This window comes from Schistocerca serialis, chromosome 7, assembly GCF_023864345.2.
Source record: "Schistocerca serialis cubense isolate TAMUIC-IGC-003099 chromosome 7, iqSchSeri2.2, whole genome shotgun sequence".
Taxonomy (NCBI): domain Eukaryota; kingdom Metazoa; phylum Arthropoda; class Insecta; order Orthoptera; family Acrididae; genus Schistocerca; species Schistocerca serialis.
This window is the reverse complement of record NC_064644.1, coordinates 399507354-399795711: the sequence shown is the minus strand read 5'-3', so window position 1 is coordinate 399795711 and position 288358 is coordinate 399507354. Positions and strand designations below refer to the sequence as shown.

General features: G+C 40.8%; 1 protein-coding gene across 1 annotated transcript; it reads left to right on the top strand.

The window, feature by feature from the left end:
- The first annotated feature begins 101965 nt into the window (after positions 1 to 101965).
- LOC126413126 (farnesol dehydrogenase-like) lies at positions 101966 to 223514 on the top strand. Its single transcript, XM_050083017.1, has 5 exons — positions 101966 to 102097; positions 110050 to 110212; positions 211802 to 212007; positions 218361 to 218507; positions 223461 to 223514. Exons 1-5 carry the CDS (start codon positions 101966 to 101968, stop codon positions 223512 to 223514), a joined length of 702 nt encoding a protein of 233 aa, XP_049938974.1.
- Positions 223515 to 288358: the final 64844 nt, after the last annotated feature.

Here is a 288358-nt window from a genome sequence, read left to right as displayed (position 1 = left end):
TGGGGATTCTGAATGTCTTGACCCATGTACGTCACAAGATCCAGAGTTTCTTCCAAATATATCAACTGATGATCCACAAAAATTGTCTCAAAATGAGCAAAGTGATCCCATTACAGATTTGGAGCTCTCTAAAGCTAAGGCAGAGATTTTAGCATCAAGACTGCAGCAGCGCAATGTTCTGGAAAGCAATGCAAATATTTCATTCTACCGCAGAAGAGAACAACGGTTCACTCCTTTTTTTAACATGCAAGGTAGTCTTGTGGCATGTGTAGACATAAATGGTCTAATGAAGGCTCTCAAAATTAATTACAACCTTGATGAGTGGAGACTCTTTATTGATTCGTCAAAGTTGAGCTTAAAAGCAATGTTTTACATATTGTTAATAAGCTTCCTTCTATTCCAGTTGGGCATAGTGTGCACATGAAAGAGTCATACCAAAACATGACAATTTTACAAGAAGCCGTCAAGTATAATGACTCTCAATCGCAGATCTGTGGTGACTTGAAAGTGATTGCACTGCTGTTAGGTATTCACTTAGGGCATACCAAATATTGCTGCTTTCTCTGTGAATGAGATAGCTGAGCTCGTGCATCTCATTACAATAAACATGAATGGCCCACCAGAAAATCTCTTCAACCAGGTATAAAGAACATTAAGAGTGAAACTCTAGTAGACCCTAAAAAGGTTCTGCTCTCGCCCTTGCACATCAAGTTGGGTCTCATGAAAAACATTGTTAAGGGAATGAACAAAGACGGTGACACGTTTAAGTATTAAGACAAAAATTCCCTTACTTAAGTGATGCAAAAGTAAAGAAAGGAATCTCTGTAGGCCCACAGATTTGAGAGGTTTTTGGAGACCACAATTTTTATGGAATTATACAAGGTGATGAGAAACATTCATGGTAATCTTTTAAGACAGTCTGTTTACTGTTCTCAGGAAACAAACGAGCAATAAAGCAGAAGGAGATTGTAGATAACAAGCCTTATGAAAAACTTGGTTGCAACATGTCACTGAAAATGCATTTCTTACATAGTCATCTTGAGTCCTTCCCCAAAGATTGTGGTCCAGTAAGTGATGAATATGGGGAGCAATTTCATCAAGACATTGCCACATTTGACAAGAGATTTGCCGGAAAGTGGAGTCCTACTATTTTAGCAGATTACTGTTGGACTGTCATAAGGGATGTTCCCGAGTATGTGTATAAATGTCAAGCCAAGTGAAAACGGTCATCTTCTGAATTTATCTCTGAACAAAATACGTAATTGTATATACTGTGCATATGAACATTTAACATTTGTAATCCCTTAAATACATTTGTGACCAGTTAATTTATGTATTTTCTTTTATTATTTACATAGTTCTGGAACAAAGTAGACTTACAAAGTATTTTCGTTCATGTAATATTATCTTCATTTTTTCTTAATGTTTTACTTTTGTACTTCCAGAATGGCACTGAAATTTTGTGAATGCATAACACATAACATAATTCAAGTAATTATTCACTTAGAATTTGTTATTCTGAATCTTGGAACATGAATGCGTATTTTGTTAGTGAGTTAGTTATACAAAAATGTAGATTACTTTTTGTTAAAAAGAACTAGAGCTAAATATTTACGAAGATGATGATTTTGTATCATTTTATACTGAAATAAACATAACTAACTCAAAATCATGTAATTTATACACTTTCACTTCAAATTTGTTGTTCAGTGTTATCTACCCCACGAACATATTTTAGGCAAAATGTTCAAAATGGCTCTGAACACTATGGGACTTAACTTCTGAGGTCATCAGTCCCCTAGAACTTAGAACTACTTAAACCGAACTAACCTAAGGACATCACACACATCCATGCCCGAGGCAGGATTCGAACCTGCGACCGTAGCGGTCGCGCGATTCCAGACTGTAGCGCCTAAAACCGCTCAGTCACTCCGGCCGGCAGGGAACATTTGATTATGGACAATTTTACTTCTTGAAGTAATGGAATGTCTCTGTGGGATACCAGCTTCCTCATTCTACCTCCCTGTAACTTTTAAAATTTCCCAAAGATTTTGAAGTTCTTTATACTGAGGGAGAAGGAGACAGTGAAAGTGGGAAAGAGACGGAAAAATAATAAATACTGGAAGGTAGTAGACAGTGGTTGAGATACATAAAGTGCGAAGGGCACAATGGCAGTGTGAGAGACAGTGCGAAAAAGTGGAAGCGGAACATTGTTGGCAGTGACAGACCAGTGACAGGGAAAGAACGGAGGAGATCGTCCCGGTGGGAGAGGAATAAAGAGAAGGAGTAACTGAAAGTGCGTAAGACCCAGTGATAATAAGAGACAGAGTCTATGGCAATGACAACGAGAAAGTGAGAGATAGTGACAGTGGGAAGAGGCAATAGCTGTGGGAAGGAATGATTGAGATGGTAGCAGTAAGAGAGAGAAAATAGGAGACACTGACAGTAGTAGTAGGATAGCTCGAAGGATACTGTGGCTATGAGACAGGAGATACTGACAGAGAGACACAAAGAGATGAATGAGTGAATGAGAATGGGCAAGCGCTAGTAAATGGCATGAGCAACTTACGGTGATGGACTAGTGGGTGTGAGCGAGTTACAGTTAGGGGAGGTTGTGGGAATAAGGAGTGAGTTACATGTTAAAAAGAGCGTGAATATGTGCACATGCCAACATTTTTGGGAAAATTTTCAAGGGCGTTGAGGAAGGTAGAATGATGCACCTGGTACACCACTTTTCAGTCAGATTATTTGAAGTAGGAGCATATTCACGTTTTCTTGTAGTTCTTTAGGAGCATTTTCCCGCTGGTTGCATTCATGAAAGATACTAACAAAGCGAAATTAGAGCTTGAAATGCGTATGGCCTTTCTATGCACTATATCTTCGTTCATCTCCAGGTAAACACACCCGTGTAGTCACCCGTCTTGGTGCTCCTGACGCGCGAAACTAAGTCTCCAGTAACTTTACATGTTCCCAGGAATTGGCAGCGTGTATATGTAGTAACGTAGCAAAGAGGATAGGAAACTGTTGACTTCAGTGACTATAAGGAAACGATTCCTCTTGTCATACGGGATTCACTGGCGCTTGTAATTTGACTCTCGCACAGGAAAAGTTTTCCCCAGATTTTCTTATCGTATTTTCAACTTTAAGTATTCTTTAAATTTAAAGGAACTCAGTACAGTGATATGTCTATAGCCGATTTACTTACTTAATTTCAAAAGAGAACAATAGTTGCTTGAACTACTTGAAGTAAGCACTTACACTGAATTATGTCACTGTTTCTTACATTTGGCTTTGAGGAGCGGCAGTGTGATACGAGGAGGTCGGAAGTTGGAGCAAGATATTTGCCTATAGCAGGCTTATGTACAGAACTGTAAATAGAGATGGAAGCGTAGAATCGTCAAAATTACCAAAGTAACCGCCACCTTGAATTCCTTAACATAAAGTCACTGTAGTGCAGCCAACCAATGATATTTATTTTTGATTTTGCCTTTGTCCCGCCGGAGGATCAACATGGTTATTAACGGCTCTGGCATGATTAGATTAAGAGATGGTCGGATGCCTATCCTGTCGCTACCTCATTACTAGCCCGGGACGGAATGTATTTATACCAGTAGTCAGCGTACAGCGTTATTCATGTGAAAGTGGCGAAAGTTTTCGAAATAACTGCGAGTCGTTTGTTTGAAGCGAGACTTAGGTACCAGCCCGGTATTCGCCTAGTCGGATGTTAAAACCGCTCAGAAACCACATCCATGCTGGCCAGCACATCGACCTTCGTTAATCGTTCGGACGTGTTCGATTAAGGGCCGGCGCACCTCTCCGTCCTATAAACGGTGCTTTATTACGCAAAGCTATCTGACTGGGTAACTAATACGAAGAGATACTAATGAATTAGTAACAGTGTGGGTTTAGTGCAGCATGTTCCTAAAATAAACATTAAAGAGACGTTCTCTTAGCTATCTGACGTAAGAGCTCATGCTGGGTACTTCACTGCTAGTGTGGATTTCTTAAAGGACCTCTTGTTTTACACCATGAGCTGCACTTCAAGAGTGTTTATCTTTCAGGGCAGTATTCGGGCATATATTTATCATCATTTGCATCTGTTACAGAGGACAACAGATGAACAGATTGTACACACTAAAGTAGAAAAATAAGATTACTCACATACTATGCACATCTGCATCAAACGACGTGCTTGCCAGGTGTATAATCTTTATGATGATCACAAATGACGTCGGTGTAGTAGGATAGAAATCCTTTTAACATTTATAATATAACTGTAACGCTGTACATAACTATGCATAATGGACCACGGTAGGGGCCATTTTCACATGCTAAAGATAAAGTGACGTACGTCTGCGGTACTTTGGCAGATCGTCGCGTGTACATCTTACAGAACTTAAAAGCTAAACGGAATGAGGATGACCGCCTCTTTAAAATCCGTGTAAACACGATGAGCAGACGATTTCTTCAGCCAGATGTGTGTGAAGTGCAACGTCACTTGTCTCAGACACACTTCGGGGTCATATAGGACGAGGGGAGTCTCCGACTGTGGCATCATCTTTCGAAGTAATTGTATGTGCGAACCGCGAACGTTCCTTGTCTGTAAACCCTAGGCCTTATTCAGTGGAATAGAGGGAGTTGCCCGGAAGGAACTTACTCAGCTGACTTTCAAATTTAGCTTTGCTATCGCTGGGAAATTGGTAAAAGATTTCGGTAGCACATCCTTTGTAGAGCTAACGTCAAAATGTAAAGAAGCGTAATTATGGTCATATTTTCTCCTAGTACTGTAATTGTGGACGACATTGTTCCTTCTAGACTGCACCGAACTTTTATGATACATTTCATGAGAGAAAATATGTACAGTGTCTGTAGCTGAGGTACCTTATTCCTAAGAGCTACCAACACCATGATTAAGGGCGACCACCAAATATTATTCTTATAAAACCCTTCGTGCAACGTATATTTCCTTTCCTTAAGATGAATTACCCCAGAATAGACTTCCGTACGGCATTACTGAATGATTTGTCTGCAGGGTCCGTATTAATACGAAGTGTAAAAATGGCGCAACAGAGTTGTATGCGTACCTCGAAGATTGTTTTTGTTTTCATTTTAAATTCTCGTCAGTATGTACACCCAAATATGTGGAAGATCCTGCCTTGTTTACTGACTCCTACTTAGCCTTTAAATTTCATTTGCATAATTAAATATGTTGCCTTTTTACTAAAAGTAAAGAAGAGACAATTTGCAGAAAACCAGTCAATACACCTATTCGCATCATTTCCGATTTCGTCTGCAGCTGTATATCGTCTGGGATGGATTAGAATACATTCGTCACCTGCAAAAATAGCTAATTCTGATTGACGTGTTACATTAAATGGAATATCCTTGACGCATATGAGAAACAACAGAGGACCCAATATTGAACTTCGCGGATCTCCATTAGTGACATTGCCCCATTCAGAAAATCATCTAAAAGTAAACTTGGTGGAGATACATTTTACAATTCGCTAAGTCTACAGATCTGCAATGCTATAAAAATTACTTTTAGTGTAGCCTCACTATCACTATGTTTAGCTGAGGCTATAATCGTTTTAAAAATAGTACAGACACCTGGCTCAATAGCAGTAGAATACTAGCAATAACTCCGCGATGCTGCACATAATCAGTGAAATGTGGATAAGTTGAGAATTTGAGTAGTTCGTGCAGTTGCGATGACCGCTGTATCTGGACGGGTTAGTGGTTGCCGACATGATAGCTCACCATGGTCGGTCAGTGGGCTAGCTTCCTTTCATCATAAAAAGAATAAAAAGAACTGAGGAGGGTATCAATTGTACACCATAAGGGGTGTCATATGACGTCCGCCACGATAATATCCAACGAACAAAATGGAGAAAAGGAGAGTTCTTCTGAGTAACTGTCTACTGAGCAAGAGACCAGGGTTAGAATCCCGATCTGGCACAAATTTTCAGCTTTCTTCCTTGATTTACATCAATGCTTACTCGCAGTCAATGTCTGTAATTCATTTGTGAAATGAATATTTTGGACATTTTCTGCGCAGGTATTAGGCGGAGCTTATCCAATTAATAATTTACATTTTGAACGTGACAAAGGTCCTTATTTTTCACTGGATGACCTATCAGTTCTGATTCGTAACGCTATGTGCCGATATGTAATCTTCGCTATCTACGTTAATAATAAAACTGTAAAACCGCCTTGTCCGTCTGTTTGAACACGCTAATCTGCAAAACAACTAGGCGAAGTTTCATAGAGATTTCACAGGTAATTTGAGCGTAGCTTCGGGTAACGTATAGGCTTAATTCCATCAAAATCGGATCACGAACAAAAACCTCGTGATTTAAAGCTTTATCTTAAATCGTCGCGTTTGTCTATTCGAACATGCCAATCTCCAAAATTACTAGACGAATTTTCAAGGTGTTTTCACAGATAACTTGATCGTAGCTTGGTGCAACATATACCATTCATTTAATCAAAATCAGTTAACGAAGAAAAATATATTGTAATTTAAAGTTTTAGTTGTCTGCTCGACTTAGTGGCGCGGATGTTTATCTTGGCGACGGCATAGTACACCAATGAACCAATAGATGACACTGTTAGTTTTTTTACCCCTGTAACTGAAGTATTTTCGGAAGTTTCTGCATCTACATCTACATCTACATGGACACTCCGCAAATCACACTTAAGTGCCTGGCCGAGGGTTCATCGAACCAACTTCACAAAAATTCTCTATTATTCCAATCTTGAACACGCGCGGAAATAACGAAGACCTGTATCTTTACGTGCGAGCTATGAATTCCCTTATTTAATCATGATGATCGTTACTTCCTATGTAGGTCGGCATCAACAAAATATTTTCGCACTGTGAGGAGAAAGTTGGAGACTGAAATTTCATGAGAAGATTCTGCCGCAACGAAAAACGCCGTTGTTTTAATGATGTCCACCCAGATACTGCATCATGTCAGTGACACTGTCACCCCTATTTCGCGACAATACAAAACGTGCTGCTCTTCTTTGAACTTTTTCGATGTACTCAGTTAATTCTGTTTGGAAAGGATCCCAGACCGCGCAGCAGTACTCCAAAAGAGGACGGACAAACGTAGTGCAAGCAGTTCCTTTAATAGGTCTGTCGCATTTTCTAAGTGTTCTTCTAATGAAACGCCGTCTTTGGTTTCCCTTCCCCACAACATTTTCTATGCGTTCTTTCCAATTTAAATTTTTCGTAATTGTAATTTCTTGGTGCTTAGTTGAATTTATGACCTCTAGATTTGACTAACTGATTTACCGGGTAACCAAAGTTTAACGGATTCCTTTTAGCACTCATGAGAATGACCTTACACTTTTCATTATTTAGGGTCCACTGCTAATTTTCACGCCATACAGATATCTCTTCTAAATCGTTTTGCAATTTGTTTTGATCTTCTAATGACATTACTAGACGATAAACGTCAGCATCATCTGCAGATAATCTAAGAAGGATGCTCAGATTGTCTCCTAAATCATTTATACAGCAGAGGGCTTATAACACTACCTTGGGGAACACCAGAAATCACTTCTATTTTACTCGATGACTTTCCGTCAGTTACTACGAACTGTGACTTCTCTGACAGTAAATCACGAATCCACTCGCATAACTGAGACGATATTCCACAAGCCGCTTGTGAGGTACAGTGTCAAGAGCCTTCTGAAAATCTAGAAATATGGAATCAATTTGAAATCCCTTGTCAATAGCACTCATCCCTCTGTGTGTGTAAAGAGCTAGCTGTTTTTCACAAGAACGATGTGTTTTAAATCCGTGTTGACTATGTGTCAGTAGACAGTTCTCTTCGAGGTAATTCATAATATTTGAACACAATATGTGTTCCAAAATCCCGCTGCATATCAACGTTAATGATGTTGCCCCTGTAATTTAGTGGATTACTCCTGTTGCATTTGTTGAATATTTGTGTGACCTTCGCAGCTTTCCAGTTTTTGGGTACGGATCTTTCGACGAGAGAGCGGTTATTTATGATCGTTAAGTAGGAGCTATTGCATCAGCATACTCTGAAAGGAATCATAGTACATAATACAGTCTGGACCGGAAGACGTGCTTGAAATAAGTGATTGAAGTTGCTTCATTACTCCGAGGATATCTACTTATAAGTTACTCACGTTGGCAGCTGTTCTTGATTTGAATTCTGGAATACTTACTTCGTCTTCTTTGGTGAAGTAATTTCGGTAGGCTGTGTTAAGTAATTCTGCTTTGGCAGCACTGTCGTCGATAGTATTTCTGTTGCTACCGCGCAGAGAAGCCTTGCAGCTAGCATAATTTACGTACGACCATAATCTCTTTGGATTTTCTGCCAAGTTTCGAGACACAGTTTCGTTGTGGAAACTATTATAAGCATCTCGCATTGAATTCCACGCTAAATTTCGAGCTTCTGTTAAAGATCGCCAATCTTGGAGATTTTGCGTTCGCTTGAATTTGGCACTCTTTTTTCGTTGTTTCTGCAACAGTGTTCTGACCTGTTTTTTGCACCATGGAAGATCAGCTCCGTCGATTGTTAGTTTATTTGCTATAAGTCTCTTAATTGTTGTCGATAATATTTCTTTTAATTCAAACCACATTGGGTCTACGCTTACACTGTTGATTTGGAAGGACTGGAGACCGTCTCTCAGGAACGGGTCAAATGAACTTTTATTCGCTTTTTGAATAGGTATGTTTTCCGTTTATTTGGAGGATTGGGGGTTACAGTATTCAGTCTCGCTAGTAGTCTCGCTAGTAGTAGCGTGATTTAATATTGTAACCCCCAAATCCTACAAAAATCATTAATCCCTGCATCATTTTTGACGCTCTTACTATCTCAGGATTCAAAATTGTTAAGGCTTTCGTGGCCACTTGTTGACAAACTGCCTTTTGGCTTCTGTCTCGAGTTCTTCGGCCCTACGTTCATCTAATGATTTTTCTGACGTTTCGCCAGCACGAGTGGCTGGCATTGTCAAAGCTTCACCCTCCATTGCCGGTGGTGAACTGGAGCCGAGCTCGCGGGCGCAGACTATATGTACCTGGCGCGCCAACGTCCGAGGGCTTCTCCGCGGTCATTTCCGGTGCGGTTCTCCTCTTGCTACCTGCGACGGTCGTTCGCTGCAGTACGGGAAGCCAGGATCCGTTGACCTTAAGGCTTTCATCTTTCTTGTTCAAACTGTTCGTGTGTTTTTGGCAAACTGTTCGCGTGTTTTTGTATTTCCACAGCTTCTCTGAATAAGCGCGTGTGATAATGCTTCCCTACAGCCAGAACTTCCGTGTCGGCGAATTTTATTACGTGGTAGGTCTCATTCAGTGCGTGCTCTGCCATGGCCGATTTCTCCACCTGCCCCAACCTGCAATGTCGCTTATGCTCTTTGATCCTGGTGTTGATGGATCGTCCAGTCGGACAAGGCGATTCCCGACATGTCACACACAGTGGTCTAGTCCTCTCTCGCCTTTCTGTCACGGTGCCGAGATGAATGTGCTACACCGAAGTTCTTGAGATGTAAGCGCCTATTCACCACCGCCCAAGCACATCGTATCTACGACAGAATGGAACGAGCTTTTCTTCGTGAGCGAATACATACAACACGGAGAGACTTGGCAAGAACGGATCAAGAGCTTCTGGACATTTTCTATCAACTAAGTAGCAGAATGCATCGAGACGACTGGGACAAGATCGACAGCATCACTCACAGGAGCATGCAGAATGAACTCGAGCGCTGCACAGAGCGACAGAAGAAAAAGTTTGGAAGATGCTGGAAGCAGACGGACAAGGCGATTCCCGACATGTCACACACAGTGGTCAACCTCACCGAACGACAGTTGACCGAAGAGGAAGTGTCTGTTCTTCAAAAAGGAGGGAATTTCGCTATCACCCCGAGAACTATACCTATGGAGGATATCATTGCCAACACCGAAGCAGCCATTCGGACCCTTCCTTGTGAAAGGGCAGAGGAAATACGCACGGAAACAGCCAGGATACTGCGCCGAGCGAAACCACCAGCTTGCAACCTAAAGAAAGAAGAGGTACAAGCCATTAAGAATCTCAACGCCGACAAGAGTATATTGGTACTGCCTGCCGATAAGGGGAATGCGACCGTCGTAATGAAGACCGGAGAGTATGAGCAAAAGATCCAAGACCTATTAGATCCGACGACGTACCGAAAACTAAGCGCAGATCCGACGCAGCGTATCACACGGAATACGAATCGATTAATCAAGGCGTCTTCTCTGCCGGCGGACATACAGAGAAACCTGCGCAACACAGAAGCCCTACCACCTCGGCTCTATGGATTACCCAAGATCCATAAGAACAACGTTCCACTGAGAGCGATCGTTAGCGCTCCTGGATCACCGACATATAAACTGGCAAAACACTTGGCCTCTCTGCTCCAGCCACACGTGGGGAAGACCGACACATACATTATGGACTCAGGACATTTCATTGAGAAGCTGAAGAAACTGAAACTTGCACCAAACGACATCTTGGTCAGCTTTGATGTTGTTTCGTTATTTACGAAAGTACCACTCAGTGACGCTCTGGAGCACATCGGTTCCATTTTCCCGCAGGACATCAGAAAGCTCTTCCATGCATGTCTCACCACGAGCTATTTCACGTGGAATGGCGATTTCTACGAACAGCTGGAAGGCGTCGCCATGGGTAGTCCTCTCAGTCCAGTGGTGGCCAACTTCTTCATGGAACAATTCGAAGCACACGCACTGGACTCGGCGACTTGCAAACCTAAGGTGTGGTACAGGTAAGTCGATGATACTTTCGTGGTGTGGAGCCATGGTGAAGAACAGCTCGGTGACTTCCTAAGACACTTGAACAGCCTCCATGCCAACATAACATTTACCATGGAAGTAGAAAAGGACAAGAAACTGCCATTTCTAGATGTGCTGGTCACAAGGGACGGCGAAACCCTGGGACACAGCGTGTATCTAAAACCGACACACACGGACCGATACCTGCACAAACTGTCAAACCACCACCCGAGCCAGAAAAGAGGCATGATTAGTACGCTCGTAACGAGAGCAGGACGAATATGTGAGCCGCAACACCTCAAACGAGAAATGCAACACCTGGAAACTGTCCTGAGGACCAATGGGTACTCCATAAATTATATTATAAGTATAACAGAGCCATACACTCGGCGAAGTAAGGAACCAGAAAAAGAAATGTCGGGTACGGCCTTTCTGCCATACATTCCCAGAGTGACGGACAGAATCGGCCGTATATTGCGCAAACATGGCGTAAAGACGATTTTCAAACCGACAAGGAAGATCAAAGAGTGTCTTAGATCGGCGAAGGAGAAAAGAGACCCACTTGCAATGTCGGGAATATACCGTATACCATGCACATGCGGAAAAGTTTATGTCGGAATGACTGGACGATCCATCAACACCAGGATCAAAGAGCATAAGCGACATTGTAGGTTGGGGCAGGTGGAGAAATCGGCCGTGGCAGAGCACGCACTGAATGAGACCGACCACGTAATAAAATTCGCCGACACGGAAGTTCTGGCTGTAGAGAAGCATTATCACACGCGCTTGTTCAGAGAAGCTGTAGAAACACAAAAACACGAGAACAGTTTGAACAAGAAAGAGGAAAGCCTTAAGGTCAACGGATCCTGGCTTCCCGTACTGCAGCGAACGACCGTCGCAGGTAGCAAGAGGAGAACCGCACCGGAAATGACCGCGGAGAAGCCCTCGGACGTTGGCGCGCCACGCGAGCGCGGCTCCAGTTCACCACCGGCAATGGAGGGTGAAGCTTTGACAATGCCAGCCATTCGTGCTGGCGAAACGTCAGAAAAATCATTAGATGAACGTCGGCGGAAGAACCCGAGACAGAAGCCAATAGGCAGTTTATCTCAGGACTATTTGTTGCTAAGAGATCAAGTGTGTTTACACAGCCGTTTACTATTTGCGTGGGCTCATGACCTAACTGCGCGGTATAAGTTTCAGAGATTTCTCCCAACACAATTTCAGATGATGTTTTATGCGTACCTCCGGATTTAAATATGTATTTTAGCCAACTTATGGCGGGTAAATTAAAGCTACCACCAACTAGAATCGTATGAGCCGGGTACGTGCTTGAAATTAAACTAATTTTCTTTGAGGGTTTCAGTAATTATATCATCTGAATTGGGAGGTCGCTAAAAGAACCCATTTTATTCATCTGCCATGAATAACCTCAGCCCATACCAACTCACAGGAAGTATCAACTTCGATTTCTTTAAAAGATCAATTGTTTCTAATAGCACTGTGTTAAACCTATCCTTTCGGAACGCCCTTAGGTTCTTCGCAAAAACTTCGGCTGGACTTGTCTCCGGCTTCAGCCAACTTTCAGTGCCTATAACGATTTGAGCATCAGTGTTTTCTATTAGTGCTTGGAGCTTTGGTATTTTCCCAGCAGGGCTACAATAATTTACAACTGTTATACCGATGCTTCCTGTATCTGCGTTTTCTCCTGTTTTAGATCTGCACCCTTTGAGAATGAAGCCCATTTTGTGTTTCCCCGGGACCCTCTAGCCTAAAACACCGCCCAGTCCACACCACACAGCCTCTGCTACACGTGTAGCCGCCTCCTGCGTGTACTGAACTCCTTATCTATTGAACGGAACCCGAAACCCAACCACCCTGTAGCGCAAGTCGAGGAATTTGCAGCCTACACGGTCGCAGAACTGTCTGAGCCTTGTCAGTGAATGAACCGCTGCAGTCTAATTTTCACGAATACGAATCAACATTGAATTTACTGTGCTATGATACACGTATTAACTGATTTCGTTTAATGTATTAAAAATTTAACGAAATTTCTTTGCTTATTTCGCCGGGTTTTGGTTATACTTGACTTCTTGACTAAGAAAAAGGATTCTATTGATAAAGTGGTTCTACAAGGCTTCTGTTTCTACAAATTCAACTCTAAAAACCAACGCTACGCAAATACCCTTCTTTAACTTCCGCTGTGAAGTACTTTCGTATAGCTAGTAATTTAATAAAGTTTTAAAAGTAGAAATATGGATACTTCTTACTATAGCAGCCTCCCAACCTTTAACTGAATCAGTCATTTTGAAAATGCCATATATGCACCACAGTTAAATTTTCAGGATGAAGAAAAAATTTTTTGGATCGCAAAATCGAATTGTAAAACTCTTCTTTTTTATTTAGACTATAGTGTCAGATATTTAGCATAATGTGACCGTAAAACTGTGTGCCTAAAGAATACTTGACCTATGTTATGGTCGTCCATCCGTTGTGCAGATATGGCGTTTTCGAATGGAATTGCTTTTTTGACAAATAAAATTCTACGAATTGGTGATACCTTGCAGCTGTCTCAAGTAAACAAGTGATAAAAATGCAAGCAATAAAGAATGCAGCATGATGTACACTCCTGGAAATTGAAATAAGAACACCGTGAATTCATTGTCCCAGGAGGGGGAAACTTTATTGACACATTCCTGGGGTCAGATACATCACATGATCACACTGACAGAACCACAGGCACATAGACACAGGCAACAGAGCATGCACAATGTCGGCACTAGTACAGTGTATATCCACTTTTCGCAGCAATGCAGGCTGCTATTCTCCCATGGAGACGATCGTAGAGATGCTGGATGTAGTCCTGTGGAACGGCTTGCCATGCCATTTCCACCTGGCGCCTCAGTTGGACCAGCGTTCGTGCTGGACGTGCAGACCGCGTGAGACGACGCTTCATCCAGTCCCAAACATGCTCAATGGGGGACAGATCAGGAGATGTTGCTGGCCAGGGTAGTTGACTTACACCTTCTAGAGCACGTTGGGTGGCACGGGATACATGCGGACGTGCATTGTCCTGTTGGAACAGCAAGTTCCCTTGCCGGTCTAGGAATGGTAGAACGATGGGTTCGATGACGGTTTGGATGTACCGTGCACTATTCAGTGTCCCCTCGACGATCACCAGTGGTGTACGGCCAGTGTAGGAGATCGCTCCCCACACCATGATGCCGGGTGTTGGCCCTGTGTGCCTCGGTCGTATGCAGTCCTGATTGTGGCGCTCACCTGCACGGCGCCAAACACGCATACGACCATCATTGGCACCAAGGCAGAAGCGACTCTCATCGCTGAAGACGACACGTCTCCATTCGTCCCTCCATTCACGCCTGTCGCGACACCACTGGAGGCGGGCTGCACGATGTTGGGGCGTGAGCGGAAGACGGCCTAACGGTGTGCGGGACCGTAGCCCAGCTTCATGGAGACGGTTGCGAATGGTCCTCGCCGATACCCCAGGAGCAACAGTGTCCCTAATTTGCTGGGAAGTGGCGGTGCGGTCCCCTACGGCACTGCGTAGGATCCTACGGTCTTGGCGTGCATCCGTGCGTCGCTGCGGTCCGGTCCCAGGTCGACGGGCACGTGCACCTTCCGCCGACCACTGGCGACAACATCGATGTACTGTGGAGACTTCACGCCCCACGTGTTGAGCAATTCGGCGGTACGTCCACCCGGCCTCCCGCATGCCCACTATACGCCCTCGCTCAAAGTCCGTCAACTGCACATACGGTTCACGTCCACGCTGTCGCGGCATGCTACCAGTGTTAAAGACTGCGATGGAGCTCCGTATGCCACGGAAAACTGGCTGACACTGACGGCGGCGGTGCACAAATGCTGCGCAGCTAGCGCCATTCGACGGCCAACACCGCGGTTCCTGGTGTGTCCGCTGTGCCGTGCGTGTGATCATTGCTTGTACAGCCCTCTCGCAGTGTCCGGAGCAAGTATGGTGGGTCTGACACACCGGTGTCAATGTGTTCTTTTTTCCATTTCCAGGAGTGTATATGTTGGTAAGCTTTTTATTACACAGTGTCAAGTTTAGAGCAGTACAAAACGGAAAAGCTGTTAATTCTCAAAAGTCTTCTTCATGCTGTGGCAAAAGCTCTAGCACAAGGTAGGAACGAATGTATTCTGATTGGAAAAAAATGAATAATCTTTTCAAATCGTCAAGGCGATGCTGCAGTTAACAAAACTCGACCATGGTATTGTTTTTCTTTCTTCAATAAAAATAACCACTTTGAGAATATTTTCCTGAAAATACTTGTTTAGGAATGAGCAGACATCATTGGGTGCTTTACGACCCTGCCCTTCTTGGTACAAGAAAAAAGGTTGCCTTATGATCCTGCAAGTTGACAATGCAAAACTCAAAAACCACAATTGTCTGTAAAAATCGCTTCCTGCACTGGAATATACCACAGTGGGACGTTCTGCATGTAATCGATAGTATTACCACCTATAATATTGATTTCCTGGGCAAGCTTCTTGACTGCGTCAATTTTCTTGTAAAATTTCTTGGCTTTGTTTTTATGTACGACGAGACCTGCTATAACCACTCTTTTCGCATTATCATTCAAATGCAGAAATTTAATTTTTTGATTCACTTCCTCATATTAAAATTTTCCTTGAAGAATTTCAAATAAAATTCCTACTTTAACATCAGGGTATTGTTGTTTAAATAACTCATGCATCTGATTGACCTCCAACTTCGCTGATAAATATTTCTTTCGTGTGTTGTCGTACAACGGACTTCATGTACAGGGAATTATTCAATATGGCCATTAATCAAGGAGCATACTTCTCTGGGGATTATGTTATATGTTGAACCGTTCGACTTGCCCCATATGTCAACCGGTGAGCTGTCTAGCAGTAGCAGATGATTTAAACGGCAGAATGTTTCTCATCTATTCCTTGGAGATTCAAGAACGCATTTTTACAAACTTGGGTTCGTCTTCCATGAATACTCGGAATATGGGATTTGCAGTATTTGACTTCCTTTCGCTTTTTACAGGATGCACATGAGCTAGACATTGTAAATAACCATCCTGAATATCTTTTTATCAGCAAAACTATTAATATGTCAGAATGTTCGCATTTTCGGTTCCTCTGCCATAGTCTCGAAACACTTTGCTGGGCACCTGAAAACACCAACACAATCGATCAGTGTGCGGTCAAACAGCCCGCTTTTCAAGGCACAGCTGTAGGCTAATTAAGATAGGATATCGAAGAGTACTGCCCAATACGGCAGAGCTATCGTGTTCTAGGCTTAACATCAGTAACTACACCTACCTGCATTGAGGTCCTGTTTTGCGTGCTAATACGACATTTCCACTGTAGCTCACATGATGTTTCCTTTGGACTTTTGCTCTTTTTATCCCATCATATTTAATCAAAGTATGCTTTGTCCTTCTCTTTACACCTTCACAATCGATGACAGTATCACTTTCTCTCACTGTAATCAAAGGTATAACATAACCCCACGAGGACACACATTAGATGACATAGACTAGGCATGACGTCATTTTAATGATACCAACATCTCAATCACGTCACTCGGTGCACGAAGCCGAGTGTGTCATTAAGCATTTATAATGCACAATTTATGACATTTTTGTTACAGATCAAATGTGCTTTTTACTAAATGAAGAAGACCCTCACATATGCTTGATAAGTCTTGGCTCGTATCCTACAGATTATATGAAGTGACGAAAATCTCAGTTGTGTAAGTGAATTACTTTAAAATACTTTCAGAGATATTTCCGTAAGTTGGAAGTTAGCATGGATACTGCTCCTTGGAAGTAAAACTTCGTGAATGATTAAGCTTTTGAGACGACATATAGTTTTAAAAAAAATGGAAATTTGTGGTAAGACCTTATGGGACCAAACTGCCGAGGTCATCGGTCCCTAAGCTTACACACTACTTAATCTAACTTAAACTAACTCACGCTAAGGACAACACACACACCCATGCCCGAGGGAGGACTCGAATCTCCGACGGGGGCATCCACACGGACCGTGACAAGGCGCCTCATACAGCCCGGCTATCTCACGCGGCGACATATAGTTAACATCTAGGCCACTGCACCAGTATAATCTACGTTTTGTAATATAGTACGCTTCCTATCTTGATATCGTTTCGGTATCGGCTCTGGATTAAGCAAAAGTCAGAAAACGTTTTGTGTAGATACCTGACAGTATGCACATAAACGAATATCCTTTCTTACAAAAGGTTACTAAAGCATTTCACACATATTCTTATGGAATCGTTAGAAAACTAATGCTGCGTTCGAAATTGTTATTTTGTCTTCCACTCCTGTGGAAGCGCTGTGGCGGATTTACGTGTAGGACCACGAAGCACGGGCCTAGAGGCGGCATTTTATGCTCTGTACTCATTTTAGCCTTTTACTTTTTAAAATAACTGCGCTTACAAACGACAAAATTTTTTAATATTGTTAAACAACTTGCTACTTTAAATAAGCCTTAAGAACGAAATTCGACAATACAAGCTTGGGAATATACATAGTTTACTTGGTGACTGAATGGAAATTAAACATTGGGTTTCTGTCTGGTATCATCTTCATGATTGTTCAAAATATTATAAAGTAAGCTGTCAGGACGGCAATCTACATCACAATGTTTGAAACGTTATTATTCCGAGGCTGCTGTCGTCTTCCACTTAACCCTACCATATTTTCCCCGTCAAAGTACCGGGACCCCTGAGAAGCTGTGATAAACTAATCTGCAGTTTCTTAAATACTGTAACATGTGTGGGCCTCAGTATGTAAACCCGACTCTACTTAAATGTTTTGTAAAAATTGACGGGAAGTATCAAGTCAGCCCACCATTACTGCAATTAATGTGAAAGCTCTGCAGTCTTCAATATCTGAGCTTTGATTTAATGACACCCGTTTAACAAAATATATTGATATTGGGAATGTTTTACATTTTTAAACACTTGTTTATACGAAAAGAACATAAGCAGAATATCTAATAATGTGTGAAATACACTTCACAACAGTTTAAAAATTTTATTTATTTACTTGTTTACTTTTTCTGGCGAAAAAACAAGAAGAAACCAACTTTCGTTTGTCTCATTTATTGTGCTGCAGCATGCACGATATCAAAGTTCCCACTCTGTGCAATCGAATAGTACGTGGCATTGCAAATTTTATATTAAACTTCTTAACAAAGCTTTTTCCCTTCGAGGAAAGGTTATTTTTCAAATGGTTCAAATGGCTCTGAGCACTATGGGGCTTAATATCTGAGGTCATCAGTCCCCTAGAACTTAGAACTACTTAAACCTAACCAACCTAAGGACACCACACACATCCATGCCCGAGGCAGGATTCGAACCTGCGACCGTAGCGGTCGCGCGGTACCAGACTGTAGCGCCTAGAACCGCTCGGCCATAGTGGACGGCTATTTTTATTTCATGTTGGAACAAAAGGTGCATTTGCGTATAGACATAACAGCAGTGTTCACACAAATGACAACAAACCACGTCAACTGCCAACAAGACTACTTAAACTCGGTAGTCTGCCTTCTCCGCCCACAAATACCCCTAAAATGTTATGAGAATAAGGGGATAAGAGTCGATCCAGAACACCTCACTGCAACTAACTGCAAAAATTATTTTCTTTATAAATTAGAAATACAGTGACAAGAATATTCAGAACATATTTGCGCTCAAGCTAAAATTCCGGTGTTGCGGGAAACAGAAGCCAAAAACGGACTGTACCGTTTTCTTTACGAGGCGAATTCCAGCCGGCAGGTGTGCTTCTTCTGTTCGGTGACAACAGAGAAACAGGAGACTATGAAATTAAATTATTCTGCATTGTCGTTCTTTCATAGCACAGTTATGTCGATAAATCCGCGACGGTCAGTTCATCGCCCCGTGTTTAAAGGAAAAATCTTTGTGCTCGTGCGCCGTGTTCAAAGTAAAAAGTGTGCGGTGTAGTAAGATTGTAATTGAATACAGTCTTTCTTTCTTTCCTTTTACAAATTTTTTCTATTGTTTGGACCTTTTGTTGATAATTTTGTAAGTGCCTTAAGAAGAATAACAGTGAAAAAAGCAAACGTGCAAAATTAAGTGGGGTGGCATTTCGGAAATTATCGAAGGAAAGGCGAAAACGAGACGCCAATGTTCTTGGCAGAGTAAATAAATTTTTCGCAAAAAATGTTGCTGGTTCGACTTCGAGTTCAAGTAGTACGGATGATATTTCTGACACTGCAGCTGTTCTAAAAGAAGTAAATACAGACAAAACAACAGTTAAAAATGAAGAAAAGCAAACTGTTCCTGATTTCGAGTTACACGAAAAACTAAGTGTCGAGTCAGACATTACAAAAAGAAATAGCCTTGTTAGTGACGATCCTCCAGAATGGTGTGTCAGTGAATCAACACTCGACATTCCCTTACAAAGTGACATTAATCAAAATTGTAACAGTGATTTTTCTAATTCAAGAAGATCAATAGGCGATAAAACCAGTTACTTGAACAATATGAATTTTACTGTAAACTTTTAAACGGTGAATCAACGTTGTGTGATTTTCTAGTATACTCCTGTAGCACCGGTGCTGTTTTTTGTGCACCATGTAAATTGTTCGGAGGTAAAGCCACGATTGCTACTAATGGTACTGCAGATTGAAAAAATATTTCTTATATTTTATCTCATCGTGAGAAACCACTTGAACACAAACATTCTCAGTTATCACTCTTAAGAAAACAGTCTCTTGGAACAACAGATAACCATTTCGAGTCATATGTTGAGACAGAAGAAATGTACTGGCACAGTGTGTTGAAAAGGGTGTTTGCAGTAGTGAAGAAGCCAACAAGTCGTGCACTTCCCCTAAGTGGACACGTTGAAAGATTCCATTCATCATATAATGGTCAATTTACGATGTCTCTTGAACTTATAGCCGATTTTGATCCTTTTCTCGCAGAACACATTGAACGATATGGGAATCCAGGGCAAGGACATACAAGTTATCTTTCTTCAACAATCTGTGATCAAATAATAGAGCTTCTTTCTGAACGAATAAAGATAACTATCATAAGTGAAATAAAATAGGACAAATACACTCCTGGAAATGGAAAAAAGAACACATTGACACCGGTGTGTCAGACCCACCATACTTGCTCCGGACACTGCGAGAGGGCTGTACAAGCAATGATCACACGCACGGCACAGCGGACACACCAGGAACCGCGGTGTTGGCCGTCGAATGGCGCTAGCTGCGCAGCATTTGTGCACCGCCGCCGTCAGTGTCAGCCAGTTTGCCGTGGCATACGGAGCTCCATCGCAGTCTTTAACACTGGTAGCATGCCGCGACAGCGTGGACGTGAACCGTATGTGCAGTTGACGGACTTTGAGCGAGGGCGTATAGTGGGCATGCGGGAGGCCGGGTGGACGTACCGCCGAATTGCTCAACACGTGGGGCGTGAGGTCTCCACAGTACATCGATGTTGTCGCCAGTGGTCGGCGGAAGGTGCACGTGCCCGTCGACCTGGGATCGGACCGCAGCGACGCACGGATGCACGCCAAGACCGTAGGATCCTACGCAGTGCCGTAGGGGACCGCACCGCCACTTCCCAGCAAATTAGGGACACTGTTGCTCTTGGGGTATCGGCGAGGACCATTCGCAACCGTCTCCATGAAGCTGGGCTACGGTCCCGCACACCGTTAGGCCGTCTTCCGCTCACTCCCCAACATCGTGCAGCCCGCCTCCAGTGGTGTCGCGACAGGCGTGAATGGAGGGACGAATGGAGACGTGTCGTCTTCAGCGATGAGAGTTGCTTCTGCCTTGGTGCCAATGATGGTCGTATGCGTGTTTGGCGCCGTGCAAGTGAGCGCCACAATCAGGACTGCATACGACCGAGGCACACAGGGCCAACACCCGGCATCATGGTGTGGGGAGCGATCTCCTACACTGGCCGTACAGCACTAGTGATCGTCGAGGGGACGCTGAATAGCGCACGGTACATCCAAACCATCATCGAACCCATCGTTCTACCATTCCTAGACCGGCAAGGGAACTTGCTGTTCCAACAGGACAATGCACGTCCGCATGTATCCCGTGCCACCCAACGTGCTCTATAAGGTGTAAGTCAACTACCCTGGCCAGCAAGATCTCCGGATCTGTCCCCCATTGAGCATGTTTGGGACTGGATGAAGCGTCGTCTCACGCGGTCTGCACGTCCAGCACGAACGCTGGTCCAACTGAGGCGCCAGGTGGAAATGGCATGGCAAGCCGTTCCACAGGACTACATCCAGCATCTCTACGATCGTCTCCATGGGAGAATAGCAGCCTGCATTGCTGCGAAAGGTGGATATACACTGTACTAGTGCCGACATTGTGCATGCTCTGTTGCCTGTGTCTATGTGCCTGTGGTTCTGTCAGTGTGATCATGTGATGTATCTGACCCCAGGAATGTGTCAATAAAGTTTCCCCTTCCTGGGACAATGAATTCACGGTGTTCTTATTTCAATTTCCAAGAGTGTATTTCTTTATAATAGTAGATTCTACTCTGGACATTTCACATATGATCAGTTTTCTTACATATTAAGATATGTGAACTAAAATCGTGAACCTGTTGAACGTTTCCTTCTGTTTTTACCAAACCGGGGACACAAGTTCGAAAATTTACCTGAGCCATACTAAAAGTCCTGTCTACAGATTCCATTGATATTACTGACTGTAGAGGCCACTCATATGACAACGCAAGCAATATGTCAGGAACCTACACTGGTTTACTGGCACACGTTAAAGAACGAAATCCGAAAGCGCATTATGTGCCTTGTGCAGCACATCCTTTGAATTTAATGGGCACTATTGCTGCAAGCTGTTGTCTGGAAGCATGTTCATTTTTCAGTGTAGTGCAAAATCTTTATAATTTTTCTTCTGCTTCTACACAGCCCTGGGATAAACTTCTTTCCTCCATGAAACCAGGAAGCAAAACGGTAAAACGTTTATCAAAAACATGTTGGTCAGCAAGACAGGAAGCGTGTGTAAGTCTATATGAAAACTGGAGGGCGTTATCAATGCCGTCACACGTATCCTCTTCTGTCCCAAGGTATCATGTATGATACCTCCAGGTTTCATTTTTTTCTGGCTCGCGTTCGCAGCTGAACTGTTTCTGGCCTGTGGTATCATGCACAATAGACATCGCGTTCGCATCATCTCACACATGATGTGTGAGCACTAATTGGAAACTTCGGATTCTGCGACTTCACACCATGTCTCGGTGACATAAAGGTAAAGAGATAACTTTCCCTAATTACGTATGTTTTCACATGCTTTAATATCATCTAGAAACGGTATAGACATCCCTCAGTTAGTAGCGAACTATGAATGAACGTTATAATGGTTTTACAAGCTTTCAACTTTTGGGTATCACATATGATGCCTGTGGACTTAATGCCGATTTTTTTCATGTCAGTTGAGGTGTGGTTATATGTTGTTTTTTTTTCACTTGATTCCCAGAATTGACTCCCGAAGAGATCATTCAGTTGGTCAACAGAATTAATCCAGATGTGCCTGACATAGGGACTGATGAATCTAGTGATGAATATGACGCTTTGATTCAATGCATCAGAAGAAGAAACAGTGCCTCTTACTCAAATTCGAGAAAGAAACGAGTTCTGGAAACATAAAAAGGAGTACGAATAAGTGTATTTTTAAAACAATTACTGTTTTCCTCTAGGTAGTTTACTTAGAAAACCTATGCTTATATATTTTGAATTTTTTATTTACAGTTGTAAAGGTTTGGTACCGAGCTTGTAGTTTCATCTATCTTGAAACCTGCAGAAAATACGAACAATATGTACAACGTTTACGACAGTTTTTTTTTAAAATAAAGCAACAAGAAACTGCGTAGTTGTGTGCGTAATTGTCCTGCTTAAATCCCAAGGTGTCGTATATGATACAGCATACAAAAAATTCACTACAGCTTCAAAAACATTTTTGAGGGCCATTAATTGCTAACCAGCGCTAACAAAACGCAATTATCACAAATGTAGCTCATTTGCACTTTTTAAGTGTACTCGGGACTGAAGAGGATATTGCCAATAATACGTTTGAAAAACCACTTGTGCAAAATGAGGTTTCAGCTTTATTGAATCAACTCAGCAGATTAGAAATAGTATTCATGATGACAGTTTGGAAGGACATACTATACAGATTTAAAAGTGTAAGTCAGAATTTACAAAGTGAAAATATTGATACTAAAATAGTGCATGACTTACATGAATCACATGTAGGATTTATTACATGTATTCGTGTCATGTTCGACTATTATGAAAATAAATCCATGGAGATTGTGACTGATACAGACTATAAATGCACCTACAAAAGACCACGAAAACGCAAACTTGATGATGACGAAGAAGCGGACTCTGAAGAAGTTTTTATGAGTGGAAGGGAAAAATTTAGAGTCGAAACATTTCTCCCAGTACTCGACAACTTGTACGCGGAATTAGCGAGAAGGAAGGAAAGCTACAGAACACTGTTGGATTCTTTCACAGTTTTCAGTAACCTTAAGAGCAGTTCATCTGAAGATATTACTGAACGTGCAGTAAAACTCCAAGCGTCATATGACACAGATTTAAAGACTTTCTTCCCTAGTGAATGTGTACATTTCCTGAAACTTCTGAAATCGTCTGAGATTTGTGATATGCCAGTCGAAATGAGTAAATTTTTCAGTAAGAGAGGTCACAGTCCGTGTTTCCGAATGTTGACATTGCTCTTAGAGTAATGGCACAAACTGCTGACATTGCTCTTAGAAGTATGGCACAAACTGTTCAGCAGAACGCTCATTTTCGGCTCTTAAAAGACTAAAATCGTACCTACGTTTTTCGTTGTCTGAGGAAAGATTGAACACCTTGCCCAGTCTTCACATAGAAGCCGACCTCCTAACTGATAACCGTCTGAACTATGAAGATATGATCAACGAGTTTTCTGCCTTCAAAGCCAGACGCAAACTTTGCTGACCAGTGAGTGTGTTTATTTATTCATATTAGTTTTAAACATTCAAGATTATAATGTGATTTTTATTATAACTCAGAGCACAGACATTGGATTTACAAAGTACGTATTACCTGTTTATTTTACAATTGCCGATGACAGAACGCTGAACTAAACCTCGTTTACGTGCAGACGTGAGCGAAGGCGCCCGACAATACTAAACAATACCCGAATGACCCAGGCCGCTCGGCGTTGTACAGTCAAGTCATACTGGTACTGCAGTATATTACAACTCATGCGTATTCTTGGCGTCTGCTGAAATGTATAGTTATCGCGGAAATATACGTTATCGGAGAGTACGCTCAGATGAAAAAATGTTAATAAATAACGTAGTTCAGTTCTGTTGATAAATACGCAAAAGCTTTTCTAACACCGTTAGAAAGACCTACGGTGAGAGCAGTAGCTACAGTACAAACTGTTCAGCCCTTACATGGATAAAAGGTATTGCGTACACTTATTACGCAGCATCTAGCTACACAGACCCAGTGCTTTACACGTTAACCATTAGATTATAAAACAAATTTGATTTTTCCACACTAGTCTGTAAAATTATGTAATAGTAAATCCAGTTCTGTGTTTGTTCGTCCGTATTTAGTTCGTGCACCGAAAGCTCTGTTTCATTTTCATTTCTTACGCTTTCCTATAGATTCACGTATTAGTACCGAACATGTTTTTTTTAACTGCTACACATTCAAGTTCTTAGATCATAAAACGGTAGTTTAATTTTAATATTGAACTCATCTCTGTAAAAGTAAGTATTAATTTCTAATGTATGATACGTTCGCTTCAATTTTTAGATCGTAACACAACTTTTTTATTTTCATTTTCAACGGTTTAGTGTAAAAGAACATATTAAAAGTGAATGTATAACAAAAATCCGTTGTCTGCTACACGCTCTGCTGAATTCTGAGGCCATAAAAAAAGTAATTTTCCTTGTGTTCGTTTCCGTTGTCTTTCGACAGAAGACTGTGTCAACGCAATGCAGTTTGAAGCTTGTTCTATCCGCTGCCGTACTCCAAGTACAGTTCAGGAACCATATTATTTTTTGATTGAGCGCGACTAGACCGCTGACGCGTCCTTCAAAACAACGAACAGCAGAGTACGGAAATAGCTCACAACGCTCCCACCCAAAACAGCAATTGTGAAGTGATCGGGTAACAGTTATTATTTAAAATATTGTTTTTTTGGGGGGGGGCGTATAATATGGTGTGCCTAGGGGTGCTAAATTTTTAAATCCGCCACTGTGGAAGCGGCGAACTAAAAGAATTCACAGTGCAGAATAAAAGTATTCACTAAAGAACAGTCATTCTATCGCTTGTTAAAACAACTGTCAATACTATAACCACTGCTTCATTATCAGGAATTTCGGAAAAAATTAACTGAACTACTGTGTGTGTAAGAGTAGTACTACAGTTCGTCGAATTGTCAGAATCAATGCTTCATTTCAGCTGTAAAAGAGAGAAACTGCAGCTGTCAGCTCCACTTCACACGGCGCGTAATGACAGGAACTCGGCTTTATGCCCCGAGTCACGTGACAGATGTTGGTTTCAATTGTTAACACGGCAGAGATAGGGACATGCGTTGTCTATGTTTTATACTACGAGGAAGCACTGTCAATTGTCTACGCAAACATATGCTCGGCGCGTAGCGCTTGCAGTGGTCAGCACGTGACCTAACAGCTGGCGGAAAAGGCCATATCGCAGGAGATATGGCTCTTTCCCGTGGGACGTGAAATATGACTCTTTAATATCACCTAGATAGGAGTGAGCGGGATATGGCCTTTTCACATGGAATGCGCGTTTCTTCGAGTACTTCCAGATTTTGTGCTAAAATGAAATGTTGTAGGGGTGGACATATGGCCTTTTCGAAATGACTGATAAAACGGTATTCGAATGCACTTGGAAAAAGTTTCATATAATTACATGTTACTGACATGCAGTACCTGTTCCCGAATTGACTGTCTGGATGTAACTACTCAAATGTATTTTCATATTATATTAGAAGGCTTAACTCTGTTACAATAAACAAAAAGAATTTTTTTCATATTATCTTCACTTACAGAGACCGTGAGAAATATTCGCATAACTGAAATGAGGTTGGCTGCAGTCATTATGGCGTGCTAAAGGCATTGAAACTATTTTGTTGTGTTGATGTCTTAGAGTAGTTTTGTTTTATTTTCTATTTTTTTTAAAGGTATTTAGCTGATAGAGCCCTGTGTCTGCATCATGTGTGCAAGAGTCTCATGAACACCCTGAAAGAGATCTAAATTGTTGTGGAGGGTTTGTCAGAGTAATGAAGAAGAAACCGTGTAGTTATTTTAGATACACTAGGACAAATAGTCACCTTGAATAGCTGTAAATACAGGTAACTCAGTTTTTCCGCATTTACATTTATACACTCCTGGAAATGGAAAAAAGAACACATTGACACCGGTGTGTCAGACCAACCATACTTGCTCCGGACACTGCGAGAGGGCTGTAGAAGCAATGATCACACGCACGGCACAGCGGACACACCAGGAACCGCGGTGTTGGCCGTCGAATGGCGCTAGCTGCGCAGCATTTGTGCACCGCCGCCGTCAGTGTCAGCCAGTTTGCCGTGGCATACGGAGCTCCATCGCAGTCTTTAACACTGGTAGCATGCCGCGACAGCGTGGACGTGAACCGTATGTGCAGTTGACGGACTTTGAGCGAGGGCGTATAGTGGGCATGCGGGAGGCCGGGTGGACGTACCGCCGAATTGCTCAACACGTGGGGCGTGAGGTCTCCACAGTACATCGATGTTGTCGCCAGTGGTCGGCGGAAGGTGCACGTGCCCGTCGACCTGGGACCGGACCGCAGCGACGCACGGATGCACGCCAAGACCGTAGGATCCTACGCAGTGCCGTAGGGGACCGCACCGCCACTTCCCAGCAAATTAGGGACACTGTTGCTCCTGGGGTATCGGCGAGGACCATTCGCAACCGTCTCCATGAAGCTGGGCTACGGTCCCGCACACCGTTAGGCCGTCTTCCGCTCACGCCCCAACATCGTGCAGCCCGCCTCCAGTGGTGTCGCGACAGGCGTGAATGGAGGGACGAATGGAGACGTGTCGTCTTCAGCGATGAGAGTCGCTTCTGCCTTGGTGCCAATGATGGTCGTATGCGTGTTTGGCGCCGTGCAGGTGAGCGCCACAATCAGGACTGCATACGACCGAGGCACACAGGGCCAACACCCGGCATCATGGTGTGGGGAGCGATCTCCTACACTGGCCGTACACCACTGGTGATCGTCGAGGGGACACTGAATAGCGCACGGTACATCCAAACCGTCATCGAACCCATCGTTCTACCATTCCTAGACCGGCAAGGGAACTTGCTGTTCCAACAGGACAATGCACGTCCGCATGTATCCCGTGCCACCCAACGTGCTCTAGAAGGTGTAAGCCAACTACCCTGGCCAGCAAGATCTCCGGATCTGTCCCCCATTGAGCATGTTTGGGACTGGATGAAGCGTCGTCTCACGCGGTCTGCACGTCCAGCACGAACGCTGGTCCAACTGAGGCGCCAGGTGGAAATGGCATGGCAAGCCGTTCCACAGGACTACATCCAGCATCTCTACGATCGTCTCCATGGGAGAATAGCAGCCTGCATTGCTGCGAAAGGTGGATATACACTGTACTAGTGCCGACATTGTGCATGCTCTGTTGCCTGTGTCTATGTGCCTGTGGTTCTGTCAGTGTGATCACGTGATGTATCTGACCCCAGGAATGTGTCAATAAAGTTTCCCCTTCCTGGGACAATGAATTCACGGTGTTCTTATTTCAATTTCCAGGAGTGTATATACAAAAATACAGTTTAATTATTTTCTCTTTTTATTTCTTTATCTCTCACTTCTGGGAAGGAAAAAAATTAAATTACGATTTCCTCTAAGGCAGACCTGATAAGGTCATATAAAATCAACTTCAGTTATGAAACATTATTTGTTACATCATCATGTCTTGGCCTTAGCAGCTGTAATTCCTAATAGTCCGTGTCAGAAAGAAAGAAAACCACAAAAAGGAAAAAAAGGTGGTTCTTTTAAACAGTGATTGTCCTTAACCTTTCTCATAAGCACCAGTTTTAGGTACGAAGTAAATGAGTTACAAGTAAAATTGCAACAAACAAAAAAAATAGAATTTCTAGTATTTCTCACTTTCTCTTACTCACAGGCTACACAGAAAGAAATTCCTCCATGAATAAGCGATGTAATATTTTATGGTTTAGTTTATTAAAACTTCTTTCATGCGAAAAGAGTGGATTTGATTTCAGTACTAGGATGATAATCTTATTTTACTTGTACTTCTTGTGCTTTTCTTCATACATTATTTGTTTAATTTCCATTCGTTATGCTATATTGCATCCGCAGTAGATGGTTACGAATGTCACGGTAGTATGTTGACACACACTGGGAGAGATGAGAAAAGAAATGGAATCCTGAGCAAACCAATTAGCTTTTCAATAAATACAGAGTTGACAAAGACGTCGAACTAAGCTCATCACACCAAAGACTTTTCACCGCTAGAGAATTCATTACAAACATCATTTAATATCCTGTAATTCCACCGTGGAAGTGATAAACGCCTGGATTCTCCTAGGGAATGAGTCAACAAGGTTGTGCAAGGACGTCACATCCAGGTTAAGCCACTCTCTGAGGATCTGATCGCGCAATTCCACCTAATTGCTCTGATGCTGATGTCTGCGCTTTGTACACTGTTCCAGCGTATCCACTCATTTTCTGTGGGGTTCAAGTCAGGTGGTTCTGCTGCCCACTAAAGATGTAATAGGGTGTGGAAGTGGTCAGAAAACCAGTCACATATTCATCCAGCCAACGATTTTTTTTTCTTCTTTATTGTTATTTCATTCCTCTGCCCCATGTGGGCAGGGGAGGGCCGTCAGCGGCACAATCCACCGCTCTTCAGCCGAGTGACATGAATTTAAAATAAGAATAAAATGGTACATACACAAGGTGATAAAGGGGAACTTAAATCAGAATAATGGGAGAAAATGGACGTAAAAAATATAGACTAACAAGGAGACGTTCATGGAGGACAGTTTAAAAATGTCACCAGAAAGTTAAAAAACACAGTTGGCGATTCTTCAAAACTCAGAGAAGACACTGAATGGACATGCACACATTAAAGGTCGGCCACAGTAGTAAAAACACTCTGGAACAGCACACTTAAAACCCACTTGGAGCACACACAACGAAGAATAAAACTGCCAGGCGGGACCTGCCGAGGGAAAGGGCAGAGAGGATGGAAAAGGAGGGGAGAGCAAGGCGCAGCAGGGGAAGCGGCAGTATGAAGAGAGGCGGGGCATCAGTGGGTACACGAAGAGGCAGGAGACACGTGGGGCAGGAGACGAAGAGGGAAGACAGGGCAGGAGGGAGTGCAGAGACACTGAAAGGAGGCACAAGAGATGGAGAGGGAGTAAGAGGGGGAAGCCACTCAAGAGGAAGGGGGTGGAGAGGGAGCCCTGAGGAGGAGGCAGGAAGATAGGGTTAGAGTTGGTAGGAAGGGAAGATGTCAGGGCGAAGCTCATCACCTGGGAGGGGTAGACGGTGGAAGTTGCATTGGGAAAGGAGATGATGGGTGTGGAGATGGAGAGAGGGTGGGACACAATGGTGAAGGTGCGGCAACTGGTTGGGGGTGGAGAGGAAGGGAGACACCAGGGGCCGATGGGGGTCAAGGTGGCGGACAATATATAGTGTGCAGATGTGTTCAAGGAAAAGGTGGGGGAAGGGGATGAAGTCATAGAGGACATGCGTGGGGGACAGAAGGCAGATGCAGAAGGCGAGGAGGACGCATGGCATACGAGGGTTTGGAGGGCGTTATAGAACTGGGGAGGGGCCGAAATCCAAGCTACGCTGGCATAACACAGGATAGGGCGGATCAAGGATTTGTAGATGTGAAGGATGGTGGAAGGATGCAGACCCCACATCTGGCCGGACAGGAGTTTCAGGAGGCGGAGGCGGTTGTGAGCTTTGTTTTGGATGGTAAGGAGATGGGGAGTCCAGGTGAGGTGGCGGTCAAGTGTGACGTCTAGGTATTTGAGGGTAGGAGTGAGGTGGATAGGATGGCCATAAATGGTGAGGTAGAAATCATGAAGGCGGAAGGAGCCGGTGGTGCGGCCTATGATGATCGCCTGGGTCTTGGAAGGATTAACACGGAGGAACCACTGGTTGCACCAAGCGGTGAATTGGTCAAGGCGGGTTTGGAGGGTACCTTGGGACCATTGAAGGGTAGGATAAAGGGCTAGGAAGCCAGTGTCATCAGCGAACTGGAGAAGATGAACAGGAGGGGGAGGTTTGGGCATATCAGCAGTGTACAGAAGATAGAGGAGAGGGGAAAGGACAGAATCTTGGGGCATGCCAGCAGAGGGATAAAAGTACGGGAGTTGGAATTGTGGATAGTCACATAGGAGGGACGATGGGAGAGGAAGGAAGCAATGAGACGGACGAAGCTGATGGGGAGAGCATAGGTCTGGAGTTTGAAGAGGAGCCCGGGATGCCAGACACGGTCATAAGCATTCTGGAGATCAAGGGAAACAAAGATAGCGGAGCGACGGGAGTTAAGTTGGAGGGAAAGAAGATTGGTAAGGTTAGGGAGCTGGTCGTCGGCGGAGAAGGAAGACCAGAAGCCACAATGGGTAAGAGGAAGGAGGCAGTGCTGTTTAAGGTGGCGGTGAATACTGTGAGAGAGGATGGCCTCGAAGACCTTACTGAACATGGAGGTGAGGCAGATTGGACGATAGGAAGAGGTATCAGAGGGGGGTTTGTTAGGTTTAGGGAACAGCAGGACACGGGAAGTCTTCCACAGGTCGGGGTAAAATCCAGTGTAGAGGAGGACATTGTACAGAGTAGCAAGGACAGACAGGAAGGATGGAGGGGATTCCTTGAGGTGACGGTAGGTGACGCCATCATGACCAGCGGTGGTGTTGCATTTGGAGTGAAGGATGAGTGTGATGTCTTGTGCGGGGATGGGGGAGGTAACGATCCAAGTACTGGAAGCTAAGGGCGAGCAGGGGGAAAGAGGTGTCAGTGCAGTCAAGGACCGTGGGGAAGAGGGAGTAATCAAAATGGGGATCATGGGGATCGTCAGGAATGGAGAAGACCTCGGATAGGTGGGAATCAAAATGGTTAGCCTTACTGAAGTTGTCAGGAAAGGGTCATTCGTCATGGAGGATGGGGTAATGCGGGGTGGGATGGCTACCAGTAAGGCGGTGGAAGGCTGACCAGTACTTGGAGAAGTTGACAGGGAGGGTGGAGTTGAGGTGTGTGCATGTCTGACGCCAGTCCCGGCGTTTCTTTGCTGTAAGGAAGTTCCGGATATGTCGCTGTAATTGCCGGTGGCAGGTGAGAGTATCCCGGTCACGAGTGCGGAGGAAGGAGCAGTAGAGCCTGAGGGATCCACGCAGAAGAAGGACTGCCTGTGGAGGAAGCATAGGGTGGTGAGGGTGGATGAGTTTGGTAGGGACATGAGCCTGCACAGCGTCAGTGATGGTCTTCTGAAGGAAGGGTGATGTCATCAGGGTGGTGAAAGGTGAGGGGGTGACTTTCGACCTGTAAGGCAATGGATTCCCGGTAGGCATCCCAGTTGGCACAGTGTTAGACATGGACAGAGTTCGGAGGGGCAGCTGGGCGGGTGGCTGCAGTGGCGGGACGAGTAGAGGAGATGGTGAGAAGGACAGGGAGATGGTCACTACCGACGGGATCGAGGACATCAATGGCAATGCGACCAAGGAGGTTGGGGGAAGCGAGGATAACATCGGGAGTGGAGTTACTTTCAGGATGGTTTGCTGTGGAAGAAGAACAAGGTCACCATGGAGGGTGGCAATGAACTGATGCCACCACCGAAGTGTGTCAGGATCACGGCTGTGGATGTTGAGGTCAGTGGCGATCACATAGGTGGAGAAGGTAAGGTCAACATGGGAAATGAAGTCAAAGGAAAGAGAAGCTGTGGGGCAGATATAGATAGTGGCACAGGGGATGGTGAGGGAGGGAAAAAATAGGCTGAGGAGAAGGTGTTTGGTTGGGTCATTGAGGAGGGGTTGTGGCCGGACAGGGAGATGGCCTATAGCGACTCTGCCTTGGGCTAGGGGAAGGGGATTGTCAGTGTGGTGAAGGAGATAGGGGGAGGTGCGGACAACATGATGGGGTTGGAGGAAGGTTTCATTAAGGATGAAAGAGTCAACCTGGTGCTGGGAGAGGGTATGCATGAAGAGGTATTTGTTTGCAGGGAGGGAGCGAATGCTGAGGTAGAGGAGAGGGTGAGGTGGTCATTGTACAGAAGACAGGGCTGGCAGCGGTAGGATTGAGGAGGGGAACAGGACGGGTCAACAGGGTGGCGGCGGTTGAAAATCAGGGATCCCTGCGTGAGGAGGTGGTCGATGGAGGAGGCGGACTCTGTAAATATACGCATGAGGAAAGTAGAGCCAAATGAGTTGTAAATGCAGTGGGCAGAGCGGACTTCCAGGGCAGGGTGGGCGTTCAGTTCCTTCAACACCTCAGCCTCCGTGACCACAGGGCTGAGTTTTGTGATGACGGCAGTGAGGGTCGGTGGACGACGAGGCGGTTGGGGCTGATGAGGAGAGGAGGATGTAAGGAATGGGGTAGGGGATGCGTGGGGCCCAAAGGTGATGCGGGGAAGGCGCCGGAGGAGATCAGTATGGAAGGATGGAGAGGGAGACTTGATGAGGACAGAGTCTCTGCGAGGGATAAGTTGGGTGATGGGTGCACTGGGGATGTACTTCCAGATTTCAAGGGTGAGGGTGCGGGCATCAAGGAATTTCGGATCAGGGTTGGCTAGGACGAAGGTATACAGGGAGGGGGCTGGAGAGGAGGGAGGTGGGGTGGTATCCATAGTGGGGTCAGCGGGAGGTGGGGTGGGCAGTGGCTTTTTGGATGAGGGAGTAGAGGAGAGGTCGCCACTGGGCCGTTTGGAAGATTTTTTGGCAGTTGTTGCCTGGGAGGAGGGATGAGGGACTGGATGGATGGGGAGGTGGTGGGAGGCAGGGAACTCCTGTGAGACAGTAGCACTGGATGAGAGGGTAGGGCGCTCTGTGGTGGCGACTACGATGCGGCGGGCGGTGACGCGGGCAGGGGAAGCAGTGGCAGTCGCAGGGGAGAGAGAGGGGGAAAGTCGTCTCGGCGTGCGACAGGAGCGGGAGGGGGTGGGAGCAGGAGCAGGAGCAGGGGTAGGAGCAGGAGTGACATACTGGTGGGCATACAGATGGGGAGGAGACTGTGAGTAGGGGAGGTGGATGAGACAGGTTAATCCCAGAGGAAGCACTCCATGATGTTACAGTGGGGGCAGGTGAAGGGGAGGTATAGATGATGGTGGTCGTTGGGGCGTCCATGATTGCAGGCAGCAGCGATGGCAGAAGAAGCAGCGAGCACCGAGAGACGGCGACCAGGCGCCGGCGGCGGTGGCGGCGAGTACCGGGAGGCGGCGACCAGACGGCGGCGGCTGCAAGCACCAGGTGGTGGCGGCGGCGGCAGCAAGCACCGGGAGGCGGTGACCAGACGGCGGCGGCGGCGGCGGCAAGCACCGGGCGGCGGCGGCGGCGGCGGCGGCGGCGGCGGCGGCGGCAGTGGCGGCAAGCATCAGGCGCCGGCGGCGGCGGCGGCAAGCATCGGCGGCGGCGGCGGCAAGCACCGGGAGGCAGCGACCAGACGGCGGCGGCGGCGGCGGCAAGCACCGAGCGGCGGCGGCAAGCACCCGGAGACGGTGACCAGACGGCGGCGGCGGTGGCGACAAGCATCAGGCGGCGGCGGCGGCAAGCACCGGGAGGCGGCGACCAGACGACGGCGGCGGCAGCGGCGGTGGCGGCGGCGGCGGCAAGCATCGGCGGCGGTGGCGGCAAGCACCGGGAGGCGGCGACCAGACGGCGCCGGCGGCGGCGGCAAGCACCGGGCGGCGGCGGCGGCAAGCATCGGGAGGCGGTGACCAGACGGCGGCGGCGGTGGCGGCAAGCATCAGGCGGCGGCGGCGGCAAGCACCGGGAGGCGGTGACCAGACGGCGGCGGCGGTGGCGGCAAGCATCGGGCGGCGGCGGCGGCAAGCACCCGGAGGCGTCGAGCAGACGACGGCGGCGGCGGCGGCGGCGGGCAGCAGTGACAGCGTGCAGATGGGCAACAAGACGACAGGCAAGGTTGGAGCTCTTCCACGTCGAAGATACTCCGTGAGAGTAGCCTAGGCAGTGCGAGTCCTCGATGAGGAAGTGAGGGTATCCAACCCTCAAATCGCAGCCCGACGAACCTTTTTTTTTTCCTTTATTGTTATTTTGATCACCTTATACAAAGACGGGATGTCAGCAGCATATTACGCCGCTCTTCAGCCTTGAGTGGTACAATAAGTATTACATATAGGTGGCACAGATAATACAATAAAAACCGCGGGGAAAAACTGTAGACACGGAAAAACAAAAAACATGGAGCCGTTCACGCTGGACGAGAAAAATCACTAACACTAGTTGATACGGCGCACATAACGTGGGGGAGGGGAGACGGATGCGATAGGCGAGGCGGAGAGCATGGCGTTCAAGGATTTGAAGGGATTTATAAAAGGTAGGGGGGTGGTGATCCAGGCCGGATGGGCGTAACAAAGGATAGGATGGATGAGATATTTATAGGTGTGGAGGATGGTGGAGGGGTCCAGATCCCACGTACGGCCGGAAAGGAGCTCGAGGAGACGGAGTCGGGAGCGTGCCTTGGCTTGGATTGTCCAGAGATGGGGGGTCCAGGAGAGGCGATGGTCGAGGGTGACGCCAAGGTACTTAAGGGTGGGGGTGAGGGCGATAGGACGGCCATACATGGTGAGACAGAAATCAAGGAGGCGGACACAAGGGGTGGTTTTGCCTACAATGATCGCCTGGGTTTGGGAGGGATTGACCTTGAGCAACCACTGGTTGCACCAAGCAGTGAACCGGTCAAGATGGGATTGGAGAAGGTGTTGGCAGCGCTGCAGGGTGGGGGCAAGGGCACGGAAGGCGGTGTCATCGGCAAACTGGAGAAGGTGGACGGGAGGTGACGGCGGTGGCATGTCCGCCGTATACAAAAGGTACAGAAGGGGGGAGAGGACGGAGCCTTGGGGCACACCGGCGGAGGGAAAAAATGTGTAGGAATCCGTGTTATGGATGGTGACGTAGGAAGGACGGTGGGAGAGAAAGGAGCCGATCAGACGGACGTAGTTAATGGAGAGGGCGAAGGTTTGGAGCTTGAAGAGGAGACCGGAATGCCATATGCGGTCATAAGCACGTTCGAGGTCCAGGGAGAGGAAGATTGCGGAGCGACGGGAATTAAGCTGTTCAGAAAGGAGATGAGTGAGGTGAAGGAGAAGGTCGTCGGAAGAGAAGGACGGCCGAAAGCCACAGTGGGTAGCGGGAAGGAGGCGGTGCTGGCGGAGATGCTGGTGGATGTGTCGGGTGAGGATAGATTCCAGGACCTTGCTGAAAACCCCGACGAACTTTGCAGTTGTCTTTATACACCTGTGTGAGTTATGGCCCCTTGCGAGGGGCGTTGCAATGTAGTCTCGTTGACAGGTTGAGACGGACCTTCATTCACTGCCTGCAGCAATACCTGTCTGGTTTGGAAGCAGTTTCGATTCGCAAACCGTGAAACACGTCCCCGTGTGTGGTGAGCTTATTATGAACTTTCGTCTATTCTTTAAAACCTGTCAAATTTATGTAAGCTGGCTTTAACTTGAATTCCGAAAGAATCTTCTCAATGAATGTGATAGCAGCGAACTCCTAAGCATGAGTAATGCGGCAAAGTGGCATCTGTTACCTGCTGCTATTGTGGCTTTCGCCTCACTGTCAATGTCATTTGTCTCAGTGATAGTCAACCCTAGTCTCTCACCCTTTCAAACTCCCTGTTGACTATCCTGAGACTTGGTAGGTTTTATTGGTTGGTCATCGCCATATACTTGGTCTTTTCGACATTGACTGTGAGGCCAAGTTTCCTTGCACCTTTCTCCAGTTGTTGATAGGCTTCACCTAGCACAACAGTGTTTCGTGCGACTAATGCCACATCCTCAGCTTATGCTAGGTACTGCAGTGACCTATTACATAAGATTCCACCTTTATTTAACTCAATCTGACTTACGACTTCTTCTAGGCAAAGGTTGAATAGCAATGAGGAGATATTGTCACACTGTCTAAGTCCCTTCTTCACTTCCACTTCTCTGGAGATTTCGCCCTGTATTTTTACTTTACAGTTGGTTTCGCTGAGGGTCATCATAGAAAGTTTGAGTGAGCTGCTTAGGTATTCCAGCCTCTTCCATTACATTCCGCAATACCACTATTGAGATGCTATCATAGGCTTGTTTAACATCGATATAAAGCTGGTGTATGTTAATTTGATGTTCGTAACATTTTTCAAGTACTATGCGTAATGTGAATATCTGGTCAGTTGTTGACCTATTGTTACTAAAGCCACTTTGATAGTCTACAACTCCCTCTACCACATATGGAGTAAGCCTGTTGCTTAGAATCTTGGAGAAAACTTTATATGTAGTATTTAGCAGGGAGATTCCTCGATAGTTCTGGCAGTCTAATTTATCTCCTTTTCTATGTATGGAGCACATTATGGCTGTTTTCCACTCCATTGGCATGCTCTCCTCTTGCCAGATATTCAGTATTATTTTATGAATTGTTTTCCACAGCGTTTCCCCGCCATATTTGAGAATTTCGGCCTGGATCTGATCTTCTCCAGGCGCCTTATTGTTTTTTAAGGTATTAATAGCTTGCATCAGTTCCCCCAGTGTAGGTTCTGCTGTTAAAACCTCTGGTCCATAGTAAGTTAGTTCCACCAATTCCTCTCGTTCTAACCCTTCTACTTCTGAGTTCAGTAACTCTTGCAAGTGTTCTGCCCACCTGTCAAGTATTTTATTATTCTCCCCTATCAACTCCTCTTCTTTGTTCCTGCACATATTTGTTCTGGCTTGGAACCCGGTCTTTCCTTCTTTAATCTTTTGGTACATTTCTCGAATTTCTTCTCTTCTCCTAGCTGTTGAATTTCTTCCAGTTTTTTTCATTTCTAGTGCTCTTTTCTTCTGTCAGCAGACCCTCTTTGCTACACGGCGCTTTTCATTATATTCATTCAGATTTGCCCGAGTTATTCTCTGCAATAATTTCATTCGTGCTATATTACGTTGCTCAGTTCTTCTCATACATTCTTCGTCAAACCAATCTTCCTTCCTTTGAGCCCGTTCATGTCCCAAAAAACTCTCCAGCTACCTCGAGGATTGCAGTCTTACATCGTTTCCACATTTCTTGTATATGTTCATTTGACGTGTCGGTATCATTCCAAAACCCATCTTCTATTTTCGTCTGATATGCTCTCCGTATTTCTTCTGACTTCAAGAGTAAAAAGAGTAAGGCAGTAATAATCCGTAAACAAGGCAATAATTACACAGAAATAGCAATTAAAGTTTGTGTGGAGGCGGTACCAAGTCGGATGTGAGAGAAGTCCACAGGCGGGGTGAAGAAACTAGGAGAGCCAAAACGCTCCCAGACCCGGCATAAAGCTGATACTGACTGACCAGGACTGTCATAGAATCTGTAGTCTTTCTCTGCTAGATCGTCAGCGACGGCAAAAGATTTAAATGCCATCTCGAAGACCTCAGTGTTTGAAGTTTCTGATCGGACGGTCAGACAAAAAAGTTGGTATCCAAGAAAGATGCCTTATTTGAGCAAAATGGAGAGGTAGAAACGTATACGATGTGTTTAGCACACAGAAAGTGTACGTAAAAAAATTGAGTTAGAGTACTTCGAAGTGATGAGATTACGATCACTATCTTCGGAAGCGACGGAATTAGGTTCTTTCGTTGTAGACCTGGCGAAGACTTGTTGATGAAGTGCACCACTGCCACTATGAAGCATTGGTATGAGTGTCATGGAATGTGACTGCAAGGCAAGACACGGGATTGCGCGTCTACAGGTATTACAAGGCAACATTCACGTCAAAAATTACCATAAAGGAAACACAGTGTTGAAATTGCTGCCCTCCATCCGGGATCGTTTCAGTGTAAAAACGATCAATGAATCTTTCAGCATGGCAGTGCATCGTGAATCAGTAAGAAGTGATTCGCTGATCATCTCACTGTGCTGAGATGGTTTGGCAACAATCCCTGTCTCAAACCGATTGAGAACAAGTGGTCAAGGCTGAAAATTATGATTTCATGACGGAATCCCAGCAACGAGAGGGAGCTACTAGAGGACATCGTCAATTTCTGATTCACGCTGATCAAACGACAAAAGCTCCAAAATTTGGTAAACTCGATGTTGCGCAGAATAGAGGCAGCAATTATATAAAAATCATATCCCACGAAATACTGATAAATTGCAGTAAGTTTTGCGCCAAATAACTTGGAGCTCTCTGAAGTTGTTGCGTTGCGAGTATTTTCTTTGATATCAGTTATATTTAATTACACTTTTATACTTTAACTCAAATTCCCAAAACAGCGGAGCTTACAACAAGTTTCCTCATAATTTATAATAAATTATACTGTATATTTTAACTAAAATAAACAGTAGTCCATGAATCGTTACAAAGAGTCCAAAATTAGTGTCACTGCAAGTGGAGTCGTCGGCACTGTCTACTCTGATGCAACGAGCTCTGATTCCTTTTCGTGATGGCCCAGCTATGTGAGGAGAGTAAATATAGTTTCCTTCCAGCCATTCTCGCCATGTCATGAGCAGGAAATAGTAGTACTACTAAATGTGTGGTGAAGAGAGTGCAAGGACCATACAAATGGATTAACGGTTCAAACGGCTCCGAGCACTATCTGACTTAACATCTGAGGTCATCAGTCCCCTAGAAGTTAGAACTACTTAAACTTAACTAACGTAAGGACATCACACACATCCATGCCCGAGGCAGGATTCGAACCTGTGACCATAGCGGTCGCGCGGTTCTAGACTGATGCGCCTAGAACCGCTCGGCCACAGCTGCCAGCTCCTGGCCCGCACTGACAGCTATTGCTACGCAGCAGCAAAAAAACGTTTCTCCTTATTATCCAAACATGTTTTGGCACATCTGCGCCATCATAAGTAGGAATTTTGTATTGAAAAACTGTAAAAAGTGAACACTTTAGATTGTAACTGGTCCAACAAAATGAGGTCAAAAGATAGTTTTTGTTCAGTTTTGTTCTTACCTTGATTTTACTTTAAGGTTTTGCAGGACCATCTGTATGGTGCCCTGCACGATAGCTTGCCATCTGCAAAGCAACTGATGTAAATGTGAATTTTATCGGCACATTAACACATCGCTTGAATTTTAAAAACGTAATTTTAGTGTGGCAAAATGTTTTGCTTGTGTATCTGATATTACTTACGTTTTGTTGTTACAGATCCTTCTGCTTTCGCGTTCTGAGAGCACTGCAAATTCATATTAAATGTGCTTTGCATAATTTTGGTTTAACAAACGCCTTTTCACTTCGCAAAACGCAGTGTAAACATTGTTGTTGCGTGTCAAAGCCCGCGTCGGCATTCATTTGTTCCCGAGTGAGTTCAGCGTTGAATTTGAGTTTTGTTTACTTTTATCTCTCTATTTCTGTGTGCGATAAAATGAATATCTCACCAGTCTAATTTGGGACCGCTCTGTTGTATGGGCACATAAAATTCCACTGAAAAAGTCGTTTTGTTTGTAACGGGAAACAAGCCGATGCTTTCGATCGACGCTGGACGTCGCACGAAAGACAAAGTGAGCAGCATTTGTTTGGACTGACTCCAAGTTGCAAACAAAAAATTGTAAATATCTGCCGAAATACGAGAGAAAATGCGTCTTACGCACGGCAATAGCATTGTTGGCGATTCCAAGCGACAGTTGCAGTACGTGCATGCACGTGCTTTCGACTTGAAGGAAGCGTATATCCAGCAAATTGTATCTCTCGCTTGCTTATGTATTTATCACTTACCAACACCTCAGAGATGACAACTCGCAATAAATGAAATAGAAATTTACTAAGCAACTCACTACGACCAGGTTAAATGCTCACATTAGCTACGGCTTTTAGAGCAGAGCACTCAGAACACTACGGAACGCTCATTGGCTGTCGGAGGGTGCGTGACGTAGGAGCGCAGAACAAGCCTAAACTCGACCGCCATCGTTCATGACTCCAACTATAGTGTCTTTCTGTCCCTATTAATAGATATCGATAAAACGAATATAGGACTACACTAATTTGGCGTCGCTCTATCGAGTGGGCACGTAATATTCCACTTTAATACTCATTTTGTTTGTAGTGGGAAACAAATCGGCGCCTTCCATCGAAGCTCCCCTTCGTATGAAAGACACGATGAGCTGCGCTTGTTTGGGCTGGCTGCAGCTACACGTTACAAAAACGAAATTGAAATAAACGCAGCTAATCACGTCTTTCATACAACACCCAGTATCGATGGAAGGCGAAGATTTGTTTCCTATTGCAAACAAAATGAGTGTTAAAGTGGATATATATAAACGTTAAGATCATTTGTACCAAGTTTTAATTAATTAATCGCGAGTCGCCTTTTATGATTTTATGTAATGTGGCAGTTGTCCGACTGCACTATGAGTTGTTTCTTACTACGAGTCTTTAAGGGGACCGGACCGTGGTTCAGGTTGAAAAAAAATTGATTTTTAGTTTTCATCATATTTCGATAGATTAAGTTTTTATTTAAATACCCTGAAAAGGATTCTGCTGAAAAAAATTTTTTTCGAGCATTTAAAGAGCATTTTACTACCACGTGTGTTTATGTACCACGCCCACTTTTCTGTCACCCACATTTTGCATATACTTCAGATCTTTATGTCCCACACACTGCACGTTAGGGATTTTTTTTTGCTCCCGAGTGTGTTGGCTATCCTTGGAATGTAACGGTCGGTATTCTTTTGTTTCTGCTGTTTGTAAACAACACACTTTCAAACACGCGGTTAGTTTTGTTCAAGTGTGATTGCGAGTAGTTGTTATAGAAAACTTGCAGATATACTATGGGCAGGCAACTAGCAGAAATAAAGGAAATCTGGAGGCAATGAAGACAGATGTTTGGGCCATATTCTTCCATATGCCCTCTACTGAGGATAAGTCATGTTATGGCTTGTGTCCATCAGGAGAAAATTCGTGGTGCAAATACAATAGGGCTCAGGCAACTGGAGAATTTTATTCTCACCAGCATTCTCATCCTGATGCTGTTATTACAGCAATTAAACCTATTTTCAGAGACTTGGCTCATCCTGCCCTTCTAAGAAAATGTTTGCATGGATAGACACAGAACCCAAATGAATGTTTCAGCAGCATAATTTGGAACCGCCTTCCTATAATTGTATTTGTAGGTATCCGTAAAATGAAACTGTGGAGTTCATGATGCTGTTAGTACATTCAATTGTGGTAATATTGGAAAGTGTTGGGTACTGAAAAAACTGGGAATTAAACCTGGTGAAAATATGATCACTGGGCTGCAACAATGGGAGAAAACGAGGATAGCCGATGCAGAAAGGTCTGCATCTAATTTGGCCAAGAACGCAAGACAAACACCGAGGAAGCTGAAAAAGAAGATGGAAGACCTGCTGGAGGCCAAAGAAGGGCCATCATATGCAGCAGGACAGTTTTAATTAACTGTAAGTAACAAATTTCAAAAGTTTTTTCTTTAAAGTCAATTTCCCGCAAACTAAAATTTTCAGTACATATGCCCCATTATATCAGAAACTATCATAGATAAATGAATGAAATTTTCAGAGACTCTGAGAAACATAAAAAGCCACCTCTGTTACTACATTCATTAATATCCCGTCGAGAAGTAGCTTTTACTGCGTAAGCTAGCTGAAAATTATTTAGGTCTTGGATATTAATTGAGACATAACTGAAATATTATTCATCGATCTGATGTAATTATATTTCTACCTCAATGCAGTTTAAGAGATAGAAATTCAAAAACATTTTCGTGTGCACTAAATCACAGTGTTCACATAGAACACTCCGTGTACATACCGGGGGGAGTCATTCCAGATGTGGAAAGGGTCCTTCCGGATGCCATGAAGGGTACAGGGTGCACCCATCTGCAGGTGGTCGCTCATGTCGGCACCAATGATGTGTGTCGCTATGGATCCGAGGAAATCCTCTCTGGCTTCCGGCGGCTATCTGATCTGGTGAAGACTGCCAGTCTCGCTAGCGGGATGAAAGCAGAGCTCACCATCTGCAGCATCGTCGACAGGACTGACTGCGGACCTTTGGTACAGAGCCGAGTGGAGGGTCTGAATCAGAGGCTGAGACGGTTCTGCGACCGTGTGGGCTGCAGATTCCTCGACTTGCGCCATAGGGTGTTGGCGTTTCGGGTTCCGCTGGATAGGTCAGGAGTCCACTACACGCAACAATCGGCTACACGGGTAGCAGGGGTTGTGTGGCGTGGGCTGGGCGGTTTTTTAGGTTAGATGGCCTTGAGCAAGTACAGAAAGGGCAACAGCCTCAACGGGTGCGGGGAAAGTCAGGACATGCGGGGACCAAGCAGCAATCGGTATCGTAATTGTAAACTGTCGAAGCTGCGTTGGTAAAGTACCGGAACTTCAAGCGCTGATAGAAAGCACCGAAGCTGAAATCGTTATAGGTACAGAAAGCTGGCTTAAGCCAGAGATAAATTCTGCCGAAATTTTTACAAAGGTACAGACGGTGTTTAGAAAGGATAGATTGCATGCAACCGGTGGTGGAGTGTTCGTCGATGTTAGTAGTAGCTTATCCTGTAGTGAAGTAGAAGTGGACAGTTCCTGTGAATTATTATGGGTGGAGGTTACACTCAACAACCGAGCTAGGTTAGTAATTGGCTCCTTTTACCGACCTCCCGACTCAGCAGCATTAGTGGCAGAACAACTGAGAGAAAATTTGGAGTACATTTCACATAAATTTTCTCAGCATGTTATAGTCTTAGGTGGAGATTTCAATTTACCAGATATAGACTGGGACACTCAGATGTTTAGGACGGTTGGTAGGGACAGAGCATCGAGTGACATTATACTGAGTGCACTATCCGAAAATTACCTCGAGCAATTAAACAGAGAACCGACTCGTGGAGATAACATCTTGGACCTACTGATAACAAACAGACCCGAACTTTTCGATTCTGTATGTACAGAACAGGGAATCAGTGATCATAAGGCCGTTGCAGCATCCCTGAATATGGAAGTTAGTAGGAATATAAAAAAAGGGAGGAAGGTTTATCTGTTTAGCAAGAGTAATAGAAGGCTGATTTCAGACTACCTAACAGATCAAAACGAAAATTTCTGTTCCGACACTGAAAATGTTGAGTGTTTATGGAAAAAGTTCAAGGCAATCGTAAAATGCGTTCTAGACAGGTACGTGCCGAGTAAAACTGTGAGAGACGGGAAAAACCCACCGTGGTACAACAACAAAGTTAGGAAACTACTGCGAAAGCAAAGAGAGCTTCACTCTAAGTTTAAACGCAGCCAAAACCTCTCAGACAAACAGAAGCTAAACGATGACAAAGTTAGCGTAAGGAGGGCTATGCGTGAAGCGTTCAGTGAATTCGAAAGTAAAATTCTATGTACCGACTTGACAGAAAATCCTAGGAAGTTCTGGTCTTACGTTAAATCAGTAAGTGGCTCGAAACAGCATATCCAGACACTCCGGGATGATGATGGCATTGAAACAGAGGATGACACGCATAAAGCTGAAATACTAAACACCTTTTTCCAAAGCTGTTTCACAAAGAAATACCGCACTGCAGTTCCTTCTCTAAATCCTCGCACAAACGAAAAAATGGCTGACATCGAAATAAGTGTCCAAGGAATAGAAAAGCAACTTGGATCACTCAAGAGAGGAAAGTCCGCTGGACCTGACGGGATACCAATTCGATTCTACACAGAGTACGCGAAAGAACTTGCCCCCCTTCTAACAGCCGTGTACCGCAAGTCTCTAGAGGAACGGAAGGTTCCAAATGATTGGAAAAGAGCACAGATAGTCCTAGTCTTCAAGAAGGGTCGTCGAGCAGATGCACAAAACTATAGACCTATATCTCTGACGTCGATCTGTTGTAGAATTTTAGAACATGTTTTTTGCTCGAGTATCATGTCGTTTTTGGAAACCCAGAATCTACTATGTAGGAATCAGCATGGATTCCGGAAACAGCGGTCGTGTGAGACCCAACTCGCTTTATTGTTCATGAGACCCAGAAAATATTAGATACAGGCTCCCAGGTAGATGCTACTTTTCTTGACTTCCGCAAGGCGTTCGATACAGTTCCGTACTGTCGCCTGATAAACAAAGTAAGAGCCTACGGAATATCAGACCAGCTGTGTGGCTGGATTGAAGAGTTTTTAGCAAACAGAACACAGCATGTTGTTTTCAATGGAGAGACGTCTACAGACGTTAAAGTAACCTCTGGCGTGCCACAGGGGAGTGTTATGGGACCATTGCTTTTCACAATATATATAAATGACCTAGTAGATAGTGTTGGAAGTCCAATGCGGCTTTTCGCGGTTGATGCTGTAGTATACAGAGAAGTTGCAGCATTAGAAAATTGTAGCGAAATGCAGGAAGATCTGCAGCGGATAGACACTTGGTGCAGGGAGTGGCAACTGACCCTTAACATAGACAAATGTAATGTATTGCGAATACATGGAAAGAAGGATCCTTTATTGTATGAGTATATGATAGCGGAACAAACACTGGTAGCAGTTTCTTCTGTAAAATATCTGGGAGTATGCGTGCGGAACGATTTGAAGTGGAATGATCATATAAAATTAACTGTTGGTAAGGCGGGTACCAGGTTGAGATTCATTGGGAGAGTCCTTAGAAAATGTAGTCCATCAACAAAGGAGGTGGCTTACAAAGCACTCGTTCGACCTATACTTGAGTATTGCTCATCAGTGTGGGATCCGTGCCAGATCGGGTTGACGGAGGAGCTAGAGAAGATCCAAAGAAGAGCGGCGCGTTTCGTCACAGGGTTATTTGGTAACCGTGATAACGTTACGGAGATGTTTAACAAACTCAATTGGCAGACTCTACAAGAGAGGCGCTCTGCATCGCGGTGTAACTTGCTCGCCAGGTTTCGAGAGGGTGCGTTTCTGGATGAGGTATCGAATATATTGCTTCCCCCTACTTATACCTCCCGAGATCACGAATGTAAAATTAGAGAGATTCGAGCGCGCACGGAGGCTTTCAGACAGTCGTTCTTCCCGCGAACTACACGCGACTGGAACAGGAAAGGGAGGTAATGACAGTGGCACGTAAAGTGCCCTCCGCCACACACCGTTGGGTGGCTTGCGGAGAATAAATGTAGATGTAAATGTAGATGTAGAGCTTTAATGCGTAGCTGTCCGCTGTTCATGCGAAGAGTGTCATGAAGTGAACAGTTACGCCGAAGAACTTCAAGTGACACCTTTGACGTAAGATCCACGTATGTATCAATTGCATAGTGTACTGGAAGCACCTAGAACAGGTGTTGTCAAACAGTGACACTTGCGCCGCATGCGGCCCGCTAATGGTGTTTGTGCTGCCCAATAAGACAGTTAGAATTTTTATGTAACAGTTTGTACCTTTTCTGAAATGCAAAGTTAACTAGTGCATGCAGTTATTTTAAAAGTTGCGGCACTCCGTTAAGCTTAGCTTCCACAAAGTGGTCCCCGAGCCAAAACTATTGCCCACCCCTGATCTAGAACAGTCTATGAGTCAGATTGACTGTACACTGACTTCTTCTTTTAAGATTTAACAGAGAAGCAAATAAGCCTATGTTTTCCACAAATGAAAAACTTCTACAAATATTTTGCAAACAAAAGATATTTATGTGGGCTTGAAAATAAACTGAACATATTTCAAAATATATGCCGTCATAATTAATTCATAATGCAATTTGCTAAATTAATCAAATACAAGTGGCGTCTCTTATGAATGATGTTACATTGAATTTTATAGAAGAGTCATAAAAAATAAAGTCGTATTTTATATTTTGTAATGACAATTATAGGAAGACTAATTTGTGTAGCATAACCTGATAGTGTGTAAAATTATGAACTCGACTAACCTTAAACGGCACAAAGCTCCGTCAGATTGAAAGAACATTGTGTATATATCCAAAAATATGAATCAGATGCTACATATCCGAAAATAGATATAACCATGGCTGAAAATACAATATATCGTAAAATTCTGTAAACTGGAAGTTACATTAAAGTTCATAGTGAATGGAAGTAAAATGAACCACAAGACAGCTGCAATTCGTGATTTCACAACCGGATCCACTGCATTAAAACAGTATCGAAAAACACAACTGCCTTTTACTTCCATTCATTATGAAGTTTAATGTAACTTTCAGTCACCTTAATGTCTTTCTTTGCTACACAGTACGCTTGAGTGGCAGGGATGGCGAAGTTCACGATCGACGATCTCTTACTGATTGCTATGGGTTTGAATGAAGGAGAGGAAAAACAAGTAAAAAAAGGGAAGTCAGTTCTTCAGACCGGAAAAACGGAGAAGCAGAAGAGGAATATGTCACTCTGTACAGCGAACTGATTGACGATGGAGCAAAGTCTTCTGACTATTTCAGAATAACACAAAGTTAATTCAGCCTGCTATTGAACAAGTTGGAAAGCCATCTGAAAAAAACGAAACACGGTTTCATTCAGTCAATGCATGCAACATAGTAGTGTTCACAAAATCATACAAGAAACTTGCAAGATAATTACAGACAATATGATGGACAATGTTGACTGGAATACTCTCTTTCAAATTCTGAAGGTGGCAAGGGTAAAATACAGGGAGCGAAAGGCTATTTACAATTTGTACAGAAACCAGATGGCAGTTATAAGAATCGAGGGGCATGAAAGGGAAGCAATGGTTGGAAAGGGAGTGAGACAGGGTTGTAGCCTATCCCAGATTTATTCAATCTGTATATTGAGCAAGCAGTAAAGGAAACAAAAGAAAATTGCGGAGTAGGAATTAAAATCCATGGAGAAGAAATAAAAATTTTGAGGTTCGCCGATGACATTGTAATTCTTTCAGAGACAGCGAAGGACCTGGAAGAAAAGCTGAACGGAATGGACAGTGTCTTGAAAGGAGGATATAAGATGAACATCAACAAAAGCAAAACGAGGATAATGGAATGTAGTCGATTAAATCGGGTGATGCTGAGGGTATTAGATTAGGAAATGAGACACTTAAAGTAGTAAAGGAGTTTTGCTATTTGGGGAGTAAAATAACTGATGATGGTCGAAGTAAAGAGGATATAAAATGTACACTGGCAATGGCAAGGAAAGTGTTTCAGAAGAAGAGAAATTTGTTAACATCGAGTATAGATTTAAGTGTCAGGAAGTCGTTTCTGAAAGTATTTGTATGGGGTGTGGCCATGTCTGGAAGTGAAACGCGGACGATAAATAGTTTGGACAAGAAGAGAATAGAAGCTTTCGAAATGTGGTGCTGCAGAAGAATGCTGAAGATTAGATGGGTAGATCACATCACTAATGAGGAGGTATTGAATAGAATTGGGGAGAAGAGAAATTTGTTGCACAACTTGACTAGAAGAATGGATCGGTTGATAGGACATGTTCTGAGGCATCAAGGGATCACCAATTTAGTATTGGAGGGCAGCGTGGAGGGTGAAAATTGTAGAGGGAGACCAAGAGATGTATACACTAAGCATATTCAGAAGGATGTTGGTTGCAGTAGGTACTGGGAGATGAAGAAGCTTGCACAGGATAGAGTAGCATGGAGAACTGCATCCAACCAGTCTCTGGAGTGAAGTCCACAACAAGAACATGATGGACGAGTTAGCCCCTACTCCTACAGAATAAATTTCGAAGAATATCGCCAAAAATTTTCATGAAATGTGGAATTTTTATATCCGTATACCAGCTTTGGGTGGGAAACACTTTGCTATTCAGCCTTCTCCGAACAGCGGTTATTTGATCTGTAATTACCAAAAGACGTCCATAATTTTGTTGATGTCAGAGCATATGGAAACAACTGCGACGGGGGGAGCTTTACGTGAATTCAGATTTAGGCAAATTGCTTCAAAAAGGCTCTCTGGATACATATGATACCAAACACTGATCGAAGTTCCACACGTTATTGTAGCTGACAAAGCATTTCTTCTAGAAACATTTTAATGCGACCATATCCAGGGATTAATTTGAAGGATCGGTTGACTCGTACCACAAAAACATCAGAAAACCGTTCTGGTATATTGTGTCAAAAATTTTTGTTTTACAATAGGCGGGTTCCAGCCGCTCCAAACTATGTAGATAACATAATTACAACGACTTGCTCACTGCGTAATATTCTTTAAACTCCGATAAAAATATATATAATTACGTCACTCACTGAGCAAACTTGATCAGTGGGGGTAACACATTACAAAATTTACGTTTGCAAGGGGGAAACGCAACGGCGGATGCATTTGGTGTAGCGGATATGTCCACTGAATACTTTTGTCCTAAGGCTGGATCCCTGCCTTTGTTATCAAACATGCAGATTTAAGAAAATGTTACAGCCTATACTCTCAAAATTACAGAGAATAGTTGCGCACTAATTTAATAAATTCTTCGCCATTCTTATTTATGTTGATAAAATAATGCACGACAGCTCAACAATCTGACCGTGCTGCAGCTGTGAAGTAAGAAAATACGGTGATCACGATAAGGTCTGAACGAGGGCGCGGTAGGGATTGCGGTTATCGCCGAAACAACCCATTTTCGGTTATATCGCATTTTTTTTTCAACTGCAGTTTAAAAGGACTAGTAAAATCGCTCAAAATATCCAGTTTATGAAATAACCGATTTTAGGTTTTTTTCCTATTATTTTCTGTAACAAACGTAAAAATCGAACAAAGATTGAAAAAATTTCACTCCTTCACTTTCAAGATACGTAGAATGAAAGTATTAAATTAAATATGCAAATAAAAGAAAACTTAGTCCATCTGGGATACGCAGATTTTCCCAAAAAATGAAGTGGTGACTACTACAAAAAATCTCCAGTATTCTCCCGCTGATTTTAATTTTCTGAAAAACTGCTGAAAATCATGTTGTAGCCGTGGACAATACCACTATTTGAACATTACGAACGATCGGGGCTAAAGAGTGAAAACTGAGGCTGAAGAACTCTATTTTTCGTGTTACTTTGTCCATTTTCAAGGCTAAAAGCAGATAAAGGCGTGCCGTATGGACACGGACAGTAGATCAGCTGCTTTCTATTTTTAGTGTAGACTATGAATGAACTGTTAAGTTTTCTGCTTACATTATGTCACACGTTTGTTGAGGCTCCCCCCCCCCCCCCCCTCGTTTTTAATCTTTTAAAACAAATGGAGCATTGTACTTCTTCGATACCGCACTTCATAAAATACAGGTTGTACATGAAGTGCGGGAACACTTTCAATAATTTATTGCACAAGAACCAAACATTGTACAGATATCATACATATGTCATTTTGAAGAGAAACCCTGAAAGTTTTTTTTTTTTTTTCGTGTATACCGCCACAGCGTAGTTTGGTAATTTGCCGATAGTCAGCGTTAGTGCAAACATGGCGAGTTCAGGTGCGGATCGAGCATTCTGTGTGTTGGAGTTCGACAAAAACAAGTGTGCTACAGCTGTTCAACGGATGTTTAGAACCAAATACGGTAAGAAGCCACCAACAAGGAAGGCCATTTACCACTGGCACAACGAATTCGTAACGACCGGTTGCTTGTGCCGACAAAGAGAAGCGGACGTCCAGTGTAGGTGAAGTGAATGTGGAGCGTGTACGAGAGACATAACGAATCCAAAGAAATCGGTGCGTCGTGCATCCCGTGAACTCGAAATGCAATCGGACTCCCCGTTCATCTTTCATCTTCCGCCCAATTTTGATCGTGAAGTTCTTGGGTACCTGAACACGGAGATGCCACATCGATGGATCGGCCGTACTCTACAAAAGGGGACAGCTGTTCCATGAAATGTCCTCCCCGACCACCAGGTGACTTTTTTCTGTGGGGACACAGTAAAGATCTGTTGTATGTACCGCCTCTAGCACGTGATGTAGCAGAGTTCCATGAGACAATACGGGAAGTGACTGCCACAGTCGACGATGCCATGCTGGGACGGGTATGGCAAGAATTCGATTACCGTATTGACGTCTGCCAGGTCACTGATGGTTCGCATATCGAATGTTTGTAAAAAAACTTTCAGAGTTTCTCTTCAAAATGCAATATGTATGATATCTGTACAATGTTTAGTTCTTGTGCAATAAATAATTCAGTGTTTCCGGACTTCGTGTACACCCTGTACTTCCAGAATAGGGACAGTTCAGTCGGTAATACAACTGATGTCGAACGACGACAGTGAGAAGCTGCCGTATAGACAAGGGACAAGTGTTGTACACTGCGTGTACACACGTACCATCTAACAGAGCACGCCACAAGGTAACAGGGACGTTATTGTCTCAGCAATGTTGTACCAATTCTTATGCCATATGTTTGTTGCTCGTTTCTGTGGGCATTGCCATTAAAATAGCACTGATCGCTTTTCCCCATTTTCTATGATAATGCAGTATTTTGAAACAATGGAAGTTTTACGGTTAAAAATTACTCATTTCTTAAAAAGTTTATTTAAAAACGAAAAATTTTTGCACCGCTGCCATGACTAATTGATATCGGCTGACTGATATTTTCGATATATGACTAATCGATAAGCCGGCCGCGGTGGCCGTGCAGTTCTAGGCGCTGCAGTCTGGAACCGCGGGACTGCTACGGTCGCAGGTTCGAATCCTGCCTCGGGCATGTATGTGTGTGAGGTCCTTATGTTAGTTAGGTTTAAGTAGTACTAAGTTATAGGGGACTGATGACCTAAGATGTTAAGTCCCATAGTGCTCAGAACCATTTGAACCAACTAATCGATATTTCGGTTTAGTGAGAAAATAAAAAGACTTGTTATAACCGAGACCAAAGAAATATCGAAAAATACCATTTAATAACGACATTGGTTTTAACCGGTCTGTTTTTCCCACCCCTAGCGAGCGGTTTGCACTGTCAACTCCACGCTCAGGGCGAGTGTGAGTAATGTCTTTTAAATTCCTACAATACTTTCAACAATGTCGGCGGATCTGCGGTCCAGTCACAGTGCTGTCGCATCGCTATGGTGTGTGAATTCACATTTAGAGTCATAACAGCGTGTCTATAAAATCCGTGTTTTGAGATAAAGGCAAAAGAAGTTTTGCAACAGTGTAAACACTACCAAAGTTACCACCCAAGGTCACTTTTCTGACAATATCTCTAATTTTGAGAGTATAGGCTGTAACATTTTCTTAAATCTGCATGTTTGATAACCAAGGCAGGGATCCAGCCTTAGGACAAAAGTATTCAGTGGACATTCCCGCTACACCATCATCTCACCTTGAGAATTAAATACTATAGGACAAAAAAGCGCACTGTTGTAGTTACGTTATTTAACTTCAAACTTCTTGCTGGTCTGGATAGTTACAAGTCATATACTATGGTCAGTTTAAATTTGGAAATTTGTGGTAAGGTTCTATGGGACCAAACTGCTGAGATCATCGGTCCCTAGGCTTACACACTAATTGAAATAACTTGCGCTATGGACATCACACACACCCATGCCCGAGGGAGGACTGAAACCTCCGACGAGGGGAGCCGAGCGAACCGTGACAAGGCGCCCGAGACCGCGGGGCTATCCCACGCGGCTGTCAGTTTAAAATTATTTGATAGTTGACGTCTGTCACGTGGCGCTGCAGTGTTGCCTCATCGGCTACCGCTCGGTTAAAGGCGACGTGCAAACACGGTGGACCACTTCGTAACTGTGTAAATGCTGCTCGTGTAATTCGTTCTGGGAAGTTGTTGCCATTAGGTATGGTGGGAACGTGAAATGCTCTGTCCATAGCTGGTTTTCAATGACCAGTGACTGAACTGCTCCAGACAAAGCGTTTTGTAGCCCTGAATTTATACTCGTTTCCTAACCCAAGCGCAACAACGCATCCGAGAAAACGGCGGTCAGCAACCTGCGGTAGGACTACACTCCTGGAAATGGAAAAAAGAACACATTGACACCGGTGTGTCAGACCCACCATACTTGCTCCGGACACTGCGAGAGGGCTGTACAAGCAATGATCACACGCACGGCACAGCGGACACACCAGGAACCGCGGTGTTGGCCGTCGAATGGCGCTAGCTGCGCAGCATTTGTGCACCGCCGCCGTCAGTGTCAGCCAGTTTGCCGTGGCATGCGGAGCTCCATCGCAGTCTTTAACACTGGTAGCATGTCGCGACAGCGTGGACGTGAACCGTATGTGCAGTTGACGGACTTTGAGCGAGGGCGTATAGTGGGCATGCGGGAGGCCGAGTGGACGTACGGCCGAATTGCTCAACACGTGGGGCGTGAGGTCTCCACAGTACATCGATGTTGTCGCCAGTGGTCGGCGGAAGGTGCACGTGCCCATCGACCTGGGACCGGACCGCAGCGACGCACGGATGCACGCCAAGACCGTAGGATCCTACGCAGTGCCGTAGGGGACCGCACCGCCACTTCCCAGCAAATTAGGGACACTGTTGCTCCTGGGGTATCGGCGAGGACCATTCGCAACCGTCTCCATGAAGCTGGGCTACGGTCCCGCACACCGTTAGGCCGTCTTCCGCTCACGCCCCAACATCGTGCAGCCCGCTTCCAGTGGTGTCGCGATAGGCGTGAATGGAGGGACGAATGGAGACGTGTCGTCTTCAGCGATGAGAGTCGCTTCTGCCTTGGTGCCAATGATGGTCGTATGCGTGTTTGGCGCCGTGCAGGTGAGCGCCACAATCAGGACTGCATACGACCGAGGCACACAGGGCCAACACCCGGCATCATGGTGTGGGGAGCGATCTCCTACGCTGGCCGTACACCACTGGTGATCGTCGAGAGGACACTGAATAGTGCACGGTACATCCAAACCGTCATCGAACCCATCGTTCTACCATTCCTAGACCGGCAAGGGAACTTGCTGTTCCAACAGGACAATGCACGTCCGCATGTATCCCGTGCCACCCAACGTGCTCTAGAAGGTGTAAGTCAACTACCCTGGCCAGCAAGATCTCCGGATCTGTCCCCCATTGAGCATGTTTGGGACTGGATGCAGCGTCGTCTCACGCGGTCTGCACGTCCAGCACGAACGCTGGTCCAACTGAGGCGCCAGGTGGAAATGGCATGGCAAGCCGTTCCACAGGACTACATCCAGCATCTCTACGATCGTCTCCATGGGAGAATAGCAGCCTGCATTGCTGCGAAAGGTGGATATACACTGTACTAGTGCCGACATTGTGCATGCTCTGTTGCCTGTGTCTATGTGCCTGTGGTTCTGTCAGTGTGATCATGTGATGTATCTGACCCCAGGAATGCGTCAATAAAGTTTCCCCTTCCTAGGACAATGAATTCACGGTGTTCTTATTTCAATTTCCAGGAGTGTATTAATCACGCTCGCTTTGCCCTCGGCGATTAAAGCTGACCTGTACGAGCAAACTCAAGACAGAAATAATTCAGTTTCAGCGCTTTGGGTACGCGGCGCGACGCGATAGCCATAGGCGCTTCAGTCCGGAACCGCGCTGCTGCTACGGTCGCAGGTTCGAATCCTGCCTCGGGCATGGATATGTGTGATGTCCTTAGGATAGTTAGGTTTAAGTAGTTCTAAGTTCTAGAGGACTGATGACCTCAGATGTTAAGTCCCATAGTGCTCAGAGCCATTTGAACCATTTTTGAAGAGGCACCCCACTCCTGCAGGACAGGCTCAGGATCATTGCGAAGCCCTTCTGCGAGAAGACGGGACAATCCCGCAACCACCCCGTCCGTGAACTGAGCCACCAACCACACACCACAGGCTGACCACAAGTTGGCCTGACCTACTGCGAGAATAATTTTCTCGCAGCAAATACAGGTTATCATCACCACATCACCCAAAGACAATTCACATAGGTAAGGTTCTTCTTTACTTCCTCGCAGGAACAGCATTTTTTCGCTTACATTGGTTAAGATGCTGAGCAAGGAAAGCTCGCCAACCTTGTCGCCAGCCTTGCGACTCACTCTGAGGATGGCCGGACGATATGCGGCCGGAATATCAATTGAAAAAGTAGTATTTGCGCGGCTGCATGCTTGAAATCTAATGGATTATCATCAACACTAATTTACGTTTCTTCACCGGCTGTTGTATTTGTCATTAATGACTTGTAGAAATGATGACACAGCTCGGGTATACTGCGCGAAATGGCAGCGTGGTTTGAGGCGCCATGTCACGGATTGCGCGGCCTCTCCTGCCGGGCAAGGATGTGTGTGTGTGTTGTTCTTAGCCTAAGTTAGTTTATGTACTGTGTAAGTCTAGGGACCGATGACACCAAAAGTTTGGTCCCGTAGAAATAAGTAAATAAAAAAAAAAAAAAAAACAGCTCGGGTATAATCCCAGTCCTGCAAAGATCAAAAGATTCTCAAGCTTATCTTTAGGTATGGGAATTAGAGAAGACTATAAAAGCTGATTTGTGAACGATTCTTCTAACCTCGTTTTAGCTCTATGGGAGATAATCATACTTTTAAATTCTTCAGAAGTATACCTTTATTTAAAATGAATGTGTTTCGAGATTTATTTTTTGTGCGGAAACCATGTTATGCCGAGCCAGCCGACATTGTTTCCATCAATGTTAATTTTTCTGTTCTTTGTCTTTCAGCGTCTGAGTTCTGGAACATTCAGTATATATTTCTGCTTGACTTCAGTGACATGGTATTTTTGTCAGTGTTTGCGCAGTGAACCACCCTTATTGATGAAATATATAAATCAGCCATATATTTTTCTTTATTGAAGGACGAACGGAGTCGCACTCCATTTGCGAGTGACTTGGCTCAAAGAACGTATGATTTTTCAGGGCGTGTCAAGATGATCAACAGCATACAGCAACGTAGCAGAACGGTTTGCATCTCTATTTTGACTTCCACTCGTATCGGAAAAGAAACTCCAGTTATTATCATCTGCATTTTATTATTCAATAAAGCGAGACAAGTATGGACCAATTTCTGCAGAGCCACGTTTGGCGGCCCATTCATCACTCGAGATGCTGCATGCAGATTTATTTGATTCGTATTGTATATAGTTAGGTTGTCCACAGCAAGTCTTCGTCGATAAAACAATGATTTAACATTTGCCTCTGGACAATAGCACGCACCACCCAGATCAAATTCAGCGAAATGGGTTATTACTGATGCAGCTTCTGATTTGATGCTGTCTTTCGTAACCCTTACTATCAATGTGAGAACTTAGCCCCGAATGGTGAGTTTCTTTCTGTGAGGCGTTCATATGAGAGGACCTATCGAATTTATCACAAAAATGATTTTTTGGTACGTGGGAGAATAGGCTAAATTCTGTGTTAACATATTTCTGTAATAATATTCCTTCTGAGGTAGGCCGATATTGTCATTATTTTTGCAAGCTTCCACATACGAGTACATGAAATATATTTTTCGAAGATTTAACTTACAGGGTATGTGGCAAGTACCCTTTTTCCGAATCCTTCTTATTACAGTGGGAGGCAAGGTTTGGAAAGGTTTCGATGTAAAATCTGTTCTTTTATTTGGCGGGAGAATACTGTGTCTGCATTGTGGTTGTACTCTTCATCACAAAATTGCCTGGAGACAACATCTAGATGACTTCACATGGGGATGACTCATCTAGAAACTGGAAGAAGGACGAAGCGTGACCGAGTGCAGCTCAGGAGTTTGGTATTGGTTCACTTGCATTGGGGGACAATGCGAATCAAATGGCAGCGCTACATGCGCGAGAGGAGGTAGTCGACCACAGCCAGTTACATCAACAGATGACCGTTACATCGTGCAGCAGGCAAGAAGAGGCCCACATGAAATAGAGGGTACAGTGGCAACCACATTTAATAGGCCTGCAATACACGCACTCTAACGCTACTGCATGGGATTTGTCTTTCTGCCCGATGACCAGTACGTTGTGGCTCTGAGCACTATGGGACTCAACTGCTGTGGTCATCAGTCCCCTATAACTTAGAACTACTTAAACCTAACTAACCTAAGGACAGCACACAACACCCAGCCAGTACGTTGTGTCCTGTTGACAACCGCACATTGGTGGCACCGTCTGTATAAGCCGACTGTCTCGGCTAGTATAGTCTTGTGGCAGTGTCTACTAAGTGACGCTGACAAGTGTCAGACAGAAGGCCTTATCTCTTTTCATTGAAGCGGTACCTTACTGTGCAAATTGGCCACATTTTTATTTGCAAATCAGGGTCACTGATAACCAAATCAGTCGCATTTCAAACGTAACCCAGTCGAAATCCGGGAGACTGGGGAAACGCACGTTTATGTTCAATTGCAGCATTACTACAGTGACTGCGTAGGTGACTTCTTCCCTTTTCTTCTGCCTGTAGATATTCCTTTGCATGTACTGGTGTTGGCCAAGGCGATTTCTGCAGCCTGTGCCAGCCGCAAAGCAGCCGGAAGAAGCGCCACTTGTGTATGAGAATCCAGTGATACGGTAATGGAATTAGTTGCCAGAATTGTAGCTGCGTGTGATGTGATGCGAAACACACGTGGTTTGTAACGGCCGCTGGTGGCAGACTCAGGGAAGGGGAGGACAGATGCTGCAGATAGCCGTGCATCGTGCTCTATGGGCACTCTGGACAGACTTTGTCAGCCAAGGGCACTCTATATTTTTCTGCTAAGATTGTCTGTGAAACGTTTCCCTCGCCGAAAGAGGATTTGGTAAATGACATGGCTAGTTTAGTGAGCCATTATTTAAGAGAACACTTTCCAGAGGAGATACCTATCTCGAAAGCTTTGTAACAGACAAGCTTCGGCCACATGTTCATCATCTAGCCCAACATTTTTTCCGTTTACTTTTCTTTTTTTCTTTTTATGTTCCTCGCTAGAAAAACAGAGCGCAAAAAGGCATCAAATATAAGACGACTTGGCAGCCTGATTGTAGAGAAGTAAAATTGGTAGACGAAAGATTCTGGAAGAGGGGTCTCAATACACTTGATTGGAAAGGCAGCATTTTTCATACGGTGGTGGAACAAAAATGTCACTTTCTGATTGCCAGTTGTCGCTTGAGACACGTGAAACGTCAGCAAGCTGAGGCGCTCTGCGCATTTAACTCTACTTTGGATTTTGCTCTGCTTGCAAAGGCGACACTCCGGCCTCTGTTTGCAGGAGAGTGACTTCGCGTCGTACACTCGGTTCCGCTCGCAGCCGGGACACAGCGGTCACGTCGCTCCAGGCAGAGGCTTCGCCAGCACACTCTTTGGGTCAGATGTCGTCCGAGGGCGCTGCAGCAGTGGCCGTATTTAGCGAGCCGTCGGTACAGCCCTAAGCCGGCGCACTCACACTCCGACGACGGTGAGATTTACGGGCAGCAACGGTGGCACAGGTCGCGATGAACCTAATAACTGCCAGTTATTTCTCAGTTAGGTAGCTGTCCCCTGGGACTGGTATTAGTCCTGATGATCATACTGACTACCTTATACCACGCCATTCTCACATCAGTCGAAAGAACATTGATGCTAATGTTTTGCCACATTACGTTCCATGCTGTTGCGGAATATTTAGTTGCTATGTTGTTTTTCCTTTCATGTTTCCTTCTTTCCTCTAAAATCATCTTTGCCGTAACGTTTTCGGATTTTAAAAGTTTTTGCTGAGGCAGCTTCGTTGGGAATGCAGCTATCTTCAGGTCAGTGACAGTAGTTACAATACTGTGTACTATATTTGTACTGGGTGGCGGGCTACAAATTTGAAACACTATAGCAGTACCTTATAACATTTACAATTATAAAAGATCTAAAAATGTTTGTTAAAGTTCTTCGCGTGTTGTAAGTAAGATACAGGGTGTTACCATAAGAGCATGCAAAAATGTAACAGGACTTTTTTTTCTCTTTATTGATTTTCGATTCCCTCCCACCTGGGGAGGGGCGGGCTGACAGCAGCTTAATACGCTGCTCTACAGCCGAGAGAAAGTTAAACAAAACAATGCTGAGAGAAAAAACAATATAAAAAAGGCGATATAATGGTGACTTTGTTAATAACAGTAAAATGGCGGAAAGTTTCGGAACTTAAAATACAAACACGGCGTTGACGATGCGGATGAAGACACACAGGAAGGAGACACGCAGAATTAAAAAACACGGCGACAGTCTGGTTTCTGTTCGCACGAGATAAAAACACAACCAGCGACTGTACGGTGGCTGTTCGCAACACTGACAGGGGACGCACAATATTGAACACTCACTTAAACCAGCACTATACAGGTGACACGGCGGCAGATAGGGGGGCGGGGGGGGGGGGTGGAGGACCCAGACCTATGAGGGGAAAAAGGGGGGAAGGAGAGGAAAAGAAAAAAAAAGCGGATCTGATGGAGGGAGGGGACATAGGAAAGGGTGGTGGGTGGACGTGCGAAGGAGGGGGGAAGGCAGTGGAGGGGAGAGCAAAAAGGACTCGGGGGAGAGAAGGGAGGCAGTGAGAGGGTAGGTGGGGAAAAACAGGATGGAAAGGGGTGGGGGGAGGGGGTAACAGGAGAATGCTTCACTGAAGAATTTGAGTTAGGAAACCTGGGCTCGGAGAAGCCAGCTTAAGGAGATATGGAAGTAGACTTCTCCACCACTTTATCTAGCATTACTGTTTTCCAGCTTCTTTACAACTAACATGTGTACCAGTTTACACATACTGTGCTGTTTACTTACATGTACATTCTTTATTTCCTGTAAGGAAACAAGGAGGACGAGTCTGATTACTAGTAAGTCATGATCCAGGTTTTGCTTACTTTACTTGTCCAAAAGGTGGCTCTGTTGTATCGTATTTACATTGTCCTACGCCAGGTTGTGCCTTGAATCAACGACAGACCCATTCATTACCCAGTTCTATTCAGAGAGGTACAGTACAATAAGACGTAGCAGTACCGATACAGTTTCGCAGAACTTACTGAAATGCACCTTGTGTATGCGAAGATACGTTGCAGTGTTCTCGCTGCTGAAGGATGTACAGGGATCGATTTCTTGACAGGCACCATCCATCACGAGGAGTGTTTATTTCTCTCGATCGATGAATGCGGCAGACTGGTTCATTAGAAAGAGAAACGAGGGACCTGCCAACATGAGGACCACTCGCACATCCGATTTTGAGAAGAGGTGATGGAACGTGTTGCAGCAGACCCCACTACAAGTACTCATCGTATTGCAAGTGAAATGGGCATTGGACGTACTAGCGTGTGGCGAATAGTGCACGAACAACAATTACACCTATATCACCCACAACGAGTCCAAGCAATGCTTGTGACTGACTTTGAAGGATCACATTGTGTCAGTGGTTGCTCCAGCAATGGACTGATAGACCAGATTTCCTTGGTTGTTGGTGAGAGGATGTGAATGCAACATAACGGTGCACCGCCTCACTTCAGTGTGGATTTCCGCAACCATCTCAATGCTGCATTTCCTGGTCGCTGGATTGGAAAGGGTGGTCCTATCCCAAAACGTGCGAGGTCACCTGACGCGAATTCCCTTGATAATTTCCTATGGGGATATCTACAGTCACTTGTGTAAGACACCGCAGTGGATCCGGAGATGGAATTAGTTGCCAGAATTGCAGCTGCCTGTGATGTGATTCGAATATTTTTCATGGTGCATCAGAATCTTGTTCGCCGATGTCATGTCTGCACTGAGGATTCAGCACATTGTATAAGATACAGTACGAATGGTACACTAATTGTGTTAATGATGGCGGCATCTGCAGTTAACTTTAACTGTAACTAACGTAAATAGAAAGGACACAGTTATGAGATTTTATTCCTACTATCTCCTTAAGCTGGCTTCTCCGACCCCATGTTCCCTATCTCAAATTGTTCAGTGGAGCATCCTCTATGTCCTCTTAAAATTTTGCTCGCTCTTGCGAATGACCCTGTGTAAAGAATCTTTTATGAGAGGAAGTTAAGCTGTCCTTAACCAGAAGAACGGTGTGAACATTAAAATGCTTTTCTGTGGATGTCCCTATCGGAAGTGGTATTCCTCTGCCTTCATCTGGCCTGTGAACTGAGATACCCAGTCAGTCATATGAAGAACAACAATTTAACTGACTCTCCGAACCACGGGGTAACTGAGCATTTTTCACATTGATAATCACTGGCAAAGGTGATAAATCCATTAAAATAAAAACTTTACTTATATATTATTGGTGTCTGTTCTTTCGCACATGTTTTAGAGAACAGACACCATTTCGATCTTGCAGCCACTGTGAATTAAAGGCAGCAGAGTTATATCAATGTGGAAAGTTGAAATTTTGTGCTGGAATGGGGTTCGAAACTGGCTCTCCTGGTTACTAGGCAGACGCGCTGGCCACTACGCCACCCGGACGCAATAGTCGTCTCAACTGCACGGGCTACCCCAGCACGCCTCCAGTCAGACTCAAATTCTCACTTATCTGCACACTACTAATGTAGTGCCCCCTTCCCCATTATCCTCATTACTTGCAGCATTTCGCCGATTCTCGTAAGAGAAATGCCGCGAGTAATCAAGTACAATGGGCACATCGATAGTGTGTCGATCATCTGAGAATTTGGTTTTGATGGGAGACGTGCTAGGTTAGTCACTATAGTTGAGTTAACAACTGTGTCGGGATGGCTTAGTGGTCAGGCGACCTGGGTTCGAATCGTGGTCCGGCATAAGTTTTCAACATTCCTCACTGATATAAATCAGTGCCCACTGGAAGCTAATGTCTTTAATTCCTTCGAGTTTTAAAAATTTTACGACTGTAAACTATGTTGTGGGTGAGCAAGAGCACAGGGTAAAGCATAGGTGTTGGAGAACGCCTGCCACCACCAGTACGTTCCCAGCCGTTGTGGTGCTTACAGTCGCGTGCCCCGGCATCGCAGACGGATCGGGCATGTGTACGGCGAAGGCGCTCGCCGATTTTTTTCTTGACAGAGCTTCGTAACAGTAGGTACAGTGAAAATGTCTTGTTCACGGAAAACAAAGCTGAGGTTTAGCTTTGAGAGGAATAGCTTACGTCCATATTCGTTCCCCCTTTGGAAGTGGCTGGTACATGAGATAAAACTGAATGATGATGGATTTTTCGCTGTTCAGGGATAACGTTACAAAAATTGAATACGTGAAGTACGTCAATGTTGAAGTTTGTGAAAGAATCGTACAAACTAAGAACAGTACAGGTAAATTTAAGCATGATGGTGGTTCAATAAGCGCAATTGCTATTACTTACGCTGGATTAGGTTTACAGTCTATCAGAATTAACAGTGTGCCCTTCGAAGTTCTGACTGATAAGATACGAGATATTCTGAAGATATATGGCACTGTCTACGATGTCAGGGAGGATACATGGTCAGAGCAATGTCTGTTTGGCAAACTAAATCGAAGAACAAACTGATTTACTCCATTTGCATAAGCAGGAGTCAGTGTGTAATATTTTGATCAAGTACTGTCGAATAGCGTCACTAAGATTCTCGTCCTATTTGGTGTGCAAATAGTCGGTAGTCCAAGGGCTATCCAGTACCCATAGTCCCACATTTGTACCACCAATAGAATCTGAGGTATGGGCTCCGGAAGAATACCGTTTTTATGCGCGGTCTTTCTGAAGGAAGTGTTGAGTGCTATCGACAAGGGATTTCAAATTGATTCCGTATTTTTAGGTTTCCAGCAGGCTTTTGACACTGTACCACACAAACGGCTTGTAGTGAAATTGCATCTCAGTTATATGACTAGATTGGTGATTTCCTTTCGGAGAGGTCACAGTTCGTAGTAATTGACGGAAAGTCATCGAGTAAAACAGAAGTGATTTCTGGCCTTCCCCATGGTAGTGTTACAGGTCCTCTGCCGTTCCTTATCTAATAATTCAGTCGTCTTGGGTTGTTTGCAGATGAATGCAGTCGTTTATCGTCTAGTAAACTTATAAGAAGATCAAAAAATTGCTAAACGATTTAGAAAAGAAACCTGTATGGTGCAAAAATTGGCAATTGAGACTTAATAATGAAAAGTGTGAAGTCATCTACATCAGTGCTAAAAGGAATCCGTTAACCTTCGGTTACACGATAAACAATCAAATCTAAAGAGCGTAAAGTCAGCTAAATACCTAGGAATTACAATTACGAACAACTTAAATTGAAAGGAACACATAGAGACACATTGTCAGAACGCTTAGAAAATGTAACAGATTTACTAAAGAGAATGACTGTACTAAGCTCGTCCGTCCTCTTATTCAGTACTGCTGCGCGGTCTGGGTTCCTTACCAGACAGGATTAACGGAGTGCATCGAGAAAGTTCAAAGAAGAGCGGCACGTTTTATACTATCGCGAAACAGAGGAGAGAGTGTTAGTGACGTGATACACGATTTGAGGTGGACATAATTCAAGCACAGGCGTTTTTCGTTGCGACGGAATCTTCTCACGAAATTTCAATCACTAATTTCTTCCTCCGAATGCTAAAATATTTTGTTGTCGCTGACCTACCTAGGGAGATGCGTTTATCATAATAAAATAAGGGAAATCAGAGCTCGCACGGGAAGAGATAGGTGTTTGTTTTTCCCGCGCGCTGTTCGAGATTGGAATAATAGAGAATTATTGTGAAGATAATGATTGTAAAGAATCCGCCTCAATTGCAAATAGAAACGGGCTGTTGACCTAGGTTTCGGCGCGGATAACCACACCTTCTTCGGAACACACTAAACTACAAACTCCCTAAAGAGGCATGGTCCAATATTAATGCAGAACGCCCAAAAGGGAAAAAGACTCGCATAAAATGTAAAATGAATGGTACGTGTGTACCATGTCAATAGCTATACTCAAACGTGTGTCAACAAAATATTTTCGCATTCGGAGGAGAAAGTTAGTCCAATATTAATACAGAACGCCCAAGAGGGCAAAAGACTAGCATGAAATATAAAATAAACGGTACGTGTGTACCATGTCAAAAGCTGTGCTTCGCTCAAACGTCCGAAGCGTGCTTCCTCACCCCAGCCAACGTTCGGTGGGCCGCGAGCTCTCAGGTAAACTAAGAGTTTAAATGAGGGAGCACGCTTCTGACGTTTGAGCGAAGTACGGCTTTTGACACGGTACACACACCGTTTATTTTACATTTTACGCGAGTCTTTTGCCCTTTTGGGCGTACTGTATTAATATCGGACCAACTTTCTCCTCCGAACGCGAAAATATTTTGTTGACACCGACCTTCATGGGGCGGAAAGATCACCACGATAAATTAAGGGATATCAGAGCTCGTACGGCTCAAATGGCTCTGAGCACTATGGGACTTAACATCTGAGGTCATCAGTCCCCTAGAACTTAGAACTACTTAAACCTAACTAACCTAAGCGCATCACACACATCCATGCCCGAGGCAGGATTCGAACCTGCGACCGTAGCAGTCTCGCAGTTCCGGACTGAAGCGCCTAGAACCGCACGGCCACCACGGCCGGCAGCTCGTACGGACAGATATAGTTGTTCATTCTTTCCGCGAGCTATACGAGATTAGAATAATAGAGAATTGTGAAGGTGGTTCGATGAACCCTCTGCCAGGCACTTAAATGTGATTTGCAGAGTATCCATGTAGATGTAAATGCCTGTTTATGCAGTTTGTAGTTTAGTGTGTTCCGAAGAAGGCGTGGTTATCCGCGCCGAAACCTAGGTCAAGAGCCGGTTTCTATTTGCAATCGAGATGGGTTCTTTATAATCATTAAATTATTCACGATTGCTGAGGCGCTGCAATGTTAAAACTTCTCATATTCTGAAGGTGGTTCGATGAACCCTCTGCCAGACACGTAGGTGTGATTTGCGGAGTATCCATGTAGATGTAGATGTAGATAAATAGCGCACATTGTCACATGTGTGCCTGAACACAGCGACGTTAATTATCCGTTACAGCGGAAGTGCTTGTGGGGCAGCGTTATAGACGACTTCCGAGCAGCGACACACGCCGCAGTTGCATTAGTTGCTACGAGCGTCGCGCAGCAGGTACGTGTGCGTCATTCTAAATCGCTCTGCGAGGTCAGTGCATCCTTGCAGCCAAGACATTCGGCCTCACACGGCGACCGTTGCTGAAGATTATGTCCACAGTAAGCACCACCACGTCCAGTAGCTCGGGGAACTAAAGAGCAGTCTTCAGCTCACGTGAGCTATCGTACGCTGCTCGCAGAATTGTAGATACCTGTGTAATTTTTAGGGTTCCGTACCTTAATCAATGAAAATGGAACCCTTATAGAATCACTTTGTTGTTCGGCTGTTAAGGCACCTTTTTCTCAGTAACGAGTAGACGTATGAAGTTGAAATATGTGCCACATACTGAGGCCTATGGTCCCCCGGCGGTGTTGAAAATTTAAGCTTCTGAGTCAATGCTGTAAGAAGATACGGCCATTTATGTCACATATGTTGATACTTACAAACTCACTCATCAAAACCTAGCAAAAAGCAAGGTTTCACGCTACAGGTAGAGCAAAAAAATCCGAAAATTGTTAATTTGTGACTATATGACGCGAAAAAAATATTTTTTGTTCTTATCGGACAATCTGTCTGTCCGTGCCTTAAGATTCCTTTTCCTCAGGAACAGGTGGACGTATCGAGGTGAAATTTCTCGCATTCTTAGGTCCACGGTCACTTGGTGGTGTAAAGTACACCAGTGGCAAAAACAGTCAATACCGTCACTGCGTGATAGCGATGGAAATGTTGCCGATGATGGTGCCATTAAAGCGAAGTTACTGAATACAGTTTTCCGTAATTCCTTCACGAAAGAAGACGAAGTAAATATTCCAGAATTCGAAACCAGAACAGCTGTTGGCATCAGTGACATAAAAGTAGATATCTTGGGTATTGCGAAACAACTCAAACCACTTAAGAAAGGCAAGTCTTCCGATCCAGATGGTATACCAATCAGGTTCCTTTCAGAGTATGCAGACACAATAGTGTCTTTCTTAGCAATCATATACAACCGCTCACTTGACGAAAGGTCTGTTCCTAAAGACTGGAAAGTAGCACAGGTCACACCAGTATTCAAGAAAGGAAATAGGAGTAAGCCATTGAATTAGAGACCCATATCACTGACCTCAATTTGCAGTAGGATTTTGGAGCATATACTGTACTTGAACATTATGAATCACCTTGAAGAAAATGACTTACTGATACATAACAAACGGATTCAGAAAATATCGTTCCTGTGCAGCACAACTAGCTCTTTATTCCCATAAAGTAATGAGTGCTGTGGACAAGGGATCTCAGATCGCTTCCATATTCCTAGATTTCCAGAAGGCTTTTGATACCGTTCCACACAAGCGACTATTAATCAAATTGCATGCATATGGAATATCGTCTCAGTTGTGTGACTGGATTCGTGATTTCCTCTCAGAGAGGTCGCAGTTCGTAGAGATAGACGGTTAATCATCGAGTAGAATAGAAGTGATATCTGGCGTTCCACAAGGTAGTGTCGTAGGCCCTCTGCTGTTCCTGATTTACATAAATGATCTAGGTGATAATCTGAGCATCTCCCTTATATTGTTTGCAGACGACGCTGTAGTTTACCGTCTAGTAAAATCATCAGACGATCAATTCCAATTACAAAATGATCTAGAGAGAATTTATGTATGGCGCGAAAAGTGACAATTGGCACTAAATAAAGAAAAGTGCGAGGTCATCCACATGGGTACTAAAGGAAATCCGATAAGTTTTGGGTATACGATAAATCGCGCAAATCTAAGGGCTGTCAATTCGACTAAATGCCTAGGAATTACAATTACGAGCAACTTAAATTGGAAAGACCACATAGATGATGTTGTGGGGAAGGCGAAACAAAGACTTCACTTTGTTGGCAGAACACTTAGGAGATGCGACAAACCCACTAAATAGACAGCCTACATCACACTTGTCCGTCCTCTTTTGGAATAATGATGCGCGGTGTGGGGTCCTTACCAGGAAGGATTGATGGAGGACATCGAAAAATAACAAAGAAGGGCAGCTCGTTTCGTGTTATCGTACAATAGGGGTGAGAGTGTCACTGATATTGAAAGGGTACAGTACCGCCCGTCATTGGAAATAGGTACAACATTCTTCGTTATTCTTGTCAGAACAACATATCTCTTGTAGTAATAACTCAATATCACTTAATACACCCAAGCCGGATACCAGTGTAGGAAAGAATGACAATTTATTTATTTAATTGATCACATGTGCACTCCCACAAAATAAATCCCTACATCCAATTTGGTGAGATCTGCGAAATGAATGAATGTATGGTCGTCTGCTAACCGCAGATACTGAATGAGCAATATATGATCAACTTTGAGACTGTCGTTTGGTCACCTTTGGTGGAACCAAAGAGATGAAATTTACCTGAACTTTGAGCGCCTGAAATGTGGCTGACCAATATGGTAGCAAGGTGCTCCCCCACATCGACGGAGGTGCGAGCTGACCTGAAGAACGGCCATGTTTCAGCACTCTGGCACTGTATCTTGTGTTGGTAAGACCTGTCTTAGGTGTGCTCCGTAAAGACAAAAGAATGGAGACATGGTATGCATGTGAAATACTTAAGAGTAGTTTGGAATAATAATTTCTCTATTTCAGGAACTTTTGGGGGGAGAATTAAATGACAGGCAGGTAATATTAAGAGGATCGTAGTAACCTTCGGAAGTGACCAACGGTCACAATGAAACCACGTGTAGCAGTAAGTTGAAATACTTCCGAGTGCTAAAGTTAAGCTGAATTACTGGCGTGTGTACTATAAGTTGGAAATATTTCAGAAGTGGCGTGCGCAGAATTTGAAATTAGAGACGAGTACTTCCACGTGGTGAGTATTGCGTGAGTCTCAATCTGTGTATGAGACAAAGGATAAAGAGAAGTACTCGTCCATGGTATCAGTTGAGGACTCGCGTGTGTGACGAATATGTTCTTAATATTACTTTGCGTGTTATGTTTCCGTGTGACGCTTGATTCAAACTATAATACTCTGAGAGTGAAGCAAGGTGAGTCAGCCGTCTATCCAGCAACGCCACTTGGCTTCCATTGCACAGGAAGACGTGCATATATCTTCCAGAGTTCATAGTAAGAAAGAAAAGTTACGAAGTGGGGCAGTGTCGTGTGAAACTGGGATGAATACTAATTGAAGTGGGAAAGCTGAAAGTGATGTGATTTTAACGTTGTGACTATTCCTTGTGTTGTATTCCATGTTGCCAGTGTGGTATATTTCATGTAATTTAAGTATGTGTGGTTTGCATGGGAGAGTAGCAAGATAGGTTCAGAGGCAGTGGGTTATGCATGTTCCTTTTTGTGCCGCTCGGTCTGGAGGAAATTTTCGTGATGATGGGTGTGAGAGTCGAAGTGTGAGATGTAGCAGAAGATCCACCATTCTATCCAGAAAGTGCACTGTAGTGTTAGATAATTACGAGATCATAAGATAGAGAATCACCAATGCCATGCCCACTGGGCGGAGTTTCTCATGTGTAATTGTTGTAGAAAATGTAATGGTGTGTTTAGGTTATAGAATTTATCGGAATAAAAAAGATAGTGAAAAGAAAAAGATTGGTGGCCTTTTCCTTCGAATAGTATGTTGTCATGATATCCAGAATTTATAATGTGTGCGCCATTCATATTCAGTGCGATGGCCACGTGTTGATCAAAGCCGTTGGGTAAGAAAGAAAATGTGGTATTGGCAGTGCGTAGTGAACAGTCAGAGTTGTGTAAATTACTAATAGTCAGAAGTGCGTTATCCGTTTCCGTTGCGTAACATTCAAACATGAGAATAATTTCTAGCTTAATTGTGAGTACTAGAGCTCATTATCAGTCATTGATGTTTTGCGATAAATAAGAATAAAACCACTCGCTTGGCAGACCACTCATCTTGCAGGCCTGACTGCTTGATGCCACAGTATGAGTAAGGCATGTGGGCGTCTCTCAATATGATACGCGAGTCGGGGTGGCAGTCACTGAAACAAAGGCGGTTTCCTTTGCGGCGAGATCTATGTACATAATTTAAGTCACCAACTTTCCACCTACGTCGGGAGAAACAATAATCATAATAAAATAAGAGAAATCAGAGCTCGAACGGAAACCTTTAGGTGTTCCTTTTTCCCACCCGCCATTCAAGAGTGGAATGGTAGAGAAGTAGTATGACAATGGTTCGATGAACCTTCTGCCAGGTACTTAAGTGTGAATGAAGAGTAACCATGTAGATGTAGGTGTAGTAACAAAGATTACACTTCGCCTAAATAAGGAGTGAATCGATTAAGGTTTGAAAATGAAAATAGTGAAAGAGTGAACTCTGCTTAGAGAAAAAAATAATTTTCAACGCTATTTAAAATTTAGAATTAAAATAACTGGGATGTCATCACTCTAGGACTGGCCTATAACAATTACGGGATGATGTCCACATAAATCATCATCATCATCACCATTTCTTGTGTCTTTGCCCACATGAGTGCCAGGTCAGCATAGTTATTAACGGATGTGGCAAGGTTAATTTAACGGGTGCCGTGATGCCCTTCCTGTCGCCACCCCATTACTGCCCCCCCCCCCAACTGTCTATCTGTAGTATTATCTATGTGAAAGTTAGCAAAGGTTTTCTCAATATTTGCGAATTGTGTAAATAAGACGCGACTTGGGGACTAGCCCAGTATTCACTTAATGGGACATTGGAAACCGCCTAAAAACCACATCTAGGCTCACTGGCACACAGATCCTCATCGTTAATCCGCCGGGCATATTCGGTGAAGGGCTAGTGCACTTTCCTGTTCCGCAACCGGTGCTTTAATATGGACGGCTATCCTGGAGGGTATCACGACCACATAAATGTAGAATATAATTAATCGTTCTGGTCGTCTACAAGGCAATCGACAGCAGGATGCGTGACTGCTGAACCCTTGTAACTTGCTGCGACGAAATTTCGGCACAGAGACTTCTGGCCATCACCAGGTGTATACTGGCGACAGTACACTGCGATCTTCTTTCCATGGTTCTGCCGGCACCTGCGCCATGTTTCCAGATGTCACTGTGCACCCATTGCTTTAGCATCTGTACTCCTGCTGCATGTTTGTGGGCTGTTCCGAGCGCCTTCCATGTTGAAAGTTTGCCTCATCGATATCGTATCGATCGTTCACACACGGTAAAATCGAAGAACGATACCGGCTACGCAACACAGAGCACGAGGGTTCCATGCAGTATCTAACTGGACCGATGACCGTTGCAGTCTGGTCCCTTTAATCCCACAACCAGTATCTAACTGGAAACCACCGCTCCGAACGATAAGGTCCTCAGACAGTCCTATTTCCACTGATTCATTGATCACGGAATTCCATAAATTTGAAGCAGCACTGCATTTCATCGAATGACAAGTAGTAATACAACGTTCTGCGATAGTGGATTTGCTTGCTTAGCAGAAATGAGTTGGCCATTGGTATTCTACATTGCGCTCCTGATTTATGCGCATCGTATAAAATTCGCAGCACTTGCACGGAATCCTACGAACACCTCTCTTGCGCATCTCTAAGACGTCTTTGACCGATCCTAGAAACGCCGAGATTTTTTATGTAGGTGACAGATCACATTAACCATACGTTTTCTTGGTACTCTGCCTATTTTCGCGGAAATATGTTCAATACATGGCAAGTAAGCTGTCGTCTTGAAGGCCTCATCGTTTTCGTCATTCTGCCATTTATACGTCCGTAGCGCTCTCTGTATCAGCTGAGACGAATTTTCATTTTCCTGGAACACAATTTGGAGTTGTCCCAGTAACGCTTGCAGATGATCTGCATCCGTGATGGTATAAGCTCGGTGCATCAATGCCTTCCGAATATCCATTGTTTGTGCCTGTAAAGACAGCTCTGTATTATTGGAGTTTCGTGAGCAATAGCAAGAAAAGTGTTTCTGAACAATATAAATTTGTTAATATCAAATACAGATTGAAGGGTTAGGATGTCCTTTATGGAGAAATTTGCTTTGAGTGTAACTTTAAATGGAAGTTCAGACAACATGCGAATATAAGTCTTTGAAATGTGGTGCTACATAAGAATGCTTAAGTTTAGTTGGAGAGATTTAATAACTAATGAAGGGATACTGGACCGAACAGGGAAGGAAAAAAAATGGTACAACTTAACCGAAAGAAGGTGTTGGTTGACAGAACACACTCTGAGATATCAAGAAATCATCTGCTCGATAATGGAGGGAAATGTGGGAGTAAATACTGTAGTTGGAAACCAATGCTTGACTACATTTAGCAGGCTCAACTGGATGTCGGTTGCAGTAGTTATGCAGAAATGAAGAGGCATGCGCAGGATGCACGAGCGTGGAGACCTGAATCAAACTAGTCTTCGTATGAAGACTACAGAATCGTGGATGCTGGATTCAGAGGCACTTCATGTTCGAGGTCATGCAGGCACTGGCCATTGAACCGTGAGTACCTTGACAAGGGAAAAAGCTGCCACCAGGGTCAGATTCTGTAAACAACGAAGTTTTGATGACAGTGACCGTCGCTGACTGTATGAGCTTGTAAGAATAGATACGATGGCCACAGTCCAATTACCTCACTCCTCGTCTCAAGACTGGACAACATCAACCTGTAAGCACCTGCATAACCCAGAATATTTGGTTGGTATTGGGTACAGAAATCATAGCTGCTGCGATTGGTTCTCGTAACACTACGTCAAGGACTGAGAGATTAATGTAAGAATATGAACACCATCAGTGGTTACCAAACCTTGGAGAAAGATCGCGTGAACTGTCGTACACTATCTGTTCAACAGTGTCTGGACACTCCTATGTACTGGGGAACTGTCTAAGAGAAGTCATGAGAGGCGGCCCCGGTAGTATAAATGGTGGCGAGGAGTATTGTGCTGTGATTAGAGTAGCGGATGAGTCGATCAGAACAGCTGACTGACTTCGAAAGTGAATCAGTTAGTGGATATCGTCTGAGTAACAAATCCATCAGGGGCATTTCAACTTCTGAAGCTTTCCAGGTCAACAGCCGGTGATATGACTGTGAAGTGAAAAACCCAAAAGACCAACTGCCGCTATACCAAACCAAGCAGACATGTTGTGTAGTCTTTTCGTCAATAATCAGAGTTTAATTTCTCAAGAACGATTTTCTTTAGAGTAAAACCCATTTCCATGATTCAGAGTAAAGTTGTGAAATTTTGTCATGTGTGCATTGCACCCTATACCACACGAAATCACAGATTGTTTCTGACAAACAAACGAAATTAGAGTAGATTATTTCTTTTTAGCTGCTGAGTCTGTTGATTTGTATTTGCTTTCGAAAACGTCAGCACTCCAGAGACAAAAACAGCGTGCTGAAGAAGAGGTAGGTCACTTTTACTTAAGGGCAGATCTCACCTTGCATTCTCTAACAAACAGTGTGTAGTTAGGGTTGTCAGGTGTCGTACTAGCAAGGACAGGGAACATCGAGTATTGCCGACGGTGGTCGCAAAAGGCTCATGAAATCAGCCGCAGAATTCATCCGCGATTTCCAAAGTGCTACCAACAGTTCAACATTGTGACTGTAGGAGGGGAGTTAAAAAGTGTTGAGTACAATGATAGAGCAGCTCCTCATACGTTGCATATTTATGTAGCTAGCGTCAAGTAACAGTTGAAGTGGTGTAAAGATCGATCGCACTGGACAGTGGATGACTGGATACGAGTGTTTTGGAATGATAATTCACGCTACAACCTGTATCAATCCGATGGATGGGTTTGTATTTAGCAAATGTCTGGAGAATGTTACCTGCCATCATGTGTCCACCAACAGTGAAGTAAGGAGGATGTGGATGTATGGTAAGGGGCTATTTTTCGTGGTTACGGTGTCAATCCCTTTTTGATCCTGTGTGTTTGTCCTTGGGATAATTTAGGTTAAGCGGTGTGTAATCTTAGGGACTGATGACCTTAGCAGTTAAGTCCCACAAGATTTCACACACATTTGAACAGTTCGGGCACAATAATCATAGGTAACACCGTGACAATGTATCCTGCCATAAAGCAGCCTCTGTGAGACTGTGGTTCGTGGATAATATCATTCCTGAAACAGGCTTACATGCCCAGGTTCGCGAACCAAACAAGGGGACACCTTTGGAATGAATTTAGAAAGTCGACTTCGCTTCATATTCCAGCGTCCAACATTAGTATCTTATCTGGTGTTGGCTAAGGTTCTCATATGTTTTCTGCTGTTGTAAAATTCACCTTTACTGTACTGGGACAAAGATGACAGAGAGCACTGCAAGAGTGGTGAATAACACCCTTGACGTTGTATTTGGTCTTATCTGTGGTTGCCTTGCTAGTCTGCCAGTGGCGCAGCGCTGGAACGTTATTATTTGAAGCAGAGTAGTTGACGTTTTCAGAGACACAGATCTGTTATTTGTGAATCTGGGAGAAACTATCTAGTATACTTTATTACGAAGATGAAAACTCATTTATAATGCTTTCGTGTTCTTTATATTAGTGGAGAATATTTTGGAGTAATTTGAAAGGTATGTTTGTAGTTTCGCAATAAGAGAATTTTGTAATTGTTAGAGTCTTCTTAGGTTGTGCATAATCAGAGTTTGAACACTCAAGAACGATTTTCTTTAGACTAAAACCCATATCCACGATTTGTAGTAAAGTTGTGAGGATTTTATCATGTGTGCGTTGCACCTTAGGCCACACCAAGTCGCGGATTGTTTCCGACAAACAAAAAAATTTAGAGTAGATTATTCTTCTTTAGCTGCTGCATCTGCTGATTTGTATTTGCTTTCGAGAACGTCAGTACTCCAAACACAAAAGGTAAGTCGCTTTTGTTTCAGGGCAGATCTCATCTCGCATTCTTGAGTAAACAGTGTGTAGTTACGATTGTCAGGTGTCGTGCTAGCAAGCAGATTAATTTTCAGTGAACCGTACGGGTAATTTCAGACAGTTATTTTCTTCTGAGTAGAGTACTAATTAATTTTTGTGGATATTCCAAGTGACACATAGCACTTCATATTACGCAACGTTCATAATGTACTTCGACACCTGACGAAAGTATGCCACCTGTACCGTTTTGTTTCAGATGTGTATAAAACTGTTGCTTTTCTCATTTCTTAATTTTTTTATCCGGTGTGTTCTTGTTACTCCACAGCAGAGCCTCCTGTATTCTATTTCCATTCCTTTCATTTTCTTTTTGTTCTTGTTTGTAATGGCCTGTCTTTCTATCCCATTCCTACTTACGCTTCTAAAATTTAGTTACAGCTTTAGTTCATACCATGCACTTTGTTTGTTTCATTATTACCTCACTAGACCAAATCTGTAGCCAATTTATGCCGCGCTGTCTCCTTTAATTACTACTGAGTCACTTAATGATTCGTATAATCTACTATTTTTATTGCTTCTTGTCATGTCCGCAAGTCTTACCCAGTGCTTCCAACTATGATATATTCTGTTTTGTTTGCATCCATTGCAAGACCCCAGGTTCCCGGCATGTTCTCCAATTTACGAAGCGTGTGATGCACATCACTTTCATCTGATGCTAAGATAACCTAACAACTGGAGAAACATTGTCTAAAATATGTTTAACGACACCTGTGATGATTTTGCTCTGGAGTAGTCGTCCGAGATAAAATTGGAGTAAATAGCCCAGCCCCATGATATCATAACACGCTCAATGAATTTTAATCCGTTCCCACGCAACCGTCAGGTCCATACTCGGTCATCTGTGTGCCACCTTGCCTCATCACCCACCAACAGCCTGCTGTACGTGTGACAGGTGGTGTTGTTTTTACCATTCTAAATATCATCGCATTTTAGTTGCTCTAAGTAGCAGCACCCGGGCATGCGCACTATGATGAAAAAAAAACGCCTCGCCCCAAAAAACATCGTTGGGTCACTTATCTTTTAGCGCAAACGCCCAGATTTAAATTCCAGATCACTCCGTAATGCGCCTGGGGCGGGGACACGTGACGCAGCCCCTTGCTGCTCTTCGAGAGGAGTAGCCTATGTGCCAGCTCCAGGTTCCATATTCTCCCTCCTCTTCACACATAACAACACAAACACAACACAGCACTACACTGTGCAAGAAATCACCACAGTCGTCCACACGAACAAGGATACACTCATGGCACTTCATAACTCGGAGGGAGGTAACCGTAAACCATCTCTACTACACGGGTAAGTGAAATTTAAGGAAATCTATTTTATACTGCAGTGTTCATGAGGTTTTGTGTTTCTCTGCTTGTGTTCCCTTGGTGTCATGTTATTTAGCTTACATTTATCTCATCTTGATGTAGAAATGATTTCACTGTGTCATCAGGGACGACTGTTCTCTAATGTAGCATGGACAACAAACTATGAGCATCTACATCTCCAAGCCAAGATAATTAATTTTTTATATATCTTACATAGTTATTTATTTGACCTGATCTGATTAGGGCCATCAGGCCTTCCCTTACAACGGATCAGTGGTTTGCATACAGAGTACTTTTTTTTTACATAATAGTTGCCTAAGAAATAATTTAAATATGACAGCGTTAAAATGATTTGAGAGTCTGTAGAGACAGTGTGAGTAAAAAATTGTAACTATGAACTAATAAAGTCAGTCCTGGCAGTATTTCTACTACTGCTGCTGTTGCAACTAATAATGATAATTCTGTTGTGATCTTCAGTCTGAAGACTGTATGAAACGTCCCCTCATTGAACAATTTATACAGGACTGTGCTTAAACTGACACACAATATTTTGTTAGCGCAACGCAATCTGACTTTCAATAATTCCCTACAAAAGAATGGCCCTGACTAACATTAAACTATACCTTTCACAAATCACTTACCTCACAAAAATCTTCGCTGCTCAAGCTACTGCAATACAGCGAGCGCCACTACTGCCAGCTAAATAAAAGATTCAAACTATGGAAGGCACTAACTACTGATAGGGATAGTTAGCAAATGAAAGATATTAATAGAGAACGAACAATGTATTTACCTTGATATCATCATATATAAATATAGCAGTTCATGACAAATTTCAAAACTCTGCCATCTCTCTCCCCACATCCACCACTGCTGGCGGCTGACCTCCAACTGCCCAACGCTACGCGCTGTTCACATCCAGCTGCCGCTGCCCAACACTACAATGGCGAGTATTACAACAATGCAAAGCAGCCACAGACTGCACACAGCACAGCCAGTGATTCTCATACAGAGGTGGCGTTACCAATAAAAAACCTAAACAGCCTACTTACATAGCCCCCATGCTCCCCACAAAAAATTTTACAAATTGGATTGGGCAGTGGCCAATACAGATGTGAAAAAAAAATTTCATATTTACAATGACAAAGATATCAAATGCACACACTTATTGATACAATGTTGGTCAAAAGCCAAAAATTTCTCACAGTCCATAAAGACAGTCCAGATTGTTCATCACAGTAAAAATGCAGAGTTTTTCTCAAAGTCTGAGCAGTAAAAGAAAATGCACACAGAAGTAGTGGATTTCCATGCTGTCTTGAAGAAGTAGTGTTGTCCTTCCAATGGAAAGACAGTGCTGACTCTTGACATGCTGACAGGTAATGGGCCACAACAGAGCAAACCCACAGCAGAGTCAATCGAAGTTTTGAAGAATATTGGTAGGTAGGTCATCACAGAGCAGACCCACTGTAGTCCTGGTAGAGATTATGTTACTGGTGGGCCACCAGAGGTGCAGACCCACTGCAGTCCTTGTAGAAATAATGGTACTGGTGAGTCATCAAAGGTAGACCCACTGTAGTCCTTGTAAAGATAATGGTATTGGTGGGTCATCAAAGATGCAGGCCCACTGTAGTCCTTGTAGAGATGGCCAGCAGCCATCTGTTGTGACTGTGTGGGTGCACAGTCACCATTGAAGAGTCTTGCTGATAATACAGCAAGTCCATAACCACCACTTGTGCACTCACAAAGTTTTTGGAATTGTCCTTAGAACCAGCAATGCTGTTATCCAGTCCCTTGCTGAATTATTAACACACATGCATACACTAACAGTCCCTAATTCTCGCATATTGTCCATATAGTATGACCGACAGAAACGTGTGCAGTTAAATGTAACTTACAAGTTACTTAATTTGATGAACTGGTGTCAATTACAATTTTATAATGTAAGACAATAACAAAGGTACAAAATACATCATTAAAGAACATAACAATACAGATAACATTTGTAGTAATAGGGGCTTTACAAAAGAATAGAAATAAACATACACATCAGTGTTACAGGAATTATGACATGAGTACATACATAAAAGATCAGAATAACTTTCGAAACACCAACTTCACACATGAGCATTAACACAAAACAGAATAAATAATGTCTAAACATCTTTACAAAGTAAATAACACATTATTAATTGCCAATTGTATTTGATGATAACAGTATTCCTCATCATAGTGAATGTAACTTAGTATTAGAAGAGAAAAAAGTTCTATGAAACAGTACACAGAGACAGGAAGAAAACAAATACACAAGGGTACACAAACACATAGGGGGATAACACAATGGAAAGGACAGGGTTCGTTTTCAGTGTAACTTTTGGTACTGCAGTATTTTGCGAACAAAACCTTTTTTGTTCTTGGAGATCTCCCTTCATTCATCATTATTCCCAAAAAGTCCTATCTGTACCTCTTTTCTGTATTCTTTCAAAAGAAATATGGCTCATTGTACAATACTCATTTAGGCCCAAATCGATTTCATATAACTTTCAAAGCATTCTTTCCCTATTCTCCATAGTTAGGTTCTTATGTAGTCTACCCCCTCTTAAGCTAACTTAAATCTACTGAGCTCAGATATTAAACTAAGGGACGAGGCAATGCAGCAGCACAAAACAAAATTCTTGTATTATTGTGCCAAATGATCTTGTACTTCCCGGATTTCTCTTTTGTACTGTGTATTGATTTGATTTTGATTTTGTTTGAATTTTCTAATTTGTTCATACTCTAAATCTACATCTACATCTATACTCCGCGAGCCACCTTACGGTGTGTGGCGGAGGGTACTTATTGTACCACTATCTGATCCCCCCTTCCCTGTTCTATTCACGAACTGTGCGTGGGAAGAACGACTGCTTGTAAGTCTCCGTATTTGCTCTAATTTCTCGGATCTTTTCGTTGTGATCATTACGCGAGATATATGTGGGCGGTAGTAATATGTTGCCCATCTCTTCCCGGAATGTGCTCTCTCGTAATTTCGATAATAAACCTCTCCGTATTGCGTAACGCCTTTCTTGAAGTGTCCGCCACTGGAGCTTGTTCAGCATCTCCGTAACGCTCTCGCGCTGACTAAATGTCCCCATGACGAATCGCGCTGCTTTTCGCTGGATCATGTCTATCTCTTCTATTAATCCAACCTGGTAAGGGTCCCATACTGATGAGCAATACTCAAGAATCGGACGAACAAGCGTTTTGTAAGCTACTTCTTTCGTCGATGAGTCACATTTTCTTAGAATTCTTCCTATGAATCTCAACCTGGCGCCTGCTTTTCCCACTATTTGTTTTATGTGATCATTCCACTTCAGATCGCTCCGGATAGTAACTCCTAAGTATTTTACGGTCGTTACCGCTTCCAATGATTTACCACCTATGGCATAGTCGTACTGGAATGGATTTCTGCCCCTATGTATGCGCATTATATTACATTTATCTACGTTTAGGGAAAGCTGCCAGCTGTCGCACCATGCATTAATCCTCTGCAGGTCCTCCTGGAGTACGTACGAGTCTTCTGATGTTGCTACTTTCTTGTAGACAACCGTGTCATCTGCAAATAGCCTCACGGAGCTACCGATGTTGTCAACTAAGTCATTTATGTATATTGTAAACAATAAAGGTCCTATCACGCTTCCCTGCGGTACTCCCGAAATTACCTCTACATCTGCAGATTTTGAACCGTTAAGAATGACATGTTGTGTTCTTTCTTCTAGGAAATCCTGAATCCAATCACAAACCTGGTCCGATATTCCGTAAGCTCGTATTTTTTTCACTAAACGTAAGCGCGGAACCGTATCAAATGCCTTCCTGAAGTCCAGGAATACGGCATCAATCTGCTCGCCAGTGTCTACGGCACTGTGAATTTCTTGGGCAAATAGGGCGAGCTGTGTCAGTGAAGGCTACAGGTCTTGTGTCATTCAGATCATCATCTGCCTTTGTAGATAAGTTAGTGACCTGATCCGAAAGTTCGGCTACCTTTTCCGATAGTGTACTTATTTCTTCAGTGTGTTTTTCTGAACCAAGTTTCAGAGTATCTACTGTGTCCTTAAAGTTTTCCTGAGTTTTTGCAAGTTGCGTAACCGAATTGCTAGATGCAACTGAGTCAAATTTTGCTTGCAAGGTCTCATGATTTTCATGAACAATAATTTGCAGTTCTTTTATGGCTGCTTCGTGATTCTGTAATGCATTTTCATGCCGCGAAAAAATAGGTTGAAAATGCTCACAAATTTGAGTTTTGACGTCATTACAGACTTTTTGACATTTCGATTCAATGTTATGTAGCTCAGTAGTTAAATCTTCACGCGTTTGTTCAAGAGTTTGTTCCAATGAGTCTAACTTTTGAAGCTGTTGTTGTGTTTGTCTCTGATTTTGTTCCAGTGTGTTTAACTTTTCAAGCTTTTGTCCCATCTGTTGCATTAATTGTAATAACAATGCACTGGTGTCTGAAACATGTTCCTCAGCGCTTTTCGGCAGTGAAGTTGCACCGGCAACATTCACATTTTGACAAGCGGAAAATGTGTCTTGACTCATTTGAGAAAACGGTGAGAACCCAAAACCTGAGTCTGCAGTATTTGCAGTATTGTGTTCTGTCATTCCCGATTCCTGAGGCGAGCTGTTGCCGACCAATCGATCGATAACGCTTCCCTGTTCACTACCTGTTTCACTGTCTACACCATTGTTTGCCGCCCGCTCCATTTGCCTATGCGCAATTACCAAATTACTACTTTGAACATTAGTTAATTCATTACTCTGCGGCGCTAACACACTGCTTTCGTCTTCACTGTCATTTCTCAGTTTACTTTGGAGCCTAGTATTACGTTTTTCACACGCCATAATTGTCACAATATTTCACACGATAACACAGAAAAGCGCAATTTGAAGAGCAAAATAAAATAACATAGCAATGGAAATAATGTCTACTTATTTGCAGCGCAGCTGCGAAATACTTGGTGCAAATCTACATGCATGCCACAACTGTTTTACTGTACAACAATGAAAAACTACAACTACAAAGGAAATTCTCTCTATGATTTCGTGCTATCAATAAACAATAGCTACACTAATTACACAAACTACAAGAAAAAAATCAGAAGATTCCAGTGAGGTATCCTGGGCTAAGGGTCGACATATGAAACGTCCCCTTTGAAGAATTATACATGACTGTGCTTAAACTGACACACAATATTTTGTTAGCGCAACGCAATCTGACTTTCAATAATTCCCTACAAAAGAATGGCCCTGACTAACATTAAACTATACCTTTCACAAATCACTTACCTCACAAAAATCTTCGCTGCTCAAGCTACTGCAATACAGCGAGCGCCACTACTGCCAGCTAAATAAAAGATTCAAACTATGGAAGGCACTAACTACTGATAGGGATAGTTAGCAAATGAAAGATATTAATAGAGAACGAACAATGTATTTACCTTGATATCATCATATATAAATATAGCAGTTCATGACAAATTTCAAAACTCCGCCATCTCTCTCCCCACATCCACCACTGCTGGCGGCTCACCTCCAACTGCCCAACGCTACGCGCTGTTCACATCCAGCTGCCGCTGCCCAACACTACAATGGCGAGTATTACAACAATGCAAAGCAGCCACAGACTGCACACAGCACAGCCAGTGATTCTCATACAGAGGTGGCGTTACCAATAAAAAAACCTAAACAGCCTACTTACAACTGGTTTGATGTAAATCTCCCTGCTACTCTATCCTATGCAAGCCACTTCATATCCGAATAACTACTGCAACCCACATCCGTTTGAAACTGCTTCTTGTACTCATCTCTTGGTCTCCCTCTACGATTTTTACCGCCAACACTTATCTCCAATATGAAACGGGTGGCCCCTTGATCCCTCCGATCCCTTTTTCTAATTAGGTTGTGCCACAAATTACTCATATCCCCAATCCGATTCAGTACTTCCTCACTAGTTATACGACCTACCCATATGATTTCAGCATTCTTCTGTAGCACCCACCACATTTCAAAAGGCTCTATTCTCTCTCTTTTTTTTATCTAAACTGTTCATGCCGCGTGGGGTAGCCGCGCGGTCTGAGCCGCCTTGCACGGTCCAAGCGGCTTTCGCCCGTCGGAGGTTCGAGTCCTCCCTCCGGCATGGGTGTGTGTGCTGTCCACAGTGTAAGTTGGTTTAAGTTAGATTAAGTAGTGTGTAGGCTTAGGGACCGATAACCTCAGCAGTTTGGTACCATAAGATCTTACCACAAATTTCCAAATTTTTCTAACCTGTTTATCATCCACGTTTCACTTCCATACCTGATTGCTCTCCATACAAATACTTCCAGAAAAGACTTCCTAATACACAAATCTGTATTCGAAGTTAACAAATTTCTCTTCTTCAGAAACGTTTTTCTTGCCATTGCCAGTTACATTTTATATCCTCTCTATTTTGAGCTCTCATTAGTTATTTTGTCGGCCAAACAGCAAAACTCATCTACTACTTTAAGTGTCTTGTTCCCTATTATAATTCTCTCAGAATCGCCTGATTTGATTCGACTAAATTCCATTATTATTGTTTTGCTTTTGCTGATGTTCATCTTACATGTTCCTTTCAAGACTCCTTCCATTCCATTCATCTACATCTACATCTACATGATTGCTCTGCAATTCACATTTAAGTGCTTGGCAGAGGGTTCATCGAACCACAGTCATACTATCTCTCTACCATTCCACTCCCGAACAGCGCGCGGGAAAAACGAATACCTAAACCTTTCTGTTCGAGCTCTGATTTCTCTTATTTTATTTTGATGATCTTTCCTACCTATGTAGGTTGGGCTCAACAAAATATTTTCGCATTCGGAAGAGAAAGTTGGTCTTCCAAATCCTTTGCTGTCTCTGACGGAATTACAGTGTCATCGGCAAATCTGTTTTTTTTATATCTTGTCGCTGAACTTTAATTCGTACTTCAAATTTTTCTTTGGTGTTCTTTCCTGCTTCCTGAGCGAACAAACTGAATAACATCGGGATAGGCTACAACCCTGTCTCACTCCCTTCTCAGACACTTCTTCTTTTTCATGCCCATCGACTCATAATTGCCGTCTTGTTTCTGCACAAGTTGTAAATAACCTTTCGCTCCCTGTATTTTACCGCCACTGCCTTCAGAATTTCGAAGAGAATATTCCAGTCAACATTGTCAAAAGCTTTCTCTATGTCTACAAATGCTATAAACGTAGGTTTGCGTTTACTTAACCTATCTTCTAATATGAGCCGTAGTGTCAGTACTGTCTCGCATGTGCACACGTTTTTACGGAATCCAAACTGATCTTCCCCGTCGTCGGCTGCTACCAATTTTTCCATTCTTCTGCAAAGAATTCGCGTTATTATTTTGCAATCATGACTTATTACAGTCATTGTTCGATAATATTCACAACTGTCAGCACTTGCTTTCCTTGGAATTACTATATTCTTCTTGAAGTCTGAGGTTATTTCACGTGTCTCATATGTCTTGCACAGCAGATGGAAGAGTTTTGTCAGGACTGGCTCTGCCAAGGCTATCAGCAGGTCTGACGGAATGTCAGCTACTCCCGGGGTCTTGTTTCAACCTATGCCTTTCAGTGCTCCGTCAAATTCTCCTCGCAGTATCATGATTTCAGCATTCTTCTGTAGCACCCACCACATTTCAAAAGCCTCTATTCTCTCTCTTTTTTTTATCTAAACTGTTCATGCCGCGTGGGGTAGCCGCGCGGTCTGAACCGCCTTGTCACGGTCCAAGCCTTCAAATACATTCCTTCTACCTTTCAGGTTTTCCTTATTTGCTTAGGACTGGTTTTCCATCTGAGGACATTCATATAGCTGCTTCTCTTTTCTCTAAAGGCCTCTTTAATTTTCCTGTAGGCTGTATCTATCTTTCTCCTAGTGACATGTACTTCTATATCGTTACATTTGTTCTATAGCCATTTCTGTTTAGCCAATTTTGCCTTTTCTGTCAGTCTCATATTTAAGACACTTGTATTCCCTTTCGCCTGCTTCATTTGCTGCATTTTTACATTTTTTCTTTCATCACTTAAATTCAATATCTCCTGTGTTATACAGGAATTTCCACTAGGCCTTGTCTTTTTAAATATTTGATCCTCTACTGCCTTCAGTGTTTCCTCTCTTAAAGCTATTCATTTGTTCGTTTGTGTTCTGCTATATTCCTTTCCCCTATTCTAGCCAGTCGTTGCCCAATGCTCCCTCTTTAACTCACAACAACCCTTAGTTGTTTCAACACATTCTGGTCCCGTCTTCTTAATATCCTACCTTCATGCAGTTCATTTAGTTTAATTTGTAGTTCATAATCAGTAAATTGTGGTCAGAGTCCACATCTTCCTAAGGAAGTATCTTACAATTTAAAATCTGGTTCCGAAATCTCTATTCTACCGTTATATATATTATAATCAATATGAAACCTTCCGGTATCTCCAGGCCTCTTCCACTTATACCGTCTTTTCTCATGACTCTTAAACCAAGCATTAGCGATGATTAGATTATGCTCTGTGCAAAATTCTACCAGATTGTTTCCTCGTCATTCGTTTCCTCCAGTCCATATTCACCTAAAGTTTTTCCTTCTCTCCCTTTTCCTATTATCGAATTCCAGTGGTCCATCGCAATTAAATTTTCGCTTTCTTAACTGTCTGAATTACTTTTTATCCCATCATACATTTCTCCAACTCTTCATCTGCAGCGCTTGTTGGCATATAAATTTGTACTACTGTTGTGTGTGTGGGATTCGTGCCTATCTTAGCTACGATAATGCGTTCGTAGTAGCTTACCTACATACCTATTTTCTTATTCATTATTAAACATACTCCTGCGTTACCTCTTTTTGATTTTTGTATTATAACCCTGAATTCACCTGACGAACTTCACTAATTCCCACCGTATCTAGCTTTGACTTATCCATTTCCCTCTTTCAGTTTTGTAGCCTACCTGCCCGATTAAGAGACCTAACATTCCACGCTCCGATACGTAGAATGCCAGCTTTATTTTTCCTGATGATGCATGAGATCAGAATGGAGGACCATTTTACTTCCTGAATATTTTACCTAAGAGGCTGCCGTAGGAAATAATAATTATAATAATAATAATGAAAAGGCGTCTATAGACACAAGGTGTACATGTGGGAAGTGATGTCAGAGAACACAGCACCTAAAGCCCAAAGGTCAAAGTGGACTGAAAAAAGGAAGAGAGTCTTTAGTGAACGAATGAAGGAATACTGGAAGAACAGGAAGAACAAGTAATCATGAATGTTTCACGTGGTCTGATAAAAGGCCTGTAACGATGTTACTAATAATGACAATAATAACAATAATGATAGTGGCAGATATAAAAAAAATTATAGGCGCACAAAACAGATGTTTTGTGACGTAGCAAGGCCTGGGGAAACCAAATTTAAGGAGACTGCACCACTTAAGAACACTGGGAAATGAGGACGTTGGAGAAAAGGATATACAGAAGTAACGAGTGCATATAGGGACAATGGCAGTCATTATTATTGCTTCATTAGATATGTCATTAGCTGCCTTCTGAAGATGGTGATGTTATTCAGTTTTCTAATATAATGTCGGAGGTTATTTCACAGTCTAGTCTCTACTACGGAGAAGGAACTCGAGAAGTGGCTGGAGTGGGACAGAAGGGATCGTGTTCTGGTAAGAACGGGTGTTTCTGACATGTTACTCAGATAAGAATGTTAAGCTTGAGGAGAGATATGAGGAACAGATTACGTTGATAAAACAGCAGAGAGTATGGAAATCTTTACCCTTGTCCGCACGCAGCCAGAATAGCTGTGCATATGACGGTTAAATACGATCAAAGGGTCGAACATCACTGTTATATCGAACAAACACATGCATTCATAACCAGTTCCAGGTGTGCTGAGCTTTCCTGAAAAACACATTGCAGAATAACATCGCTATAATCAATAACTGGAAGTATAGTTGTTTGTAGAAGATTCTCTTACATGTCAAGAGGGAAGAGTTTTTTATATTTTTATAGGGCATGGAGAGATGCTGATGCATTCTTGCACACCGCAGTTTCGTGCTCAGTTCTATTTAGATTTTCGTCTATTATTACTCCTAGACTCTCTGCTGGGGTATCGAAGTTATATTTGTCCCATTTAGGATTAAATTTCGTATGAATCCTCGATATTTCGAGCTAATGAGCCTAGAATGACCGACCAGTACCGCTGGGATTTTGGATGGGTTAGGCTTTAACCTTATATTCTGTACCTATTTGTATATATAATGACATAACATCAGCCCCATCCTCCACCCCACGCTGTTGCAGTTGTATTCTTCAGTACAAAGACTGGCTTCATGAAGCTGTTCACGAAACTCTATACTGTACAAGTCCATTAAGATCTGTATACCCGCTGCAAAGTACAGCGATTTGATAACACTGTTTAGTGTATTCTTTCCTTCGTCTCTCTCAACAGTTTTTATTCCCATACTTCCCTCCACTAGCAAACTGCCGATTCTTTGATGCCTTGGGATGTGTCCTATCAACCAAACTCTTAATTTTTCTTTAGTGCAATTTATCAGTTCAAGTTGAAAGTATAAAAAAAGAGGAATTCCGCTTTTGACTGAGATTAACACAAGTTCCAGCTCAATAACCATTTCAACTTAAAAATTTCTTATTATAAATCATTTGTCAATTATATCTATGATTAGGGTCAGACTCTATCTTCCGGAGTAACGACAGCAGTCTGTCAGAGCAGACGATGTCAATTCTTTTAAAGAGGCGTCCAGACCATGTAGATGTCAATTGATTTTATAGATTTCGGGAGCTTCAAGGTTTTGGATAATACAATACGCAAATTATCGATTTCTACTGCACCTTATGAGATTGTTTTGCACGGCAATGCAATAAGTGGGTAATCATAAAGGAGAACTCACTTTTATGGTGAGATTGTCAATGTGTTCATGTCAGATCGCGCTCGTGTCTTCAAAAGAATGCAGCGAAACTGTCACAGTATTTTGTACTAAGTTTAAATCACAGCATTTTGCACTAATTTTAAAACAGAAGTCTGTATAATCAGACGTAATGGACTTGTGTAGGTGCAGAATCGGTAAGTTCTAGTTACAAGGATTTTCTCGGGCCGAGCTTCGTTTCTTGGCTAATTCCAACACGACGATCGGTAAGCTCGTATATCTGCAGTTCTGCGTACCATTCAGGTAGATGTCACTGGTATTTATGTATTAAAACCTCCTCAAAGATAGCTAGCATGAAACGTGCTAGAAACTCTTTGACGATAGATGCAGTATCCGTGCACCAGTGTATTGTTTTTTTTACACACTGTATTGTCGGTGTCAGCGTTTGCCGATGTAAATAGAAGAAATAGAAACAGAGCGTTCGTTGCACCCACCTAGAGTAAGTATTTTCTTTGGAACCCGCTCAATTAACAGCTTATCAGTTGACCAGTGTGCATAGCTTCCTTACACAGCAAAGGCAACAAAGATTTCTATCTGCTATGGGTCGTAAAAGTAAGCACATGTATGTGTGTATTATTCATTTGTTTCCTTGCTCCAAGAGTATCAAAAGTTCTGATGTGGATAGTTCGAATATTTCAACAACGTTTCAGGATACTGGACTTTTTTTTATACTCCGAAGTAACTCCCAGAAGTAGGCTACAATCGTGATGTTAAATGTAAATTTGACTACATCATTAGGTCCTAATTTAATCACCACCTCTCAAAACGTCACATATTCCAAAAATACAGCCAAACGCGGTTGAGAATTATGATTATAAATATCTTTGCTGCCTGTTTTTGTGTACTATCAGTCCCACCCTAATCACGACCTCGGGAAACACTACCTATTTTGAATACAGCCGTACGGCTTAAACTACCTGACAACATAACGTGGAGACTGCGGTACTAACCATCGGCTTTTATCATGAGTCAGAAGCCGCAAATAAAATGGCTACTACACTAGAAGACTGCTCGGACAAGATAGAATGATCTCTTTACCCGTAATTTAATATTAAAATTTTGTAAACCACTTTAAGTCCACATTTTTTAAATATTTTTCGTCGTTTTGTTTTTTGAAGGTGTTGTTTAACTAACACAATTACATGCAAGGCTGTTCGTACCTTTTTATTGTGCCATACGCATTTCGCTTCTTGTCTGTGAAACATCTTCAGTAGCCTCTGATGCATCTTTGTTTTATGGATACAGTAATTGCATTGTATAACAATAACGATAATAATAATAGGGAGACCATGTACTACATTGCAGCTTCTGTTATTAGACTATTTTGTTGTCTGGTGAGAAAAATTTTTTGCAGCACAAGTTTGGTTACGTTAAATTACTGTTTGTTCCTGCTTAAGATTTGTGATCTTATTAGACCGTATGTGCCACCCTAAAGTTGTCCGTAGTTGGTCTGCACACACTAGGATCTCTTATTTTCACGTTTTTCGGACACATTTCAACTCAACACCTAATTATCACCGTTCACTGTGTTTTGATTTGATTTGTTTACTGTATGTAGTGCTGCCAGCTGTCGATACGTGGTGGTCTTTTGTTTGTTGGGTGTCTGTGTGTAACTTAATATTCTTTTTTGTTCCTAAATGTGTGTGTGTGTGTGTGTGTGTGTGTGTGTGTGTGTGTGTTTGTCATGCTTTTTGTGTATTCGTTCTCTTTTTTTCAGATTTAGTTATATGGTCTGGTTATGTTCTACGTCATCTCTGTTACTGTTATAGTGGTTACATGATCCACGTGTTATTGTTTGTATTGATCTAGTAATTTATTGCTTTCTTCTGCACTGCAGTGGCTCTTTGTATACTGGTTGTTCATTCTAACAATTTTCATATCTTGTTCTACATTATTAGCTGTTCAGCGAAGGTAGAATGGCTGTTTTCATATTTACAGTTTCTTATTTGTTCTTTGTGTCTAGTTTTCAAATTTCCGCAAGTCATTTCCAGATACTCTGATTAGCAGTCTTGACATTTTAGGCTTTATAAACCAGCTCCTTGGTACTCGCCTACTTTTTGTAAATATGACTGGAGTGTATTTCTTATTTCGTATGCTATGCATACTCTTCGTTTAATTAGTGCATTTGCTATTCTGTGCATTTATTTGTGTTTGTACGTTGAAATGTGCCATTTCTTGTGATTACACACGTCATGAGTGTCTCATTTTTGCAAATTTGTGTGTATTGCAGTTTAACTTGTTCGGTACTATGGAGGACTGATGGTAGGCTTCGACATCGCTTGAATTTTCGTGTGTTGAAGTCGACGTCGTAATTTACACAGACTGAGAACTTACAGACTGATCATGACCGCACTTTACTATGATACAGTCTGTCGTATTCTTTACAAGTTTTTTAAAATACAACCTTTTCTCGTAATTACTGAGAGTTTTGTAAAACTCACAGAAGAATATTTCTTCAGAAATAGGAAATAAAACGAAGTTGTTATGCATGTTGCCGTCCCCTGCTACATACTGTTAAATATTAGTCATACGGTTGGTTTATCAGGTGTTAGTTAATTCGCCGTAACATTAACTCATGTAAACTTGCGACACTCCTTAATGCCATAAGCGTAACATTGTGTACCTGTAAATATTTTTAAGTGAAACGTTGATAGCATCACGTACATTATACCGAAAATAATTTATATCGTAAGTGATACACCAACAGGAGTTAGACCATGACGCGAAGATTTCAGTGGATGGTGTATCCTTTAACAGCCTTCATATTATATAAGTAAAATAACATTTCGTCCATAAAGGATGGCATCGTTAGGGCTGCAACTGATGTTAAGTACAAATAAAACAGTTTTCTACGTCAGTCACTTATTTATTTTTCCACTTCGGTTTCGATTGTTCACAACATATTCTTCAGGTAAAGAACTGTTTAATAACGTAGATGATGTTAGTGAAGAGCACAGACGCATTTCCACAGCAGCAGCCCAGGAGCAGTGTAAGTTGTGTTGAGTCTTTTGCTGCTGACAAAAACTGTTTTTAGTAAAGTCACTTTTAAAGTTAAAAATACGTGGATTTGAGACAGTAAATCGTACTTACAGGGGCTGTAGAGTCGTGAAAAGTCTGCATACTGCTACTTGTTGCATGTTCTGTTCACTGTACATTATGTTCATAATGTCACTTCAAAGGTTTATAGATAAGCTTGCTGACAGTGCATACAGAGATAATTGAAAGATGCAATAGCTAGAGCTCGGTTATTCATTACTCTACATCACAATTCAATTATTATATTACATTGCTATAAACGTAAATACGTAATTCTTTTATTTTAAAAATATTAATCGGCTGTGATGGAAAATGAGCAACCCAAATCAGTTATTGTATTAGATTGCTGTTTATACATAAATGTGTTTTTCGGCTGCTGCAGGATATGTAGATGTGCGCCATTCACTTAATATATTAATTGTTTTTATATACAAAGGATTACAACAGATCATACGTACATATTGTAGTTGGAACTTAACTAGGAAATGAATGAGAGTGGGTAAATAGTTACGACTGAAATTGTAGGTGATGTTAGTGAAGAGCACAGATGCCTATCCACAGCAGCAGACCAGGTGCAGTGTAGGTTATGTTGCGTCTTATGTGAATGCTTTAATTAGTTTGTTAAAGTTTTTGAAAAAGTTGGTTGAGCCTGTTGCATTATTTGAGTAGATTTTCCTGAAGTTTTTTTTTCTTTTTTTTATAAAAAATAAGTCTTCATAGTGCATTCGATAATCGCGTATGTTTCCTCTTTCGTAATTCCGTAGAGCTAGTAAATTAAGATAAATAGTAATTTCTTCTGTTAGTTTAGAATGTAAATGTAGATTACTGCAGTGACTCTGACTACGCTACACGTCAGTCTATTACGGTATGTCGGAAAGAACAGACACCCCGCATTCATATGACTGATACGTTTAGATGGGCAGTGTATTCACCTTCTTCAGCGCGGTTGCACAAGTCGCTATGTTCACATGCGAAACACTTTCCGAAAGACGGAAACCGAATTTCGAAAACAGTTTTTCGCTGTCGTGCTTACCTGTTAATGTCTGGAGCGGATTTGCTAGCGTAGTTAAATATATCGTCTGGAAAACAGCTGATCCAGTTTGTTATTCAGTCAACACACTCGTTATTTCTCTTCACTTAAATATTATAAGTAGACAGCTTTATGCTCGGTCTAATGTTCCTTCTTCTCCTTCATCGCACAATAAGGCATATTAACTGAATATTCTGAGAACAAGACGTAACTTGACAATCCAAGCACGTTTCAAAACCGGTTGCGGTTACATGGGAGCAAAAATCGATTGCGAAAATCGATTGGAAACAACAACTAGAAGCGGAATTCCAGAATCGATTTTGAAGTGTTTACATAACCACACAGAAGCGGTATTGGGATAGCGGTTTACGTAATCCGGTTTAGAGAGCCCAATGTAAAGGGGGTGAGTACGTCCGACCTCCTTCGGGAATCTAAGGGTAGCGAGAACGCAGGAAATGGACAGGGACTGCGAATAGATGGCTCAGGTGGGATTGTGACTCGGTCGTGAGGCGTTGCGAGGCAGACCGCGCAGTTGCGGTAAATGAATTGAGCGTTTTGCGTCATTGGCCGGGAGGCCCTTTGCGGGGCAGGTTCGTCCGCCTTGGTGCAGATCTTATTACATTCGACGCCACATTGGGCTACCTACGCGCCGGATGGGGATGAAATGATGATGAAGACAGCACAACACCCAGTCCCTGAGCGGAGAAAATCCCTGACCCAGCCGGGAATCGAACCCGGGCCCATAGGACGGCAGTCCGTCACGCTGACCGCTCAGCTATCGGGGCGAACCGCAGTTACGGTGAACATTCTGATCCGGGTGGCGCAGTGGTAAACACACTTGCCGCGTAAGTAGGAGATCCTGGGTTCGAATCTTGCTCCGCCACACGTTTTCACTTGTCGCCGCTGATTCCGCATAATGCCCCGATGCAGCTGACATCAGCAATCCCTTTCCTTCCCCTTCTCCCCCATCCACCTTCAATTAACATACAACGGTCTGCAAATGTAGGACCAGATGCTCTCTAGCGGCCAAACAGTCAACTATCAGTGCTGAAACGGACATTAGCGAGTTTTAACTTTTTCGAAGTTCTGTTGGCTCTGAGCACTATGCGACTTAACTTCTGGGGTCATCAGTCACCTAGAACTTAGAACTAATTAAACCTATCTAACCTAAGGACATCACACACATCCATGCCCGAGGCAGGATTCGAACCTGCGACCGTAGCGGTCGCTCGGCTCCAGACCGTAGCGCCTAGAACCGCACGGTCACTCCGGCCGGCGAAGTTCTGTTCTTAAGTTGCCCGATTACACTAGGGACTTAAAGTTTCTGTCAAAATAATAAAAACGAGATAACTCGGCGTTTTATGTTTTAAGCGGTTTTAGTAAAAAATCGAAGCTACTATCGCAATATTTACTTCAGTTGCTAAATTTTACTATTAGTCCGAGAGGTAAGGGAAGATGACAACACTAAATAAGGGCCGTGGTAGCGCCTCTTCCGTATGTGTGAACTTTTAGTCCCGTACGGTTACTCATTTCATTAAAAATAAATGTTTCCTTCAATATCTCAGTAGATGATTTTTTTTTTCATAATAACTACAATTCTCGCCGCTTTGACTGCTTACCGTCGACGAAAAGTTTGTTTCAATGTCTCGAATCATTTATGAAATATTACACAAGTGCTGTCGTTATATGTTACTTCGTCTTCTGGAGATCTTAAACTTAGTATTTATGCCTTGTTGACCCTCGTGTTGGCAATAAATATATTATTTGCCATTCATCCTACTCAGGGGAATGTAGTAAGTTTCTCCCAACAGTGTCACATAATGACTTTGTGTAATGTATTAACCTGTTTGTATTTAAGAACTAGACTATTAGCTTAAAATAACCGACACTTGTGGCTCAGAAAGGAGTACATCGAAGTCAAACAACATTCGCTGTAAGAGTATTGTTTGTTAGAAATATCTTTCATTAGTGGCATCGAACTAACCAGTGGTAAATCCAGCAAACTAATACTGAGATTATTCATATATCACGAACTGCCCACACAAAATATTTTACAATGTGTACCACATATGCTTGCCTCCTCCTTCCTCTCTTTTGGCTTATTCCGATGAAGAAAATTCTTCTTAACTTCTGACCTCTTGCTATCCTGAACCGTTACATATGAATTTTGTGTGTCTGTATACTCGAAATTCACAGATCGTGAATCGAAGTTTTCATTGAAACTAACAGCAAAGATTGCGCTTCCATTGGATAGGTGCGTTCAATTCACAATACATCTTATTACTTCCGACCTAGGCTGGTTGTTTGCCGCAAATGTTATCTTCAACCCCTTTTCATTTCAGTGGTGGACTGCAGCTACTAGGGTATAATACTATATGTAATACGCATACTTAGTAGTCTCTTACATTAGATCACTTTAAATTCAGCATTTTTAGGTGTCGTAAACGGCAGTGGTATTTAATCGATGAATACCATCATATGCATGTACGATGGATTGCTTCCTGCGACTGGGGGTCTGTAAGTGATGCTATATAAGACGTAGATTTCATATAAACTTACATTAATGTCGTTAAATTGTGCAGCCATTATTTCACGTTTGGTACTTCAATTCTGTTTATCACTTAAATAAGAAAATCTCCGTCTTCTGCAACTATATATTTATTTTGTTTCAAATGAAACGTGTTTTGCCTATTCATATTAGGTATAGTCAGTGGTTTTCATTTTTCTGGTCGTTTTAGGTATCGATGGGCTCTTCCGTAGGTGCTACATGCAAACACTGCAGATTTGTAGCTGACAGTAGGTCAGATTTATACAACTAACTACACGCAGCCTTTCCCCTTGCATATTGCACATGATCTTGGTCGCTTTCTCACTTGCACTTTCACTGGTGCCTCACTTGAGTGAAGAAGGTAAGAACGTGCTGCAGTCTCGCCCCTTCCCCCCCCCCCCCCCCCCCCGCCCCCCACACGCACACCGGTCAAACACTCCTGGATAGATCAGCATTGCACTGCTATCAAAGTGCATCAGAAAACCAGTCATCCTGCTTATCCCTCTGCTCATCCGACCCCCTTCAACATTCCACAACTCTATGTAGATTTCTGGAACGCACCGTCGAGAAGTGTTGAGAATTACGCTTATAATAGTTAATTGCTCCCTTGGCTGACCGTCGCACTTATTAACGTAACTGATTTTTAATTTTTCTTATGCCTTCGTTAGTTTCGTTGGGCGCACATACTAAACCTGCGATGCTGCAGTGCGAATCAGTATGGGCTAAAAATGGAGGGAAATGTTAAAATTTTTGTTCGCAGTTATTCATTTAAAATTATATGTAATATGTAAGTTGTTTACGATGGCGTCAAACGTACCGGTAGTCTCGATCGTAGCTCACAACAACGGAGAGGGTGATACAATTCTTTCACTCTGCATTCACATGTCTTATTTTTCCTCTTTTGATGGCAAATTAAACTACGTCGATAGTAGAGATAGGGAGCTCCTAATCTGGAGCGAAATACGAAAAGACGAAAAAATATAAGGGACGATCAAAATGTTTCCGTTAGACAGCCGAAATCGTCGTGATAATTGGGGCAATCATCCCACAGACACACTACGTTCGGTAAAACACCGTGTCGTGCTGCTTGAAGAAATCCGCAAGTGCCTGCTGCACAGCCTCGTCCGACAGTCGACCCTTCATGCCTTTCTTAAGGGACTGAAGACGTGATAATGCAGTGGGGTGTGATCAGGACTATAGTGCGGGTGTTCGAATGTCTCCAGCTTTAGTTGGGGTAACTTCTGCTTTACGACATTTGCGAAATGGAGACATGGGTTATCATGAACGTGGCGCACCATTCCACAACGTTGGATTTCTACCGACGTGCTATCCGATACACATTCGTCATTCTCGAATGGATGTCTAACAGTGTTTGCCCTCGATAGTCCAGGAAAGAATAACAGGTCGTTGGTGTTGTTTGGGTGCATTTGATACGAGGGTCACTCCAAACGAAATGCACAATATTTTTGTAAAAATACAGTTTTCATTCTGCATGTGTGAAAGTTTTACTGTGTGTAGATACATCCTTCCCTCTTGTTTTCAAACTTAGTTCAACCTGTTCCCGGGAGTGGCGCCATCACAGCATGTCTTCAAGATGGCTGCTACCCTTGACGTTCGTCAGAAGCAACGTGCTGTCATAGAATTCCTGTGCTGTGAAAACGAGACAGTGGGAAACATCCACAAGAGGTTGAAAAAGGTGTATGGAGATGCTGCCGTCGATCGCAGTACAGTTAGTCCGTGGGCAAGCAGGTTACGTGATGAAAGTGGGCACGGCAATATTGAGGATTGTTCTCGCAGCGGCAGGCCTCGTACTGCACACACTCCAGACAATGTGCAGAGACTTAACGAATTGGTAACTCCTGACAGACGCATCACAGTGAACGAATTGTCACGCTACGTTGGGATAAGGGAAAGAAGTGTTTGCAGAATAGTGAAAGTGTTGGCGTTAAAAAAGGTTTGTGCCAGGTGGGTACCCAGGATGTTGACAGTGGCTCACAAAGAAACAAGAAAAACGATATGCAGCGAACTTTTGGAACAGTACGAGAATCGTGGAGATGAATTTCTTGGAAGAATTGTGACAGGTGATGAAACATGGCTCCATCATTTTTCAGTAGAGACGAAGAGGCAATCAATGGAGCGGCATAATGCAAATTCACCCAAGAAAAAAATTCAAAACCACACCTTCTGCTGGAAAAGTTATGGCTTCGGTGTTTTTCGATTCCGAAGGACTCTTACTTGTGGACATCATGCCAAGTGGAACCACCATAAATTCTTATGCATATGTGACGACACTGAAGAAATTTCAATCTCGACTGAGTCGTGTTCGACCACATCGGCAAAAGCAGGATGTTTTGCTATTTCACGTCAATGCACGGACACATGTCAGTCAAAAAACCATGGAAGCGATCACAAAACTCGGATGGACAACGCTGAAACACCCGCCTTACAATCCCGACCTGGCTCCTTGTGACTATCATCTCTTTGGGAAACTGAAAGACTCTCTTAGTGGAACAAGGATTGAAGATGATGACTCCCTTGTGCACGCTGCCAACAGTGGCACCAACAGGTTGGTCCAGAATTTTACCGTGCGAGTATACAGGCGCTGGTTCCAAGATGGCGTAAGGCAGTTGAGAGGGATGCAAATTATGTGGAGAAACGAAAATATTGTTCCTAAAGGATGTATCTACACACTGTAAGACTTTCAAACATGTAGAGTAAAAGATGGATTTTTAAAAAATAGTGTGCATTTCTTTTGGAGTGACCCTTGAAATAACGTCGCCATAGTTGACGTTTAAGCATTCTGCGCACGCGCGTCGGAAATACCCAGGTGACACACTGACCCCTCGCCTACATCTCTGTGCTTATATACCAGCATCGGAAACGCACTACATTGCATAGAAGCTGTAGCAGCGCCCTCAAACGGAAACTTTTTGATTGCCTCTTATGAAAACGTTGCTGTAAATCACGAGTCTTACCGGGTTTGTTTTCCTCGAAGACAGGGAAAAGGCGACGCGTTCGTAAGTTAAGACCGTAATCATCAGCAGCCCAAAGAGTATCCAAAGGCAATTATTCTCAAGTGAAGAACGAGAGTATGATACATATTTGGGTCAATCCCGCTTGACATTCTACGGGCTTACTAAACGTTTGAGTAGCATCTGACGTAAGCCTATTGACTTTCCTTCAAAAAGTTACTTGCATCTCGTCCAGGGAGACACCAGGGGTGGGGGAAAATCCACTCGCTGTCGCGAGTCCTGATTTTTACTGTTGTGGTCTTCAGTCCGAAGACTGTTTGATGGAGCTCTCCATGCTATTCTGTTCTGTGCAAGTCTTTTCGTCTCCAAATAACTGCTGCAACCTACATCGATTTGAGCCTACTTACTGTGTTCATCCCTTGGTCTCCCTCTACAGTTTTTGCCCCCACCCTTCGCCCCAGCAGAATCACAATAAGAAATATGGTAACATGCTCCAAATTGTCTTCAACGGAATGGGTATAGGTTAGGAACTGGATTCCTTGTGGAAAGGGGATGGGTTGTGTCACGTTCCCGACCCTAACATTAACATTCGTTACATTAATTGAGCAGTCTTTCCCACTTCATGGGAAAGAGACAGAATGAATATTCAACTGTACTCGTGACGTCATCATTTAACTGTCACGAGCTTCAGCATTCTCTGGAGCGCTGTGTGTCTCTGAAAAATGACGCCCTCCATGGAGCAACCGCCAACACCACCAAGTGCCAAGTTCGGATGGCGATAACCAGCCGCCACGTCTTACAGAACGGTAGCGTCCATCTCCCGATTTCATGCATGTATAAACTAACGTTTGAAGACTATGCGTATTCGCAGTTATTAACCACTTAACGACTTTTCTATGTTCAGATGACGAACACCGTTCGTCGGTAAAAGAGACATGTACTAACTCATCACTTATATGAAGCGATACGTTACGCTTCAAGCTGACTAGGTTCCAATCACAGACTGCTATCGACAGATCACAGAAAGATAGCTCCCCCCCCCCCCCCACCTTCACCTGGATACCAGTAATCATTTCTGGCATCCCTTCTTACCTCCAACAGGGCTCCGCGATGTGTCCGGGCACTAATTTTGCTTCTTCTTTTTTACTTCTCTTTTTCCTTTTCCTTGTTTCCTTTTTTTCACCTTTCCCCTCTTTTCTTCATTCCCCCATTTCTATTTTCCCTTTTGTCATTTCTCTTTAGTTCCTTTTTGCTATTTCCGTTTTCCCTGTTAACCGTTTGTCTTTTCTCTTTAGTTCCTTTTCCCCTTTTCCCGTTACTCCCTTTGTTCCTTTTCCCCCTTTCCTATTCTTCTTGTGTATGAGTACGTTAATGAATGTAAATCAAAGCTAGTGAAAGTAATATATATGGGTAATTTAATGTCAATTCAACGCACCACTCAAACCGACTCCCTGATATTTCTTTCAAAATGGTGCATTCAGTGACCTGGTACTACGAAAAAAGTTATAGGCTTGCTCAGTTTGGAACCGTGTGAAATTGACATGCCTATATCTCGACGTAAATTACTACAATTCTGGGTCTAATCCAAATACAGCAATAAAACTTTTACTCCAATTCTGGTTCCAATCCAAATATAGCGATGAAACTCGTATCACTGAAAAGTTAGTGAGCAGAGCTTTACATTGATATCCAGCATGGCGAGTTTCTAAGAGTTTTCATATTCAAGGCCATTTACCTTGACCTTTAACCTGGAATATCTCGAAACACCCCACCTTCATTTCCTTTAAATATATTGTATTGGTCCAGAACGTTACTACACTGCTCAAAAGAATTATGGGAACATGACTTTCGGCGTCTGCCATACTCCATTGAACAATAATTGAGAATTGAGTATATTACCAAATTAAACCTTTACCTTTCACAAATTAAGTACACAACAAAACATAACTACATCTTCATTCATTTACATAACAAGAATTGAAATGTCCTACAGGTGTCGAAAACAAGCTGTAAAAAATCACTCAACCCGTTATCGTGGGTGCTTTTGTTTCTTCTTGGAGAGCTTCGATAAAGTGTGTACCCTCCGTCAGCGTTTACCAGCGCCTGACACATACGTACGTGGCACGCTCTATGTAAGTCCACGAAGTGGCCTTCTGGCATCCTTTCCCATTCTACAGTCAGCGCGCTTGAGAGTTCTACTACATCTACATTTATATTCCGCAAGCGACCCAGCGGTGTGTGGCGGGGGCACTTTACGTGCCACTGTCATTACCTCCCTTTCCTGTTCCAGTCGCGTATGGTTCGAGGGAAGAACGACTACCGGAAAGCCTACGTGCGCGTTCGAATATCTCTAATTTTACATTCGTGTTCTCCTCTGGAGGCATAAGTAGGCGGAAGCAATATATTCGATACCTCATCCAGAAACGCACCCTCTCTAAATCTGGACAGCAAGCTACACCGCGACGCAGAGCGCCTCCCTTACAGAGTCTGCCACTTGAGTTTGCTAAACATCTCCGCAACGCTATCACGCTTACCAAATAACCCTGTGAGGAAAACGCGCCGCTCTTCTTTGGATCTTCTCTATCTCCACTGTCAACCCAACCTGCTACGGATCCTACACTGGTGAGCAATACTCAAGTATAGGTCGAACGAGTGTTTTGTAAGCCACCTCCTTTCTAAGGGCTGTCCCAATGAATCTCAACCTGGCACCCGCCTTACCAACAATTAATTTTATATGATCATTCCACTTCAAATCGTTCCGTACGCGTACTCCCACATATTTTACAGGAGTAACTGCTACCAGTGTTTGTTCCGCTATCATATAAACACACAATAAAGGATCCTTCTTTCTATGTATTCGCAATACTTTACACTTGTCTATGTTAAGGGTCAGTTACCACTCCCTGCACCAAGTGCCTATCCGCTGCAAATCTTCCTGCATTTCGCTGCAGTTATCCAATGCTGCAACTTCTCTGTATACTACAGCATCATCCGCGAAAAGCCGCATGGAACTTCCGACACTATCTACTAGGTCATTTATATATATTGAGAAAAGCAATGGTCCCATAACACTCCCCTGTGGCACGCCAGAGGTTACTTTAACTTCTGTAGACGTCTCTCCATTTAGAACAACGTGCTGTGTTCTGTTTGCTAAAAACTGTTCAATCCAGGAACACAGCTGGTCTGATATTCCGAAAGCTCTTACTTTGTTTATCAGGCGACAGAGCGGAACTGTATTGAACGCCTTCCGAAAGTCAAGGAAAATAGCATCTACCTGGGAGCCTGTATCTAAAATTTTCTGGGTCTCATGAACAATAAAGCGATTTGGGTCTCACACGATCGCTGTTCCCGGAATCCATGTTGATTCCTACAGAGTAGATTCTGGGTTTCCAGAAATGACGATACGCGAGCAAAAAACATGTTCTAAAATTCTAAAACAGATCAATGTCAGTGATATAGGCCTATAGTTTTGCGCATCTGATCGACGACCCTTCTTGAAAACTGGAACTACCTGTGCTCTTTTCCAATCATTTGGAACCTTCCGTTCCTCTAGAGACTTGCGGTACACGGCTGTTAGAAGGGGGGCAAGTTCTTTCGCGTACTCTGTGTAGAATCGAACTGGTCTCCCGTCAGGTCCAGTGGACTTTCCTCTGTTGAGTGATTTCAGTTGCTTTTCTATTGCATGGACACTTATTTCGATGTCAGCCATTTTTTCGTTTGTGCGAGGATTTAGAGAAGAAACTGCAGTGCGGTCTTCCTCTGTGAAACAGCTTTGGAAAAAGGTGTTTAGTATTTCAGCTTTACGCATGTCGTCCTCTGTTTCACTGCCATTATCATCCCAGAGTTCCTGGATATGCTGTTTCGATCCACTTACTGATTTAACGTAAGAGAGAGTCTGTGATGGAACAGGACGACCACGAACACAGTACCAACCGGGTCTAGGTGTGGACTGACCGCTGGGCATTACATTATTTCAATGTACAGGTTTTGCAAAACTTCCCTAGTGACACGCACCACATGGACCCCGGCATTATCTTGCATGAAAAGGAATTCAGGGTTATTACCGTGTGCAGCATCCACCACTTGGATGAACACTATCTGTTAGATGTACTACCTGGCGTTAAAGGGACCATGAACAACCACAAAATCCGTACGGCCCTCAAAACTGATGCCTCGCCACACCATCACAAAAACTTTGCCGAATCTGTCGATTTCCTGGACAGTATTCGTCTGGTACCGCTTACCAATGAGTCTCCACATATGAACAGGGCCATGACGTTGCGTTAGAGGAGATTTGGACTCGTCTGTGAATAACACGTCTCGCCAGTGTCGAAGGTGCCAATTAACATGCAAACGACAGAACTGAAGGCGAACAGCGAGATGTTGTCGTGTCAAGCGGGGTACTCGAACAGGACGTTTTGGTCATATAAGGTCGTCCTTCGTAACCTTTTCCTTAGAGTTTTATCTGGCAGAGAGGCTCCAGTAGCCCTCCGGAGATCATGTTGCAGTGCTCCGGCATTAGCTGCACGACGCCACAACGCGGAGATGACCAGATACCGGTCTTGGCGTGGTGTTGTAATACGTCAGAGACCTTGTCCAACTCTCCTTGTATATTGGCCTGTCTCCCTGTAGGGTAGACGATGGATGGAGAGACTTTGGCATTTGCAGCAACACGACGGAAAGTCCACCCTTCTTGGATCGAACAGACTGCCGTTGCAACTTGCATTGCAGTAAGATGCTGTATTGTACGTCCTTGGTTGAATACAACTTCCACAAATGACAGCTGCCGTCTGTGTACCTCACTAGAGACCACTGGGATACCGGTACTCATTCCATTCTGAGGTATAACTTGATATTGTGATGCTTAACACAGCCGATAGACGGCGAATGACTATAGTTGTTGCATACATTGAAAGCGAATATCTCAAGCTATCCAATAAAACCACAGATACCGCATATATCAAAATACACTCTTGCTCATAAATTAAGGATAGTTGCAGAATGTAGTGCTACACAACGCCGTACTACACAAAACTGGCGCTAATAGCTTGGGAACATAGGGAACACACACGACACAGATCTGTAAGTCCACGGTATTGGTGATAAGTTGAGAAAACCGTCCCGAAATACATGTGCTACAAAACGCCACTGTTTCCTGTGCATATACCCCGACATCAATATGGGATATGATCACCATGCACACGTACACAGACCGTACAATGGGTTGGCATACTCTGGATCCGGTGGTCGATCAGCTGCTGGTGTATAGCCTCCCATTCTTGCACCAGTGCCTGTCGGAGAGCTCCTGAAGTGTCCTAGGGGTTTGAAGACGTACAGCGATACGTCGACCAAGAGCATCCCAGACGTGCTCGATGGGGTTTAGGTCTGGAGAACAGGCAGGCCACTCCATTCGCCTGATATATTCCGTTTCAAGGTACTCCTCCACGATGGCAGCTCGGTGGGGCCGTGTGCTATCACCCATCAGGAGGAAGGAGGGACCCACTTCACCCCTGAAAAGACGGACATACTGGCGCAAAATGACGTCCCGATACACCTGACCTGTTACAGTTCCTCTGTCAAAGACATGCAGGGGTATACGTCCATCAATCATAATCCCACCCCACACAATCAAACCACAACCTCCATACAGGTCCTTTTCAAGGACATGAAGGGGTCGGTATCTGGTTCCTGGTTCACGCCAGATGAAAACTCGGCGAGAATCACTGTTAATACTATACTTGGACTCGTCCGTGAACATAACCTGGGACCACTCTTCCACTGACCATGTGCTGTGTTCTTGACACCAGGCTTTACGGGCTCTCCCGTGACCAGGGGTTGGTGGAATGCACCTTGCAGGTATCCAGGTGAATAAGCCATGTCTGTTCAGTCAACTGTACACTGTGTGTCTGGAGACAACTGTACCAGTGGCTGCGGTAAGGTCCCGAGCAAGGCTACCTGCAGTACTCCGTGGCCGTCTGCGGGTACTGATGGTGAGATATCGGTCTTCTTGTGATGTTGTATACTGTGGACGTCCCGTACCGCAGCGCCTGGACACGTTTCCTGTCTGCTGGAATCGTTCCCATAATCTTGAGGTCACTCTTTGTGGCACACGGAGGGCCCGTGCTACGACCTGCTGTGTTTGACCAGCCTCCAGTCGCCCTAGTATTCTACCCCTCATAACGGCATCAATATGTGCTCTTTGAGCCATTTTCAACACACAGTAACAATCAGCAGGTCTGAAAACGTCTGCACACTTACTCGCTGCACCATGCTCTGTCATGCACCAACACACCTCTGCGTATGTAAACTGCTGCCAGCGCCACCGTTCGACGACCACAGGTCAAATGCACCGCATGGTCACACCCCGAGGTGATTTAAACCCGCGTTGTTTCACCATGTATCAGCATTATCCAAAAAAAAAAGAAAAGGTTCAAATGGCTCTAAGCACTATGGGACTTAACTTCTAAGGTCATCAATCCCCTAGAACTTAGAACTACTTAAACCTAATTAACTTAAGGACTTCACACACATCCATGCCCGAGGCAGGATTCGAACCTGCGACCGTAGCGGTCGCGCGGTTCCAGACTGTAGCGCCTAGAACCGCTCGGCCACTATCTGCATTGTCCTTAATTTATGAGCATGAGTGTAGATTTTACATACCGGACGCTGATACAAGTGTTTCCCTAATTTTTTTTGAGCAGTTTATAAACATGGTAAGTACCAAGATGGCACACCAAACGCATCATAATGAGACAGACACATGTAAATTTCACACAATTTCTAAACATAACTGGCCAGTAACTTTCTTCACAATTGCCTTACGAGTATACCTTTGTAAATTTGTAATTTTCCACCTCTTATCTGATGGTTAGGTTCTCAACGATACATTTCTGCGTTGAACTGACGTGGAAATACCCATTAAAGGCAGTTCTAGTTTCAACTATTTTAACCACATTCATCTCGGGCTCTTTTAGTAAGAAAGCTAATCACGTCGCTGTTGAGCCCCCTAAATCCACAAAGTCACACACACATTTTCTTTTTTGCGTTTATCTCATTTTCTAATTTTCCTTTTTGGCCTTTTAGCCCTTTTCACTTTATTCCTTTGTTCCTTTTCCTTTTTCTCTTTTGCCCTGTATCCCTTACTCCTTTCCCCCTTTGCCATTTTCACGTTTTTTCCCTTACTTACTTTTTTTCCTTTTCTCTTTTGTCCCTTTTCGAGTTCCTCAACTTTATCTGTTTTTCTCCTTTATCCCTTTGTTCCTTTTCCCCCATTTTTCCCTTTGCCTTTTTCTCCTTTTCCTCTTCCCCTCTTTCCCTTTCTCCATTTATTCCTTTTCCCCTTCTCCCACTTCAGGAAGATTTCACTGCCGTGCGGTAAGCTAGTGTGTACTTCCCTGCGGCCCTCCATATGCTACGTATGTTGACAGGTTCGACAGAGAGCGGGCAGCCATGGACCGGTGGTGCGGACGCATCGCGGCGGTGACCGGCGCCGGCTCGGGCATCGGCCTCGCCATCGTCAAGGCGCTCTTCCGCTACGGCGTCACCGTCGTGGGTATGGACGTCAATCTCTGCAAGTTCAAGGTCCACCTAAGCTCACTACATAACCAGTACATAACGTTCCTCTCTTGTCTAGCGGGCTTCCCTAAATTCGACGAATTTCTGTACGGTGACAGAAGAGCTCATGGCATTCTAATCAAAAATAACTAACTGCCGCAACGTTCCAAAAGGCTACGTGTTGTACAAGTATTATTTTTTCGTCTTGAGCGTACTGCAATTTATGAGAATGTTGGGTCTTACTCGTTTCACTTTTAATTATAAGGGGTGATCAAAAAGTTTCGGTTAGACGGCATTAAAGTCCAGAATCGATACGCCAGTCACACAGAGTCACCGAGAGCATTGAGATAATAATCCCACGGACACACCAGGTTGAAGATACCCGTTTGGTAAAACAACGTGTCCTGCTGCGTGAAGAAGTTCGTAACTGCCTGCTACACGTTCTCGACCGACAGAAATCATCGACCTTTCGAGTCATTTTTTCAGGGACCGGAGAGAGATCAAGGTTATAGGACGTGTGCTTATGTGTCTCCCACTTCAGTTGGCGTAACTTCTGCGTCACATTATTTGCGATATGAGGACGTGCTTTATCATTAAGCGGCACCCCTTGATGCACCATTCCACAGTGGTGGTTTTTGACAGAGATGGTAGTCGATACCCATTCTTCATTCTATGATGGATGTCTGTCGGTGTTTGTCCTTCGACAGCCAAGAAAAGAATAACAGCACTTTGGTCCTGTTGGAACGCATTTGCTAATATTGTCGCCATAGTTCACGTTTCCGCATTTACCGCACACACGTAGGAAAGACACGAAGACTACCCTAATCCCTGGCCTACATGTCGGTGCTTATATACCCGCATCAAAGACGCGCTACATTCAACATACACTGCTGAAACGCCCTCAAACGGAAGCTTTCTGATCGGGTCTTATAAATGCATCATTAGTACGTTGACATATTTGACTTTTTATAGAGAAAAACAACTTTTGCGTGCGAATTGGATGTGCAATTTACTTACTCTATTTGCTCTCCTTTATTTAATATTCTGTGACTAGAAATTTTCCTCTTGTTGTTAGCACACTTTGGTTGAACTTCAAGCCTTCGCGATTTTTAGTTTTTTAAGAACCTATTTTTCCTTTAGATCTGTTTCAGTTCTTTGCACCTCACTCAACTTTCATACACTGTAGTGACAAAAGTCATGGGATACCTCCTTTTGTACAGTCTAGTAAAGCAACTCAATTTTGCCATGGAACCAACAAGTCATTGGAAGTTCCCTGTAGAAGTATTGAGTCATGCTCCCTCTGTAACCGTCCAAAATTGAGAAGTGTTGCATCAACAGACCTCTCGATTATGTCCCATAAATGTTCGATGGGGTTCATATCGGGTAATCTGGATGGCCAAATCATTCGCTTGAACTGTTGAGAATGTTCTTCAAACCAGTTGCGAACAATTGTGGCCTGGTGACATGGCGCATTGTCAACCAAAAAAATTCCATCGTTCTTTGGCAACATGAAGTCCGTGAATGGCTGCAACGATTACATTTTCCGATACACCACAACGTCATCAGCAAACAGTCGCAAACTGCTGCTCATCTTATCCGTCAAATCATTTATCTGTATCAAGAACGAGAGCGATCATATCACACTTCCCTGGGGCACTCCCAACGGTACCCTTGTCTCTGATGAACACTCGCCGTCGAGGGCATCGTACTGGCTCCCATTACTTAAGAAGTCGTCTAGCCATTCACGTATCTGGAAACCTATTGCGTATGCTCGGACCTTCATTGGCATTCTGTAGTGAGGCACTGCGACAAACGCATTCCGATAATAGACAAATATGGAACCTGCCTTTTGCCCTTCATCCGTGGTTCTCAGAATACCATGTAAGCAAAGGGCAAGCTGAGTTTCAGACGAGCAATGCTCTCTAAATCCGTGCTGATTAATGGACAGAAGCTCTTCTGTGTCAAGGCCATTTATGATATTCGTACTGAGAATATACCAAGAATACTGCAACAAAAGTCTGTAATTTTACGAATCCATTCTTTTACGCTTCTTATACTCTTTTTTCCAGTCGCTTGAAGATATGTGCTAGGTGAGAGATTAGCGATAAATGCAAGTTAAGTAAGAGGCCACTGCCGTGGAACACACTTTGTTTAACCGATTTGAGATTCCTTCCGGATCTGGCGACTTACTTGTTTTGAACTCCTTCAGTTACTTCTCTACCTATTTCTAAGTCCCCCACGCGTGAGTTGTGCGATAGCCAAACGATAGTCTCCTTGCACGATTCTCCTGTGTGAACGATTTCTTAAGCGTGAAATTTAAAACTCCACCTTTGCTTTTGCTGTATACTACTGTCACACTAGACTAGTCAACGAGTGACTGGATAGAAGCCTTCACCCCGCTTAGTGATTTTACATAGGTCCAGAATTTTCTTGGGTTCTCGCCTAGATCTTTCGCTAAGGTGCGACGATGGAAGGTGTATGCTTCGGGCATCGATATTTTTATAGACACATGAATATCGACTTTGGTTTGCCTGTCGACATTTACGAGTTCCTTTTCGAACAGAGCGTGGAACAGTCTCTTCTTCCTCAGCATTTTCAGAATTTCGTAATTAAATCACGGTAGGTCTATTCCGTCCTTAATCCACTTACTCTACACGCACTTTTCCAGACTGCGATTTACATTCACTTTAAACGGTGCCCATAAATCCTCTACGTTCATCTTATTGGGACTAAATGTTACCCATTCATTGTCTAAGTGGGATGCTAACAACTGTTCATCGCTCTTTGTAGCAAAAATACTCCGCTGGTCTTCTTGATGGATTTATTAACTTTAGTAACCGTCATATTATGCTAAAGACGAAAGTGTAAAAGTGATATTTCCTGAGAGACTAAATTTTGTGCTTCTTACCAAATGGATATGTTCACATCTAGCGCTGGCGGTAATGTCCATTGTCTGAGCTCTGAAACCACCACTACCAGCACTAACACCACCATCCGCACCGCCACTATCGTCTTCCACAAGATGCAGGATTTCAGCTGCCGTCCTCTCGAATGAATGTCCGGTGTCTTACCACGGTGTCGAACTAGAAGTACTGGAAATTCCCATGTTGACACCGAAGCGCATTGGTGAGCAGAGCACTTATTTCTATACTTAATTTTACATTTTAAGAAGCAACATAGACGAATCATCCGTTTCCATAGCCGTAATCTTTAGTGTACGTTAGTGATGCAGCGCTTCAGCTGATTAATTAGTTATTTACATGTTCCGTCGATCATAACCATGATATCCGACAATAAGGTAGAAGATTTCAATTTGTAAAGAGGATTGTCCAATAACTAATTTTCTCTAATTTACAAAAAAAAGTTACACGGGATTTATCAAATTGAAATAATTTTTTCACGTTGTATAACGTGCCTGTTTCATCTCTACATAGTCACCACGTCTTTCCAAGAATTTTTGGTAATGTGACACGATGTTTTCCAAACCAGTGTTGTACCTAGTTGACTCCCGAGCTCGTAACGAGCTGTTCACTCTCTTCCATTTCCATGATATTGTCCTCAAGTATATCGCCCTTGTATAGACCATCTATATACTCCTTCGCCCCTCTGCTTTCTTCTTCTTTGCTCAGAACTGGGTTTCCATCTGATCTCTTGATATTCATACAAGTGGTTCTCTTTTCTCCAAAGGTCTCTTTAATTTTCCTGTAGGCAGTATCCATCTTACCCCTAGTGAGATACACCTCTACATCCTTACATTTTTCCTCTAGCCATCACTGCTTAGCCATTCTGCACTTCCTGTCGATCTCATTTTTGAGACGTTTGCATTCCTTTTTGCCTGCTTCATTTACTGCATGTTTATATTTCTCCCTTCATCAATTAAATTCAATGTTTCTTCTGTTACCCAAGGATTTCTACTAGCCCTCGTCTTTGTACCTACTAGATCCTCTGCTGCCTTCACTACATCATCTCTCAAAACTACCCATTCTTCTTCTACTGTATTTCTTTCCCCCATTCCTGTCAATCGTTCCCGAAAGCTCTCCCTGAAACTCTCTACAACCACTGGTTTTGTCAGTTTATCCAGATCCCATCTCCTTAAATTCCCACCTTTTTGCAGTTTCTTCAGTTTTAATCTACAATTCGTAACCAATATATTGTGGTCACAGTCCCCACCCGCCCCTGGAAATGTCTTACAATTTAAAACCTGGTTCCTGACTCTCTGTCTTAGCATTATATAATCTATATGATATCTTCAAGTATCTGCAGGCTTGTTCCATGTATACAACCTTCTTTCATGATTCTTGAACCAAGTGTTAGCTATGATTAAGTTATGCTGTGTTCAAAATTCTACCAGGTGGCTTCCTCTTTCATTTCTTCCCCCAAATCCATATTCACCTACTACGTTTCCTTCTCTTCCTTCTCTTCCTTTTCCTACTATCGAATTCCAGTCGCCCATGACTATTAAATTTTCGTCTCCCTTCACTATCTGAATAATTCATCAATAATTCAGCAATCTTTTCGTCATCTGCGGAGCTAGTTGGCTTATAAACTTGTACTACTGTGGTAGGCGTTGGCTTCGTGTCTATCTTGGCCTTCGAGTCCTCCCTCGGGCATGGGTGTGTGTGTTTGTCCTTGGGATAGTTAAGGTTAAGTAGTGTGTAAGCTTAGGGACTGATGATCTTAGCAGTTAAGTCCCATAAGATTTCACACACATTTTAACTTTTTTTTCTATCTTGGCCACAATAATGCGTTCACTATGCTGTTTGTAGTAACTTAACCGCACTCCTACTTTCTTATTCATTATTAAACCTACTTCTGCATTACCCCTATTTGATTTTTTATTTATAACCCTGTATTCTCCTGCCAGAAATCTTGTTCCTCCTGCCACCGAACTTCACTAATTCCCACTGTACCTAACTTAAACCTATCCATTTCCCTTTTTAAATTTCCTAACCTACCTGCTCGATTAAGGGATCCTACATTCCACTCTCCCATCCGTAGAATGCCAGTTTCCTTTCTCCTGATAACGACGTCCTCCTGAGTAGTCCCCGCCCAGAGATCCGATTGGGGGACTATCTTACCTCCGGGATATTTTACCTAAGAGGACGCCATCACCAGTTGACCGCCGGCCGAGGTGGCCGAGCGGTTCTAGGCGCTTCAGTCTGGAACCGCGCGACCGCAACGGTCGCAGGTTCGAATCCTGCCTCGGGCATGGATGTGTGCGATGTCCTTAGGTTAGTTAGGTTTAAGTAGTTCTAAGTTCTAGGGGACTGATGACCTCAGAAGTTAAGTCCCGTAGTGCTCAGAGCCATTTGAACCAATCAGTTGACCACACAGTAAAGCTGCATGCCCTCGGGAAAAATTACGGCTGTAGTTTCCCCTTACTTTCAGCAGTACCAGCACAGCAAGGCCGTTTTGGTTAGTGTTACAAGGCCAGATCAGTCAATCATCCAGGCTGTTGCCCCTGCAACTACTGAAGAGTCTGCCGGCCGAAGTGGCCGTGCGGTTAAAGGCGCTGCAGTCTGGAACCGCAAGACCGCTACGGTCGCAGGTTCGAATCCTGCCTCGGGCATGGATGTTTGTGATGTCCTTAGGTTAGTTAGGTTTAACTAGTTCCAAGTTCTAGGGGACTAATGACCTCAGCAGTTGAGTCCCATAGTGCTCAGAGCCATTTGAACCATTTTTTTTTTTTACTGAAGAGTCTGCTGCCCCTCTTTAAGAACCACACGTTTTTCTGGCTATCTGTATCGCTGAGGCATGCAAGCCTCCCCACCAACAGCAAGGTCCATGGTTCATGGGGGGAGGAATATGTCCATAACGAAAAAAAATTATTTACTACTGGAGGAGGAGGTGGTGGTATAATGGGTACCCGCCTTGATTATTTATACATACTGCCTATTTACTGTCTACTTAAGATTTTCTGTGCGCATACTGTGACATGTCTTTGACTTATTTATCATTCAGTTCTTCAGGAGTGATGAATGGGGCAAAAAAAAAAAAAAAAAAAAAAAAAAAAAAAAAAAAAAAAAGATGTGCTGGTAATTTGAGCACAATGGGATAAATTCAAAATATTAAACCAGAACTTACAAGAAAGACTGTTTCATGAAATCAAATCTAATAATAAGAGTGTGCAATGTGAAATTTTATTTTGAGATCATCCCCATACAAAATCAGCTTTATCAAGAGTCACATAGCTTCAGTAATCTGAGAGACACATTCTCTATTTTAAAAAATCACACACATAAATGTCAGACGCATAACCAGCATACTCATTGCGGGCCGACATCTCTCAGAGCATACACTGCACCCAAATTTCGCCACTACAGACCAGTGTATACAATGCATCACTAAAGAGACAAGCAGTGTCGTCATTGACAGGCTTGCTAACACAAAATCAGGATCGGACTCACCCAAATCTATGTCTGAATGACGCGACTCATCATCAGAATCTTTGGGAGACAAAAGTAATTTTTTCTTACAGGGCTTCGTGGTAAAGTTTTTTATTTTTTTATTTTTTATCTCTTGTTCTTCACGTGATCCTGGTAACATCCTTTATCTTACACACTCTCTCGTAGACTCTTTCACGTCACTTTGTTTCCGTTTCATGCCTTGAGTTTCTCCTTTTTGTTTTCTGCTACTCATTAACCCTTTACTGGGCATTTGCAACACAAAATTGAACAGGTCTGTAGTGGTTATAATTTGGGCTCCTTTTGTTTTGAGGCTCATATTGCAGCACGAAAAGGCTGATAACACCAACACCGCCGCCGGCCGGAGTGGCCGCGCGGTTAAGGGCGCTACAGTCTGGAACCGCACGACCGCTACGGTCGCAGGTTCGAATCCTGCCTCGGGCATGGATGTGTGTGATGTCCTTAGGTTAGTTAGGTTCAAGTAGTTCTAAGTTCTAGGGGACTTATGACCACAACAGTTGAGTCCCATAGTGCTCAGAGCCATTTGAACCATTTTGAACCAACACCGCCACGCTTGTGTACAAACATTTAACATCGTCTAACTTAAGCGGAAGTCACAATTTAATACTGGTACATAATCTCTGATACATTTGCAATTGAAGGAAAATTCATGAGTACATTCATAGGCATAACTATAGTAGTACTTCTACAAATGCGTACCTCACAAAGTTTTTGTCGGCGGTGGAAAGAAGATTACCTTGCTGTTCACTGGTAAAACTAGCTACTGCGTCAGCTTGCTCTAGAGGCGTAACTACGAACTAGTACTATAGTGTCCAATCCACGAACGGTGGCGGGTCGCGCAGCTCGAAACACGGACGGGGATTGCATTGTTGTCGGTTCGAAGCGACGTTCGCAGTAAGCCCGTACACGTGAGTTGCGTTTGAAGAAAGCGTGTACACTGCAAATTATGTCTCTTGCTAGCTTGTTCAGAATTTGTCGCTTACCACCACCATCAGCTGTGACAACTCGCAACAAATGGAATAGAAATTCAGCAAATAACTCGCTGCGATCATGTTTAATGGTCGCGTTAGTTACGGCATTCACAGCAGGGCGCTGAGAACACTTCTGAATGCTCATTGGCTGCCGGAAATTTGTGACGTAGATGTACAGAACAAATCTCAACTCGACCGTCATCGTTCATGACTTCAACTATAGTAACTTTCGCGTTCACCAACGGAATGTACCGTATTGTTTTTTAGATTTTTAGGGTGCCCAAATAACCCGCAGAGGCTCACAGTACCATTCTTACCTCTGTTAGTATGCAGATACCGGACAATGTGTTCCCAGTTGAGCACAACGCGAGCGTCCCCCCCCCCCCCCCGTCCCCGTCCCCCGAGCACAACGCGAGCGTCCCCCCCCCCTCCCCCACTCGAAATTGATCCGCGGGGTAGTAGGTCTCTGGTTGACAACCCGTGCATTAAACGGTAAATACGTAAGAGACTAGCACTTTTACAAGGTTCATTTTGACTACCCCTCTTGTTTGATAAATAAAGAAATGCGGCCTGTCTGCTCCAGGACTTCGCTGAGAAATGCGGCTCCTCCAACCTGCATGCACTCCAGACGGATGTCACCAAGGAGGAGGACGTCGTCAAGAACTTCTGCTGGGTCAACCAGAACATGGGCAGGCTCGACATCCTTGTCAACGGTGCCGGCGTTTTTACCGACAGGCCGCTCTCAGGTTGGTGTACACTAGGAAACAAGTCATTCGTTTATCTTCACTTACACGCTGTAAATGATACTTTAATTACGAAATCCTCAACCCCACCATCCACTAGAAGCTTCCTCCGCATTTGTATGCCACTTGTACAGGCTTCGCTGTACCTGAAGTAGGAAGGCACTACACGCTCTCATTCAGTTTCGTTCCGTTAATTCTTAACTGCATTCTGATTTTTGCAGAGTGCAGTTTACTGTCTGTGTAAAAGTAAGACGGCCATTATTAGTGCATTTCTTCCCAAGAACTTGTAACTTTGTGCTTAATTTCTTTACATCTATTAGAACAGGCTTCCAAACAAGAATGTACAATAAATGTCTGTAGCATATAATAAGCACACAGCTCCCGCAACACCAATAATTATTATTTTTCACGTACTTTACGAAACATTTATTTTGTTTTCGGTACTCGAGCGCTATACTACTATCAAGAGATACTAATGACTGTAAAATAGCCATCAGTATAGCTAAAACTCATAAATAACCAACTAAATATCAGTGAAAAAATTAATGTAGCTGCAACTCACCTCCTTGTAAGCAAGAGAATAAATGGTTCAAATGGTTCTGAGCACTATGGGACTTAACATCTGTGGTCATCAGTCCCCTAGAACTTAGAACTACTTAAACCTAATTAACCTAAGGACATCACACACATCCATGCCCGAGGCAGGATTCGAACCTGCGACCGTAGCAGTCGCGCGGTTCCGGACTGCGCGCCTAGAACCGCTAGACCACCGCGGCCGGCTAATCAAGAGAATATACTCACACTATTTCTCTTGTTTAAGAAGCATGTACATATGCAATTGTGGCCATTAAAACAGCACAAAAAAATGTCAGTTTTGCACGAAGTTAACGCTTAGGTACTCAAATGATCATAGTTTATGCACATCCCTACGAAGCAATGTAACACAATTTACATTTTTTAAGGAAAGACTGCACAGTGTGTGTCCCGTTCAGAACTCGTATTTTAGTGTTGTTTGTGAAAAGAACGCGTTACTCTTCGAGTAAAAATGAGAAATGTCCACCACTACATACTGAAATTTGAAGCCGGCAGGACTGTGTCCTATTGAGACTGTGGTTTTCGGATCCACGATATTCCTGCTTCTGTCGGTACCGATCCCAAAACTATCGCCCCATTATGGAATCGATTGATTCAGGATGGTCATACTCGACGCCGCACAGAATCTTAACAACTAACACCAACAGGACGGACATACTGTTCGTCCGTCTGTGCGCAATGGTACAGCCCTGTCACATACTTTAATCCAGGAAATAGTCTTCTGTTCAGCAAGACAAGTATCCACTTGGGTGGTACGACGATGCCAGGAGCACTACAACTATTGCTGCGGCTTGTCTTGACACTGACGCACCGACAATGGTGCGCCCAACTACGTTACTGAACACAGAAATGGCACCATGTTTTATTTCCAGAAGATTCCTTTGTCTGTACACAGCATCACAATGGAAAATTCCTCGAGAGGAGGCTCTCATATTGTATTTGTCATTGTTATATAGAGGCAGCGCTTGGCGTAATGGTTTGGGGATGGCACTGGGTACTCAATACGACGCCTCTGATTTTCATAACCGCTAATTTTGGCATCGGCTATTACATCTCTGATATGTTAGAACTGGTGACTGTACCCTGTCCCCGAGCTCTTTGTGGTGTTATCTTTCAACAAGATAACGCAAGACCACAAACTGTCGTTCACCTGATCTTCATCGATCACATAGTTTTCGACTGTTTCACCGGCCTCCATGTTCTCTAGATCTCTTAACCATTGAAAACATGCGATCATGGGTCGCCGAGAGACAGGTACACCACCATTTGCCAGCAACTACAACCAATGAAATCTGGCGTAGAGTTGAAGCAGAATGGAATGATGTACCCTTATCTATCATCAAAGATATGTTCGACTCAGTGCCGAGCCGAGTAACATGTGTTGTTGTCCACACACTATACGTAACACACTCCAAACTCCTACAAATTAATCATGTATTCATCCTGCTATACTGTATACAGATAATAAGTACAATTTTGGCCAGTATTGGACTTAACCCAGGTTAAGTGTCTGTTACTTCAGCACAGCGTCTGCGTGGCGGAACCACATGAGCAGCACTCGCTGACCATCACTGTCACCTCACGCGTTCTGGAAGCACGTGGCTGACCGTTTCCACACATGGTATCTCGCAGCGCGTACTCACTGAGGGGCATGCACTCACTGACAAGGAGACCACATGGCATCGCATTACTGTATTTTTTATGTTTATTATATTCAAAGTTCTGAAGTCACATATCAGTCTCGCAAAGCAATTGAATACAACTCTCAAAAATTCACGGGAAAAATGACTTTGAAGTGTTTCGAATGTCTTTAGCACAATAAAGTAGTATATATGTGTGGTGTCTGTGCTTTCAGACATGTCAGAAAGAACAGGCACCATTTAAATCCTGCAGTCACTATGAATCAAGGTACAAAGGAATTAAAGACATTAGCTGCTAGTTGAAAAATTGTGCCTTACCGGGATTCAAACCGAGGTCTTCTGGTTTCCAGGCACATGCACTGGCCACTGCGCCATCCGGACACAGTGCCAATCTGGCACAAATTTTTATGTGCCCCAGTGATATAAATTCATGTCCACTGACAGCTAATGTGTTTAATTCCTTTGTGTCTTGGTTCATAGTGGCTGCAGAATCAAAATGGTGTCTGTTCTTTCGACATGTTCCAAAGAACAGACATCTAATACATCTATAAGTAAAGCAAGGATAGTCAATGATCCCTTCAGTGCACATGCGCACCAAGCGTAGTTCCTACGAGAATCGGCGAAATTCCGCAGGTAATGAGGATAATGAACAAGGAGCACTATATCAGTAGTGTGCAGATAAGTTGATAATTTGGGTCTGACGGGAGGCGTGCTAATATATTCCGTTAAATGTGGATGAGTCTGGATGGCGTAGTGGTAAGGGCATCTGGCTAGTAAGCGGAAGACCCGGGTTTGAATCCTGGTCTGGCACAAATTTTCAATTTACCTCATCGATATAAATCAATGTCCACTGGCAGCCAATGTCTTTAATTTCTATGTGTCTTGAATCATAAATTGAATCAGTTGCGCGAGAGGTGGTGTGACTCACTGGTAGAGTGCTTCTCTGGCAAGTGAGCGATTCGCGGCCAGTGCAAATATTTATACAAAGGTGCGTTTTGTACAAGCATTTCCATGAAGCATAAAATGCGTGAAGATGGAAAAATATCAGTAGCGTTCGAGACACCAGTCATTGGTTCTACTATCGATTCGGTCCGTATCTTGTTTCTTTTTCGTTCACCTCAATTAACATACAAAATTCATGAAATATATGCTAACTAACACATGCGTAATTGTCATTTTTATGAAAAATGCAGGTCTTTTCTATTTCTAACTATCTATCCCGCACAAAATTCCAGTTTTCATTGCAAATATAAACTCCGAATTACCAACCTATTACAAAAGATTATTAATAAAGTTTGTCTCAAAGAAAAATATTACAACTTAATTTTTTTTCGTATTTATGTATTATACTCTTCACGAAAATGCACGGCGAACATGCTGCATGTCGAAACATAGAGCTTACTTCTGGATATTATCGACGAAAACTTCAAAATTGATTTACTCGAGAATATCTTGGAGTTGCGTCGCACTGCTTAGTGCGTCTGCTGTTTTCAACTTCTCGTACCATAAACATAAAAAATTTACAAAAATCTCATTACCATGTGGTCTCGTTGAGAGTGGCCCTGCCACGCAGCTGAGGAAACGTAGGCGCTGTACAGCTTCGTCACAAAGTAGCGGCGCTGCGTAATGGGCCTGGCAAGCGTCGGAAGCATGTACAATTAGAATTTGTTTTTAGCTGTTGATTTTCCATATTTTCTGTACAGAATATGAATGCTGTACACCTAAGATTCACCTACTATTTCCACAGTGATTGAGTAAGAGCGTCCCTAACGAAAATTAAAGTGATAATCAAATACTGAATGTCATACAAGGCCATTGCTTTAACTGTGGAACTATAAATGTCCAAGAACGAACAGCTGATGAAATAATGTTCGCATTCAGTCTGCTGCTAAAATCGCCCTGACGTTCAGAAAATTTTGGACTGAACAAATAGAAAACATTTATCTCTAGGAGCGTGGCAACAGATTAGAATTCATAATTTTTGTTTATAAGTAACAAAAAAATTTCGCTCCATCTACACTATAGGCTCTCGTGAGTAAATTGAACAAATGAACTAATAGAACTCGTTGCAGTTGATAATATAACTGCAATGAACGGAATGAGGAAGGAAGCGCAATGTGTGGTGGTCAGTACAGATGGACATTACTCGAATAAATTTCTCCCTGCATAGTTATAAGGGTAAGTAGATCATTAAGGCAAATTTATTCGCCAATGAATTATCTATAGTATAAATGACGAATAATGTAGAATTCCATTGTATTTTCTTCATTTACTTCTACAAAATTCTTTAACTTAGAACAGTGTAGTTTCCATTTGGTAAATAACTTATTTATGGTTTTCTTCAGATATGTGCCTCGGTGGCTCAGACATGTCCACCATGCACAAGCAGTGGAACGTGGGCTCCTCCCTTACGTGCAGCTTGCTGGAAATTCTTATGCCTGCGACCATAACACATCAAGCACCAGCTGAAGCACATTTCTAATTTCATCGTCGACTTAAGTTATGCTCACACACACTTACCGACCTCGCGTACTCCTCCTCGGCCTATGGATTTTTACACCCCACTGCTTCGTTACATATCCAGCAACAATATCGAACTCAGACACCGGTCCAAGCGGCTGCCCACTATTTGGCATCATATCCACTAGGCTTTTCTTCCCTACAATGTCTGCTCAAAATGGTACCACGTCGCAAGTGGAAAATTCGCAACAAATCAGCGTCTTCACGCCATCGGACTAACGGACTCTCCACTTTTTTCCATTTGCCACCTCATGGATGACGATGTCCACCAACTGACTTGTGCTGCCACCAGTGACGTCTGGAAACTTGGCCGACAGTTCGTTGCCTGCGAACCTTGCAGAACTAGCACTCCTTTCTTTCAGGAGTGCTAGTTCTGCAAGATTCGCAGGAGAGCTTCTGTAACGTTTGGAAGGTAGGAGACGAGGTACTGGCAGAAGTAAAGCTGTGAGGAGGGGGCGTGAGTTGTACTTGGGTAGCTCAGTTGGTAGAGCACTTGCCCGCGAAAGGCAAAGGTCCCCGAGTTCGAGTCTCGGTCCGGCATACAGTTTTAATCTGCCAGGAAGTTTCATATCAGCGCACACTCCGCTGTAGAGTGAAAATTTCATTCTATAAATAAAATAAAGTTTTATAAAGATAATTTAATGAAATTTCGTGGACATACAAGCGGTGTGCATTTCAGAATTGCAAGAGGTTTCCTCACAGTACATATCTGAAATACAGCAATAAGCAGGTGCACGCGGTTGTCAGTGTTAAGTTCTTGGAATTACAACTCAATGATGAATTCATTTGGGAGGGATATTCACAGAACGGCCGAAGCACCGACGCAGATCTTAATTTGCAATGTGAATGTTGTCAGACAAAGGTGATATAAAAATCAAAATCTAGTACTCATCGATTATTTTCATTCCATAATGTCCTACACTATAATTTTTCGGGCAAGTCATCAAGACAGGCTACAGTTTTCGAAGTTCATAAGCGCGTGCTACGAATTTATTGACTTGACCTGCTGTGAGCTATAGAACATCCTACAGACCCTACTCAAGGATCAAGGGATACTAGTTCCCAATACATTTATTCCTTAATGAAATTTCTGACAACAAAAAATCTCTTTTTTTTAAACCAACAGCTCGGTCGTGGAATCAATAACTGAATTAAGAGTACTCTACATAAGTATTTAAAGTCGGTTATTAAGGACCATAAACGTGTCTGTCATTGAAGAAAACACATTTTCAACAACTTCGCATTAGCCAGAAATAGTACAGCTGCGAATAAAGTACACTTTAAGAGGAGCCTAATGGCTTTCTTGGTAACCAAATCACAATACTCCATTGATGAATTTCTTAGAAGAATCAATTTTGAGGTGGAATGTCTCGCCTTTGCTGACGATATAGCAGTTATTTCTAAGGACAAAACAGATTCGAAGATAATTATAAAAACACTTCAGGAAAATTCAGCTTAAACCGGATTAAAAACATCAGATAAGAAAATGGAATACATTGAACTTTAACGCAGCAGAGAAGAATATATAGGGTGAGTCACGTGAGACACCCCTTTTATTTCGTGAATGGTTATACGTAACGGAATCCGACTTTCGTCAAATGTTATAGCGTCTCGGGTTTAATGTTTTTAGCGCTGATATCAACTGAGATAATAAAGTAAGTATGTGGTTTTAAATGGAACCGTATATTTTTATAACTTTATTCGATAGCACATTTACAGTGATACAGCGTTTGTTACTGTTGAATAAATGGTAATTAATTGAAACCATCAGCTGCCGACAGGTGTTGTTGACATACCTCGTTGGGGACAGCTGAAAATGTGTGCCCCGACCGGGACTCTAACCCGGGATCTCCTGCTTACATAGCAGACGTTCTATCCATCTGAGCCACAGAGGACCCCATCCACTCATTACTCGCGCACACTTTGGCGATTCCCGTAAGAGTTCGGGTAACCTATGAGCATTCGCACAGCCGAAGGTCAATGGCTGGGTTGGCTTTTAACTATATATGAAGATAGTAACTGCTCTCGAAACAACAGATATCACTGATGACCGTTCAGCTTCTCTAGAATAAATGATAATTAATTGAAACCCTCAGCTGTCCCCATCGAGGTATATCAACTACCTGTCGGCAACTGAGAGTTTCAACTAATTATCATTTACTCTAGAGAAACCTGCACGGTCATCAATAGTATCTGTTCTATCGAGAACAGTTGTTGTTGTTGTTGTGGTCTTCAGTCCTAAGACTGGTTTGATGCAGCTCTCCATGCTACTCTATCCTGTGCAAGCTTTTTCATCTCCCAGTACTTACTGCAACCTACATCCTTCTGAATCTGCTTAGTGTATTCATCTCTTGGTCTCCCTCTACGATTTTTACCCTCCACGCTGCCCTCCAATACTAAATTGGTGATCCCTTGATGCCTCAGAACATGTCCTACCAACCGATCCCTTCTTCTGGTCAAGTTGTGCCACAAACTTCTCTTCTCCCCAATCCTATTCAATACTTCCTCATTAGTTATGTGATCTACCCATCTAATCTTCAGCATTCTTCTGTAGCACCACATTTCGAAAGCTTCTATTCTCTTCTTGTCCAAACTATTTATCGTCCATGTTTCACTTCCATACATGGCTACACTCCATACGAATACTTTCAGAAATGACTTCCTGACATTTAAATCAATACTGGATGTTAACAAATTTCTCTTCTTCAGAAAGGCTTTCCTTGCCATTGCCAGCCTACATTTTATATCCTCTCTACTTCGACCATCATCAGTTATTTTGCTCCCCAAATAGCAAAACTCCTTTACTACTTTAAGTGCCTCATTTCCTAATCTAATTCCCTCAGCATCACCCGACTTAACTAGACTACATTCCATTATCCTTGTTTTGCTTAACATACAGAAAAGCTGCATGCCCTCGGGAATAATTACGGCTGTAGTTTCCCCTTGCTTTCAGCCGTTCGCAGTACCAGCACAGCAAGGCCGTTTTGGTTATTGTTACAAGGCCAGATCAGTCAATCATCCAGACTGTTGCCCTTGCAACTACTGAAAAGGCTGCTGCCCCTCTTCAGGAACCACACGTTTGTCTGGCCTCTCAGCAGATACCCCTCCGTTGTGGTTGCACCTACGGTACGGCTATCTGTATCGCTGAGGCACGCAAGCCTCCCCACCAACGGCAAGGTCCATGGTTCATGGGGGGGCGAGAACAGTAACGAGAACAGTTACTGTCTTCATATACGTTTCTGTTGACGCTGAAACTTGTCGCAAAACGATTCGAGAAATGTCCTAGAATTTGAGAGGACGGTGGCCGGAATCGACATTAGCGGTGCAAACACCGCCAAGCAGAGCTCTCGTGCTACGCTGTGTCAGAAAGTCAACACTTTTGCCTGTTTATTTGTCTACACTGCAGGCCGCTCATTTCTGCTTCAACATTCGTTGTGTGCAGTCATGGACACCAGTGAGGAGAAGTTGGATTTAGTACTTTTATATGGTGGATGTAAGGAAAATGTCGTAAAAACAGTACAGCGGTATACGGCTACATATCCGAATCGTCGTTGTCCGGCGCGCCAGGCATTTGCAGGAATTATTAAGACGCTAGTGCGGACAGGCTGCCTGAACGTCAGAAAGAGGCCAAGAAGGAAGACTGCAACTGACAGAGAACACGAAGAAGCTGTTCTGGCTAAGACGCTAATGAATCCGCACAGTAGTACGAGACATATTACCAAACAATGTGGAATCAGTCAGACGAGTGTCATTCGACAGAATTTCCATCCCTGTAATCTTCACTACATCAGGCACTCGACGATTTTGAACGCTGTACATAATTTTGTCGATTTGCCCTTCAGCAACTGAGAGACGACATTATGTTTTTCCTACGTGTTCTCTTTACCTATGAAGCAACGAATAATAACCACGCTAACGTTAATTTGCATAACATGAACTACGCGGCAACCGAAAATCCATACTGGCTTCGTCAGGTGCAACGTCAACGGCCGTGGAGCATAAACCTATGGTGCGGTATTATAGGAAAATACATTGTAAGATCTTAGTTCATCTCAGGCGTTCTAAATGGACATTCGCACGCACACTTTCTGACGAACAGTCTGCCGGTTCTTCTAGTATATATGGCAATGTATGTGTATTCGATAGTGTATGAGGCTGCAACATAACAGTTGTTCACCTAACTCGTCTCGTGGTGCAACGCAAATACTGAATGAGAAGTTTCGATGACGGTGCATAGGACGAAATTCTGTTGTCAGATGCCTGCGAGAACCCCCGATTTGACTTCTCTTGATTTCTTTCCTTGGGGACCGCTCAAAGATACAGTCTATGAAGAAGCCCCAACTACGCCGGAGAATATGTGTCGTCGAACCTTCAGTGTATATTCTACCATATCATCCACCGTAAAGATACCCGTTCATCCTTCTTTCGAACGGCGATTGCAAATGTGCGTTTCAGTCCAAGATCGACAGTGTGAACAAATGGTTAAATAAAGGATAAAGTTATTTTTTTTTAAGACAAAATTTGTGTTATATGATCTGGGTGGTTACCTAATCATTGTCAGTAAACATGGTGTTTCAAAATGAACATACCGGTTTTAAGGCGTTGTAGCATTTATTAGTTCAAATTACAGTTGTAAATAATACACCAAATGAAAGAGCAACTGAAACTATTTAGTTTGTATACCTGTGCGCAATAGGAGGAGTATTGAATGACCAAGAGTGACTGATAAACGTGCTGAACAAGTCCGAGTTTTTCACGCATAGCCCCAAGAAATATTCGCGCGGAAAGTAATTGGGCCTTTCTTTTTCCGTGAATCAACTGTGACTCATGCTTCATTTCTTGATGTGCTACAGCGAGAGCCCGTGCTTCTACGGGAAGAAGCTGAACAGCACATCTTTATTTGGGGGCAAGATGATGTGCCGCCTTACTGGCATAACTCAGTACGCGGCTGGTTAAATGACCGGTGGATTGGTGGCAAGGGGCCGGTTGACACAGCATTTTGTACATGACCTCCACGTTCACACACGAACTGACTCGATCATGTGTACGTGCCTCCAATACCGCTGAGCTAGCCGACTTTAGAAAGTGTTATTGCAACAGTTACTCCTGACACATTGATCAGGGTTTCGGAACAACTCACCTATCGACTCGCTGTGTGACCGGTGTTCACACTGAATAATTGTAAGAGAAACTGTTTGTGTTTCTCTTTCATTTGATGTATTATTTATAATTATAAGGTGAATGTAATATGTGCTACAAAGCCTTAAAGCCCGTATATTCATTTTGAAACACGTTGTTGTTTATTTCATTTACGTGAATACGAAATTGCACTGCAGTGTCAAATACGTCGACAGCGTGTATTGCACTTGGCTGATAACACTGTCATTACACGCTTACGTTCAGCGTGAAACGACGTTTCGTTAAGAAGAACATTTATTTTGCGTTGTAGAAGTGGTCACCAAAGAATTTTTAATAAAATGTTTAGTTCCACCAATGTATCCCATAAGATATAATATCTTGAGCAGTGTAGATCGAGACACTTATCCGACAGCATGTATTTTACTTCTGAGAAGCACACAGCCACGTACAGGAAGAGGTAGATCAAATCTTCCTTCTAACATTTAGATATTTAATGCAGTACTTGCGTTTTGAAGGATATAAAACCTTTTTATTTTTGAAGAATGACCAGTTGATTTCACTGTTTCAGCTCACATAAATCTGGGAGCATACATAAATGTGAAATAGTTTTCCTGATTCCTTTGTGATACGTTAGATTCTAGCCTATGTCGTATTTTCATATACAACATTCGTAGGTGAACCTGAATCTAGGTCGTAAGTGGATTCAAGGGGATATAAAGCTTTATGCTCGTAACACAGGCCTACCTTACGTTCTGCAACTATGCAGGCTGGTCCGATACGCCTGCTTGGCAGTGTTCGCGCCGAAAATGCGGTTTACGGAATGCGGTTTACGGTCAACGTGCTCTCAAATTATAGAATATTTCTCGAATGTTGTACGACAGGGTTCAATGTCAACATTAAGAAATGCTATATAACTTTAACTCTCTTCTCAAGAGCTATCGAATCCAGTTATAAAAAGTATAGGTTCCACTTTTTAAAAAAGTACTTGCGTCAGTATCTCCGTTGTTACCAAACAAAAACATACGTGCCCCTCGATGCTGTAACATTTGTCGACGACCGTCTTTCGATATGTGTAAACGTTCACGAATTAAAAAGGGTGTTACGTCTTATGTGTCTCACCCCGTATACAAAAACAACACGGAAACATCAAAAGAGCTGATAAGTTTAAGTATTTGGGAGAATGGACATAATCAAATGGGCTATAAAACAGTTTAAGTAGTTAGGAGAACGGATATAATGAAACGGGTTAGATAACACCACAAGTGAAGAAAGATCGAATAAAATGGAATTAGCACACACAAACTCACCCAAAACCAATATCATAAGAGATCAGTATAACTCAAGGCAAAAATTAAACAATACTTACAATAGTAAAACCGAAAACACTTTACGGACCTGAGCGATTAACACTGAATAAAAGTGAGAAAGGAAAATACTCAGAAATATTAAGACTACAAAGGAACAAAGAAGAGGAGGAATTAAGATACAGAAACATAGAAACAATCACAGACACAATCAGAAAGAGGAAGTCTTACGGTCATATTTACAGAATGAATGACAATAAGCTACCGAAGAAAATTTGTAATTTCATTTCCAAATTAAGAAACACCTCGGGATGCTGGAAGAGGCAAGAAGGAACTTGAGAAAACTTAACAGGAGAGGGAACGTTTCAGGTTACTGATCAGTACTGCAGACTTTTCTGTCCAACAACAATATTCACGACCTAGGAGGGTGATAAATGAACAGAGGCAGACCATCAGTCAACGAATGAAGAAATTCATGAAGAAATTCTGGGAAGATAAGAAGAAAAATTGTACCTTTATCTTAGGTTCTAAGCGGTCTATAATTGGCAAATACCATGAGTGTTACCTGAAATTTGGCTTTTGCATATCTTAAACTTAGGAATATTGTAAGCAAATGATGTAACACGTTTTGTGTTTGATGATGCCAGGTTACGAAGCCCTAACAATTATCTCATCTACTTCAGCGTGTATAAGTTTACACATTTGTGAAAAGTTTGGATTACCTCCTTAATGGAATTACGCTTCAGGTTTTTATTTCATATCCTTAAAGACCATTTTACTTAGGATCTGTAGAAGGGATATCAGCATATCTCTTGTTTCGTTAGTGTGAGCTCTGTATTTTTATGACATGTACTACATCCTCGAGGATCCCCTCACAATGGATCTGTAGAAAGAAAGCGCTTGTATCCATGTAGCTATCTGCACGAATTCTTGGATCTACATGTTTATTTCACCGACGTAATTTTCAGTGAGGAATAGCTTCACGCCGTAACCACACTCAAGTCCAAACTTGAATGCAGGGTCGCCATTGGAATTCAACACAGCATTGGAAGCATCTTTGATCTGAACACCAACGTAGAGTCAGAACAGTACTGAACTCCTGGATGCAGAGTGTTGTTATTCATACAGACCTCGAATATTTCAGAATACACATTGCTTATAATTGCTAAGGAACAGAGTCATTGTTGGACAGGACTAGTCACACGGAATTGTGGACGATATGAACCAGAGTACATACGTAATATAGGTGGACTGATATATTATAACGAAATATGGTACAGATTGTACCATTGGGAAAGAAAGATAATAGATATACCGGGTGATCCAAAAGTCGGTATAAATTTGAAAACTGAATAATGTAGATAGAGAGATATAAATTGACACACATGCTTGGAATGACATGGGATTTTATTTGAACCAAAAAAATACAAAAGTTCAAAAAATTTCCGACAGCTGGAGCTTCATCTGATCAGAATAGCAATAATTAGCATAGCAAAGTAAGACAAAGCAAAGATGATGTTCTATACAGGAAATGCTCAATATGTCCACCACCGTTGCTTAACAATAGCTGTAGTCGAGGAATAATGTTGTGAACAGCACTGTAAAGCATGTCCGGAGTTATGGTGAGGCATTGGCGTCGGATGTTGTCTTTCAGCATCCCTAGAGATGTCGGTCGATCACGATACACTTGTGACTTCAGGTAACCCCAAAGCCAATGATCGCACGGACTGAGGACTGGGGACCTGGGAGGCCAAGCATGACGAAAGTGGCGGCTGAGCACACGATCATCGCCAAACGACGCGCGCAAGAGATCTTTCAAGCGTCTAGCAATATGGGGTGGCTCTAATAAAACCCCATGTCATTCCAATCATGTGTGTCAATTTTTACCCCTCTATCTACATTATTCCGTAGTTTATTAAGTTTTCAAATTTATACTGATTTTTTGATCACCCGGTAGATAACGTTCACCTTTGACACAGGTCAGATTCCCAACAAAGGTCGCTGTTGGACTCAGTAATGAATATGCCTTCTCGGACACTACTGTGCATTTTGCAGCTGTCGTTCATGCTGCCTAGCAAACTGTTGAGGAGTCCTTGCGATGTATATTGTCTCACTCCTCTCTGGAGGCGGTTTTCAATTCTTGCCCGATTCGAGGAAGGGGAGTTAGTTGAGAAGCACGTCTGCCAAAAGTATCTCAGGCATGACCTATAGCGCTTAGGTCCAGGGAGTACGCAGGCCATTCCATACGTTCAATATCTTCTCTTTTCGGTGTGACCATCACCTCAGCAGTCCTTTGTTGGCGGGAATTGTCGTCCATAAACAGAAAGTCGGGGACATACCGCACCCCTAAACAGTCGGACATCATCCAGAATAATCTGCCTGCAGTATCACAGTGCCGTAACGGTACCTGGCGCAAAAATATTCCGCGGTGTTTGCCCACTGTGCATAACGACTGCCCACATGGTACCGCCTAGGCCTTACCGGTGTCATTCTGTGCAGTGTAACGTGTTACCCTCTCTCTCCACACCAACTCGCGGCCAGAGTGGCGGAGACTGGTGCTACAGATCGACGCACCTCTTCTTCAACATTCTCTATTACATCCTGACGTATGACGCCGACATCCATGGCTGCTCTCTTTTGATTACTGAGCCCAGCAGTTCCAGTTGCCAAAAATGCTGTACCCCTTCTTGCACTACCTGGAGGGCGACAGAAGCTTGATCACATGTTCCACACCATTTTCAGAGAACCACTTAATAATTCTTAGGAAAATACAGGGTGTTACATAAAGGTACGGCCAAACTATCAGGTAACATTCCTCACACACAAAGAAAGAAAATATGTTATGTGGACATGTGTCCGGAAACGCTTACTTTCCATGTTAGAGCTCATTTTATTACTCCTGTTCAAATCACATTAATCATGGAATGGAAACACACAGCAACAGAATGTACCAGCGTGACTTCAAACACTTCGTTACAGGAAATGTTCAAAATGTCCTCCGTTGGCGAAGATACATGCATCCACCCTCCGTCGCATGGAATCCCTGATGCGCTGATGCAGCCCTGGAGAATGGCGTATTGTATCACAGCCGTCCACAATACGAGCACGAAGAGTCTCTACATTTGGTACCGGGGTTGCGTAGACAAGAGCTTTCAAATGCCCCCATAAATGAAAGTGAAGAGTGTTGAGGTCAGGAGAGCGTGGAGGCCATGGAATTGGTCCGCCTCTACCAATCCATCGGTTACCGAATCGTTGTTGAGAATCGTACGAACATTTCGACTGAAATGTGCAGGAGCTCCATCGTGCATGAACCACATGTTGTGTCGTACTAGTAAAGGCACATGTTCTAGCAGCACAGGTAGAGTATCTCGTATGAAATCATGATAACGTGCTCCATTGAGCGTAGGTGGAAGAACATGGGGCCCAATCAAGACATCACCAACAATGCCTGCCCAAACCTTCACAGAAAATCTGTGTTGATGACGTGATTGCACAATTGCGTGCGGATTCTCGTCAGCCCACACATGTGGCGGTGAATCGAGGAAGTACAGTACATACTGACGAAACTAAAATGAGCTCTAACATGGAAATTAAGCGTTTCCGGACACATGTCCACATAACATCTTTTCTTTATTTGTATGTGAGGAATGTTTCCTGAAAGTTTAGCCGTACCTTTTTGTAACACCCTGTATAATTTACCAACTCTTCTGCTGCTTTCTCTCTCATGGAATTTATTACAACAATAGTATCGTCTGCAAAAGTTACCAATAATGCTTGTTTAATGTTAGGTGCAAGGGCGTTTGAATTGTTCAGCACAACCTTTTGCGTTCTCTTTGTTAAGTATGATTCTAACCAACTGGGCGTAAAGCCATCGATACCATAAAACTCGAGTTTTCTTCAGAGAATAACATGATCTATGCAACAGAAAGCCTTGGAAAGATCACAAAAGTAGTAGCTGGCGATATTTTATTATTTAAGGCGTGTACTATTTGATGAGTGGCTATACAAATATAAATAACATTCTCTGTCGAGTAATTCTTCTGGAATCCAAGCTATGACATACTAAGTAAACTGTTTCCACTTAAGTGTGAGCCTTATCTTGAGTACATTACTTTTTCGAACATTTAGGAAAAAGATGTCAGTAAGAAAACTGGATTATAACTGTGTAAATTTGTCTTGTCACCTTTCTTATGAAAAGGTTTAACAGTTGCATATTGTAACGTCCCTGGAAAAATTCCCTGTGGCAATGATGCATTGCGTTTATCATGGAGGGCATTACTTAAGATGGAACAGCTTTTGGTTTGAAACTCCATGAATACCACATGAGCCTTTGGGTTTAGAATTTTTAGAATTCAATTAATTTCAGTGAAGGATGTTGGCACTACTACTAGTTGCTTAATGTTTTGTGGAACGACGTTTTTAATAAAGTCTCTTGCTTATTCAATTGAACGATTGAGACCTATTTTTGCTGTTACATTTAGAAAGTGATTGTTAAAAGTACTTCTAACTTGCGAATTACCAGCCATTACATTGTCATTTAGTTTACTTGTTATGGAATCAGTGTTGCCAACTCTAAAAAACCCGAGTCGCTAGATTGAATATCAAAAGTCGCTAGAAAGTCGCTAAAACCGATTTTACTAGGGGTGTATTGAAAATTTCGTGCTGTGAATAGTGCAATAAGCCAGTGGGGGGAGGGGGGGCGTAATAAAATATTAATAAAAATTGTCTCATACGTAATTGCTATATTGTCTTAATTAAATGACGCATCGCTTGCAACAACATACATATAAAATACGCTAACGTTTAATTAAACATGTTATCATAATTGACGCAACACATAAATTGTTGTTTCAATCACAGTAGTCAAATATACTACAAATATACAACTATATTTGTAACAAAAGAAAGCAAGAACTCAAATTAGGTTACAAAATATATACATACCGGAATGTGAGCTATTCATCGTCGTCACTTAGAAGATGGAATAACTCTTCTGTTTCATGCTCTGACACAACTGCAGTTGATGTAGAGGGTTGAACGTCGCTCAGAAGGCGATGTTGCAGTTCTACTGGTTTTGTCGCAAAAGAGTTACTTCCAGTGATCAAATGAAGCAAAATCTTTATTTTGTTTCTTCAGCTGGTCTCTCAATATGATCAAAGCATTAATTGTCTTTAACGAAAAACTGTTACGTTGTTTAGTTTTTATAATGTTCATAGAACTGAAAATTCTTTCCACTTCTGCATTTGAATGCGGTAGGCATAGAACAGTTATTGCTAGCTGTGAAATCGAAGAGAAAGGATTCTCCCCTGCGGCATTTTTATACTGCAAAACCTCACTCCAAAATCGAACAGCGTTAGTAGTGTTATTCCACCTAATGAAGTTGATATTATGCCATTCTTGTAGCATACCGTCTATGAAATCGCCACTAAAACCCAATTCTTTGCCTACATCCGCTACAGCATTATTTTTATTCACTTTAAGTGTTTCTTCAACATTCAGCATTGACTTTTTTTCAGGATCGTAACGTTACTTGGCAGTCTTTGTTGAATTTCTTTTATGAGTTTCAGACTAAACTGAATGCATCTCTTCTTCAAATAAACTTTATTTTCTTCAGACAAACTTGACTCAGACAATTTCTGTTCAAACATAAAGCCAAGGTTGGGATTTGCGTACATACATTCGCTTGGAACTGGTGTTGTCAACAAATCAACAGTTGGAAAAACTATGTTTTGTCCGAGTGACTGCATGAGAAATATAAGTGTATCTAGTAATTTAGTGGGGTCATTGTCTTCTCCTTCAAAAGCTTTTATTGTTATTTGTACGTCTTTTAAAGCATGTTTAAGGCAAAACATGTAAAGATGATTTGAGTCGTGACAATACATCTTGTACAAAAGATCGGCAGCGTAACAGTTGTCTTGAACCATAGCAAGTGAAAAATGTAGCTTTAGTTCTTCCCACTGCTCCAGAATTCTTCGAATTGCTGGTTCAATTGAAAGCCAACGTGTTGCACAGACCTTCAAAGTTTTTAGTGGCTGTTTTCTTCAATTTATTGTCTCATGAACCTTTTTATATTCCTCCTGTATTTTGGGTGAAATGGAGAACCAATTGTAGGTTTCCCGTACAAGAAACACTATGTTTCTAGGTATGGTATTCACTGAGGCGTGCGAAGCTGCAAGCTGAAGAGAGTAACAAATGCAGCGGATCAATACCAAATGCTTCAAACCGTATTCTCTCTTGAGTTGTTCGAAAAGCCCATTGTTTATTCGAACCATTGCAGAAGCATTATCTGTGCCAATTCCTACCATATTAGTGATTGGAAGTTTGACATCTTTCAAAGAATTCACAAGAACAGCAGCCAGATTTCTTGCAGATTTCTACTACAGCGAGTTTGAGAAATGCTGATCTACTACAGCGAGTTTGAGAAATGCTGATCTAATGGTTTGGTTGTTTACATTATAGTACTGTATAACGATACCTAACATTTTAGATATTGACACATCTGTGGATTCATCTATTGGTACACTGTATTTTTGGTTACCTATATCTTCAACCAATGATTGTGTAAAATATGGAGCCAAACCTTCAGTTATAATGTTAGTGCACGTTTTACGATGTAATTGCATGTTTTTAGCGCCCTCAACACCGGAAAACACCTTCTTTCACAGTATTCCTAAATGATCTACAGCTAAAATAGAACAATGTTCAGCAATAAATAAAGAAAGGGTGCCTTCCGCTCTGCTTGCTATTCTAAATATAGTTTTCGGAACAATTTTCACAGATAAGGTGGTTTGTGTTTTTTTTTTTTTTTAAATCAATTTTTTGTTTATGCTTAATAGTTTTCGAATGCTTTCTAATATCACACAATTTAGCGTAAAACTCTCTTGCACATACTTGACATCTTGTCTTGGATAAGTCTCCAACGACTGGTTTCCGCCACCCATTGAATTCAGGTTCTGCTTCCCACGCATCCCGATATTTTTGAGCGTGCTGCTTCTTCTTCTGCGGTAAATCCATTATGTAAGCCACCACAACGTAAGTTTCACCAATTTATAGTCACTGAAAATACATTAAAACTCAGGTGAACCAGAGGTCATGAAACAATCTACTCACTCGATAACTCGATATCAGTCCCATTGTTCATTGTTTAAAACGTAATAATGTCTGAGGTACCCCCACCGAATTGTTCTTGCTTTACCACTGTGCATGTGGTAATAATTTGACTGCGAGTTAACATTTCGAAAAATTAAAGGTTGCTAGACAGAAACGTATTTTATTATATTTAATATTACGTATGATTTTTGTCAGTTCGAAAAATAAAGGGAGTTCGAAAGCTGAAGAATTATAGATCGATACGCTATCGACGATAACAGACTAGTGGGTAATGAATAATGAATTGTTCTATTTTTTTTAACATTTTTGGAATACGGCGATCAATAGATTATTATATTTTGACTGAAGTTCAGTCTTGATCACATCATTTATGTTTCAATGATATAGGTAACCGGTTTCGGAGCTCTCGGCAGCTGCTCCGCCTACCATCCTAAGGGAGCCGCGGGTCTGATGATGGTTATGTAAAAATAACCGAAACCGGTTACCTATATCATTGAAACATAAATGGTGTGATCAAGACTGAACTTTAGTCAAAATAGAATTGTTCTATAGTCAAGGTTTTCTTATTCTGTAGGCAATTCCCACATTCAGGTTTACTAAATGCTGAATAATGCTACATGATCTGCTAAGAACTTAATTTAACTTAATAAATCTAGAACAAAGTCAGTGTAGTACCCATTCTATAGTTAAAATCTTATTAGTTTTGTTAATAAAAATACTGGCCCAAAAATAATTTTTATTTGTACTTCAAAAGTCGTCAGTACCCCAAAAGTCGCCAGATAAGTCGCTAAATAATTTTTGTCGCTAAAAAGTTTTTTTGGTCGCTAAGACGAAGGCAAAAGTCGCCATTTCTAGCGACAAAGTCGCTAAATTGGCAACACTGTATGGAATCCTGTGCACTGGCTGGTTGTCTGGTCTCCCATTGGACAATATCCCTACAGTTTTAATCTTATTACCAGCATTACTTATTTCGATCTGGACTTGAATACTTTTTTGACATTTTAATGACTTGCATTAAATTATTACAGTTTAATTTGTAATATGCAAGTAATGCCGGAGTTTGATTTGCTATGGGCTCTAAATAAATTACACTCTTCCTCCTTTTTTTCACTGGATCTTCTCGATAATTTTTTAAGAAACCAGTTTTCAAATATTGACCAGTTTTACTACGGAATAAATTGAATTTCAGCCCTCTAATGTTCTGTTGGAACAAATTAATTTTATTTTTCTGGTGACTGTTATGTATACTACGGTCCTGTTCTGCTCTAATATCTTCCAGTACTATCTGTCTGTAACCGTGTCCTAACTTATAAAATGGGTCCCTTTCATTCCAGTAACCACAAGGATTTTGTCTTGTGTGCTTGTGGCCCCCCTTACACTTCTCGCAAGATGTTCAGTTGATCTTTCCCTCCCTCTGTTACTGAGTTGCAGACCATGATTAGGGTATCCCCATTTCCCAGTCGTAACAGCAGGCACAGCACAGATATTAGACTTTGTTTCAGTCAAAAGCAGTTCGATCAGCTCTTTGTTGACACGGCTAACACTGCAAAACCTCCACAAATCGCACACTGGTGTGTGCTGTTGTTGCACCTATTTCATCCAGGTAACTTTTTGATGCCGTATTCTAATTTGTTAGCCAGGCTGTTCCCTGCTTTTTCTACTATAAGTATCAAATCCTCCCCACCCAAATCTCTTCCCAAGTCCCCCATGTTCTCTGTTACCTGACTCAACTTGGCGCTAGGTTTCACGATGCTTGCGACTGGTATCCTACACCTAGCGTTTCCTGTAGGAATTCGCCTACACTTCTCCTGTGACTGCTCTTTTATTTATACGTAACTTTCCTACCGACGTAGCATTAAAGTCGTTCATTCTACACCCTACTAAGCTCAAAAACTGGTTGCGGATCTTCTCTTGCTTCAGGTAACAAGTCAAACTGATTGCTAATCGGAATTTGAAATGTGATTTCTGTCGTTTTCTCCTTTTGCCTATTGCTTGTCACCTTCTCCCAGCTCCCATTGTCTCTTTCCGCCTTCAACATATCTAATTCAAAATATTCCATTTTTAATTCTACCTGGAAGGCACAAATCTCTCTTCCCTCTTCCTCGATTTTCTCGTCTCTATGACATAATCTGTAAAAGCCATGGGAAAGCCTCATTTTGACACTCTTTTAGTTTACCCTCTACATTGTCCGCAGTGAAAACCAATCCACCGTCCTGATATGTTTCTCCCATACTCATTAACCTGTGGCAACATCCACATTTGTCACACATGACGCAACTCTTGCACTAACTAAAAAGCACTACAAGATATTTAAACCGTAATAAAGTAATAATTACTAAAAAGTTTCGGTGAGCTATGCAGCTGACGGTGTCAAGCAGACGTAGAGTAACACGGCTGATGTTCGTTGAACGTGTGTAATAGAGGATAAAAAATGAATGAAAACTGAAAAGTATGATATTTTCTAACAATCTGAAACCGTCGCTATTAGGAAATTTTATAAAGCGCTAAAAAATGTCGTGTGACTAGGGCCTCCCGTCGGGTAGACCGTTCGCCGTGTGCAAGTCTTTCGATTTGACGCCACTTCGGCGACTTGCTCGTCGATGGGGATGAAATGATGATGATGAGGACAACACAACACCCAGTCCCTGAGTGGAGAAAATTTCCAACCCAACCGGGAATCGAACCCGGGCCCTTAGGATTGACATTCTATCGCGCTGACCACTTTTTTTTTAAATCTCATTTTGTTCGTTTTCCTTCGTTGTATCTGCTCTGGGCGGACGTCGAAAGACACCCGTTTCAGTTCGTTGTTGATCCATTAACTCAGTTTTTTCTATTACAGAGGACAGTTAGCCTTCTGACCGAACACGCTGAGTTACCGTGCCGGCTACCACTCAGCTACCAGGGGCGGACATTGTAACCTCCGCAACACAGTACTCGTTACAGCCTGTACTATGGTAAGTGAGCGGGGTTCACCTTATGAGAAAGGGTTTTCGTATAGATAACGACCGCGTGTACCTGAATGGTGGCAAATCAGACTTACATCCACTCTGTAATAACAATGATACGTCAAGTAAGTTCGAAATGCAATTACACGTCAGGATGGACTAAAAGCAACTCTGAAGATGCTACCAATTTGTTAATAATACGGTCGCCAGCCTAATTAGGCATTAACTGAGTTTCTTCCCTATACAAGTTGGTATATGTTCAAGCAAAACAACAAGTTGTAACACTGCATAATATAGTAGAGTTTTAGAACCAGAAAATCTATTGAACTGATAGTTTCACGTTCTATACTGATATGGAAAAACCATGAATACATAACACTACACTATAATGTATACTACAAAACTTTATACTGTATATTAATCTGATTAAAATCGGGCATAGGTTACCCTAGAAATAGCACTTTCGAGCCACACACAAAATGTCAATTTTGATACAGATAAAACACTGATAAATTTTGACTTTTATATTGACTTTTAACTTTTGCTGGTCAAACCAATTGAAAACACTTCAGAATTCAAACGAATAAAAGGGGGGGGGGGGGGGAGGGCTGAAACTGTTATGATCACTGTATTAAAAAAAATGATTACTGAATTTATTATGCATTCAAGATTTCCAGTATATAAGTTACTACTCTTTTCATCTTATTTACTGTTCATTTAAATACCTTTATATCTGTCTCGAAATAATAAACTTCATTACTATATCAATATTAAAGTTATCTATCAACTTCGTCAGACCTTCGTTATTCATTAACTGGTTCATTAACAAAACATTTCTTTAAACACCATTCTAACATAGCTAGTTCTGCAAATAATTATTATTAACACAAATTTTAATTTTAGTTTTGGGACACTCGGATTGCACAACATTTGTAAAGGTCCCTGTTTAGGTTAATTGTGAGGTTAATTAAATGATGGGAAAGTTCTAGTAAAATTTAAGTTATTATTGCACAGTTCACTCTCTGATCCATACGAATACAGTACTAAAAGTTTCAACCTGCTAGTATCGATGCAGCGGTTGGCGGGCGGCGAGATGACGAGGCACAGAGCACACATACAACCACAGCTATGGCTCTTGACGTATCGGCACATTAAATCTTCTTAGCGTCGCAATACTTTTCCATTTAGTGCCTATGGAATTTTGCCATGCTGTGTGGGCGTTGGAACGGCATACGCGAGGCTCAGTGAAGCTACGTCTTCCAGGAGAGCCTCCTCGCTCCAGAAGGTGTTGCTCAAACCAGTGTCAAACTCCCAACTACTTGTGCCGTGCAGTGCCCGTGCGCATTTTCCCGCGCTCGCCTGCCATCCACCTTTTACCGCTCCCTTACAGACAGGGTATTCACCCGAGGTTTTGCATTCTATATATCCTAACACATTGCCTACGTATGGACCAGACGCACAGTTACAATTTTAAACATCTTACAACAGTTTCAACATTTGTTACATTTCAATTCTATTACAATATTGCTTGACATTTGACATAAACATTAAGATTCACATTGAAATTTATTTACAGTTGTCCTAATATAATGACATGAAACAAAAAAGAAATGAAATCAGAACATTAATTACACAAGTTTATCGAAAAATCTGAAAAAAATTACTTATATGTACAATAGTACAGCGTCGTTGTTGTTACAACTTATGAAGCGCTCTAACGAATCCAAAATAATACGTGACGAATAGAGGGTGGGCAGACGTTAACACTTGCTTGCAAACACACCACCGAATTCATTGAACGTAGATTTTAAACATGGTGGCAAAAAAGGAAGGGAGGTGACATTACGTTACAAACTTGAGGCCGATGTTCGCAATCTCAACTAGCCCAAAACATTAGGTTCACCGCATTCATACCCCCGTACTTCACAGCGATGACACTTCCCCATGACGTCACTCTGTCTCGTATTACTAGAGCAAATACGCATTCAAAAACAGGAAAAAACGTTCGAAATTGCCTTCTTGATAGTAGGTTATTCATATAAGGTCTGTAACTTTTAGCATTTAAAACAGTTGTTGGGCGCACACGAAAGAAATAATCAACAAGAAGCACTCAGAAACAGTAGTCTGCTAATGTTTTGGGCTATTTAAGATGGTGGCAGGCCCCGCCCACTCTGGCTTCGAACCAACGTACAGCTTAAGTCTGCAGTGCCACCTCCCTTCTTTTTTTACCTCCATGGTTTTAAATGACAGTAGACACTAAACTAATGAAAACTTTAAACAGCATGATACTTGAAACTTCGTGGCAAATTAAAACTGTGTGACGGACCGAGACTCGAACTCGGGACCTTTGCCTTTTGCGGGCAAGTGCTCTACCACTTGCGCGCGAAAGGCAAAGGTCCCGAGTTCGAGTCTCGGTCCGTCACACAGTTTTAATTTGCCAGGGAGTTTCATATCAGTGCACACTCCGCTGCAGAGTGCAAATCGCATTCTGGAAGCACGATACTTATAACAACAGCATTAAACATATACTATGCTGAAATAATGGAGAGCGCTGCAATATATCCAAAACAAAACAATATATCCAAAACAACTTGCAATGCTCCGCCAGGACTGCTATTCACGTGCGAGCGCTTGAGCAGCGAGGTCGTGGTGTCTTTCACAACTGCAGCAGGGCCTACAAGCGGAAGTGAGTAATACTTTTTTCGTCCGAATATTTTCTGTTGTCTTTCCTCGAAGCGTTGGCACCAGTGTATTAATCAAGTGCGATGTTGAGCTTCTGTCGTATTTAGATTCACTATGCAGCACAGGGCCAAAACAGTGTCAGTAGATCTGTGTCGTTTGCCCATGACGTTGGGCCCCGTTCTTCAGTCGTTAATTCAATAAGCAGACTTGCTGCTGAGTTTCACTAAACATTTTCTTCAGTTCGACCTGGAATTTGTTCCAGCTATCGAGCTTGTCTTCATTGTTCTCGCTCCATCGTCAGGCTGTACCGTCCAAGAAAAAGAACACATTTGCCAAACACATCATGCCATTCCATCTCTTGCTGGCGACTCGGTCGAACCTTTAAATCATTTTGTCGAATCCTGACCAGAGTCTCTGGAAAACGGTGACGGATACCTGATGTGCATTTGATTTTTTGCTGTTTTGAAATCCATTGGCAAGCTGGATATGCAGACCTTGCGAACGCAAAGTACTGCTCATATTCCGTTTCCTGCTCGTGTAGGTGACAACTTTTACGTTGCCTAACTTGAGCAAGAGTCATGAATATGTTTTGAAGTACCCAACATCTTCTACAACTGCATTGAAGTCCAAATTCGAGCCGCTAGTGAAGTACAATATTTAGCAGTGAAACCACTTTTATTACGAACACCAACATAGGGCCAGAACAAAAGTGAACTCTCGGACAGAGAGTGCTGGTATTTACACACATATCAAATATTTCAGAATATACAAAAATTGTAAACATAAGAAATTTGTAGAACCTTCCAGAAATGATAAATACTAAATAATAAATTACTCAGCACATCAGCCAGCGACACTAAACGCAATGCGCCACTGCAGTATGTGGGTTCAGGGCGAAACACACACACACACACACACACACACACACACACACACACCAACACATGCACATACAAATACTCGTCAGTGTGTTAAGAACTCTGTAGCACAATATTTTCTTTGCAGAGGAGTGCACCGAAAACATGAAGCGTATGCTGGACGTTAACGTGTTGGGACTGTCGATGTGCACCAGAGAGGGTATCAAGATCATGCGTGAAAAGTGCATCGACGACGCACATATCATTAACATCTGCAGGTAACGACTTTTCTACAGTCTTCAAGTTACTTCGGTTGGTGGATTTTTCACATCTGTATTACTAATACTGTTATTTAGGAACTTAGCACGATGTAAATTAATTTTAAGAACTCACTGATTTTTATATCAAATTTCATTGAGTAAACTTAATTTTAAGATCTCGACAGTTTTTCGCAAATGTCTTAGCAGTTTCTATCTCTGTTACTTCGTATTAAAATTAAATTTCCGTGCACTCCACCATTTCAGTACATTTCGAGGAAGACATCCACTGTAATCTCTCTCTTTCTCTCTCTCTCTCTCTCTCTGTGTGTGTGTGTGTGTGTGTGTGTGTGTGTGTGTGTGTGTGTGAGAGAGAGAGAGAGAGAGAGAGAGAGAGAGAGAGAGAGAGAGTCAGAGAGAGAGAGGGGCAGGGAGTGCTTGTGTTCAGGTGTTCCTTTTCTGAAACGTTTCTCTCGCAACAACCAATCTGGAATACCTCCAATCTCTCGATTCCGATCAACCTTTGCTGCTGGAGATTTCAATTGATTGTTGGTCAAATGCTGCAAACCTAATTGCAAGCGATGAGTACGTTAGGCCGGTAGTAGGGAAGGCAAATGCTCGACTCCGTGGATAATTTTGGAAAAGTGAAGCTCATCTATAAAGGAAACGGCATGTAGAACGCTAGTGCGATCTGTTCTTGAGTACTGTTAAGATTTTTGAGATCCCCACGTGGTCGGATTAAAGGAAGAAATCGAAGCAGTTCAGAGACATGCCGATAGATTTGTTACCGGTAGCTTCGATCAGCATGCAAGTATTAGGGAGATGCTTCGTGAACTCAAATAGGAATCCCTGGATGGAAGGAGACGTTCTTTTTGCAAGGCATTATTGCGGAGATTTGGGGAACTGGCATTTGAGGCCGACTGTAGATTGCTCCTATTGCCGCCATTCTACATTTCGCCTAGGACCACGGAGATAAGATGAGATAGCCGGCCAGAGTGGCCGAGCGGTTGTAGGCGCTTCAGTCTGGAACCGCGCGACCACTACGGTCGCGGGTTCGAATCCTGCCTCTGGCATGGATGCGTGTGATGTCCTTAGGTTAGTTAGGTTTAAGTAGTTCTAAGTTCTAGGGGACTGATGACCTCAGAAGTTAAGTCCCATAGTGCTCAGAGCCATTTGAACCATAAGATGAGATAAACGAGGGCTCCTACAGACACTGCATGGGGGCTTAATTATATATATTATGCAAATAATTTTAATTTTAGTCGCTGTTTGCCCGATTACGCAGTCTCGTAACAGGTTGGCCCTGACTGGTATTAGTACGCAATCTGACTGCATAGAATAACAACAAAGAATGAAAGAAAACTTCCATTAACACAATTAATTAATTAAGTCCCCAGCAACTATAAAAGCTACGAAACAACAAAGCACAAGTGTAACTGTTCTGTATGTGGAAGTGTGATTCAACGTACACATCTGGCACGGTTCTTCCTCAAAACGACAAGATGCTTTAAATGCATTTTACAATGAAGTAATTAAAAAAAACCAGTAATACTATAATTGCATATAGAAACCAGAATTACACTCTAATACATGAACACAAGCCAGATGCTTTGTTGACTGAACCTGTGACCAAGAGACATTGTTAGTTAGGACATTTGAAATAAAAAAAATTTCTTTACCTTCATATATATTGACGAAAAATACACTCTGATCATTATAACATCTGTAATCGAACAGCATCAGCTGTGTAGCCCATCAGAACAACTGCAAACAACATGCTCACAACTAGTCACGGCTACATCAGAACTCCTACTGCCCACGGCAACTTCTCAACAAGCACTGCCAGTGGAGGCGGCTGAATAATACTCTTTGGCGCAATCTCTGGCGCTGTGACTCAGTGTAGCCACCTTTCATATGCCCTTCCTCCACGGGCTAGAATTTGATGGTATTTTTGCCAGCATTGGTGGTGAAAATACCACCAAATTCGTCCAAAAAATACAGACAAAAATTAAAAAGTAATATTAATAAGTAAATATCACATTACTAAATAAATTTTGGCTTTGCACTGACCCATCAATAACCTAATACATAAAATACAGTAAGGAATACAAATGCTTGCATACATATGATTTTACATAATAGTTAACAAAAGTATCATTTGTCAGAGTGGTTAAACAATTCAATCAATGGCACCAGCAATGACGAATAGGTGCAGGTAGAGTCTCATAACATTTCATAAACAGTAAACACACAAAAAATCAGTTTATACAAATATTCACATAAAATCCTTTCAATAGTTCAATAAACAAGCAGGACTCCTCAGAGTAGTTGACAGTTCCAACAGTAGCACCCAGCAATGATCAACAGGTGCAAATAGCAGTCTCATAACATTTCATCAGCAGTATTTAAACAGCTCCAACAGTGGCACCCAGTAATGTTGAGCAGGTGCAGACACCAACAAGTGACATTATTTCAGTAGAAGCAGTCCATCAGTGGCACCCAGTAATGTTGAGCAAGTGCAGACACCAACAAGTGACATCATTTCACTAGAAGCAGTCCATCAGTGGCACTCAGTAATGTTGAGCAAGTGCAGACACCAACAAGTGACATCATTTCAGTAGAAGCAGTCCATCAGTGGCACCCACTAATGTTAAGCAGGTGCAGACACCAACAAGTGACATCATCTCAGTAGAAGCAGTCCATCAGTGGCACCCAGCAATGTTGAACAGGTGCAGATAACAGTCCATAATATTCACTATCACTAATCAGACAGTTCATCAGAGTTCATTAGCACAAATTAAACACTTCCAAGTGGCACCCATCATGTTGAACAAGTGCAGATAACAGTCCATAATATTCACTATCACTAATCAGACAGTTCATCAGAGTTCATTAGCACAAATTAATCATTTCCAAGTGGCACCCACCAATGTTAATACATGTAAGCACGAACAACAGTTTAAATGCACACACAATTGCTTTTACAAAATTATTATCAATGCTTGTACACTAAACATACTAATTATAATAAACACACGAATGATATCAGATAATTGTCATATTAAATATTACAAATACACAAATATCAGTAAACCTATAATATTTATGGGTGTCAGTGCAAGCCACAACAAACAAGTAAAATAATATTTAGGAGATAGGTCGGTACCAATTATTTGGGATTAGGAACGGAAAACACAAAAAACACACTCACTCATCTTTCATCCATATTTAAGTACTACTGTGTAACTGAATAGTGTTAACTGTGTAAATACATATAAACCAACAAAAAAAATATGCTCCTCACTTACTTTACCTCTTACCCACCAAAACTCCAATAATCATCAGCATCACATAATCTTAATGCCTTGTCCACCAAAACTTCAATAATCATCAACTTCACAAAATCTCAATACCTCAATAATACCTCTTCAGTACGTTGATACATATAAACCTTCTCACCAGTATCATTTCACTTCCATAACAACTCTTTCCTCTAGTCAGTCTCCTCAAACAAGTACAGATAAAATCCTAGGGCAAACGTCAATTCATCATCCCATACAATCCAAAGACACAATGTCCACACACAACCTCTGTGTAATCCATCTGACCCAAAACTTCTACTCATTATTAATTATAAAATACATTTTGGTTACCTTGTCCATCATTAAATAAAAGAAAGGCATACATGACCTCTAACAGCCTTTAGTTTGAATAACTTTCACTAAGTAAGTACGAGTACGGAGTGTGAATGATCGTAGTATTTCACAGTGTGTATACCACTTCAAGAATCATGGCAAAACAGAAGCAAACATGTGGAGTATTTCTTGTGTCAAGTGTCATTTGCTATTTCAATTGCTCACGAAGAATGCAGTGTAATAACTGTCAATGGTCTAAACCTAGTGTTGGTATGTCATATCGTTAGCTTCCTTCCTATTAGCATAAATTTATACAGCTTCCATAAAACCTCCAGCTCATGTGACTTCAATGAAGTTTCTTGTACCAATGTCGTTCGTAGAATTATAGCAGTTCATTTTCTTATCTTAAAATATAAGGCACTAAGCGTAAGCAAAACATGCAATAGCGAGTAAATATACCAGTAGAGAACAGAATGTTGCAAGTGGATGTAGCACAATCCCTATAACGAGGCTCTTCCAAGCGAACAATTTATAATTAATACCATAGTGTGACCTAAACTCCATGTTCGTACACAGTATATCAGCATTTCTATATAACAAATTAAAGAATAGTTATGACAACAAAACAGAAATGTGTAAATATGCAATCCACATGCACAGCATCAAATATATATCTTACACAATAAACAGGTCATTAGCATCATATCAGCATAAGCAAATAAATGTTCATATGTAATCTTAATTAGTAAACATGAAGACGCAAGCAGATAAATCACAAAGTGTGACTTACATACATAACCACATCAGTACAATTAATCAGGTGACAATTATAATTTAAATAAATAAGCACAGCAGGCACATAGTAAAAAAAAGTGACATCAGTGAAAATAAGCAGTGCAGCCAAGCGATGCATAATATACATAAGTAACAACCCTGTTCATTAATCAATCATTGTCAAAATCAGTTAACACAAAGTATAAATTACGTAATCGCGAGCAGCAAATTACGTCTAAAGTACGTACCAAAGTGGAAATATGTTACCTGAATACGTCTAAAGTACGTACCAAAGTGGAAATATGTTACCTGAAAAATAAACTCAATTAATAGTTACCTTTTTAGTTTATTAGTTTCTTCTTCGAAATTACATTCTTCCTGAAAATTTCTCGATAGCAAGTCCTCTTAACGTCGGACACACACAGAATTTACCTGAAGGTTTTAAATGTTTTATACAACCGTATCCTGAAAAATACTGAACGTTAATAACATAATTTATCAAGTCACTATAGCTTTATACTGAATTTATTCGGAGAAATTAGACTGTGTATTTGTTTACGGCTGTCAGTGCATTTGCACTGAGCGCTCGATCAGCTGTAGGTACTCGTGACGTAGGAAGTAATTGTTTGCGGCCAACGACTGCCTTGTGCGGCGTGCAGACTTGACTGTTGCTTTGAGTATGTGCCGCCGCCGGAACACGGCGCGGTATCCTTGTACACTCTGCATGTTTACATGTAACTGTTAGTCTCTCAAAAGTATGTCATTCCACAAAAATTTTAACGTTCGATATATGATGTATTCCCTTGGAGCGCCGAGATTTAAGAGTTTCTACTTCTACAGTGTTATCATGAATAATTTTGCGAACCCTATATGGACCGTTATAAAGCAGAAAAAATTTGCGACGCAAGCCTTTTCCTTTGTGAGACAAACGATGAGACTTAATTAACACCTTTTGACCAACTGACAAGGTTTTTAAACGACCAGGACGTTTAGCTGATTTCTCTCTTCTAGCAGCCGCAGATACAATATTTTGCAGAGCCAGGTTGACAACTTCAGAATGCCGCAGTTTCCGTGTAGGCGGAAAAGGAACGATTTCAGAAATGCGATTTGTCGGTGCTTTATTTTTTAATATCAATATAGGCGATAAAGAAGTTGAATCATTAGGGAGTTCATTCAGAATGTTTTGAAAATTGTGAAGATATTAATCCCACGTTCTGTGATTCTGATGACAATAAAGTCTACATAATTTATTGATTTCCTTAATCCATCTCTCTGAAGCGTTAGATTGAGGGTGAAAAAGTGAAATGAAAACTGGTTTAATCTTACGACGCCGTAGAGTACGAAGCCAAATTTAAGAATGAAACTGTGGTCCATTATCGAACTTTATCAACATGACCCACTTCTTTAAGAAAATGTTTGATGAAAGCATTAGATACTGAACGAGCTGTTGCTTTGCGTAAAGGTTTAAAACACACATATTTTGATGTCAATTCCACTGCTACCAAAATGTACGCAAAACCATTAGTAGAACGAACCACTGGACCGAACAAATCGACTGCAGCCATGTCCTTTAATTTCGGTGGAATGATAGGAAACAACGGTGCTCTGTGAGAAATAGTTGGCGGCTTAGCCTTTTGACATAATTTGCATTTGGCAAGAACAGATCGAATACGTTTTTCCATATTACTGAAGTAGCAATTTTCTCGTAATTTATGAAAGCATTTTCTGGGACCAAAGTGTGCATAACTGAAATGTGTATACCAAATCAATTTATTAACCCACTCATCAGGAATGCAAACTAACCAAACAGAGTTGTCGACCGATTTTCGTTTAAAAAGAATACCATTGCGAACTAAATAATACCGTCTAATCGCTACACTTTCCTTTCTCCTCCACTTCTCCTTAATGTCCTTCCAGATTGGATCCTTATTTTGCTCCTTAGCGATGTCCTGGAGCGAAGACGAAATAAAATTCTCAAACGCAACACCTTGAATATACATCAAACAATAATTGTTTTCTTTGCAGACCTCTTCAGTACTTTGTTTCAAACCCATAGGTGTACGTGATAAAGCATCAGCAATAATATTTGAAGAACCCTGGATGTAAACAATACTAAAATCAAATTCCTGTAGATACAGCGCCCATCGTGACAATCTTCCATGAGTTAATTTTGCTGACATAAGAAATTCCAGAGCTCGATGATCGGTGTGAACCTTAGTATGTCTGCCATACAAAAATATGCGAAATTTTGTGAAAGCCCAAACAACAGCCAAGGCTTCAAGTTCCGTAATCGAATAATTCTTTTCTGATTTAGAGAGAACACGACTTCCAAATGCAATAGTTTTCTGTACTACAACGCCGTTTTCATCTATCTCTTGAAATAGATGTGCACCTAGGCCTTTGTATGATGAGTCCGTCGTCAAACAAAAATCTTTAGATAAATCCGGATGTGAAAGAAGTGGAGCAGCAACTAAAGCATCACGAAGTTGTTCAAATTCTGATTGAGCTTCCTCATCCCAACACCAATTAGATTTCTTTCCAGATAGTTCACATAAACGAGGTGTGGTCAAATAGTCCAATTTAACAAAGCGTCTAAGAAAATTACAGACACCAAGGAAACTACGAACATCACGTTTTGTAGTAGGAACAGCATAATCACGAATAGCGTCTAGTTTCTCTGGATCAGGAAGAATTCTGTAGAAATAATATGACCAAGAAATTTCACCTGAGAACGACCAAATTCAGATTTTTCCAAGTTCACTGTAATGCCAACTCTTGCAAAAATACGTAATAATGAATCCAAAATTTTGTTATGCTCACTCCAAGAACGTTTAGCAATAAGAATATCGTCAACATATGAAGTAATATTGTCACGAACATAAACAGGTAAAATTTCGTTTAAACTACGAATGAATGCTGCTGAAGATACAGTAAGTTCAAACAGTAATTTCCGAAATCACTTTTGGGTAAAACAGTCATATCCGGTCACTCTTTACCGTCTCCTGTTTTAGATAGATTGATAGTTGAAGAGTTGTTTTGATAGGTACAAAGAATAGTAAAAGAGTAGGCAGCGGTGTAGAAAACTAAAAGGGAAATAGCACCACTACAGCTCGGGGCCCTGTGCACGCTACGGCACATATTCACTTAGTGTAGCGAATCCCCTGAGGACTTAAATAGCCGCACATACATTCCAGTTTGTGACTTAGTGGCCAATTTGGTGGAAGTGCGTACATAAATTGATCTAACCATGAACATGGATGTATGTCATTCTTAGAATTGCGAAAGATCTTAAATTTCCGAACAGTTAAGAAGTGTTTATAGTCAAAATTTTCTCCTCGTGGCGTCAAAGACCTACCGCGTCTGTCCCAGTCCCAATGTCGATTATTGTCCAGTTCGCGCGCCTGGCGCTCTCTTGTTGCTTCTCGTAAATGAAATAAATTACTTTCTTCAAACCCCTCTGTTATCTGTGATTCTAAATTTCTTCTGCTGTCTTTTCCTACGATTTCGCCTTCAATTTGTTTGACTTGCTTTTGTAATGCCTCAAATTCCCTTTTAACGCGTTCATTAAATTTTCCCTGATTTTCAACATGTTTATTTATGTTCTGGTACTCTTCTGTTTCTGTAAATGGTAATGGAGCTGTATCATCCGAATCTCTGTCCCCATTTGAACTAAGACTCGTCAATTTATCTGCAATCTCGACAACTCTTTCCGATAAGTCACCTATTTGTTCTTTCTGTTTATTTACATCTTCCGTAAGTGTCGCGACTCGGGTTTCAGTATTGACACATTTAGTAGTTAACTGTTCATACTGTTGTGTTAGGTTATTTATTCTGTCATTTGGTACGGATTCCTCGATTCTTTCAAGTATTTCTTCCTTATCGTGTGCACGTTGTAAATTTAACTCTGAAAATTTTTGTACTATCACGCGATCTCTTTCTTCCTGTTCTCTATCCTGTTCCTTTTGTCTGATTTCTATTGAAATTAATCGATTATTGTGAGCATTCAAAATCGGTTGTACTTCTTCTCTAATTTCTTTCTTTAATTCATCTATCATATTTTTGAAACATGTCCCTATTCGTGAGTCTAACCGTGTTTCCATTGTTTCCATCTCCGTTTTAATTGTTCCTATTTGTGAGTCTAACCGTGTTGCCAATGTTTCCATCTTCGTTTTAATTGTTCCTATTTGTGATCCCACTATTTGTAATTGAGATCCCAAATTTAATATTGCACTCATCAACTGCTCCATATTAACTGGTTCGAAATTCTTTTCACCCCTAACATTTCCCGCAAAACCAACTTCCTTCGTCATAGCCGTAAAGCTATCTGTGTTCGATACTATTCCAGAATCTTCTGTCGTTAATCTCGAATTCTGAAAATTTTTTGATTGTGAAAAATTTTGAACTGGTTCCGAACTATGTTCCCGACTTATTAAATCGTTTTCTACTTCACTGATCATCATACTATTCTCCTGTGTTGGCGAGTTCGCCATGTTAACAATTTCGTCATTCTCACCATTCATCATTTTTGTCTTTTTCTTCGATCACGTAATCATTTACAAAACATACAAAACTCGTCACTATACGAAAATTACACAGAATATAACACTTTATCACCAACAATACCATTCACACGAAATGCTTCCCGACAAACACGATTAACGAACAATTGAAATCTTCATAATTGCACAAAATTGTCAAACCCATATACAAGACAACAAAAATTAAATTCTGCAAAAATACCATTAGAAGAAAGACAAGACAACTACAAATGTTCAGTTACCAAATCTACACATGCAATATAGACTACAATTACTAAACTACAAATTACTTCAACAATACTACTGTCTGCTATTTTTACAATCAAAAGAATTCCAAGGGACGATCCGAAGCAGCGGTCGCCACGTGCATGGGGGCTTAATTATATATATTATGCAAATAATTTTAATTTTAGTCGCTGTTTGTCCGATTACGCAGTCTCGTAACCGGTTGGCCCTGACTGGTATTAGTACGCAATCTGACTGCATAGAATAACAACAAAGAATGAAAGAAAACTTCCATTAACACAATTAATTAATTAATTCCCCAGCAACTATAAAAGCTACGAAACAACAAAGCACAAGTGTAACTGTTCTGTGTGTGGAAGTGTGATTCAACGTACACATCTGGCACGGTTCTTCCTCAATACGACAAGATGCTTTAAACGCATTTTACAATGAAGTAATTAAAAAAACCAGTAATACCATAATTGCATATAGAAACCAGAATTACACTCTAATACATGAACACAAGCCAGATGCTTTGTTGACTGAACCTGTGACCAAGAGACATTGTTAGTTAGGACATTTGAAATAAAAAAATTTTCTTTACCTTCATACATATTGACGAAAAATACACTCTGATCATTACAACATCTGTAATCGAACAGCATCGGCTGTGTAGCCCATCAAAACAACTGCACACAACATGCTCACAACTAGTCTCACAGCTACATCAGAACTCCTACTGCCCACGGCAACTTCTCAACAAGCACTGCCAGTGGAGACGGCTGAATAATACTCTTTGGCGCAATCTCTGGCGCTGTGACTCAGTGTAGCCACCTTTCAACACTTAAGGACAGTCGTTTTTCCCTCACTCTATTTGCAAGTGGAACAGGAAAGTAAATGAGGCTGCTAGTGGTGCAAGGTTCAAAATGGCTCTGAGCACTATGGGACTTAACATATGAAGTCATCAGTCCCCTAGAACTTAGAACTACTTAAACCTAACTGACCTAAGGACATCACACACATCCATGCCCGAGGCAGGATTCGAACCTGCGACTGTAGCGGTCGCGCGGTTCCAGACTGTAGCGCCTAGAACCCCTCGGCCACCCCGGCCGGCAGTGGTGCAAGGTACTCTACGCCATGCTCAGTATGGTGGATGCAGTGTATGTATGTAGATGCAGATCTTCCCAAGTATTAACCTGGCAACCTCTTTGCACTCCTGCTTGCAGGATGAGTAAGAGAGACTTCTACAATGGCCTTTCCTTAGGATACGAAATGTGCAAAGAAAAAAGCGTTTTTCTGCCATATTTATTCTTTCTTCCTCGCTTTATTGCAAAGTAACGGTCAAAGGCTTAAGCCTAACAGCTGCAGTAATTCAAGTCTACCCACAGGAGTCGCCATTAAAAGCCGCATTTCATCACAGACGCCTGCGTAATTGGCTCGTCGCTAATTACATTCTTGTCAGCGGCACATTGAATTCAAAGCAACAAAGTAAAATCAAACAACGATGAGTTAACGACTTCCTGTTTTCAAATCTAAACTGTACTGCTTTACCAACGATCCCACGTCTTCATTAAAGCCTTACACTCAAATAGAGTGAGGTGGCCCAGTAGTTAAGATAACACTGGACTTGGCATCCGAGATGATTAGTGTTCAAATCCTATTCTGGACTTCCTGATTTAGTTCAGTTTCAAAAAGAAAACAGTCCTGGTTGCAAAATAATTATTGTTTCATAATGCGTTACATTCTTTTGGGGCGTAATCAGGTTATGTACAATGGCGTGCTGAAAAGTAATTCCTCCGAATTTTTTATTTTAAAATTTTTAAAGTCTTTTAAATAAAACAAACGTTATAAACATTATGCATATCTATTCTTCATGTCTACATATTTATTTCTCAACGTAGTCACCCTGGCGACGAACACGTTTTTCCCAACGAGAGACCAATTCGTTGATACCATCACTGAAGACTGAGTTCGTTTACGGAGCCATAACCTCACCTCTACTGGCACCGCTTCATCATTATGAAAGTGAAGCCCTCGAACGTGTACTTTAAAGAAGTTTTGGTACCAGATGAAAAGCGGATGGACTAAGTAGGGAATGTATGGAGGATGATCGACGACAGTGAATCACAGGCGTCGGACTACTGCAATCGTCGCACCGCTCGCTAGTGGTCTGGCTCTGTCATGCTAAATGAGAGGGTGTTGCTTGGGTGGACGAACTCTTCGAATTCGAAACTCGGTTACTGCACGCTGTTCCTCACGCGACGACATTATTCCGCCACACACCGCCATGCTAAACGCTACAGTTCGGAGCCCTCTAGCGACAGAGGGCTGCAAATACGTATGTAGACACGAGAAATATAAATTTAGAAAGTTAATAACGTTTGTTACATTTAAAAAGCTTTAAGAGTTTCCACAAAATTTGGAAGGCATTACTTTTCAGCATGCGCTCGTAGTGTTACGCAAATAAGCATCCGCAACAGTTTGTGTAAGGTCCATTTTCTATCTCGCGCGTTTTTTGGCAAATGCTTGTCTGCAGAGCACTACATAATTTGATGACGCCCTCAAAGGGCGAAACGCTTTATTAATTAACCATTATTTTACAACCAAGAGCGTTTTCTTTTGAAAATAAATTGTAACGGCTGTCCAGCCCATTGAGTGGAAAAGATCCCTGATTTAATTTTGTCTTCGTCGTTCTTAAATCACTTAAGGCAACTGGACGGGATGATTCCTTTAACTAAGCGACGGTTGATTGCTGATTCCGTTACATCGAGGTGGTTGTGCGGTACTTTTTTTTAACTTGATGGGCAGCTATATCTTGAATTTCATGTTTCCTTGGTCGATGGGTTTGCAGAGGAGAGCCATAGGATTGACCTCAACGATGGCTAGATGTATATCCCCTTCATTATTTATTTTTGGAGCGCAATTTTTCGTTCTCTATCAACAGTGTTTTACAACGAGTAATGACATGAAAAACCAAATTCGCAAAGTTCGTCATTCGCTCCCGGATACAGAGATAAATTGGGGCACTTAACGTACACAACCGGGGAAACGAATCGATGTTAGAAAGAATTTCGCTAACAGCTGGTAGCTTTCTTTTTTTTAGATTTGTTAGTGGTGTCGACATGGCAAATAAAATTTCTTCAGAACTGAAAGTGCTAGGAAAAGTTTTTTCTCTCACTACTTCATCCAAAAGTGCGTTTTTTATTCTATAAAAATTCTTTTTCTTTCCTTAACTGTATTTGAGATTTTCAGTCCAGGAACGTTTTTTTTAATACGTATTATCGAATCGGTACCAAACAAGAAATTAGGTGGCATTAATTTTTCACCATGTTCCTACTTGAAATTCTTCAGCTGAATTTGTATTTTCCAACTTCTAGGCAATGTAAGGCTTGCTGTCGGTTTGACTAAAGGTATTCTATCTGGAAAATATCAGACACACCGTCTTCAAGAAAAGACACTGGAACAGTCGATGTGAAGCATCCTCTACACGTAAAACGACCATTAGATTTCAAAACACTCTGCTTCAGTACACGGTCGAGCAAGTCATTGACTTGAATCTCTGCCCCACTCTCTCTTTATATATATATATATATATATATATATATATATATATATATATATATATATATATATATATACGTATGTGTGTTTGTGTGTGTGTGCACGTGCGAGAGACAGAGGGAGGAAGGATGAGAGAAGAGGGCATCGAGGTGTTCCTTTTCTGAAAAGTTATTTTCGCATCAACCAGCTTGAAATAGTCCAGTCTCTCGCTTCTGATAATGTTTGTCACCAACGGCACATATGTTATTGCACTTCATTTTTTATAATTTACATATCATTTGCCTACTCGATTTCAGAAAGAATTGTGGAACTAAATTTCCTTTACTTTGCATCTATGGTCACAAACTTTTCGTCAACAGATTAGCGGTTTCGGTCTATAATGACCATCTTCAGATCTGTTTTACAAAAACAATGTCCTAATGTACTGCAGCCGTAGTGGCATCGTGAAATGTTAAATGTAAAATGAGCACCAGTATCGTCAAATGTATATAAATAACTAGCATATGCACGAGTCATGTTGACAGCAGCACTAATGTTCAAAACAACTGGAAGTTGACTCGTACATATGCTGTTATTTATATACATTTGACGATACTGGTGCTGATTCTGGATTTAACATTTCACGATGCCACGACGGCTGCAGTACATTAGGACACTGTTTTTTATAAAACAGATCTGAAGATGGTAATTATAGACCGAAACCGGTAATCTGTTAACGAAAAGTTTGTGACCATAGACGTAAAGTGAAGGAAATGTATTCTATATACGGATCAGTGCTTTATTCGCGACAATGTCGCAGCTTGTGAAATTTGTGGAACTGTTGGTTTTGATAAGGTGTTTGATGTGTAAAGTACCTTACGTCCAAACTTCCTTCTGCAGCAGCACCCATTGTTGCACTTGATAAAATAAATAAATAAAGGACGAAACTGCAACTTAAATACACTGCAAAGAAAACATAAAACATTAACTGATTATTGTATTATTTCATCTTATTACTCGGTTTACCATTCCCTTCACCGTTTTAAATACAGTTGGCACAGCAAGTTATTTTTTGACTTAACACCCTTTCTCAAACACGCACAATATTATTTCTTATGAAAGTGAAAAACTCAATTCCTGAAACAGTGCAGTATCTCGAAGCTCACTGGACAATCCAAACTGGAGGACTTTGCTCAATTCTTCTAACTATAAAATCCAAGATGGCAGACCTTACCCAGTTGCCTCAAGACTAGAATCCAAGATGGCGGCATCTATCGTGGTACAATCCAACATGGCAGATCCGAGACGACGGATCCAGTCCATTTGTCCACCAGACTGTTTTTAAAGGATTCTCATACCCTATCTATTTCCTGAGGCAGACAAAGGAGTTTCCTAACCGCTGTGACATCATATGCCAATGAACCTATGTAAAAAAATGGGGAAAATTCAAAAATTGGGGAAAATCACGTAATCAATTGGACTAAGTTTTCAGACAGTGATAGACATCCATACTTGATACAGTTTGCGTATTCACTATATTAAGCCATGTTATGTGAAACGATGTAACTCAGCATGCATTAATGTACATCTCTCTAAATAGTATTTCTCAGACTACACTGTTTCCTAAAGCAGCACTCACAACATGCCACTCCCCTGCTTTACTGACTGTTCTGAACAAGTTCCATTTTTTTTAACTTGCTCACCCTGTGAAGATAACACTACAGGACGATATAGATATTTCCCGTTTTTCCTTTACTTTCTTTTTCGTTACTTCTGCTTTATTTTCGAGACACACTGAAAGATTATTATTTCAGGTTGCGTTATGCAAAGTTATTTCTTTGTACAATTACGTTTCTGTGTACGCCATGCAATTGATTATGAGTGGACTTTCTTTTCTTCTGTTCTGATGCTGTATGTTTTCTCATTTATTAATGTGTTGTTTAAACTCCTCCCCCTCCATGAACGAAGAAATGCGACGATGTTAATTTTGTACGATACTGTAAATCGATGTATTTGGAAATTTGAAAGTGTAATGTGAAGCGACGTGGTTTTAGCAGTGTAGAATAGGGTGTCCATTCGTCCCGTTTTCCCGAGACAGCCCCGTTTTTTACCAAAATGTCCCGCTGTCCCGAAAGTTTTTTTGGGGATCCTCAAATGTCCCGTTTTTTATGATTCCGCTTGGCTAGAGTATTTTACGCTACTGGTTGTTTGACTTGCTATTAACTGCGCAATTATTTACGCTGGGAAGCGTGTGATGACTTTCAGCATACTCCAAACATGCACCGAACTGTGAAAAATCGCAAGTAATTTTAAACGCGCTATAGGTTGCGAATAACAAAGAAGATTCTTCTCTCCTAAATCGATCCACTGAATCCGTCCTTTCGGTCCAGAGATACTCTACACCACCGATACTTGCTCTCTGGGTTTCATCACCACACTGTTAATGTTTTGCACTGTGCAATCATTGTTTCATTATGCCAAAACGAAAGTGTAATTTTAACAGCAATATTAAAAGCAAGTTTCCTTTTATCACTGGTAGTGGAGAAACTGTAGACTGTACGTTGTGCAGATCAAAATTTGCTATTGGTCATGGTGGAAGATCTGACATTGTGAATCACATTAAGACGAAGAAACATCACATGAGTGATCAAACAAAAAGAGCAAATAAATGCATGAGTGACTACTATGTAAGCTTAAAATCAGTAACAGTAATGGATAGGCAGTTGGCAGCACAAGAAGCTACGTTTGCATAGCACAATGCAATGCATAACCATAGCTTTAAGACAATGGACTGTACTACAGCAGTTGTTAAAACCTTTTCGATCCTAACTTCACATGTGGACACTCAAAATGTAATGCAATCATTTCCAATGTTATTGCACCGTATGCAACTCAGCAGGTTCTAAATGAACTGAAAAGTACTCGATTCATTTCTGTAATGATTGATACATCGAATCATCTGGATTTGAAGTTGGTTCCTCTCCTTATCAGGTATTTTCACCCTGAAAATGGCATCACGGTCAAAGTGCTCGAATTGGTTAATTTAGATGCAGAAACTTCAGATTTACTTCAGAATTATGTGCTAGAGGTTTTAAAGAAATATGATCTTGAGGGAAAGGTGATTGCAGTTTCTGCAGACAACACCAACACCAATTTTGGTAGTAAGCAGAGGGAAGGGAAAAACAATTTGTTCTATAAACTGCAACAGAACACAGTGAATAATATAGTAGGTGTTGGCTGTCCAGCACATGTGGTGCACAATTCCTTACAAACTGGCTCAGATTGCCTACCCATCGACTGCCAATTAATTGTAAACAAAATCTACCAGCATTTCCACATATATACAGTAAGGGTTGAATCTCTGAAGTCATTCTGTAAGTTTACTGAAACTGAATACAAAACTGTACTTGGGCACAGCAAGACAAGGTGGCTTTCCAGTATTGGAAAGAATTGTAGAGATATTTCCTGCTTTGAAATCATGTTCCATTCCTCTTGATAAGTGTCCTATTATCCTTAAACAATTGTTTGATAACCCTGTGTCTATTTTTCTTCTACATTTTCTTGTTAGCCAGCTAAAATCTTTCTCCACAACAATGAAATGTATTGAGAAACAAGAAATCACAATAGTGGAAGTTTATCAAGAAATAAACAAATTATTGGGTAAATTACAATGTAGAAAATCTGAAAGATTACTCACATCCTTTGTTCATGAGACTCTAAGAAAGCTGGAAGAAGAGGGTGAAATTACAGTAGAAGAATTTCATATTTATGCTGACATCTTCTATGACTCTTGCATTGAATATATTAAAGAATGGTGTTTACCATTTCTCACACCTTTTAAAGCATTTGACTGGGTTAATACTGAAAAGGGGCAGCTACAATGGAAGGATGTTCAGGACTGTTGTGTTTTTGTTAAAAGTATTGTACCAAATTTTCCTGTTGATGAAGACGAACTGTTCGATGAATTTTCATGTGCACAGAACTTCATAAAAAGTGAAGAAGGAGACAAAGAAAGTGTTAGTGCAACGTGATGTAAAATATTTGCTTATTTCAAAAGTAAAAACATTAACAAGAGAAACATGATTCATTTGGTGGAGTTTTGTCTGGCAATTCCTGGGTCAAATGCTGCTGTGGAACGTGTGTTTTCGATAGTGAACGCTTTGTGGTCAGATGAGAAAAACAGAATGAAAGTTGAAACAGTGAGGGCCTTGCTCATTGTCAAAACACACTTTAATGGTGTATCGTGTACTGACTTTTATGATAGAATTTCAAACGAAAATGCACTTCTTGATAAAGTACATAAAAGTGAAAAATACGGTGATAGTGTGGCAGAATAATTGTAAAAAGTGATTTGGGATCATCTGAGTGCACGTTGTAAGGGTAAACTTGTATGTGTATTAAATTTAGTCAATACAATATTTATGTCCCGTTTTTTTCTTCATTGTCCCAGATTTTTCTCTAATGTATTTTAAATGTCTCCTTTTTCAATGAAAATGAAATGGACATCCTAGTGTAGAAAGATAACAGTAGGTCGATGGAGAAAGCATCAAGAAAGAGTTGGGAGCGAGAATGAAGAAGGTGATTGTCGTGCCACGTGAGTGCCATTGTGTTTACAGTGTCGGTGACTGATGTAAAGTAACTGTTTGAACATTGTTACGTTTTGTGGTTTTAATGTGTATCACGGACAAAGAACTGCCTACGGTGTCGCGTTACTTGCTAGTCGGAACAGCTGTTCAGTACATCAAGCTTAAGAACATACATTGCACGTGCAGTCCGTTAAGATGCGTCAAGCTGTACGTACACTGTGAAATCAAGTTACTAATAACGTAATGTGCTTTCTTTTTGCAGACGGTTGTACAGTGAAATGTGCCGAACCGCGATCGAACGGAAAACCGTTACTCTAAAACTGTGACTAGTGGCTGCTAAGAAACGTAAATCACGTGTTAATTGGAGGAAGCGTGCCTTACTTTCGTCGTTGCATATAGATGCGTTAGCTACGATCATTCTATGAACATCGCGCGTTCATGCTCTAGAGTGTCTTCGAAAATTCCTGTTACAAACTTCTAGAACTTTCAGAGGGCACTGGGTACATAATATTTTGAACAGAAACCCATTTCCGGAAACGTACCATTTTCGTGCAACAGCCGCCTGAAAACATGTTTGCTAGGTAGGTTTGCAACTAGGTAGTCATGGTGGTCGGTGCTTACGCCGGATGTTATTTGACGTCTGCTCTATCTCTCTCACGTTGTTCGAGCTTCACTCACGCGTCTGTAAGTGTTAGAGTTGGTATGGATTGTTGAAGGTGGTATGGATGTAGCTGTTGGTAATCCACGTCATACCAGTCGGTGCTGGGAGCAACATCCATTGCACGCACAACTGCTCGTGTACTTGTTGATGGTTTTACTTTAACATCATGCAGTACGGCCTCTTCCAATTCGAGTGTACGGCGTCTCCTTGGAGCACCACAGTGATGCCTGCTGATGTTGGAGGCATCCCTTTCTCGAAGCCGTTGCATAATTGCGGCGAAAAGGGTGTGCGATCGAGTCGGACGCTGTGCATAACGATCCCGATAAAGGCGACGAGTGGCTCTTCTATTACTGTGAGCTTCGCCATGCGGAAGGATCATGTCGGTGCATTATGCAAAAGTGTACTCAACCACATTCTTGTAACACTTACAGACACGTGAATGAGGCTCAGAGAGATTGGACAGACATCAGGTCACATCAGCCAATTCGACGTAAGTACCACGCAAACCTACCTAGCAAACATGATTTCAAATGGGCTGTAGCAAGGAAACAGCACGTTTCCGGACTTGGGTCCCTGTTTTAAAATATTATGTTCTCACTCCCTCTACAAGTCCTAGAAGTTTGAAACGGGAATTTCCGAACACCCCGTGTTAGCAGAGGGCGGCTACCATCAAGTCGATCAGCAAGACGTTGATGTTCAAGGATTACAGACAAACAACACGGTCGTCGCTGACTCGCCGACATTTGAAGGCTTCACTTATAAAACAGAAGCTCAGCCCACGTGGAATATTGCCGAAAAGAACTTTATATTCAACTTATTAATTATGTGAAAATATTGGTGCTTTTTCATGGTCAATAATTTCTGAATAATTGAAGCTGCATTTGATATTGAACAGCATTTTTTTCAGTATTATGTGAAAGTGTTGGCACTTTTCCATGGTCATTATGTTTCGAGTAACGGCGTTATTTCAGTAGTTTTCAAAATTAAAGATTAAAATCAGTTCCGTTCAGTAAATCAACTGGTATTACAGATGTCTATCTTTTGCAACCATAGCTTTCCTTTCGTCTGATACAGTCCTCATTATTGGAAATAACTACTGTTTTAATCAATGAAACTAAATTTATTCAGTCTTCAATTTCATCTGAGTCTAACTGCTTATGCTTATTTGTTTGTGTTGTTGGATGATATTATTTTTTATTTGCATGTTACTTTGTTGTTGTGTCAATTCTCGAATAATTACACATTGTCCGCCATTACGTTACCATGCAGCAGCCAACACTGCTTAGTAAGCTTCTTTGGTACAGAGAGAATTTTGATTTTGGTAGGTGTGTGAAACATCATATGAACCTCACTTGCATGTGTGGACGTACTGTACAATTAATCCTGAGGAAAGTTAAATACTTTTGGTTTCAGTTGCTTTAAAACTTACGCAGAAATCAGGGGCGACGTACCAGACTTCCACCATTTTTAATGGATGAACACGCTCATTTCTAGTTAAATTAACATTCGAAGGGACCCTGTTTCGTCACAACCCCTTCCCTTCCCCACCAACATACTGTTGGTCAGTTTGAGCCAGTAATAATAATACGTCGGTTTATAGGTTAGTGTGGATAGGGCTTGAGCATAGGCTTTTCTTAAAATCGTAAGTCTTCTGATTGTTTTCACAAGGCCCTCTCGAATTCCTGTTCTGTAGCAATCTTTTTTTGATCTCAGAGTAGCACTTGCAACCTACGTCCTTAAATATTTGCTGGATGTATTCTAAACTCTGTCTCCCTCTACCGTTTCTGTTCTCTACTGCTCCCTCTAGTACCATCGTAGTCATTCCCTGATATCTTAACAGAAGTCTTATCATCCCGTCCTTTCTCCTTATCATTGTTTTCCACATATTCCTTTCCTCTCTGATTCTGCGCAGAACCACCTCATTCCTTACTTTATCAGTCCAAATAATGTTAAACACACTCCATGTTTCACTTCCATACAATTCTGTGCGCCAGACATAAATTCTCAGAAATGTTTTTCTCAAATTTAGCTTATGTTTGATAGAACCAGACTTCTCTTGGCCAGGAATGCCCTTTTTCTAGTGCTAGTCTGTTTTTTATGTCCACCTTGCTCCGTCCATCATGGGTTGTTTTACTGCCTAGATAGTACAGTCACCTGATTTCTTCTATTCCGTGACCCTCAATTTTGATATTAATTTTCCACTGTTCTCACTTCTGTTACTTCTGAATTATTTCTCTGTCTTCGATTTACCGTCAATCCATCTTCTGTACCGACTAGACTGTTCATTGCAACCAATAAATTCTGTAATTTTTTTTCAGTTTCACTGAGGACAGCAATGCCATCAGCCAATCGTATCATTTATATCCTTTTACCCTGAATTTTAAATCACATTTGAATCTTTATTTTGTTGCCGCATTGCTTCCTCGATGTACAGATTGAATACTATGGACGAAAGCCTTTTTAATCCGTGCACTTCGTTCTTGGTCTTCCATTCTTATTTTTCCCTATTAGTTCTTGCTATGTTGTACATTACCAGTCTGTCCCTATATTTTACCCCAATTTTTCTCAGGATTCCGAACATCTTGCACCATTTAACATTGTCGAACGCTTTTTCCAAGCGTGTCTTGATTTTTCTTTAGTCCTGCTTCCATTACCACCCGAAACGTGAGAACTGCTTCTCTGGTGCCTTTACGTTTCCTAAAGTCGAACTGATCGTCATGTAACATATCCTCTTCTTTCTTTTCAGTTATCCTGTAGATTGTTCGTGTCAGCAACTTGGATGCATGAGCTGTTAAGCTGATTGTGAGATAGTTCTCGCATCTGTCGGCACTGCAAGCTTCGGAATAATGTGGATGATTTTTTCCGAATGTCTGATGGTATATCGCCAGTCGTATACATTCTATATACCGACGTAAATAGTCGTTTTGTTGCCACTTCTTTCAATGATTTCAAAAAATCCGGTGGTATGTTAGCTATACCTTCTGTCTTACTTGATCTTAACTCGTCCAAAGCTCATTTAAATTCTGATTCTAATCGTTTGTCCTCTAACTCTTTCCTACTAGCTCCTTTTTCTTCTCCTATCACGTTATCACACTGATCCTCTCTTATAGAGGCCTACAGTGTACTCTTTCCACCTATCTTCTCTCCGCTCTGCATTTGACAGTGGAATTCCCGTTGCACTCTTAACGTTACCGCTCTTGTTTTTAATTTCACCGACGGCTGTTTTGACTTTCCTACATGCTAAGTCAGTCCTTCGGACAATCATTTCTGTTTCCATTTCCTCACATTTTTCATAGAGTCATTTTACCTTAGCTTCCTTGCACGTTTTTTTTTTTTTCATTGCTATATGACTTGTACCTCTGTATGCCCAAAATTCCCTGAACATTTTTACACTTCCTTCTTTCGCCGATCAACTGAATTAATTCTTCTGTTAACAATGGTTTCTTCGCAGTTACCTAAGTTGTACATATGTTTTTAATTCCTACTTCTGTCATTGCCCTTTTTGGACATGTCGATTCCTCTTCAACTGACCTACCTACTGAGGTATTCATATCAATATGTATAACCTCAGAGAATTTCAAGTGTATCTCTTCATTCCTTAATATGTCGGTATTCCACTTCTTTGTACATTGTTTCTTGCTAACTAGTCTCTTAAACTTCAGCCTTCTCTTTATGATACTTAAAGTGTTATCTGAGTCTATATCTGTCGCTAGGTATGCGTTACAATCCAATATCAGATTTTGGAATCACTGACCATGATGTAATATAACTGAAATCTCCCTGTATATCTCGGCCTTTCTCAAATATACCACCTTCTCCTGTATTTCTTGAACAGAGTATTCGCTATTACCATCTGATATTTATTGCTGAACTCAGTCGATCTTTCTCCTCTCTCATTCCTACTACAAAGCCCATATTTTCCCATAACCCTTTCTTCTACTCCTTCCTCTACAACCACATTCCATTCCCCAGGGCTATTAGATTTTCGTCTCCCTTTATGTACTGAATTACCCGTTCAATATCTTCATATACTGCCTCTGCCTCTTCATTTCCTGCTTACGATGTCGGCATATAATCGACCTATTGTGTCCATGTTGATGTGCTGTCGATTCTGTTGAGAACAACCCTATCACTGAACTGTCGCAGCAACTGACTCGCTGTCCTACCTTCCTATTCATAACGAACCCGACTCCTATCACAGCATTTTCTTCTGCTACTCATACTACCCTATACTCATGTGACCATAAATTCTGACATCCACGTCCGGACCCGTAGAACGTTATCCGTTGGTAGGTTATTCGATCTTTTTCTCGTGGTCGCCTTCCCCGTGACAATCACCTACTACAGATCAGAAAGGTGGACTAATCCGGAATCTGTTTCCAACGGAAAGATCATCACTATAATTTACATCTACAGGCCGCAAGTCTTGTGAATGCACATTGCGTGTCATTAATGCAGTGATTTCCATTGCCTTCTGCATCCACATATCATTGATCATTGATTTGAATGACTAGCAATTTGAAAACAATAAAACTAAGTAAATACAACAGTATTGTGTAAACAATTCCGCAGACAAAGACTTATAGTATGTACAAGTCACACACATATTTGTACAGATATAAAATATGTCCACACATGTATTTTATTTACAGCATACGCATCTACTCACTATTACTCAAGTGAATAGTGCAAGTGCTGTAGGGTCGTAATCTCGTCCTCAAAATTGACACACTTATTGTCATCGTCCAACAGGCTAATCTTCAGCTGCTCCACAGTATGGACCACATGTCCTCTTGGTCGAACTGAAAACTGAAGCACCGCAGTAGGAACATGATCTACACAACCACACAGGCAAAGCAGGTAGTTGCCAACCATAAGTGGTCTTATAGCCACATGCAGTACACCCTTAGCCTGGCTTTGGAGGTGAAGAGGGAGGAAGAGGAGATTAGTGTTTAACGTCCCGTCGACATCGAGGTCATTAGAGACGGAGCGCAAGCTCGGGTGAGGGAAGGATGGGGAAGGAAATCGGCCGTGCCCTTTCAAGGGAACCATCCCAGCATTTGCCTGAAGCGATTTCGGGAAATCACGGAAAACCCAAATTAGGATGGCCGGAGACGGGATTGAACCGTCGTCCCCCCGAATGCGAGTCCAGTGTGCTAACCACTGCGCTACTTCGCTCGGTGGTGAAGAGGGGGCAGTCAGCTCAGTATGGCATACACACATTTTAGATCTGAGAGCTAGAAACTTCACAGTCTGTGACCCTTTCGCCTCCTTCTTCATTAAGTTGATAATATTCTTTTCTGGTGTATGCCAAAAGGATTATTGGCTACATTTCTAGATTTGTCACATGCTTTGGGTGACGCTTTATCACTTCATCTGGATCAAAGTTCTTCACCCAATTAATGAAGCTGTTTGTATCCATATAAAGCAACTTCGGGTCTTTGATGGGTTTGTGTGAACTCGTAATGAAAACGGCACATGTGGAATTTCGATAGGTCCAGTATACGCATAAGGTTGGACAAAAAATGGAAAAGCAGCGAGAAATGTGTTCTCGAACGTAAATGCAAATGCTAGCCAAACCTTCAGGTCGCAGCGTTGTATTAGACCACGAACGGTAGCAGTTCAATGTCCTCAATACATTGCAAGCGTCATTCATGGTAAGAAAAGTGTTCTGTACAGTTGTTATATCGGCAATAAATGACTTCGAACACGGAAAAATTCTTGGTCCTTATATGGTTGATGCTTCCATAATCAAGGTACGTATTGCATGTAGGGAATGCTGAAAAACATCATCCGCTAAGTCATAACGCGGACGATACCGTGTGTTGAATGACTGTAACAGACGAAGAGGACTGCAACAAATAAGAAAAGAATGGCAGCTGCAAAATTCAGTGCGGAGTTGAATGTTGCACTTACAAATCCATCAGCACCCTAAACAACATGAAAGGAGTTCCATAAAATGGGAATTTCTGGGTGAGCTGGAATTCCAAAACCACACATCAGTGACCCAAATGCGAATTACAGAAAAACGTGGTGCTGAATCCATGAAACTTGGACTACGTAGGAATGGAAGAAAATCATTTGGTCAGGTGAATCTTGTTGCACACTATTTACATCTTCTGGCTGAATTTATATCCCAAGAGTGAAACATGGCGGTGTTTAGATGATGATTTGGGCAGTCATATTGTGATATTCAATGGGCCTCAAGGATACACTGCAATCTTGCATTACTGCCAAGGATTATGTGACCATTTTGTCTAATCAGGTTCATCTCATAGTATAATGTTTTTTCCCCAAAGGTGATGCTTTGCGCCAAGACGACAGGGCCACTCTTCACAGAGCGCACATCATATCGTCTAGGACTGGTTTTGTCTGCACAAGGATGACAGTCACCAGACGTCGGTGTTATTGAGCCTTTGTGGTCTAGTTTGCAGAGAATGGTGCATGACTGCTATCGACATCCATCATTGTTACCTGAATTTGCCACTATTTTTCAGGAGGAATCGTTTAATGGTATAAGATTCACTTGAAAACCATACAGTTACTGTATTTATCCTTCCAACGGTTTTCCTACACCATATTAGGTGTGGTAATGTGTTGTGTTTTTGGTATTTCTGTGTTTTTTTCCAACCCCCATATACCAACATAAACAAGTTTCATGAACTGTATTGAAACTGTCACCATCTACAGAGCCTCACATTGATCATTGAAAGTAGTAGGCTGCTTACAATTTGGCTTTGCAATAAATTTTCTCAGTCCCTAACACTCATTCTGCCGACTGAATGAGCATCCCTATGGACCCTAATGTTTTCCATGGTTTTGGCGAAAATCTCACAGTTCATTAATTTATAAGAGTCTTTCTCAAAATCACCCATCACATACTATCAACTTTTTCTGTGTTAATGGCAATATACTTCTTCAGCTAGCATGACTGGTCTAATTCAGTAACGCAGGTGAGTTGAAACAGCTGCATCGCCAAGCTTAAACACTGCCTGAAGATTCTATAATGAAGTATGTACCTTTTCTCATCCCCCAGCGTCATCAGCAGATTGGGATGGGAACCATTTCGCGCAGTTTGGTGCTCTGGGCACAACAGCAGATCACCAACCACATAATGCATACCACTAGGACATGCTAGGGCTGTCGCCAAAACATATCCTATACCAAAACCGTCAGCTGTATCCGAGGGATCCTGTCTACTTATTTCATCACTGGTTAATTACATAAACCGTCCAGCATGATGAACCTAAATAAGCAATTGGGATCCAAGTAAAATATGTCACTTGAATTGACAGATTTCTTTAGACATTTCATGCATTTGTGGGTTACTTGCCTTGGCGTACCTATAGACACATCGTCAATGTCCACCAATTTTTTGGAATACCTGACTTTTTAAATAGGACAATTAAGGTATAACATCATAGTAGTGGGGGAACTCTATTATCTGTACCAGAAATAGACCAGTAGGGGTTGGGGAGGGGAAATCCCTTATAACTACTTGGGGTTGACCTTGAGATGGACAAATGCGATAGGTTCGATATCTAGCATTCGTCATCTTTGACTGTGACCTCGTAGAGTATGTCATCTTGGACGTTAAGCTTAGAAAAATTGGGTTATGTCTGCCATCTTTGATCCACGGTCTTGGATTTTACACTTAGGGCAACAGCCTAGATTGGATCCTCCATCTTGGATTCTCTGCTGATCTTGGGGGATGATCGAGGGCTATGGAGAGGTGCAGGAGAGTAATAAATCATTCCTTTCTTCACTATGAAAAGGGATAAATTTTTTCCCTGTCCCAGGACATATCCAACACGGTTACTGACAGCTACCTTAAAAAAAGATATCAACCAATTATCTGTGATTTGTGGAAGTCACCACTGAATTAATTGCTTTGAGTAGCCAGCCATCATTCAGTGTTTCCGCTGTTGATTAAGTTACAGCATTGTGTATCAATGATATTTTATCCATATTACATTCTTGTAACTGTCACTTATATTTGGACAATATCCAAATGCATCAAAGCACCAGCAATAACAATATTGTTTGTAACATATCAGGTTTTAAATTATAAGGCATTTCCAGGGGCAGATGTGGACTCTGACCACAATCTATTGGTTATGAACTGTAGATTAAAATTGAAGAAACTTCAAAAAGGTGGGGATTTAAGGAGATGGGACCTGGATAAACTGACTAAACCAGAGGTTGTACAGAGTTTCAGGGAGAGCATAAGGGAACAATTGACAGCAGTGGGGGAAAGAAGTACGGTAGAAGAAGAATGGGTAGCTTTGAGGGATGAAGTAGTGAAGGCAGCAGAGGATCAAGTAGGTAAAAGGGCGAGGGCTAGTAGAAACCCTTGGGTAACAGAAGAAATATTGAATTTAATTGATGAAAGGAGAAAATATAAAATGCAGTAAATGAAGCAGGCAAAATGGAATGCAAACGTCTCAAAAATGAGATCAACTGGAAGTGCAGAATGGCTAAGCAGTGATGGCTAGTGGAAAAATGAAAGGATGTAGAGGCTTATCTCACTAGGGGTAAGATAGATACTGCCTACAGGAAAATTAAAGAGACTTTTGGAGAAAAGAGAGCCACTTGTATGAATATCAAGAGCTCAGATGGAAACCCAGTTCTAACCAACGAAGGGAAAGCAGAAAGGTGGAAGGAGTATATAGAGGGTCTATACAAGGGCGATGTACTTGAGGACAATATTATGGAAATGAAAGAGAATGTAGATGAAGATGAAATGGGAGATACGATACTGCGTGAAGAGTTTGACAGAGCACTGAAAGACTTGAGCCGAAACAAGGCCCCCAGAGTAGACAACATTCCATTAGAACTACTGACAGCTTTGGGAGAGCCAGTCCTGACAAAAGTCCACCATCTGGTGAGCAAGATGTATTGAGACAGGCGAAATACCCTCAGACTTCAAGAAGAATATAATAATTCCAATCCCAAAGAAAGCAGGTGTTGACAGATCAGTTTAATAAGTCACAGCTGCAAAATACTAACGCGAATTATTTACAGACGAATGGAAAAACTGGTAGAAGCCGACCTCGTGGATGATCAGTTTGGATTCCGTAGAAATATTGGAACATGTGAGGCAATGTTGACCTTACGACTTATCTTAGAAGCAAGATTAAGGAAAGGCCAACCTACGTTTCTAGCATATGTAGACTTAGAGAAAGCTTTTGAAAATTTTGACTGGAATACTCTCTTTCAAATTCTAAATGTGGCAGGGGTAAAATACAAGGAGCGAAAGGCTATTTACAATTTGTACAGAAACCAGATGTCAGTTATAAGAGTCGAGGGGCATGAAAGGGAAGCAGTGGTTGGGAAGGGAGTGAGACAGGGTTGAAGCCTCTCCCCAATGTTATTCAATCTGTATATTGAGCAAGCAATAAAGGAAACAAAAGAAAAGTTCGTAGTAGGTATTAAAATACATGGAGAAGAAATAAAAAGTTTGAGGTTCGCCGATGACATTGTAATTCTGTCAGAGACAGAAAAGGACTTGGAGGAGCAGTTGAACGGAATGGACAGTGTCTTGAAAGGAGGGTATAAGATGAACATCAACAAAAGCAAAACGAGGATAATGAAATGTAGTCGAATTAAGTCAGGTGATGCTGAGGGAATTAGATTAGGAAATGAGACACTTAAAGTAGTGAAGGAGTTTTGCTATTTGGGGAGCAAAATAACTGATTATGGTCGAAGTAGAGAAGATATAAAATGTAGACTGGCAATGGCAAGAAAAGCGTTTTTGAAGAAGAGAAATTTGTTAACATCGGGTATAGATTTAAGTGTCAGGAAGTTGTTTCTGAAAGTATTTATATGGAGTGTAGCCATGTATGGAAGTGAAACATGGACGATAAATAGCTTGGACAGGAAGAGAATGTGGTGCTACAGAAGAATGCTGAAGATTAGATGGGTAGATCACATAACTAATGAGGAGGTATTGAACAGAATTGGGGAGAAGAGTAGTTTGTGGCACAACTTGAAGAGAAGGAACCGGTTGGTAGGACATGTTCTGAGGCATCAAGGGATCACAAATTTAGCATTGGAGGGCAGCGCGGAGGGTAAAAATCATAGAGGGAGACTAAGAGATGAATACAGTAAGCAGATTCAGAAGGATGTAGGTTGCAGTAGGTACTGGGAGATGAAGAAACTTGCACAGGATAGGGTAGCATGGAGAGCTGCATCAAACCAGTCTCAGGACGGAAGACCACAACAACAACAACATATCAGATGTAAATAATGGCCTTTATTTAATACATGATGGGCAAAAAACATGAATCTTAAACTGAACCCTAAGGACTCACATGTCATCATCATATCACACTGAAATCGTTCAATGAGCATTTTCGTGAATCAGTTCCACATATAGTCCTTGCTGGTATCCAGTTGCAATATCAAAAAACAGTGCCCTAAAAGATCTTCATATAATGTTGGCTGAGCATGTAAGCTGGGAAGAACGAACTAGTCCTTTATTTTGTCATGCCATTTCTTTACTTCTGTGAAGACACTTAACTTGGCAGAAATAGAAAAAACTTCAAATGAGTCAGGGAATCCACAAACGCTTCCGTAAGATATGTTTGTAACATCTGACTATGTAATTGTCTCAGTTCTACCGAGGCCATGTTACTGTGGATGTGATTGGATAGGCGACAAGATTTCATCATGTCCCAATTTCTTCATAGTTTCTGAGTCTCTAGTGTCCTCACAAGCTCCCCTCCCATTTAAAATACCTACCCTCATTCCACAGCTCCATTAAAAATTCTAGAATGTTCAGCTCATTAGCTCTATGTAAGTATAGCACCTAATATTTCTCCATCTCCATACGACTCTGAAACAAATTATCCAATAATCTGAGTCTAATTTAAAAGCACATTTCCTAAAAGAAAATGTATATTTTTCCTAATATCAATAATGTAGCTTCGGTCTTTGCTCATCTCAGCTGTATTTGTTTTGCTGAACAATAAACCAGTAATTATTTCACATTGTCAATGCATTCTGTACTTCCCTCTCTACTTGTTTCTGTTGTCTTTCTTCCATCTCGTCTGCTAACATTACCACACTATTTCTCATTTCTCCACAGACCGGTCAACATATTCCTTTAGTATCCTCACATGGATTTCTGATGGAATGTCATTGCTGATGTTCGGCAGGAACACAATAAGGAAACATTACTGAAACACCATACCTCCATTACTATACCTATTACTGTTATTTAATGTCTCACTCACTTTTACATGATGATAACGATTTAGATAATGGTAATGTTGAGTATCTTATCCAAGAACCTTAGAAGCTACTCTGCAGTTTTTCAGTGCAACTGCTTTCTGCAGCCGCAAACAGAGCACAGGAAGCAGTTTAGGTCTTCCATTTCGTTCTGGGACTGTACCATTGCTCGATATTACCACAGGGACAATGCTTGCTGACTTCTGTTTCCACATGGCCTTCATTTGTCCGCTATATCCATGTATTTGGCCGTCTTCTCATTAAAGATGGTTAGTAAATTAGGAATGTTGGGTAATGTGATATTTATGATGTAAATGACTGGGTCAGCTTTGTTTTTTACTGTTGTATCCTTTACAAGAGACTGTTTTATCAGTTGTTATGTTGTGATTCAAGTAAATTGTTAATTTTCTGTTTTCTACAACAGTGAGAGAATCGTATCTGCAGCATAGAGGCATAGGCATCGTCAAGGGGAAGAGGTGGGAGTGGGAGCGAGGAGAACAATAGCCGACTCCTGGAATCTGGAGAAGGCTTTTAGTTTATTTCTAGTCCTTGTAAATCCACAGATTTAATATTGCTGACTGTCAAGGGAAGTAATGTGAATCTAGTAGTCACTCCATAACTGAAGTATATTGGGTTGTAACATTAAAGCATGCCGTTTGATTGGCGGGATGGTAGTTTTGACGCTGTCCTGCAGCCAAGGAGGAAGTGAACCTTTGCAAAACATTGAAAAAGTCCCCAGTGGTTACTCTTTGGCTTTCTCGTACAGTGTTTATCAAGCTGCAGAAAAGGACTGTTCCAACACCCAATGGAGACTATGGTGCCAGGTGTCAATTCGCTAGTGTCCTACCTCACCAGCAATATTTCCACATATTGGAATTGACTGATTGACATCCCTACCCAATTGTCATAACGACACCCCTTCCCCTTGCTGCTCAGCTTAGTCATAATAGTAACTTATCTTTTGCCTGTGGACAGATAATACTCGTAATGGCCGGCTGAGACTTCCTCCAACTTCATACATAGGTGCAACTGTAAATCCTGAAATAAAATGGGCTTGGTGCTGTCAGTCTGCTCGTTTATATTGCTTTTGTAAAAACAGATGCAAGTCACATTTTCTACATTACGAAAGAGAGGAAAAAGCATGAAATTTCCTGATCAAGAAATGTCCTATCCGAAAGTTGGCACCGACTCGATCTCTATAGTATGCAGCACAGCTCAATATGAAGTCATAGAGCTACAGATTCAGCAGTCCAGTTGGAACAGCTACGTAATAAGGTCTTATGCTGAGGAGACCAAAACGGATTTGATTTAGTTTTAAACTGTTAAGAGTCGGTTCTACAGGACAATTTAAAGGAAATTTCTGGACACTCTTCACATTCATATGGTCGAATATTGGCCTGACCTCCAATTTACACAAACAACTCAAAAAACATAGCTCCAAAACACATTTTATAAAGATTAATTACGTCAACAGAAATTAAAAAATAGAAACCATGAAAATATGGCACGAAATTCACTAACGTTATCAGGTGTGAAGCTCTCTAAGCAAAGAGAGTTATAGATGGCATCAGAGTTGATTAATAGGAATATTGCTAATAGTATTTTTACATTTGTTGATGTCCAATATGGATTCTTCGGGCCCTTTTCCCCTCAGTTAGGTTTCTAATTTTCAGTCTCATCGAAACTTTATTGGCATATGGATCAAAATATCTTTTTTGAACATTTTCTAGCTACATTTCGTAACTACTTGAATATGCTTGATTTAATCACAAACAGATGTAATTTAGGGTTATTAACTTGAAAAAGGTGTCGTCCATAATCATATTAACAATATAGAAAGACGTTCTTTGTATACCCTAATGAAACTGACACACCTGTGAGCCATCAAAGTAATCTAACATAAAAAAAGAAAAACAAAAAAAATTACATTTGAGTGGACAGCGATCAGTCATTTGTGCTACAGTGAGTTTTGTGTATTGGCTGTAATATTTAGTTCCTGGGTCATGACATCTCATCAAACTCACTGAATCAGTCATCAGTAACTGCAGTTTTAAAATCTTGCCTCTTCTTTAACAAATGTTTACGGACAACCATCTGTGGGGGAAAGTATTTCATTAATTGGTACCACTGTCGCAAATTTTGGTGGATTATTTTGGCGACTGCATCATGCCTTAATAAATATTTCGTGGTTGCCAGGGAACAGATGTGTTGAGGAATCTCATCTCCATCTGAGCCCCACACTTCCTGACGTTATCTTCGATACCTTGCATTTTCAGGATATACTTATGGTAATTACTCATCACAGTGACCACATGTTGTAGCGCTGTCCAAAATCCATCAGTTTTATTATTATTATTATTACATTATTTTTACACAGGTTACAGGACTTTTATCAGACCACTCGAAACATTCATGACTACTTGTTCTTCCCATTCTACCAGTACTCCATTTGTTCACTAAAGGCTCTCTTCCTTTCTTCAGTCCGCTTTGGCCTTTGGGCTTTAGGTGCTGTTTTCTCTGACACTTGTACACCTTGTGTCTATAGACGCCTTTGTCCATGATGTCCACTGAATCTATCTGAGCTCTTTCCAGATCAATTTTGACTTGTGTCATCCAGAGTGTAATGGTCTTTAGTCCCTGGATGTACCTGAGGATTCTGTTGGTGAATCTGGTCTGTGGGAGTCCGCTGATGTGTCCATAAAATTTTAGTCGTCTGTTTCTGATGTCCGCTGCGGTGTTGGGAAACCTCTCTGTGGTGTCCCTGGAGTACAGCCTATATCCTTCGTCTGTGAGTTTGGTCCAATAATCATATTAATGATTTTTCTTTCCTGTGTGAGAATGTTGTCAAGGTCGGTTATTGTGTGTAACATCAGTGTCTCACTGGCGTATAGCAAATCAGGTTTGATTGCAGTGTTGTTGAAACGAATTTTGGTGCAATACCCTGTGTTTTGTGTAGGGCTCTCTTCATTTTCAATAACCTAGTATTCTGGGCAATTTTCTCCTTTCCTGTCGGCTCGAGTACTTCACCGAGGTACTTAAAGTGTGTGACCCTGTTGATCTTGCCATACTTTGTGTCAAATTTGGTATGTTTAATTTCGTGCAAAAGAACTCCGTTTTCTGAGGGGAGATCTGTAGTCCTACTTTTTCTGCGCACTCTTTGAGTGCTTCTATCTGATTGCTGTGGTTTCGTTATCTGTGAGTAGCGCCAGGTCGTCTGCGAAGGCTAGACAGCCGACCTCCAGCTTGTCCTTGCGTCGTCCAAGTCGCACTAGCTTCCAGTGGCCTTGTATTTGCAGCTCTTTTTCCCATTTCTTGATGATCTTATCCAGCACTAGGTTGAAGAGGAATCGGTGAGAGTTAATCACCTTGACGAACGCCTGTCTTGATCTCAAAGGGTTCGGAGATTTCACTTTGAAGTTCACCTCAGATGTCGTGTCCGTCAGTGTCTGTCTGATCAGTCAGTGTCTTGCGTCCAAACCTTGTTCATGTAGAATATTGAACAATGACTAGCGGTCGATGGAGACATATGCCTTCTTGAAGTCAACGAAGGTGCATATAACTGGACTTTTCCTGCAGGCTTTGACTTTCAGGGTAGTCTTCAGAATGAACATTTGTTCTTTACAGAAGCGATCAGGCGGAAGCCCGCCTGGTACTCGCCGATCTTATGTTCCAGTTGGTTCCATGTCCTGTGGAGTAGGCACGCTGAGAGTACCTTGTGTGTGACTTGTATTAGTGAGATGCCCCTGTAATTGTTCACATATGTGGGGTCATTCTTTTTGTGCAGAAAGTGGATCAGTGCACATTTCCAGTGGTCTGGCAATTTTACTCGCGTCCATATGTCTGTCATGATCCGTGTGAGTTCTGTGAGTGAGTTTAGTTCGAGGTTTTTCAGTAGTTCGTCCACTATACCGTCTTCACCAGATGTCCTGTTATTTTCTAGGTCGACAATGTGCCTTTGGACTTCCTCTTGTGTCGGGGGTAGTGAGTCTGTGTGTCTGTCTGTCTGTAGGTTCTTCATCTGGAAATCTCACTGTGGGTTCTGGGCAATTGAGGATTTTTGAGAAATACTGTGCCAGTACCTTGCAGTTCTCATTATCCATCAGTGCCAATTTTCCGTCACTATTTCTAATGCAGAGGTTCGGTGGTGTGTATCCTCGGATGTGCCCTGCAAACGTCCTGTGGAAATCCCTTGCGTTGTAGTTGCGGAAGTTGTCCTCTATACAGTATAGCTATTCCTTCAGGTATTTCCTCTTGGATTGTCTAATGATTTTTGCTGTTGTCTTTCGTGTTCCGTTGAACAACTGTAAATCTTCTGGGGATTTGTTACTGCTGTATTTCAGGTACGCCAATTTCATAGAGACGAATGCATTCTCACAATCAGTGTCCCTCCATGGGTGCTTGTTGTTCTTATTCAGAGGAATGAGGGCTTGTGCTTCTTCTGTGATTTCTTGGCAGAAATTTTGCCATTCATTTGTATGTTTATTTTCCCGGTTCTATTTCACTCCAGAGTCAGCGATCTTTTTCGTGTCAAATTTGAGCAGGGGAGTTTTCTTACAGATAATTCTCTTTGGAGTGAACTTGGCTTTGATACGTGTTAGGTAGTAATCAGAATCAATGTTGGCTCCCCTACATACCTGTATGTCATGGATCTCTTTCTATACTGGGTACGAGATTGCCACATAGTCAATTTGGAACTCGCCTAACTGCTGGACTGGTGAACGCCAGGTTTTCTGTTTTCTGGGCTGTTTCCTGAGGGATGTCGACATAAACTTGAAGTTGTGCTGCTGGCAAAGTTCTATGAGCCGCGTGCCATTTTTGTTGGTGAATTTATGTGCGGGATAATTTCCAACTGCTTTCCTGTGCATTTTTTCTCCGCCAGTCTGTGTAATGAAATCGCCCATAAGAAGTTTGATGTCATCCTTGGGGACTTTGGATAATACTTTCTCAAGTGTTGGCCAGAATTTATTAGCGGGCTGTGGGTCTCTGTTGTTGCTCTGGTTAGTAGGGGCGTGTGCATTGATCAGTGCATATTTTTTGTTGACACTCTGAATGCGCATGGTCATCAGTCGGTTGTTTACTGGTGTGACTACTCTGATGGATTCGAGTATTGTATTATTGACCATGAAGGCCATCCCTAACAGTGGAGCGCGTTTGGCAACTAGCCTATCAGTTTTGCTCTTACAGATGCGGTACTTGCCGTAGTCTGTGGTGTCTCTTGCAGTGTGAGGGTCACTATCTTCTGCCTATCGAGTTCTGTCACTAGGCTGTGCAGCTTTCCAGTTTATATGAGAGTGTTGATGGTGAAGGTGCCTATGTACGTTGGTATCTTGTGTGGGAGTTTGCCAGATAATTCCGACTTTCTCTGTGGCCGTGGAAGTCCGTGTCCCCCAGAATCTGAGTGCCCGGTCGCTGCCTGTCGACAGGTGGATTGGTTATCACCTGGGGTATGCTGTTATTACTGACAGGAGCCAGGATTGCTTGTAAGCATTGATGTCCTGGGGTCACCCACTGGATTTGTTAGAATCGTGGATTGTCAGTTTCTGAAGAAAGTATTGCAGCCACACTCACTGAGTGAACGGACGCTGACCAGTCGCCGGTGGCTACCGCTGCAGACACGACTTGGATTTGATATATTCCATTAGTCCCGAGTACTGGGCTGCCTCTTCCTCCACCTACGCTGATTTGAAGTACATCCTCTCCACCATAGATGCTGTTGAGGTCTTCACCGTAACCCTGGTACTACCATCCGGAGCCTGCTGGACCCTGGTTTTTTAACGAGGTTGATACTCCGTACCACTCCTCCTTCCTCATCACTTGCAAGATGAGGCCCCGAGCTTGCGACCAGCAATGGCAGAGTTCCACTTTTATTATTATTATTACCTTCTTACGTATGTCTGGTTGTATGTGACAGAGGTTTCGAATGCCCCATTCTTTTCAAGTAAAAGAATAGGACATTCAAAAATAAATAATTCTTTGAATGGCTTATAAATTTCACACCACTTTTATACTCCTTTCTATGTTTAACATTTGCCACAACCTGTAGTACAGTCTGAAGTGCAGAATAACCTTGTTGATGCAGCATGGTGGGTCACTGGCTGCCAGCCTCGTCAGAGGAGGCTTTCTACACATCCACCAAGCACGCTGTCAAGGCGCTCTCTGAAGGTCTGCGGCGGGAGTTCGTGCAGCGGAAGAGTTGCATGCGGATCACGGTAAGTGAGACAATCGCTACTCACTGGTTCTGGCAGCACACAAGTAACTCTGTGGTGCCTGTAATGCATAGCGATCAGCCAAAACAACTACTTTCTCAAGGAATCAGCGCTTTCAGTTGCTGACCATGAACATTGAACAATGTGACACAGGAAGCAACCGACATCAGTAGTAAGTTTATGCCAGTTTTGATCCGCTTAGCAACTTGAAAAGTGCAAGTGTTGACCTTGAAAACACGATGTCATCAGGATGGTGACGACAAGGAAATTTAACTGCCCACCTTGGTGGAATGAAAGCATTTTGTTAGTGTGAAATTAAAATAAATTAAAAGAAAAGTTTAAAAAACTGTGAGTAGTAACCACACTCTAAGGGTTCCACATGAACAAGTAGTTTGTTTATCTGTAGGTTTTGAGGAGCGAGTTTGCGAGTACAAAATATGTGACATAAATGTCGTATCTTTTGATTTCATTGACAAGAAGCTTACAGTTTTTACACAGCATACTTTAGTATTTGACATAAGTTCCAACTTTATACCTCTACCTATCCGCCTGCTTAGCTGGGTGGTAACGTGCTCACCTTCCATGCAAGCGGGCCCGGGTTCGATTCCCATCTGGGTTGGAGATTTTCTCTGCTCGGGGACTGTGTGTTGTGTTGTCCTCATCATCATTTCATCTTCATCACCGGCGTCCGCAAGCCGCCCAATGCGACATCGACTGAAATAAAACTTGCACTTGGCGGCCGAGATGGAGAGACAGTCAACAACATATAAGGGTTTCTTTTTACTGACTATGGTACAGAACACTAAAAATCGAAAAAAGTCCAAGATAGCGAAACCAACTCACTTGTGCTAGCAGCCATTATGACACCATGTTCGAAAATATCTGAATCTCAAATTTACGTTATGTTTAAAAATATACAGACATTGACAATGCCACAACAATTCCATGCTAAAAATAAGCAGACTTGGCCTGAATTTTGCGTAAATTGGCGCCATATTCGAAAGTATTCGATGGTTCATCAAAAGTAAGTAAGGATATTGACGAACTGATATAAGTTGGCACTATACTCTGGTTCACAAATGATGGAAGTACGCATGGGTCGCGGCACTGATAGGGATTGCAGTAAGGGCATAGAGGGGCTTCTCACTTGAAGGGAAAAGGGTGTATCCTGTAAATTACATCCTCACTTGCTTATATGGAATTTGTCGCTTACCACGATCATCAGCATGACAGTTTGCTGTCAGTGGAACAAAAAATTCATTAAATTACTCGCTATTATAACGTTAAATACTCGCATTGGCTGCAATGTTGACAGAAGAGTGCTAAGAACGCTACTGAACCCTCCTTGAATATCAGAAAATGCGTGTCATAGGTGTACCGAAAAAGCCTAAACTCGACCGACATCGTTTGTTACTCTAAATGCAGTGATTTAAATTTATAAGTCAAGCAGCACTTATAAACGTCCGTACTTTGATATCTGTACCGCACTTTGTGCAAAGGACAAGGGACCCACAAATTGTAAATACTTACTAATATAAATTGTTTTACGAAACACATTATGCTTGCAAAGTATCGCTGTGTTATTTCCACATATAAAATGTCTGATAATAATTGGTCAACAACACCGAAATTCTATGTTTGTATCAAGTGTCACAGTTTTATTTCTCCACACACACACACACACACACACACACACACACACACACAAAACCGCCCAAATTGATGTCTTAAAAGTGACTATGGCCTCACAAATTAAATGCCCTCATGCTACTTCCACATCTAAATTGTTACAAAACACAAGTGTCTAAAAATGACATCCTAAGAAGGTGGATTGGAATTTCATTTTAAGCTTAGATGAAGGAATGTGCAAATGCAAACCAGACCAATCCTGTAACTACAAAAAAGCATGTTGTCTAAAATACTATGATAAGTTGGCGAGCACAAAACAAACAAATAGACAGTCTGAAATGCTGTCAACTACTGGAATGAAATAAATATGTGACACCTAAAGCATGGCTGTGAACTCTCAAATTAACTGCCACAGTATTAATTCCACATCTAAATTGTTTCGTAACTGTACGAAACATCTGTAGCAACCTAAGCAGGCTATTGATATTTCACCGAGGCCTTAGAAGACTACAAACAGAAAAATACTTGAACAAGCATCATTTTACTGAGGAAGAGTATACTAATACAAACAATTTTGATCAACTGTCACAATGTTACTTTCATGTTAAAAACACACATAAAAATATCTGAAAGTTGTAACACACGATATTCCTGTATCCAAAAAATATGTTTAGAAGAATTAGAAGTTTCTGAGTACTGAATCACCTCATCAAGCGTCATTTAAGGGGGGGGAGGGGGGGGGGGGGAAGGGAATGCATAATGTTCTATGCCAGAAAAATGTTATCAACGACATTCATTGACTAATGTTGCTTTTCACTGCATGTAATTGAGACTTGCTCAAGGCTAAAAAAAAAAAAAAAATATTTAATGTGGACATAGGAAATGTACTGACCAAGCACCATATTAAGAGGGAAGACAGCACTTATTGTGTTATAACACTTCAACCACATATTTTCGTAATACACAATTGTAAATTCATAATGCTCTGAACATGAGATAAAAGCTTGACCAAGGCAATGGTGCACAAGGTTCCCCATACAGAGGTGAAACTGCAGTATGTCTTTGCATTACTGTTCTCTGATCGTTATTGAAAATCCGATCGTAGAACAAAAATAAAATTATTTATCAAAACAAACTAAGATTTCAAGTTTAAAATCACATACAGGTTGCTTATAATAGTATGTCAATACATTTACAGATCTGTAGTCCTGATAGAAAATCGAACTTGCACCAAAGTAAAATTGTATTATTTCCCAACACAGGTGGGATTTTGAGTGCAAAATGTGTGGCACCACTGTCATAATTGGTCTGCTGTACATGTTTTAAAAAAATACACATGGCTTGTACATTGTCACTACTGATAAAACATGCAGTTTAAGGTACACAAGCAACAACTCAAGTTCGATATCTGTATCACAATTTACAAGGCACAATGAACCTCACGTTACATATTTTCATATGATAAATTAATAATGACCCTATTGACCTATTTTCTACCCTCAAAAATAGCATTCTCTTTATGTCTGTCTTGAGAGATTCTGCTTGTGTCTGTGAAACATCATTACTTTTATATGACTTTTTATACCTTCTGTAGTGTCTATATTCAGATTCGTGATTCCAAGCAATAATATGTTAAACTATAATGCACCCTTTGACCAATCTCGACCGCTTATTTACCTGACTGAATTTTGATTTGACTATCACTTTTCCTCTGAAGTGTTCAGTAGGCAAACTGTTGGGTCACTGTATTTAGCAATAAAGTAATCGCTGCACCTCACTAATTACCATGAATTATTGTTTTGATAATTTATGTTTTCCACTAAACATAGAGTCTACTTTCACCACTGAGACAGGGACCATGACTAAATTTATCTGGATGAATCTCTCCTGAAATTTAACTCTACAATTTGCTATTTATGGTCGCCACATTCTGTAGCAACGAAAATTAAAAGTTAAATCGGCTCATTCGACTCTGAACAGTTATTTAAGTTTTGTTTTAATAAAGTTAAAACTTGCTTTGAAGAACCAGAATGAAACTGACAAGATATTTATCGACTTGTTTCATGACCTTAACTCTTTTTAAAAAATTGAAGTTGAGGTATGTAATTTGATAAAATTAAAGTACTTTTAAAACTTTGAGAAATTACCTTTATAATGACAGTTTATACTCAAGGACCACAACACAACGATCCATCAAATATGCATTATACTTTGGCTCATTAAACTGACTATAAAATTGCAGTTACTGCTACTACTGTTAAACACAACGTTGATAAACTTTTATGCTGTATTCAAGTAAAATGAAATGAGTACTTTAAATTGTAGGCACAATCTTCAGGTATAAATATCGCTGTACTGACAAAAGTCACTCATGATTGTAGTATATGTTGAATTTACCCTAGCTCTCGTTTTACAAGAATAATAAATAAATAATCTGTAGCTTCTTTGTTATAAATAGTCTATAGCTTCTTTGTTATGAGTAGAGCAATCAAGGATATGGTGCCAAAAAAACTTCTGTATATTCTTTATGTCTCTGGCGAAAATTGTATGACAGTGGTATCATAAAAGCTGCCCTTATTACACCAGATTCAATCAAAGTGGTGCAATCCTTGTAACAGCATTATTTAGCTTGGTATGTCTTACATCTATGGCTAATAATTACGAGAAATAATGTTGAATCATTAATAAATGTATTCTTCCAATAATAAGTGCACTTGTCAACAAAAATAGCAATGTCTTGTGAAGTGCACCAAAACATGACCTGTCGTCATCGCTGCTGACTGGCTACTACTCACAGCTCAGTCTGTCTATGGTAAACCTTCTTCCACCTGAAAGGTATTCCCCAGAACAGAACACAGAAGGCCAACTCTTATCCCTATCTGCGTACTTTCCACTGGGCTTGCCTTCTGCTCCATTTTACTAAATGGAATCGACAAAAGCAGAAACTTGGCCTTCTGCACGCCTATTGGCTTCTTTCTTTGTGCTGTATGATTACATTTTTTTCGTAATAGCAAACACAATGAAGTTAAGGAGAGCTCAGCTGTAGATAAATGACTTACTCTTTATTCTTAGTTGTAGAACATTAAAATAACTGTGTATTTCCCATGCTAATTAAACTTCCACAAAAATTAATAAATTCAACATTAAATCTCGACACCACACTACTTATATGGATATTAACACAGTTTTCTGTAATACATTGCCTGTACTACTTATCAAAATATATGTGGCTTGCTTATTAGCACCACGATTATGACTTACAAGTTAGTCAACAAGCTTAATTCGATCTTAGTCCCACATGTTAAAGAAACCAAAATTCGTAAACATTTGTTCTATAACATAACAAAACACACATGGACATTACTAATGATCTACATTCCATCTTAAAGACAACTGGACGACAAGAATTACCAAAGTAAGTAATGTAGTTCCTATGACATTGACAATGACAACATCATATCTTCCCAAAAAGCATTTTCGGCAAGTCCGCCATTCACCAATCATCTGTACATCTTCCCATGCTTGGAAAACATTTTGCACAGCAGTATTGTCCGAACACCAACCAACAGCAAATATTGTTTCCTGATATGTCAAATGGCGATTGCCTATAGAGTCAAGAGATGCCTCTTTCGTCTAAGCACTTGTTTTTTCTAAGTAAGACTTCAGCTTCAATTACAGAATTGGTAAATGAAGGCTGAGTTCCCTTGCTAAGAAACTGTGCAGCTGCTCCTAAACACAGTATTTTTATTGACAAAATGTCGTCTTAGTCCGACTGGAACCGATTCAAAGCCAGACCAACGTTACAGTGACCCCGCACCAGCTTGTTAACTATATCTTGCCATGTAAGATGTTGGTCATCTTCTGCTATCACACAGTGGAGGCCTCATACCACTATGCCCCTTGCATGATCATTTTACAGCAAAATTGTAAAAAGTTGCTCCCTCTTATAACAATTGTCCCATACATCGGCATGTTAAATCAAATATGAAACAGAATACTGCATGCTAGAGCAAAAATGTAAGAAGTGCTTCATACATCGCTATGCTACAGCAAAACCGTAAAAACTGCCCCATACATCACAATGTTGGAGCAAAATTCTAGGAAATTGTCCCATGTATCGACATTTACAGCAGAAATGTAACAATTTGTCCTATACATCACCATGTTACAGCAAAATTGTAAGAAATTTTCTAGTGTTATAGCAAAAAGGTAAGAAATTACCCCATAAATCGACATGCTACAGAAAAATTTTTGCAAATTACTCAATGTTACATGAAAAATTTAACAAATCACCTCATACATCATCATGTTATATCAATATTGTCACTAACTACCCCAAACAAAGAGTTGTGAAGGAAAAATTGTAAGCAGTTGCTCCAACCACCTTGATGTTACAGCAAAACCCATAGTAAATTGCTGAATATAGGATCATATTACAGTATAAATGTAACAAATTTCCCTGATGTTATAAGAAAAATATAACACATTTCTCCATACACAACCAAATATAGCAAAACTGTACATAACCATATGAAGCCAAACTGTAACAAATTGTCCCATTCGGACGAAAATGTAGCAAACAGAATGATACATCACCATCTTCCATCAGACTTGTAACAAACTGCACCATCTGTTGATATATCAGAGCTAAATTTTAATAGATTTCCCCATATGTCATGATGTTACAGTTTAGCTTTGTTTCCCCATGGTACAGTAAAATTATAAAAAAAGTTGCATAAACCATCATGGTGGAAGAAAATTGTAACACACAACTATAAAAAGAATTCCACTGAGATGTCATGAATTACGTCATCTTAGTTCATGATGTCATGTGGTTAAGGTCAATGACACACATGTGATGTCATAGTAAGTGGGACATAGTTGTGATATAGAGAGGAAACTGATCTGTGCAAGTGATGTCATGAATCTGATAAAGAAATATAAACTTGTGTCACATGGGAAAGTTTTTAGGATTTCTCAGGTATTCTGCAGGGTGACGTCGTCCAGAAGGGGCTGTCTTTTGGTAAGCTGCCTTCTTGCCCACTGTAGCATGCTTGATGACTGTTTCCATCTTCACACAACACTTTCTCCCTGCCCACAGCCTCTGTTCAGCCACCTCTGGGTATGGAACTAGTGTGGTGAAAGGGAAGTGTGACATCAGGTATTGATCCATGGCTTTCAGTTGCTGTTGCCATTGTAATTCGTGACATGTCTGAAGGAGATGCACAGACAATGAACAGCTGACAAAATCTGCTGTGACTGAGCACTGCTTCTCCCATGGCCTTGTCCTCAATTACAATGGCACCATGTTGTTTCAACAATCAATTACCTTCTGGGATTGTATTTTAAAAAAGGCTGTAGACCTGACAAATTAAAAAATTAAGACAGTGGATTTCAAATAAGCAAGGCTTGGAACAAAACCTTGAGCATGGTAAAAGCATAGTGGCAATCTGCATTGAAATCTGTTCCCATTATGACAATTGAAGAAAATGAGAATACACTGTCGCCACATCATCAGACACATGTGCCTGGTAATACTGCGGTGTGACTGAAGACCCTGTATGTAGCCTCAACATCATCCTTCCTCCACACCCTACTATTTCCACTCACAGTGCCAGTCAGCAGTCAGAGGCTGCAATGCCAGGGAGAGGATATATAGATGGTACCCATCGGAAAAGTCATCAGGAACGTCTGTTGATGTAAACAAGTCAACTTGCCAAAATGTTGGACCTTTCAGATTATGCCGCCCAGCTCAATCCCTGAGAGATATTTAGAAAATGTCAGCCTGCATAGTCAGTGATGCAAGGGGGTAGTTGGTTAAAATTTTATGTAACAATGGAGTATTTTTTGCTGTAACATAGGAATGTATGGAAAATAATTTGTTACAATTTTTGCTATAAGTAGACAATTTTGTTCCTGTTTCGCTATAACATGAAGAATTTATTACATTTTTCTGTAACATGTTGATGCATAGGGCAATTTGTTACAATTTTTGCTATAACATAGTAATACATGCAGCGAATTGTTACTGTTTTGCTGTAACATGATAATGTATAGGGCAGTTTTTTACCATTTCATTGTATGTTTATCTGTAACTGTATAAGTAGCTGACACCTCTAACAGGTGACACTCTCAGTAGCTGACATCCCCAGTAGCTCACATCCCCATTAGCTGACATCTCCAGTAGCTGACACCCATGAAGGTACACAATATCAATTACTGCTGTTACAATACCGTTATGAGGTCCTCACTGACAATCCTGTTAACTGCTCATCATTTCCACACCCTTTAAGCTGAGCATAAACTTCTCACCCTGTAAACTGAACTGTATGGGGTGATTTGTAACAGTTTTGTTATAACTTGGTCCTGTATGACACTATTTCTTATAGTTATCATGTAAAATATCGATGTAGTGGGGAATTCGTTACAATTACGCTGAAACAATAGTGCTGTATGGGAAAATTTGATTCATTTTTGCGGTAAAATGACAAATGGAGCAATTTATTACAATTTTGCTGTAGTGCAGGAAAAATTTGCTACAATTTTACTCTTACATGTGTGCAGTTTGTTACAATTTTGTTGTAACATATTGCTATATAGGGCATTTTTTATACTTTTGCTGTAATGGGGGCAATTTGTTGCATTTTTGCTGCAGTATAGGATAGTTTGTTATATTTTTGCTGTCATATTAGGCAGTTAGTTACAATTTTGCTGTAACATAAAGATGTATAGAGGATTTTATTCATTATTTCTTTAACATGGGTAAATTTGTTGCAATGGTTCTTGTTCAGTTATGTTTCTGTCCATAATCTCATTTAGGCCAGACATGAAATGACAACTGCTTGCTCTGTATGCTAAATGTGTTTTGTAGAATTATAGGAAAATTTAGGTGTGAAATTATCATCTTGCAATTAATGTAAGAATTCACAGTCATGCTTTATGTGTTACACATTAATTCAATTATTCCAGAAGCTGATACTACTTCAGACTGGCTATTTGTTTGTTTATGCACTTGCCTTATTATATAAGTATTTTAGCCAACAAGTGTTTTGTGCAGTTATATAGCTAATTAAGTTTGTTTTGGTGCACTTCCTCATCTAAGCATAAGACTGAGATTCCAAGCTGATTGCTTAGGTTATTATTTTTTAGTACATGACATGTATTTTGTAACAATTTAGGTGTGGAAATAGTGTGGGGAAACTAATTTGTGAGCATGTGTGTGTAGAAAAAAGAATAGTGTCACTTCACATAAATGTTGTAGTTTTGGTTGGCTGTCATTTTTGTAGATATTTTAGATTTGGAAATAATACTGTGACACTTGACAAGTGTCATGTGTTTCTAAAAATAATATAGAAGTAGAAATATTTTAGAGTCCCTTGTGCCTTACACCGACTATGGTCTGAGTATGGATGTTCACAAGTGCTGCTTAACCTGTCAATTAGGTAATTAGTACCAAGTTACTCTGATATTGTCAACATATGTACGTATTTTTGATAAATAATTGAATACTTTCGAACACGGAGTTAATTTGCATGAAGTTCAGGTAAAGTTTATATTGTTGGCATGGAAATGCTCTCTGATGTGTATCCCACACCATGTGACAGTACTGCAGAAGAGGATGGACATGTGTAATGGCAGTCTCTTTAGTGGACCTGTTGCATCTTCCAAGTGCTCTGCCAGTAAGCCACAGACTTTGGTAAGCTCCCCACAACATTATTTATGTGATAGATCTAATTTAAGTTATTCATAACTGTAATCCCTGAGTATTTAGTTGAATCCACAGCCTTTAGATTTGTGTGATTTATTGTGTAATCTAGATTAACCAATTCCTTTTAGTACTCTTGTGGATTACTTATCAGTATTCATTATTTAAGTTCTACTGCCACTTTCCATACCATATAAATAATTTGTCTTAATGTTTGGGTGCTTTCCAACATGGAGTCGCAATGGCTACTGGCGCATGTGAACTAGCTCCACCAGATTCGATTTTTTATCTTTTAATGCTTTTTTATTTCTCTCTAGCATAACTGATTTACTTCTGCTATTGCGAGTTTTAAACATCTTGCTAACATCATTTTGATGACATATTGTGTACAAGGTGTTTGATAATGAGGTCATTGCCCCTCACATGTAGCCAACTTACACTAGCGCCTCAACTTTCCAGAGTCATTTAAGTGAAACGTGGATAAGCCGACCTAGCCCCACTATTCATATGAAAGTGTACTACCTGTGCATTAAAATGATCAGCATTTCAGCACAGCTGCACAAAGCAGATAACAGTAATGCATCTCAATTTTGTATAAAAGGAAATATTACTCAGCAGGTTTCTCAGTCAGAAATCAAATTTGAATTTTGGTAATTGCGAGAAGACTGTGTTGCATCGACACAGCAATTTATCATTCCACAATACTGCTGCTTGTGTTGGTCAGCATACCACAAATGTCATGCAAATACAGCACCAATAAGTTCAAGAGGGCCATACTCAATGCCATAGAGAATCTCAATAACCCTACACTTCTAGTACCTGACAGGACAGGCATATTATTCACTGTCAAGCAGAATCGTACAATAATGTGAGGCACCTTAAGTCAGGAAATGGGTTGCTTGCAGCAACACAAATGGGATGAAGTCTGAAGCACAAATGACTGTCAGCATGTCTGGTATTTTTTAGGGTTCCCTTGACGGAGGAATTGAGAGACGCAACCTGTCTACAGTGAACACAACAATGGCCATAGGAATGGCACCATGTACTTAATCCTTTCAGCCAATTCCTGGTTCTGCATATAGCACCACAATCGACTTCTTGAACGTCATATGGCCAAGCATCTGGGATGACATCATGATGTGCCATAAAGAATACAATATTATCACCTCTGGTTCGTATAGCCAGGAATTTGGACACCAACCATTACATTTAACGAGTTAAGGCCAGTGGGTGCGCCCTATCTTTGAGGTCTCCTTGAAGCTATCTTTCACCAACAAGAGACCGCAAGAACTCGCATAGATCATGCTGTTCTGATCTACCTTGGTATAGAGGATGTACAGCTATTGCCTTGAAACTGACACAAAAACATTCACCAGTCACCACAGTTGACAAATTCTGACATAACGTTGAAACAGTACAGAATTAACAGAATGACCACTTGCCCACAAAAGGCAAAGGTTCCGAGTTCGAGTCTCGGTCTGGCACACAGTTTTAATCTGCCAGGAAGTTTCAGTTCAAAATTATGTTATCATGTGTGTCATCCAAGTTTAGGTCCACTTGACACCTAGATGGATTATTTCCATTATCCATTGGTACTGCCAGATGTGACAGGCCGGTGAACAAAATTTTGCACCCTGTTCACACCCAAATCATTTATAAGGTTAACCATGTATTCTTCCGTCTAAACTACAATGTTGTTGTTGTGGTCTTCAGTCCTGAGACTGATTTGATGCAGCTCTCCATGCTACTCTATCCTGTGCAAGCTTCTTCATCTCCCAGTACTTACTGCAACCTACATCCTTCTGAATCTGCTTACTGTATTCATCTCTTGGTCTCCCTCTACAATTTTTACCCTCCACGCTGCCCTCCAATGCTAAATTTGTGATCCCCTGATGCCTCAGAACATGTCCTACCAACCGATCCCTTCTTCTAGTCAAGTTGTGCCACAAACTCCTCTTCTCCCCAGTTCTATTCAATACCTCCTTATTAGTTATGTGATCTACCCATCTAATCTTCAGCATCCTCCTGTAGCACCACATTTCGAAAGCTTCTATTCTCTTCTTGTCTAAACTATTTATCGTCCACATTTCACTTCCATACATGGCTACACTCCATACAAATACTTTCAGAAATGAATTCCTGACACTTAAATCTATACTCGATGTAAACAAATTTCTCTTCTTCAGAAACGCTTTCCTTGCCATTGCCAGTCTACATTTTATATCCTCTCTACTCGACCATCATCAGTAATTTTGCTCCCCAAATAGCAAAACTCCTTTACTACTTTAAGTGTCAACTCCTTTACTACTTAAAGTGTTTCATTTCCTAATCTAATTCCCTCACCATCACCTGTCTTTATTCGACTACATTCCATTATCCTCATTTTGCTTTTTTTGATGTGCATCTTATATCCTCCTTTCAAGACACTATCCATCTGTTCAACTGCTCTTCCAAGTCCCTTGCTGTCTCTGACAGAATTACAATGTCATCGGCGAACCTCAAAGTTTTTATTTCTTCTCCATGGATTTTAATGCCTACTCCAAACTTTTCTTTTGTTTCCTTTACTGCTTGTTCAATATACAGATTGAATAACATTGGGGAGAGGCTACAACCCTGCCTCACTCCCTTCCCAACCACTGCTTCCTTTTCGTGTCCATTGACTCTTATAACTGCCATCTGGTTTCTGTACAAACTGTAAATAGCCTTTCGCTCCCTGTATTTTACCCCTACCACCTTTAGAATCTGAAAGAGAGTATTCCAGTCAACATTGTCAAAAACTTTCTCCAAGTCTACAAATGCTAGAAACGTAGGTTTGCCTTTCCTTAATCTTTCCTCTAAGATAAGTTGTAAGGTCAGTACTGCCCCATGTGTTGCAAAATTTCTACGGAATCCAACTGATCTTCCCCGAGGTCGGATTCTACCAGTTTTTCCATTTGTCTGTAAAGAATTCGCGTTACTATTTTGCAGTTGTGACTTATCAAACTGATGGTTCGGTAATTTTCGCATCTGTCAACACCTGCTTACTTTGGGATTGGAATTATTATATTCTTCTTGAAGTGTGAGGGTATTTCGCCTGTCTCATACATCTTGCTCACCAGATGGTAGATTTTTGTCAGGACTGGCTCTCCCAAGGCTGTCAGTAGTTCTAATGGAATGTTGCCTGCTCCCAGGGTCTTGTTTGGGCTCATGTCTTTCAGTGTCCTGTCAAACTCTTCACGCAGTATCGTATCTCCCATTTCATCTTCATCTACATCCTCTTCCATTTCTATAATATTGTCCTCAAGTACTTCGCCCCTGTATAGACCCTCTATATACTCCTTCCACCTTTCTGCTTTCTCTTCTTTGCTTAAAACTGAGTTTCCATCTGAGGTCTTGATATTCATACAAGTGGTTCTCTTTTCTCCAAAGGTCTCTTTAATTTTCCTGTAGGCAGTATCTATCTTACCCCTAGTGAGATAAGCCTCTACATCCTTACATTTGTCCTCTAGCCATCCCTGCTTAGCCATTTTGCACTTCCTGTCGATCTCATTTTTGAGACGTTTGTATTCTTTTTTGCCTGTTTCATTTACTGCATTTTTATATTTTCTTCTGTCATCAATTAAATTCAGTGTTTCTTCTGTTACCCAAGGATTTCTACTAGCCCCCGTCTTTTTACCTACTTGATCCTCTGCTGCCTTCACTACTTCATCTCTCAGAGCTACCCATTCTTCTTCTACTGCATTTCTTTCCCCCATTCCTGTCAGTTGTTCCCTTATGCTCTCCCTGAAAGTCTGTACAACCTCTGGTTTAGTCAGTTTATCCAGGTCCCATCTCCTTAGATTCCCACCTTTTAATCTACAGTTCATAACCAATAAATTGTGGTCAGAGTGCACATCTGCCCCTGGAAACGTCTTACAATTTAAAACCTGGTTCTAAATCTCTGTCTTACCATTATACAATCTATCCGAAACCTGTCAGTATCTCCAGGCTTCTTCCATGTATAGAACCTTCTTTTATGATTCTTGAACCAAGTGTTAGCTATGATTAAGTTGTGCTCTGTGCAAAATTCTATCAGGTGGCTTCCTCTTTCATTTCTTAGCACCAATCCATATTCACCTACTACCTTTCCTTCTCTCTCTTTTCCTACTACCCAATTCCAGTCACCCATGACTATTAAATTTTCGTCTCCCTTCACTACCTGAATAATTTCGTTTCTCTCATCATACATTTTATAAATTTCTTCATTGTCTGCAGAGCTAGTTGGCATATAAACTTGTAGATATATAACATTACTAGCTACTACAAAATTTGCAATATACTGATAATGTTATTGCTGTGAAAAGATTTTTTGTGATTATGACTATGTGTAATGGAAAGCTATCAGATTACTTGCTGACTCTTGAGAGATTGTTATTGAGAGGGAAACAACAGCAAATTCAATTCAACAGCAAAACCAACGCAAATTGAACCAAGGTTCTATTAGTAACAAAGCAAACTGTAATTACATAAAATGGTTCCTATGCTAATTAGGCAAAGTTTTACTAGCATGATTCATAGAGAAAGTTAACTTTATGGTTTGACTTTACTTGATACTAAACTCCTGTTTTTCTGATAGCATACAGGACAGTAGCCCAGTTTACCAAGTAATGTTCCAGTGAATTGACTACACAGGAGAAATATTAACATGTTTAGGCAACAACTGGCTCTTAATAACACTTACTATCTGTACATTACATTAGGAAGAGCGTGACAATTATAGGTAAATGATTACTAATAGTGGAGTACTACTGACATGGACAGAAGGTTCTTTTGTCAGTTTAACTAAAGTTAATTACTACTATTGAAATAATTGTGTCTTTTGTGCTGATTATTATTTATATTCTCGAGGAATATTCTCTACCTTATATTATTTAGCTCAAATGGAATATGTGGCACATGGATCTAGTATAGTTTGAATAATTGTACCCAGTTGCTTATTTTTACTTGATTGATATTATTGTAATATGACATTTAAATTTGGCTCAACAACTAGCATCAGAGCCCAGAAACAAATCTATTGGTATATTCTGATCATGAATGAATTCTTTAGTCACAACACAAGATGGAAACAATGTTAACATGTTTCACATGAAAATGTAATCACTACTGTCTCAGTTAAAAGAATCTTTTTACTGAATGATTTTACCATCCATTCATGAAAACTATGAGGAGTATTTCAAAACTTATGCTCACTAAATAATTATGTACTTTACAGCTCCACAAAGCCTGTTCACTTTTGTTAAGGAAAATAATTACTTTTCAGTTCACTAAACAAGATACTCGGATTCATCGTAGCATTTGGTTTAGAAACCTATCTAGATAAAAGCCTATAGATTAAATACAGAGGCTCAATACAAAGCTAACAGAACACACAATTATTATTGAAAATGAAATCATATAACTGGTCCATTCAATTACACTGTATTCAAGTGACAAATTGAGATGAAGGTGATGGCAGTACCAAAGTATCCATAGTTCTTCCTGTGCAACAAGCTCTGAGAATTCTCTTCTTAGGGATTTCATAGTATAAAGCTAACCAGAGTAGGCCATGAATAATAAGCCACATTACTTCCACATCAAGGTTATATTATATAATCTTGCAGTTCTTCTCGCCTCTTTTAGTTCACAAGATGTGCACCTGTTGCTGGCTAGTCACTGACTGAATTATGCCGCATAGGAGCCTTTGGTTTGACAGCCAGATCCTCCTGTTCTGTTCCTGTCTAGCCAGTTCTATTGCAGAGGGACTTCCATCCAAGTTTTGCATGATTACAAACCTATTTTTCCTATGTGTGGACCAGTGTTACAATTAAAATTGTAGTTTTTACATTCTTTTTCAGCACACTACATTCGACATTACATAAATTATGATAAATAATCAATAAAACATTTACATCGATGTCACATCAAAGAGTGTAGATCTACTTTACTCACATTAACTAAAAACAGACAAAGAAATTAGATAAGATCATTACAGACTGTATCGATAATAGTGTTTCAGACACAGTAAGTGACATTTGATGTTTTCCCAAGGTTTTGCCATCTAAATGCCCAGCAGTGTATTTAAGCCAAGTTAAGAGACCATATAACGTTTTGAACAGATGCAATGATCAGAAATTAGCATTCATTCTGAAATGAGACGACTTACCAGAATGCTATATTTTTCTATTAGTTTCAAATACACCACGTTTTAGTGGAAAGTATTTTGTGTTGTATATAAATTGCCGAGAACAAGCGTTGTGTTTTCTTTTCTTTTCCTTGACTGTCTTGCTCTAATCATCCCCTCATTAAATATTTCTATGTGAGCATGCTGAAAAGTAACGACTCAGATTTTGTTATTCTGTTCTCATTATTGGTTGAGGTATTACATGTCATTCATATTACTTTGTCAACTTCCCACTTTTCTTACACAAGCTGCAACCCTCCGATACTAGAGGGTTGCAAATTATAGCATGTAGCAGGGTGTTTGTAACATCAGTGCCTCAGAAACTGCATACTGTAATAAAGATTCGAGATCGAAAAGTTCGTCCAGACTCCTTAAGCCTGACAGTTCCAGTCCACACATGAGCACTGCAACATCTGAAACAACCTGACATCTTGGGTTCACTTTCATCAGTCATCCTCCACACAGTCCCAACTTGGGCACATTCGATTTTTATCTTTTTTTTTTCAAAACTTAAAGAACCCCTTTGAAGACTTCACTTTGATAAAGATCTGTCAACAAAGTGAGACATGCTATAGCTATGATATCAGCAAACTGGACTCTCAGTTGCCAAATAAATATGTAGACCTGAAGAATAAAGATATAGAATGTTAATAACATTTCTTTTACTGAAGAATCTTTAGGAGTTTTCACATAAAAAGTTTGGAAGTATTATTTTTCTGCACAGCCTCATACTTTGATGCATTTCAGGCAAATCAAGAATGGTTTTCTACACCTGGTTAATGAAGTTTCACGGATAGTAATAAAAGTGCTTCCTGGTCAATTCTTTGTCACCGAACTTTGAAAGGACACACTATACAGTTCTTTCAAGAGGTGTCTTCACACTATATGAAAAGGATATGATGACAAATAGGCAGCATTAAAGTCTTGGGATAAGAACTGTCTAACATTAATTGACTTTTCTGTTGGTGCTTTGCAGAATATGATTATGATATTAAATAGGAAACTCTGTCTGATGTTTTGTAAAATCATTTTCATCTAGTCACTACTTGGCTGTTGGCTCATTAGCCTATCTTCAAGTGACAACTGAATGTTGCAAACACAGATATTAAATGCATGGAAGATATGAAAAGATATTAAAATTGTGACATGAATAGTGTTTTAGCATAGGGAATATTACGTTTTTGTCATTCAGAAATAATTTCATTAACTAGAGAAGAAAAAGTTTTTTTGTATAGATATATTCAACAAGTGAAAAATAATTTTTAATTCTATTTTCACCATATTATTCACACCCAAAACTTAATTTAAAAGAGGGAAAAACAAAATGTAGTTTGATCATTTAATACTAAGGTGGCATTTTGTGTCATATGTTTGTTGATTTACAATATTTCTGGGAGGGTCATCTCTCTACATTTCTTTACAGAATATAAAACTTCACAATCTACATCATATGAGTTTTTATTATGTTACAAAATTGTCTGAAAAATTTAATCTTTTCTAATTTCTAGATGACCTTATTACCGTAGCTCTGCCTGAATGACCAATATATATTTTCCCTCAGTGTTTGCTTGCGATTTTATGTACATCATTCATTTCGTTGCAGGTTGCAGTTTGTCTTTACAGTTGAATAAGAATTGTGATATACTGTTGGTAATATAAAGTGCAGGTCTGTAGACTTCAATTTTTACTGAGGTTATATCACAGTTTTTATTCAATAGTAAAGACAAACTGCAAATCCAAGGTCAGAGTGGTGTATATGAAATCACATGCAACCACTGTGGGAATGTGTATATTGGTCAGTCAGGCAGAGCTATGGCAGTTAGGAAATCTGAACTGAGAGAAGCTGCAGATTAAGAAAGAAAGGTTGAATTCTTCAAACCATTTTGTAACAGAAAACTACTCATACGATGTAGATTGTGAAGTTTTACATCCTGTAAAGAAATGTAGAGAGAAACCCTGCTGGAAATACTATAAATCAATGAACATATGACAACAAGCACCAGCTTAGTATTAAATGATAAACTAAATTTTTCTTTTCACTCTTTTAAATTAAGTTTTGGTTATAAATAATATGGTGAAAATGTAAATTCAAAATTACTTTTCACTAGTTGTTGAATGTACCTATATAAAATATCTTTGTTTCCTTTTTTAGTTAATTTAATTATTTCTGTATGACAAAAAAGTAACACTTTCGTATGCAAAAACAATAAATGTCACCATTTTATCCATCTTTTGTATTTTCCAAGTAAGTAATATCTGTGTAAGTCACATGTCACTGTATTGTGTTTATGACTTTCAGTAGTCACGTGAAGATCACCTAAGAAACCAAAAGCTGGTCTGTGGTCAAATAAATATCGTTTTGCAGAACATCAGGAAGTGTTTAATATTAATTATTTAATATTAATTGAAAACACTTTGAAATTGGAGAAAAATGCCACAGAAAATCAAAATAATCAGAGTTTGTATATAAATTTATTGACATTCGTTTTCCCATGCATCATTTTCCAAAGCAACAGAGAAGGAGAAAAGACCAAGTTGGTGCAGAGTAGTATCTTAACAAATTCGCAGCTTAGGAAAATTTATACAAATTCTAGTGAAAAGTGTCTAAAAAATTTTGGCGACAAATACAGTTTGTGCTTCTTGGGTGCTGTTACAGTAATTAACTGTAGAAGTATGTGTATGTCATCGAAAACGAACAACGGTGTTCTGGTGCCAAAAGGCGATCAAAAACTCATAACTTACTCAGCATCAAAAGACGAAATAATTACAGTACTGCAAGAGGATAGAGATGCCATGTTCGCCAAAATCAGTGAAAAAGATAAAGAAAACTGAGATTATATATATGAGAGTCTTCATTTGCCCTGCCATTAATAAAACAGTATAACTTGCAATGAAGTCCATTGATAATTTATCAGTTCAACTCAAACTTTGCGGAGAGGAGCATTTGCCTGTTAGCAAAAATCTTTGAAATAGATCAGAAACTAAGTGTTTATATCCAGTGAAAGGTGCTGTACAGCAAAAAGCACGACGACCATAGATAATTTAAAGTCGAAAATGTAGGCAAGTTCATACTCTAATGCTTGCCCAGTACTAACGCCATCCAGAAAAAAATCATCAGAATAAGTAACTGTCTTGCTGACAAAGGAAATATTCTGAGGTCAGCTACTGAAAAGATAGTACAAATTGTAAGTGTAACTTAAGACAGTGTTCACATGCCAACCAGCGAAAACAAAACTATTGGTAACGACACCATTAGTGTTCTGGAAGATAAAGCACATAAACATATGAAACAAAATTACAAGTTGAGGAATACAGTACAGAGGCCAAAAATTTTGATAGTGACTGACAGTCAAAGCAGGTCCTGTAGAAACATTCTGGAAAAAAAGTTCGAATCAGAGTATGACATTCAAAGTGTTATAAAGCCAAATGCTCGTCTCTGTGAAGTTTCAGTTGAACTAATAAATTATCAGTATACTTCATTGCGAGTTATTTGGTTATATTAATGGCAGGGCAAACGATACTGAAGACTCATACAACAAAATTCCTGAAAACATTGATAATGTCTTAACAAGTGTTCTTCAAATCGGTGATAAGACCAATGTTATTTTACACACAATTCCAAAAAGATTCGACACAAAATATATAAACAAGGAAGTCAGCATGATTACTCATCATTTAGAGCAAACAGTGAACTGCGACAGAAGTAGAATGTCCATAAAATTTTACGTGAAAGATTGTCATGTGATAAATACACACGATACGGATTTCACTTGAACAGGCAGGGGAAAGGGCAAGTATGTAGTAGAACTTCTTCAGTAATTAAAATTATCAATTGTGTAAAACAGATCCATTCATCTTTGGCGCAATAAGTCTGCCTGAAGACATCAGTGTTACAACAAAATAAGTACAGTTTGAAAACCAGTAAGATACAAGTGCGAAAAATGAAACCAATGCTTCCCAACAAGTGGATTATAATTAGATGCACCATGGCACAAGAAAGGCAGGACCCAAATTACAGGGAATGAGCTGGCAGGAAGACACCACCCTCCTCTCAAGATGAGAATTTTTAACAGCTAACAACACTATATTAAAAAAGGAGGTAAGTGGTCAAGCAAGACTCAATAAAATCCCTAGTTCAAACTTTAAATTGCTCCTCCTAAATGTTGAGTCCCTTTCCAACAAGCTGAATGAAAAAGAAATCTTGCTAAACGATTTCAATGATATTTGTGTTTATGTTTCACTGAGCACTGGTTGAATAGAAACATGTTAGAACTGACTCACCTACCTCAGTTCAAATTAGGAGGCACATTTTGTAGAAAAATGCTCAGGCATGGTGGTAGCTGTATATATGTCCGAGAAAATATAGATTTCATTAATATAACCAAATTTGATATCTTATTCAGAGAGAGATAGAGAGAGACACATATAACAGTCAATAGTAGAACTGCCAAATCAAAATACAGTCATCATCTGTGTATATAGGCCACCAGATGGCGATAAAAAAATTTTATAATAAAATGGGAGAGTTGTTAAAGAACTTTAACACCATCAAGAAAAATATTTTAAAATATAGAGACTTCAATGCTGATTTTTCCAAATTCAATAAATTTAAACACGAAATTAAGGAGCTACTTAAGTCCTTTGACTTAAAAGTCTGAAATTGATAAATCTGAGAACAAAATAAAAGCAGTTTGGAATGTTATAAAGAGAGAGTGTGGCAAGAGTAACAAGAATGTTAATACCACAGAGATAAGCTATAAGGATGAGGTTATTCATAATCCTGTAACAGTTTCCAACATATTCAACAATCACTTCATAACTGCAGCAGAACAAGTAGGTTGTAACGGTTCCTTAAATGCTGCTACGCATTTATTACACAGAGCTAACCCTAACACGTATGACCCAATTTGTATTGCCCCAGTTACTATTACTGATGTTAAAAATACCATCAAGGCCTTAAAAAATAAAAATTCCACTGGTATTGACAACATTTCACCAAAAATACTGAAGCATTGTAGTGACCACATATGTCAAGTCCTGTGTCACATTTTTAATGAGTCTATCCAGCAAGGTGTTGTCCCAGAGAGATTAAAGCTTGCCGTTGTGAAACCACTTTTCAAGAAGGGTGACAAAACTAATTTATCTAACTACCGTCCAATATCACTACTAAGTAGTTTCTCAAAAGTATTAGAGAAACTAATGTATACAAGAATTGTAGAACATCTTAACAGCCACAACATACTCAACAGAAACCAGTTTGGTTTCCAAAAAGGTAGATCAACTGAGCAGGCTATTTTTTCTCTCACAAATGAAATTTTAGAGTCAATAAATAATAAAATGTCACCTATTGGAATTTTTTGTGACTTGTCTAAGGCCTTTGACTGTGTGGACCACAACATTCTCTTACATAAGGCTAATTTTTATGGCTTGCGAGGTAGCATTGGTAGATGGATGGAATCATATCTGCAAAACAGAAAACAGAAGGTGATAATTAATGGTGCCAATGATAGTCCCATTTCTTCTGATTGGGGCACATTAAAGTGTGGTGTGCCTCAGGGGTCCATCCTAGGACCTTTGCTTTTCCTTATCTTCATCAATGATCTCCCACTTTGCACAGACACCGAGTGTAAATTTACTCTTTTTGCCGATGACACCACTATTCTGCTTGAAAGTCGAACTAACAGTGACCTAGAAAATAAATGTAATGCTGTACTCGTTGACATCCTACACTGGTTTAAGTGCAACGGACTAACTCTAAACATTCAGAAAACTCAGTATATGCAATTTCACACATCTCAACAAGAAAATGAAGTATGCCACTTAAACTGTGGTAACCAAAATATACTACACTGTGAATCATCTAAGTTCTTGGGCATTCTAATTGATGGCAAGCTGAACTGGTCCGAGCATATCTTAGACCTACATAGAAGGCTCAGTGTGGCAACTTATGCTCTGCGTGTAATCACCCCCATTGGTGATGAGGACGCTACTAAAGCTGCCTAATTTGGTTATTTTCATTCTATCATGTCGTATGGCATAATATTTTGGGGCAACAAGCCTTTAGCCAAAAAAATATTTACTGCACGGAAGAGAGCTGTTAGAATCATGAGTGGTGTTCATCCAAGATATTCTTGCAGAAGTCTGTTTCATAAGTTACAAATATTAACACTTACCTCTCAATTCATATTTTCTTTGATGATTTTTGTTTCTAACAACCTATCTCTTTTTAAAACTAATAGTGAATGTCATGATCATAATACTAGGTCTAAAAATGATCTACACAGGGATCTGAAACATTTAAGTCTTGTTCAGAAAGGTGTTCATTATTCAGCCACAAAAATTTTCAACTCCCTTCCATCAGGTATTAAAGATCACATTAATGTCTTACCTACTTTTAAATGTAAATTGAGAGAATACCTAATGGTAAATTCCTTCTATTCTCTTGATGAGTATCTACAGATAAAGCAATGATTTTTTATACTGATAAAAATTTGTTTGCTATAGATCACATTAACTGTTTAATTTGGAAAATGTACTATATTTCCTTTTTAGGTATTGTTTTATATTACTTGAGCTATACCTTTGATTTGATTTTAACCTACAAACTTATTCATAATCTTATGGTACATTTTTGTCATTTTATATATGTGTATTATTTGTTTAATTTGGAAAATGTACTATATTTCCTTTTTAGGTATTGTTTTATATTACTTGAGCTATACCTTTGATTTGATTTTAACCTACAAACTTATTCATAATCTTATGGTACATTTTTGTCATTTTATATATGTGTATTATATCTGTTGTGTGTAATCATGACTCATTCCACATCCTTGTGATTTATCACAATACGGATTAATTGAATACGAAATAAATAAATAAATAAAAAAAATAAAATAAAAATAACTGTAAGTAACCCAGTTCATGTAAATAGTACTTCTGCAACAGCCATTGGTCAGTTTTTGTAAATACATATAAATATACCTCCAACATACAAGTTGTGATCACTGATTTTAGTGATCACCATGCCCAAAGACTAACAACAGCTATTCCAGAAGACATGAAAGCCAAAAGAATAGAACTAATACCAGGCATTCAAGTGATGAAAATGTAGATTACTTTTGCTCTCGCTTGTGAATAGCTAACTGAAATTGTATTTATAGTTCAAACAATACAGGTTAGAAGTTTTATAAATTTATGGCCACATAAAAATATTTTTGTGTCTGAAATAGCTTTTCCTAAACAAACATCAGTAAAAAATTCCATGTACACTCCAAATAAAAGCATCACATCAGGAATAAAGATATCATGCCAGGATGAAAGAATATTATATGAAAACTCAAAAACCCACAAGTCTTGTTTTTATTAATTAATTTTAAACACTATAAACGAATCTTCAGACAAGTTTTATCAATAGCAAAGAACATTGAAAATGACAAACAAATAGAAAATTCCAGGAACAAGACCAAAGAAACCTGAAATTTTATCTACAAAGTAACAGGTACTACATCATTAGACCACAATAGCATAGAACTTCATGAAAATAACAATAAAATAACCAACCCCACAGAAGTGGCTGATAAAGTTTCAAATATATCACAACACCTGATTACCAAGCATTACAGCTCACAAATAGACAGTAATACATAACATTCAGATACAAATATCTATACAAGAACTCTATTTATGTCTCCTGGAACACCTGAGGAATTATTTATGGGTATAAAAAGATTAACCAACAAATATTCAGCAGGTACTGATAAAGTACCAGATATTATCATCAAAGCAAGTGCAGTATCTATTACAAAACCATTAATAGATGTTTTCAACTCATCATTCAAGGGTGCTATGTTCCCAACAAATCTGAAAATGGCGAAAGTAACACCACTATACAATGAGGGAGACAAGTATGAGACTGCAAACTACAGGCCTGTATCCATATTGTCAGGGTTTGGCACGATTCTTGAAAAACTGTTTCTTAGGAGACTAACAGCCGTCCTAAATAAAGAAATGATAGTAAGTGATTCACAACATGGATTCAGAACTGGCAGATCAATACAGTCAGGTATTTCTACATTCCTAGATGAATTTCTAACTGCAATAGATAATATGCACGATATTTCTTCCATATTCCTTGACCTTAGTAAAGCTTTTGATGTAACTGATCATGACATCCTGTTGCAGAAGCTAAGAAATTGTGGAATATGAGGCCTACCAAATAGGTGGATCCACTCTTACCTGCATGATCATCAACAGGTCACTCAAATAAAATACACAGATGTAAAAGTGCACAAAGTTTCTAATTTTTATAGTAATGCATGTAAAATCAAATATTGAGTCCCTCAGGGGTTAGTTCTTGTTCCTATTCATTTCATTCTTTATGTTAATGATCTATCAGAAACTAACTAAAAGGACAAGAGTACTTTCTACAGATGACACAAATATTCTAAGTCATGTCATCAAGAGAGCCTACAAGAAACAGCTGCAGCTGTGATACAATATTTAAAACAATGGTTTTGAACAAATAAGCTAATAAGAAATTCTAAAAAACTTATGTCACTCAGTCTTGACACTTCACACAAGTTCCACATGGCAATATTGATTTTTAACTTTGGCGGCAAAACTAATCAGCAAACATGTCAAAATGTTCAGGTATACATATCCAGGATAGCCAGAAATGGGAGACACACCTCAACAATGTAAATAAAATGTTAAATACACTTACATATGCTATAGTACTAATCTTCATAAAAGTAAACATATTAAAAAAAGAAAATATTATCAAGCATAGCCAGCCGGTACGGCCGAGCAGTTCTAGGTGCTTCAGTCTGGAACCACGCGTCCGCTACAGTCACAGGTTCGAATTCTGCCTCGGGTATGGATGTGTGTGATGTCCTTAGGTTAGTTGGGTTTAAGTAGTTCTAGGGGACTGATTACCTCAGATGTTAAGTCCCATAGTGCTCAGAGCCATTTTAACCCTTTTTTTCTTCGAGCATAACTGTGATTTCCATTCTCAAGATACTAGGCAGAATCATTACCTACATGTCAGTACAGTAAGTACAAACATTTGTAGGAGAGGAGTGTATCACACTGGCATTATGTTGTATAACCACCTGCCACCCTATCTGAAACAGAAACAAAAATTATCTAAGTTTAAAGAGAAACTAAAAGAGTACTTGCTTGACCACTGCTCCTATTCTGTTTCTGAGTTTTTGGAGCAATAAGAAAATATAGTGTAATTAATTACATAATTATTCTTGACCATACTATTCTCTCAATCATATGTTACCAGTATTCAATATGTATCTATTGTTGTTTTCTAAATCACAATATCTATAAATTTGAATGTACTACATCAAACCTGACTTATCCTAATCGTTTGTACATACTATATACTTAAACACGATTTACAGGATGAATAAAGAAATGATAGTTGTACCAGAGGTATGCTCCACCATTTTCTGTTAGGTAGTTTACAGAGTATGGAAACAGATGTGGATGTAGATGTTAGTAGGTTGCCAGTGCTGGTTCTGGGTAAAATAATGATATTATCTCAACATCACTTCCAGTGTTAGGTTACACTTCTGGTGTCAGGTTACAGGCTAGGGTGACTTACATTCAAGATCACCCCAGTCTCGCCTCACCTGGGGGAATCATTGGCATTTGATTAATATCACCACTACCACCTCTCCTCCTAATCTCCTGCTTTCCACAGACCAATAGGAGGGCTCAACCAATAGGAAAAGAGATGTCCCGTCCCCCCTGTTTATTATACAGGGTGATTCAAAAAGAATACCTTAACTTTAAAAATGTGTATTTAATGAAAGAAACATAATATAACCTTCTGTTATACATCATTACAAAGAGTATTTAAAAAGGTTTTTTTTCACTCAAAAACAAGTTCAGAGATGTTCAATATCGCCCCCTCCAGACACACGAGCAATATCAACCTGATACTCTAACTCATTCCACACTCTCTGTAGCATATCAGGCGTAACAGTTTGGATAGCTGCTGTTATTTCTCGTTTCAAATCATCAATGGTGGCTGGGAGAGGTGACCGAAACACCATATCCATAGCATACTCCCATAAGAAAAAATCGGAGGGGGTAAGATCAGGGCTTCTTGGAGGCCAGTGATGAAGTGCTCTGTCACGGGCTGCCTGGCAGCCGATCCATTGCCTCGGGTAGTTGACGTTTAATAACTAACCTTTTTCGTAGGACTCTCCATACAGTTGATTGTGGAATTTGCTGCTCTCTGCTAGCTCTGCGAGTCGATTTTCCTGGGCTGCAAACAAATGCTTGCTGGATGCGTGCTACATTTTCATCACTCGTTCTCGGCCGTCCAGAACTTTTCCCTTTGCACAAACACCCATTCTCTGTAAACTGTTTATACCAACGTTTAATACACCACCTATCAGGAGGTTTAACACCATACTTCGTTCGAAATGCACGCTGAACAACTGTCGTCGATTCACTTCTGCCGTACTCAATAACACAAAAAGCTTTCTGTTGAGCGGTCGCCATCTTAGCATCAACTGGCGCTGATGCCTAGTCAACAGCGCCTCAAGCGAACAAATGTACAACTAAATGAAACTTTATAGCTCCCTTAATTCGCCGACAGATAGTGCTTAGCTCTGCCTTTTGTCGTTGCATAGTTTTAAATTCCTAAAATTGTGGTATTCTTTTTGAATCACCCTGTATTATGAAACCACATAACTGAGCATTTCTCATTCAAAGTCTGAGCTTCATAGTGAAAGGATGAAGTGCCAGCAGGGACCAGCCAATGGCCCCAGGCATAAGAGGAATAAGATTGTTAGATTTGAAAGTAAGTATCCAATATTATTATGTTTATTTGCTTGTTATTAATAAATATATTGTTATGCTTATGGTTTGATATTTTTATTCCAGCAGCATAATGTATCCCTGAACCGATATTAGTAGAACTTCTGGATGGGGACAGTCACGTACCACTGTCCACACCACTACAGCAGCAGCCCACAAATGGCTTTCCTGATTTATCAGAACTGGGATTGTTCGACTTAACTGTACCATCAGCACAGCAGCAGCAGCTGCCACTGTTGGAACTACTACAGCTGACAAAACCACTTGCAATTTTCTGTTCACTGTCATTTATAACACGAACATGAGTGGATCTAAACCTGTACACATAGGTCTGGCACTGGACTGTGACTTTGCCATGGTGACTGAAGATTAAAGTACACAACACATTGATGCCAAAGTTCAATATTCATGGAGCAAGTGCGAATATCTGTGCAGTATGATGGGGTATATAAGGAAAACAATGATGACCAAATATGATCCATCCCATTCTCCAGCAGACATTCAAAGGTTAACCATAGAGTCACCACAGTTTATACACATGGTAAGGCAATGCTAGAATTAATTTCATGTGACATGAATATATGCTGAAAACATCCAAGTGTTGTGAATTTACATGGAATATACATAGTGTTAGTACATACCAATTAGAATAGTCTCTTGCCCTTGTACCACAATATGTAAATGTAGAATCTGTCAGGTGTATAGAAGCTGAGTTCACTGAAGGAATAACTATGTGGATAATGCCACCTATTGTCGTCAGTGTGATATAAACTGTATTTAATGAATGCCAAAGATAGCTGTTTCCAAAATTCTGTGCTGCAACTACACTATGAAATTCGTACATAAACATATCAATAGGACACCTTGTGTTTCCTACACAATAATTGTCATTTCCCAGTCTCATGTCCTATCCAACTATCTATAAAAATACATATAGTTTCTTAAAAGGAGTGAGCACTCTCACATGTTGCCACTGTCTTCAATACTGCAGTCAGCATGCTCTCAGTTTCAGGCCCTCCGATTGTCAATACCCGATAAGCAGTCACCACGAATATACAAGTGAACATAGCTCATTAATGGACAAGTGGAGTGAGGCACAGTTGCTTCAGTGAAGTATGAAATAAGAGTTTGTGAATATATGTAGTCCATGTGGCTTAGTCAGTGGCATCTTAAATATTACCATTTACTTGCCAAGCCACCATGTCTACACATATATTATCAATTTAAAAAAAAAAACATAGAATAGAAAGAAATAATTTGTTATTTTAGTTTTTACACCTAACACATTGCAGTTTGCTAGGTGAAGGCCCATCAATCTGGCATCACACATTCTCATCATAGTGTTTAGAGCAGGACTCAGACAGAGAAAGAAGCACATTATTTTTAAACACTTGAAGCAGCAAGTTAAATCCATGTGAAAAACCACATAGCAAAGGAATAAGATGTGTAGAAAACAAGTAATAATCTACATTAGCGGTAATCAACCTTTCTTATCTATCACACAATGGTTCTCTTTAATGTTGGAAAGTAACTTTACTTTCATAAAATTTGTAAAGCAGAGTTAAAGAAAGGCAAAACATATAATAATAATTACTTTGTCAAAATGCTATGAATAGCTAATGAAAACGTTTTTAAAATTACTGCTGCCTGCCACCCATCATGGAGTCTGGAAAGCCCATTAGTCAGTGGTAGGGCCATGTTGGCTACCACTGGTCTACAGCATTCAAACTGTGACATCCTTCAGTAAGTTTACTATCAATTTTCATAGTCACTTTACAAATATTTCTTAATATCAACTCTCGAACATATTATAAGCAGTAACGCAATCACTGATACCATCATCTAGGAAGCCATAATCATCTAGTTGAATCATTGTAACATATTCAGCAATATCCATAATATCTGGTTTAAGTCGTTTTTTGAAATACATCAAAGTTGGGCAGTTACTTTTCTTCATTAATCAGGAGATAGTGGTTGAGGCATCAATGAAATTCACTTACCATATACACTCACTGCCATCGCATAAGTTAAAAATGAGCACCATTGCTTCACAAAAGATATTAACCTTGTTCATCCTGACGATGAACTGGTAAGAGGTGCAGCTTAATCGTCTTTTACACTATGATACTTTTTTAAGTTGCTCACACTGTCACAAATAATGTGTATTAACTGTGATCAATGAATAGTTCATGTAGTCGTGAGAAAACTGACAAAGAATGAAAATATCGAAATGTGTAGCAGATGAGGTGAAAAAGCAGTCACATTACTTGGTAACTACATTGTTTAAAGTTAGTTACAGCTTAAACAACACTGGCTGTAAATGTGTCAGTCTCAGTATGATGTCAGACTGGGAGTTCTGTCCAGTGTTGTATTTGAAAATCCACGATTTTGTGATGCTAGAGTGATATCTGAAGATGAGTGGTGTTGACTATGTGATATGTCAATAGAAATTTCAGCTTTCATCATCAGTAGTGTTGGGAGATAATATGCTTATAGCAGGAGTCTTCCCTGGAACAGTTATAATATTCGCTAGTGGGGAGAGGATACATATACAGGAGCAGACGTTTAAGAGTCTAGCATATATAAATTGTTCTATAAAGTATGCAGTAGATTGTTGACTAAGGTGGCAGTTAACGGCTTCATATGTCTTTGTTTCCTATATAATATCCTGTATGCCAATGTGAGTGCTTAGTCGTCGTTGTGACCGAATGGATGAAACATCCATATCACAAAAGTCTTGTAGTATTTAACTCCTCCTGCAGTGATGCTGGAAACCGGAAAAAGAAGGAAACAAATGGATCCTTACTTTCTGAAAACGTAGATGCTTTAGTTGTTAGACTTTCAGGTGGTGGGAAGGCTAATATTGCTTTCACACTGTTAACACAACACGAGAGGATACACTTCGAGTATGTACATATTTTTCCAAAAACGCTGTTTCAGCTAAAATTTCAGCTATAGCAGGAGATATTGCATGGCACTGAGAGAGTAACATACCAGACGTTCAGAGAAAGCAGCGATATTCCACCACCACAAAGGTAAAGACAAATAGCATACTCGTACTTGATGACGTGGCGGAGGAAAACCAGGATGTGAGACGGAAGTAAGTGTTCTTTGACCCCTGTATGCAACTCGAAATACCCTGCTGGAAAGAAAAAAATTAATGCATCCAGAAAATCGACAGTGCTTTTGATCTGCCACCAGGGGGACAGTAGATGTACTGATAATGATTTGTGTTGTCCACCAACAGACTGCATTGTCATATAGCTACTGAAGTGTCATCTGTATCTACCCGTATGTATGGAATGCTCACAGCTAGAAGGCTTAGTATGGTGCAAATGTGTGAAGCAAGCAGGCAACCATGCCACAGGGATGCACTCATGGTTCCTTCATCCAACTGAGTGAGTTTGAGAAAGGTCAGACTGTAGTCTTTCAAGTGGTAGAATGGTCCTACCACAGAGTTGCCATGCTGCATCAGTCGTAAAATGATGCTGCTATCAGTGGTTACACAAACATTGTCTCACCCCTAGACAAAGTTCTGGACGTCCATGCAGCATCATCATAGTGTAAGGGCAGCAGTGGCAGATCGTACAGCTATCACCATACAGATAAGAGGACTTGTGAGTCCAGACATGTTAACACGTAACAATTGCGAACCATTTATTACCAGTGGGACTATGGGTACACACACCTACAACCAATCTTCCAGTCACGCCACAGCATCTACATACATGGCTCGATTGGTGCTGTCAGAGGATCTCCTGTAAGACTGAATTGCACACCGTGTTATTCAGCGATGAAAGCAGATTCTGCCTGCATGCAAGTGATGGTCATTCATGCTGTCTCATAGAGCTTATGGTCTGAAATAATCTACAGCTCTCGTTCACCATTGGTGTTTCTGGAGAGAACGCTAACCAGTGCTCAGTATGTGCAGAAGGTTGTTAGAGGCATTCTTTTCCATTCTTGCAGGAGAAAGTTGATATGTTGCTCCAATAGGATAATGTTAATCCACACACTGCCCATGAAACTCAATGTGCTCTGCGAGACGTGTAACACCTCCCCTGGCCAACACACTCTATGGACTTGTCTCCCATCAAACACATGTGAGTTATGGTGGGACGAGAAGTGGCTCCTGCGACTCATCAACCAACAACTCTTACAGAACTATGTGAACAGATCGAGCAGGCAGTATTCGCCTTCTGTGTGAACAATTGGATGCCAGAGTCAGCGCCTTCTTTGCCGCCCATGGAGGCTATTGACTACATGCTAATATGGGTTTTTGAGCATGAGTCGATACCTGGCACCTAAGAACCGCTTGTTCTATTGACCTGTAAATGTAATTTAGTGTATTCCATATGCACTGTTGCAACAATAAATCCCGAGTGAACTGGAAATCCTTAAAAGGGTGTATTTTAATTGGGCCAGACATACTCGAGGATCCTGAGGCAGTTGGTCCAGGATAATGTGTGTCTTATTATCACTTTTAAACAAGACAATCTGAATTTAAAGCATATTACAAAGCCCATGTAGAAACTGACATGTTAATCAATGAATTCGTTGCTATATCCAAAGATTGCTGTAGTAACTCACAGTAAGGCTTTCTGGTTATTGATAAAACTAGTAAATTTAATGAGGTTCGATATGGATGAAACTTTCTGGAGGCTGCCCATAATGGGCAGTTTTCCAAAACGTAACTGTGTCAGCACATTGGATACTATAGACTAATTTGCACAGATGCAGTGCTCATCCCTATGGGACGAAGCATAAGCAAAACATATGTTTGTATTTTGACAGAAAGATTTAGACGATCAATCCAATATTAATGGAATTGGATAGCGGTCTCAAGGCAGCAACTACAAAAGGTGAAGCTCAGCTGAATGACAGAATCCAACGAACTGGGCAAGAAATCACCACAGGGTTAACGGAATTGGGTAGCATTATCAAGGCAGCAGTTGTGGCAGATGATACTAAGGTGGAATAGTTTAACGACAGAATCCAGCGATGTGAGGAACATGTAGATGGGAAAAACTGAAATAATAAATACAAGTGTCAATATATAATTCATGGAACTTGATGTGTTTATGAGGGGAATAGTTATGAAAGTCACGCTGTACAGCTCACAGATAGAGGCACACGAATGAAAGAGTCCATTGACATGAATCTGAGATAGGAGAGTTAAAAAGTCGAACAACCCATCATCACAGATAGCTCTAGAGTATATCTTGTATAAGATGTGTATGCTGTCCAAGTAGGTTTAGTATGCAGCAGCCTGTCAACAAAATGCAAAGTCATAGAAGTGCAGAAAGCTATTCATCTCCAACTATGACTCTTAAAACTGGGACAACTGCGCCATGAACAGTTCTCTGAGACGTTTAGATCCATAACAGAAACTATGAAGCAGCTCTCACTCATGGTGTAGCAATGTGATGGAAGATGAGAAGTCGGAATGAAAAAAGAGGGTGAGGAAGCTAGCGAATTAGAGGGATCTGTCGGGATCAACCATATATGCTGGGATTACTTCCTATATACTTGACGAAAAACACCATGTACGTTGGAGACGGGGGGTCTGAACAGACACCATGTTTGGTGGAGGTAATGTTCCTGAGAACTTTGAACTGCAAAAAGTTTTTGCGAAAGAGAAGAGATCTTATGTTGAAATATCACATATGACAAACACACATACGCAAGACAATATCTAAAAGGACAGTTAAGAACCACAAACAGCAGGAAATACATTAGCATTATTAGACCAGCATTAAGTGGTGTACATGGCGAAAGCAGAGGCACTGACATTCATCACAAAAAGCTGAACATATAAACTGCAGAGTATATATTTTATAAAGATTCGAACGAAATTATAGGCAAACTGTGACTACTGACAGCAACAGCTAAAGCAAGGAAAACTGACCACTAAATGAAATTATATTAGTCATGAAGCTTCGAGAGGGATGCATTATCGATTAATGGAGACAGTGGTCTGTGAACTCCACAGGCCTACCTGCAAAACATTCCAGTACAGATAACTCATAATACGTGATTTCAGTGGTTTAAGGCAGTCTGTTATTGTAAATACGAAAGAATGTTTCGAAATACAGAAGTGTGGTCGGGAAGTCTTACCTTCCGAATTGATCAATGGAGATATTTAGTGTCTAAAGTACAGAGAACAAAACCCAAGAGCTTATTTATTAAGGAGAGCGATGGTGAAGAGACTGCAGGGAGATTTTAAACAGAGGAATTACAAAAAAGTTCTGAACTGGGTGAGTTTCTTGTAGAGTGTATCAAAGGCAATGCAGGAGCAAGTCTTAAGTGAATTTTTTCGGCTTTGCACCATCGCAAAACACGTGGGCGAACATTCCTCGGTTGGTACATAACAGGGCGCACGAACCTCGGACAGAGGTGGCGGTGGTATTCTTGATAAACTGCCAGTTGAACTTCATATTCCAGGATCCAACTTCTGAGGACCTGAACGAAACTAAAAAAGCATCTGGCTCTACTTGATGAAGTCTGCGAGTAGCATGATTTAGCATATGCTGAAAACCAAGGTTTGGCAGAACGTTATGCTACAGATCGAATTTTAGCCGACATAGCTAAGCAAGTACATTACAGAAGGCGCATTGACATAGGACAACGTACTGCGGCATTCCATGGTTGATAAAGCAATGTGTGCCAGACTTAAATTGCGTGCTACAATTAATTCAAACAAATTATGAACGAAGCTTGTCAAACGGTAAAAGAGAAGCTTAAAGGGTGCTTAAAAATTATCAGTCAGCGATCCTAGTGGCAAAAAGTGTGTTGAAGAAGGAGAAGAAGAAAGAAGCAAGAAGAAGAAGCCATGTTAAAATCCCTAGAGTCCTGTCAACACATAAGACATCTGGTGGAATTATGCTGTTTCCAGTTCCAACAGTAGCAGAGCTATTGGTAATTGGGTCGTTAGCAGGAGGAGCTGTTACCATAGCCTGAACATTAAAGCCTGCAAAAAAAGCTCTGGAGCTACTACAGGAATCTAAAAGGCATAATAGGATGAATGAGCCGTCACTATTGGTGAGGGACTATATTTAAAACCATAAAAGAAAGGATGGACTGTTTATTCATGTTGTATTTATGTGGAATATCTTGCTGCAGATGATTTGGTAATGCAAGGAAAGTGGGATCGCAAATTTAGACATTGCGGGCGTACCTACACTCCTGGAAATTGAAATAAGAACACCGTGAATTCATTGTCCCAGGAAGGGGAAACTTTATTGACACATTCCTGGGGTCAGATACATCACATGATCACACTGACAGAACCACAGGCATATAGACACAGGCAACAGAGCATGCACAATGTTGGCACTAGTACAGTGTATATCCACCTTTCGCAGCAATGCAGGCTGCTATTCTCCCATGGAGACGATCGTAGAGATGCTGGATGTAGTCCTGTGGAACGGCTTGCCATGCCATTTCCACCTGGCGCCTCAGTTGGACCAGCGTTCGTGCTGGACGTGCAGACCGCGTGAGACGACGCTTCATCCAGTCCCAAACATGCTCAATGGGGGACAGATCCGGAGATCTTGCTGGCCAGGGTAGTTGACTTACACCTTCTAGAGCACGTTGGGTGGCATGGGATACATGCGGACGTGCATTGTCCTGTTGGAACAGCAAGTTCCCTTGCCGGTCTAGGAATGGTAGAACGATGGGTTCGATGACGGTTTGGATGTACCGTGCACTATTCAGTGTCCCCTCGACGATCACCAGTGGTGTACGGCCAGTGTAGGAGATCGCTCCCCACACCATGATGCCGGGTGTTGGCCCTGTGTGCCTCGGTCGTATGCAGTCCTGATTGTGGCGCTCACCTGCACGGCGCCAAACACTCATACGACCATCATTGGCACCAAGGCAGAAGCGACTCTCGTCGCTGAAGACGACACATCTCCATTCGTCCCTCCATTCACGCCTGTCGTGACACCACTGGAGGCGGGCTGCACGATGTTGGGGCGTGAGCGGAAGACGGCCTAACGGTGTGCGGGACCGTAGCCCAGCTTCATGGAGACGGTTGCGAATGGTCCTCGCCGATACCCCAGGAGCAACAGTGTCCCTAATTTGCTGGGAAGTGGCGGTTCGGTCCCCTACGGCACTGCGTAGGATCCTACGGTCTTGGCGTGCATCCGTGCGTCGCGGCGGTCCGGTCCCAGGTCGATGGGCACGTGCACCTTCTGCCGACCACTGGCGACAACATCGATGTACTGTGGAGGCCTCACGCCCCACGTGTTGAGAAATTCGGCGGTACGTCCACCCGGCCTCCCGCATGCCCACTATACGCCCTCGCTCAAAGTCCGTCAACTGCACATACGGTTCACGTCCACGCTGTCGCGGCATGCTACCAGTGTTAAAGACTGCGATGGAGCTCCGTATGCCACGGCAAACTGGCTGACACTGACGGCGGCGGTGCACAAATGCTGCGCAGCTAGCGCCATCCGACGGCCAACACCGCGGTTCCTGGTGTGTCCGCTGTGCCGTGCGTGTGATCATTGCTTGTACAGCCCTCTCGCAGTGTCCGGAGCAAGTATGGTGGGTCTGACACACCGGTGTCAATGTGTTCTTTTTTCCATTTCCAGGAATGTATAATGCACTTTGTTGTATACGAGCATTGACTGAAAAGTAATGCCTCCACTTTCGTAACTCTTCAACAGTTGGCAGCATTGGTATGTGGCAGGTACTGGCTGGTTCCCTAGCCTCCTCTCTATAGCACCAGTTGGCGGGAAGCCTTATCATTGAACGGTTGTGTTGTTACAGTGTAAAGTATGGGACCCTGTGCAGACGGTCGGTCAGTGGGATTTTAGCAAAGTGCAGTCATTGAATTGTTGGCAGCAGAAGGTGTCACCCCAAAGGAGATTAATCAGAGAATGATAGCAGTTTATGGTGGTTGTGTTAATGTGAGTACTGTTGTTGGGCGAGTAAGTTTAAAGACGTGAGGCAGGAACATTTGACCTGCTTAGCAAGCAAAGAGTTGGACGTTGTGTTACAGCAACCACAGCATCCTCTATACAGTCCAGATTTAGCACCGTCTGACTTTCATCTGTTCCCAATAATGAAACACGATCTGTAGGGACATCGTTATTCTTCTGATAAAGACGTTGAGAGAACTGTGACACTGTGGTTATGGAAACAGAGTGTCGTCATCTTCCGTGATGGCTTCAAAATCTTGTTCGTCGTTGGCAGAAATGTATCCAATTGGCTGGTGATTATGTGGAAAAGTGAATATTAGTAGTTAAATATCACACTCTAAGGATTATTTCTGGGTCTGATTTATTAAAATATTCCCATCCAAACCCAATTAACATAGGTGGAGGCATTACTTTTCTTTCAACCCTCCTATATAAAGGAAAATAGAATAACATCTACTTTTTTGGCTTGTAGGGGGCTTACTATGGCCAGGAGAATAACACCGATACATCGCCTACAGCCATTTGTTCTACAAGAACCTCAGTGGTCATTTCTGTTTCTCCTGACACATTTGTAAAAACAGGCAGCAGCTATATACTCGTAATTTGAGGTGTAGATGTGATGTCATACACTCTGACTTTAAAAGAGCACTCTGTATGAAGTGCAGATTATTCTCCCCTTCCACTCACCCCGTTCCCAATAGATTCAAGCAAGGGTGAATGTGGTATTCCACTGATCAGCGTGGAAACATAATAGTATCCCAAATGTCACAGGGCCGAACAGCAAACTTCATCCGAAAATGACAAAGTTCCGAAGATTCTCTTGGCTCGTACGAGACTGACTATCTAAATGCAATTGTAAAGTGAACTGTGCAAGCATTTGACTCATGTACAAACGTTAATTCGTTTAAAACGGAGATAAAAATGACAAAACATACAATGACTCTACCCAGGAAAGCTGAATAGGGTCAATACCTGGTTTCTGAAGGAGTCAAGTTTTGGCTAACAATACGAAGAAAATTTACGAATTAGATCAACCAGTGGATCTATTACCATGATCCGTGTCGAGTGTAACATTGTATTGAACTCATACCTCAAAAGTCGATTAATACATATCGTCTACAGATTTTACCCAACAGTGGGACAAGGCTACATGGGATGCTGTGCAGTCTAATATAACTCCCCACGACTGTTCAGACATTCTGCAGCTGAATAACATCCGAGTTACGAGTTCCACAAGTCGATAGGAATGATACTTCGCAGTAACATCACTCGAAATAACAACTCCAGTTCAATAGAACGAACGATCACTTGTCGGGAATATATATCCCACAAACCTTTTGCTTTGGTGATGTTCAATAATAGTGACAAGATAAGAATTCTGATTCAACTCCATGATTATTTAACAGTTCCGAGCAGGAATTTCCTATACTTCAAAGGCACGTTTATGAAGAATCTTCGAGGTGAGCCCACAGAAACATCACGACTTACGTGTAAAGCATTCACCTTTCTGTTTCAAAGAGCTGCAATATGAACTTAATGGTCGAGTGCAGAAGGAACAACGAAATTACATCGACATTCAAAGATTATGTATCCACATTAAATTCGGACCTGAACGCAGGATAGTCCATTGACGGATCAATATTTAATCACTTTAGTATATACATACCTCTCAAAATGTTTAAAGGGTTCTTTGAAGGGAATAAACATTTCATTATGAAAGCCAAGCAGGAACTGATTCTTGTTCGAAGAGTCACAGATAATAATGCATACTTTCAAGAAGTGCAAGCAGCAGAAAATAAAACTGTTCTGGATAAATTGGTGTGGTAAGTACTACACGTATCTGTGCTGGAGAACTCTGAGTATCCAGTTCTACTGACGATTTGAAGACAGCCGGTTGATTAAGACATCTATTTAACTAGAAATGGCTCGATTCATTATTCTTGGACTGCAGGCATACATAAGAGGGAATGTGACTTTGGATTCCAGCTTATTTGACAACTATAATCTAACCAGTGCAAAACTGTTCCTGAATTCAGTATATTACCCATACAATAAACTACAAATTGATTGAAACAATGACAATAACAGTCTACCGTACAATATGTACTTGGGGTTTCACACGAATTTGGATGTGTACTTAGCTCCAGAAGTTTAAAGAATTAGCGCCAGGTTCATGATTAACTACTCGAAGCAAATTGAGAGTATCAAAATAGGCCCTATTGACATCCATATTGAATCTGAATTACCCGCCAATTTTCCTTGATGCAGTGCAGTAAATCATTATTGTTGCACTGTCATGTTATTAATTACTCGCTTCCCACAGGAATAGTATAGCGATTACCATAATGTGATGGTGATGCTTCACACCAGAGGTATTCAACAATTACACCTTAAAGTGCAAACATCGTCGCAGATGTAGATGAGTGTGAAAAGTTTGTGTTTAAGGACGTTGCATTCGACAACAGTGAATGGGTACTGACGACATTCTGCACCTGCACTATCGTCGCTTTATCCAAACTGTTTAGTACAATACACTAAAATGCCAAGACTTGACAGACACACACTGGACTCGCATTCGGAAGGACGACGGTTCAATCCCGCGTCCGGCCATCCTGATTTAGGTTTTCCGTGATTTCCCTATATCACTTCAGACAAATGCCGGGATGGTTCCTTTGAAAGGGCACGGCCGATTTCCTTCCCCATCCTTCCCTAACCCGAGCTTGTGCTCCGTCTCTAATGACCTCGTTGTCGATGGGACGTTAAACACTAATCTCCTCCTCCTCCTTGACAGACAGTTCTGTGGTTAACCTACAGTCACCATGGGAAGTGATGGGATGATGACAGATTGCAGTATGAAGGAATTGCGACATCATTCCTAATCTATCATCATTACAAAAATTCTGTGGCTTCCCGAAAATGCATCAGTAAGGAACCCTGAATGTTATGACTGCCCAACTATTTGGAGACTTAAGAAAAAGTTTGGTGGATACATAACTGATTAAATATGTGCTTCAGTAAGTGTGCAAATACTTTTCAGTTGGATTACCAGTAAATGATATTCTCTTTTCTTAAAACTGTATATTTTTTTATTTATTGTCATCGTTCTGTACCTCTTACAGGGTTCTTTTAAGTATACATGATATGCTGCCTGAACAGCAGTTTGCTGAGTTTTGGTGTTACAATTTAGAAGCCTTCTCGATATGTTTCTGTAACTGTTGCCTGCATACAAGGGTATACACAGGACTCTTTGTACATGGTAAGTGGCAAATAATTTAATACAAGAACTGAGGTACACACGTCATTTGGAAAGTGGACTTTCTTCATCATCTCAGTGACATCTGTGTCGTAGTCCTTTAATATTCATTACCACCATATGCACTGCAGCCCATGTATGACCTCGCATATGATACAGCAAACATCTCCACTCAAATACACTCCTGGAAATTGAAATAAGAACACCGTGAATTCATTGTCCCAGGAAGGGGAAACTTTATTGACACATTCCTGGGGTCAGATACATCACATGATCACACTGACAGAACCACAGGCACATAGACACAGGCAACAGAGCATGCACAATGTCGGCACTAGTACAGTGTATATCCACCTTTCGCAGCAATGCAGGCTGCTATTCTCCCATGGAGACGATCGTAGAGATGCTGGATGTAGTCCTGTGGAACGGCTTGCCATGCCATTTCCACCTGGCGCCTCAGTTGGACCAGCGTTCGTGCTGGACGTGCAGACCGCGTGAGACGACGCTTCATCCAGTCCCAAACATGCTCAATGGGGGACAGATCCGGAGATCTTGCTGGCCAGGGTAGCTGACTTACACCTTCTAGAGCACGTTGGGTGGCACGGGATACATGCGGACGTGCATTGTCCTGTTGGACAGCAAGTTCCCTTGCCGGTCTAGGAATGGTAGAACGATGGGTTCGATGACGGTTTGGATGTACCGTGCACTATTCAGTGTCCCCTCGACGATCACCAGTGGTGTACGGCCAGTGTAGGAGATCGCTCCCCACACCATGATGCCGGGTGTTGGCCCTGTGTGCCTCGGTCGTATGCAGTCCTGATTGTGGCGCTCACCTGCACGGCGCCAAACACGCATACGACCATCATTGGCACCAAGGCAGAAGCGACTCTCATCGCTGAAGACGACACGTCTCCATTCGTCCCTCCATTCACGCCTGTCGCGACACCACTGGAGGCGGGCTGCACGATGTTGGGGCGTGAGTGGAAGACGGCCTAACGGTGTGCGGGACCGTAGCCCAGCTTCATGGAGACGGTTGCGAATGGTCCTCGCCGATACCCCAGGAGCAACAGTGTCCCTAATTTGCCGGGAAGTGGCGGTTCGGTCCCCTACGGCACTGCGTAGGATCCTACGGTCTTGGCGTGCATCCGTGCGTCGCTGCGGTCCGGTCCCAGGTCGACGGGCACGTGCACCTTCCGCCGACCACTGGCGACAACATCGATGTACTGTGGAGGCCTCACGCCCCATGTGTTGAGAAATTCGGCGGTACGTCCACCCGGCCTCCCGCATGCCCACTATACGCCCTCGCTCGAAGTCCATCAACTGCACATACGGTTCACGTCCACGCTGTCGCGGCATGCTACCAGTGTTAAAGACTGCGATGGAGCTCCGTATGCCACGGCAAACTGGCTGACACTGACGGCGGCGGTGCACAAATGGTGCGCAGCTAGCGCCATCCGACGGCCAACACCGCGGTTCCTGGTGTGTCCGCTGTGCCGTGCGTGTGATCATTGCTTGTACAGCCCTCTCGCAGTGTCCGGAGCAAGTATGGTGGGTCTGACACACCGGTGTCAATGTGTTCTTTTTTCCATTTCCAGGAGTGTATAAGAACATTGTCTTGACAACACTGCCGTTAACTGGGCCGCAAATCAGCAGAAGGAATTACTTTTCGTTTGATCACTGGAAGTGGCTAAATTCCAACACCAATCACTTGGTGGTCTGGTTTGATAGCGGGCAGGCTCTAACTTCCTTGTGCCTACACATGCAGTATCCAGCCTGTCTAAACAGGGGTAAGCGTCCCCATTTCCTATTGGCTGAAATATACAATGGAATACGGATCTCGTTTATAAAAGTGCCACTTTTGCGCCGATGGTCATTTCAGTCTGATCATTAACAGGAGTCACTTTTCTTCCTTCTGCTAGTGAGTGGACCCTTCTGCGCTTCTCAGTAGCTACCCTTCATTCCCTATTGAGTCGACTGCCTGGAGCAGCTCTCTGATGCTTCAGAGCAATAACCATCCCAGAATTCCCTTCACTTTCTATTGGAGCAACTCTCTGGTGCTTCTCAACAGTATCCATTTCAACATTTCTTTCATTCCCACTGAGAAGATTGACTAGAGTACTCTCAAGCGCTTCTCAGTAGGAACTAACACCGTCCTATTCTTTTCCTCCCTTCCTATAGCTTGTCAGCGTTTGTGAGCTATAAGCAAAATACTGGCAGTGACGATGGTGCCGCTAATAATCATCCCAGATTCAACTCTGATGGTTATACAGGTGTGTGGTGATGATTTCCGTTCATATTGTTGCTTCTATGCGCTTAATTCTTTTTAGCTGCAATCTGATGGTTAGTTTTTTCTCTCCTCTTCTTCCTCTGCTGCAGATGGTAGCATACCATCATCTCTGACTAGTACAGTACTCTGGAGGACTTGGTGAGGCGTCTTGGCATTCCAAAGGATGGTGCACGAGTAAATCCCGAATCATGTGCACATAAGTGCCCATTTTCCTCTCTCTCCCTCTCCATGTGTGTGTGTGTGTGTGTGTATGTGTGTGTGTGTGTGTGTGTGTGTGTGTGAATAATGCAGTTACCTAATGTTATGCTTTTTTCTGTTTGTTGCAGAACTTTTCTACAAAATCGTGGCTATGGGAATGGATAAGATACCACTGCGTCGAGTAACAATCAATTCAACGCTGGAGTCAGTCACTTTAATTGATTCAGGTGATAATTATGATGGTGATGTGCAGGTAATTGAACCAGAGATCCCCATATTTGAGCTGGCACCTTTCTTGTCTGTGAGCTTATGGGGAATGATGCCAGTCATCGAGGTGTGAATTCATGGATAGTAGTTATTCTTTTTCTACAGTAATAATAATATGCTTGTTACCCAACACAGTTGCATTCATGCATTAGTAGTGTGATGTGTTCTTGTCTAGTTGTAGGTGCCTCGATGATGATGCCTGAGGGAATGATTTAATCCTTTCAACGCCATGGCTTATGATTGTGAACCCATATTCATTCTCCAGCATTATTTTGTGGGGGTAACATCAATCATCAAACAGCAAATACATGAGTAGTAGTTCTTTCTATTCTCCTACAACAATAATACGCTTGTCACTCACACATAATTGCATGCATACATTACTAACAGCAGGTGTTTTTGTTTGTTTCTAGCTGCACTCGGTGACAATGTTGCCATGAATCAGGGAGTCGACCTGCAGCAGATTTGGATAGAATATTGTTAGAGATAGGAGCCAAAAATGTCTCATGGACTGATTCAGACACTGATAATCTTGAAAATCAGTAGAAACATTATAGGCATCTGCTTATATCTTTATTTATTTAATTATGCATATTATTAAATATTTTCTTTCTTTGCAGGTGATGAGGGGGAGACATTTGGAAGCAGGCTTGTGCCTGAAGCAACGACTCACCATTCATCAACGATGATGATACATCCCAGGCCAGATGTGCCGCTGCCCAGTCCATCATCGATGATTACGTACCCATCACTGGACAAGTCACAGCCCAGCGCATGACTGAAAATGATGAAGTATCAGTATCTGGATGTGTCATAACCCAGGACTTCATCTATGATGATGCACCTGGAGCCTGACATGCCACAGTCTGGCACATCTACAATGATGTCTGCGCAGCTGGACGTGCTGCAGACCAGTGCGTATATGATGATGTACCCACAGCTAGACATTCTGCAGCACAGCACATTATCTGCGATACAGCTTAGGTTATCAACGACCTGGGCCAGTCCATCACCAACATCCTGGCACGGCACTACAACTCAGGCCCATTTTCTATAGTCTGGAGCATGCCCCATGGGCCTTAGCCAATTTGTAAACATTGCCACTGGAAATCACCATGACATCACGTTGGGAACACACACACATACACACACACACACACACACACACACACACACACACACACACACACACACACACACACACACTAAAAGAGAGCAGTGATGCTGTTGAGGAGAAGAGCATCGTCAACATTTGAGGAATTGATGGTGTGATATCACGTGTTAGTCAACTGCAGAATGGTTGAGAACTTTTACCAAGAGCATCATATTGGGAAATTTTTCCGAAAGCAGGAAAGAGGGTCCAGTAATGCGCTCAGCTGTGTATTCCACCTCGATATATGCTCGCATGTCTTTCATCTATTTAAAGGGTGAAGTCTAGTTTCATTCCTCTCCCAAAATATACTGATGCTAAAGAAGAATGCATTAATGTCTACAATATTACCGATAATTATTTCTTTGCTAGGTCACTTCTTGCTAGCGATAAAAATTGCCCTTAAAATTCATGTGATCTGAGAATATATAAAACATCTGGTATCCATGATATTTACAATTTCCAAGGCATCTTATTTGCTATAGAACTCCAGCGCATACCAAAATTCGAGAGGCAGAACTCTGATTATTCAGTTCACATACACAGACTGGATCTTTGTGACAGCAAGCCATAAGATGGCAGTTATGAGCAAATAGTGCAAAACAAATAAGTGAAGCATTAAGTAGTTAGACACCTCTACTTTTCAAAATTAGCTAGTCGGCATACCAAAGATGTAGATTTGCTGCTATTTTCCAAAGGTGAGCAGCAACACTATGTGCAGACCAAAAACATGTTCACCTAGATTCCTCCCAGTTGAATAAACAAGCATATAAACGGCTTCTTTGCTATGGATTTCTCAACTCGTTTACCATGAGTGAGTATCTTGAAAGGTACCTCATCGACTGCTCTACCCATGAAGTACCAACTGCCATATTATTTCACAATTTGAGTGGATAAGATACCAGCTTTCTTTTTCTCATTCAGCATTTGGGTAATATGGGTTTGAAGGGTGATAAGTAACTATCATTCCTAATATTATTGTAAAATGAATTTTCTTTTCCAAGAGAATCATGTCAAGAATAATGCTCCAGTTCCTGGATTTGCTTCGCTTCAGACGTGCTTCTCTTCAGAAACTGTGTCAGGAGGATATGCATATCACCAGAGCCACATATCCTGCTGATGCAAAGTTTCAGCTCTTGACCAAGAAGGGATATTTCTATAACAATATCTAGATTCAGTCGAGAGACTCCATGAAACCACATTGTCCAACAAAACCTCATTCTTCAGGAAACTAACAGGCATTGTCGCAGTGACTTCACATTACGAGTATGTAGTGAATATTTGGCCTAAGTTCAGCATCCCTGATTTAGGAGAATATGCTGGGTTACACATGAACACAGATGTACAAATGCTCACAGACATTTTTGAAGATTTCCAAAGTGTATGCCTGAGCACATATGATTTGGATTCTGCCTTCTGTTTCACTGTGCTAGGGCTTTCATGGGGTGCAATCTTAAGAAGAACACATATCAGCATTAAGCTGTTGACCAATGTTGGCATGTTGCTCTCTTTGAGCTCCAGATTCACTGGGGACATGGCCAAAGTACAGTCAGGTATGCCACGGTGAATAACCTACAAATGATTGAAAAGGAGTACAGGACTTTTGACTTTCCTGTTACATCCTTTTCCTACATGTAAACTGGTACGCCACACAATAAAGTCTACGATTTGTGTGATTCTGATGGTTGCCTGAGGAAGAAATCGTCAAACTGAAGGTAGAGACCCATGATGTGACTGTGGATGCTGGTGAGGGATATATTTGGAGGTAGAACTGGCATATTCCGCCCATCGAGCACAGCATCTTCCCAATGTATCCAGAGCACATAGTCTCACGAAGTGGTTTCATGCCAGAGCTGTTGACAACGCTGGGGAGTAAGCAGCGATATATTCTACACTACAGAAACCTCAAGCAATATCTCAGGTTGGGGATGGAACTTCTTACTATCACTCATGGCATCTCCTTCAAGTACTATTGCTGGTTGAAGGAGTACATTGAACTAAACTCCCAAAGAGAGGTCTTGCAAAGTGTGACTCTGAAAACGATTTTTACAAGTTAATGAATAATTCTGAATAATTCTCAATTTTTGGAAAACAATGCCAAATGTTAGAGAACATCGCAAAACTCATTTAATTTACAGATGAGAGGGTCAAGAGATTACACGGTCGGACCAAATTTCAAGTGGGCCACCATCTTCAGTGAAGGACTGGTCGCTGTGGAGACAGCCAGGTTTCATTGCAGTTCAAAAAAGATGTCTATTTTGGTATGTGTGTTCTGGACCACTCCATACACTACATGTACCAATTCCACTACGAGTTTGCAAAGCCAAACTTTGCTGATCCCAGGTTGCTTTATATGGATACAGACTGATAGGTGAATGTCTGCAATTGTATGAAGTAACTGGCTACAATCACGAAGAATTCGACACATACAAATATGCAACCGATAATCGTTTTGGAATAACACCATGAAACAACAAGGTAATCTGCCTGATGAAAGATGAGGCAAAGGGTTTGCAGGTTGTAGAGTTTGTGGGGCTCAGACCGAAAACGTATGCATACCACATAGATGCTGATTCCACCCAGAGGCAGGGTAGGGTGAGCATCGTGTGGCCTCCAAAGAAGTGCCTGTGTGTGAGCATTGGCACTAAAGCTCTGTATGAAGATATATACAGAGCTTTAGTTGGTGCTGCTCCACATATGGTGTACGATATAATCTTTCAGTTACAAGGCAATGAGGTACATACTGCATCGAAGCTGTATGTAGCATTATTGAATCATGACAACATATGGTTTCTTCCATGGGGACAGGATTGGCACACTCCTGTAATCACAGTACTGAATAGTTGAGTGTGTAGTTATCGTTTTATTCATTTGTAAATAATGGATGTATGTCCAATTGTGTGCAGAATAGTTGGGTGAGCTGCTTGTTATAATTGTTCATGTGTCATTATGCATGCCTGATAGCAAACTATATATATATATATATATATATATATATATATATATATAGCATGATCAGAAAACAATGGTAAAATGTAAATAATTTATATGCAGAAATAAAATGTAAACATTCTATATAGAAACATAATGAGAAATGTTATATTTAGGTCTTCTAGGTTTAGTGCAATGTACCTGACAGTCATAAGTCTTCAGAAAAATAGCTTTGCAAATAAAACCAATTTGTATATGGTGAGCCAAAAGGCTGTTTACGTATACAAACAAAAAAATTGTAAATTATTTCTTATTAGGAAAAAATATGTATTTGAATAAAAACATTGTGAGACTATGTGCATGTCATCAGAAACAAATGGCTTTGTCAATAAAAAATTATTAATAAATAACCATAAATTATTGTAAAAATGCATTGCAAAAACAAAATTTATAATAATAAACCATTAGTTAATTAGTTCTATCACTGATCTTATTTCGAAACCCTGCAACTATGTAATTATTGTTAATTTGTTTATAACAAACCTGAACATCTCCTCATAACACACAAACTTCGAATATACATAGCCCAAGTGTGCAACCTGACACTAGAAGTGTAACCTGACACCAGAAGTGACCTTGAGGAAAGATCATAATCTCACTCTTAACTGTCACTGATAACCTATTGATGTAGATACAGTATTGCTGAAGGGGATACAAAAATAAAAAGTTAGCACACTTTCCATATTTTCATTCCATATAGTCATTTTGTTTTGCAACTGAGTTTAATAGTATGCAACATGACTGATTTGTAATGTGAACTAGTAAATAGTAAATAATGCTCCCAGTGTGCAGGGTGGTCAGAAAGAGATTGAAAAGCATGTAAGGGTTTTTCAGGGGAGGTTGTGCTGAAAAATAATTGTTAAGAAAAAGATTTAATATGTTGCTTTGTTTAAGAATTGTTTAACATTGAACTTAGCCAATCAGATCGTTGTGTGCAAAAATTCAAGCACTTGCACGTGCAAAAATTCGGTAGTGCTCAAGCATTAACAGGTGAAATGTACCTATTTCGGAAGTGATAAATTTACGTTATGTGAGCAAAGGCTATGGTCATCCGAAACCAAACAAAGAATAGTTTTGGTGACACTGTGTCTGGCAGGCTGCTAGAATTTGTGTGCGTGGCGACCTGACTGGCTAACTTCAATGCTAAATAACTAGCAGGAGGCGCAATGTCTACAATTCTGAATAATTATTTTTCAGCACTACATCCTCTGTAACAGCCTTATAAGCTTTCCAGACTGTTTCTGATCACTCTGTATTTATACCTTAATCAAATTTCTTATAAATATCTCTTTTTCAAAATCAACAGCTTAGTTCATAGAACCAGTACTATAAGCAAGAATCATCCTAATAAAGTTTTAAATTTACTTGCTTTGGCCCAAAAAAAATCTTACTGAGGAACAAACATTATCAGTAACTAGCTAGGAGCCATAAAAAGCATATGATCACCTTGAAATGTTCTCGAGTATTTAGTCCGTTTGTGTCATAAGTGCCTTTTTGTTTGATTACACATGGTTACAATAAGCTAAGAATGCCATACGCATTTCGATGTATTACATAATTAACATCTTGTGATAAATTTGTTATTACCTCCTAAATGAAAACATGTTTATGTTCTGTTAAGATATTCCACATCCATTACGATCTTTTCACTCAGGATCTGAGAAAGGAATATTTTCATATACTTTTTCATAAATATGAATTATGTTTTGTGACATATTCTACATCCTTGTTGGTCTCGTTATTACTGAGCCATGTAACAGAAAGTTTATCTGATCTAATCACACTAATTATGGATTTTTGGATAATTTTTCACTGAAACTCTTTATTAATAATGTCCATACCCACAACAATACAAGACAAAAATGTCCTTCATTACTAATTACTGAAGCTGTCAGTGACCGAGAAAGTAGTTCAATATGCATCAACAAAAATTTTTGATCATTTGGTAAATAATACAAAAGTCTAACAAATAGTAAAGAAAATTTCAAATCTAACCTAAAATCGTTTTTTCTGGATAACTCCTCCTATTCCATAGACGAATTTCTATTTAAAAACTGGTGGCCCTAAAAAGTAATTAATGTTAAAACCACTTGTGTTAAAACTAATTGTGTGTACATATCCTGTAAACTGACTCATTCCATATCATTTTGATGGAAAATTCATTCAAATGCTTTATGGAATGTGCAGCTAACTAACTACTGTCTCTGGATTAAAGAGCTTCCTTTCCTAGAGTTTACAGTTTGCAGAAGTAAGACAGAATAGGTTGCACTCTGTTGCAGCAAGTGAGCCCTGGCGTGGTGTACACGGATCTCTTCAATCAGCTGCAGCGCTTCAAGCCAGAACGCCTGTATCAACACCCCCATCTCAAGCCAGAGGATATCGCCAATGCCGTCATCTTCGCTCTCGGAGCACCGCCAACAGTGCAGGTACAAATGACACAGTCATTCACCAGCCAACGGAAGGAAACAGCGGTGCCATCAGTCAAGGTTTCCTCAAGACTTTTTTACCCATTATGGTCTTTAGCTACAGACACCACACATGTCCACGTTGTTCTTTCATATTTCCTAATGCCGTCTCACCACATTGTTAGGTAGAATCTCACTGGACCAGAAGACTATTTCCTTGATCTGTTTACTATGTACAGTCATCACCATTTCATTTTCATTACAGTTGCAATTACACTTTCTACTTAAGTTTGTTCCCTGATCCTCTTCATGTTTCCTGTTCCTCCTACAGTTGTCAGCATACATCTTTTACAGTTTATGAACGCTTTTCTCTCCAGAAGTCCATATTTCACTGCCATACGTCAGAGGTAGACCTACATCCAGACTGTTTACTTTCTGACTTGGACATTTCTGGGAGCTTTGTTTACTGAAGGGAATCCAAACCATTGTTATTAGTTGGTTTATTTCTTTTGCCATCGATCCAGTCATTGCTTCAACTGGCTAAGGTTCTAAGACTTCATTGTTAACATACATCTTTCTGTTTTTCATGGGTTATTTGTACATTATTTTAGACTTATTATGATTGATTTTGAGGCCTATTTTCCTGTTTTTTTTTAACTTTTTGTATCTTTTCATTCCCTCTTTTCATGGAGTAGGGCAGTCTGTTTGAAGGCGACTTTTACTCCCTTTTCAGAGTTCAGCGTCTGTATTTCGTTATTCTGCTTGCTTCTCCTTTTTCTCTGTAATGCTTTGTAGTTTTTTTTCCCAATTGAGGATTTATTTATTTACTTGGAAGGTGTTGGGGGACATTTCTGACATTTGCCTAACAACCTGGCTAGAACTGCTGGTGTTGGCGTTGACACCTTATTTGGCCACATGTCGAGTAGCTGCTTGCCCCCTCCACAGTCGGTTCTAGGCACATCGTCTGCAGTCCATTTCCTCTAGAAACGTCCTGAGGTGTCTTTGTGCCGGTGCATCTGGCCACAAGCTGGCGTTCTATTCTTGGTACAGTGCCTCTGGTGCTCTATCTACGGTTCGTACCCTATGGCCATGCTCTCAGTATTTCGTTTTGTTCAACAAAACCACTTCTAGTCGCCTCTGCACATCACATGGTGGCGACAAGTATCTGAATATTTCTGACCAGCTACAAATCCTACAGGTATTTTCGTTATCAATTTAAGAGTTGTCATTGTTTTTTGTTGTTGGCTTTATGAGCATAAAATGAAACAATTTTTAGGTCCTCGGCTTGACATAACTACAAAGAAGCAAAGAAAAATTCGTGAATTTAATGTTGCATGGACTGCCTTTTTCACGTTTACTCAAAACTTCAATAGTCTTTCAGAGATCTGACAGAAAAAAAATTGTTCAAAGTAAGGAATCAAATTCGCTGGGGCACCTTACGATCAAACAGATGTCATTTAGCATTAAATGTCTTGCCGGTGATATAAAAAAGCTTAAGCAGTTGAGGAACTTTGGACGAGCAAGAGGAATCAAATTCTGTATTTAATTACTGGCTGAAATCAGCCAACAACGTTGATTTTTCAAGTTTTGTGGTTAGTAAAGAGGTTGATTCTGATACCAACATTTGTTATTTTAAAACAAGGCTTTTAAATTTGAGGGAAGCTTTTCTCAACGAATTTCAGGAATTCAGAAAGAGCAAATGTTAAAACACCTCTTGTAAAACTCCAATACATAGTGGTGACAGGAAGTAACTTATGCTGTAGGTACGGAGTACAACTTCTGCTTTATTACAGAAAACGCAGTACATGTAAGAGTACATATTCACGCTCTACAGTTGTCCGAGACTACACTCTCAAGGTAGAGTCAGTCTGCCTCAAAACGCCCCCTGATCAATGATGCTGCTGTTCCCACCTTTTTTACTGCTGCTGTAACAAGTAATTTTTTCTCCCTTTATTCGTGACATTGGAAGCTTTGAAACGCAGTTCCTGGATTTAGAAAGCAAGGAATTGTTGAGCTCGAAATTTGAGTATCTTTGTGTTGACATGAAAATATTGGAGAAAAAACCTAATGTAAACCTAGTTCTTAGCACAAGTGCTCTACTTTGAAAGACCTTGGGAAGGAAGATACGTTAATTTTCAGCACATGGAATAATAATTATGACTCAAATAATCAGCTGAAAAAAACTAGCATTTGTTGTTCTTTCCTTATTTGCCATGCAAACAATCGTTTCCACACATGAACCTTATCAGAATAAATTAAGAAATCATCTTATTGATGGGAACCAGTAATTGTGCCTAAAATTGGAAACTACCACATACAAACTGAGTTACCCAAATTTCCAAGGAGATGCAAGACCATTCATTGTTCACATTGATATTTGTCAGTCATCATCCCATAAACGTTAAATGTAAATGTGGTAAGTTTGTCATTGTTGGCTGGGATGTCCAACAGGGTGGGTTCAGCCATGCTTCAGAAAGGGCTCTTTCCTAGTGGATCTGTGAGAGATGTCCAAATGTATTTGTAGAGTGTAGACGAGTGTAATGGATACATGCAATCATGTATAACATGGTATTATGTAATGATGATGATGAAAGAAGGGAGAGGATGAAACGTGGTGCCGACTTACCTACTACTCTCAAATAGCATCAAGGGGGCCACCAAGCTTAATATCCCCATCTGATGAACGAATCCCCTCCCCCCCCCCCCCCCCTTTAGCTCTCAAGGAATGGGAAAATAGAGAGTAGTCAGGCATTCTTCTTTCAAGAAATTGATTGAAAAGAGGGTGTTACACAGGTTTTTAATAGGATTGGAACTGGAACTCTTTTATGGATACTTACACGTCGCCATTCATCTTACAGTATATTAAAAATACTCTATAAGCCAGGGTCTAGCGCCGCCCCCCCCCCCTTCCCACTGCAAACTATTGTATGGGCACTCTTGTTGCATCTGCCACTGCAGAGAGGCTTGGTATGTAATCCATACCACTGGCGCAAAATCTGGTGACCAGCAAGTTGACCGCCTCTCCTCCCCTTGCCGGCCAAACAAAGACAGGGAAAATTTCAACCGCCACCGCGATTCGAACCGGCTTACTTCCAAGTCAGGCGCCACCACACAGTCGTGCATTAATGGCCTTGGCTAAGTAGGTAAGTCATGAATTAACTTCATGGATGTCATAAAATTTAATATATAAATGAATAAAATCGTTAATGAGGATTATATGAAGTTGTAGTTTAAGTAGGAATTTAGACCTTAAGTGAAGTTAACTGATTTTAGGGACCATTGTGGAGTGAACCAAAATTTAGTGTTGAGAACTGAGAAAGATATATTTAAATGGTTCTGACATATAGAGACGATCATAAGTAGAGAGACAACAGAGCTGCACAAATATGTATGGGAGAGTTGGAAGGAGACGGCCTCAATGAACATAGAGTATGGGCAGAATATGGTGGTAATGCGCTGTGATCAATTTTCGTCCAAAGCACTGGGCGAGATCATTCGTTCGTTCAAAAGGAGGAGGGGGGGGGGGGGGCTGACTGTGTTTGCCACCTTTCTGCCAGGCGGCGATGACAGAATCTAGGTGCAAGCCCTGTAGTCTTTCTCAAATGATTTTACGGAAACTACTTGGCAAAAAATTCATTTTTGCGGTACTTTTAGCTTTATATATCAGGTTTATTATGATGTAACCATCATTTCGTTACTGTTCATAGTTACTTTGATATTTACATGGAAGTAAGACAGTGCGAGAAATTTGAAAAAAATTGCAATTACAAGTAAGGGTCGCTATGATTTTCCGTTTGGTACATATTAAATAAAATGTTACTGCATATCAAATTTAGCTAACATATATAATTTTTCTTTGGACTAGGGGGAAGGACTGAATCTGTCACCAATCTCGAGAAAATTGGTGTGATGTATCACATTCGTTTTCGACCGCACTACTTCAGCCATAAAACTTAAGTGAAATATCCACAATTTTCGTCATATGTCATAAACGATATTAGATATCGAAAAGAGATTTTGGCAAATGATAGCATGCACGAGGACACAATTTTACCATACATTTCTTATGCAAACCTTCACTATTTACCGTGTTATTCCGCTAACTGCAGACGCTTTGATTGAAAAAATTTAATTTTTAAAGGCCATCGATAGCTGGGGAATCGAGAAATGCTGTGGGTTTTGGAACAACGTAACTGAAAACATTAAACGTTTATTTTGTACCGAGGATTTGCTTTTTGTAAGCTACTGACCTTACTTTTCCTCTGTTCCCATTTAATAAACTTAATAAACCACTGTTTCAGAATTCTCTCACACCTGTGTCTGCACACTATGTTAGTGAGGTGACAGTTTGTAAACTCTGCTGTTTTGACAAAAAAGCAAATTTTAACGTAGCAGCTAGAGAAATGTATAGGTTTTACTCAAAACTGGCCACTTATGACGCTTGTATGGAAGTTACAAGTGGTTAAGAAGCCAAGCGAAAATAAATCACTGCATTTTCTGCAGAGTTCTTCGTAGATACTAACCAAAGCAGAGGCAGCTGATCTTTTGAATGGCCACTATGCAAGTGTGGGTGTGGAGGGGCTCCAATTAATATCCACAAAAAATGTGAGCTTCAATTTGGAATTAACTTCCCCTCCAGCGCTCGGCAGTTTCCCTACAGCGCCTGAACGTAATCCGTACCAATACTGCTCTCCTCATGAATGCGTTGCCAACTGTGCATCTGGCGGCCATGGTATTTTGCATGAACTTTACCTCAGTCAAACTAAGGACATTTTTAGCGAAGACCAGCTTGGGAGTACCATAATTAAGTTAATAACAATGTATCTATCGCTAGAATTTAAGTTTAAAAATTTGGCTCTCAGAAAAAAAAATCAGTCATTGTACTGTTGGACTTTGTCACTATTGGCTAATGAGTTTGATGACCCCTGTCCTATTGCAATCACACAATAACTGTTCCTCATTCTTTTTTTCCAGGTCACAGAAATGATAGTATTGCCTGTTGGACAGAAAATGCTTGGCCAGATGTGAATTGTGTCAAAATGTGAATGTTTGAAGATAAATGTTTTTTTTTTTTCGAATGTATTCTTATTTAAATAAAACTCTCGTTGATAACTACTGTGTTGTGTTATATCTCGTCGACTCTTATGAATCACGTTCAATGGCTATCCATTGGGGCACTACAGCAAGAAGACATTTTCTGCAACACATTCGTGTTTGTCAGGACGTATACATTACAATGTACTGGATATACTAATGGTACACTTTACAGCCCCCACAGACATACATGTGTCACGTTTGGCTGTAATTTTTCGTACAGTAGACGAGCAGCCTAAGGAAGGGAACATGCCTCAATGCAAGTATAACTGGAAACAGCTTACCTATTTTGCTTTTGTATTGTAGTACAACTACCGTCTGCTTTAAACTTGTATATATGTAACTTGATGTTCTTCTCATAGCACAATTAAACAATTTATGTGTTACAGACCACCTCGTAAAGGTTACAACGTCATTTCGTTTTAGAAAATGGTGGTAGTACCATACACAAACTTTCTGATGCCACTATCATACTGATAATATCATATACAGTATCAATGATGTCACTAAAGTCAGCCTCTAGAATCGCAATATGACGGAGAGCGCAAAGGGTGTGTAAACAACTCATTATTTACTAATAAAAAAGTCCTGGCAAATAAGGATAAACTGATAACTATGTTATCTTTAGAGTTTGACATGATGCTCAATACATGTTTCATGTTTGGCTGTAAATTTTCGTACAGTAGATGAGAGGCCTAATGAAGGGAACGTACCTCAATGCAAGTATAACTGGAAACAGCTTGCCTGTTTTGCTTTCGTATTGTAGTAAGACTAAATAATTACATTACATCAAATTCTTGTCGGGTTTCCAGCCGGATCAAACTGTCATCTGAGCACAATATTTCAACGGTTCATCTGGCCGCCATTATCAGATGAGAAAAGCTACGGTGCTCTCGCCGATAACTGATTCCACTCGCAAATGACTGCACCTTTATATGTATCTGAAGTTCAACAGCGCATGTAGATACAGTGTGCACGCGCTCAATCATTCCTGCTGCCCACTGGCGCCAAAAAGAGTTGTAGCGCCTCCGGTGGTGAATACTGTCGAAAACGATATATCGTTACAAACGTTTATTCATAGTCGGCCAGTTCAGATGCCGTTGTTTCTTCATGTCTGATAAAACAGGATTCCACGTTTTACTTAGTGGGTATCCATTATCACGATTAATGATATTATCTGCTAGTCTGTTTCGAAAGATTCTTTTAGAACACAATCCCAATACCGCGAAGCGCAGTATCAGTATAAACATGACCGCTCCACTTGCGACTTGCACCAGGGAAGAACAGGGTTCTGTTATTCGGTTTTTGCGTAGTGAAGGTGTGCAACCTATTGAAATTCAGCGACGAATGAAGGTTCAGTACGGTGTGCATGTTTGTCACAGCAGCAAGTCTACGAATGGAGTAGGAAGTTCGCTAATTGTGTGACTTCAGTGGAAGATGCTCCTCGTCCAGGTCAGGCACAACGAATTGTGACGCCACAGAACATTGCAGCAGTTGAAGCCATAGTGAAGGAAAACCGCGAGTGACACTGAATGAAATTGCAGCATGTTTATGTATTAGTCATGGGTCAGCACATCACATTGTGCATGATGTGCTCCAGTTTCACAAAGTGTCTGCAAGATGGGTGCCACGGCAGCTGACTCCTGAAATGAGAGAATGACGTGTTGATGCTTGTCAAGAACTTCTTCGACCCTTTGAACAAGAAGGTGATAGCTTCCTAGCAAGAATCATTACTGGGGACGAAACCTGAGTTCACTTCCACCAACCAGAAACGGAGAGAGCGAGCAAGGAATGGCGCCATTCCTCATCACCAAAACCAAAGAAGTTGCGAACAGAACCATCAGCATGGAAGGTTATGCTGACTCTCTTTTGGGATGAAAAAGGCGTCATTTTGGAGCATTACACGCCTAGAGGGACCACTGTCACCAGTGCATCATACACAGATTTCCTAAAAAATCATCTGCGGCCTGCAATCAAATCAAAGCAATGTGGATTGCTGTCAGTAGGCGTCCTTTTGCAACATGACAATGCAAGGCCCCACACTGCCCATACAACAGTTGCAACAATCACAGACCTGCATTTTGGGTGTCTTCCTCATCCACCATCCTCACCAGACTTTGCCCTAAGTGATTTCCATATATTTGGACCACTCAAAGACGCAATGAGAGGAAAGATGTTCCATTTTGAAGAAGAGGTATTCCACGCGGTGCATGAATGGTTGTGCGGACTACCAAAAGAATTTTTTCTAAAGGAATTTATGCACTTTGTAATTGTTGGAGGACTTGCATTGACTATGGGGGAGATTATGTTGAAAAGTGATACAGCTGTGTACCACTTCTGCATGATAAATAATATTTAAAAAAATATTTAAGGTTTTCATTTAACTCACCCTTGTATTATGCTGACTGCAATTAAAAATAAACAAAAGACCTGACCAGTCTCATTGCTTACATGCATTGTGTAGTATACCTAATTACAAGGCTGATCTGTCTCTGTCATGTTAGATTTTTGATGATGAATATGAATTATGTACCTAGGGTCACATTATCTGCTGTCTGACAAACTATGTAGATTTCCTTGTGTGTACTTAATAAAATCTTTGAAGTATTCCACGTATATCACTCCAGACATCAGAAAATATTTGAGTTATGCAGTCAAACCTCGATATATCGAATCTATAGAGAAGGCATAATTTATTCGATATATTGAGGGTTCGATAAAAGGAGTATATAGTTTACAACCCATGACTTTTTTATTACTATACTGTGATTTTTTTCGCGTTTGTGTCGATGCTTAGTTTTGGTAAAATAAAAAAGAAGAAGATAAATTGTTATGCATGTTGTTTCTGAAACAGACAATAACTTATAAGTTTACCATAATTAAAAATTAAACTTAGTACACGAATGCACTTATGTACATAAAAAATTCCAGAAATCATTGGCCTAAAAGTAATCTGCAATTTTGGTTTGTTTTAAGCTTTTGATAATCTGTGAGTCAGTTTAATGATTATGATGGCTGAAAACACATTTTCCCCTACCTTCTCGCACTTCACCACGTACACTCTGATTGTATTGATAGCTGCTTTAGTCTGCCTGGACATCACTGGGAGTGCTTCTTCGACCTCCTCCTCCTCTTCCATTTCCTCTTTGTCATTGTTGCTGCCTTCTTTTTCGTTTGATGTCTTCACGGAGTCAACAATCTCGACTACTGTAAGTGATATTGCTACTGTGACATTATTGTCCACATCCATGAAATCTTCAAAACGAACGCCAGAGTTGTTAAAGTGAGTCAGCACTTTCGTCCATTCAGACTCAAAGACTGTAAATACTGTATAAAATAAAAATTTTAATCAAAATTCCCATAAACCAGTGTCAGAATCAAACTAAGATTTTACATGCTTAAGTATTAAACCTAACAGCTACTCATTTTCATTTATCATCGAAAATCCACATGTTTGAAACAATAACTGTTGTAGGGTTATCATTGTCAACATTGTGGACTGCCATTTGGACTTTTCTTTGGCATTCTTGATTATTCCTTGATCTAATGGCTGTAATTTCTATGTGGTATTTCATGGTAAAAATTGTAATGCCACGGATTTTAACAAAGGGATGACATTGCGTGCACTACAATTGATCACAAACAACACAACTTTTTGATTTTCACTATTCATTTTTTTTATCGAAATTCTCTAGCCAGTTGGAAAACACTTCTGAAGTCATCCAGTTTTCTTGCTCACTGTGTACTCCATATGAAACAACTTAAATCCAGTAAAACATTGTGGGTACTTAGATTTTTCACTCCAAAGCGGCTTGAGTTTTCTGTGCCAGTCATATTTGCTACTAACAGATGGTAAGACGACCTTTGCTTAGCTTGCCTCTGTGACATTTTCCTCCTCAGAAAGACGAAATTTTGTCTGGAAGACGTTTGAAAAAAGGCCAAGTTCATCTGCATTAAGGGGCGTAGGACGTCAAAAATTTAAAAAAAGATCGACTTATCCAAACTATGCCTTTTTTGTAGAGCACATTTTCTTGAATAGTTTTTTGTACAAACATGTACATCTGAAATATTATAAGACATGTTATTTGGTCTTAAGTGTACCAAGATGCAGCGTCATACCCTTTTGCACAGTATTCTTCTGTCATATGTAAGTGTATTTCGCTCTGTAGAATTCGCATGTTTATATTAGATTGTCATATGTGAAACAAAGGACTATTGATATCGATACTTACTCTGCTGCTATCGACATGCATTTTGTTGATCGCTGATTTTGTTTGTTCTCTGTTTTGAAAGACTTGCAGTTTGGCGTTGTGAATTTCGAAACGATTTTCATTTGGCTTGGCAATAATAAGGAACACGGGGCCTTAAAAAATGCAGCAAGCAGTTTGGGCCTTTTACTTCCACAAAATGTCCACAGGCAATAACGCTATCCACAACTTGCACCCAAAAGGAAATGAATCATGGTGTGGCTACCAAAGATCAATTGCTGGCGGTGAAGAATATCATCTCGGGACTTCTTTACCCACTCCTGTAATGGAAGCCATCAAACCTATATTCAGGGACCTTGAAAATGAAAATTTATTGAACAAATGTCTCCGTGGTGGCTCTTAAAACCCAAATGAAACTTTTAACCAACATATATGGTAAAGATTGCCAAAAACCATTTCTGTGGGAAGAAATGCACTTTGTATTGGTATTTATGATGCTGTTTCATGTTTTAATGATGGTATGCACAGCAGGAAATATGTTCTAGAGAAAATGGGAAGTAAGCCCATAGTGCAATGCGTCAAAGCTTTGTATGCAATAGACAGAGAGCATGTAGTGAAAGCAGATAAAACACTTTTTGAGGTGATAAAATCAAGAAGAGGAATGTGAAAAGGAAGAAAACTGATTTAGAAAATGAAAATGGACTTAGTGGACAGTTCTAAAAGAATGCCACATACAAGTGGAATTTTCCATAAAATACAAATTTCTGTACTTAGGAACATGCAACATCCAAAATAAATGTCCTATTATTTTCAAACTTGGTATGCTTATTAAGCACAAAGTCCTTAATGCAAAACTCCATAATTTTCCAAATCTATTAAAAACTGTGGTAAAAATTGAGATAATTAAATATAAATTTCAGTTTTTTCTAAACATGAAGTTTAAAATGTAACAGCTCGGTCATTAAATTGTAGAGTTTCATACATCTGTAAGTAGGGTTTGTATGCTGTGCAGAATTCATCGAAGTATCTCTCTTACTTATGAAGAAAATGCAGCCAATAGTAAGTGAAAAAATTATAAAATTTCACATGTAAAAAAAATATTTTGTTATGTTTTTGAACTTACACTGCTAAGAGTGTATGCTTACTTATGCTTATTTATTAAGAAAAGTGTGCCTATAGCAACAAATGCAGCCAATAGTAAGTGAAAAAATGATAAAATTTCACATGTAAAAAAAATATTTTGCTATGTTTTTGAACTTACACTGCTATGAGTGTGAATCCTGAATCCTTCCTGCTCATGCAGGCAAGGTTTTTTGAATTTATTTGTAAAAGTATAGACACTGTAAATTAAAATATCCTGTGGTGCCCCTCCTATTCCAAGTCGGCTCGTTTGATGTCCTACCCTCATTAAAAACATCATCCCGTTTGTAATCTTGAAGGATCCTCTCCAATTCTAACTTACACTCATCACAAATTTTACTATCCTCACTGACATTTTCCAAATTCACTTTCTGGAAAACAATATTGTTTCTTTTCCTGAAATTACACCCATTACAGCATGAAACATATTGTACCCAATGCTGTAATAAATTAATCTGCCTTTTCTTTCAAACTAAGTTCACCAGTGTTCACATTATTGTTCCTTTGTTGTTGGACCCACTGCACAACACTTTTCTAAATCTGGAAAGTCAGCCTTTTGTTGTCCCTTCATCTGTGGTAATCAAGTGGTGTTCATTCTTGATTATTGTTGACAGTGTGCGTGCCGGAATCCCAAACTGTGGAGCTATGATTTTCTTTTTCTTTACTCCTGCTTTCACTTCGTCAATTAACTTTTGCTTTTCAGCAATTGTCAGATATTTTCACTTAGAGTCCATGGATGACACATCTCACACTCAATCAAACCAAACACTGAAACTTTCTGGCAAATTAAAACTGTGTGCTGGACCGAGACTCGAATGCACAAAGTTTTAATCTGCCAGGAAGTTTCACATCAGTAAACACTCCACTGCAGAGTGAAAAATTCATTCAGGAAAATAAACACTGCCTCAAATCGCACCTACAGGAAGCGCGTGGGAACTTCAATGCAACGCAGATCTTATTCATGCTTTGATGCAGTGATAGGGGGGGGGGGGGGGGGGTCTGGGATTCCCCTAATTGTGCGCACTTTGAAAAACAGAGGTATCATATGAAAGACTTCCATATATAGATGCGATAAAGAGTTTTGTTCCACTGAACTCCGATATATAGAGGTAAAATCTGCCCTTCTCTAGCCATCCAAAAACTTCGGTACAATGGTGGCTTTTCTTCGAAGTATCAAGGTTTTGGTTTTCCAAGGAAAGAGACTGAAGAAAAATTTCGATATAGACAGATCTTCGGTATACCGAGATTCGATATATTGATGGTTGACTGTAGCAGACATTAAAATGCAAAACAATCATTATGGTAATGTAAACTGCAAATACCTCACGCTGCTGATTGTTGGAGTGTAAAAGCCAGGCTGTCTTTTAGGTTATGTTCGTTGTCAATAGTTAAGTGTTCTGCTATTAAATTGCCTTCTCGGTTGTAATGAAAAGTCAGCAAAAGTCGTTAACCTACATATGTGCAAAGTTCTGGACAAATGCTAAGGAATGCTGGAGTTGCAGATTAGTATTAAGTGCACTACCTCAACGCATTTCGCGTTTATGTACGAACTTAGAGAGCTAAGTGTTTTCTTTCTTGTACTATGCTATATGTTTCTGTTTTTCATTGAGAGTATAATGCACTGTAGGCCTACAAAACGTAAGTTGACAGTACACTGTAGGCCTACACTTCGGTTTTCATTCCCTCTTGCTCTTTTCTGTTGATTTCAGTATGGATGCTTATTCACAGATACAAGCAAAAGATGGTGCAGACAAGTGTATCCTGGTGCACTCACGTCACGTACTATGAATACTTTTATTCTCGTAGCATATACACAATGCCTGTAGCGTAGAGCGCGTACTACAAAGAACTGATCTGACAAGATAGTTGTTCTTGCTGCGGTAGGGCAGCGCGATATTTTTCGGGGGTTCAGCCAGTGGTTCTACGTCCTCACAGGGGGCTCAAAAGTGACCCTTTTCCGATCAGTAAAACGCGGCTGACTTGACTGAAACGAAAAGTTTACGTTCATGGCCATCTTAAGCTACCTATCAATCTACATCTACATGATATATTCGAACATTACGGGTATGTTTTACCTACTCATCCATATTAACTTATATTTTTCTACGTGTAGAAGTAGCTGCCATTCATCATACCAGCTAGAAATTGTGTCTAGTCACATTGTATCCTCCTACAGGGATTCAACGATAGTTTCCCATACACCACAGTGTCATCAGCAAACAGCTGAAGATTGCTGATCATCCTGTCTGTCAGATCATTTGTGTACCAAGTGGTTAATTATAAAGTGCAGCCACTCACAGAGGTCCAGTGTGGGCTGTAATTACTATATGGCAGCGAAACTTGATAGACACGGGTTTGTTAATGTGGAACCAATTTACACCAAAAAAATTAGTTCCAAATTTGGCCTCCAGGTGCGTGTCTGGCGCTGAACACTGTTTGTGTAACAGTACAACAAATACGCAATCATTTGATAAGCTTAAGGTTGATAGAACAGTAGGACCTATAGTTACTGAAAAGAGAGAGCATGGATGGTTAGTGAAACTGTTTTATGTGAACAGTAATTACAATGCTATCAGGTGTATTGTGACATCTGCATATTATTGAGACCTCCTTGTACAGCATGTGATTTCTATTTTCGAAGAGCATAACTGTGAAAACCACTGTTTCAATGGAAGATGGAGCAACACCTCGTATCATTTGCCCAGTGAAGGATCTAATTAATGCAACATTCTACGAATGTGTTAAACTCAAGAGGTTTTCCAGATGCATGGCCTGCAAGATCATCGGATCTGAATCCGTGCGCTTCTGGCTTTGGGGATATCTAAAAGAATGCATTTACCTGGACATGTTCAGACTATACCTGACCTGAAGGTGAGTGTGCAGGAACACATTGGTCAGATTACTCTGACACTGCTGCAAGCACCTGTTGATCCCGTCACGGATGCAGCATCTCGCCAATGACTCTGGTGCTCATATTAAACAAATTGTGTAAACGGTGGTTAATGATAAAATCAACATCACGCCTTTCTCACTTGTTTGAACTTTTCTGCCTATGTCCCGTTCCTAATCCGTTAACATATAGAAACATTTCTATACATCTTTCTTGCAGTCATAGCCTTAGATTTGCAACTCGAACACATTATAATATCTACCAAGTTTTGCTCCCATACAATAATTACAGCCCACATTCGACCTCTGTGTGCAACTGCACTATAATTATAATCATCTGGTATATAGAGAATAAGAGGTCCTATTACACTTTCCTGGAGCATTCCTGACAATACCCATATCTCTGATGAAAACTCACCATCTAGGATAATGTACTGGGTTCTTTTACTTAAGAAGTTTTCAAGACACTGACATATCTGGGAACGTATTCTGTATGCTCAAACAATGTTATGCATAGTAGCAATCAAGTAGTCATTGTGAAAATAGTGTTGATTCATATGTGGTGTTATGTCTAGTGATATATTCACATCTGCATCTATACACTACAAACCACTGAGATGTTCATGACAAAGGGTACTTTCAGTTGTGGGCTTGCCAGAAGTTAGGCCATTTTCTCCATTCCAGTCATGTATGGAGCGTGGGAAAAATAACAGTGCCTCTTTGTGTGCTGTAATTAATCTAATTTTGTCCCCCCAGTTGCTATGATAGCAATCAGTATGGGGTTGTAGCATAGTCATAGAGTCATCATTTAAAGCCTGTTTTCGCAATTTTGTAATTAGGATTTCTCGGAAAAATTCCTGAAGAGTCTGCAGTTTCAGCACTTTCAGCGTAGCAGTGACACTCTCCCATGGGCCAATCAGATCTGTGACATTCATGTTGCCCTTCCATGCCTCTTCCACGACACATTAATTCACTGCATGCGCCTTTCTTTTAGAAACTATAAGCTGGCTGACTTTGGCTATGAACCAATAGGTAACTTTTGTTCCCAACGTCCTCTGCAAAAAGGCCACTTTGTATTGTGCTATTAAGACTTCTATGTATGGACGTCCACAGGAATTTTTCCACGAGAGATGGTGGGGCACAAGACTATAAAATTGCCATTTTTTATACAAATCAGTTGGTTGTTTTGGAGACATGTAATGCCACAGGAGCTAAATTTTATAAATAACCCAAAAACTTACTGAACAGATGGCGTTAGCTACTTTTTGCAAATGCTGAAGCAATACAGTATATGAGAAAACACTATGTAGTAAAAATTACATTAACATCCTGTTAGGTATTGACAAAATATCTGCCTTGTGGGAAGACTGGCAAATATCTACAGAGGAATGGAAAGATGTGCACACCATGAAATGTAAAAGGATGTTATTTGGCTACAGAATTAATGAGTCACAGCTAGATTCGGTCATGCTGTAGAAATATTTATGGGTAAAAATGTGTAAAGCTATGAAATACACGACAAGATAGGCTGAGTTGTAAGCAAATCAGATGCCTAGTCAGAATACATTACTGGAGGTACTGGGAAGTGGATCCATTCAAAGAACATGTGGCTCACACTTGAAGTGATATCTGGTGTTCCCCAGGGAAGCGTCCTGGGACCTCTGCTGTTCCTGATCTATATAAATGACCTGGGTGACAATCTGAGCAGTTCTCTTAGGTTGTTCGCAGATGATGCTGTAATTTACCGTCTAGTAAGGTTATCTGAAGACCAGTATCAGTTGCAAAGCGATTTAGAAAAGATTGCTGTATGGTGTGGCAGGTGGCAGTTGACGCTAAATAACGAAAAGTGTGAGGTGATCCACATGAGTTCCAAAAGAAATCCATTGGAATTCGATTACTCGATGAATAATACAATTCTCAAGGCTGTCAATTAAACTAAGTACCTGGGTGTTAAAATTACGAACAACTTTGGTTGGAAAGACCACATAGATAATATTGTGGGGAAGGCGAGCCAAAGGTTGCGTTTCATTGGCAGGACACTTAGAAGATGTAACAAGTCCACTAGGAAGACAGCTTAGGCTACACTCGTTCGTCCTCTGTTGGAATATTGCTGCGCGGTGTGGGATCCTTACCAGGTGGGATTGACGGAGGACATCGAAAGGGTGCAAAAAAGGGCAGCTCGTTTTGTATTATCACGTAGTAGGGGAGAGAGTGTGGCAGATATGATACGCGAATTGGGATGGAAATCATTACAGCAAAGACGTTTTTCGTCGCGGCGAGTTCTATTTACGAAATTTCAGTCACCAACTTTCTCTTCCGAATGCGAAAATACACTCCTGGAAATGGAAAAAAGAACACATTGACACCGGTGTGGCAGACCCACCATACTTGCTCCAGACACTGCGAGAGGGCTGTACAAGCAATGATCACACGCACGGCACAGCGGACACACCAGGAACCGCGGTGTTGGCCGTCGAATGGCGCTAGCTGCGCAGCATTTGTGCACTGCCGCCGTCAGTGTCAGCCAGTTTGCCGTGGCATACGGAGCTCCATCGCAGTCTTTAACACTGGTAGCATGCCGCGACAGCGTGGACGTGAACCGTATGTGCAGTTGACGGACTTTGAGCGAGGGCGTATAGTGGGCATGCGGGAAGCCGGGTGGACGTACCGCCGAATTGCTCAACACGTGGGGCGTGAGGTCTCCACAGTACATCGATGTTGTCGCCAGTGGTCGGCGGAAGGTGCACGTGCCCGTCGACCTGGGACCGGACCGCAGCGACGCACGGATGCACGCCAAGACCGTAGGATCCTACGCAGTGCCGTAGGGGACCGCACCGCCACTTCCCAGCAAATTAGGGACACTGTTGCTCCTGGGGTATCGGCGAGGACCATTCGCAACCGTCTCCATGAAGCTGGGCTACGGTCCCGCACACCGTTAGGCCATCTTCCGCTCACGCCCCAACATCGTGCAGCCCGCCTCCAGTGGTGTCGCGACAGGCGTGAATGGAGGGATGAATGGAGACATGTCGTCTTCAGCGATGAGAGTCGCTTCTGCCTTGGTGCCAATGATGGTCGTATGCATGTTTTGCGCCGTGCAGGTGAGCGCCACAATCAGGACTGCATACGACCGAGGCACACAGGGCCAACACCCGGCATCATGGTGTGGGGAGCGATCTCCTACACTGGCTGTACACCACTGGTGATCGTTGAGGGGACACTGAATAGTGCATGGTACATCCAAACCGTCATCGAACCCATCGTTCTACCATTCCTAGACCGGCAAGGGAACTTGCTGTTCCAACAGGACAATGCACGTCCGCATGTATCCCGTGCCACCCAACGTGCTCTAGAAGGTGCAAGTCAACTACCCTGGCCAGCAAGATCTCCGGATCTGTCCCGCATTGAGCATGTTTGGGACTGGATGAAGCGTCGTCTCACGCGGTCTGCACGTCCAGCACGAACGCTGGTCCAACTGAGGTGCCAGGTGGAAATGGCATGGCAAGCCGTTCCACAGGACAACATCCAGCATCTCTACGATCGTCTCCATGGGAGAATAGCAGCCTGGATTGCTGCGAAAGGTGGATATACACTGTACTAGTGCCGACATTGTGCATGCTCTGTTGCCTGTGTCTATGTGCCTGTGGTTCTGTCAGTGTGATCATGTGATGTATCTGACCCCAGGAATGTGTCAATAAAGTTTCCCCTTCCTGGGACAATGAATTCACGGTGTTCTTATTTCAATTTCCAGGAGTGTATTTTGTTGAGCCCAACCTACATAGGTAGGAATGATCATCAAAATAAAATAAGAGAAATCAGAGTTCGAACAGAAAGGTTTAGGTGTTCGTTTTTCCCGCACGCTGTTCGCGTATGATTGTGGTTTGACGAACTCTCTGCCAAGCACTTAAATGTGAATTGCGGAGTAGTCATGTAGATGTAGATGTAGATGAATAGTATATCCAGGTGTATCGCTCCTTATCAGGTTGAGCTGTCTCCAAGGAAGGAGTGAGGGGAAGGGGGGGGGGGGGGGCAGCAGCAAGTAATAGAAATGATAAGGAAAGATGCCACACATCTCTTGAAGAGTAGAAAATTTCATGAACCATCTTTTAGGACAGAAACTGTTATTACTCGTCAGCTTGCAATGTATTTATCCCTTTTTATGATTAGATATTGTGCAGATAAAATTAAGAAAAAAACCAGATCACATAGAAGTATACAAGCAATCAGTTTTCCCATGCCGAATGGAGTATGAGGAAAGCTTAAAGTATAGTTCAATATAAAGTACCTCTACCATGCACTTTACAACAATTCATCAATTCATGGACTAAAGAGGTAAATACCACAGATATAACAGTAGTGTTGTGTAGCTAACAACCACTTCTTTCACAAATGTTGTACATTCCAGCGTGGAAACAATAGAACAGCTTTAGATAGAATGTTTACAGATATCACTATATTACCTCTTCTTTCTTATAAAAGACTGTGTTTATTGTGAACTGACTTGAAAGAGCTACACCACAAACAATAGTGTAATTTGTACAGATTAGATTAGATTAATACTTGTTCCATAGATCATGAATACTACACTTCATAATGATGTGGAACGTGTCAGGTTAATAAAAAATGTCTGTACAAGATATTGCATTACACAAAATATTGCATGACACTAATGTTTAATTTTTTTCCCCTTAATTTATATCTAAAAATTCAGCCAATGAGTAGAAGGAGTTGCCATCTACAAATTCTTTTAATTTATTTTGAAATGTTAGTTGGCTATCTGCCATGCTTTTGATGCTGTTTGGTAGGTGACCAAAGACTTTTGTGGCAGCATAATTTACCCCTTTCTGTGCCAAAGTCAGATTTAACACTGCATAGTGAAGATCATCCTTTTCCTGGTATTATAGCTATGCACACTGCTATTACTTTTGAACTGGGCTGGATTATTAACAACAAATTTCATAAGTGAATATATATACTGTGAGGTTACTGTGAGGATCCCTATATCCTTAAATAGATGTCTGCAGGATGACCGTGGGTGGGCTCCAGCAAATATTCTGATTACACATTTTTGAGCAATGAATACTTTTCTACTCAACGATGAATTACCCCAGAATATGATGTCATACGAAAGCAGTGAATGAAAGTAGGCATAGTAAGCTAATTTACTGAGATTCTTAACACCAAAATTTGCAATAACCTTAATAGCATATGTAGCTGAACTCAGACATTTCAGCAGACCATCAATGTGTTGCTTCCAGTTTAACCTCTCATCAATGGACACACCTTAAAATTTTGAAAATTCTAATTTAGCTACAGACTTCTGTTCAAAGTCTATATTTATTACTGGAGTTGTGCCATTTACTGTACGGAACTGTATACACTGTGTTTTATCAAAATTTAAAGAGAGTCTGTTTGCTGAGAACCACTTAATAATTTTGTGAAAAACATCATTTACAATTACATCACTTAGTTCTTGGTTTTTGGATGTTATTACTATACTTGTACCATCAGCAAAAAGAACTAACTTTGCATCTTCATGAATGTCGAATGGTAAGTCATTAATGTATATCAAGAACAATAAAGGACCTAAAACCGAACCCTGTGGGACCCCATACTTGATAGCCCCCCAGTTTGAGGAATCAGCTGTTGTTTTAACATTACATGAACCACTTACTTCAACTTTCTGCATTCTTCCAGTTAAGTATGAATTAAACCATTTGTGCACTACCCCACTCAAACCATAATGATTTAGCTTATCTAAAAGAATTCCATGATTTACACAATCAAAGGCATTTGAGAGATCACAAAAAATACCAATGGGTGATGTCCGGTTATTCAGAGCATTTAATATTTGATCAGTGTAAGCGTATATAGCATTTTCTGGTGAAAAGCCTTTCTGAAAACCAAACTGACGTTTTGTTAGTACTTTATTTTTACAAATATGGGAGGCTACTCTTGAATACATTACTTTCTCAAAAAGTTTTGAGAGAGCTGTCAGAAGAGAGATTGGGCGGTAGTTGTTGACATCCGACGTATCCCCCTTTTTATGCAATGGTTTTACAATGGCATATTTCAGTCTGTCGGGGAAAACACCCTGCTCCAAAGAGCTATTACATACGTGGCTGAGAATCCTACTTATCTGTGGGGAACAAGCTTTAAGTACCTTGCTGATTTCAGAGGGAGAGGTTGGTGGAATTACAGTTGTTTCAAACTGCACAGGTATGGCCTCTTCTATTAGTAGCCTTGCCTCTTCTAGTGAAGATCTAGATCCTATTTTCTCCACAACATTTAAAAAATGATTATTGAAAATATTTTCAATTTCTGATTGTTTGTCAGTACACTTGTCATTCAGTTTTATGGCACTAAAGTCCGCCCCCGGTAGCTGAGCGGTCAGTGTGATGGAATGTCAATCCTAAGGGCCCGGGTTCGATTCCCGGCTGAGTCGGAGATTTTCTCCGCTCAGGGACTGGGTGTTGTGTTGTCCTAATCATCATCATTTCATCCCCATCGACGCGCAGGTCGCCGAAGTGGCGTCAACTCGAAAGACCTGCACCAGGCGAACGGTCTACCCGACGGGAGCCCCTAGCCACACGACATTTCATTTTCATGGCACTAAAGTCTTCCTGTGCTCTTGGTTGCCCTGTTTCCCTTTCAATAATATTCCAAATTGCTCAGAGTTCCTGATCTGAGACATGATACACATGCTTCTGGAGTTTTTAATAACATTTCTTTGTACCGCACAATAGTTTTTATAATATTGAACAATTTCGGGATCAGTACTCCCTCTTGCTGTTAGATACAGTTCTCTTTTATGGTTGCAAGATATTCTTATTCCTTTAGTTAGCCAAGGTTTTTTATATGTTTTCTTGGAATTATGTTTAACTATTTTCTTGGGAAAACAATTTTCAAATATCCTTAAAAATGTATCGTGAAACAAGTTATATTTCAAGTTTGCATCGGGTTCCTTATACACTTCATTCCAGTCTAGCTTCCGTAGGCTTTCCCTAAAGTTTGCAATATTTATATTGTTAATTGAACACACTGCTTTGAAAGTCTGATTTGATATACTGCATGGAGCTACGTCATGTACTGTAACTAGCTGTGCACCATTATCTGAAAGACCATTCTCAACAGGATAAGCATTTATGTCCTTAAACTTATCTTGGTCTATAAAAAAGTTATCTATCAATGTACTGCTGTTCTTTGTTATCCGAGTAGGAAAATCAATGACAGAGCTCAAATTGAAAGAACTGAGTAATAATACAAGGTCATTCTTCCTATTACACTCTTTCAGGGAATCAATATTGAAATCCCCACAAATGATAATTTGCTTCCCCCTGTCTGGCAGATAGCACAACAAAGCATCCAAGTTTTCTAGAAATAGCTGGAAATTCCCTGAGGGGGACCTATACAATGTTACAATTATGAAAGTGTCATCATTTAGTTTAAGTTCAGTGGCACATGCTTCCATATGTTGCTCTACACAAAATTTTTTAGTTTCTAAATTTTTTACACTGTGGAAGCTTTTGACATATATGGCAACTCCTCCTCTCATCATATTATCTCTACTTACATGTGCAGCTAATTTGTACCCATTGATGCTAACCTTTTGCATATCAGTGACAATGTGATGCTCAGACAGGCATTGTACATCTATTACATTCTCAGTTTCTGTATCTTCTAAACAAAGCAGAAGCTCATCAATTTTATTCTTCAGTCCCCCAATATTTTGATGAAATATACTAACATCATTTTTCACTTTACTTTTGTGAGTATCTTGAACTTTTTTAACATCTTTAGTACTTGCCTGGCTGAGTTTCCCACTGGACACTGATCTTACACTAAAAAAGAGTTTCCACCATGAGATGTAGTTCCTCCCCCCTTTAAATTTTCTGCTATTAGCCCAGCCAGTTTACCCTTCCCTTTCTTGTTGAGGTGTAGGCTATGTCTAGTATAGTCCCACCTACAGGTTGAATCAACAGGAACCACACCAATGTGTGACCCTGCACCAGATCCAAGTGGCTGTTCCAACTCCAAATTAACTCTACTGACAGAAGGGATCAAATGAGGCCAATCATGGCGCTCCAGAACCGCCACAAACCCAACACTGGTATGACTCGATGTTGATGCAATCTTTGCCAGGTCACACTCTATGCTGTACCCCGGATCTCTATCAGTACTGTTGCCCGGCCCACCCACAATAACCACGGTATCTTCCTTAGTAAAGCCTCTACACAGTGAACCTAAATTCTCTGTAACCTTCCCCAGTCCAGCACTAGGTTTGAAAAAACTGAATGATATCTGGATAGGTTTGCAACAGACATTCCATACAGAAAGTTATTGACAGTTCACAAAGTGCACTGATAATATCTCCTTGTTAATATCATCTCTAAGCCTCAGACAGCATTATGGCCTTGCAAATAGGAGTATGTAACCACCAGCATCTGAATAAAATCTATGTGTAAGTACAACGGCAGAAAGAAAATCATAACACAAAGAAAGCATTGTGTGATATAAACACAAATTGATAGGCATGTTTCTACATCTGAGGGATGCTGTATATTAAAATTTCCCACCAGTTGCATAAAAATGGCGCTTGTAGCACCACTATGGGGTTTACTTAAAGTACCTGCTGGACTGGTTGTGAGTTTGAGACCGACTATGGTGCATTGATGCTAGTCAAGAATGCCTTTAAGGTGACAAAGACATCATTATCAGCACCTTACTGAGATTGAATGAGGCTATGTAATAGGGCTATGAGAAGCTGAGTGTTCCATCTGCTATATTGCAGAAAGACTTGCAAGGAATGTAGCCACACTCTGGACGGTCATGTGGGTCTGCCAAGAGAGAAGACCATTGTGTTTGGTGGATGGCTATGGTGCATCTTACTGCATCTTCAGCAGCAATTTGGGCAGCAGTTGGCACCACAGTGACACAACAAAATGATACTAGTCGGTTACTTCAAGGACAGCTCCAAGACACATGCACTGTAGCATGCATTCCACTAACCCCAAAGACCGCCATTTGCAACTTCTGTGGTGTCAAGTGAGAGCTCATTGGAGGGCAGGGTGAAGATCTGTTGTGTTTAATGATGAAAGCTGATTCTACCTCGGTGCCAGTGATGGTTGTGCATTGGTTAGAGGGTGGCTGGTTGAAGGCCTCGAACCAACCTCTCTGTGGCCTAGCCACGCTTGTTCTACATCTGGAGTTATGGTCTGGGGTGCGATTTTGTATGACAGCATGAGCACTCTCACGGCTGTCCCATACACAATGACTACAAATTTGTATGTCCATGTGGTAATTTGACCTGTTATGTTGCCATTCGTGAACAACAGGATAATGCTCACCCACATACTGCTGTTGAAACCCAGCATGCTCTGCACTGCAGAGTGTTGATATGTTGCCTTGGCCTGATCAGTCACCAGACCTGTCTCCAGTCGAGCACATATGGGACATCTGGCACCTGTGCAACATAGTGCATGCATATTTACATGCTTGCATTTAACTTAATTATTGCACCAATATTTCATGTTTGCAATGGCTTATCTGAAACTTGCGTTACTCTGTCACCCAGCAGTGTTAATCACTTAATATGTTACCTAAACAACTGTATTCCCAATATTTCATTACTCTACATTAATTACTTTTTGGTGTTGTAGTTTTCTTCTATCAGTGTAAATATGCAGTATTGCATCAAATACTATGTGAATCACTTGTGTGATGTGAAACTTTCTTGATCTGACAGTGGAAAGATGCATTCATAATTCAACATAACCATCTCTAAGGTCAATGCAATTTTTCATATGTTGTTCCAGTAAGTAGATTCAATGCCGGAATTTTTATTTGAGAAAATCCAAAAAATACCCAGATGTGGCTTCCATTATCTCTTCAGTAGAATCAAAATACATTCCACCCACTAATTTCTTATATGTGGTAATAGCTGGAAGTTAGAGAGCATCAACTGTGGCGAATAGGATGGCTGTTCCAATAATTTGTATTTCAGTGCCCTGAGCAGTACCAAAGCCCCTGGAGCATTTTGTCACACAAATGGTCTGAAAGATATTGCCATTCATTGTTTAATCCTTTGGAAGCAAATTAGTAATAAAAATCAGTTTTTTGTACCAGGAAATACAGCCTTAACCTTCTGGCACATGAAATCTGCTTTCCCTTTTAAGATGAAGGGCAGCTGATTCCCATTCACATGCATGAACATGATTAAACAATGAAATGCTAATGTGGTATTGTATTGTATTGTATGGAACTAGGCCCTAGAAATGACCCACACCGAACCCAGGGTTATTGTGCAGTTCGGCCCCCAGTGGATCCCCCCCCCTGGTAACGTCTCACACCAGATGAGTATACCTGCAATGTTTGCGTGGTAGAGTAATTATGGTGTAAGCGTACATGGAGAAAGTGTCTGCACAGCAATCGGTGACATAGTGCAACTGAGGCGGAATAAGGGGAACCAGCTCGCATTTGCTGAGGCAGATGGAAAACTGCCTCTAAAACCGTCCACAGACTGGCCGGCACAGCGGGCCTCGACACTAAACCACCGGACGGATTCGTGCCGAGGACTGGCATGCCTTCCCGCCCAAAAAGCAGTGCATTAGACCAGCTAACCAAGTGGGCAATGCTAATGTTACTTGCATAAACTTTGTTCATTGTTCATATTTATGATAAAAGAATTTTTTGTAGTTTAACACGCTATAAGCAACACGAGCAACACCATATAGTAATATATTCTTTGACGAAACAGATGGTATTAGCTCTAGATAATAGCACACCTCAAATGTGCTAGACAGAAAAAAAAAACTGGTTGATGACAAAGTTTGCTATCTTCTTACCTACACATCACAACTGTTAGTAACAGTAACTGTCATGTGAGGGAAGAACAAAATTCGCATATTGGGGGGGGGGGGGGGGGGGGGGAGTTTGTACTGCTCAACCACAAAATATTTTTTCATGGGCAGGAGTGAGATTATACAACATTCTTAACTACTCGTAATAATGGGGTTGTTCATAGTTACTCATGATCTGCCATAGTTGTTGTCCTGAGTACATTGACAGAGTTAATTTAGTTTAATCTTGTGTTATGTTTCATCATTTTTATTATACTTTCAAAACAAAATCAAACTATTACTACATTAGCCTACAATTCTTACAACACAAAAGGAGCAGCTACATGCTCATTGCTCAAAAACCAAAACCAGACTGACCTACATTGCCAACATGGCTGTAACTATTTATACTTTCTTAACAATCCGGAACAATCCTTGGCATTGTTTAAAATGCCTATTTGATGAATTAACAATTAAAACTCTCATCCTAAAACAAATTACACATTTCAGTGATCACCTACATTCTTATATATTAAACACATGATTGCATTCTAGTCTCTATACTAATTGCATTGTGTATAAATGTTTAGATATCAAATGTTGACAATACACCTGTTATTTTTACTAATTAGAGAAGATTCATATCATATAAAATGTTCTTACCAATTAACAGACTTCTACACATTAGTGTCATTAAGATTCTGTAACTGTTTTCTTTGTAACTTTTTCGCAAGTACATATTTCCATACACCTCTATGTCATAAATTATTGTTTACGGTTAAAATTTATGTGTTTAAATTAGTTTCAATTAGACTGTTACATTTCAGTTATCATTGCACTTCATGTCTGAAGTGTTCCATAAATGTTCAAAAGTTGTGAGTCAAATATTGCTGTTTCCAAAATTAAACTGCAGTTTATATACCAGTATGCATTTCTGTGACTGAAAGTTCTGCTGAAGAACAAAAATTGCACCTATATTAAGCTCGCTGGCCAAAAAATTTGTCACACCTAGATAAATCATTACAAATATCTTTTAACAGAGTGTAATACCAGCCCTGGACTTGTTAACTGTCTTAATTCAGTTACGAATGGAATCAATGAGGTTGTTCAGGTATGTCACATCCACATTAAGCCACTCACTAAGAATTTGACATACAGTTCCACCAAATTGTGGGAATGCTGATGTCGGAGTTTTACCTCTGCTCCAACATCTCTCACAGTTTTTCCGTTGGATTCAAGTCTGATGTAGTAAGGGGGACAGGGGACAGCATTCAGAAAACTAGACGCATATTCTTTCAGCCCAATGAACTTTATTGTTATTTTCTTTACGTGTCTGTGAGCAATAGGATCTTGTGAGGTGACTGACTCAAAATGTTCATTTCAAGCATTTCCCATTGCAATGTTCTCTTACTAACAGGTTGGTATGGATCTTCATTCACTGCCTGTGGCAGTTCCTGTAGGGGTTGAAAGCAATTTTGATTCGCAAGGTGTGGCACGCATCTCTGGTCACTCTCAGTCAGTATCTTTTCCGACCACAATTCTGACATCATATTTCATGGATATGTGTGTTGCACCACGGCTTGTAGATATGGCGAACAGTCAACCATGAAACAACAACAAATCCAACAACTTCACATATCACAGGGCCATGGGCATGCCAAGTGTGATTGCCCCTTTTTGCCACTCTGTCATATCCTTACGTTTACCCATGTTTACCTACAATGTCCACTCAAAACAACAATGTCTCACTGATTGATAGTGCCTTACACTACTGACTCAAATGCTGTGCCATCTTTAAAGGCTTAATGATTCATCTGTGCATGTGCACTGGGATTACTAATTCTTTGCCTGGTATGCTTACTAAATGACTCTCCTGGAACCCAAGGCGTGGTATCAGTTTCCATTATATAATGGCTTCCATGGGCAACAAAAATTTGGTTTCCAATATTTTGTGGAATTATTAACCAAATTTAAAAATTTTAAATGCTGTCTTAATGTAGGTCCAGTCATTAAAAGATGTAATGTTATCTTAAAAAATTAAATTAGTAAAACTGATATTACAGTTAGAAACAGTGTATTTGTCTTGATGCTGTGTAACTGATGGTGTACTAACATCCAGACTTTACTCCCCCAGTATTTGAGAATGAGAGCACGTAGGGACATCAAATAAACTTCACACATAATTTCAAGTCTTTAATCATTTTCTTGCTGACACCCCTACAAAATGAGGAAAGGAAAAATGTTTACTGCTTAATACATTTTTTTGTTCAAGCAGCTAGTCTTCGGCATTCGGTATGACATTTTAATTTCTTATTTGTTTACCACTTACACTATTTACAACACACTTTGCAGACAGTATCTACATATGCTACTGAATGTACAACTAAAATTATATCACTGCATGACACACAGTTCAAGAGATATGACATCATAAACATTTAGATGCTTGAAAAAGTAGTTTTTGCTTAAAATGCAAGGCAAATAACCAATTTTTATTTATCCACTGTTTCATAATGAGAGCACTTAGTGACTTTCAACAAACTTCATGCAAAATCTCAAACCTTTCCTAAATTTTTTGTCACTTACATGCTTCAAATCAAATATTTGAAGCATTAACTCATTTGCAAAGTAATCAGCCATGAAACTGTTGTATCCATGGGAGTAAAATTATTTAAAGAACTGGGGTTTACTGATTATATTCTAAAGACCAATTTTTTACTTTTGATGTGCCAGGCAGTAGGCCTCTAAATTTATTCTTTCCTCAAATGGGATAAGTGTGTTAAAAATTATCTGCTTGTGGGATGAAAGAAAGGTTGCCATCCTTATACATGTTCTGAGTGTTTTTCATTTATGGATTTTAATGGGAGATGAGCTTGGTGCTATAAACTAACATTCTTATCGGCACTTGTATGATGACCATGTCATACCAATTATACTGCAGTATGAAAACTAGATGCCCTGTCTTAATTTTCCTACATGTAATGTTGACTTGGTTTACTCAGGGAAATATTATGCCAACATAGATATCAAGCAGTTTAATGTTGGCAACTGCTTATAATGTCCACTTCTGATTTTAGTTGATAAATGTCTGTCACACCATTTTTGCAACTGATTCCAAAAGAAAAGTGCCATCTGCATAGCAAAATAGCTGATGCATCTGTGTGAAGAGTGTGTGTGTGTGTGTGTGTGTGTGTGTGTGTGTGTGTGTGTGTGTGTGTGTGTGTGTGTGTGTGTGTGTGTAAGGGGGGGGGGGGGATTAAGTAGTATCACTAATGCACACTTGGGAGAGAGAAGGATGAAGAATTGAACTTTGGATAATGCTCCACATCACTGTATCATTGGTGACTGAACATCCATAATCTTACTATTTAGTTTGGATGAAACTTTATAATTAATTAAATATGAGTATGTGGACAGTAGATGCAAAGATGAGATTTTGATATTGTATTATACCTTCAGTTTCTTAAGCATCAGTTCATGGTCACCTAACTCAAATACTTTTGAAATATCTAAAAATATGTTTTTATCTGCATATCTTGATCTAGGAAGCAATATACTTATGGAGAAATAAAGTCTTCATTCCAATCAGTTAGTTAATTCATTATTTCGTAGATCATATTCATCATAAACATTGTGCTGTGAAGTGTGTCAACAGGAAAAACAGAGAAAAACTAAAACACATATAACATACAACACTATAAACATACAAAAAATTTGAAAGAAAACAAAATTTATATGGCTTTATGGTGGGCATTTACTGTGATTTCTGTTAAGAAGAGTGGTTATTTCTATTCAATAATTTCCCTGTAGTATAGAAGGAGGTGTTGAAAGATCTTTAATCTACATTTGAAAACACTTCTGCTATTCTCCAGACATTTCATTTCCATGGGTAGATAGCGAAAGAATTCTATAAGTACAAATTTCACCATTGCCGTTTATTTTGTGTGTTGAAATCATTCGTTTTTCAAGGCCCACCTGTTTTAAATGCCTTTCTAAAAGGGAGAATCAGTTACATTGGTTGGTAGTTTTAAATTTCTTCCTTTTTTTCTTTTTGTGGACTCATTTGCTAATTCTTATTCTTAAGCAACTTTGATCAGCTTTCTCCCTGATGCAATCATTGATGAAGCTTTGAATTACATTACTTGTATTCCATAGATGCTGTGAGAGAGGCCTCTGAGATGTGAAAAGAAGTCAAAGATTTATATTTAATTTAACACTGTGGTGCAATTGGACACTGCAATGGATTACTGTAATGTCACTTGGCATCCTTAACAGTCCTGAGGCTGCAAATACCTTCAGGATACAGCATCAGTAGGGGGTATCAACTGGAGTGGACTGATGCATTTGCAGTATCAGGACTAATTATAAATGCCAAAGACATGACATTAACAGCTGTCCATTGCAGTGGACAACTGCACCACAAGGTTAATTTATGTGCAATAGATGAAATCACTTAATATTATGAAAGACTGTTACATTCATTACTAATTTTAAAAACCCAAAATGTTGAATCTAAGAGTTTCATTGGGTACACTCTTCAATGGACTAGAAGATGTTAGCCCACTGGGAGCTTCAATTCAGTCTTAAAACTCCACCAAATTATCTATATGACATTTAAAATGTTCTTGCAGGTTGTTGGATGCATATGTATGTAATGGTGTTGCAGGGTAGGATTGACTGAAAGATAATTGTGAGTAGAAGGATTGGATATGTTGCACTGTTCCTGTGTTAATTAGCATTGAAGTTAGGCAATTAGACCACTGGGTGCACATATTCAAGTGGCTGACCAGGTACAGTTAGTGTCAGTTGTTCTCATAGTAAAGATCATAACATGACACTGCTCAGCTTGGGTTCAATCTTTACTACCATCCCAAGTCCAATTTTTGTATCACTGCCTTGTTCAGTTTATGAAACTAAACAAATAACACATTTAATTTAATGGGAAAAATATATCTAAAAACAAAGATGATGTGACTTACCGAACAAAAGTGCTGGCAGGTCAATAGACACACAAACAAACACAAACATACACACAAAATTCAAGCTTTTGCAACAAACAGTTGCTTCATCAGGAAAGAGGGAAGGAGAGGGAAAGCCGAAAGGATGTGGGTTTTAAGGGAGAGAGTAAGGAGTCATTCCAATCCCAGGAGTGGAAAGACTTACCTTAGAGGGAAAAAAGGACAGGTATACACTCGCACACACACACATATCCATCCGCACATACACAGACACATGCCTGCTGAATGTAAAGAAACAGATGAAGGAAAAGAACTGGAGAGGTCTAGGAAAAGGGGTAGATTTTGGGAAGTCACCCAGAACTGTGGGTCCAGGGAGACTAACCGCACAGATGAGAAGGAAAGATTGATTGTTGGGGACAGCATCAGATGAGATTTGAAAACCTAAGAGCTTAAAGGTGGAAGACAGGGTAATATGCAAGACAGAGATTACTGCTTAAACATCATGCATGAGTTAATGAGTGAAAAGCTAAGTGCATTGTGCATAACAGAGGTGCAAGGGGGTTGGCGAAAAATAGACGGGTAAGATAGTGAAAGATGTAGAAAATTAAAACGGAGCGCAAAAAAGAGTAGTTACTGTGAAGAAATTCTGAGATGGAAGAAATTATCATAAATGAAGGCCATGTGGGTGGCAAGAACCAAGGAAATGTAGTGCTAGTTCCCCCTGCAGAGTTCTGAGAAACTTATGTCTGGGGGAAGAATCCAGATGGTATGTGTAGTGAAACAGGCACAGGGGTCACAATTGTCATGTTGTAGAGCATTCTCTGCAACAGGATATTGTGTGTTGCCAGTATACACCCTCTCCCTATTCCCATTCATCCTAATTGATAATTTGATGGTTGTCCTGCTGATGTTTTTACACTATGGCTGACCAAACTTTGATTACATAACAGCTAGTATATGAGATGTGTCATTTCACAGGTGGCTCTCCCTTTGATAGCATATGTTTTGCCAGTTACAGGGCTGCTATAGGTGGTGGTAGAATGGTGCATAGGGCAAGTGTTGGAGTGGGGGTGATCACAGTGATAGGAACCACTTGCTTGCCACCATTGATGCCTCCTCCCTCTATACCAACAACCACCACGTACATGGTCTGTCGGCTGCTGAATGTTTCCTCAGTCAATGGCCACCTAATTCCAAATCTATGACACCCTTCTTGCTCACCTTAATCAACTTTATACTTACCAACAATTACTTCATCTTTGAGGGGCATACATACAAACAGATCAGGGGTACAACCAAGGGAACCAGGATGGCTCCTTCCTGTGTCAACCTTTTCATGGATGGCTTGGAGGGGGCTTTGCTAGGACCCCTAAGCCTTCAGCCCTCAGTTTGGTTTAGATACATTGATGACATCTTTGCCGCGTGACAGCATAGTGAGGCTGACCTGTTAAAATTCCTGGAATCTCTAAATACCTTCTCCCTTTTAAATTTCACATGGTTCTATTCTCAATCCTATGCCGCTTTCCTTGATGTTGATATCATCCTCACTGAAGGCCAGCTACACACTTAAGCCCACATTAAACCTACCAACAAACAACAGTACTTACGTTTTGACAGTTGCCATCCTTTTGGAGGAAAAAATTCCTGTCCCATTCAGCCCTCGCGTTCAAGGCAAATCTATTTGTTCAGATGCAGATTCCTTACACCATCATTCTCACCTCAGCCTTCACTGTACCTAATTACTCCACCAGTCTAGTTCAAAAGCAGGTTTCCCTGGTCATCACATCCAATGCTGGTACCCTGCTCCCTCCAAAACCCAGCGTCAGAGTACACCATTGAAATCATGCCCTGAAATGAGATCCATTATGTCTAAAATCTTGCCCACAACACCTAGGATAGCTTTTTGTTGCCCTCCCAATCTCCACAATATTCTTGTCAGACTCTGTACTTCTTCTGCACCCATCTCCCTACACTGTGGCTCCCACCCCTGCTATCATCCCCACAGCAAGACTTGCCCTATGCACCATCCTACCACCACCTATAGCAGCCTTGCAACTGGCAAAACCTATGCTATCAAAGGAAGAGCCACCTGTGAAACGACACATCTCATATATCAGCTGTTATGCAAACACTGTTTGGCCTTTTACATTGACATGACTACCACCAACTTACCAGTTAGGATGAATGGGCATAGGCAAAGAGTGTATACTGGCAACATGCAGTATCCTGTTTCAGAGCATGCTCTACAACATGGCAATCATGACCTTGGTGCCTGTTTCAACATACGCACTATCTGCATTCTTCCCCTGGATACCAGTTTCTCAGAACTCCGCAAACAGGAACTAGCATCACAACATGTCCTTGGTTTTCGCCATCCACCTGGCCTTCATTTATGTTAATTTCTTTCATCTCAGCATTTCTTCACAGTAACTATTCTTTTCTTCACTCTGTTTTAGTTTCCTACATCTCTCATTGTCTTACCCGTCTATTTTTCATCAACCCTCTCGCACCTCTTTTACATACAATGCACTTAGATTTTCACTCTTATTAACTCCTTCATTATGTTTAAGCAGTAATCTCTGTCTTGCATATTACCCTGTCTTCCATCTTTAAGCTGTCAGGTTTCCAAATCTCATCTGATGCAGTCCCCAACAATCAATCTTTCCTTCTCATCCCATACGGTATGTCTCTCTGACCCACAGTTCCGGGTGACTTTCCCAAAATCTGCCCCTTCTCCTAGACCTCTCCAGTTCTTTTCCTTCATCCCTCTTCCTTCCCCATTAACCCTTCCACCTGAAGAAGGAGCCACTGGCTCTGAAAGCTGTCCTAATTACAAACCTCCTTTATGTGTGTGTCCTGCCGCCACTTGGTGAGTAGATCTTTTATCTATCCAATTAACCTCTTTTGTCTGAAATTGATTGTTTTTGTTGTTAAATAGCACATTTAGTAACACTTTCTCTGTTGGGCCATTTGAATTAGTGTGCACAATGGGTCGACTGGCTAACTTTAGTGCCAGTTAACTTGGAAATAGTGCAGTGTATGAAATTTTTTCTTAACAGTTATTTCTCAGTACATTCTACCCTAAAACACACTTACAAACTTTTCAGAGTGTTTCTGACACCTCTACAGTTAGCACCAGATATGGTTCTTATAACTCACTTCTCTACTCAGAAAATATTGTCCTGGTAAGTTGAGTTTCTGCAAAAAAATATTCCACAGCTCATTAGTGAATGGAAACGTGCAGAATAAACTAGTTTCTTCATTTTTGTATTAGCTATAGCAGTAATCATGAATCAGCCTTGAGATCTAGTGGTAAAGCATGTGACAGGAAACCGGTAAGTTGCAGGACTGAATTCTGGGTGGGCCAAGGAAATTTTCAGTCTACCTTTAATTTAATTTTCACGTCTCAATGATGTGAAGAGTTCCAAAGGATCACGTGTGGCTTGCATTAAATGTTAAATCGTAGCTCCCCTTTCTCTGGCTATATAACTGGGGTAGGATGCCAAAGTGGCATCCAATTGAAAGGCTTGTAATTAGCCATTGATCCACAACCAATTACTGTTAGTAGTCATGTGTACTGCAAATGTATACACCAGGATACTGCATTAATTGTAGGGAGTGGGCTTGCAATTAAGGTTCTGATCTATCTGCAATCCTAAAAATCTAACTTTTTTAATTCTTGTATTTAATTATTTATGAAACCTATTTTTATAACTTCTGCAGTTCTATGTGAAGTACAGGACTGTTTGCACTGTCCTATCAAAAATGCAATAATCATTCATTTGCTCTGAACCATCTATTGATATTTTTGAATATTTCATTAGCTGTCTTTTCAGTTAGAGGTGTGGTACTATATTTTGTTCCTAAACTTGTATCATACAAAAAGCATAAAATTTGTATCATGTTAAACTCAAGTGGAAGATCAGTTGTGTATATCAGGAGCAACACATGGCACAAAACTGGACCTTGTGGTATATATGATTATTTCAGATTCTGATACACATTGTTATGTGATGACATAGAGCCGATACACATCGAGTTCTTTCATTTGGATAAAATAGAGACTGTGAAACTGACTTGCTTGCATTTCATAATATTTTAATGTTTGCAGAAGGTTACCATGATTCACACAATCAGAAGCCTTAAGAACGCCACAAATTATATGGTAGGTGACTGGGTTTACTATTTCTTTTGTACATTTCTTACCTACAGAACTTGGGGTAAGATCTAAAACCACCGAGAATTTGCTCATTAATATGTGAATAGTGCTGCATACTTCATATCTATTGATCATTTCAAACGTAAAAGCCACTACCTGCATAGCATAACTAGCTATCTTTCTATGTAGATCTTTAGTCTGCACTATGCTGCCTAATAGGTAGATACAGTATTTGTTTCAAATACTGCATATGCTTTTATGTTTGGTTATTTCATGATTTTTGTCTTCACATCAGATCTCCACTCACAGAGGTTTGGCTGCAATAATTAGTTTGCAGAAAGCTTTGTGGGTGCAATAATATTACTTGGTTTCACTGCTGTCAGTATTCTCTGTTTTTCTTTAATAGGATGACAGTAATTGAAGTATCTCAACAGAGTTCTATAGTATTCTTTCCATTTTTTCTGATCTTTTCAGATGATAGACTCTGTCTCAACTGTCTTATGTTACTTCATATTTACAGCAATTGATATTACAGCTGTATAAAAGAAACAGTAAAACTGCTCACCTACCTCATAATTTGTGACATGGTTAATATATCCTCTTGCAAAAGATAAAATAACATGGTGCACTAGACGCAGTAATTTCATAGTTCTCTCTTGTCCAAATAGAGGAACTCAAAACAGTATCAGTTCTATGTCATCACGTATACCACATAAGAACAGGTACTCAGAATTTGAAGTAATCAGACATGGTGTACTAGAAGGTTCAGTTTTGTGTCATCTGTAGGTGCTGATATATATAAATGATCTTCCACTCATAGTGTTGCAAATTTATCCTTTTTGCATATGATACAAGTACGGGAATAATGTACTGAAAAACAGCTAATGAAATATCCAAAAACATCAACAGATGGTTCAGTGTGAACAGATGACCATTGACTTATGGCAAGATTAAGTGTGCAAAATTCAGTACCTCTCATAGAATAGCATAAGTTATAGAAATAGTTTTCACAAATAATTGTTTACAAGAAGTAGAAAATGTTAGGTTTTTGGGACTGCAGATAGACCAAACTTAAATTGCAAACCCACTCCCTACAATTAAAGAAGTAACCTGGTTATACATTTACAGTACAGATGACTACTAATGATAACTGGTTGTGGCTCAATGTATTTTCAGTTGGATGCCACTTTGGCATCCTACCACAGTTACTCAACTAGAGGAAGGGGGACTACAGTTTAGCATGAAATCCAAACCATGTGTCATTCTTGGAGACTCCTCACACCATTGAGAGGTGAGGGTTAAACTAAATCTAGACTGAAAATTTCCATGGTCCAGTCAGAATTTGACTCTGCTACAAATTGGTTTCCATCGCACACTTTACTGCCAGAACACTAGGCCTGATATGTCATAAACTGCTATAGATTAGCTGAAAATGAAGAAACATTCTGGTCTGAGCTGCCAGAGATCTTCTCTCTTTTACAAAAGACTGAAATGCATGAATATAACACTATACTAAAAATAACTTCCACAAACTCTTGAAACAGTTAATACTAGTCCAGAAAGGAGTCAGATACATGGGTATTTGATTATTCAACAACCTACCATAACACGTTAACAATCATACACATCTTGGAGTTTTTAGACTAAATTAAAACTTCCTTATGCTCAACACCCTCCGCTGCAATGAAAAATATGTCCAGCCTGAGCTGAGATGGCAGTCTTGTGTAGGTGAGATGTGAATGAATGGGTGTGTGTTTCCTTTTCTGCAGAAGGCTTTGGCTGAAAGCTAAATGTGTAACGGTCTTATTGTTGGGCCTGTCTGTAACTCAGTGTGTCATCTTTACGGTGTGTAGCAATCTATGATTTTCCTTATATTGTTGTCAACATTGACTTATGAGTTTTTTTGTCAACTATTATATAGTCTATTACAGTAAACTTTAAGTCTATTACTTTGGTACCTGTGCAAACAACATTTTCAAAATTGTGTGTGCTTATAGATTCAGGAGCAAAATTTTGATTGTGTTACAATAGTTTTCATCTATATAGGTCCCCAAATACATTTTGATTATTGGGTCTTGCCTATCTGAATATAGCCAGAAAGTGCAACACATCTGCCTTTGTTTCCAAGATATTCCAATAATCTGATGTTTACTTAAACTAAATTCCTGTTCTTTGCACTGAATTACAAGTTCACTTATTTCAGTTATACCTTTTTCACAATGATGCTTAGGAGCATCACTGCTGAATGGAGTAATTCAGATTGCCACATCCAATGCTGGCTCCAGAGCAGATCGGGGAGATTATCCATGTCACTGCACAAGGCAGAGGGTTTTTTAGGGACAGCAATATTTAAATTTTAATATGGCTCTAAAAGGATGAATTAAACAAGACAATGAAAGTTTAGCATAAATAGAGAAGTGTGAGAATAAGTTGGAAATACAAAACCTTCATAAAATTTAGTGTCTTACTGGAATTGTCTATGATTTGTGAAACAGATAACAGATGAAGTTTGGGAGTTGGTTGGCTTGGTTGAGATCATGCAAAATAACGAAGCTTGCCAGTAACAGTGTCACTAACTAATTCTAATTCTCTACCATGTGCCTGCACAACACTTGAAATGTATCTATGTCAGCTCAAAAGCCCCTACAGATGAAAAAAAAAAAACACTTTATAATAAAGATAAATGTTGGAATATGAGGGTGTAATAGCTACCATACAGCAGCCTTACACATCTACACCAGTTTGCTGAGAAAAACAGTTTCTAACAAATAAAAAATAAGTAATAGTATGAACTGAATGTCATACTCCATAGCTTTTGATCACAACCATTGTGAATAAGCAGCATTTGTATATGGAAATATGCTTGGCCTTCTTCCCGCACCGCTTACTCTCCTTTGGTTCTGCCATTAATATCATTTACATTGTTCTCCTTCTTATCATGCTCCTCTAAATTAGTTGTTTCTTCTTTGTCTGTAGCTTCCTTTAAGTTTTCCCTCATTTGCTTTTCTCAGTGTTGAGCCCATAATCACTGGAGATTAATATGAAGATCATACAAAAATAATCCTATCAAACCTTATTTTGGAGCTGAACCATCACTACACTTCACGATTATTTATCCATTTTTGACATATTTTGTACTATTTCTGTCACAGCATTTACTTATCACTATAATAAATGAAAATGCTTTCAAAAACTATTTGTTTTGACCCATAAATTGTGGTGATGACACTGAAAGAATGCCTTCTTCATATCCAACCATGGCCATTTTTTCTTTATATTTTTTGGATATATAGTAGTGTTGGTCATAAATACTGAAATCCTTTATTTTACAGGTTGATTTCAGTCACTGTGTGATCATCTTCAGTGCTGAAAATACATAAGAACCATCAGATCTGAGGATGTTAACACAAATGTGGCCCTACTTATAACAACTATCAAAAAATACAGAAACAGAAAAATATATGCAAATATACAGATTCTTATTCATACCATATTATTCAAACTCTGTAGGACCATATCATAAGAGCACAACATTTTCTGTGAGATTTAACACGTACTGTGATGATTACTTCCAACAGATATCTTCACTTTTACTGCATACAATACTTTTTAAATTTACAGAAGAGCCTATGTTGTAACCTTAGCAGTTAACCCTAGCAGTTGCCGATCCAGTGCATAGTGAGCTTGTAGCTTACACAGCCAACTATCTAAACCAAAGGTTATATAAAAATAGCCTTTAAAATCACATGATGATTTTTACCCTCAGAAATCATAGCAAAACTTTTAAAACACAATACAAGCATAATAACAATACAATAAAGTTACACCATCTGACATAAAGTACAAGATAAAATTTTGTAGGAATATACCTAATGTAAAAGTACATAGAAATTTCTTAAAAACAAATACACAAAACTAATATGAGAAACAGCCTATTTACATTTCCAAAAACATTGATCAAATGTAACAACATTAACCCTCTACAATGTGACGTTAGGCCCTCTCTTATCATACTTGAAGACTAGACTAACCTAATGATTGACAGTGTCAGTGTAAATTCATAATAGGCATTTACAAAAAGTAATAAAAAGATACTGACAGTAATACAATAATCTCCCATATGACATAACAGACCTGTATATGGCTGTATTTCATGTGAGCAATTTGCATTACATTTCAAAACGCTAATGACAAAGTGGGTGACTGTGGTAGCTTCAATGAATAAACAGGCATATGCCAAATATACATTGCAAATAGTGCTCAAAAACAAAACTATGTTCACTATTTGCTGTTAGGAAACCTGTTTAATACCTCACAGCAAAAAATTGCTGATGAAGAGGCTAACTTAAATGCACAGCAAGTTTATGCTCATAATGTGAAACAGCATGTTGCACTGTACAAGAGCATCATAGTGTCAAATCTTCACACCCTCCAGCAGATCTCCCTTGCCGCCTGATCCATCCTCACCTATGTCACGTGCTCCCACAACAAGGCCCACTTTACCTTTACACACCTTGACACCCCTGTTTAAGCTTCTCTCCTCCCCCCTCCAATCCCTTCCCCATCCCCACCCTGGTATGCCAACAGTATTGTCTCCTCTACCTAAACATCTACTCCTTCTCTGCCAACAAATACCTCTTCATGCATACCCTGTCCCAACACCAGGTCAACTCCTTCATCCTTAATGAAACCTTCCTACAACCTCATCATGTTGTCCACAACTCTCCCCATCTCCTTCAATGCACCAAAAATTCCTTTCCCCTAGCATGAGGCAGATTCACTATTGGCCATCTCAAGCATATCCCTGTCCGGCTACAACCCCTGCTGAATGACCTGATGGAACACCTCATTCTCAGCATCTTTTTTCCATTTCTCACCATCACCTGTACCACAATCTATGTCTGTCCAGCAGCTCCTTTCCCCTATGACTTCCTCTCCCATGTTGACAGCACCTTCTCCCCCTATGTGATTGCCGCAGACCTCCACATCTATAGCCATGACCCTGCCACCTGTTGGCGGTGACATCAGTTCCTTGCTACACGCCAAGGTGGTCTTGTTCCCCTTCCACAGCACACCTGTCTTGAAAGTGACTCCCCCCCCCCCCCCCCCCCGGATGTTGTCCTCACTTCCCCCAACCACCTTGACTGTATTGCCTAGTCCCTGTTGGTAGCGACCACCTCCCAGTCCTCCTTATCATCTCCTCAGCCCACTGCCCACCTCTTGCCCCCTGCCCTGCTGCCCCCCCCCCCCCCCCCAAAGTTAGTCCATATCTACCGCTGAGCCAACTTGGATGCCTACCAGGAATCCATTGCCACTCAGGCTGAAAGCCACTCCCTTACCATTCAACAACCCGCTGACATCACCCATGCCTTGTCCTCCACCAGAAGAGCATTGCTCACACCATAGAGGCCCACATTCCTTCCAAACCTATCCACTATCCCTGCCATACTCTTCCTCCACAGGCTGTCCTTCTTCTATATGAATCCTGCAGGCTCTACCACTCCTTGCTGCACACTCATGATGGGGATACAATCCTCTGCCATTGGCAATTCCAACAATGCATACTCAACATCTTAAGAGCAAAGAAATGCCCAGACTGGTACCAGACCTGTATATGACTGAATGCCATGCTCCCTGTCAACTCCCCCAAGTACTGGGCTGCCACATTGATGAAGGCCCAACAGTACCGACCAGCTGCCATGTCACCCTCAGCCGATAGGTTTCCTATGTCCTGCTGTTCCTTAAAGCCAACAAACCCTCCTCTGACACCTCTTCCTGTCATCCCATTTGCCTCACCTCCATGTTTAGTAAGGTCTATGAGTCCATCCTCTTCTGATGTATTCATCACCAGCTCAGCCAGCACCACCTCCTTCCCGTTACCCAGTGTGGCTTCCAGCCTTCCTTCTCCGCCAATGACCAGCTCCAGCTTCTTCATCTCACCAACCTACTTTCCCTCCAGCTTAACTCCTGTCATTCTGGTGTCTTTGTTTCCCTTGACCTCCAGAACGCCTATGAAAGTATGGCATCCTGGGCTCCTCTTCAAACTCCAGATCTACATCCTTCCTATCAGTTTCGTCCATGCTGTTGCTTCCTGCCTTCCCGTTGTCCCTACTGTGTCACTATCCACAATACCAACTCCTGTACATTTTACTGCACCATGGGCATGCCCCAAGGCTCCATTCTTTCCGCTCTCCTCTATCCTCTCTCCTGCATACTGCAGATATGCTCAAACCTCCCCTGCCTGTTCAGCTCATCCAATTTGCTGATACACCACCTTCCTGATCCTCTATCCTACCCTTCAACTGTTCCAAAATATCCTTCAAAGCCACTTTGACCAGTTGACTGCTTGGAGCAGCCAGTGGCTTTTTCACATCAACCCTTCCAAGACCCAGGCAGTCATCATAGGACGTACCACCCCTTTATTCTGACTCCATAATTTTTACTTTACCATTTATCGTCGTCCTACTGAATTCACCTCTACCCTGAAATACCTCGGCCTCACCCTCAATCGTGACCTCACCTGGGCTCCCTGTCTCCTTATGATCCAACACAAAGCCCACAATAGACTCCACCTTCTGAAACTCCTGTCCTGCCAGACATTTGAGACTGCACCCTGCCACCATCATACACACCTACAAATCCTTGATCTGTCCCATGCTTTGCTATGCCAGCAACACCTGGACTTCCATCCCACCTAGAGTCTACAAAGCCCTCCCAATCCTTGAACACCATGCACTTTGCCTTGCTTTCCATATTTGACTCCCACCTCACCCCCTCCACGAATCCTCTATGTCCTCATCCCCTTCCCACATCTTCTCCTTTTCCTTCAACACATCTGCATCCCCTACATCATCCGCAGACTCCATCCCCCTCACTCCCTGGTGTCTCTCATCCTCTCTACCCCCCACCCATTGCTGTGCCTTTACCATTGTGTCCCGCCCTCTCTCCACCTCCACACCCTCCATCTCCTTTACCATGCACCTTCCGGCACCTACCCCTCCCAGATGATGAGCTTCGACCTGATATCTACCCCTCCAGCAACACTAACACCACCTTCCCCATCTCCCTCATCAGGACACTCTCTAAACTCCTTTTCCCTTCCCCTGAGTGATTATATCCTCCCTTTTATGCCCCTGTGAAATGGAAAGAAGACAAGGATTTCTGGTCAGCTGAGTATAGGGTAATATCAACAGCAGCAGAAACGGTATGACAGGGGTAGGATTCATTATGAATAGGGAGACAGGGCAGAGAGTGTGTTACTGTGAACAGTTCAGTGATAGGGTTGTTATTGCCAGAACTGACAGCAAATGGACACCAGCAACAATACTTCAGGTATGCATACGGATGTTGTGAGCTGAATATGAACAGACAGAGAAAATATATGAAGATATTGAAAGAGTAAAACAGTATGTAGAAGAAGATGAAAATCTAATAATCATGGGGGACTGGAATGCAGTTGCAGGGGAAGGAACAGAAGAAAAGGTTACAGGAAATTATGGGGTTGTGACAAGGAATGAGAGAGGAGAAAGACTAACTGAATTCTGTAATAAATTTCAGCTAGTATACTTGGAAAAGACTGAGTGATACAGGAAGATTTCAATTAGATTACATCATGGTCAGACAGAGATTCCAAAATCAGATACTGGCGTACCCAGATATAGACACAGACCACAATTTAGTACTGATGGAAAGCAGGCTGAAATTCAAAAGATTATTCAAGAAAAATCAATACACAAAGAAGTAGGATACAGAAGTACTAAGGGATGGTGAGATGCGCTTGAAGTTCTTGAAGGCTATAGACACAGCAATAGGGAATAGCTCAGTAGGCAGTACAGTTGAAGAGTAATGGACATCTCTTAAAAGTGTAATCACAGAAGTTGGAAAGAAAAACAAATTCAGGAATACAGAAATGCAAATCACTGAGGAATCAAATAAATAGGAAGTGCAGGGAAGCTAAGACAAAATGGCTCCATGAAAAATGAGAAAAAATTGAAAAATAAATGATTGTCAGAAGGACTGACTGAGCATATAGGAAAAGTCAAAACAACTTTCAGTGACATTAAAAGCAAGGGTGGTAACATTAAGAGTGCAATGAGAATTCCACTGTTAAATGCAGAGGAGAGAGCAAATAGGTGGAAAGGGTACACTGAAAGCCTCTATGAGGAGGAAGATTTGTCTGATGTGATAGAAGAAGAAACAGGAGTCAATTTAGAAGAGATAGGGGATCCAGTACTAGAATCAGAATTTAAGAGAGCTTTGGAGAACTCAAGACCAAATAAGGCAGAAGGGATAGATAACACTCAATCAGAATTTCGAAAATCATTGGGGGAAGTGACAACAAAATGACTATTCATGTTGGTGTGCCTAGAATGTATGAATCTGGTGACATACCATCTGACTTTCAGAAAAATATCATCAACACAATTCCCAAGACTGTAAAAGCAGGCAAGTGCAAGAATTATCACACAACAAGCTTAACAGCTCATGCATCCAAGTTGCCAACAAGAATAATATGCAGAAGAATGGAGCTAGATGATGGCCAGTTTAGCTTTAGAAAAGGTAAAGTCACCATAGAGACAATTCTGACCTTGCAGTTGATAATGGAAGCAAGATCAAAGAAAAATCAAGAAATGTTCATAAGATTTGTTGACAAGGAAAAAGCATTTGACAATGTAAAATGGTGCAAGAGTTCAAAATTCTGAGAAAAATAGGAGTAAGCTATAGGGTGAGATGGGTAATATACAATATATACGAGAGCCAAGAGGGAATAATAAGAGTGGATGACAAACAACAAAGAGCTTGGATGAAATAGAGTGTATGACAGGGAGGTAGTCTTTTCCCCCCTACTGTTCAATCTGCACATCAAGGAAACAATGATGGAGATAAAAGAAAGGCTTGGGAGAGGAATGAAAATTCAGTGTTAAATTATATCAATAATACGATTTGCTGATGACATTGCTACCCTGAGTGAAAGTGAAGAAGAATTACATGACCTTTTGAATGGAATGAACAATCTAATGAGTGCAGAATATGGACTGAGAGTAAATTGAAAAAAAGATGAAAGTAATGAGAAGTAACAGAAATGAGAATAGCAAGAAACTTAACATCTGGATTGGTGGTCATGAAGTAGATGAAATTAAAGAATTCTGCTACCTAGGCAGCAAAATAGCCAATGATGGACAGAGCAAGGAGGACATCAAAAGCAACTAGCCCTGGTAAAAAGAGCATTCCTGGCCAAGAGAAGTGCACTAGTATCAAAAATAGACCTTAATTTGAGGAAGGAATTTCTGAGAATGTAAGTCTGAAACATGGACTGTGGGAAAATCGGAATGGAAAAGAATCAAAGCATTTGAGATGTGGGGCTACAGGTGAAAGTTGAAAATTAGGTGGAAAGATAAGGTAAGGAATGAGGAAGTTCTGCACAGAATCAGAGAAGAAAGGAGTATGTGGAAAACACTGACAAGGAGAAGGGACAATGTGAGAGGACATCAGTCAAGACATCAGGTAATGACTTCTGTGATAGTAGACGGAGCCGTAGAGGGCAAAAATTTTAGAGGAAGATAGATATTGGAATACATCCAACAAATAATTGAGGATGTAGGTTGCAAGCGCTACTCTGAGATGAGGAGGTTGGCACTGGAGAGGAATTCACGGTGGGCTTTATCAAACCAGTTAGAAGACTGATGGAGAAAAACAAAAAGGAATGCCCCCTACCATTCCGGCGAACCCCTTTCACATCTCTGTGCTCTCTCCCAGCTTGCTTTCCCTCTCCCACCCCACCTGCCTTCTGTATCACTGCTGGCCTTTTAAACAGCTGTCTTATCATGCACTAGTCAGCTTTCACTAACTGTCTGCTCATTAAGCAACATGGAAATATGAAATTTCAAATTGCAAAATATCTCCGTCGCCTCAAGGAGATCCAGATATCTACCCTGTGCACCAATTTAAGCTGTGGTGTCAAGTTGGGAGGAGCATGGTCCATATCAGTCATATGTGCCACAAAGTTAGATCTGTCAGAAATACTCCTCCTATTCAGCACAACACGCTCGTGACAGCTTATTTTGAGCTCTTTCCCTGTTTGCCCCACATAAATAGCATTACAATCAGCACACACACACACACACACACACACACACACACACACACACACACACACACACACACACATATGGACCCTATCTTCAGTTGAAAATAAGGCACCCACACCTACTTTTTTGAAAATCATAGCAATTAATAGTACTAAAAATCCCATATCAAGGTAAAGTAACACTTTTTTTTCTGTCCAATATTATTCATAACTGGCACGCATTTCTGCTCATTGATCTGTATCAGCAGTCAAGTGAGAACAGTGTAGGGAGACAGGCATCACATTTGTGTGTGTGTGTGTGTGTGTGTGTGTGTGTGTGTGTGAGAGAGAGAGAGAGAGAGAGAGAGAGAGAGAGCATGTTTCTCCTACAGCTTGAAATGGGGATTCTGTTCCAAAAGCTAGCAATGTAAAGCTCTGTACCTTTTCTCTGTGTACTTGTCAATGACACTTCTGCCTTTACGTGAGTTATTTGCTTTGTTCCTAAATAATTCATTATTCTCAACCAGAACATTCCATACATTATCGTTAATTAATAATGTATACAAATTTAATTTTTACGAGAGTCAGTGGTTTACAGATTACAATGTGCTGATTGTAATGCTATTTATGTGAGACAGACAGGGAGAAAACTTGAAGTAAGATATCATGAGCATGTTGCACTGGAGAGGAGATATATTGCCAACAGATCTAACTTCGCGGCACGTATGACTGATATGGGCCATGCTCCTCCCGACTTAACATCTCAGCTTAAACTGATGCATAGAGGAGAACAAGGCAGATATCTGGATCTCCTTGAGGAAACAGAGATTTTCTGCAATTTGAAATCTTATATTTCCATGTTGCTTAACAACCAGACAGTTACGGAAAACTGCCTAGCGCATGGCAAGAAAGCCATTTAAAAGGCCAGCAATGGTACAGAAGTTCTGATTTTTTCTCTTGATTGATATTTCATGCCCCTGTCTCATGCTGGCAGCAGCACAGTTCGCTGTTCTTCAGCCAAGAGACTGCATAAAATAAAACGTTACATACATAAAAGGCAGAGATAAGAGATGGAGTTTACACATGAGGAGGGGAAACGAAGGGAGTTAAAATACACAAAAAAGGGGTAATTTCATGAGGCACATTTATATAGAATCCACACATAATTAAAATGACACTCGACAAAGAGGTAACACATAAACACTGGCAGCACAAAGAGCACAATTGAAAACAGCGTTCACAGTGATGAGAACAAAACAAAACAAAGAAACTGGATTTAAATTGGAAGGTCCTGCAAGGTACGGTAGGTCAGAGAGAAAAGGAGAAAGGTAGGGGGGGGGGTGGTCAGCAGAGTAGGAGGGGGTGCAGGTAGGGGCAGAAGGGGGGAAGCCGGTAACATACCAAGGGGCAGGAGACAGGGAGACAGGGATGGTGGGAAGGGAGCAGCCCAAGAGGGAGTGCAAGGATTTGGAAAGGAGAAGTGAGAAGGGCAGGGGGGTAGGAGAGAGGAAACAGCAGAGGGGGAGGTGAAGGAGAGGGAGCCCTAGGGAGGATAGGAGGGCAATAGAAGGGTCAGGTTTGGAAGGAAGGGTAAATATTGGGGCAAAGCACATCACCTGGGAATGGGGAGACATTGGAAGTTTCTTTAGGAGAGGAGGTAGAGGTTGTAGAAATAGAGAGATGGAGGGGCACATTGGTAAAGTTGCGGCAGCAGGCAGGGAGTGGAGAGGAAAGGAGACACCAGAGGGTAAGGGGGAGCAAGGTGGCAGTTGATGTAGAAGATGTGGATGTGTTCAAGGAAAGGAGGAGATGTGGGAAGGAGATGTGGGAAGGAGATGAGGTCAAAGTGGATCCTCATGGAGAACGGGAGACGGATACAGAAAGTGAGGCAGAGTGCATGGCATTTTAGAATTTGGAGGGCTATATAGAACTTATTAGGGGCGGTGATTGAGGCAACACTGGCATAACAATGGATGGGATGGTTCAAGGACTGGTAGCTATGAAGGATGGTGGAACGATGTAAACCCCATGTCTGGCCAGACAGGATTTTCAGTATGCGGAGTCTACTAGAGCTTAGAGGAGTTAACAGGGAGTGTGGCATTGAATTGTGTGCGTGTATGGTGCCATCCAAGCATTTATTGCTGTCAGAAGGTTTCAGACATGTCATTGTAATTGCCAGTGGTGGAGGAGTGTGTCCCTGTCATGAGTGCAGAGGAAGAACAGTAGTGCCAGCGGGATTTCCAGAGGAGTATGGTCTGTGGCAGAAGGGTAGGGCAGTGGGAGTGGATAGGTTTGATGGGAACGTGGGCTGCCATAGTGTCAGAGATGGTCTTCTGAAGTAAGGACGAGTTGTGAGCAATGCCTTCAGGATGATGGCAGAGAGGGGGTGACTTCTGACCTGAATGTTAATAGTTTCCCAGTAGGCATTCCAGTTGCACATCGGTCGTTGTGAACAACCACGTGAGGGGTGACAGGGTGGGGAGCCAAAAGATTTGTTTTCTTTTTTTCTTTTTTTTCTTTCTTTTTCTTTATTGAATTTCAGTTCCCCCTGAAGGGGGCAGGCTGGCAGCAGCTTAGTATGCTGCTCTTCAGCCTACAGGCTTTGTTAAAAAGATGAAGAGAATAAATAATAAAAACAGGCAATAAAATCGGAGACTTAAAGAGTAACATGGCAAAAAAAAATCGTGGAACTTAAAACAAAGAACAGAGGGATGATGATGCTAATAAAATACATATGAAGCAGACAGGTAAAACAATAGACAGACAATTAAAAAAAGACGGCAACAGTCTGGTTTCTGTTCGTAAAAGACATAAAATTCACACCTAGCGACAGCATGGTTTCTGTTCGCAACACGAGAAAGATGAACAACACTGAACAGTCACTGGAACACTGCACTAAAAAGCTGGCAAATGTGACATACCACAGCCGAGAGCAGGTGGGGGGGAAAAAGATTTGAAGGTATGACACTCTTACACAGTGCAACATGCTGAGTCACATTATGAGTGTAAACTTGGTGTCCATTTAGGCAAGCCTCTTCTTCAGCAGTTTTTTGCTATGAGGTATCTAACAGGTTTCCTAACAGCAAATGGTGAACATAGTTTTATTTTTGAGCACTATTTGCAATGTATATTTGGCATATGCCTCTTTATTCATTGAAGCTATTACCCACTTTGTTGTACCATATTAATGCCAGTTGCTCACATGAAAAATGGCAGTATTACAGGTCTGTTACACCATATGGGAGATTATTGTATTTCTCTCAGTATTGTTTTATTCTGTCCCACATGAACCATGGACCTTGCTGTTGGTGGGGAGGCTTGCGTGCCTCAGTGATACTGATAGCCGTACCATAGGTGCAACCGCAACGGAGGGGTATCTGTTGAGAGGCCAGACAAACGTGTGGTTCCTGAAGAGGGGCAGCAGCCTTTTCAGTAGTTGCAGAGGATGACTGACTGATCTGGCCTTGTAACACTAACCAAAATGGCCTTGCTGTGCTGGTACTTCGAACGGCTGAAAGCAGGCCTTGTAACACTAACCAAAATGGCCTTGCTGTGCTGGTACTTCGAACGGATGAAAGCAAGGGGAAACTACAGCCTGCAGCTTTACTGTATGGTTAAATGATGATGGCGTCCTCTTGGGTAAAATATTCCGGAGGTAAAAAGGTCCCCCATTCGGATCTCTGGGAGGGGACTACTCAAGAGGACGTCGTTATCAGGAGAAAGAAAACTGGCATTCTAGGGATCGGAGCATGGAATGTCAGATCCCTTAATCAGGCAGGTAGGTTAGAAAATTTAAAAAGAGAAATGGATAGGTTGAAGTTAGATATAGTGAGAGTTAGTGAAGTTTGGTGGCAGGAGGAACAAGACTGTTGGTCAAGTGAATACAGGGTTATAAATACAAAATCAAATAGGGGTAATGCAGGAGTAGGTTTACTAATGAATAAAAAAATAGGAGTGTGGGTAAGCTACTACAAACAGCATAGTGAACGCATTATTGTGGCCAAGATAGACACGAAGCCCACGCCTACTACAGTAGTACAAGTTTATATGCCAACTAGCTCCGCATATAATGAAGAAATTGAAGAAATGTATGAGGAAATAAAAGAAATTATTCAGATAGTGAAGGGAGACGAAAATTTAATAGTCATGGGTGACTGGAATTTGGTAGTAGGAAAAGGGAGAGAAGGAAACATAGTAGGTGAATATGGATTGTGGGTAAGAAAAGAAAGAGGAAGCCACCTGGTAGAATTTTCAACAGAGCACAACTTAATCATAGCTAACACTTGGATCAAAAATCATAAAAGAAGGTTTATATACATGGAAGAAGCCTGGAGATATTGGAAGGTTTCAGATAGATTATATAATGGTAAGACAGAGATTTAGGAACCAGGTTTTAAATTGTAAGACATTTCCAGGAGCAGATGTGGACTCTGACCACAATCTATTGGTTATGAACTGCAGATTAAAACTGAAGAAACTGCAAAAAGGTGGGAATGTAAGGAGATGGGACCTGGATAAACTTACTAAACCAGAGGTTGTAGAGAGTTTCAGGGAGAGCATAAGGGAACAATTGACAGGAATGGGGGAAAGAAATACAGTAGAAGAAGAATGGGTAGCTTTGAGGGATGAAGTAGTGAAGGCAGCAAAGGATCAAGTAGGTAAAAAGACGAGGGCTAGTAGAAATCCTTGGGTAACAGAAGAAATACTGAATTTAATTGATGAAAGGAGAAAATATAAAAATGCAGTAAATGAAGCAGCTAAAAAGGAATACAAACGTCTCAAATGAGATCGACAGGAAGTGCAATATGGCTAGAGGACAAATGTAAGGATGTAGAGGCTTATCTCACTAGGGGTAACACAGATACTGCCTGCAGGAAAATTAAAGAGACCTTTGGAGAAAAGAGAACCACTTGTATGAATATCAAGAGCTCAGATGGAAACCCAGTTCTAAGCAAAGAAGGGAAAGCAGAAAGGTGGAAGGAGTATATAGAGGGTCTATACAAGGGCAATGTACTTGAGGACAATATTATGGAAATGGTAGAGGATGTAGATGAAGATGAAATGGGAGATATGATACTGCGTGAAGAGTTTGACAGAGCACTTAAAGACCTGAGCCAAAACAAAGCCCCGGGAGTAGACAACATTCCTTTAGAACTACTGACAGACTTGGGAGAGCCAGTCCTGACAAAACTCTACCATCTGGTGAGCAAGATGTATGAGACAGACGAAATACCCTCAAACTTCAAGAAGAATGTAATAATTCCAATCCCAAAGATAGCAGGTGTTAACAGATACAAAAATTACCGAACTATCAGTTTAATAAGTCACAGCTGCAAAATACTAACGCTAATTCTTTACAGACAAATGGAAAAATTAGTAGAAGCCAACCTTGGGGAAGATCAGTTTGGATTTGATAGAAATATTGGAACACGTGAGGCAATACTGACCCTATGGCTTATTTTAGATGCTAGATTAAGAAAAGGCAAATCTACGTTTCTAGCATTTGTAGACTTAGAAAAAGCTTTTGACAATGTTGACTGGAATACTCTCTTTCAAATTCTGCAGGTGGCAGGGGTATAATACAGAGAGCGAAAGGCTATTTACAATTTGTACAGAAACCAGATGGCAGTTATAAGAGTCGAGGGACATGAAAGGGAAGCAGTGGTTGGGAAGGGAGTGAGACAGGGTTGAAGCCTCTCCCTGGTGTTATTCAATCTGTATATTGAGCAAGCAGTAAAGGAAACAAAAGAAAAATTCGGAGTAGGTATTAAAATCCATGGAGAGTAAATAAAAATTTCGAGGTTCGCTGGTGACATTGTAATTCTGTCAGAGATAGCAAAGGACTTGGAAGAGCAGGTGAACGGAATGGACAGTGTCTTGAAAGGAGGATATAAAATCAATATCAACAAAAGGAAATGAGGATAATGGAATATAGTCGAATTAAGCCAGGTGATGCTGAGGGAATTAGATTAGGAAATGAGACACTTAAAGTAGTAAAGGAGTTTACCTATTAGGGGAGCAAAATAACTGATGATGGTCGAAGTAGAGAGGATATAAAATCTAGACTGGCAATGGCAAGGAAAGTGTTTCTGAAGAAGAGAAATTTGTTAACATCGAGTATAGATTTAATTGTCAGGAAGTCGTTTCTTAAAGTATTTGTATGGTGTGTAGCCATGTATGGAAGTGAAACATGGACGAGAAATAGTTTGGACAAGAAGAGAATAGAAGCTTTTGAAATGTGATGCTACAGAAGAATGCTGAAGATTAGATGGGTAGATCACATAACTAATGAGGAGGTATTGAATGGGATTGAGGAGAAGAGAAGTTTGTGGTACAACTTGACTAGAAGAAGGGATCGGTTGGTAGGACATGTTCTGAGGCATCAAGGGATCACCAATTTAGTATTGGAGGTCAGTGTGGAGGGTAAAAATCGTAGAGGGAGACCAAGAGATGAATACACTAAGCAGATTCAGAAGGATGTAGGTTGCAGTAGGTATTGGGAGATGAAGAAGCTTGCACAGGATAGAGTAGCATGGAGAGCTGCATCAAACGAGTCTCAGGACTGAAGACCACAGCAACAACAACAACATCATTTTACTACTTTTTGTAAATGCCTATTAGATTTTATGGTGATAATGTCAGTCATTAAGTCTAGTCTTCAAGCATGATAAGAGAGGGTGTAATGTCGCATTGTGAAGAGTTAATGTTGTTACATTTAATCGATGTTTTTGGAAATGTAAATAGGCTGTTTCTCATATTAGTTTTGTGTATTTGTTTTTAATAAATCAATTTGTACATTTACATTAGGTATATTTCTATAAAATTTTATCTTGTACTTTATGTCAGACGGTGTAATTTTATTGTATTTTTTATTATGCTTGTATTGTGTTTTAAAAGTTTTGCTATGATTTCTGATGGTAAAAAACCATCATGTGATTTTAAAGGTTAGTTTTTATATAAGCTTTGGTTTAGCTAGTTGGCTGTGTAAACTACAAGCTCACTGTACGTTGGATCGGCAACTGCTATGTTTAAGTGCTAAGGTTACGAGATAGGCTCTTCTGTAATTTTAAAAATTATTCTATGCAGTAAAAGTGAAGATATCTGTTGGAAGAAATCATCACAGTACATGGTACATATCATAGGAAATGTTGTGCTATAATGATATGGGCCTACAGAGTTTGAATAATTAGGTATGAAGATGAATCTATATATTTGCATGTGTTTTTCTGTTTCCGTATTTTTTGATAGTGGTTGTAAATAGGGCTATATTTCTGTTAAGATCCTCAGGTCTGATGGTTCTTATGTATTTTCAGCACTGAAGTTGGTCACACAGTGATTGAAATCAATCTGTAAAATAAAGGATTTCAGTATTTATGATGGATGCTGCCATTTACCCATAAAGTATATTGACAATAATATGGTCATGTTGCATACAATTCTCAATGGAATTAGACATTAAAAGTTTTCCTTTATGCACTATGGACACACTAAATAGGTACTGGCTATTTATACACTTTTTTCCCTGCAAATAAAGCATGTACTCAGCTGTACTGATTGCTACAGGTTTCACACCACAATTGTTGTCCTGCTACTGGCACTCTGTTTTCACAGTGATGTTGCAAACTCTCCACTCTTAGTTACCAACAGCCAGGTTGGCAGTTTTGATGTTGGAAAACAATGTTTGTTTGCTTTGTTTATAAATGGTTACCACTAGTGGTTAAGTAGCAAGTGAAGTGTGATGCGGTGATCAAACTATAATTTGTGTCACTAATATACAGTAGGTCTATATATGCTGAGCTTGTTAGAAACATAGTTTCTTTACCACACTTAATTTATTTTTATCTATTAACTTTGGACAATAATCATATAGGTGAAGAAGATTCTGTCACTGGTCTTATTATAATAACTGCCATCTGGTTTCTGTTCAATGAAGAAGACAGCAGCAATTGTGTTAAAAGTTAATATTTATACACTCACCTGACGGCATTTAGCAGTTAGTAGTTCAATGTGAAAAGGCTTTCTCCATGTAATGTGTCATGTTTTCATTAGGCTACATTATGAATGTCATAAAGTCTTACAATGTCTGCTGGCAGGAAGCACCTTTCCATAAGTCTGTATAGGAAAAGATGAACTGAAAGAAAAAATATGTAGATAAAAAATCGAAATTTTCATTAGACAATAAGATAAAGATGATCAATACATGAACACAAATGCAGATATAAATCAGGGTAAGCCTTTGGTAGGTGAAGATGTATCTTCAACAATGATGGCTGCTCTGTAAGAGCACAAAAGCACGTGAACATCCTAACTTTCGACACCTTGCGGATTTATAGGTTATTTTTCTTTGACTGCTGTTAAAGATAACATAGATGCTGCAATCTGGATGTTACGGCACATAAATCTACCATGCTACTGCTCGTCTAGTCTCCATGAAACTTGCCATCATGGTCTTGGTCACACCTTCAGCTGTGCACATTTTAAAGAGCTTTGCACCTGACATAATTGCTTTATGGGTCAAACACATAAGGATTTGATAAAAGACATGCATGGTTCATGATGAGCACAGCTAGTCCTTGCCACTCAACCAGAAACTTATGTCAGTGTCATCAGGTGGTAGCACACTGCAGCAGACTTTTATCCCCATTTGCATAAATTGTGCTAGATGATAGAACACTCCTCAGATATGCTAATTCGCTCACTATATACTGTAGTAAAATGAGATCAGATGTCAATATATGTTAAAGTTGTACTTACACTAAACCTACTTTGTGGCTTTCTGAATGAATTACACTATATTAAGCTATGAATTTTATCATACAGTAATCTTTTTGAGGTGCTCAGAATCATATGCTAACATAAAAGTGAAGGTTTGAGGGAGGGTCATGAGTCGTGACTGGGTAGCTTAGTCGGTAGGGCACTTGCTCACCAAGGGCAAAGGTCCCAAGTTTGTATCTCAGTCCAGCACACAGCTTTAATTTGCTAGGAAGTTTCATCTCAGTGCAAACTCCACTGCTGACTGAAAATATCATTCTAGGAGCAGGAAAGTAAATTACAAGGAAAAGTTAGCCACAAAGAAACTTGGGTCTCTGAGAACGGGTATATTGATTGAGAGAGTAACGAAATCAAATAAGCATGACTACAAGCAAACATTTAACAAGGAAGTGTACAGTTAGCACAAGCTGTTGTGTGAGAGCAGCATCAGAATATCTGATTTTTCCACTTCTTTGTAATCATAATAGTGCCTGGTTGATTATTATAAATTAGCACAAGAATACAAATTTTTGCTTAACTTAAAAGAAACTGAATTATCCTCTGTCTAGATAAAACATTAATAATACACATAAAAATCTTTGTACATAGTTAAACATTGGTTAAATTATAGGATAGAAGCAATATTGTATTCAAATTTTCCTGAAACTAAAATCAGAACTGGAATTTTCCATTTTACTTATCCTAAATTTGTCACTTTTGTAGTTCATACCTGTCAAATTTATTAGATATTTTTCTCACTCTCTGCAACTAATTACGCGTCAATAGTTTTTCTTGATGCATTATTACTTGAAATTATTACTATAGAAAAATGCACGTCCAGAATGCACTTCATGGTTGAATTAAGTATTATGTTGTGGTTGTTGTTATTGTGTCCTTCAGTCTAAAGACTAGTTTCATGTAGCTACTCTATCCTGTTCAAGGCTCTTCAGCTCTTAAGAATTACAGCAACCTTCATCCATTTGAACCTACTTACTGTGTTCATCTCCTGGTCCCCCTCTACAATTTTTACCTGCCACCCTTCCCCCCCCCCCTCCCCCCCCTGCCAATACTAAACTGATGATCTCAGAATGTGTTCCATCAACTGAGCCCGAATTTTATTCATTAGGCTACCTTCTCATTAGTTACATGCATTCTTTCTGCAGCACCACATTTCAAAAGCTTCTATTCACTTTTAGTCTGATCTGTTTACTGTCAGTCTTCAATACAAGGCTGCACTCCTGACAAATACCTTCAGAAAAGACTTCCTAACACTTAAATCTATATTCATTGTTAACAAATTCCTTTTATTCAGAAATGCTTTTCTTGCCATTGTCAGTCTACATTTCATAACTTCTCTATTTTGTCCACCACAGTTTTTTACTGCCCAAATAGCAAAAATGAAGTATTACTTTTAGTTTCTCATTTCTTTATCTAATTCTCACAGCATCACCATATTTAATTCATCTACATTTCATTATCCTTGTCTTGCTTTTGACAATTTTCATCTTATATCCTCATTTCAAAACACTCTCCGTTCCATTCAAGTGCTCTTTCAAGTTCTCTGCTGCCTCTGCCAGAATTACAATGTCATTGGCACCTATGGCATGGCTGTATGTATCACTGAGGCACACAAGCCAACCCACTGTGGCAAGATCCATGGTGCATGAGGGAGCATTATATTAATCTGAACATATGATATGCTATAGTATATATTTGATAAGTCTGACCCTCATTCAACTTTTTACTTATAATGGCATAAATTACATGTGAGATGTAATCAAAAAGTAATGGCTATTTTTGTTTTCCTTAAGGAAACTTTATTTATTCATCAATATCACTTTTGTGCCCTTCAAAGTAAATCCCCTCAGATGTAATACACTTGTACCAGCACTTTTTCAAATCTTGGAAGCTCTTCTGGAACTCACTTTCCGTTATGGTGTTCAGCTCCTTCAGCAATTCTGTTTTTAACTCATCAATGGTGACAAAAGCTGTCCTTTCATGGCTCTCTTCAGCCTTGGGACTAGAAAGAAGTCATGGGGGACCAAGTTTGGTGAATGTGAGGGCTGATGCAACATAACTGTTTTGTTCCTTGCCAAAAAATTGTTAAAAGGCATTGCAGTGTGAGCAGGATAATTATCATGATGCGAATTCCATGAGAGGTTTTGACACAAATTTCATCATTTTCTTGCCATTGCATAATGCAAATCATGCATAACTTCCAGATAGTATTCCTAATTGACCACATGACCATAAGGCAGGAACTCACGATGCACTATCCCATTGTAATCAAAGAGAACAGTGAGAAAAACCTTCACATGTTATCAAACTTGATGATTTTTTTTCAGTCTTGCCTCTCCAAGAAGTTTCTATTGGGACAAATGGGCCTTGGTTTCAATGTCATACCCTATGGAGTAAGATGGCAGCGCGCGTTGATGTAGTAATAAATCGCTCGGTAAACTATGAGTATTTAGCGTCTACAAAGTGCATATCGTGTGATAAAATAGTAAAAAGCGGTATTAGAACTTGCCCAGTGATGCATATGTGGTATCATCCACACTGCTTTGCGAAAGTAAATCTCGAAAACATATCGTGTGCTTGTGGAACGGTCATCTAGATGCGACTGGAATGTATCGTGAAAATCGCAAAACCAATGTATTAGAAACAGTGCAGAAAGAACTTCAAGCCACAAGATAACATGCTCTGCTACTGGAAAGCATGATCAAAAACCTTTCTGAACCGCCACATAAGGAAAAAGTTCGAAATTTGTACAGTTATGTTGTTTTAAATACTTGTACTAACGAAAGAAATGATGCTCCATTGAAGAAGAGTGAACATGAAAAATGTGAAACAGTAAACAAAGGTAAGAGTGAACATGAAAAATGTGAAACAGTAAATAGAGGTAACCTACAAAGTGCTTCTGAACACTTCTCGTGTAATTTAAAAATGGTTAAGAAAAATGACTGCAGTAAGTTGAAAACAAACACGAACATGAGTCAGCTTACAAATAACAAAAAACAGGTACTGTTACTTCCAGATAGTCATGGTAGGAACTGTGCAGAAGGACTGAACGAAATTTCAACAACCAGCTATAAATTTGCATCTTTGATAAAGCCAAATGCTATATTCAAAGAAACAACATGCAATATACAAAACAAAACGTCTAGTCTAGGACAAAATGATTATGTTGTCATCTTAGCTGGTGCAAACGATATTAATGGATCAAAACGTGGTTTTATGACATCACTAGATGAAACGATCGCAAAAACTAGGCGCACACAACTAATTCTATGCACAATACCATACAGATATGACATGCCAAATGAAAACTGCAAAATCTACCAAATGAACAGTTATTTGATGCAGAAGGCATCTTACAGTGAACACATCAGAGTTTTAGATGTAAATAGCTTCCTCCAACGGAAAGACTTCACCAGGCATGGGCTTCACTTACATAAAAATGGGAAAAAGAAGCTGTGTGTTAATCTGCTGAATGCCATCAAAAGTCCACTGGTAACAAGAAGAGCCATAAAACGTGTTACACCAGGACATCAAACATATTCGTGGTCCAAGGAAGTTAATTTGGTGGACAATCTCAGAAGAATGAGCAATACTGCAGCTGAACCAACAGCAACACCAGGAGCTGAAGAGCCATCAGTAACAACAACAAAAGTGAATACGCAGTCAGGGTCATCAAGGAAAACACCAGAAACAGTTTTATAAAAGAAGAAGGTATCCACAGTCAGCACTAAGTCACCAACAACATCCTATGCAAATATCTCGTCAAGTGCCACAAATCAGTCAGCCCATGACATCCAAGTGGAAACAGCAAAAAATGTGCAGCCACACTCCAAATCAGTACCACTGGAAACTGTGACAAGATCTTCAACACGAAAACGCAGACCTCCAGCCCACAGCCAGGATTTTTTATGGGCAAGAACACCAGTAGCTCCCTGCTAGCAGCAAACCAAAGGAAAACAGGTGCAGAGCAAAATTTTCATGAACCAAAACTGCAAGAAAACCCGGTGAGTGGTGTCAAAAATCATTCCATTGGAAAACAGTCACAATTATCCTTTAAAATATTACACCATAATGTGCAGTCATTGTTTAATAAGTTACTAGAAATAGATCTCTTCCTAAAAACAAAGCCACACTTAGATGTTCTCTGTATTACTGAACACTGGTTAACAGAAGACAAAATTAAAAAAACCCCACTTGGCGAATTTACTCTAGCTGGTTATTCTTGTCGGAACAAAAGTAAGGGAGGTGGTACAGCAATCTATGTCAAAAAATATTTAAGATGCAAAAGCCTCACAAAGTACAATAATATGCAAATAGAAACAGACTTTGAATTCTCCTTAATTATCTTAACAGACTATAACCTATTGATACTGAATGTATATAGAGCCCCTGATGGGAACATCCAAACCTTCAAACACTCCCTCGAAGCACTACTCACAAAAATTCACTCACTAAACAAAACTCTATTAATAAGTGGAGACTTTAATATTGACTTCCTCACACCTGGAAAAAACAAAGACGAATTGTTGAATATTACGAATTCATTCAACCTATCCCCAACTGTAATGTAAACACACCAACCAGGATCACAAAAAATTCAAAAACAGCTCTAGATCAGATTTTCATAAACACAAACAAACTGCACCACTCAATCGAAGTCATCAGCACAGGTTACAGTGACCATGATGCCCAAATACTAACAGTGAATTTAAATTACATAGGACAATATCCCACAATAATTAAAATGCAAAGGCAATTTAATGATGATAATATAAGGCTTTTTAACTATCTGTTAAGGGCTGAAAACTGGGCTGAGGTCTATAAAGAAAATGATGTAAACTACATATTTAATTCCTTCCATGAAACATTTCTCCACCACTTCAATACTGCATTTCCACTGAAATCCAGGAAAATCGGAAACAAACACACAAACTCATGGGTAACAAAAGGGATAAGGATTTCCAGCCAAAAAAAGCGTGACTTAAAAAATCACATGAAACACCATGACGTCGATGATCAGTTTAGGTCATATTGTCAGACCTATTTTGCAATCTATAGAAAAGTTATCCAACAAGCAAAAAAATTATACAATGATAAATTTATAAAGGAATCTGACAATAAAATGAAAGGCTTGTGGACAGTTGTAAAAAATGAAACAAACAGTAAGCAGCATGCTATAAACAAAACATTAAAACTAAACCTAAATGATGAAGTCACATCAGATCCCCAAAAAATAGTAAATGGTTTTAATGACTATTTTAGCAAAATAGCAGAAAACCTGATAAAGAACAACTGCCACAGACCAAATGCTCAACACCAAACACTAATAGAAACCGCATCGGTACAGGCATCAATGTTTCTTCACAAAGTCTCCAATCCTGAAGTACTTACAGTTATAAAAGGACTAAAGAATAAGTACTCCAGTGGTAGTGACAATATTCCTGATTTAATTGTAAAGAAATGTGGAGAATCCATTGTAGAACCCCTAACCCACATAATAAATGCATCCTTTACAAATGGAGTTTTCCCTGACCTACTAAAGACTTCTAAAATTACCCCACTTCACAAAAAGGGCTCTAAAAATGATGTAGCCAATTACCGGCCCATAGCACAACTCAGCTCATTCTCAAAAATTTTTGAAAAATTATTTTACACCTGATTGGAAGACTTTACTAATAAACTATCCTTATTGACAAAACACCAGCATGGTTTTAGAAAGCAAAAGACAACTACCACAGCTATTTATGAATATCTCAACGGAACCTTAAAAGCACTGGATAATAAGGAAATCACTACTGGTATCTTTTTAGATTTATCCAAAGCGTTTGATGTAATTGACCATACCATACTCCTTAAGAAGTTAGCAGATAAAGGTATAAGAGGAATTGCAAACAAATGGTTAGAATCTTACCTGTCAAACAGATTTCAAAAAGTTGAAATTAATTTTGAAAAAAAGAATACAACCACCCATCAATCTACTGTCCACTCCTCTGACACAATGCCTATTAGATATGGTGTGCCACAAGGCTCAATCCTGGGACCCATACTGTTTCTGCTATACATTGAAGATATAAGCACAAAGCTTGCTACAGGAAATACCACAGTATTTGCCGATGACACAAGTATTCTAATAATGGGTACTGATACAGAGGACCACAACCAAAAAATTAAACCGCTTATGTCGTCACTCAGCAAATGGTTCAACGAGAACAAACTGATTATAAACATACAGAAAACAACCTACATTAACTTCAGACTCTCATCCCAAAAACAAGAAATGCCTGATGTGATTCTAAATAACCAAGAGCTTATGTGTGTGGACTCTGTCAAGTTTCTTGGCATATGGCTTGCAGAAAATCTTAAGTGGGAGACACACACAAATTATATCTCAAAAAAGCTCTCAACTGTGTGTTACATTTTAAGGATACTCAAAAAATCAGTCACAAAATCTGTTCTCATACATGTATATTATGCTTACTTCCATTCTACATTACAGTATGGAATCATATTTTGGGGGAACTCACCTGGAGGTAGATATATTTTCAAAATGCAGAAACTGGCAATACGCATAATATGTAATCTAAGACATAACGAATCATGCAGACAACATTTCAAAACAAATGGCATTATGACACTGCCCTCTGCTTACATTTATAATATCGTCTCATTTGTCAAGCCATACCTGTTAAACAATGACTGCACACTAAAATTCAATGGAGATATTCATAACTATGCAACAAGGCAGCAATCTGACCTACATATGATTCAGTCCAGAACTACCTGCTACCAAAAAAGTGTTTTAAATGTTGGGATAAAAATGTATAATAATTTACCCAATGAAATCAAAGCAACAAAGAACCCAAGAGCCTTCACACATAAGTTAAAAAAATATCTCTTGGACCATTGCTTTTATGCAGTTGATCATTTTTTTGAAAGGGGTTAAAAATGTAAAAAAATATGATAAATGTTCAATTAGGTCTGAAAATTATATACTGTGCATGTCTATGAAATACACTGGACTACTTTACTATTACATTTGTATTGGCTGTTTGTATTTTACCATACAACATTTGCATTTACTGTTTTGTTAAAGATAGCTAACTTCCTCATTACAAAATAATGTAAAATCAATTTATTAAATATTACCTGCAAATATGTTCCCTTGACCTATCCAATATCGTATGTAAAACCTTACATCTCTTTGATTTGTATTAACTGTTTTGTTGAAGATAGATAATTTCCTTACTACAAAATAATGTAAATATCAATTTGTAAAAATTACTGTAAATAGCTCTCTTGACCTATCCAATATCATATGTACAGCTGTACAATACTATGATTGCCTGGATCAATAAAAATACAATACAATTCAATACAATATACCCAAGTTTCATCACCTGTTATAACCTGCTTTAGAATTTCTGTCTCATTGTCAACTTCATTTAGGAATTCCTGAGCAATGTCTACATAACATCGTTTTTGGTTGAAATTCAACAATTTTAGAACAAATTTTGCTGCTACGCATTTCATGCCTAAAAAGTCTGAAATATTGCTTTGCATTAGCCAAAGGATATGCTGATGTCATCAGCAAGCTCTCTGATGGGTGATTTGGCAGTTTTCCAGAACCATCTACTTGTCACTCTGAAATGTTTGTACCACTTGTTAACTCTTGTCTAACTCATAGGTGATTCAATAGCCACAGTCAACATTTCAAATGTGTGGCTGCCTACTATTCCATTTTAAGTAAAATTTAATGCAAATTCTTTGATAAATCTTTTCTGAAAGTAAAAATTAGCCAAGCACTTAAAAACACATATAACACTAAACTAAATATTCAGAACAGCTTAAAATGCAAATGTACATCAAGAACATTTGTACCATCAAGATAAAAAATTTGAAAATCAGATGTGAAAAGCCTGGGAAATTAATAAATTCACATTATCTTTTGTTCACAACTTGTATATTATTCCCATGTTGCCTCAAATCATATAGGTGTCTATTTACAATGAAAAATATATTTATTATTTACTCACATTTCCTGTCTCACCAAATTCTTTCCTTAGAACCTTACAGACCATAGAAGTGCATTTGCAAAACTAACTACTGCAAAGGCAGGATTTCTAATTGTCACTGTTTCACATAGTGTTTTCTACCTGTCACGTTATTGTTGTTGTCTTCAGTCTGAAGACTGATTTGATGCAACTCATGATGCTACTTTATCCTGTGCAAGCCTTTTCATCTGGAAATAACCTCCCTCCCCCCCCCCCCCTGTGCTTCTTTCCAATACTAAATTTGTGATCCCTTTGTATCTCATAAGGTGCCACATCAATAATCCTTTCTTCTAGTCAGGCAGTGCCACAAATTTCTTTTCTCCCCATTCTCTTCAGGACCTCTTCATTAGTTACATGATCTAAACACACAATCCTCTGCGATCTTCTGTACCATCACATTTCAAAAGCTTCTACCCTCCTCTTGCGTAAACTGTTTATCATTCATCTTTCACTTACATACATGGCTATACTCCAGAAAAATACCTTCAGGAAAGAGTTCATAGCACTTAACTCTATATTTAATGTTAACAAATTTCTCTTCTTCAGTAAAACTTTTTTTCCATTGGCAGTGTACATTTTATATCCTCGCTACTTTGACCACCATCATTTATTTTACTGTCCAATAAGAAAACTCGCCCACTACTTCAAGTGTCTCATTTCCTAATCTATTTTCCTCAATCATCACCTGATTTAATTTGACTAAATTTGACTAAATTCCATTATTCCTTTTTTGCTTTTGTTAATATTCATTTTATAGCTTCCTTTTAAGACACTGTTCATTACTTTCGGTTACTCTTCAGAAGTAGGTATTAAAATCCATGGAGAAGAAATAAAAACTTTGAGGTTCACCAATGACATTGTAATTCTGTCAGAGACAGCAAAGGATTTGGAAGAGCAGTTGAACGGAATGGACAGTGTCTTGAAACGAGGATATAAGATGAACATCAACAAAAGCAAAACGAGGATAATGGAATGTAGTCAAATTAAATCGGGTGATGCTGAGGGGATTAGATTAGGAAATGAGACACTTAAAGTAGTAAAGGAGTTTTGTTATTTAGGGAGTAAAATAACTAATGATGGTCGAAGTAGAGAGGATATAAAATGTAGACTGGCAATGGCAAGGAAAGCGTTTCTGAAGAAGAGAAATTTGTTAACATTGAGTATAGATTTAAGTGTCAGGAAGTCGTTTCTGAAAGTATTTGTATGGAGTGTAGCCATGTATGGAAGTGAAACATGGACGATAACCAGTTTGGACAAGAAGAGAATAGAAGCTTTCGAAATGTGGTGCTACAGAAGAATGCTGAAGATAAGGTGTGTAGATCACGTAACTAATGAGGAGGTATTGAATAGGATTGGGGAGAAGAGAAGTTTGTGGCACAACTTGACTAGAAGAAGGGATTGGTTGGTAGGACATGTTTTGAGGCATCAAGGGATCACAAATTTAGCATTGGAGGGCAGCGTGGAGGGTAAAAATCGTAGAGGGAGACCAAGAGATCAATACTCTAAGGAGATTCAGAAGGATGTAGGTTGCAGTAGGTACTGGGAGATGAAGAAGCTTGCACAGGATAGAGTAGCATGGAGAGCTGTATCAAACCAGTCTCAGGACTAAAGACCACAACAACAACAACAACAACTCTTCAGAAGTCCTTTGCTGTCTCTGACAGAATTACAATGTCATTGGATAACCTCAAAGTTTGTATTTACTCTTCCTGAATTTTAATTCCTGCTCCAAATTTTTCTTTTGTTTCTTTATTGCTTTCTCAGCATATAAACTGAATAAAATCAGAATAGGCTACAACCCTTCCTCACTCCGCTTTCAACCTCTGTTTCCCTTTCAATCCCCTTGACTCTTATACCTGCTGTCTGGTTTCTGAGCAAGTTGTAAACATCATTTTTCTCCCTGTGTTTTACCTAGAACTCAAAGAGAGTATTTCAGTCAGTACAGTCAAAAGCTTTCCTTAATTCTACAAATACTATAATTGTAAGTTTGCCTTTCATTAAGCTATCTTCTACAACAAGTCATAGGGTCAGTATTGCTTGACATGTTCCTACGTTCTCCAGAATCCAAACTGATTTCCCCAAGGTTGGCCTCTCCTAGTTTTTCCATTCTTCTGTAAAGAATCCATGTTAGTATTTTGCAACAACGACTCATTAAACTAATAGTCAATTAATATTGACACCTGGCATCATCACCTGTCTTCTTTGGAATTATTTATTCTTCTTGAAGTCTGAGGATATTTTGCCGCTTGTCTCATTCATGTTGCACACCAGATGGGAGAGTTTTATCATGGCTGACTCTCCCAAGTCTTATCAGTAATCCTGATGGAATGCCATCTCCTCTTGGGGCCTCGTTTCAAATTAAGTCTTTTTCTTCTGACGGTATCATACCAACCATCTCACCTTCATCTAAATCCTCTTCCATTTCTTAAATGTTGCCTTCAAGCTCATCTTCTTTGCACAGAGTGTGTAACACTCTTGCATCTTTCAGCTTTCCCTTGTTTGATTAAGACTGGTTTCCTATCTAAGCTCTTGATATACACACAGCTGCTTTTCTTCATTCCAAAGGCCTCTTTAATTTTCCTGTAAGTGGTACCTATCTTTCCCCTAGTGAAATATGCTTCTGATTCCTTTCATTTGTCCTCTATTCATTCCTCTGTAACCATTTTGCACTCCCTGTCAGTCTCTTTTTTTAGATATTTGTACCCTTTTTTGTGCCTGCTTCACTTGCTGCATTTTTATATTTTCGTTTTTCATCAATTAAATGAGTGTGTTCTAGCATGTCATGCTCAATTAACTCGATTTTCAAATGAAGTGAACCATGTAGTGTCATATTCTCAGATGAATATGCTATTTATCACAGCTCACATGCTATAAATATTGTCCTCAGCAAATGGTTCAACGAGAACAAACTGATTATAAACATACAGAAAACAACCTACATTAACTTCAGACTCTCATCCCAAAAACAAGAAATGCCTGATGTGATTCTAAATAACCAAGAGCTTATGTGTGTGGACTCTGTCAAGTTTCTTGGCATATGGCTTGCAGAAAATCTTAAGTGGGAGACACACACAAATTATATCTCAAAAAAGCTCTCAACTGTGTGTTACATTTTAAGGATACTCAAAAAATCAGTCACAAAATCTGTTCTCATACATGTATATTATGCTTACTTCCATTCTACATTACAGTATGGAATCATATTTTGGGGGAACTCACCTGGAGGTAGATATATTTTCAAAATGCAGAAACTGGCAATACGCATAATATGTAATCTAAGACATAACGAATCATGCAGACAACATTTCAAAACAAATGGCATTATGACACTGCCCTCTGCTTACATTTATAATATCGTCTCATTTGTCAAGCCATACCTGTTAAACAATGACTGCACACTAAAATTCAATGGAGATATTCATAACTATGCAACAAGGCAGCAATCTGACCTACATATGATTCAGTCCAGAACTACCTGCTACCAAAAAAGTGTTTTAAATGTTGGGATAAAAATGTATAATAATTTACCCAATGAAATCAAAGCAACAAAGAACCCAAGAGCCTTCACACATAAGTTAAAAAAATATCTCTTGGACCATTGCTTTTATGCAGTTGATCATTTTTTTGAAAGGGGTTAAAAATGTAAAAAAATATGATAAATGTTCAATTAGGTCTGAAAATTATATACTGTGCATGTCTATGAAATACACTGGACTACTTTACTATTACATTTGTATTGGCTGTTTGTATTTTACCATACAACATTTGCATTTACTGTTTTGTTAAAGATAGCTAACTTCCTCATTACAAAATAATGTAAAATCAATTTATTAAATATTACCTGCAAATATGTTCCCTTGACCTATACAATATCGTATGTAAAACCTTACATCTCTTTGATTTGTATTAACTGTTTTGTTGAAGATAGATAATTTCCTTACTACAAAATAATGTAAATATCAATTTGTAAAAATTACTGTAAATAGCTCTCTTGACCTATCCAATATCATATGTACAGCTGTACAATACTATGATTGCCTGGATCAATAAAAATACAATACAATTCAATACAATATACCCAAGTTTCATCACCTGTTATAACCTTCTTTAGAATTTCTGTCTCATTGTCAACTTCATTTAGGAATTCCTGAGCAATGTCTACATAACATCGTTTTTGGTTGAAATTCAACAATTTTAGAACAAATTTTGCTGCTACGCATTTCATGCCTAAAAAGTCTGAAATATTGCTTTGCATTAGCCAAAGGATATGCTGATGTCATCAGCAAGCTCTCTGATGGGTGATTTGGCAGTTTTCCAGAACCATCTACTTGTCACTCTGAAATGTTTGTACCACTTGTTAACTCTTGTCTAACTCATAGGTGATTCAATAGCCACAGTCAACATTTCAAATGTGTGGCTGCCTACTATTCCATTTTAAGTAAAATTTAATGCAAATTCTTTGATAAATCTTTTCTGAAAGTAAAAATTAGCCAAGCACTTAAAAACACATATAACACTAAACTAAATATTCAGAACAGCTTAAAATGCAAATGTACATCAAGAACATTTGTACCATCAAGATAAAAAATTTGAAAATCAGATGTGAAAAGCCTGGGAAATTAATAAATTCACATTATCTTTTGTTCACAACTTGTATATTATTCCCATGTTGCCTCAAATCATATAGGTGTCTATTTACAATGAAAAATATATTTATTATTTACTCACATTTCCTGTCTCACCAAATTCTTTCCTTAGAACCTTACAGACCATAGAAGTGCATTTGCAAAACTAACTACTGCAAAGGCAGGATTTCTAATTGTCACTGTTTCACATAGTGTTTTCTACCTGTCACGTTATTGTTGTTGTCTTCAGTCTGAAGACTGATTTGATGCAACTCATGATGCTACTTTATCCTGTGCAAGCCTTTTCATCTGGAAATAACCTCCCTCCCCCCCCCCCCCCTGTGCTTCTTTCCAATACTAAATTTGTGATCCCTTTGTATCTCATAAGGTGCCACATCAATAATCCTTTCTTCTAGTCAGGCAGTGCCACAAATTTCTTTTCTCCCCATTCTCTTCAGGACCTCTTCATTAGTTACATGATCTAAACACACAATCCTCTGCGATCTTCTGTACCATCACATTTCAAAAGCTTCTACCCTCCTCTTGCGTAAACTGTTTATCATTCATCTTTCACTTACATACATGGCTATACTCCAGAAAAATACCTTCAGGAAAGAGTTCGTAGCACTTAACTCTATATTTAATGTTAACAAATTTCTCTTCTTCAGTAAAACTTTTTTTCCATTGGCAGTGTACATTTTATATCCTCGCTACTTTGACCACCATCATTTATTTTACTGTCCAATAAGAAAACTCGCCCACTACTTCAAGTGTCTCATTTCCTAATCTATTTTCCTCAATCATCACCTGATTTAATTTGACTAAATTTGACTAAATTCCATTATTCCTTTTTTGCTTTTGTTAATATTCATTTTATAGCTTCCTTTTAAGACACTGTTCATTACTTTCGGTTACTCTTCAGAAGTAGGTATTAAAATCCATGGAGAAGAAATAAAAACTTTGAGGTTCACCAATGACATTGTAATTCTGTCAGAGACAGCAAAGGATTTGGAAGAGCAGTTGAACGGAATGGACAGTGTCTTGAAACGAGGATATAAGATGAACATCAACAAAAGCAAAACGAGGATAATGGAATGTAGTCAAATTAAATCGGGTGATGCTGAGGGGATTAGATTAGGAAATGAGACACTTAAAGTAGTAAAGGAGTTTTGTTATTTAGGGAGTAAAATAACTAATGATGGTCGAAGTAGAGAGGATATAAAATGTAGACTGGCAATGGCAAGGAAAGCGTTTCTGAAGAAGAGAAATTTGTTAACATTGAGTATAGATTTAAGTGTCAGGAAGTCGTTTCTGAAAGTATTTGTATGGAGTGTAGCCATGTATGGAAGTGAAACATGGACGATAACCAGTTTGGACAAGAAGAGAATAGAAGCTTTCGAAATGTGGTGCTACAGAAGAATGCTGAAGATAAGGTGTGTAGATCACGTAACTAATGAGGAGGTATTGAATAGGATTGGGGAGAAGAGAAGTTTGTGGCACAACTTGACTAGAAGAAGGGATTGGTTGGTAGGACATGTTTTGAGGCATCAAGGGATCACAAATTTAGCATTGGAGGGCAGCGTGGAGGGTAAAAATCGTAGAGGGAGACCAAGAGATCAATACTCTAAGGAGATTCAGAAGGATGTAGGTTGCAGTAGGTACTGGGAGATGAAGAAGCTTGCACAGGATAGAGTAGCATGGAGAGCTGTATCAAACCAGTCTCAGGACTAAAGACCACAACAACAACAACAACAACTCTTCAGAAGTCCTTTGCTGTCTCTGACAGAATTACAATGTCATTGGATAACCTCAAAGTTTGTATTTACTCTTCCTGAATTTTAATTCCTGCTCCAAATTTTTCTTTTGTTTCTTTATTGCTTTCTCAGCATATAAACTGAATAAAATCAGAATAGGCTACAACCCTTCCTCACTCCGCTTTCAACCTCTGTTTCCCTTTCAATCCCCTTGACTCTTATACCTGCTGTCTGGTTTCTGAGCAAGTTGTAAACATCATTTTTCTCCCTGTGTTTTACCTAGAACTCAAAGAGAGTATTTCAGTCAGTACAGTCAAAAGCTTTCCTTAATTCTACAAATACTATAATTGTAAGTTTGCCTTTCATTAAGCTATCTTCTACAACAAGTCATAGGGTCAGTATTGCTTGACATGTTCCTACGTTCTCCAGAATCCAAACTGATTTCCCCAAGGTTGGCCTCTCCTAGTTTTTCCATTCTTCTGTAAAGAATCCATGTTAGTATTTTGCAACAACGACTCATTAAACTAATAGTCAATTAATATTGACACCTGGCATCATCACCTGTCTTCTTTGGAATTATTTATTCTTCTTGAAGTCTGAGGATATTTTGCCGCTTGTCTCATTCATGTTGCACACCAGATGGGAGAGTTTTATCATGGCTGACTCTCCCAAGTCTTATCAGTAATCCTGATGGAATGCCATCTCCTCTTGGGGCCTCGTTTCAAATTAAGTCTTTTTCTTCTGACGGTATCATACCAACCATCTCACCTTCATCTAAATCCTCTTCCATTTCTTAAATGTTGCCTTCAAGCTCATCTTCTTTGCACAGAGTGTGTAACACTCTTGCATCTTTCAGCTTTCCCTTGTTTGATTAAGACTGGTTTCCTATCTAAGCTCTTGATATACACACAGCTGCTTTTCTTCATTCCAAAGGCCTCTTTAATTTTCCTGTAAGTGGTACCTATCTTTCCCCTAGTGAAATATGCTTCTGATTCCTTTCATTTGTCCTCTAGTCATTCCTCTGTAACCATTTTGCACTCCCTGTCAGTCTCTTTTTTTAGATATTTGTACCCTTTTTTGTGCCTGCTTCACTTGCTGCATTTTTATATTTTCGTTTTTCATCAATTAAATGAGTGTGTTCTAGCATGTCATGCTCAATTAACTCGATTTTCAAATGAAGTGAACCATGTAGTGTCATATTCTCAGATGAATATGCTATTTATCACAGCTCACATGCTATAAATATTGTCGTTTGGGTAAAAGAGAACGCTCATTACACAGTTGAGTTAGAAAGGAACCCATCTCATGTAATGCTATGGGCAGCGATGTCATCAAAACATCTGCCTGGTCCATACTATTTTGAATGGACTGTGAATGATTCAGTTTATTTACACATGTTACAAACAAGGTTAATAGCTCAGCTAGAGGAAATGAGCCTCACAGAATGCTTATCATTGGAGTAATTATATATAAAAACAAAGATGAGGTGACTTACCGAACAAAAGTGCTGGCAGGTCGATAGACACACAAACAAACACAAACATACACACAAAATTCAAGCTTTCGCAACAAACTGTTGCCTCATCAGGAAAGAGGGAAGGAGAGGGGAAGATGAAAGGAAGTGGATTTTAAGGGAGAGGGTAAGGAGTCATTCCAATCCCGGGAGCGGAAAGACTTACCTTAGGGGGAAAAAAGGACAGGTATACACTCGCACACACGCACATATCCATCCACACATACAGACACAAGCAGACATATTTGAAATATGTCTGCTTGTGTCTGTATGTGTGGATGGATATGTGCGTGTGTGCGAGTGTATACCTGTCCTTTTTTCCCCCTAAGGTAAGTCTTTCCGCTCCCGGGATTGGAATGACTCCTTACCCTCTCCCTTAAAACCCACTTCCTTTCATCTTCCCCTCTCCTTCCCTCTTTCCTGATGAGGCAACAGTTTGTTGCGAAAGCTTGAATTTTGTGTGTATGTTTGTGTTTGTTTGTGTGTCTATCGACCTGCCAGCGCTTTTGTTTGGTAAGTCACCTCATCTTTGTTTTTATATATAATTTTTCCCATGTGGAATGTTTCCTTCCATTATATTGATATCATTGGAGTAAGATAGAGTGCCTCCTCACTATACTCTTGCAGTATGCGAGTTACTAACTGAAAACTTTTCAGGATGGTGGATAGATTGTGGTTCATCAGTGAAAGCAATTCCCTTGAAATGGTCACCAAGAAGTCCTGACCTCACTACATCTGACAACTCATTATGGGCAGTTATTAATGTCGATGTATCTGCATATTATTATGCACACAGAAACAACTGCTGAATGCTGTTGATGATGCACTTTGCACTATAACACTGGACTCGCTCAAAAATATGACAAGAGGAACATGGAGTTATATGGAAATTTGTTTACAGGATGATGGGCAAGATACCAATATGTTGGACACTTCATACATAAGTAAGTTGTGATGAAACAAATAAAATCAATTAGCTTTCAATTCTTGGTGGTACAAGGCTTCTCACCCATCCTGTGCATTGCAAACTGATTTATGCGTGTTTACACATAATACTGTTTCTGTGTCCTATTCTCTTTACGGTCAACTTAAAAAATTTTAGACACGGGTACTACTGGTAGTTTAACAGCAATCTAGTTTACTTTAGCCACTTTTAATTTTGTTCCATCATTTTTTACCTTTGCCTTAATTAATTGAATCTCATTTATCATATTATTAATTACATAAAACTTTAAATTTCTCTTTAACCTGACAACCTGTCACAGTATCCCCAACTTCTTTTTGTCTGTCATTCAGTTCAGTGCTGAACACAACACACTTAAGTTAGATTTTTCATGATATTACATTTATTCACATCAAACATTTTTATTGGAGTTCCTTTCAAGTGAATGTCCTTTAGGCATTATTCCACTGGTAAATTTAGCAATAACTGTAGTGCAAATTGCAACCCAAAACAATGTCATTAAGCAACCATGTAAAGTAATCTTACTTTTCAATGTTATAAACTACAGTAACAGTGACAGCAGTAACAACATGAACATCAACTACTGCCACCTCAGCAACAGAAAGAAGTTCAGCAATTCAAGTGAGAAGAAATGTAAGGTGACCAAGTCATGTGCAAGACTTTTTATTCCTGAAAGGCCTCAAGACCAAATTAGTATAAATACTGTACCTATAAACAGTACCTCCAGAAGCAGTCCTTTCAGCAAAAGCAGAAACCACATAGGCATCAACCACACAAGAAGAATGACCAAAGAGATGGAGAACTGCCCCTTTTCACCATCAGGACATTTTCTTATGACCAATAGAAT

Bases quoted from the DNA above. Each gene is read 5' to 3' on its own strand.
- LOC126413126 (XM_050083017.1), top strand. From the start codon at position 101,966: ATGGACCGGTGGTGCGGACGCATCGCGGCGGTGACCGGCGCCGGCTCG. The intron at 102,098-110,049 runs GTCCACCTAAGC...TGTCTGCTCCAG, and splicing joins TCAATCTCTGCAAGTTCAAG to GACTTCGCTGAGAAATGCGG. The intron at 212,008-218,360 runs GTGTGAATTCAT...ACTCTGTTGCAG, and splicing joins GAATGATGCCAGTCATCGAG to CAAGTGAGCCCTGGCGTGGT.